Here is a 288,358-nt window from a genome sequence, read left to right on the forward strand (position 1 = left end):
ATACATGTATGTTAAAGGGTCACAAAACTGCAAAACACATTTTGTGAGATGCTGACAGACATATACATACAAACACTATTAGGGCACATACAGTTGAAGTCAGAATTATTATCGCTTTTTTATTTTTTTCCCCAATTTCTGTTTAACAAAGAGAAGATTTTTTTCAACACATTTCTAAAAATAATAGTTTTAACAACTCATCTCTAATAACTGATTTATTTTATCTTTGCCATAATGACAGTAAATAATATTTTACTAGATATGTTTCAAGACACTTCCTTACAACTTAAAGTGACATTTAAAGCCCTAAATAGGTTTATTAGGTTAACTGGGCAGGTTAGGGTAATTAGGCAAGTTATTGTATAACGATGGTTTGTTCTGTAGACTATTGAAAAAAAAAAACTAGCTTAAAGGGGCTAATAATTTTGACCTTAAAATGGTTTTTAAAAAGTTTAAAACTGCTTTTATTCTAGCTAAAATAAAACAAATAAGACTTTCTCTAGAAGACATGCCGTGAAAAAGATTTTTTTCTCTGTTAAACATCATTTGGGAAATATTTAAAAAGAAAAAAAATTCAAAGGGGGGCTAATCATTCTGACTCTAACTATGTATTTAACAAAAAAGTGCAAGATATTTCAAGCAAATTCGTTCTTAACCCCAAACCATGATTTTCCCTTCACCAAACTTGACTAAATTCTGTGAAAATCTTGGGTCCATGTCGGTTCTGATAGGTCTTCTGCAGTATTTGTGATGATCTACCTTCTGCCACTTTTCCAAATGATAAATTAAAAGTCAAGTTATTATTTGTTGATCGTACAACTGGGATCGACCACAAGACTGTTGTCAGGTAATGTATATTGAGATATATAAGATTATATATAAATTATAATTACACTGAAAACCCTTTTCTGGGTCTTTTTTAAATTGTGTATAAAAAAATCACATTTTTACTACTAATATATTCTACTATGCCAATGCTTTTGATCTGAAAAAGTCCCCTTCTACGTAACAAGATAATCCTTAAAAATAATCATCTAAATTGAGGAAAGCACATCATGTGACAGCCATGTAAATAAAGACCCTCTTTCATTCATTGTTCAAGTGCAAACTACTAAATGCTCCACAAATGACTGCAGGGAAACACAAAGTTTGCAACGACAGAGAAATGCTTCTAGCACATGACCCTCTTGACCTTAAACATAATCAACATCGGATACAGCCAGTTAAACATGATCAGAACACTCACAAAAGAGTCTTTGTGAATGCAATCAACTGCTTTTATTGGTTATATCTATAAAATTTTGTTTATTAGACTTGTTAAACAATGTTAGATTGTTTACCCTTTTGCCATTCCTGAGGAGAAAAGCACAGCAGGGAGAGGAATCGTTTTTGAATCAATGATGTGATGTACCAATAGTGTCCGCACTAAACTAAATGTACAAAACTGATTAAGAAGAGTTTTTTTTAAAGCTTATTATATGCACATATCTACATAATTGGGGTGTAACGAATCACGGTTGATCCATGATCCTTACAAATCACAACCCACAGTTCTGAACACACGTGACCCGCGATTAATAACTTTTTGATCCAACATTTATGACAAATCATCAATCAAATCACGTGTATATAAGGATTTTGTCTTCCCTGTAAAATATGATGACAGAAAAAGTTCTTAGGCTATTATTTAAGGTGTTTTCTGTCACTGTTTGTTTAGCCTGTGTTAATGCATTCAGTGTAAAGCTGCATGATTAAACATTAAAAGATCATGATCTCAATTCAAACCCGCGTAAAATGAATGATTAAAGACAATAAAGATTTGCATATGTTAATTAATTCTTCAAACCGCTGCATTCACATCTGCGTTTGATCAAGAGAGATTCAGTTTTCACACTTTTTCAGTTCGCTACAAACAACTAAATAACACAGAAGAACTGGGAGAACAGTTTATAGTACAGATATAAACACTGATGTTCATGGTAAAGATTAAAATCACTTTTTAATGCAACTTGACGCTGGTGAGTGTTGTAGCAGTTACATTGTGTAACCAATAGGTGGCAACAAACAACTATTAAAATGATGTCACTGAATAGGTTTTCCAAAAATGACTGAAACACATAAGTGAAATAAATATGATATATGTTGTACAAGATTTCTTTATTTAGCATTATCAGCAACAGTAGCAAAGATCATTTTTTGTATTGAATATTTTCTTTTTTTCAGCTAGTAATTTCTTGATTTTAATTTTTATTAAAATTACAGATTCTAAATTCTGTTGGTTAAAGCCAATGGTTTTTGCAGTAATTTTTTTTTGTATAAATGGAAAGCAAATTACATTTAGTCTCCTTAGAATTTTAAGGTTCTTTCTGACATTTTTGTCAAAAGTGAGTTATTAATATATTCTTATTAAATGACAACTTATTTGCATTATAGGGTGTTTTAAAAAAAGTTTTTTTTACATTTTAAAACTTTTTATTTAAAAAAACAAATGTTACACATACTGTTTGCTATGGAATGAAAACCTTTAAAGCTTAATATCTCAAAATCATTCAGAACACAGATAGAACCTTATAATTCCAAGGTGACGATTTTCATCCCCCTTTTTTGCTGATCTGAAAATAATTCAATCCGTGACTCAAAAACAGTAATGTGATCCGAACCGTGAGAACTGTGATCTATTACACCACTATCACATAATGTTTAAATTTAGATCATTTTAACTGTGAAAATGTGGGTGATTTGAATTGAAATAATGTTTCATCATCATTCGATGTAACATATACACACCCACATTCAAATTAAACCATATACTCAGTCTTCTTGTACTTATTCAAATATTTTGAGGAATAAGTGATCCTACCAAACGTTTTAGATTATAAAAGATTAAATAACTTCTTTCTGGTAAATAGGTAAGCCTAGAAAACAGTATTATAATAAATGGAATGTTTAAAGACTTGGTATTTTGTGGCTGCACTGTAACTCTTAATTAAAGGTGCTGTATGTAAGTTTTTGACTCTTCTAAAGCATAGAAATTGCAGATATTTAAGAAACATGCCAAGGAAACATTCTTGTTTACCTGAAAGTCAGATATTCTGCTTTGAAAATGTGTTTTGTTAGCCTTCTCAAAGTAAAAAAAAAAGAAAAAAAATATTATTCAAAACTGCAAGATGATTATATGGACAGGCATTACTGTACAACTACATAATCTATCGGCTTAAAGATATCGGCCTAAATTTGATATCGGAGCGATAACGATAACATTAAAAATAGCATTTATTGGCTGATGTAGCTTGAATATCATTCTGCATGACTTTATAGCTACTATGAGAACAATTGTTCATTTACCTCAGATTCAGTTTTCTATTTATTTATAGTATTTTAAAGCTCATAAATATACATTATATTAGCTGCATTGGACTTGGCGAGCATGAAAGCAATAAAATGTGACTAAGAAATATCATGTGAAAAATATTTGGTACAGCAAAATTACATTTTAATAACTAGAAACAAATATAAACGCCTGATATTCCATAACTTGGACAAAGAAAATATAAAAATTCCCTGACTTTTTAATGCCTGGAATACTTTTAAAACTCCATGATATTTCACAAATGCCTTAAAAACCCTGATAAGCAGCTAAATAACATAAAAGTCACATTTATCCAACAATCCAGGGATGGAACATAAACACACAGGCTTCTCCTTAGTGGGAGACTAAGAGGGTCTATAAGGGGGCAGTCATCATGTCCTCCAGCATCCCATCCTCAATCCACTCCAGCCTCAACGCTGGTCTCTCCATGACGACCAGCGCACAAGGGAATGCAAATGAGCCACATACTAAGGGTGTTCAGGGAGAAAAGGTCGCACGTAAAAGCACTTCCATTTCCCTCAGCTGTTCAAACACGACCTGTTCAACACGTTCAATCAAACTGTAACTAAAAGAAAGAAAGGAAGGAACTGAAACGACCACACACAATGAGCAACGGCATGAATAAAGACAAGAGATGGCCATTTAATGAGAGAAAGATGGTTCCTGCTGTTCCAGCGGCTCAGTGAATGAATCATTAAAAGATGGCATCTATTGAACTCTATAGATTATTATAACTCCATGTATTAAATCAATGATTGCAGCTCAACTGAAGGCAAAACAGGAAACAGCCAAAAGAGGAAGAACCAGCTAGTTATGTGGTGCAGTGTTGCTAAGGTGGCAAATAAAACAAAAAACAAATCTAATGTACTGAAACGGTCATAAAGTAGTAGCTTCCTATGAGAACAGCACTATATTTGGGCCTATCTTTCTTGGCCTTTCTAGGTACCATTCTGTACCACTTTTTGAGTACGCTTTCCAAAGGGTAAATAGCACAACAAAAGTATATCAAAAGGCGGAGCTAGATGTGCAGCTAAATGCTATTGGTTTACAGAGAAACGTCAATAGTGCGTGCACAAGCCAGGTGAATGAAAACAAAAGAAGCAACGCTTTTAAATACCCAGCCGAGACATTACACCATAATAATATATACATATAACAACAAGCCATGCTCGACCCGAGCTCAAACAAACCTTGTTGTCATCTTGATGAACAGCCACAATGCCAAGAAGGATAAGAAGATTCATATTACATATTACAATTTAGATTTATTATTTATTTATGTTTATGTTTAGTATTTAATTTATAATACCTGAACTTTATTCATGACTCCCTTATTAATGAAAAAAGTAATTTTTGTACAGACGCTTTTTTGTTAATTGTATATACTGTGACTCTTTGTTGCAATAATAATAATAATAATAATAATAATAATAATAATAATAATAATAATAATAATAATAATAATAAATGAATTATCAAATAATAAAAAAAAAGGCTGCTCTTTTAAACCTATTGGTCAAAGTTTTTAAGCAGCCCAATATTGTTTTCAGTACTAATAAAGAATGTTTCTAAAGCACCATTCATTCATTCCTTTTCGGCTTAGTCCCTTTATTTATCAGGGGTCGCCACAGCGGAACAAACCACCAACTTATCCAGCATATGTTTTATGCAGCGGATGCTCTTCCAGCTGCAACCCAGCACAGGAAAACACTCATACACAGTTGCAATCAAAATCATATACTACGGCCATTTTAGCTTATTTAATTCACCTAAAGCTTATGTCTTTGCACTGTAGGGGAAACCAGAGCACCCGGAGGGAACCCATACCAACACTGGGAGAACATGCCAACTCCACACAGAAATGCCAAATGACCCAGCCGAGGCTTGAACCAGCGACCTTCTTGCTGTGAGGTGACAGTGCTAAGCACTAAGCCACCGTGGCACCTTTCTAAAGCACCAAATGCAGACAATTCTATGTAGTTTAATGCATAAAACTCTGATATGTATGCCAGGCACATGTGGAAAAAAACAAGTTACATTTGCAACCTGCATTCAAAACACAAGGAAGGCCAAAACCAATTTTACCCTGTCAATCACACAACATTCCTTAACAATAAAAACGCTACCTTTTAATGCAAAACATACAGAAAGCAAATAATCCAACGTGCTACTTAAAGCTGTTATAGCCTGTAAAGAGAAATACTCATTAGCACAATTTGCTAATTAGATCTTTAAGCCTATTCAGATGTGTGAAGATATAGTATCACTACAGCAGAGTGTTACAAGCAGCAGTAATAAGTTCACATGAATACTGTAATCTTTTTAATGACTAACTTACACATATCAGAGTTAAAAGGCAGTTGACCATAAAACACAATTTCAGTCACAGCTTGCTCTTTTTTTTTTTTTTCATGAGAACAAAGTCCACTTGCGTGCACGTGGAAATAGCTTATCACATGATTAACCAAACCTGTTAACCTTGCTTGACCACTACAAGCTGTTTACCACATTATTCCGAGAAAACACCTCGGCTGAGTTTGCAAATGAACTAATGAAGCACATGTGCGCTCTAAATGTCACACTTGATTGTTCCCTTTTTCCAAATAGGAAATCCTGCGGTTGTACTACTGCACAACTTCTTCCTTCCCAAACAGAGCTGCATGACAAATCTAAGGCCCCATTTACACGAATACGTTTTAGTTTTTAGATGCATACGTTTTGCTATGGTTATGCCATCCAATCACACTACGGCATTTTTTGAGCCCTGAAAAAGCATTTTGAAAACACTAGAGAGGCCATTTTGGTTTTAAAACACTTCTGCTCACTGTCAGTGTGGATGGGGGAAAACTGAGGCTGCGTCCGAAACCGCATTCTTTCATTCTATATAGTACGCTAAAATCAGTATGCGAGCCGAGAAGTATGTCCGAATTCATAGAATTCGAAAAACATTATGCAAGTACCACCCAGATGACTTACTACTTCCGGCGAGATTCTTAAATGCGCATTCCATGATGCCCCATGAGAAAATTCATGAATGGGAGCATACCTGTCAACCCTCCTGTTTTTCCCGGGATTCTCCCGTATTTTACAGTTCTATCCCGCTATCATCCTGTAAAGGTATTTTCACATATTTCTCCAGTATATTCAGTCATTCTTGGAAGGGTGGCAAATAAACAATAAGAGCCGAGCCTTCCTATACGCAACCCATACCGCCAAACCTCCAGGGGCCGCCACTTACTTTTAAATGTCAGTCTGTTCTGTGCTTTCGCTTTGTTTAGGCATGAAAGCACTTTGAACTAAATAGAAAAACGGCGGGATTTCCTTCCTTTTCTTTACAAGTGCCGTCTCCCCTTCATATGCAATCCTCAAAACAGTCACATAGCGGTGCGTGACTGTCAGCTGACGCGCTCTATAGTGTTCAATAGACCATTTCCCAAATGGATTCTGTACACACAATCTGAAGCGGAGCAAAAGTCTAGGTTTGGGTGCGTGTTTAAACAGACGCATACACATAATTAATAATAATAATAATAACTACAATATCTAAAGACGTCAATCTTTTTTTTCAAACACAACTTATTTCATTCTAAATGAGCATAAAAAGTTAGAAAAGCAATCGAATGCTGTCATATAATGTTAGATGTGTGCATTTTTAAAGTGACACCTGTTTTTTAATGCAATTAAATGAAAAAAATCTAAATAAATAAGAGATTCATTCATTGCTCTTGAATCAGAATGTTTAAGGTTTACAGTGAACAAACGGCTAATGAGATTTGATAGCTTGATTCTACTTCATTATAATAGCTATAGATTTTAATAAGCTGAACTGTTTGCTAATTTTTTTGCTGCTAATGTATACTATTTTTTTTTCTTTCGTAAATAATAATAATAAAACATATTATTGATTATTTGACTGTTTATTTACACTGAAACGGCTCCAGATTAACATATTTAGTAATTTTTATTATGGTATTATAAACGGTATTATGGTGGTGGGCATATTCCTTAATTTCACATCCCAATGTTGACAGGTATGAATAGGAGTGAAGCGACGCAACTAAAGCAGGTAGGTCACGTGACCATGACAAAAAGGCGGATGTAGTACGCCCGAATTCCATTCATACTTCTCACATCCATACTGTATAGAACGTACTTTTCTAACGGCCGAGTAGTAGGTTTAAATTCAAATGCAGTACCTACTGAGTGAGTAGTAGGCAGTTTCAGACATCTGGCTATATTGGACATATTAGGCTAGCGGATAAAGTTCAGTCTTGTATTTTTTCCTTAGTTTCAGACTTCACAAGTTTAACATGAAAAACAAAACAAACTCCAGAGGACACGTTGGGGAATTCTTCAAAGGTAACAGTGTAGGCTACTTTATAATATCATTCACATCACCCTGCCAACATTGGTTCACTATCGTAACAATAAAATGAAAATATGATATTTGTAGTGGAGCATTTAAATAGGACAGAATGCAACTACTGTAGAATATGGTTGAAATAAGACATTAGAAGTTTTGGATGGCCTCAAGCTTAGTACAGGACAGTTCAAGATTGGGAGGGCTGGGAGCAGATTACATCTGACCAATAGCAGCCAGTCGGCCTCTCGGAATAAGTAGAAGAGCTGAACCGTGTCCCTTATGGGCTGGAGGTCAAACAGGGAAGTCAGCCAACATAAAGTGTCTGACAAGCAGATTCACAGAAGCAACACGGTTTGGGCAGTGCAACCGCATGTGATTTATGCAATGTTGTGTAACACATCAAGTTCATGAGAATGCTTTCAAAACAGCAGGACAATCTTCAGGGCAAGCTCAAACTGAAAGCAGAATGTTAGATGAACTCTTTAATGCATAGCTAGATCAATAGAGTGGTTATTTAAGAAATAAATATAGATCAACTCTTTAAAATGTCTTACGATACAAAAATAAGTTGTGCTGACACAAAACTGTGATTCAGCAGTATTGAGCACTGCCTTACACTAGCGTTTCACTTGTGCTTGACAAAAGAACCTGTCATAATGGGAGGATGAATGATAGATCTGCTTTGTTGTGTGTGGAAAAAAAACAGGATGCTTTCAGTTGTTGTCATAGTAGAATAGACACAAAAGGTTCAATAAAGGTCTTTTTTGTACAGTGACATGCTGTTTATGCACCTGCAACACACCTTCACTGATATTAGATGTGTATGAGGATAGCACACCACCCAAATCAAATGAAAAAGAAAAGTCTAACGCATTCTTCACTAAAACATGAATGATTTTTAGCTGAACTGTGATCCTTGGTGATTCAGAAATGACAAACCAGTTGCTACCGGCACTTTCTGATTCAAAACACACTGACTATATTGGCTAAATTGTTACCCTTATTAAATTAAAATAGTGCTTGTGGTAAATGAAAATAAAACAAAATTTGTAAACATTGTCAGCGTCATTTGCGATTGGACACTCTGGACTACAAACTATTCAGACTGACTGTGGATGTAATAAAGCTGTAAATTAAATTTATTTACTTGCGAAGACTGGACTTTTTTTATTCATAAGATTTCATAGTGTATTGCTAAAAGCCACAAGTATTAATTGTGTTTTACTGTTTCTGTTCATGTGTTTTTGACTCTCAAAATGACAGTAGCCATTACCAAAAAAGTTAAATATGTATTGCCATGACTTCCGTTAGAACTCAGGGGTGGATTTAACCAAAAAACAAGGTAAGCAACCATTTAGGGCTCCAGGAGGGCCCCCAAATAAAAAGCTAGAAGTATAAATTATACCTATAAGTTATATATGTATAACAGAATTTTCTATTGGGGCTGGGCGATATTGCAAAAATGCAGTCTCGTCTTGATAATTATTTTCCATATTGAATGATAACGATATCTATTTCGATGTAAGCAGTTAATGCTTCCAGATTTAAAAGAGTACCCCAACAATGACTGAAGCCACAAAAATTAGAGGGTCCATTAAATGGCATAACATTTTCCGGCGATAAATTTTCAGTGGCCAAAAATTCAGTACATCACTAATATCAACACACTTTTAGATCCCCATTGTTGCACATTTCTGCTGTATGATTGGCTCTTAGACCAACATAAAGTAAAAAAGTCCAGAACTTATTGTTATTGACATCAATTTTATCGTGATTCGATATATTATAGTTTATCGGCCCAGCATCTAAAAAAATGTAAGATTAATGTTTATTACATCTGCGAAAATGTGTCTCTAATCATAAAGCAGCCAGGCAGTTAAATGAGGTAAAGATTTAGTTTTAAAAGCGAAATAGTTTTTATCACTTTTAGTTGTGAATTCGTTTTAAGAAAACAAATAATTTAAAATGTTTTACAAGACGCTTTACATGTTATTTTTATTTTGCATTAAGACAAAATGTAGAAAAAGAGATTGAGTAGTAGAAGAAAAATAAACAGTACAAAAACAAATTAAAGTACAAAAAGTGCATTTTAAAACTTTTGGTCCCCATAGTCAAAATTGCTTAGGGCCCCCAAAACACCAAATCCGCCCCTGTTAGAACCTACAATTTGTATTCACAATAAATCAGAGCCGACCCTCACTATTAGCGAATTAAGCGGCTGGTTAGGGCTCCGCTGCCACTAAGGGGCCCCCACTGATGGTACGAGCCATTTCTTTGCTGAAATCATTTTTATTTGCATTGTACAGATTATCTTGATTGACTGCTTTAGTACTTAAATGTTTATAAATTTTCACTGGAAAGAAAAAAAGTCATAATTTTATTAAAGCAGAAATAGTTTTTGTGTGAATGTCATGTGATTTCTGAGTTTTTTATGAGTTCAGAATGTATATTTTATTACTAAGTAATGCATTTTCACTTTTGGATTAGTATTGTTGACTGTCGACTCATAGCAGAGTTTTTGCTTTTGGAATTTATATATTTAAAAAAAAAAAAAAAAAAAAAAAAAAAAACACAACCTTTTTGAAGCTGCTAGTTGAACAGTGCTGTTTTAAAATGTCCAAATCATTCGAACAGTTATTAAGTAGTAGAAATGACACTTTACTTTTCTGTGTCATTGATTGTATTTATTAAGCAATAAAATCATTGTGGGCTGGTTTGCAATGGCAATACTCCACTATTTAGAGCAAGGTAGGGCCCCAAAATTATTCTGCTTATTGCCCCCAAATGTACAGGGCCGGCCCTGCATTCAATTAAAATTCACTCACTGTAACAATAAAAAAGAGATTAGCACAACTAATCTTTAATGTTTACTGCAGTACATTATTTGTCCTTGGCGTTGAGTCAGACTTAGTTCTAGTATTAGTACCCAAATGTACATAAAAAGTACCTTTGAGGAAGCATTATGGACCCTTCAGGTAAAAATAAGTACCTTTTGAAAAGGTACTGCCACAGAGACAGCTCCTGTACCTTTATTTCTGAGAAAGTATAAGCAGATTTTAGAAAATCACTGACAGCAATGTCAGGCCCGTAGCCAGGCTCGGGTTTGCAAGACCCACCCCTCTCTAATAAAGGTCCAGAATTTGTCCTATACATGAGCTCATTTGTCCTGTCTTAACTGCTATGCCATCAAAAATAGTAAAAATAACCAATCGAAAAAGGCTTTAAGACTATGCAAAATTCTCATGTGACTTCAGTTTTGGCCAATGCAAACAATTATTTTTCATGAGTCCAACATCCAGCTGTGCAAAAAACATCTGACACAAGCAAAGTCATCTTTCACTACTGTATTGTTTTTAAATGGAGAAAACATTTGACAAGTAACTTTTATTCTTTGACCTTATTATAGAAAGAAAACAGGACCAATAAAAAAAAGTAAAGCACTTTTACAAGAGAGGCTAGATAAATTGTGAGTCACTAAATTATTATTATTATTATTATTATTATGTTTTAATTTCTATTCAAATGGACAAATTTAAATTTAAAACAGTTTTTTATTCTACTGACATATGATGTAATAAATTTGTATTTATTGTATTTTTTTAATATTATTTTAATAGTCCTTTCTACTGCTTCTTTTTTTCAAATGTATAAAGTCGTTTCTCTTGGCTTATTTTATGTTTTTATAATCTGTCTTTTTATTTTACTTTGTCTAATGTACAGCACTTTGGTCAGTCTTGTGGCTGTTTTTAAATGTGCTTTATAAATAATTGAACTTGAACTAGTATTTCAAAAATAAACATGTCATATTTCTTTTTTCTAATTATATAGGAAATGTTTTGGTACAACAAAAAGTGTGGTTATGATGATTATCCGACAAACTAATCCAGCTAAAAATAGGTATTTAAAATGTGTTGAGGTTGGTTTTACATTCACACATTCAGAATTTCTCCTCACTAATATCATTTCAGAAAAATATTATTTGCAAATTCTAAATAGTGGAATCATATAAGCAGCCAATGACTATCACAACATACATAGAATCAGCGTCAAATAACGTTAAATGTGGCTTTTATTGTTTAGCAGTCATACGAACACGTGTTTTCAGATTGAATATTCAAAGTACCATGGTAAACAATATAGGGAGCATGTCACAAACTGTCACTGATCAACAGTGCGAATGTAAAACCAACTTTACCTCGATTTAAAATGTCACCTAATCTCATAATTAAATAAAAAACGAGGCAAATAACTGCAAAAGGTCCACTTTTTGAGAAAAAAAGAACCACCCTTTCTCCAGGCTGTCCACGGGCCTGAATGTCTATGAGATAAAATCATTAGGATGATTTTGAGGAAGCCCAGCAACTGATTCGTCGATAAAGACTCGATTCAAACGAACGATTCGTTCAAGATTCGAATATGAACACACACACATACACAATATGATGTAAAATACACAGGGCCTAACCTACACACAGAACATAACTGAACAATAAACTCTATTTCTAACAGAAGAAACATACAACCGAAGTAAGAACTGCTTAATGCAAAGCTCTTGTGAAATACGAATCTTACCTTTGGCGTAACAATCCGCGCAAAACTTGTTTTCCTCTAACGTGAGAAGGGATGTAAGAACCGCCTGATAGCGGTCAATGTCTTTGACTGATCTGCCTGTCATCTTCAGAAATCGCTAATCTAACTGCTTGGTAATAAATAGTCCAAAGCCGTGGAGGAGATGATGAGATGTTTGTCCGTTATTGAGATACACCGGGAAGCGAATCGCTTTCTGTCACAACCGGCTGCTGCGGATGGAGAGAGAAAACGCTACAAGACTGCTGGCTTCCGCTAATCTTACCAGGAAGAGGAAAAAAGCATTGAACCACTGTTCACATGAAAACACCATATTCCCCGGTGCACATTCGCTGGTTCTTGACAGCCAACTTTCCTCCCGCAGAATCAGAGACACACATCGAGCTCAATCTCTACACTTGAGTGTTTACTCTTATCAGCTGCGCTTGCTCACTGCACGGCCTCTGTCGTGTACAGACATGTGCTGGTTAAAACATTGAGCATTTAAAAGATCACACAACTAAATCTAGCATCAGATGGACAATTGCGGTCGTGATGTTCGAGGTCCAGTGATGTGAATTACTGCCTCTTTGTGTATTTTCCAGAATGTGGGAAATTGCGCCCTCGTGCGGGGAGAAACGACACTGCGCACATCCGCTCGTGTTTCTTGTTGATGTACAGGGATGATGTCTCAAGGACAGCATCATATATTTTGTTGTTGTTTATTTTACTAAAAATGCAATGCTTGAAACGCCTTGAACAATCTTTAAATAGTCTATATGCACACAGACTTTTAATTTTCAGCCATGCAGCCCAAGGGCCTCCGGTACACTGTCTACAAAATTGCCATGTTTTGATTTCTTTACAAATCAACAATATTCACTGCCTGTTAGATATCCGATATGAAGTGGGTCTCAGATCAGACAAGAAGCACTGCATTAAATTCCATTTCACCCCACCATGTCCTAAACATATGACAGCTTATTTTACCACAGTATTTTCAATGGAATTTCTGCGCTAGCCCTGTTGCTACTGACGGCACTAGCGGCTACACTGTCTTTCATCTCGTTTTAATCTTGAACAACTAAATGAATGCTTAAGTCTATTTAACAGAATGTATTGTAATTACAACATCGATACTGTAAAACAACCTTGTGAAATTATAAATAGTCAAATTTACCTGAAGTTTCGGCTATCATTGGTTTTAACACTCTAGCTGTGCATACAGAGCCCTAGCTGTAACCACTAAAACCAAACTGATACAGACAACATTCATTCATTCACTTTCTTTTCAGCTCAGTCCCCATTATTACCACAGTGGAATGAACTGCCAACTTTCCAGCATATGTTTTACAGCAGATATCCAAACTCCACACAGAAATGCCAACTGACCCAGCCAAGACTCGAACCAACAACTTTCTTGCTGTGAGGCGACAGCACAACCCACTGCACCACTCAATACAGACAAAAGTCAGAAAATGTTAACAAACAGGGTGAAACTTGTTTTCAGTATTTTTAAAAGGTAAATAAGAGATGTTTATTATGTATTAATGTAATAACTTTAGGCCAAAACATCAAAATAATTAAAATAAATTTATCAGCCTTTTAAATTAATGTTTCATTCATTCACAGACCTTTGATTAAAAATAATAATTACATTTTTATTTATTTGTTGATGGAGCATAACCTATGCCTCAAATTATTTGACATACTGTATAAAATAAGCATGCATTACGCCACTTTCATGACAAAAAAAGTTTTAGATGCAATCATTATTCTTGCTGCCTTTTTTGGGTAACAAATTATTCTCAGTGTTTCCCACACTGAGTCCACAATCATTCAGACAGGATAAGGCAATATCATTAAAATATTGTGGAAACTCTCTGCTCATTTTTGTAGTTTGGGGACAGTTCACCCCAAAAAATGTAATTCTGTCATAATTTACTCACCTTTTACTTAGTTCAAAGTTTCAGATGTCTTCAGAATATCGTCATTTGTGTCCAACACAATAAAGAAATTTTTAAACAGTTGGAACCACTTAAGGGGGATTCAATTGTGACTTTTGAGTGAAACTATCCCTTTAATATCAGTAAAAAAAATTGTGGACACTTTATGGTATTTTTATTTTATTTATTTTTTTAAGTTTTAGCTAAACATACAAAGCGATTTAAAAAAATGCTTAAGAAAAGTCACACCTTTAAGGGCTACATATCCAAACCTCCAATAATGCAGACATGAGGATCCGTTTTCTCAGCCTCAAAAACAAACATTCTTGTGTTCAGAAGCTCGTATGCTAAATCAACAGCGCACATATTCAAAAACCTCCTCAGGTATTCAGTAAAGGCGGGAGTGTGAGAAACACACAGACACAGCTGCGTCCAGTCAGCTTTCTGTGAGCTCCACTGGACAAACCGAATCTCCTCCTCCATCGCTGCCGATGGTTCCTCGGGTCCGTCCGATCTCAGTCTGAGGGTCTCTCTGAGCTCTCAGGGGCAGGCTGTAGGGCTGGGTTACACCTCTCTCATTCCTCCCCTCAAGTCTCTGCCACTGTGTTTTTCTTCCCCGTCCTGGGCACAGCACACACGCTCACACACACCTCTCCTTTTTCCCTGAATCCACCATCCTGGGCTGAGAAGCCAGGAGAGAGGGTGGCTAGGTTTGGAGGAACCGTTGGATTTTGGATAGTGAATCTTCACCATGGCTGAGTTCTTCATCGTCCTCAGGAGTTTGGTTCTGCTGCAGGTCCTCTGCTTGGCCTTATCGCAAGTGGTGAGTTTGGCTGTGGTTTGAATACGTTTCTATTGATGCTGGATGATCTAGGAGGAAAACACACACTCAAAAAAAACCATCTGATGTTTGTTCTAACTTTTTTTTTTTTTTTAATTAGCTGAAACAACACAATTCTTGCGTTTTGTGGGACAACTTAATTGTTTTCTGTTCAATCCACTTAAATTAGTCAAAACTAATAAGCTAATTCCTTCATGATGTTTGGGACCCAGTGTACGCTGTCAAAAATGCAGGGTTCCACACAATTCAGTCATGCTATTTCAACACAAATCAATTAGGTTCACATAAATTTAAGTAGGTTGAACATAAAATAATTAAGTTTTCCCCAAATAAAGTCAAGATTTGTGTTGTCTATGCTCATTGTAAATAGGTAGTTTGAACAAGCACTGTAGAAAAGGCTGGGTTCCACACAATTCAGTCATGCTATTTCAACACAAATTATTTAAGTTAACTTAATCGTTTTTACAAATTTAAGTTGGTTGAACATGAAGCAATTAAGTTGTCCTAAAAACTTAAAAATTCAACTTATTTTAAATAAGTAGTTGTGAAATGAGTAGGTGAACAAGAAAAAAAAAAGTAATTTTTTTGAGTGTAACAAATTTTTTGAGTGTTTTTGTTTGATGAATTGTGATGTGATTTATTGTGGATGCAACTACCAGTCAAACCTCCAACAAATCCTTCAAACACTTAATTGACCAACTTTTCATCCTCAAAACTTTAAGATTTCCAACTTTTTGGGTCTTCTAAAATGCACACAAATGGATTATACTGCTTTCCAAATCATGCAGATGCTGGAGGCCTATTTATTATTTATTATTTTTATTTTTTTCGTCTCCATTTAGCATTATTTTTTGACTCTCAATGCTTAAACAGTTTGGTTCAGTAACTGAAACGAATAAACAGAGAGCTGCTGAATAAAATATGAAGCCCAAATTGAATATCAGGCAGATAAACAGAGAGAGGGGAGAGACGGTGGAAAAGGAGAGACTACAAAGAAGCCATTGAAAACACACTGCTATTCAATCAGACAGAAGCTGAAGCTGCTGTCAGCCCAATAACACATACTTGTTACATTTAGCTGGACATCCATAGCCCAGCGCTCGCTTGTAGCTCATATGCATAAAATGGATTGTGCAAATTGAAAGCGCACACATTATGGATTAAATTGCATAAAGTAATGCATTAAAAAGGTCAATCTTTGATGCTGAATGGGGGAGGGTCTGAATAAACATTCCCATCCCCTTTTTTTCCACCCCGGATACCCTGATTGCTTTGGCTTTTGATTTATTATTTTTTTAAATAATAAAACTCTACAAAAATAGGGTGTTTTGTATGTATTATGAATAATTTTAAGTAATAAATATGCAAACGTGCATGTGAAGAAATTATTTAATTGGTAAAAACTGAAATAAGCAGTACTAAATAACTACAGATTGAATGCAAATATATATATTTTTACATATTAAATAAAATTTAATTTACTAAAGCAAAAATAAATATATAAAAAGTATATAATAAAACCAAATATTACTAGAAAATTTAAAAAATATGAATAAAACATAGAAATACAATATACAGTAAATAATTAGGAATTTAACAGTGTTTTTATACTAGAGAGGTTCGCCTGTTTCACTTTTTTTTCTTTAATATATTTTTTAAAGGACATAAATGTTGCTTTTGCTGACTGTTGTAAACAAAACGTCAATTAATTGTTTAATTATATTGCTAAATTATATTATTTCACTATATTTTTACTATTATTTGCTAATTTAATTGTCATACACTTAGCTACAGGTACATAGACAGTACGCTGTGAGAATAAATAAATTAAACAACCAATAAATTAACTAAAAGCATTGATAAAATTAAATAATAATTAAATAAATTTAATAAAAACATTGATAAAATTAAATAGTAATTAAATTAATTAAATAAAAGCATTGATACAATTAAAAATTAATTAAATAAATTAAATAAAAGCATTGATAAAATTAATTATTAATTAAATACAATAAATTAAAGTAAAGATAAAAGTCCAGACACGAAAATACCACCACATTTTCTACAGACTTTTTCTCTCCTGATACAGCATATCCAGATTTTTTACATTTTCATTATTTTTCACAACTTTTTTTCTTGTATAGATTGCAATTTAGATTTAATGTGTGAATCCTTCAATAATGACGAAACTAAAGCTCTTTCTGTGTGTTTGATTTTAGACCGGTCCACCCGGAGCTCAAGGCCCCGCTGGTTCCCCTGGTCCTGCTGGAACTCCCGGAGCCGACGGCATTGATGTGAGTATTGAAGCTGAACTACAGGTCGAGCTCCTACAAAGACACTCATTGTGCACCTTGTTTCATGAGCCCTACCTTCATCTGCACTTTCAAAATCTTGCCAACAGAGGGCGCTTGAAATAAAAATAACCACACAAAAGGGTTCTGTTAGATGTTGCCCCTTTCCCATATTGAGAGAGGGAGAGAGAGAGAGATGGTTATTTGATACAGTTGAGGCCTATGCTGGATTTAGAATAAAGACACTCAGCAGGATAAACAATGAGTTTGACTGATTCATAATAGAAACAGAATCCAAATGGTTCTCTACTCTGTAAAATATTATTGCTGCCTATTTTTGTTGTTGTTAAATCAAAGGAACTTTTCTAGTCAGAATAAACAGCAAAAATCAGTCACTCGAAAAACGTGGAGGAATATTAAAAAGGCTTTACTGACATGGCAATTCCTTATCTTTTTTACTCATCTCAACTTACATCAAGTCCACCTGAATAAAAAGTTGAAATCATCAACTTTCAGTAAAAAAATCAGTAAAAGCATTTGTTTTGATTACTTTTTGTAATATAATTTGTTTACAGTGTATGAAATTCTACGAATATTTCAATATATTTAATTTTATTTTGATATGTATAATGTCAGTATACATGATTTAATAAAAATGATCACACACCCAATTCTGACACTCATGGCGAAAGACTATAAATCTGAGTAATAAAAGCTACAAGATGCACTGCAAAAAAGTTTTTTAGTTGAATGAAATTGACTTTTCTAGACAACTTAAATCAGTCAGACTTACTAATACTACATTAAACCTTGTATAGCTAATAACATTGAACTGAAACCTGATTAATTTATTAAATTAAGAAAAAGTAACATTAAAAAAAGTTTGCTGTCATGGCTTTTTGGTGTACTTACAGTTGAAGTCAGAATTATTAGCATCCGTTTTTTACACCCAATTTGACTAGATATTTTTCAAAACTCTTCTATACAGCTTAAAGTGACAAGTAAAGGCTTCACTAGGTTAATTAGGTTAACTAGGCAGGTTAGGTTAATTAGGCAAGTTATAGTATAACAATGGTTTGTTCTGTAGACTATTGAAAAACATAGCTTAAAGGGGCTAATAATTTTGATCTTAAAATGGCTTTAAAAAATTAAATACTGCTTTTATTCTAGCCAAAATAAAACAAATCAGACTTTCTCCAGAAGGAAAAATGTTATCAGACATACTGTGAAAGTTTTCTTGCTCTGCTAAACATAATTTAGGAAATATTTAAAAAAGAAAAAAAAAAATGACTCTGACTTCAACTCTATTTCTCATTGTTGACTTTTTAGTAGTCAGCGGAGCTACACTTTATTTAAATGATTTTACATTCTGTTAAATACGTGTCAGTTAACTTTCATTAGAGTATTAGTAGACTAGGATTAATAGATTATGTTGATGTACTTGCTTGCAGTCAGTTAATTATAGTCAGTGTGTGTGTGTGTGTGTAGTTGCAAAGCTGCTTATAGTCAATAGTTTGTCAGAAAGAGCAAAATTATTAATATTAAAATCTCATATATCATAGTCATTTTTCTACCGCTTAATAATTTGTATTATATTTTTTTACAGGGTGAGAAGGGGCCCCCTGGACCTCCTGGACCAAGAGTAAGTAGTGATCAGAATTGGACTTTATTTTTTTTAACTAATCCAGTACTGCATTTCTGAAATAATTCAAATTAGTTTATTTTGTTGCTCAAGAATCTTGTTTTGGTACTGGCAGTGTTGAAAACAATGTTCTGCTGCTTAATGTTTTGTGCAAAGCATGGTACATAATGCTTCGTGAGTAGAACAATAAAAAGAGCATCACAAACAGAAAAGTTCAAATATGGTCAAATATGGTAAATATCCTTGCTGATTAAAGGGTAATGTGTTAATTTAATTTGAATAATTTATGCAATAAAACCAAATTCATCTAATTATTTTGTATACTCTCAGAAAAAAAATAGTTCAATGTTGTACCAAAGAAGGTACAAACCTTTACTCTTGTCACTGAGGCAGTACCTTTTTATGGGACAGAATTGTACCTTAACCTCCTGAGACCCCGCCCATTGACTTGTGACCTCTGTAGTGGACATTGTATTTTAATGAATTTTTAAAAAAAATTTTGAGCTAGTCTGTCAAGTCCTGTTGTACTGTTCAGAGGACATCATGGGTTTTCTAGTGATATGTCATTTGATTGGCTGGCATGCTAGGAACCACTTCTTACACTGCATCCAAAATGGCTGACATACAACATACATTTTATGGGAAGGAGAGACGTATCAAATTCAGCATTTTAAATGGTTTTTACTATTATCAATACATATACAATTGTTTATTAAAGTGTCAGGAACAACACATTTAGCTTTCAAAGCTGTTACCTAGTTTGTGTTTCAAAATATTATCCTTTTTTAAATGTCCACTATAGTGGACATCAGGACCATCTTAATGTAATTAATATATGTTGCAGCGGGCAGAACTGAAGCAGAGATGATTCTTTATAAGATAGTCGAGAGAGACTCTGATTTAGAGTCTGAAAACAAGACAATTAGAGTATTAGAAACAACTAGAGAATGACAACGAGTTTTAAATCGCTTTTATGTTAAATTTGTTTTAGATTAACATTACTTCTTTTATTTATTTATTTATTTATTTATTTATTTATTTTTGAGTTCTGCCCTCTTTCAGACTAAACTGTTTCAGGGATTTCAATACAAAAGGAAAAAAATGGCTTTTGTTTACTTTTTGTTACATCAATATTGGATTAATATCCCTTTACAGCCATATCCTGTACAGTTTTGTTGTCTGAGTTTGGCTGTCGTTTCAACCTATAATGGTCCTGTGGTCCACTACAGTGGACATGCTGTAAAATAAAAAATAATAACAAAATGTAAAAACTCTAAATTGTAGAATTATTTAATCCAAAGGATGTAGGAAATCACAGAAAAAAGAAAAAAAAATATTTGGGTCTCATGAGGTTGAGACAAAGAAACAAATGTGTACCATTGCAGTTTGTACCTTGAAGGACATGATTTGTACCATGGGAAACCAAAATGTACCTTTATTTTTTGTAAACCTGCAGATACAATATTGTACCTTCATCAAAGGTACAGATCTGATCCACGAAGGTACCACTACAGTGACAAGACACTTTGTACTTTAACAGTGTCAAAAACACTTACCAAACATCTTTTTTAAAATGCCTTAAATGTTGTTTACAATATATATAGATTTGTTTTGTTTTATAGAACTTAATAATTAATGTTTTAATTTCTTTAAACATATATCTTTTTAATGTTAATGTTTTAATATGGAGGCTATTCATAAATAACTTTGCCTTTCCAGTCATATTTATTTTCATAGATATTGTAATAAAGGAGTTTTTCAACACATTTGTATCTTTTATATGAAAACAATTGTGTCCTTATTTCAGTTGTACCATAACAGAACAGTGTAGTAAGCGGTATTTTATGTACCTGACAAGGTACAATTTTTACAAAGGTACAAAACTGTTCCTCAAGCAACATTACTTGTACCAACGTGTACCTTTTTTTTCTGAGAGTGTACCAGTTTTACATTGCACTCTCAGAAATAAGGGTATGCAAGCTGTCACTGGGGCTGTCCCTTTTCAAATGGTACACATTCGTACTTAAAGGGTCAATATTTGTACCTCAAAAGTATATATTATAGTACCTGAAAAATTTTAACAGGAGAACTTTTGTACTTTTAAGGTACTAATATGTACCCTTGAGGTATTAATATGAACCTTTTAGGTACAAATGTGTACCTTTTAGTGACAGCTTATGTACCTTTACTTCTGAGAGTGTGTAAATATCTGTTATTTCACTGGTGCTCATAATTCATGGTGTTTTCCATTTATATACGCCTAATTTAGGACCTAAACCTCTGCTCTGACAGTTTATTATTATTTTACAATGAAAATACCATGCTAGAACATTCTTACTTTGTTACGTGAACCACTTTTACAGGGTCAAAAGGGAGAGTCGGGTGAGCCTGGGCCTGATGGACCCCCGGGTGAAGATGGCATTGATGTGAGTTATCATTTCTATGAAATATTATTACACATGTGAATAGCTCATTTGGAAATAAAAAGCAGCTCTGGCAGTGATCTGACTATATTTATGTGATCGAGCATGACGGGGAGCTTGATCTCATTTTCATTCAATGCAGCTGCTCTGTAATGAACACTGGCATTTGAAAGGCTGTTCTGCTGAAGGTTATTCACACCTACACGCGAAAATGTTGCCATTAGTCTGAGAAATGGAGATGTTTTCTTCTAATGAGCCAGACTTTCTCAGTCACATGCTAGGAAGCAAACATTCCTTATTGGATTTAGCGGTTAATCCGCTCAGGAATGCCAATCTGTGGGTTTCCTCTCAGCGGACTGATAATCTGAGGAAGTCTGTACCGATAATATAGATTTTGTTTCTGAAGGTAATATCTACAGATCTTTACATATTACTGCTTATGAATCACAATTAATCCGTTGAATCAACATATTTGTGCTAATATGATCCAGCGAATGATTCTGTATCATGATTATATGATTGCATAAAGAATCGTAGAGTCACTGATTTCAGCTTTTCCTGTAATTCTACCAATTAACATTAGATATAGTCATCATGTGTGTGACACTGAGGGGGTTATCATTTAAATCTTGATGAATTTACTTTATTATGATATTGTGTTTATGTTTTTTGTTATGTGCTTTGTATTTCAATTCAACTTAATTTAATTTCTGTTTATTTCTAGAGCGCCTTTACAATGTAGTTCAGTTGTAGTACAGTTCAGTTCAGTTCAGTGTGGTTTAAAATTCACTGCTGAGAGTTCCAACACTAAAGAGCAACCGATGTGCAGCTCCACAAGTCCCAAACCAAGCAAGCCAATGGCGACATTGACAAGGAACAAACTTCACCAATTGACGAAAGTGAAGGGAAAAAAACCTTGAGAGAAACCTCATTTGGGCACGTCCATTTCTCCTCTAGCCAAAGTTCTTGTGCAGAGCTGCAGTCTATTTGAAATTTAGCTATGTAGTAAATTCTGGAGCAGTTCTTTGATTGTCCACTGTCCCTGTCAAATAATTTAAATAATTATTAATTAAATAAAATTATTAATAATTTAAAACATATATATATATATATGTATATATCCTAAATTTCCTAATGTCTTATTCTTTTATTATTACAATATATTGGAGTTGATGTCTGATAATTATCCTGATGGCTTGTTTTACTGTTTTTCTCCAGGGTTTGATTGGGGCGAAGGGTGAGAGGGGTCCTCGTGGTAATCCTGGACCAAAGGTGAAGAATATATGAATATAATATGGGTGCAAAATTAACACAATTTATATTTATGTGGGTCACCACTTTGGCACACAATATTATCATTGACATAAACCGTTTCTTTCCAGTCATTTCTTATGTTAACAGGAGTATAATGGATGAAAACATTTTAATAGTGATCTAATAAACATTCTAATTCCATATTGTGTTTTACTGATTTTCACAGGGTCAGCCAGGGCCTAGAGGACCAGCAGGACGACCTGTAAGCATGGCATCTTTTATAAACAATTTTTAATGCTGTAAATGGGACAACTTACCCCAAAACCAAACCTTCCAAACCAACACAATCTCACGGCAATTCGTAACTTTTTCATTTAGTGGCTAATTCGTATGAATTCGTACGATCTAATTCGTACAATTTAGTACGATTTGCTTTTCCCCCAATGACGGTTGGGGTTAGGGGTGGGGTTAGGTGCCACGCCTCCTTTTTAAAATCGTATCATTTCGTACGACTGAAATCGTACGAATTCGTACGAATTAGCCACTAAACTAGCAAAACGTAAAATACTTACGTTTTCTCGTGAGATCAGGCTGTCCAAACCTTTGTAAATTTCAGTTTTCTGCTAAATGTTGTGAACTCATATAGACCTGCATGACTCATATAGTATTTTTCCCTACTCTGGGTATCAACATTCTTCAAAATATTTTATTTTGTGCTCCAGAAAAAATCTAAATTTGTAAAGATTTGGAAGCTTTTCAGTAAATAGTAAATTGGATATTTTGTGTGAAGTATTCATTCTACTCGCAGTTACTCCACCTATTCAACAGGTGACTCTGTGGTACAACATTTCTTTAGAATGGTTTTTGTGTTTTTTTAGTGCTAATGGACTACACTGGAGCTCTGTTTATAATATATGTATTTATTTTGTTTATCTACTTTACCTTTAGGGACCTGGACTGCCTGGACTTCCTGTAAGCAAAACTATTTTACATGTCAATGACAACTAAATGTCAAATTATAAATTGGGAAATGTATTACATACCAAAATGGAAGTTGTATGGGTTAAAAACTACTGTTGATCCAATAAAAAATAAAATAAATAAATAAATAAATAAATAAATAAATAAATAAATAAATAAATAAAATCTATCATGTATTCAATAGCAGTTTTTGTATATACCCTTATCAAATTTGACTTGGTTTTATTAGTTAAATCTTTTTCTTTCTTTCTTTCTGTCTTCCTTCCCTCCTTCCTTTCTTTCGTTCTGTCTTCCTTCCCTCCTTCTTTCCTTCCTTACTTCTCTTTCTTTCTTTCTTTCTTTCTTTCTTTCTTCCTACATTCCTTCTTTCTTTCTTCCTTCCTTTCTTCCTTCCTTACTACCTTCCTTTCTTCCTACCTTTCTTCTTCCTTGCTTGCTTCCTTCCTTCCTTCTCTCTTTCTTTCTTTCTTTCTTTCTTTCTTTCTTTCTTTCTTTCTTTCTTTCTTTCTTTCTTTTTTTCTTTCTTTCTTTCTTTCTTTCTTTCTTTCTTTCTTTCTTTCTTTCTTTCTTTCTTACCTTGCTTTCTTTCTTTCTTTCTTTCTTACCTTGCTTTCTTTCTTTCTTTCTTTCTTTCTTTCTTTCTTTCTTTCTTTCTTTCTTTCTTTCTACACAATTATAATTATAATCCTTCCTTCCTTCCTTCCTTCCTCCCTCCCTCCCCCCTCCCTTTCTTTCTTTCTTTCTTTCTTTCTTCCTACATTTTTTCTTTCTTTCTTCCTTCCTTTCTTTCTTCCTTACTACCTTCCTTTCTTCCTACCTTTCTTCTTCCTTCCTTGCTTCCTTCCTTCCTTCCTTCCTTCCTTCCTTTCTTTCTTTCTTTCTTTCTTTCTTTCTTTCTTTCTTTCTTTCTTTCTTTCTTTCTTTCTACACAATTATAATTGGTATAACTAATAATTTACTACAAATAGTACACTATGAAAAATTCTGGATTAAATGTGGGTAAAAATTAAATACATTTGCATTGACAAAATCCTAATGGGTTGTCCATATTAGACCCTGCATTTGTGATATATGCACTCTAATAAATGCAGACTTGTTTTAACCCAACACTGGGTTAAGTATGGACAAACTCAAGAGTTGGGTTGCAAAATGTGTCAGTGGTTAGAACTGTCAGCTCACAGACAGAGGGTCACTGGTTTGAGTCCGGACTCCATTTCTTTGTGAGTTTATGGATGTTTCCCAGTACTGGGTTGCAGCCGGAAGGCCATTCGCTGTGTAAAACATATGCTGGAATAGTGGGCAGTTCATTCCGCTGTTGCGACCCCTGATAATTATTGAATCAATACCCTAGATTGGATTTGTCCATATCTGACCTGAGGTTGGGTAAAACAACCCAGCATTTTTTAAAGTGTTATTGATCATGTGCTAAAAGACAATGATCAGGCATTCATGATGGCATAAAGAGTTAAAGCCAGAATTATTATAATTATATTATCATTCCTCCCAAATTCTGTTTAATGTAAATATTTTTTTAACATTTCTAAACATAATAGTTTTAATCAATTTTTTAATAACTGCTTTCTTTTATATTTGCCTTGATGTTGATATGTTATATTTTACTAAATATTTTGTGAGATGCTAGTATTCAGCTTAAAGTGCAATTTAAAGGCTTAACTAGGTTAATTAGGCGAGTTAGGGTAATTAGCAAATCATTGTATCACAGGGATTTCTTCTGTTGCCAGCTGATAAAAATATTGCTTAAGCGGGCTAATAATATTGACCCTAAAATGGTTTTACAAAAATAAAAACTGCTTTTATTCTAGCCGAAATAAAACAAATGAGACTTTCTACAGAGAAAACAAAATTATAGGAAATACTGTGAAAAATTCCTTGCTCTGTTAAACATTTTTTGGAAAAAAGAAAAAAATAATCACAGTATGGATAATAATATTGGCTTCAACTGTACGGTGTCAGTTTGACTTTAAACTAAATCACAAGTTGATTTTTTTCATCATTTTCTCACATGCAGTTTCAGTGAGAATAATCTGCTCCACATTTACATGCAGTTACAAACCCTACAATTCCTCATGAATCCTAATGGAATCTTTGCCCGCAGAGGTTCCTTCTGTTCTGCTCTTGACAGCACACCCTTATTTATGCATTCGATTAATCAAGAAGTATCTCATTTCACTGTTCATTATCTCATTACAGGGAGCAGCAGGGCCCATTGGGCTTCCTGGACAAATTGGACCTACAGGACCAAAGGTGGGTCTCAATCGAATACATCCTCATAATAAGATGACAGTATACAAATCTGTTCTGCTTAAGAATGCTATTTAATACTTAACCTTTGTTACTAGCTAAAACCACTGTTTCTGCAGTAGCTCAAAAGGGGTTTAAAGGGTCAGTTCATCCCAAAATGAAAATTTACTCACTATTTACTCACCCAAACCTTTTAAAGTTTCTTTATTCTGTTGAACACTAAAAAAAGATGTTTTGAAGAAAGCTGAAAACCTGTAAACCATTGATTTCCATATTAGGGAAAACAAATACTATGGACTTCAATGGTAACCGGTTTCTAGCTTTCTTCAAAGTATCTTGTTTTGTGGTTTTCAAGTCAAGAAATGACTCTGTAATGTCACGATCATCAGCGATCGTAACTTCAAAGATCGCTGGATCTCACTCACAATAACTTATGGACTACAAATCCGCCATTTCTGGACTACATTTTCATACATGCACGTTTCCTCATACTGACTGATTACACCCGCACCACCTGAGGATTGTCAAAGACTGATTACACACACTATTTAAGCAGCACAAACACTCACTTCCATTGCCGAGTCTTGTTATCTGTGAAGTGATATTTCAATTCCTAGTCTTGTTTTTCATGTTTTGACCTTGTTAGCCTTTTTGTCTCAGTCTGCCGCCTGCTTTCTGACCTCTCGTCTGATATCTTTGTCTACGTTTCTGGATTGCCTTTATACATCTTTATACAATGGCACCTGTGGTGATCATTGCTTGCCCGACTCTGAATAAACCTGCAAGTGGATCCTCACTTCAGTTGTCTCTGTCACTCCCCATTGTACAGTAAAGCCATATAATTGTGCTTTGAATTACAGCAGGTTTTTTTTTTTTATGATGGGGGGGGGGGGGGGGGGGTTGGGATGGGGTTAGGGGTTGGAGGGGGGTTGACACCACCAATTGATCTTTGATTCAACCCTGACAGACGATGATGAATGGGGGTCAGCCCCTGAATACAGAGAAAAATAGTTTCATCTGATCTGCATCTTAAATAATGTTAAAGAGGTGGTCCAGAGTGTATTAGAGCTTGGCTGTGTTTATAGGGTACAAAGTAATGTGTGCTGATGCTTAATTTGTTGAAAATTTCATTATTTTTTTCATATATCTTACAGCTACTCAGCTAAAATGAAATGACTGTCATATTTCCTAGTTCCTCTGAGGACCCGCTCTCAATAGGCTCTTATTGGTTGGCTAACGTAATGTGCTGTGGTTCACAGATCAGCTCCACATCACCAGGAAGCATCTCTGTTAGAACATTACTGCACCTCTGGCGACGTCCCTTTTTATAAAACCAATAACCCGGATGAATTTTTTTGTAGTCCCTGAACTTCGTTCGCTGTAGACTTTGCTAAGCTAACTCTAAAAACCAATGTCTCCATTTGCATTGAACTTTGAGCGTCTTAGATTCAGAGATGTTGTTTATGTTCACACAGCTACATTACACATCAACTAAAGTTTAAAATATGAAATCGTCGTGGACCACCCCTTTAATAGTTAAAATAATAGATAATAAAATATATATTTGACCACCCCATGACGGTTCATTCTGTTGCCAATCAGTCTATGCGAGAAAATATTCATTCAACAGTCTGAAACTGAGCAAAGATAGACAACATAAGTGTTCACAAGTAAAGTAAATGTTTGTTTCTACATACAGCCTCAAAGTAAAGTCAACAGATGCAGTTTAGATGCATAGTTGTATTGTTTGACCTACAGTAACCTCTGAAAAAGCCAATCAGAAGATACTGTAGGTCAGAAACACTAAAAACTCAAATACATTTTATTAATAAATTAGACGTAATTAAAAAACAATTACATAAGTTTGATTGACTGAAGCATGTATTACACAAACATTCCTAAAAAAGTTGACTTTCCCCTTCCTCCCAATTGTCAATGTATAATTCGCCCCTTGCATATAAATGAATGGACTACTGATCTGGTGTCTACTTGCTCTCAAATCTCTCCTCACACAGGGTGTCATGGGAAGTCCCGGACCTTCAGGATTACCAGGACCTCCAGGCAAGCCTGTAAGTCACAGTAATGTTTCATTTACTTCACTATGAAATATCGTCTTCTCAAGTTAAATCACAAAATGCAATCCTCTGTATAAATCTGTGGAGCTGATAATAAATCAGTGTCAGGACTGTGTAATATGACATCTCATCTCATCACTGCTGCATTCTGGGTGAACGTTTTATTTCATTTTCTACTCTATTTCATCTAATTTCTTGAGGGCATCAATTTGGGATCTGCTTCAGAACTCTTTTACTTTATAATCAATGATATTCTGATTCTCTTTTCTTTCTGTGCAGTATACAGTATATCTACCTGCATGTAAATGCTCTTTCTAAATGTGAATGTAAATGTAAATCTTATTATGTCATTTTCAGGGTCCACCAGGGAAGTTTTTGGGTCTAGAGGAAGGCAGCGCCGACTTTCAGGTAAGAACAAACTACAATGTGTCACGGCTTTCGAGCATTTTCTACAAAAAAAAAAAAAAAAAAAACATTTAAAAAGGCTGAAAATGGATCACTCAGCTTCAGAAATGATTATTAAATTATTGTTAAAATTGGACAAATTGGGCAGTACGGTGGCTCAGTGGTTAGCACTGTTACCTCACAGCAAGAGGCTTGCTGGTTCAAGCCCCGGAGTTTGCATGTTCTTCCTGTGTTTGCATGGGTTTCCTCTGGGTGCTATAGTTTCCCCCACAGTCCAAAGACATGCACTATAGATGAATAGGGTAAACTAAAATGTCCGCAGTGTATGAGTGTTTGCATGAATGTAAGGTGAATTTGGGTATTACCCAGTGCTGGGTTGTGGCTAAAAGGGCATCCATTGTGTGAAACATATGCTAGATAAGTTGGTGGTTCATGTTCACGGTTCATCCCTGATAAAATAAAGGGACTAAGCATAAGGAAATTTAATGAATGAATGAACTGGACAAAAAATATTTGGAATATTTGTTGTTGAAAATGTTTGACTTCACTATCAGTTATGAATTTATATTAGACAATTTAAGGCAGACATAAGCGCACGCATATGCTCCGGCGCAGCCTTCGCGTGGTTGCATAGACCTCACAGTGGCTGTCGCTGACACTTACGCGCACATCTGTAACTACACGTCACGTAGCGCAAGCTCTGTGATTGGTCAACGTAGTAGCACTGATGAGTAGGAGCGGAGGTGAGAGTTGCATGAGCACGATAGAGCAAGTGTTTCCAAGTGTCGAGTCCCATGAAAGTGCTCCAGATAGAAACTTTTGTTTTGTGTTTACCTTAAGATTAAAGTTGTTGCATGTCTGCCGGTTCCCGCCTCAAAATGAGCAAGTTTGAGCCACTCAGAAAAAAACAAAACATCAGCAAAGAAAATTGACACAGAGGAACATAAACACCTACTGCCAGCTAGTGTTTCGGAAGTGTTATTGCAGAGCAACCCAAATGCTTACGTCGTGGATCATGCCGATCACTCAACGCAGAAGTAGACTTGCAGGCTTTAGACTGATCTCTAATTAATTTAGATTAATTTAGACAATTTTAGATTTTCTTATGAATACAGTTTTATTTATTCATTTTCTTTTTGGGTTAGTCCCTTTATTAATCAGGGGTGGCCACAGCGGAATGAACCGCCAACTTATCCAAAATATGCTTTACACAGCGGATGCCCTTCCAGCTGCAACCCATCTCTGGGAAACATGCATACACACTCATCCACACACATCCACTACAATTTAGCCTACCCAATTCACCTGTACCGCATGTCTTTGGACTGTGGGGGAAACCCACGCGAACGCGGAACATGCAAACTCCACACAGAAACGCCAACTGACCTAGCCAAGGCTCGAACCAGTGACCTTTTTGTTGTAAGGCGAGAGCATTACCTACTGCGCCACTGCGTCGCCATACAATCTTATATTTAAAATTGCTGATTTAGTAAAGATAATATAACTTTTTTACATAATTGAGAAAAATGTATTTATTTAAATTCACATATACAATATATTCTAAGAAAAACATTTTGAGACATACAATTACAAATATAAAAATGTAAAAAAAAAATGATTAGCCTGTTGTGAAATGTAACCTTTCTTGTTAGTTTGCATATTAGTATTTGGCTTAAAGTGTTATTTGAAGGCGTAACTCTTAGGTCTCAAACTGAATTCCTGAAGGGCCGCAGCTCTGCACAGTTCTGCTCCAACCCTAATCAAACACGGCCAATCAAGGTGCTCAAAACTACTAGAGACTATTAAGCAGGTGTAAGTTGGAGGTGGTTGGAGCTGAACTATGCAGAGCTGTGGCCCTCCAGGAATTGAGTTTGAGACCATTGGCTTAACTATTAATTAGGCTAACTTGTCAGGTTAGGTTAATTAGTCAAATGTTTTAGTTTTTTTTGGATATTAAAAATAAATAAAAAGTCTTAAGGTCAATATTATTAATTTCTAGTAACACATTCTCCAGAAGAAAAGCATAATGAAAAATATTGATGGAAAAAAACACTGAGAAATCATTTTAATTTCACAAGAGGGCTAATAGTTATGTCTTCAACTTTAAATCCAAGGTAAAGCTATTTAACATACAGTACAGTATACCTATGTTTAAAATTATTACAACAACAATTTGATGCACTTATGCAGTATTTAACACAATGTATAATCTCGAATTCTTCAGTCCTGCACAGTACTGGGCATTTCTCTGATCTAAAATGCTCTTAATTACACTTCTTATCCGGTCTTTCTAAATGTTGCCCTCTCAGAACTGGCCAGAAAACTTCTCAGTATTTGCTTCTTCTCAGACGTTGCCCTGTTAGACCTTCCACACCTTCTATTGATCTCGCTGTTCATAGATTTTCTTAATGAGCTTCATTAAATGAGTGTCCTGCTCATTAGCACCTCTACAGAGGAAGAAGGTGCTGTGATCCGCATACAGGCCGCTTGACTACTTGTTCTCCTCCAGCTGGAGCCATGCACTGTCTGGATCAATCCCCATCATCCATTTACTTTAATTAAAGGCTGGTGGTCTGAGATCTAGAAACGGCCTGTTTTCACTCTGCTGGGATGCTTCGAGCTGAACTGATCTGACAGTTTGCTTGTTTAGCCTGTGCGATCTGGAGTGCTGCATTTGTTTTTGGTTAATCAAGTTATTTCTACTGTGTTTTCTAGTGTCCAACCAACTGTCCACCGGGACCGAAGGGTCCCCAGGGCCTGCAGGGAGTCAAGGTATATGTCTGCATTTTATTATTCACCTTTTTTTGATGTCCTATAATATTTTCTGTGATTTATGGGTGTAACTTTCATTAGATTGTCCTTCTAATTGACCTTATTCTAAAATGCGGAAGTGCGCCTGTTTTCGCGATTGTCTTAGAACTTCCGATTCAGTCGCCTATGGCAGAAATGACTAGGAATAATAAACGGCAGAAAATGGCCAAACTACTTGCTCAACAAACAAATGTTTGCATGACTACACAGACCAAGTAGCATAATATAATAAGAAAATATTAAATTGCAACATCAAGCAGCGTAACGAGCAGTTGTTAACGTCAAAAAATGAATGGAAGTGAATGAGACCGGAAGTCGCGAGACAAAAAGATTCAAATGGCAGCGCCCGCTCGTCAGCTGAGAATAAGGTGAATAAGTGCGTTCCAAATCGCTTACTTATGCACTATTCTATGCCATCTTGTAATAGGAGTAGTGCATTTTTAATAAATCATATATGTCTAATTTGGCAATCGTTTAACTTTGTCTGGGAAATGGTTTGATTTTCTGTTTAGTACATAAATGTTAGTGTACATGACAATGCCAAACTCTTAATAGGCTATGTTCACACTGCAGCCTAATGTGGCCCGAATCTGAATCTTTTTTCCCTCTCATAAGACTCGGGTAATGACACTGTGAACAACCCAAACCGCATGGAATCTGATCTTTTAAGTTCAGATTTGTGCCACTTTCATATGTAGTCTTAAATAAGATACAAATCTTGATGCTGCTCCTGCTTACTGTTGCTCCTGCTTACAGTATACACATTGTGTGCATAATTAGACATTTTGTGCTCTCCGTAATGTACTTTTGCACATGCCGGTCAGTCTAGGACAGGGATCACCAGACTTGTTCCTGGAGGTCCGGTGTCCTGCAGATTTTAACTCCAACCCTAATCAAACACACCTGAACAAGCTTATCAAGGTCTTGTACACTTGAAACACCCAGGCAGGTGTGCTGAGGCAAGTTGAAGCTAAACCCTGCAGGGCACCGTACCGCCAAGAACAAGATTGGTGACCCCTGGTCTAGGACCATGATCTGCCATGCAAAAAAATCAGATCTGAGAAAAAAAAAAAAAACAGATTTGCGCACTAAGCCATAGACTTCATGGTTGAGTGTACATACTGTATACATGGGACATTCTACCAAATACACTTTTACTAAGATTAAAAAATGTAACAGGGCCTAAAGTTTCAGCTTTTCCTCCTCAAAAAAAATAATAATATAGAAACATGCATAATATCACACAATTCAATAATAGAACGCATCCTTGATCACTGTCAGCTTTTCCTCCATCAAAAGATGTCATAGCCTTAAAGGTGTATTGAATGCATTATATGTTCAATTTAATACAGATGTGACAAAACATGAGAGCAATTGTAAATGTATTTGTATTGTAGTATTTAGAATGTATTTATAATTTTGTGTTTTTAATCAATTGACCCTTCACTTAGCCACACCCAAAAACCGCCACCCACCAATCGTGGCTTAGAAACTGTAACTATGCGCAGGAGCTCTGTCAAGCTTTCGAGCGAGGGAAACAAGCCAAAGCGTTGTGCATATGGATTGTGCAAATCTAATATTTCATTTACAAAACCCAAAACCCTAGAGGAGAAATGCCAGCGTGGATCAAACTTTGTGAGGGGTGCTAAAGGAGCGGACTTAATGTGGTTTTGTTTTGATATTCCTGACACAGTCATAGACAGCAATAACTCACACACCTCTTACCCTAAAAAGATCTAAACTGTGTTTCCTATAAAATTACAAAGCAGGTTATGTTTCCCAGCTGTTATGAGCACTGCTCGGTTTAAGCCCTCAGCCATAGTAGTCATACTAATAGCAGTCATATTTCCATTGGTTTCAAGCTACGAATAATTGAAATTACATATCAACAGAACAAAACCGAGAAGTGATCACAATCTGAGCACTTGCTTTCAATATACTTCACCCCGTAGCTGTTTTTCAGTCATTTATAACCCTCATGTCCATGTCAGAGCAACAGTTCACCAATATTTTCATCTGTCTTTTGGAGATTTAATCATTGGTGACGATGTTATAGCGGGTTAGTGTCTGCTTTTATATTTGGTGTGGGATTAATATTTGCTGGTAGGGAAATTCTATTTGTTCACTTCTGCTATTTATACTTTGACTTGTATTTCAATTGATTAATTAATTAATTAATTATTATTCTTTTTTTTTATTTATTTCTTCCACAACTGCAAATTAGAACAGAAACTGGATAAAGAGCACACAAACACACTGACAGATATAGGTACTGTACATTGTTTTGGGTCAATGATGCTAATATTTGACACAGTTCCATACATTTCCCCTGTCTGGCTGCTCTTTCTATGAATGAATTATGTAGAAGCACTGTCCATGCGTGTTTTCTTGTTGGTTAGTAACGGTATATTTCATTGCACAACAAGGCTTTTTGGCTAAAAAAGGGAAATCCCTATTAAATTGGTTATTATTAGATTATTTTTAAATTTCACCTCTCCTGCTGTGCATGAGCTAAGCTGTTGAATGGTTAGCGTATGAGGCGGCTAGGCTAACCTAGCTTCAATTTTGATTAAATTATTTTCTAATCGGTTGCCTATATGGTGAATATACCCCTGCAATGCATACTGCAGTCCTTTTTTTGTCTGGCTTTCTCAGATATCTCACCAGTTTGCCAAAAATGACTAATGATATCCCTGGCAATGTCTGACACTGGCACATACACATTGTAATAGACGTGCCAGGCATGGAAGCTTGACAGGCATAGCAACAGTAACTAAGGAGGGCAGAAGAGTCAATTGATGTGAATGATAACAACTTAAACTTGCTATTTCTGAAGGATTTTTTTCAAAATAATAGTTTTTAGCATAACAAAACTATTAAAGCTGTTCAATTTGGCTGAGGATAAGGACAATGACAGGGTTTGCACATTTATAAAGGGTTTTTAATACAAAAAAACAAATCTGAGAACCAAATGAATGACATACTGCTTTACAGAACAACTCACAGAAATCATAGTTTAAAAGGCTGTAGCCAGGTGCTGAAAAAGATGAAACAATGCAGTCAAATTTGTTGTCAAACTGATGTACATGTAAACCAAATTTATTATGGTTATATTTGCATAATGGAAATGATTTTGATGTAATGTTACTTGAAGGACCACACAGGAGTTTCGCATTATGGCTGTTACTATACTTGTACATAAAAATGATGTATTGGTTAGTTAGCATCTGGGACTATTTAAACATGTAATGAAGTGGTGATTAATCATGAAATTATTTTCCTTATAGGGACACAAAGGTCGTTCTGGGGTGTTGGGAGATCCAGGAAGCATCGGAAAAACGGTATGATGAATATCTAAATAATGCTATAAATACAAATATTATAATATTACATAAAAACACCAATACTAATGCTAGTAAAATTATTATTATTATTATTATTATTATTATTATTATTATTATTATTATTATTATTATTATTATTATGGTTATGTTGATTTTGTTAATAACATTAACAACAATAATTTCATATTTAAAATAATGAAAGTTACATATATACAGATAATATTTGTATTTATAATAATGACAAATATTTACATTATTAGGTCAATAGTATTAGTACAAAGTTACTATTTTGATTATTATTGCTATTTTTATTATTATTATCAACAACAACAACAACAAAAATAATAATAATAATAATAAACAATAAGAACAACAACAATAATAATAACACAATAATAATAATAATAATAATAATAATAATTATAATAACAACAACAACAAAAATAACAATATTAATAATAACAACAATTATTATTTAATAATAATTATTATTATAATTAATATTAATGTATAACACATTTTATACTGTAAAATTAATATCTCATTTAACAAGTTTAAATAACTAGTATTTTCCTTTTTATTTGTCTTAGTATTAGTGGTAATGATAATAAAATGAATAATAATTACAAGGTATTTTAGGGTATATTTATGTTTATGCTCTACCATATACTATTGATGCGTTATTTACTTTATGTACAGTTCTATTTAAGTAATAGCCACACAGTCAGTACACTTTTCAACCACAAAGGGGCTCTTCTGAGCCCTCTTCTAAATCATAAAATGACAAATGAAACTTTAAACTTCACAAATCTCATCATCACAAAATGACATGCAGGGAAAAATACTGTCTGTTTAAAAAAAAAAAAAACTAAAACAATGTCTATTATTAGGAATCCCAATCATGCGTTGAGCAGCCCCAGTATCTCTCCCAAAACACATCATCCAGAACAGGATTATGTGTTAATGAAGCCCCTCAAGGCATATAACAGCCTCTAATCTGAGTGTGAGTCACAGACAGAACACATTGACCCAGATGAAGGGAAACAGGGGCCCGGCAGGTACTGAGACGCTGCTGCGCTGTGAATTAATCAGACTTAATGAGCCCCACAAGGACATTAGAATGGACTGCAGGGACAGAGCGGATTTACCCCTAATGCAGAGCATGACTGTCCAAGCGCAAGCTTGTAAGTCTTTGGGAAGTCAAAGTGTGGCAAATTCAGGACGCACATATCTAAAGTGCATAACCAAATAGTAAAACGTAACTGAAGCAACAACTTCAAAGTGACAGGCCACATTCATTCAGTCATTCATTTTCTTTTAGGCTTTGTCAATTTATTAATCTGGGGTTGCCACAGCGAAATGAACCGCCAACTTATCCATCATATGTTTTATACAGCGGATGCCCTTCCAGCTGCAATCCATAACTGGGAAACACCCATACACACTCTTTCACACTCATACACTATGGCCAATTTAGCTTATTCAATTCACCTGTACCGCATGGGTAAAACCAAAGCACCCAGAGGAAACCCACGAGAACATGGGGAGAACATGCAAACTTCACATAGAAATGCCAACTGACCCAGTCGAGGCTCGAACCAGCAACCTTCTTGCTGTGAGGCAATTGTGTAACCCACTGTGCCACCATGACAGGCCACATAATATCACAAAATATGTTTATAAAGGAACTTTTTTTAAAAATAGGCTTATTTTACAACTCCACTTGAGTCAAACTGTTATTTTTTTTCAACTTTGAATTCATTGGAGCACTTTTAGCTTAGCTTAGCATGCATAATTGAATCAGATTAGACCATTAGCATCTTGCTCAAAAATGACCTAAGACCTTTGATAATTTTTCTATTTACAGCTTGACTTTCCTGTGGTTCCATTGTTGGGCAGCGACTGAAATAGCGTCTTTAGCTATATTGATGAAAGTTAGCTGATTTTTAGGTGCTGTGTAATATCATTGCACCTGCTGCAGCCAAGGTTCAGCAGCAAAGTTCCTTGATAATTACGCTGAAATGAGAATACAGTTCCTAGCCATATCAACCTAGAAAATAGCAACTTTTCACTCTGTCTTAGAAGACGATGTAACTACAGAAGAGTCAAGCTTTAAATAGGAAAATTATGGAAACTTTTAGGTGATTTTTTATCAAAATGCTAATGGTCTAATCCGATTCAATGATCTATGCTAAGCTAAGCTAAACTTTCCGATATCAAATCGACTGAATCGATAAAAAAATGGTAAAACTCATCTGTTTAATTCTTGGGAAGATGTAATATGAGCCAAGTGGATTGTTCCTTTATTTTTTATCCTTATCAATCTAGAAAATAACAACTTTTTTACTCTGTTTTAGTAGACGATGTAACCACAGAGGAGTCAAAGTTTAAATAGGAAAATTATCGAAACCCTTTGGTGATGTTTTTAGCAAAATGCTAACTGTCTGATCCAATTCAATGACCTATATGCTAAGCTAAGCTAAACTTTCCCTTTTCAACTGAATGGATTCAAAAATGGTAAAACTCATCTGTTTAATTCTTGGAAAGTTGTAATATGAGCCAAGTGGACTGTTCCTTTAGTTCCTAGCCTTATCAACCAAAAAAAAAATAACAGCTTTTACTTTGTCTTAGTAGACAATGTAACTACAGAAGAGTCCAGCTTTAAATAGGAAAATTATTGAAACTCTTTGGTGATTTTTTAGCAAAATGCTAATAGTCTAATCCGATTCAATGATCTATGCTAAGCTAAGCTAAACTTTAAACTAGCAGTTTCTGAACTTCCTCAAATGCCTTGATAGCAGTTTTAATTTGTTTAGAGAAAGTACATGTCTCGAAATCTCATGTTTTTTGTTTGAGTTGAGTTTGTACTATTTTGTCTTCATGTAAAAGAGATCTACCAGATCTAATATACTGAAACACGTGTGATTTCTTCCCCAAATGTATATCAGTAAGCATCGTTTCCAAACCTCAAACACCTTGTTCACAATATCTTGAATTTAAATAACATTAATTGAGTTGAGCTTGTAGTGTTTTGTCTTCATGTGAAAGAGGTGCTGGTGCACACGTCTAATATAATGATACACATGTGATTTCTTCCCTGACTGATGACATACACAGACACAACTGACATTTTAGGAACTCATGTTTGTCTGTGTGCTTCTGGCATATGCTTTGACAACTGACAAAGAAAAAATAGTTTAATACTCACACAAAATGTCATCTGACAGCCTTTTGTTTGTTGAAGGAGTAAATGAGCCACAAGCTGTAAAGGCTCCGCCCTTCTCAGGAAAAGGGGGTGGAGAGCAGCTGGTCATTTGCATTTAAAGAGACACACAAAAACTATTTTGATACCACTTAAATATGAACTTATAACATGATAAAATTAATAAATAGGTTACCAATAACCAAATGACAGATTCTGGGGTCCTTTGAGACTTTGATCTTGTAAAAAAAGAAGCAAATCCTAAAATATGCTTTGTGTTTTCCTCTTTAGGGTATAAAAGGTGAAGATGGCATCTCCGGTGAACAAGGGATCCCAGGCCCTCCAGTAATGTATTTATTTCTGTTCTGGTTTGCCATTGAATTATTTAAGCATCAGTTGCTGTTACATCAGCGCAAGTAATCTGAGCAGATTTTATAAATATCATGAGCTCACCTGGAAAATAAATAAGCTGCTCTTCTCTACAGGGCCCTCAGGGTCTGAGAGGGTATCCAGGAATGGTGGGGCCAAAAGGCGAGACGGTGAGTCACAGCTCCCAAAATACTACTCATTATCTGTTCATGCCTGCAACACAATTAGGCAAGGCAGGGCAAGGCAAGTTTAGTTATATAGCACATTTCATACTCAATAGTAATTCAAAGTGCTTTACATAAACAGGAATAGAAGAGACAAGTATAAGAAAATAAAAACGAATAGTAAAAACAGATTAAAATGTGTTAAAACAGGTTATAAAAGAATGAAAAAGAAAAAAAGTCATAATGGTGCGATCTGTTGGACGGAGCACATTGCTCATTCAGTACAGATGAGTTTGCAGTGTTGATTTGAATGTACCTAATGTTGGAGCACATCTGATCATTTCTGGAAGCTGATTCCAGCAGCGAGGGGCGCTGTAGCTGAAGGCGGATTTACCCTGCTTTGACTGAACTATTGCAAATTCTTGTTTATATGATCCTAAAGATCTGAGTGCTCTGTTAGGTTTGTGTTTAGTGAGCATATCTGTAATGTATTGAGGTCCTAGGCCATTTAGTGATTTATAGACCAGTAATAATACTTTAAAATCTATTCTGAATGTTACTGGGAGCCAATGTAAAGACCTGAGGACAGGTGTGATGTGCTCTGATTTCCTGGTTCTGGTCAGAATCCTTGTTGCAGCGTTCTGGATGAGCTGCAACTGTCTGACTGTCTTTTTGGGAAGGCCCGTGAGGACTCCATTACAGTAATCCACCCTGCTGCTGATAAAAGCATTAACAAGTATAGGTCTTCACTAGATACGAAGCATCTTATTCTTGCAATGTTTTTGAGATGATAGTATGCTGATTTACTAACTGCTTTGAGATGACTATTGAAACTCATATCTGACTCCAGAATAACACCAAGATTCTTGACCTTATATATTGTTGTTTGACCCTTTGAGCCAAGACATGCATTCACCTTGATCTCTGTTCCCAAATGCAATGACTTTAGTTTTCTCTTTATTTAACTGAAGAAAGTTTTGGCACATCCAACTGTTAATTTCATCAATGCATTGGCTGGGGGTGTCAATATGGCTGCAGTCATTAGGCAGTTAGGCTAAGTATATTTGTGTGTCATCAGCATAGCTGTGGTAGGAGATTTGGTTCTTTCTTATTATTTGGCTCAGTGGGAGCATGTAAAGGTTGAACAGGAGAGGTGCCAGAATTGAACCTTGTGGGACTCCACATGTCATGGGTGTCCATCTCGACCTATAGTACCTATAGCGACACAGTAACCTCTCCCTTCAAGGTAAGATCTGAAGCATTTGAGGACTGAAAACTAAAACTAGACAGACATTCAATTCAAAATATGAATAAATTCTAGAATAGCTTATAAATATATTAAATTAACACAGGGCCATCTGTCGCTCATTCTCAAAATAGAAAACAGGACAGTAATTAATACACCTTCAGCGTATCTATAACTGGACATGGATGGGTTTTGATCCATTTGGTCTGTGGTTATACAATTTTTTATACAGTTTTTGTGTGTGAAATGAGATTTTTAAATTTAGACGTTATCAATTAAACAAGCAACAGCTTAATGTGGATTTAACTCCCCTACAGAATTGTATATGCAGCTTGATTTGCAAAAAACCCCATTACATTCACTTCGATAACATTTGTAGGACAGCAAATCTCCACAGACTTGACTTTGTTTCACAATGTACAAAATTAAAAGTGTTTCACAACTTCTGTGACAGGGACCACAAGGTTATAAAGGAATTTTAGGACCAATCGGCATCCCTGGACGCCCTGTGAGTATTATTAAAAACATTTCATTCTAATAACTGACAAAAACATAAAAAAATAAACATTTACCGCAAAACAGGGTGAAGAAGGACCCCAAGGACCACCTGGAGAGCCTGGTGACAAAGGAGACATGGTATGAATCACTAATATTATATACAACTTTTCATCCAGTCATTAATTTGTCCTTTCATATGTCAGCTTATCAACTTTTTTGTATCAATCTATGTACTTATAGGGAGAGCGTGGTATCCGAGGGCCTCAGGGAGTGGTCGGAAAGAAGGGAGATAATGTAAGTAAAAAAGGAGCAATTTAAAACACATACTTTAACCGTATGCTCTTAATCTTTTGATTAATGTTCTTTGTCAGGGACTTCCAGGAATTGATGGAAAAGATGGCACTCCTGGCATCCCCGGGATAAAGGTACGAATGGCTCTTATTCAGCTCTTAAATCAAAAACCACTGCAGTCATCATTATTCAAGGAGACACAAGACATATGTAAAGGATGAACCAAAGGAGGAAGTTTTATGTGATTGAGAAGGGGGCTCTTTGAGGATTAATAACCAGTTAACAAGTATTGATTTAACTTGTAATATGACAGCATGGATATTTATTTCATTGTAGAACCGATTAACCAGCAAAGTTAAAAAAATAAACACAACACAATGGTTAAGTATGCTGTTTTGCAGTCATCATGCAAAATATGAAACTAGAAAAAGCATTGGCTGGCAAATTTGAATAAAAGTATTTATAATTGATATGGAAATACAATAAAATATGAATTCAGCTATTAAACCTAGCTGTTTTTATTTGCTATATTGAGTTGTTTTTATTAAGTTGTGCTATATTTGCTTATATAAGTTTATATCATATACACTTACCGGCCACTTTAAGAGGTATACCTGTCCAACTACTTGTTAATGCAGATTTCCAATCAGCCATACACATGGCAGCAACTAGACATGGTCAAGACAAACTGCTGCAGTTCAAACCGAGCATCAGGATGAGGAAGAAAGGGGATTTAAGTGATTTTAAATGTGGCATGGTTGTTGGTGCCAGACGGGCTGGTCTGAGTATTTTAGAAACTGCTGATCTACTGGGATTTTTTTACACACAACCATCTCTAAAGTTTACAGAAAATGGTCAGAAAAAGAGAAAATATCCAGTGAGCGACAATTCTGTGGACGCAAATGCCTTGTTGATGCCAGAGGTCAGAGGAGAATGACCAGACTGGTTCAAGCTGAAAGGTTACAGTAACTCAAATAACCACTCGTTACAACCGAGATATGCAGAAGAGAATCTCTGAACACGTCCAACCTTGAGGCGGATGCGCTCCAGCAGCAGAAGACCCCACTGGGTGCCACTCCTATCAGCTAAGAACAGGAAACGTTCGAGGTTACTAAAGTAACCCTTCGTTCCCCGAGGAGGGGAACGGAAGCACTATAAGTGGATTTGATTGTAAAATCCACGCATTGGGAGGTTCGGTTCAGAAGCTACTCGTCTGAAAGAGTATTGAACGGGCCAATTAAGAATGAATTGGCAGCGCAAGCCTGCGCAGGTGAGCGGCATAAGCAATCAACTGAGTATATAAGCTCACCTGGCGCCAGCAGACGCTATCCTTTTTAAGCTGAAGAGACTTTCAACAGCTAAGGGACAGTCATTATGGCGACGGAGTATAGTGCTTCCGTTCCCCTCCTCGGGGAACGAAGGGTTACTTTAGTAACCTCGAACGTTCCCCTTCGGGGGGAACTTCAGCACTATAAGTGAATTTGATTGTAAAATCCACGCATTGGGAGCCCATTGAAAGCGCCATAATGACTGCACCCTACCAACACCCCCGAAGAGGAGATAGTCAAGCAAGCGTGACGCACCCACATCATGGGGGGCGCGGTCCTCCAACGTGTCCCTGGCCCTAATTTATCCTACTTCAACAGAAGTTTTACGGATTTAGATATATTTTTTGGGAAGTCGTGAGCATCTAGATAATTCTAGGAAAATACGACAGTACGTTGGGAAGCGTGCAATCCCGATAGGGAGGACGCTGCGGAGGCCATCCGTTACCCAAGGGGGGATAGATGGCAGAATTTACATATGGACTAGCCCTAAAAAGGGGGAGTACGCATAGCAAAAGAGTGGTTAGCGGGGAGGGAAGACACGGGTCCGCCCAGGGGGGGGACTTAACCGTGGCGGAATAAGCATATGGGATCGCCTAGTGGGGATCACGCATAGCAGGCACCTTTACCCAAAACGCGGGCTGACCAGCGGGCAGACCTACAGCGTAGTGGGCCAGCAAGTGACTCCTCCGCTGAGTCAGTGCTGGGGGCCACGGAGGAATCTGCAGGGCTCACCTGACGGGGAACTTTACTGACAGATAAAAAGGCGCACGTATCTCCGTGTTAGGGAAAATGGCGCAGCAAGCGTGTTTCAACACCCTACCGAATTGTTTCCTCAATCACCAAGGGTTACCTAATACCCTTGAGGAAACCGGCTCCACTCGCAGATTGTAAAACCTTGCAAATGTGTTGGGTGTCACCCAGCCCGCAGCTCTACAGATGTCTGTTAGAGGGGCGCCGCGTGCGCGCGCTCGAGAGGATGCGAAGCTCCGAGTGGAGTGCGCACGCGCTCTCGGGGGACGCGGCTCACGGCTCTGATAGTGAAAGAAAGGCATCCACAATCTAGTGGGAACTTATTTCGGTACGGCACTTCCCTGCTGCCGACCGCTATAACAGACGAAGAGCTGCTCAGATGATCTAAACTCTGAGTGCGGTCCGGATAATACGCAAAACGCGAACTGGACAATAAGAAGGGCTGGGTCTGCCTCCTCCGAGGGCAGCGCTTGCAGGCTCACTACCTCGTATTAAACGGAGTGGTAGGAACCTTGGGCACATATCGCGGGCGGGGTCTCAGGACGTGAGAGAAGCCAGCCCAATTACAGGCACGAGTCACTGACCGAAAAATGCCTCCGGGTCCCCGACCCTCTAATCGATATCAACGCGACCAGCAGAGCTGTCTTCAGGGACAGAAAGATACTGAGTCGAGGATCGAAGGGATCTGACGCGGCTTGTGTAGCGAGGGCGAGATCCTAAGAGGGCATGAGAGGGGGCGGGGTGGATTAATTCGCTTAACCCCCAAGAGGAACCGGATGATGAGGTTATGCGTTCCCACGGTGCTGCCAGCCACCGCGTTATGAGAGCGGAGATGGCAGCCACGTAACCTTGAGTGTGGAGGGCGACAGCCTGCTCTCCAACTTCTCTCGGCGTAAAGAAAGCACAACGCTGATCTGGCAAATTACGGGGGTCTTCTCAGCGAGAGACACACCATTCAGTGAATAGACTCCACGTCAGGGCATAGGCGCGCTCGGGGAGGGGGCTCTAGCCCGAGTGACGGTATTAGCCACCGCAATCGGAGGTTACCTAAGTCTTCCTCGCGTCTAAAAATCTCTTCAAAGATCGGCGAGGGTGTCAGGTGGTGCCCTGTCCCTGAGAGAGTAGGTGCTCTCTCGAAGGGACTGCCAGGGGAGGGCTATCGCGAGGGAGAGCTCTGACATCCAGGTCCGGTTGAGCCAGAGGGGCGCAACCAGCAACCTGTTTCTCGTCCTCCCTGACCTTGCACAGTAACTGCGCGAGCAGGCTCACTGGGGGAAACGCGTATTTGCGCGTGCCCCGAGGCCAGCTGTAAGCCAGTGCTTCCGTGCCGAGAGCACTCGGTCAGGGAAAGAACAACTGGCAATGAGCGATCTCGGGGGAAGCAACAGATCGATCTGGGCTTCCCCGAATCGCGCCCATATCAGCTGAACAGACTCGGGGTGGAGTCTCCATTCTCCAGGACGCAAGGCTGCCGTGAGAGCGCATCGGCTGCACGGTTGAGCTTGCCTGAATATGAATGGCGTGCAGCGATTTCAGCCGCGGATGACTCCAGAGGAGCAGACGGCGGGCGAGCTGAGACATGCGGCGAGAGCGCATACCCCCTATACGGCTGATATACGCCACCGCCGCCGTACTGTCCGTCCTGACCAGCACGTGTTGCCGCTCCAGCACCAGAAAAAAACGGTGGAGAGCGAGGAACACTGCCAACAGCTCCAGGCGATATGCCAATGCAACTGGGTACCTTTCCACAGGTCCGCAGCCGCATGCCCGCAACGCACAGCCCCCCAGCCCGTGTTGGAAGTGTCTGCTGAAACGACAACAAGACTGGACGCCTGTTCTAGAGACACCCAGGCCTGTAGGAACGAGGGGTCGCTCCAAGGGCTGAGGGCGCGGCGACACAGCGCAGTAACAGAGACTCGGTGTGCGCGCGCGTGCCATGCGCGTCTGGGGACTCGATCGTGAAGCCAGTGCTGAAGTGGTCTCATATAGAATAATCCGAGCGGCATGAAGCGGCTGCGGATGCCATATGCCCCAGGAGCGGGGGCGGAGCAGCTCTCGTAGGCGGGCGCCTTCGGCGAGGAGCAGGTATGAATGGCACGGCGGGCGGAGCGGGCTACGGACCGCCGATAAGACATCACCCACCAACTGCTCTCTCACCGCCTTGAATTCCTGGGTGAATTCACAGACAGTGTCGCCGAACCTGGCTGGGGATATGGGGAAGTCAAGAAAGCGGACTTTGTCGACTTTGCGCATATCAGCCAGGGGTGGCGCTCCTGGACCACTAATGTGGACATCGTCCTCCCCAACGCACACGCAGCGGACTCAGTAGTCCGAAGAGCTAAGTCGGCGGCGGTGTGAAGCTCGTAAGCCTGGGTTGGACCCACCCTCGTGCTGCTCGGCCAGCGCCTGCGCTTGGTAGCGCTGGTAGGTGGCTATCGCATGCAAGGCGGAAGCAGCCTGGCCCGCAGCTATGTAAGCTCTAGCTCCGAGGGAGGTAGATAACTTACAGGCTTTGGATGGGAGACGAGGCGGACCCCGCCAAGAAGAGGCGCCGCGCGGATTTACCGCCATCGCGCACTCAACCTGAGGAATCGCCACATACCCCCTGGCTGTTTCACCGTCAAGAGTGGTTAGGGTGGAGGAACACGCAGCACGAGCAGAAAAAAGTGCTTTACAAGACCGCGTGAGCCTACTGTGCACCTCCGGGAAGAAGGGAACGCCCCTCTAGTCGGTCCGGCCGCGGAGCTGGGGGATAAACCATCTCCAACCCACGGCCGAAGCAGCCCGGGAAAGCACGGCTAACATGTCCGTTTCAGGATCCGTAGTGACAGCGCTCACCAGCCCGAAGGGGGCGAGCGGGTCTGGATCATCATCGGACAATGAAAGCCCACCCTCCGATGCCGCGGTGGACATCTGGTCTCCGGTGTCATCGGGCGTAAGGGCTACCATCTGTTAGACGGATCGCTTCCCCCGCCCGAAGCTTGGATAGAGCGCTTAGAGGAGCGGGAGGTCCGCGGGCCCGTGGGCGACGGATTATCTCTCGCTGAAACCCTCAGATCTGCCCGAGTGCCCGCTGCAGAGCAGGGGACAACTGGGGTGGTTCACCCTTTTGCAAAGGCTAACCGCGATCTTGCGCAACAGTCATGGCATCGCAATGACGACATGAACTGCCCGCGAGCAGCGCATTAACATGCTGGACCCCCAGACATGCAACGCAGTGCCCGCGCCCATCATCCGAGGACAGGAACCCACCGCATCCAGAAACGCACAGTCGGAGCGCTGTCCTGATAAGGACGTGCTGCACGACTGTGTTGCTCTTTCTGTGAAGTTTGCAACTTTATACGCACCGCTCTGGAGGACCGGACCCAAAGAACGCCAGGCAAGGGAGAAACCCAGCTCGACCGTCTGCCACTGCGTGTACACACTCTGGACCGGGAGAATGCTCTCGTTCGCTCAGAATCGCTGGTCACAGCAGGAGGAACCCTCATCGACTCGATCAGAAAGTCTCTGAAGCGAAAAGGATAGCGTCTGCTGGCGCCAGGTGAGCTTATATACTCAGTTGATTGCTTATGCCGCTCACCTGCGCAGGCTTGCGCTGCCAATTCATTCTTAATTGGCCCGTTCAATACTCTTTCAGACGAGTAGCTTCTGAACCGAACCTCCCAATGCGTGGATTTTACAATCAAATCCACTTATAGTGCTGGAGTTCCCCCCGAAGGGGAACTGAGGCTACAATTCACATGGGCTCACCAAAATTGGACAATAGAAGATTGGAAAAACGTTGCCTGGTCTGATGAGTCTTGATTCCTGCTGCGACAATCAGATGATGGGGTCAGAATTTGGCATCAACAATGCAAGCATGGATCCATCCTGCCTTGTATCAACAGTTCAGGCTGGTGGTGGTGGTGTAATGGTGTGGGGGATACCTTTTTGGCACACTTTTTGCCGATTAGTACCAATTTACATTTTATGTCATAAAGCGCGAATCATCTCAGACTGGTTTCTTGAACATGGAAATGAGTTCACTGTACTCAAATGGCCACAGTCACCAGGACATTCGCATCATGGATGTGTGGCCAACACATCTGCAGCAGCAGCGTGATGCTATCATGTCAATATAGAGCAAAATTTTTGAGGAACATTTCCAGTACTTTGTTGAATTTATGCCATGAAGGATTAAGACTGTTCTGAAGGCAAAAAGGGGTCAAACTTAGTACTAGTAAGGTGTACCTAATAAAGTGGCCGGTTAGTGTACTATGAATTCATGAATGGTGCATTTTATTTCTATTTTTTAGGGTGCTGCAGGACAAAACGGAAGACCTGGAGCTCCTGGCAATCAAGGAGATCCTGTAAGTTAAATTTCAAACTTCATTCTCCTTCCCATTTCACATTTACACCAGCATTAGATGTGCAAGGAACCCTTTCCCATCCTTCTCAAACATGTCCAGGGTTTTGCATTTGCTAAACGAGAATGATTAAAGATTTAAAAAAGTAAAAGTTTAGTATATTTTCCGCTTGCAGTCCCAGTGTGACATTCATGCCCTCGCTGTTTTGGAGCTTAAACCACCTTGAAATTGCTCTTGCTGTTAACTATTCATCATCATCAAACTTGACTCTCCTGGTGACTTGGGGTAATGGAGCATGCTGGTTATGATACAAAACATCACAACGTACCTGCGCAAGCCGTAATGCAGGCGCCCTCGCTAACAGGATGAGTTATTGCAGTCTTGTTCTGATGTCAGCAGAGAGTAGAGGACAGACATGAAGCTCTCCATGGAGGTCTGCAGGGGTCACTACATTCATTCTTCATGGCTTTTCTCAAATTTGTTTCAGGGTTTGCCTGGTATGCCTGGAGCCAAAGGTGAAGTGGGGGTTAAGGTGAGATTGTGTAGTTATTTTATGAATGCTTGTATGCTGTTGAAATAAAAAGAATGGGCGTAGAAACAATTTTCACATAACAATTACTAGTAAAGCTCACAATAGAGTGCATTAGAGCTTTAGAGCGCACTTTTTCAACATTACTGGGTTCAGAAAAATATATATTTATTTATTTATTCTTCTTAAAGCCATTTCGTCACCTTAGAATTAGGTTCTATCTGACATTTTTGTCAAAATTGAGTCATTCACATATTGCTATTAATGACTAATTATTTACATTATGTGATGCTTTTTTATAAATTCTTCACATTTTAAAGCTTTATTAAAAAAAAAAAAGGTTTTATATACAAATTCTAAAAAGGTTCTTTCTGTGAGCCAATCAGCATTTCGAATGCAAGCACGAGGACCAATCAGGATCAACTTTCTTTGTCATTTCGCTGAAACACAAAATTAGTCAACTAAATAATACAGCACCACAGAAAATTGAGGAGAAACCTGAAACTGAAAACATGTGTGTAAATGTGATGATTTAGAAGCACTTGTTGACATTAAGATGAAATGTTACATTTTTCTTTGTTATTAAAAAAAATAATTTATTAAATGTGAAATATTTTTATTTGTGTATATATAGTCAGTAAAACACTTTTCAGTGTTTATTAAAATCATTTGCTCACTGTTTTCTTTTACAGTTTTTACATTTGATATGAAGTTAATAATTTAATTCATGGGGCATATAGTTTAATAAATATAATTCAATAATTCCTATAAAGCATATAATTCAATAAATATTACTATAATAGTTACAAAAAATTAACATCTGCACTGGGCAAAATATTTAGCACAGCTTTTATGCTAAATTTGACCAAGAAATATTCACCCAATAACATTAAAAAAATGTCATAGAAAGCAAAAATTTCAAGCATCAACACACTGTTACATCACCAATTTTATTTTTTTAAACTAGATTAATAAACATACTGATTGTATTTCTTATAAAGTAAAGCATCAATTAATGATCTGCCAGACAGAACCTTATAATTCCAAGTGGAAAATGACTTTTTAGAATTAGAAGGTTCTATCTGCATTTGCCCTGTTGATTAGTTTTTTTTTAATCCCAAATTGCAAATTTGAGAGATATTTGATAATTTACATGTAGAGTACATTTACTGTAGGGTCTCTGTCATGTTAATTTATAAAAGAGAATTGTTAACTGTTACACACATATTGTTGGCTGTATGGAATGCAAAAACTTTGAAGCTCAATATCTCAAAATCCTTCAAAACACAGATAGAACCTTATAATTTCAAGGAGATGATTTAGAACTAGTTGGATTAATGCAAACAATGGGTCCAACAAAATCATATTCAATAGACAAACAACCTGTCAGTTATTGTTAAAAATCTAAACTCTGGAATAAATGAATGGAGTTTTTTGACTTCCTAACCCCAACTGTTCCCTAAAATAGGATTTTCTTGTTTTAAAATAAAAGTGAAATTTTGGTGTTGAGAACGCCCGATGATACTATATATTATGCACCTCCAACAGTTTATTATCTATTTTGTGTTTAGGGTGAGACCGGACCCCGGGGTTTGATGGGAATGCAAGGATCCCCAGGACCGCAAGTATGTTGGATTATTCAGTTTTGAACATGAACTGAAATGGTTTCTGGATTCTCCTGATGTATGTTTTTCTCTCAGGGAGAACCTGGTCCTCCAGGTGAAGCTGGCATGGAGGGAGTCCCGGGGGCAAAGGTCAGCTGCATTCACCACTAACAAATTCTTTTAGCAAACTCTTATTTTCTTACACTTTTGATCTGTGTCTGATAGGGTGACAGAGGTGAACGAGGACCAGTCGGCCCTGCTGGGGTTATTGGTTTGCCTGTAAGTTTCTTTAATGTTTATTTCAAATACATATATTTCTGCTACAAACAGCCTTAGTCAGGAGTAACAGCGGAAACAAAGTTCACAAATTAAAATGGGTGTTTTAAATGTTAAGCATGATGGAATGTAACATTATCATAAGGATGTTTTCAAAACGAATAAATACAACGCAACTTTAACATTCACATGACCAAATAAAAACGTTATTTTTTTTCATCTATTCATATTGAACGTCTTCATATAGTTTTCATTATAAAAAATGAAATGATTTTCTCATGTTCATATAGTAATTGTGGGTATAGTAAATACTAAATGATTAATTAAATAATTGTTAATATCAAACTGTACAATGCAATGTTTTTACTTGTGTGTAGCATGTTTAGGCAATATAAAAAATAAAATATTAGAAAGCTAATTACAATTCTATATGCCTACATGTGTCCTAGTATATAATCTGTCAAAATCAATCCTTCACTTATTTTGTGTGTTTTATTTTCAGGGCAGTAAAGGAGAAAGGGGGCCCATGGGGGTCCCAGGAGCTCAGGGTCTAACTGGAACTAAGGGTGATAAGGTTTGTAGCACTATTTACAATCTAATAATAACAAAAATGAACTTTTAAAAGGGGTAGTTCACCCAAAAAATTATTTTTACTGACTTTTTACTCTCCCTCAAGTGGTCTTAAACATTTATGAGTTTCTTTCTTCTGTTAAACACAAAAGAGAATATTTTAATGAAAGCTAAAAACCTGCAATCCTTGACATCCAGAGTAGGAAAAGCAAATACTATGGAAATCAGTGGTGACATTCATTTCAGCATTTCAGCATTTTTAAATATATCTTATTTTGTTTAAAAAAACAAACAAACAAACACATAAAGGTTTGAAACAACAAAAGAGTGAATAAATGATGGCAAAATTGTCATTTTTGTGGGTCTAACTAGAAGGATGATAAGGTTTGAGGCATTATTAACCATTTAATATGAAAAAAAAAGAACTTTTTAAAGGGATGGTTCACCTAAAAATTACAATTTACTCACTATGTACTCTCCCTCAAGTGGTCCTAAACCTTAATGAGTTTCTTTTTTTCTGTTGAGAACAAAAGAGGATATTTTGAAAAAAGCTGAAATCCTGTAACTTTCATAGTAGCTAGGAAAAACAAATGCTATGGATGTCAATGGTGACAGCTTTCCAACATTTTTCAAAATATCTTCTTTTGTTTTCAACAAAAACAACAACAAAAAGAAACCCATAAAGGTTTGAAAAAACAAAATAGTGAGTAAATAATGGCAGAATTGTCAGTTCCAAGGGACCGAAGGGTGATAAGATTTATAGCATTATAAACCACTGAATATGAACAAAGATGAACTTTTTAAAGGGGTCAGTTCACCCAAAAATCACAATTTACTCACTATTTACTCTTCCCCAAGTGGTTCTAAACCGTTATGAGTTTCCTTTTTCTGTTGAACACAAAAGATAATATTTTTTTGAAAGCTAAAAACCTGTAATCATTGAATTTAAAGTAGGAAACAAATTCTATGGAGGTCAATTGTGACAGGTTTCCAACATTTTTCAAAATGTCTTCTTTTTTTTCAACAAAAACAACGGCAAAAAGAAATTAATAAAGGTTTGAAACAAAACAAATAAGTGAGTAAATGATGGCAGAATTGTCATTTGTGTGGCTTTAACTAGACCTAAGATAAGATTTGTATAGTAGCATTATAAACCGTTGAATAGGAACAAAGATTAACATTTTAAAGGTGTAGTTCACCCAAAAAATTATATTTATTCACTATTTACTCTCCCTCTAGTGGTCCTTAACCTTAATCAGTTTCTTTCTCCTGTTGAACACAAAAGAGGATATTTTGAAGAAAGCTGAAAACTTCCATAGTATACAAAACGAACCATGGAAGTCAATGTTGACAGGTTTTCAACATTTTTCAAATGATCTTCTTTTTTGTTTAACAGAAAAAATAAAACTCATAAAGGTTTGAAACAACAGAAGAATGAGTAAATAAATAACAGATTTGTCATTTTTGTGTGAACTACCCCTTTATTCCAGCACAGTTTGACCACACGAGGGCAGTCTTCACTCACAATTAATAACAATTTCCCAGCAGAGGACATCTGCTGTATGCTTTTACACAATGCACGTCCACGTTTCTAAATAATACCCCTCAATTCAATATGAAATATCCTCTTATAGACACTTTAATGTTTGTTGTCCTTTAATCTACAATATCCTTGCCGTTTAATACACTGAATGTCGGCGGTAAAAGCCACTTGATTTAGTGCGCTCAGAGAGTTTTACGTGAAAATAAGATATTACCGACAATAAATTCCCCGCGCGTCAGCTATTAGGCCTGACACTGAGAGATATCTGATGTACACTTGCATCTCCTTACAGGGATTCCAAGGCAAAGTGGGATCAAAAGGAGACGTCGTGAGTACACCGTCCGATAAATACACACTTATTTATGGAGTGAAATAGAAACCATACATCACCGTCCACATCATAAAAGATAACAGCTTGAGGTGACATTGATGGATCTCACCTGCTCCTTTCACAGGGTGATCCCGGTGTGGAGGGATTGGCTGGGGAGAAAGGAGAGAAGGTAAATAACGCTGTCGTCTGATGCTTTTATTTAATATATTGGCTGCAGGAGACTTCTGTTCATCTTCAAATCGCATCTTTCTCCGTCTAACAGGGACAGTCTGGGGAGCCTGGGCCTAAGGGACAGGTAAGGACAGCGTGAATAGCACAGATAATGCAAAGTGAAATGCATTATTTAGTTAGCTTTGCATTTTACTTCATAATGTAGGACATGCCAAACTGTTTTAAAGGTAAATTGAATTTTTATTTTTAAATAGTTTATGCCGGACTAGTTTTATGAGCAAATTAAAAAAAGATAAATAAATAATAAAAAACACACACTTTTTGATGTCAACTTTATGAATAAATAAATAAATAAATAAATAAATAAATAAATAAATAAATAAATAAATAAAATACGAATACAAATAATTAATGTTTTTTTTTTCTGGAATCTCCTATATTGATTTTCTTACATTCATTTATGCAGGCCTAGTTTTGCGACCAGATTTAAAAACAAATAGATAAATAAATAAATAAAAAACACACACACACATTTTGATGTGTCAACTTTGTCAGTATGTGCTGTTATCAAAAACACACATATAAATAAATAAATAAATAAATAAATAAATAAATAAATAAATAAATAAAAATACATAAATAAAAAATAAGACAAATAAAATAAAATAAATGTTTTTCTACTGAAATCTCCTACATTTATTTTCTTACATTCATTTATGCCAGTCTAGTTTTAAGAGCATATGCATAAATAAATAAATAAATAAATAAATAAAACTCACATTTTGATGTGTCAACTTTGTCAGTATGTGCAATTACCAAAAACACACATATAAATAAATAAATAAACAAGACATAAATAAAGAAATAAGACAAATAAAATAAAAGTAAATAAACAATATGTTTTTCTTCTGGAATTTCTTAAATTCAATTGAATTTTTATTCTAGATATAATTTATGAAAAAATAAATGATAATAGACATGTTTAAAAATAATGAGAAGAGCGCATAAACTACAGAAAAAATTACAACATAAAAAGAATATAAAAATAATGACAAATATGAAAAGAAAAGCAAAATTATCGACAGAACAACAACAACAACAACAATAAAAATAATAATAACAATAATAATAACAACAACAACAACAACAATAATAATAATAATAATAATAATAATAATAAAACAATAATCTGGAAAACATCTTCCTTTTCAATACAGTATTATTAAAACGTAACTTAAAACTTAACTTAAAATTTTAGCATTAAACTAATTTTGTGCTGTTAGACTTATGATCTACTCTTGATACACTGTAAAATGTAATAATAAAACCATTATAAATATATCCAAATTAATTTTACTATTTCACTTAGTGCCCCTAATGAATTTCCACATCTTTAAAATGCTTTTGATTTCAGAATCATCATGTAAAAAAATCAAAAGTCAAGAGAACACCCCAGTATATTTCTGTAACCCCCCATTCTCTATCAACAGCAAGGTGTGACAGGTGATCAAGGGTCCAATGGGCCTACTGGAGATCCCGGTAAACCAGGAGACCAGGGTCCCGCAGGCTTACCTGGCCCACGTGGCCTTGGTGGAGAAAGAGGAATTCCAGGGATGCCAGGAATACAAGGACCAGCTGTGAGTGTTCGGCAAAACATTTCTATCATAGCATTCCCAGTCCCATGATCTATTACCCAACAAACAATTCTGTAACAGTAAACGTGTTATGCCTGCGATAATACAAACATAAAAACTGTTGTAGCAGCCAGACAGGTTATAGAAGCATGTAGTGTTCAGCACAATAAGATAACACCTGCCGAAAATAATGAGAACTCTTAGTGTTGAGAAACACACTTTAACTCAAAGGGATAGTTCCCCCAAAAGTTGTTCCAAGTGTTTAGCTTATTATGCTGTTGAACATTTAAGGTTGTGTTTCACCTTTATTTTCAAGAGTTCACACTTAGCTGATGATTGATTATAAAGCTTGCTTGGCATGCTGTCCCGGGAGAGAGCCCTGAGCTCAGGGGCGGACTGGCCATCTGGCAGACCGGGCACTTTCCCGGTGGGCCGACAAACTTTTTGGGCCGGGCTGATCATCGTCTTATGATCTGATCGGCCCATAAAAGGCTTAGCAGCCTATCGTTGTTTTTTTTTTCTGCCTTATTAATTGACGCTGCTGTGATCTCTGTGACTCTCTGTAAGTAGATGCTTTTTTTCCCGGACAGACAGACCGGGCCGGCCCATGTGACACTCTGCAGCCCATTGGCTCTTTTCGGTATTGACATTGGGCTGGCCCAATCACAAGCTCCTATTTTGGACTCCGTGTGAGCGTGCGTCGTGTGTGTTTGTCAAAATAGTCGAGAGTCAGAGAGAAGAAACGCAAGGGAGTCGCAGAGAAATCGCAGGAAATACACCGGCGTTTCATTTAGCGATTCTGAAAAGTTCTCTGTTCATTCTAGTACACGGCTAAAAGCGCAAATCACGCGACCACACACATGCACACTCTCTGCCGAGAGCTGCAGCCAGTAGTTCAGCGGGTGAGCATAAACTCCAGGTTAGAGTATAGTGCATGTCAGACAGATCAGCTGCTGGATGATCTCATCTGAGCTCATAAGATCCTCGAGCCTGGGGCTTTCTCCCGTTTGCAAGGCGAGAAGGGAGTTTGAGCTCAGGTAGGTCTTGAGAACTCTCCTGCTGTAATAGCTAATGAACAGATAGTGATTGCTCTTAAGATATAACTATTTGCTAGCATGTCTATGGTGCCGATATGGATTAGTCAATTAACTTAAGTTGCATGTTTTCGAATGGTGGGAGGAAACCGGGGAACCCGGAGAAAACCCTCGTGAGCACGGGGAGAACGTGTAATCTCCGCACAGAAACGTCGGCTATCTTGGTGAGGACTAGAACCAGTGACATTCTTGCTGTGAGGCAACAGTGCTAACCACTGGGCCACCGTGCCACCCATCTAGGAAAGGAGGAGTAGGGGTTGAAGGGGGGATTCTTCAAAACAAAGATGGCTGTCTTATGGAACTTTGGGTATTTATGGTGGCTAAGGAATCGTCTGATTGGTGAATCATAAACTGAATAAAGCTGGACCGGCTGCAGCTATCATAAGCAGGTGATCCTCTCGAAATTAGTTTATAAATAAACTTCACAAAGTCGCAAAGAAATGGAAGCTAATATTGTGCTTTATTTCCCATTTCCTAAAATGTCCTTAAATGAGAAAAAAAAATGGAAGGGCAGTGGATCATTTAATCCTTTCAAAGGACGTTTGCTAACAAAATGAAGGAAGACTGATGTATGTTCAATGGAAAAGCAAACAAATAATCTTGAACACAATCAATACTTGCTCAAAGATTTATTGAACATAACATTTCAGTCTTCTGACCTTCATTTAACATATTCCACACAAGAAGAAAACCCAAACAGGTTTTGAATGATTGATGAATTGGCATTTTTTAGGGGGGAGTGCTGTCCCTGTAAATGTGAATTCAAAATGTTTCCCATTTACTTTTCCAGGGTCGTGATGCTTCAGATCAACACATCATTGACGTGGTTCTGAAGATGCTTCAAGGTGAATAACAATCATTGTTCTTTCCGTAAATGGCCGCAATTCAAATTGGAGGCAATCGGTCTGTCAAAAAAGGGCAGCTGAAATCCATCGAGCTAAGTCTACACAGTACTCTTCAGCCATTGAAATATATTAACGTGCAACTCATGACTCCTCAGGGACAGCTTTCCTGCCAAACTCTGCAGACTGTGTAGTCCGCAGCTATTTATCTGCTGCTCAGAATTGACTTCTGCACAGTCCTGTTTTCTGTGGGATTGTCAGTCTCTGCTCTCTGGCCTTCTATTTTGCAAGAGAGAGATGACCTCAACTGGTCGGTGATAACCTTCACTGGCTCCCACTATTTCACAATGTAATCCCTTAGCCTTTTGGACAACAATTGCAAACATACCTTCGGTTCTACAAACCCACACACTCACCTCAAACGAGAGGAAAGATTTCTTTCCTCCTCATAGGGAGGCAGATTAGATGGGGAGATTTTGTCACTGTGACACATTGAGAACTGGTCAATTGATCAATCACCATCTTCAGATCATATTTAACGCTAAATGCATCCAAAAATTGCAAGTTGGATAGTAAGTACTATTTATGGCTTCAAATTCATTTGGGGGCTCTGTACACTAATAAGAATGGTAAAGACCTAAGTTGCCAATATGATTCATGAGTTCAAGGGAATGAGGTTTACTCACACAGCTCCTGTTAGCTGACCTCTGTTACACTTTCCTCCATAAATCTCACTCCTATTCAGGTCACAGCACAAATGGTATCCTTCTAGTTCTACTCACACCATTACAAGTAGAATTGTATGGGCCTTTCCAGCATGGCTGCTAAGTGCACTAAAAACCTAGGTGCACCTTTTGAGGCCAATGGAGTAAGCCCTCTGCTACACCCCTTTCCAAGCCTTCCGGGTCACGGCACCAATGTACATTTCCCTGTTCTGCTCACATCTTTCCAAGCAGCCATTCAGAATTTACAAATTCTTCCCTTTGGCCTCACAGAGTCCTAATAATAATAATAGTAATAATAATAATAATAATAATAATAATAATAATTCCTTACATTTATATAGCGCCTTCTGGGCAGTCAAAGCACTTTACACACATTGGGGAAATCTCCTCATCCACCACCAGTGTGTAGCATCCACCTGGCACCACAACGGCAGCTGATTGGTGGAGAGGAGGCAGAGTGATAAAGCCAGTTAAGATATGGGGATGGTTAGGAGGCCATGATGGACAGAGGCAAATTTGGCCAGGATGCCGGGGTTAAACCCCTACTCCTTTTGAAGGACTTTTTAACGACCACAGAGAGTAAGGACCTTGGTTTAACATCTTATCAGAAAGACGGCGCTCACTGAGGAGTATAGTGTCCCCGTCGCTATACTGGGACATTAGGATCCACACAGACCGCAGGTTGGGTGCCCCCTGCTGGCCTTACTAACATCCCTTCCGGCAGCAACCTAGCTTTCCCATATGGTCTCCGATCCAGGTACTGACCGGGTGCAGCCCTGCTTAGCTTCACTGAGCAGAATAGTGTCCCTTTCGCTATAAAGGGGCATTAGGACCCACACAGACCTCAGGTTAGGCGGCCCCTTGCTGGCCTCGCTAACGCCACTTCCGGCAGCAACCTAGCTTTCACATATGGTCTCTGATCTAGGTACTGACCGGGCGTAGAACTGCTTAGCTTCAGTGGGCGACCATGTAAGAGTTGCAGAGAGCTAACTGGCGGCCATACACTGTCCAGAATCTCTACAGAAGTTGCAATCAATCTAATCTTAACAATTTTAAAAGAACTAATTTTCATGTTTCTGTATTCCTCTGACAGAGAGGTTAGCAGCAGTAGCAGTGAGTGCTAAGAGAGCCGTGCTGGGTGGAGCAGGTGTAATGGGACCTCCTGGTCCTCCAGGACCACCAGGGCCTCCTGGACCGCAAGGTCCTCATGGCCTGACAGGTGGCCGTGGCATTCCTGGAATCATTGGTGCCCCAGGCCAGATAGGAAACACTGGGCTAAAAGGTAAATAAACCTTTTAAAACTTCAGAGAACCTAATAACTGTGAATTACATCCCAATGTTTGTAATTTTTTTTCAGGGAAAAGGGGTGCTAAGGGAGAAAGGGGAGATCCTGGGCGACCACATCCTGGACAACCAGGACCACCTGGACTGCCAGGTAAGTTCCATGTCTAAAGTCCATTTGTGGGCACTTTAATGTAGTTTCCGCTGATATAGTTGTCTTTAAATAAATGTTAATAATTCCCTATGGCTTTGTGCAATTATCTAATCTAGTGAGATTAAAATGTCCACAACCAGTTGCAGATTGAAGTGTGATTTACACACCAGTAGTTCATATTAGTGTTTCAGAGTCTTAGAATAGCCTATGTTATCCCTTCTAGTTCTACTTGCATTGCTTTAAGTGGAATTTAAATAGCTGTATGAATAATGGGAGATGGATGCACACTAGGGCTGCACGATTAATTGAAAAAAGATCGTGATCTCAATTCAACCCTACACACGATCCTTATTCAGCAATTCAGCCAATTGTATTTTCAATTAAGGTCAAGAGAGAAGCGTAAACGTCTTCACAGCAACATGGACACCTCCAAATGGTGTTAAAACAGTTGACAGTGAACTGTTTGTTTACTACCAAGAGGACGTAGCGCGCGCCCACTATTGACGCCTGTTTGAGTGAACAGAACCTGCATAGGCTGTGAATAACAGCAAATAAAGTTGTGAATAACGTTCAGTGTGCTGCACAGAGCGATCGGTTGGAGCCATGCGGGAAGTATGATTTGCATGTATGTGTTTTTTCTCACAGTAACGGCGGCCATGAGCCGCACTCGGAAGTGAAAGTGAAACTGGCGCGCACATTGTTTAATTGAACATATCGTATTTTGAAGTTATGATTACTACAAGCATTTAATATGTTTTTTTCTTTCATAGTGGACACAGAGTGTTGTGTATGTAAGTAAATGGTTACTGGGTCAGTATAACTACTCTAGCCTGTTGAATATAATGCAAGAAGGAATCTGATAATGACAAATGTCTCATTTTACCAGTGAAATGGTCTAATAATGGTGCCAATGACAAGCATATGTCTCAAACATAATAATTTAGCTTCAGAATTATGAATTAGTGTATATTCTAATGATGTCACCTTACTGTGAATTACCAACCAGGACAAAGTCAAAGTCTGTTCAAGTCCACCATTCCAAGGCTATACAAAATTTAGCCTTGTAACCAACAGTAAAACTACACATATGGCTAATATTATTTGTGTTGTTTTACCATATGCTTGAGAATTAAGAATAATTATAGCCTACTCATATTAACCTTTATTTTACATGTACATAATCCTGTGAAAATTGTGATCTTTATTTTAAGCAAAAAAAATTGTGATTCTCATTTTAGCCAGAATCGTGCAGCCCTTATGCACACTGTGATGGTAGGAAGACCATGCTATTGAGTAGCTGGTGGCCAGGACAGCGAGGTTTACTTACTTGCACAGTGTCTAGTAGTTCAGTTACACCTCAAACCCCTAAACCTCCCTTCCATTTTAGCCAATGTAACACCTCTGGTTCTACCCAGGTACCTCTGGCATCTTGCTATTTTTATCCTGTTTTTTTTCTTTGCAAATGCACTCTCTAACAAAATCACCTCCATTATTCCTGCCAAATGAGATCTATTCAAGCAATTAGTTGGAACTACTGTACCTATTTCTATTGTAATGTCATTTTTTGGTAGCACTTTACACATCCTCAAGGTTATTTAGTTCATTTAACACTTCATCCTGCTTACTCACAGGTCCTCCTGGTCTTGATGGTGTGGCACGTGATGGTAGGCCAGGTGAGCGAGGACCTCAGGGGGCAGCAGGTGAGGCAGGCCGTCCCGGAAAGGCTGGTCCTCCTGGTCTTCCTGGATTTTGTGAAGCAGCTGCTTGTTTGGCAGCCTCTGCCTACACTTCTCCCAGACTACAAGAAGCGGGAACAGTGAAGGGCCCATCCACTTAAATCAAGCCCCTCTACTGGGGCCTAGGAACATCTGAGAGAAAGTAAGAAAGAAATAAAGAGGGACAGAAGGCACACAAAAAGAGTGGCACACATGCCTTTTCTTCATTGGACAAATTGTGAGGGGGGAGGGAACAGCCGTTGACTGACATTTGTGTATTAGAAGTGTACATGAATGAATTGACATCTATGGAAAGCAAGTTTTACAGTAAGTTGGCCATGTCAGCTGCTGCTGCTCTGTCCCACCTCACAGTACAGAGAGATGTGAGTATATTGCCAGTGACATCACACCAACGGACCAGAAGAACTGCAAGAATGACAATCAAACAAAGGTGCTGTTTTTGTTAGTGTTTCATTTTCGTTTTAAATGCATCTGATGATGCCAAGGTTTTTACATGCCAGGAAATTTCCCCATGAACCAATAAAAATGTATGCAAAGCTACTTTAATAATCAAAATCGATACCTCATTTGGACATTACTTCTTAGTTTGTACTGTGCCCGTCTCCGCCATGAAGAAGTGCCCTGATCTGTTCTTCTCATTGAGATGCCGACGTTCTTCCATTAACGTTATCCTTGATTCCATGCTGTAAATCTTTGTAAATGTGTGTTAATTTTGTATGGACAGGGTGGTTTTAGAATATAAAGCAGATCTAGGTTAATGAATTTAATCAGCAGTACTCAAACAATGCTCAGATTTCATCTGGTGAATTAGAAACATGTACGCCAATTCCAAGTTACTTTGGGTTGTGTTCTTAGAGAAGAACTGATTATCTTCATTAACAAACTATTTATTGTTCTTTTTTGTCTGTAAACTCAAGTTGTTTTGCCAGGTTGTTCAGGTTTACCCCAATCAATAAAAAGGAACGTTTTGTAAAACTCAATGTTCTTCTGCATCCGAGAAGAATGTCTGTTTAAACTTCTCATAAACATGCTTATTATCTTTTTAACCAACAAGTTTATTTTAATTGTAATAAATATATACACTTTGATGTCAAGCAACATGCTTTATATGCACATGGATGCTATCTGTTCACTTTCTTGGCTAAAAAATTGGGGGTGATGGGGAGCTAAATAAGGCAAGATGCATGTTTTTTCTCAATCAGGAATGCAACAGAAGACCATTAATTTTCAGTGATCAGATATTTTGCAGTATTCCTAAGGACCTTTAGCACTTCAAGGACCACTAGTTTGTGTTAAGATTTCATATACTAGAGCAGGGGTGTCCAAACTCGGTCCTAGGGGCCCAGTGTTCTGCAGATTTTAGCTTTAACTTGCCTCAACACACCTGCAAGGATGTTTCTAGAAAGTCTAGGAAAGCTGCAGTCACACTAGAGTTTGAGCTTCCAAAATTCTGTTGTAAGGCGCTCGAAAAGGGATGGGATTAAACAAGATTATTAGACATTTAATGAAGCAAGCGATTGGTCCATGTTCAAAAATTCTGTCCAGAGAGGTCATGTTTAGATCTTCGATTGGTCTCACGCAATCATGTGATGCGATTTTCGCAGGTCAGAGTTCATCAAGCTTGAACTTTGCAACGTAGTGAACTGCGAAACTTGTTGCATGAGCTTGCATTTCCAGTCTGACGCATTTGCGTGCGTATGAATAGTAGTCTATGGGGGGAAAAGTTTAAGAGCTTAATTAGCTAGCCCAGGTGTGTTTGATTATGGTTGGAACTAAACTTTGCAGGACCCTCTGCTAAAAATTCAGCTTAAACCAGACTAGGCTGGTTGGCTGGTTTTAGCTGGTCAACCAGGCTGGTTTTAGAGGGGTTTTGGCCACTTCCAGGCTAGTTTCCAGCCATTTCCAGCCTGGTCTTGGCTGGTCAGGCAGGAAAATGACCAGCTAAATCCAGCTGGACATAGCTGGTTTTGTCTGGGCTCCCAGCCTGCTAGGCTGGTCAAGCTGGTTTTAGCTGGTCATCTCCCAGCCTAACCAGCTAAGACCAGGCTGGAAATGGCTGGAAACCAGCCTGGAAGTGGCCAAAACCCCTCTAAAACCAGCCTGGTTGACCAGCTAAAACCAGCCAACCAGCCTAGGCTGGTTTAAGCTGGATTTTTCAGCAGGGCATCGGCCCTCCAGGAGAGAGTTTGGACAACCCTATACTAGAGTTTTAGTATAGTAATGTTAAAGTCATATACTAGAGTCAATGGTGACTATAAAGTAAGATAACAAGCAAAAATAAAAGAGTTTGATCTCCATTTTGACATAGACTTTACATTTTACAGTCTGAGCTGGATTCTGATTGGGCATCGTTTTATTCCATTTGAAAATCTACAGTGTGTGGCGTTCGTCAGGGTTGCCCGTACACAACAAGATTTCTAATTCCTAAATATTCATTAGGATGTTAGATATTTAAGGTTGTTGTTTCCTGGGTTAAAATGATCTGGAGGAGCATTAAAGAGTTATAGTTCACCCTTAAATGAAAATTCTGTTATTAATCTTCATCAACATTCCTATGTCACCTATGTCTACCATGTCAGATTAGGATGCCCATTTACTATGAGCAGTACAACACTTGCGTTGTGCTACTGACTGTAATGGCAAATATGTTGTACTGCCTGTATAAAATATGCACGAAAGTTACTTTTTTTATGATTACAGTTTTACCACTAAAGTCAAATGGAATGTTTGCTAATGTTTTTAGTTCCTTTTCTAGAGTTGGAATGCCTTAGAACTTTTGCTGTATATGGAGGATGAGAAAGTCTAAAATGTATTGATTTGTGTTCCAAAGATGAACAAAAGATTGGAACAACATTAGGGTTATTAGCTGATGATTGATTACAAAGCTTGTTTGGCATGCTGTCCCGAGAGAGAGCCCTGACCTCATAAAATCCTCGAGCCCGGGGCTCCCTGCTGTTTGCAAGATGAGAGGGGAGTTTGAGCTCAGGTAGATCTCAAGAACTGTCCTGCTGTAGTAGCTAATGAACAGATAGTGATTGCTCTTAAGAGATAACTACTTACTAGGAGCATGTCTATGGTGTTGATTTGGATTAGTCAATTATATTAAGTTGGATGTTTTTAGACCGGGGAACCCAGGAGTAACCCACATGAGCACTGGGAGAACGTGTAAACTCCGCACAGAGACATTGGCTGGCTTGGTAAGGACTAGAACCTGTGACATTCTTGCTGTGAGGCAACAGTGCTTACCACTGTGCCACCCATCTAGGAAAGGAGAAGGAGTAGGGGTGAAAGGGGGGATTCTCAAAACGAAGATGGCTGTCATATGGAACTTAGGGTATTTATAGTGGCTAAAGAATCGTCTGATTGCTGTATGGTAAATTGAATAATGCTGGACCGGCTGCAGCAATCATAAGCACGTGATCCTCTCGAAATTAGTTTATAAATAAACTTCACATCTGTAAACTCCATACCATTAATGCCATTTCAAGTATTTCAGTTCGTTCATCCACTATGAAAGCAAAATTTCATTATTGTTACAAACTGAAGATTTGGAGTTGACAGACCAGCAAGAGAACAAGCCAGTAGGACTTTGCTTTCAAAACCTTTATTGCTTCTCTTAAGTTTCTTCAAACAGAATTTGCACACAAATGACTTTATTTATAAAAGCGCTGTGGTGAGATGCATGACGATGGGGGGAGATTCTTTAAAAATTGGAATATTAAAAGATTGAAAGGCCAATCTGAAATCGGCATGCTCGTAACGTTCATGAAAGCTGCATAATTTGACAATTGTAAATGGCTCTGCGTAAAACTTTTCAGCTATCCTCCTAATACAGATTGAGATTCATTCTCTCCATCCTTGCGCACACTCACACACACACATACAGACCGAGGGAGTGACAATGAGAGGATAAAGTGCAAAGTGTAAAAGCATCAGACTGGCTGACGCAGCAGAGGATCAGAGATGCCGTTTGCTTTAAAGATGACTGAATGCTGGGGATCTGCTGTGTTTTAGGATGACTAGCAAAGCATATTTGAGATATTCTAGAAGCACACGATGGTTCAGCTGCAAGTGGTACAGTATATCAAATGTCAATTCAAGTTTAAGAGTCCAGAGTGGTGGAGGAGGAGATGTCGTCACAGAGCTCATCAAGAGATTGGTGTCGATGAAAAAAAGTCTTATAAAAATAAAATCTCATTCCATCCCAAATTGCAAATCGCATATAAACCTACCTTTACAAAGCAACCGAGCTTACAACATTGTTCCAAAATATAAAACAACAATAGAAAGGGCTGCCATGCCGATGTCATTTTTTTAAGTACAAAAAGCCATTACATATAAATATGAATATGTACAACACAAGCCCTTTGGGGAGTTCATTTTGAATAATTAACATAATTTATTAGGGCAACTGCATCTATGCCTAATGGTAATCTCAGCCTATTTTATATGCAGCGGCTCACACTGTAAAAGGACAGGAGTAAGATGGATATTTATGCCACATGTCTTTACCAAAGCACTAAAATACTGAAACTAGCAGCTGCCAAAACAATCCCCTCACGAAAAAATATAGTTAAACGAATATTTTGGATTTAATACAAGCACTACCAACAGCATCATTGGCATGAAGTCAATCTCAATGGAAAATCATTTTCACTCGTACCTAATTTTATACTAAATTAAAAAGAAAAATCCGTATACACTTAGCCCATAGAGTTCCACTATAATTTATGCCAAAATAACTCCTGCTTTAACAAACGGCATGCTGTAGATGATTTTAACTTGCATTTAACTCAAGGATATTGCTTTAATAGATAACAAATGGCCTTGATGTGACATTGAGAAACTAATATCCTGTGGGGGGTTAGTAAGAAATTAAAAATGCTGAATTCTGAATAAATCTGGAAATTAATAACAACTGTCAAAGCCTTATATGTCCAGGAATCTAGAGGTCTTCAATTTACTGCAACAGTAAAAGCACCATCTCTACTGCAAGTGTAGCATTACTCAGAGGTTAAGGCACTCAGGTTTGGAATGTGGCACTTATTGTTGTGGTGTTAATGCCAGACTATATTAAATTCCCCATTGGTGGCGAACCAGTGTTTTGGCTTTGCGGAACGGAAATGCACATCAATCCTTTGGTTCTCCGTGGAGCCTTAGAGCAGGTGCAGGTAGGTAATTGTGTGAATGTTAATATTTGGGTACCATCCTCCAGCTTTTACTTCTCTTAAAATCTCTTTTAGTACATGGGACCTTTGGGAGGTGGACCCTTGGGATTGTATTCCATAGGCATACTCATACAGTCCGATGGATGACAGCGGCCTTCCTTGCCCTTCTGTCCTGATGGTCCTGGAGGTCCGGGAATGCCAGGGACTCCCTGTTGACCAGAAGGACCTGGTGGTCCCATCTTTCCATAACCAGGAGGACCAGGGAGACCTGAGAGGGAAATGAGAAAATAATTACAGTAAGTCAACAGAATAAACATTGGAAAAAATGGCTTTGAAAAGGTCAAACCTGGAGCACCAGGAGGACCACTGTCTCCCATTTCTCCAACACCCTTATCTCCTTTCTCTCCCTTCACTCCAGGACCACCTGGGGACACATTTGAGAGCATCCATGTGGAAGACTGGACAAATGGAAATATGGATCGCTGTGGGATACAGGAGCACATTAGTTTCCCTTACCGGGCGGACCCATGGGTCCCTGCCTTCCTTCACGCCCAATCTGCCCAGGACGGCCTGGCATCCCTGCAGGACCTGGAAGGCCTGGATTTCCATCTTTACCCGGGGGTCCCGGTCGTCCGGGGGATGCAACCATCTCCACAGGCATCTGCATTCGTGACATGTAGTAACCCATGCGCTCTGTAAGAACAAATGGACTCTGAAACAGCACTCTCATTCTCTGTGAAAGAAACCATCTAAAAATAGAGTCCCCGGGCATTTCTGAGCATCCAGTTATGTCTGGGGAATAAAAGTCCTCTCACCGTCAAATATCTTTATGACCTGCTGTCTGATGAAGGATCTTAGCTCATCATAGTTCACAACAGCCTACAAAACATGGACACAATTTTAGGTTCAAATACTGATGTACTGCATGCCTACTGTTCAACAAGTTTATAGTCTACTAAATAAATAAAACAGGTTTTAATAAAAATTAGTACAAATATTTATTACCTATATTTATTTGTATTACTATATGGGACTTTTAAATTTCAGCCAGGCAGCTCAACTGTCTTACCATTACAAAATTGTCATGTTTAAGATCTGATTGATTTTAAAATCTGTGATCTTCACTGCCATTAAGATATATGATATGAAGTGTGTCTCAGATCAGACAAGAAGCACTACATTCAATTCCATTTCCCCCTGCCATGTCTTTAAAATATGACAGCTTATTTAACCTTAGTATTTTCAATGGAATTTCGGATCTAGTCTGTTGCTACTGACGGCGCTTGTGGTTACACAGTCTTTTATCCTGTTTTACGCTTGAACAACTAAATGAATGCTAAAGTCTATTTAACTGAATGTATTGTATCTACAACATCGATGCTGTAAAACAACCCAGTGAAATGAAAAATAGTGACATTAAGCTTTCACCGTTTATCGTTGGCTTTAAAACTCTAGCTGTGCATAGAATCCATTTTACAAATATAAGCCATCAAATCATGAAGCCATAATTTTTTAATTTAGTTGGGAAAAAAAAATAGTAATAATAATATTTTTTGACTACTAAAAAATAGAAATTGCAAAAAAAATTTTGGTTTATTAATTATTTCCCAAAAACTGTAAACCCCAGTGTGTAGCGTCAAAAAAAAAAAAAAAAAAAAAAAAGAAAGAAAAAAAAAAACTCACATCATTCCCTGGTATTCCTGGTGATCCAGGGGCACCAGCTTGTCCGGGTGAACCAGGGCTTCCCCTCTCACCACGGGGCCCGGCTGGCCCTATGATCCCTTCTGGTCCTTTGGAGCCAAAACCTAAGCCTCCTCCTGGTGGTCCGGGACGTCCACGCTCTCCCGGGGGCCCCCTCTGCCCCTCAGCCCCTGCATCACCCTGAACAGCCAAAAACACAGCTATGACTTACCAGACTGCTGGCTGCAGGACAGTGTTGGACAAGTTAAGGTCTTTGTACACTGAAGTCGGAAATTTTCGTATGTGTTTTTTATATTCATATGTGAAAACATTTGTCAAGTAAACAAACCTTGCACACTGAGTGCGATGCGTATTTATTAATCCATTATGAAAAAACCCAAAACATTTCAGAGTCAGTTCAAGCAGTGATACTTTGTTCTCCTCTCTTCTCCAAACTAGTGGATAGTCGTGCATAGAGAGGAAGGAGAGTTCAGCTCATTATCAAAGAGCTGTGTGGATTATCCCCAAATGCTAAATTTATTTCAGTAAATCAGTGGAATTTGGATACATTTCTTGTGATACTTCACACATTCAAATACGTAAACCATGCGAAACAGAGACTGGCAGTACTTATAGACATAATAATAGATGGGGGCCATGTTGATGTGTCGAAGCAACGGACCGAAAGCGGATTATAATGTTTATGGGGAGTATTTCAAATGTATGCTATGGACCAAGCAAATACGTGGTCCCTCTTGAACTAATACGGAAGTAACTGAAACTGCAATTCATCTAAGTTCCGCTAGGCCTGGCTCCATAATAGAGTAGATTTCTATTGAGCCCACTGTTAAAATGGCCAACTTTACAGGAGAAAAAAAGGTGTTTACAGCCTGGAACAAAGAACGATTTTGGTGCATACAGCTAATATTACCCTTCATGACAACTGTGAGGGGGTGAATGTTTTTATAACTCATCCGATTCGTTTATATTAAGTTATATTAAGTCTGCATAAATAAGGGCGTGGCCACTTGAGTGACAGCTAGAGGTCTCTGGTAGCAGTTACTTCACCTCAGCTGATTCCAGCTGATTAGCCGCTGAACTCAGCATATACATCGTATTTTTGTTTTACTTTATGAGGCTTTACACAGTCAGTTGCCTTTTGGAATTATTTCTCACAATTATCAGATGAGATGGCATGCTGTGTGCACTTAATTGTGCTCACAAACCCATTCAAGTGGCCTCCATTTCCCAGGTGAGTGAAATTATATACTTATATACCATCTCTATAAATGTTTTTGTTTTATTTAAGATCATTTATAATTTTCTTTAGAGCTGTAATGCACTCCAGAATCTGACAGATTGATTAGCTGTAGGCTATAAAACAGTCATATGAAATGTTGTCATACAGTGTTAGGCCTGGATTTTATAAATAGCCTTGCATTTACTAACACAGACTATATTTAAAGTATTTGAAAGTCATTTGCATTTTCCTCTTGTAGATAAACATCATAAGAACAATGTTTAGTGGGTCAATGCATTACAACAGTGTTTTTAAAGTCTAAACACTCTTTTGGTATAGTACACAATCAAGCCCATGTGGTCAGAACACAAACAAGTGGCAGGTAATGAAGTATTAAGTGTTTCTCCCCCAAAAAAAGCAAAATGCTAAAAGGTGTCTGTAGCTCCGCTCACGCTTCGCCTCTTTGCCCTAATTTGGTTTCCCCCTGTTGGAGCGATGGCAGACGGAAAAAAATGGCGCCAGTTGACCACGCCCACTTAGCGCTTTATTTGCAATCTTTAGAAACCTATGGGTACGGTCACGGATACTACGTCCATATCTTTTACAACCTATGGTTTGGACACACACAAACACACACAGCACACAGCAGCAGGGGAGAGGTGCGCCAGTCACTGAATCCAGCCTATAGGGGATCCACCACATTCTGTCTTTATATTATGAACTGTGTTTGTCATAAAGTTATCTATAGTTCAAATGACGGCATTCTGTATTTAGCTTTTCACTTATATGGTGGCTCTTAACTGTCAAAACACCTCTCAAAGCGCTTTTTCAGATGCAAAAAGTGCAAAAAAAATCGAACCCAGTTTGTTTTCATTTTGTTTTGTAAAACTGACAAAAGTTTCAAGTGTCAATACCATTTATTTTTTAACGTGCGAAAATTACGGATGAAAATTTCTGATTCAGTGTACAATAACCTTAACTTCAAAAAAAAAATCATTAACTAATTACACCATTAGAACAGTTCCATCTTTCTTGTACTACTTAAACATTTGCATGAAACACCTACTTTCTGTAGTATTGTAATTCCAGTTTCAGTTGAACTTCATAACATTTTGTTTCTGTCCCTATGTTCTGGTCAAGCTCTGTTACATTGATTATACAGAAAAATCTATAAACATTGATGTAAAAATTGTTCTGTGACTTGTTCCCAGCAATGTCACTTCCTCTGGTAGGAAACCCTGGAAGGCATTGAGGCATTTATTCTTCTCTCATTAATTTGTACATAATGTTTTGGATGCACCAATAGAAAGTTTTATTATTTGTCAACTCTTTTATAAACTAGTTAATTAATTCTTTTTTTTTTTCAACCGTTTTTCCAGGGCCGAGTGGAGAGGGCAGCAGTCTTAGGAGAGAACCCCAGACTTCCCTCTCCCCAGACACTTCCACCAGCTCCTTCGGGGGGATCCCGAGGCGTTCCCAGGACAGCCGAGAGACATAGTCCCTCCTGCATGTCCTGGGTCTTCTCCGAGGTCTCCTCCCGGTGGGACATGCCTGGAACACCTCCCTAGGTGTCCAGGAGGCATCCGAAAACAGATGCCCGAGCCACCTTAGCTGACTTGATGTGGAGGAGCAGTGGCTCTACTCTGAGCTCCTCCCAGGTGACAGAGCTCCTCACCCTATCCATAAGGGTTTCGCCCTGCCAACTCATTTCAGCCACTTGCATCCAAGATCTTGTCCTTTCAGTCATGACCCAAAGCTCATGACTTTTTTTGTAATATTTCAGTGAAATAATCACCCACTTAAAAAAATAATAATAATAAAATAATAATAATAATAATTATATATATATATATATATATATATATATATATATATATATATATATATATATATATATATATATATATATATATATAATGAGACTGCCTTAAATTCTGGTTTAGACATGCCATGTTGTTTTTGGTTTGAAGGTGAAGTCTTGAACTAAACTCTGTTAGTGATTTATATATTAATAATCAGTGTATAATTTAGGGTTATTCCATTTTATTCAACACTTTTTAATAGAAAAGAATAGTTTTAATACTACATTTCTAAGTAGTTTAGAAAGCATCATTCATTCCCAACACTGATGTTGTACATAAAGAAGTCTATTGTTTACACACTTTAGGGCTTCTGCTAATGGAATCAGGGAATCGAGGGAAAAGCACTGCTCTTTTCTCATTCACTCCTAACCTTCAAAAACCTGACAGTGCTGTCCTGTCACACTGACAGATAGAGGCTTCATATGGCTTTCTTACTGAATCTAATGGTGTCACTGTTAGCTGAGAGTGGTGTTCAAACAGGTTACTGTGGCAGACAAGAGGAATAAATACAAAAACAAAGTGCGTTCAGATACACTCTTGCGTTTGCAGACGGAGGCACCAGACAACAGCTTTGAAGTAATAATAAAGATGAAAAACTAACAGAACAGGATGTGTAGATGGGTGGGGAAAACACACTCTCCCACCTAAATAAGACGTAACTGAATGCATGCGAAAAGATGACAGCGTCAATGGTGCAAAGACATTGTAACAGAGATGTGAAAACAATGCACCTTACCTTTACTCCCTGTGGACCAGGCTCTCCTGGCAGGCCCGGGGCTCCCTGCGGTTACAAATAATTAGAGGAGTGAAACTGGGACAAGTAGAGAAGAGTTTTGCAGTAAAGATCATTGTCTAGGTGCACAAGAACATTAACATGTTAATTACAAATTTACACTTTGGTCCTAATTTGAATGAAAGCTTTTTGTTTATTGTATTCCATTCATTTTATTTTCCAAATAGTGCATTCATGCCATGTGTTGTTCTACTTTTTTTGTGCTTTTGCTGCTGCATATTTAAAAGTATGATTACATTTGTGTGTTTAATATCAATTGGATGCACTTTGGTTCATATATTGTTATGTTGGAATAATTGCAGAGGATGTAGATTAAAGGTAATAATATTGTAAAGTATGTTCAGTTACTTACTTCCTCCCAGGGTCGTTTATATCAAAGATTATTTTAGCCGCACCATATTGATGCTACAAAACATCTAATTTTTATGAGAGGGTCATTAGCCCAACACTCAACCCCCAACCTGGAGGACCAGGACATACACACATACACTGCGGACAATTTAGCTTATCCAATTCACCTATAGCGCATGTCTTTGGACTTGTAGGGGAAACCAGAGCACCCTGAGGAAACCCCTGCGAACACGTGGAGAACTTGCAAACTCCACACAGAAAGTATGTTACGTATGTTCAGTTACACATTTTGGTTCATAAAACCTTAATGTTTCATCATGAGTTGTAGGTTTTAAATTTTTTTTTTTATTTTATTTATTTTATAGTTTATTTTTTTATTTTTTCAGTCTCAAAGTTCTGGTAACTGTTGACTTGTATTTTATGAATCATTAAAGACCATGATTTCAGCTTACAATTTTCTTTAGTGTTCTAATGAATAAAAACAAACACCGTCATTTTGGGTGGCTTGAGATTAACTAAATTAAAAAAGTAAAAAAATGAGATTAAGTAACAGCAAATTTATATTTCTTGGTGAACTATGCCTTTAAGCCAGTTTCTAAAATTCTAAACAAAATGGCTGGCATTTAACTGTGTAAATCTGAAGTCTGTCAAGTAAACAGCTAAAGTCAACTGTAACTGATCATTAATTCACATCTGTGCATGTCCAGATGAAAATAATCGTGATTTCTATGAGACAGTCAGTTGTAAAAACACTTACACTCAAAAAAAAAGAACATTCTTAGACCAAGGTGGAGGCTTTTTTTGTAAATTGTGTTAAATTTTTGTCTATCAAGACATACTTACATCTTTACCTGCAGATCCGTCACTTCCTGGTTCACCCTACAGACAAAAAATAATAAAGAGAAATGTCAAACAATTATTTCAGTAAAGCTATACATAATATGGTTCATAATTTTATGGTAAAGCAGCAAAGTTTAGGTACTGACCATCAGTCCTGGGTGACCTGGGAGTCCTGGAGGGCCAGGTAATCCACCCTGTCCTCTCTCTCCTGGCTCACCTTTGTCTCCCTTAGTGCCCTGGCAAAGAATAAGGCATTCAACACAAAAACATTTAACACTTAAAAAAAAAAGTTCTGTATTTTGAAAGAAAATTTTGCTTACAGCTCCAGGTGGCCCAACTGGTCCCGGTGGCCCTACGGGTCCGACAGCACCCTAGAAATGAGCAGTTTAAGCATTACAATGTCACATATCAGGGGAATTGTTTGTATTTGTATTTGGAAGTATTTGCAATGATATATATATCAAACATGACAGTCAAGACATGTTACAAATATTTCCTTTTTTAAATAGATGATGTTACCAATCATTTATAATAGATCCTTCGACACTGAAGTCTGGAGTAGATTGTTAAGAATTTATAAATTAATTATTATTTTTTTTATTTATAAACATTTCATTATAATAATATTTTTGTGTGTACTGTATGTCTGATCAAATAAATGCAGAAAAAAAATTATACATACACACACACACACACATATATATATATATATATATATATATATATATATATATATATATATATATATATATATTTATGCAAAAATATACCATACTGTATATGTACAAGCAAAAAAAAGTGAAAACTGTAAAACTTATTTCATTTTTACCAAATGTCCTGGAGCTCCAGGTGGTCCCTGAGGTCCAGGGGGACCAAGATCACCCTGAAAATTTAAATATTTTAATTATCCAGACATGTAAAATCACAATGCCTAGTATAATGCAAGTGTGCACAAGGGGCGCCATATAACACTATCTTACTTCCTTCTTCTACTATCATGATGTATAAGATGATAGTCAAAGCATGCTGGATATTATTAACATAAGTATGTCTTCAATTCCTCTCAAATTAAACATAACAGTAAAATGTACTGGCAAGAAAGAGCTTACTCTATCGCTCCCTTGAGCATTGAGGTTTGTTATTGACTCAGTAACATGACAACACACACTTGGCATGTACAATGGGATCACATGCTTGCAAAGCATTTGCATCTGTGTTTGCTTACTTACACAAAGCGCGTTTCTAACCTAAGGGTCTAGAAACCTATTTTCAAAGCATTTTTTCATTATCTGAAATCTTTAGAGCATTTGTAGAAAAAAATCTATAGCGCATTTAAAGGCGCAGTGCCTAACAGTAGAAGGCTTACCTCAAGACCAGGCCTTCCTGGGGCTCCGGCTGGTCCCTGTGGTCCTCTTTCTCCCTACAGAAAACAATGAACAAGAGAAACAAAACTGATAAATGTTGCAGAAATTAATAATGAAAAAGTAAAAAGACATAATTATGTAGAGAAACAAACTTGTGCACTATTAAAGGGACAGTTCACTCCAAAAATTCTGTCATCATTACTCATCTTCAAAACTGTGTGTTTCTTTTTTCTGTTGAACACAAAGGAAGCTATTTTTGAAGAAAGCTGTACCCACTGATTTCCATAGTATTTTTTGTTCCTACTATGGATGTCAATAGCTGCTTTTTTCCAACATTCTTCAGAATATCTCGTTTTCTTTTTGGGTGAACTATCCCTTTAAGACTTTATTTAATTCAAAACAAAACCAAAGAATGGTGTGACATCAGTTGAAATAAAATCTGGCCAAAACTAAGTTTGTTTGGGTTTTTATTTCAGAAGTTCCAAACACATCTGAGCTCCCATTCGTTATCAGTGATGATGCATTAAGTAGGTGTGGCTATGTGGCCCCGCCTTATTTCTAAGCAAAATCAAAAAGAATGAACTGGTGTGACGTCAGTTGAAATAAAATCTGGCCAAAACAAAGTTTGTTTGGGTTTTATTTCAGAAGTTCCAAACACATTTAAGCACTCATTGGTTAGCAGTGATGATGCATAAGGTGGGTGTGGCTATGTGGCCCCACCTTCTTTTACATTTATAACTTGTTATGGTAAATAATGCTGAGTTCAGACTGATGATTTTAGCCCCGATTTTGACTCGCCAACATTTTTTGAGAAATCGCCGACAAATGCCTGTAATCCCAGGCAAATCGGTGCTTGTTCACGTGAGTAACAATCACACAATGTGAACTATCAAAGACGCGATCTGAAAGAATCGCAGATGAGTCGCCAATGTTCACGTGAGTAACAATCACACAATGTGAACTATCAAAGGCGTGATCTGGGAGATCGTCGATGAGTCGCCAATGCCAACGTCAATGCAATGAGATATTTGTTAAGCTAAATATCTGGAGCTTTTGGCAATTCAAATCATGCTGTGTGTAATGAGTTTTGACTGAATAAAACATCGGCAATCGCCTACAGCCAATGAGAGAGCACCATCCACTAGTAAGTGTACCTGCAGGCCAGCGGGACCCAAGGAATGAAGGAAAAACTAGTGGAAATTTGGCAGGAGCACCCATGTCTGTTTGACAGGTCATCTGGGCAATACCACAACCAGGTCAAAAAAGAAAGCTGAGGAGAAATTGCTAATTCCCTTCAAAGTCAGGTGAGCAAATATGTACATTTTCTACCCCATTAAAGGCCTCGTTATGTAGTTAATAGCAAAAGATATACTACATATTTTTAGTAGTGAGATGTAGTTTGGACATGGTTGTCAGCGATTCTTCCTATTGTTAAGTCATGCAATGTGAAAGCCACTGTCGCCGATCCATCTTGCAGCGTAAACACAACAGCAACAAAACACCAGCCCACATAGTCATGCAAAGTGAAAACATCTGTGACACGATTACTTTGAAAATCATGCAGTCTGAACTCGGCATTAGGCTAAAAAACATCCTTTTACTTGAAAGTAAATCTAGTGATATATGTAGGCTGAGCTCAAAACTGACTTAAGCAATTTGATCGATGTGATCACTGTGAAAATGCAATGATTTCACTTTCCAGCTCATGCAGGGACTACTTCAGGGTATATACAGAAATCAGAGCGTGACATTTAATACCTTTTTAAGACTCTTTCCATACATTTTAAGACCTCGTTGCCACTTTTGGTTTCAGCTAATAACATTTAACTTACAGTAAACTTACTAAATGCTGATTGTAAGAAACTAATCCTAAATTAGAACGTTATTCATGTACTGAATAAAAATCACCAGGTGGCCCCTCAAACTGCAGGAATAATGACATTTCCTTGGTTACTGCAGACAACAAAGCAGTGCAAAGTCAAATCTATCAGGATTTTATTGATTACATGAACTACACAGCATCCTCAATATCGCATATTAAATTCAGGCAAACTTTAGCATACTGATACAAATGAATACCTTGTATAATAGCATATAGGTGGCCTTAGAGTTCTCTAAACTGACTTGTCAACATTTAATACTTTTTTGTGGACACCATATACTTGTTGCCTCCGCTCATTAGAAAGCCTTAAATCATCAAAAACATTACTCATATCGGGATCAATGGAAAGATTCATGTTAACTTATTTATTTATGCACTATTCACTTCATAAAAAAGATGAATATAATACAATATATAAACAATAAAAAAGGTTATGAAGCTCAAAGAGAAGGCTCATACTTTCATTCCAGGGAGACCCGTGTGTCCTTTGATGCCCTTGAAACCCTGCAACAAGAAACAGTGATAAAGTAAGTTTCATCCAATCAGAGAAAATTGGGTTTTTAAGAAGGCAAGCTCCTCCTTGGAGAGGCCTAATTAAAGTTGACTTTGTTCTTTGTTCTAGTCTTTGTTTAATCTGTTGATTTTGCTATTCATGTGGCACTGACGAAATCTACAAAGAACTTGGAAAGGCAAAACAACGAAGGAAAATATGGCAGAGGTAATACCGGGATTCCCCTGAGTCCAGGCTGGCCAGCTGGTCCTGGTTCACCCTGTTTGATAGTGAGAATAAAACGCAGAGAGAAACAGAAAGAAATGTTTGATTATTTAAAGATACAGTAATAACAATTTATACAGCTATTATTAAATTCAGTTTAATTAAGTTCATCTTTATTTTATTTTTTTTTTACAATGAAGAATGTGCCAAAGCAGCTTAACATAGATGAAGAAAATGGAATAAAAAGCCATAAAAATGTTTTAGATTGTGGAACATCACAGCAAATCAGGATTATATATTATATTCATTTGCTTTTCAGCATAGTCCCTTTATTAATCAGGGATTGCTACAGCGGAATGAACCGCCAACTTATCCAGCATGTGTTTTACACAGCAGATGCCCTTCCAGCTGCAACCCATCACTGGGAAACACTCTTCTTTCTGAGAATTATTAGCCCCCTTTAATATTTTTTCTTTTTTAAATATTTCCCAAATGATGTTTGACAAAGCAAGTAAATTTTCATAGTACATCTGATAATATTTTTATCTTCTGGAGAAAGTCTTATTTGTTTTATTTTGGCTAAAATATAAGAAGTTAAATTATTAGCCCCTTTAAGCATTTTTTTTTCTCGATAGTCTACAGAACAAACCATCTTCATACAATAACTTGCCTAATCACCCTAACCTGCCTAGTTAGCCTAATTAATCTAGTTAAGCCTTTAAATGTCACTTTAAGCTGTATAGAAGTGCCTTTAAATATTGTTAAATATTATTTACTGTCATCAAGACAAAGATCAAATAGATCAGCTATTAGAAATGAGTTATTAAAACTATTATGTTTAGAAATGTGGTGAAAAAAATCTTAACAGAAATTGGACAAAAAATAAACAGGGGAGCTAATAATTCTGACTTCAACTGTATATGGGTCCATGTAAAATGTTTTATTTTTTCAAGATCAAATAATATTTGAGATTGAAAAAGGAATTTAAAATTTTAGTTAATGGCTGTTTGCAATACTATGCAGCTTTTGTGTCTATGTTATAAAATGTAAATGTACAAATGGTGAATTAACCATATAATATGTTAAAGATGCCAAAAGGATAACATGTCTCATGTAAAGCTCATGTGCGTCTCATTTCAAAAGGAAAATAAATATTTTAAATATCAAATGAAATGAAATGAAATGAAATGAAATTGTTCTGCCAAATTTTGAATAAGTATGCCATTTAGAGCATTTTAATTTTAGGGGAAAAATGTTCAGAATAACAAATGTTTACAACTTTTGTAATTGAAAGTCAGGATTATTCCACTAAATATTGATTTCACAACTCTTCTGAACTGAAACCATCTGTACCGTGTGGTTTCAAATTGGATATAAACATTTATAAACATAAAACAGTGTATCTGTTTGTTATTTATCATATTAAATTTATCATGGGTAGTTTACAGAAAACAAATAAATATTATTATGAAATAATCCAATAAGTTAATCATACATTTATAAGCATACATAATTAATAAAATATTTGTACATATATATTAAATTGCATATAAGAATACAATACTGTATTTTCAAAATGTTTTACATCATTCCACATGCAGTAAACTACAAAATATGACTAAGACACCAATTTAACTTGTGACTTTCTCTAAGCGAAGCAATTTTCACATTATGCAACTTATAGTCCTTATAACGAGGGCACTTATTTTCCAGAAAAACTATGGGAGACTGTATGAGAGTTTTTTTCTGACCCTTAAACCTGGTTTTCCATCTTTGCCATCAAGTCCTTCCATTCCAGGTGGTCCCTTCAAACAAGGACAGAATGTAAAACAAAACAGGATGACCATATAAAGTTATAAATGCATACAGAGTCATGACAAGCTGAAAGTTTGGATGTGTTGAACACCTATTAGCACTCACAGGCATGCCTGGGGACCCTGGTGATCCTGGAGGACCTGTGGGCCCCTGTGGGCCTGTAACTCCTGCAACACCCTGGAGGAACAGAAAAATAAGCATGAGTATTCCCTGAAGAAGCATCAATATCAATATATCAATATATTTGAGAGTGTCTGTTTGTGAAAGTGGCCGCAAGAGATAATGCAGATGAATATAAATGTTGTGTCAGAATCATCCATCATATTAAATCCTTTGAAGTATTAGCACTTAATGTTATGCTTACGGATATTATGCAAAAACCTATGCTATCTCTCGCTTTAATCACCATATACAGACCCCCAGGACCCTATGTCAATTTTCTAAAAGAGTTTTCTGATTTTATTTCTCACTTACTAGTTAAAAAAACTGATAAAATACTAATTTTAGGAGACTTTAACATCCACATAGATGACGCTAATCATACATTAGGGCTCGCGTTCATGGATTTACTACATTCACTTGGAATAAAGCAAAACATTGTTGGTCCAACCCATCGCTTAAAGCTTACACTAGATCTAATTCTGTCTTCTGGAATTGAGGTCATTGATGTAGACATTATACCACAAAGTGATGATATTACAGACCGCTACCTCTTACTATATAAGCTGTGTTTACCTGAAATAAGCAGATCTGCACCGATATACCACCCTGGAAGATAATTCTTCTTTATCTTTAGGCCATGTTCCAAATCCTTACAAGCTAGCTGTTATTAAGCCTATTATTAAGAAGCCTATTATTATTTGTTTTGACAAATTTCGAATTTTAAGGTTACTCACACAGGCCAGTGCATGCGTATTAAACAGAAACTCAATACGCTTTGTACTTATAAATATTGTTTAAGGCAAATTATTTATTTTTCATTGGATCAAGTGATCAAATTTAGATGTGAAACCATTACCCTATTTTTTTTTAATTGAATGAATGAACATTGTGTGGGAAGTGTTGTTTTGGTTAAAGCTATTTCTTCTTGTTTAGAACAAAAAAATTAATTAATTAATTGACTTTAGTCAACAAGACAAATATGCTTTATACCAGGTTATATAATTTTTTTCTTATAGAGATAGAAGATAGTGTACAGTATAAGGCAAACTATTTATTTTTTATTTTTTTTTTTTTATTTATTTATTTATTTATTTATTTATTTATTTATTTATTTATTTATTTATTTATTTATTTATATTTTCAATGATAAAATTTAGATGGGCGACGCAGTGGTGCAGTGGGTAGCACGTTCGCCTCACAGCAAGAAGGTCGCTGGGTCGCTGGTTCGATCCTCGGCTCAGTTGGTGTTTCTGTGTGGAGTTTGCATGTTCTCCCTGTGTTCGCGTTGGTTTCCACCGGGTACTCCGGTTTCCCCCACAGTCCAAAAACATGTGGTACAGGTGAATTGGATAGGCTAAATTGTCTGTAGTTTGTGTGTATGTTTCCCAGAGATGGGTTGGGCTGGAAGGACATCCGCTGCGTAAAAACTTGCTGGATAAGTTGGCGGTTCATTCCGCTGTGGCGACCCCGGATTAATAAAGGGACTAAGCCGACAAGAAAATGAATGAATTAATGAAAATTTAGATGTGAACTTACCCCAATTTGTTTTAATTGGATGAATGTAAGCTTTTTTCATTTGGATCAATAAAAAATATTTGAATTCACTTTTGAAAAATACTGTAATTTGTTACAGCAGAATTGTTTAGTTTTTTTTTTTTTAAAGTATAATTTAACATTTAACTTTGTCTAAATCACAAATATTTAATGGGATCAAGACAAAAATTACATTCACACAAAGTCGTTTAATTTAGCTTATATGTAAGTTGTTACCTTAGATCAAAGTATAATTTTGCTTTAGATCAGCCTAAAAATTTGTTACAGCTAAATTTACAAATTATGCTCAAATGATCGTTTTGACTGAAAATGAAAATGAAAAATGTCTTTAAGTGCTTTCAGTTTGGCAATACATGTCATACAAGATGGTAACAACAAACAATATTTTTCCATGTTGTCACATGACGAACACTGCTGGTTTAATGAATCAAAAAATTACTTTGAACAAAAACTAATGTAACTAAGTCTACCTAGGGGTCAGTTTTTTTGCTTTAAGGCAGATTAAATAAAACATGTTAAAATGAGAAATAATTTTTAGCAATTTCAGAAAGGAGTCACCTATGTGGCATAAATTCATTCATCAAAGCATCTTGTCCAGGTATTACAATACTGTCACTTGCCTTCTCAGCCTGTGGTCCTGGAGGGCCTGGAGGTCCTGCTTTCCCTGGGAAACCTGGAGGACCCTGGAGAAATGAAGGCTGAAGTAAGAGATCTGCTTTGCACTATTAGCATTTTCAGATAGGTGAAGCTTATTTCTAGATTAATATGTGATCTCAGCCTCAGAAGTCACTCCGATGGGCTGCTAGCGGAACATCTGATGCATTTCGCAAACAAAATTGGAAACACATCAAGAGTTTCGAATAATCGGACTGGATAAATTCGGCTGGATTTCCAGGAGATGTGTGTGTTACACCACAAAATATGCTTGTCTTTCTTGGAGTTTTGTCGTTTCTAGTCCAAATATCTTAAAATTCTGAAATCAAGATTATGTTCTAGACAAGTAAAAAAACATTGTCTTGTTTCCAAAATAATATGTCAAAATTAAGCAAGTTTTACCCAAAAACAAGCAAAATAATCTGGCAAACCGGTGAGCAAAATAATATTTTTTCAAAATACAAGATTATTTTGTTAGTTTTAAGGAAAAACTGACTTAATTTTGACTTAATAAACAAAATAATAATTTTTAATTGTCTAGAAAATGCTTTTCGATTTAAAAAAAATTAAATTAAAGACATTTAGACAAAAACTATAAAAAAGATATATATATATATATATATATTTATATATATATATATATATATATATATATATATATATATATATATATATATATATATATATATATATATTTTTTTTTTTTTTTTTTTTTTTGTGGAAATAAAGGAACCATTACAGAAAATCCCATTATATTGTTGTGTTTACCATCATTAACTAAATGCTGGGTTAAATACAAATTTTTCTCTAGTTTAGAGGAATAGATTTCAATATAATGACCTGAAAATCAATTTGAATGACATTATTCTAGCAATTATGTTTTGCTGAAAAAAACAACAACCATTGACTTTCATAGTATTTCTTATTCCTACAATGCATGTCAATGACTGCTGTTTTAACTCTCTTCAAAGTATCTTGTTTTGTGTTCAACAGAAAAGAAATGTATGAACGTTTAAAACCACTTAAATGTGAATAAATGTGAGAAAATGTCAAATTTTGTGTAAACGATGCCTTTAAGAGTGCCAGATTTATTAATGAAACTCTGTTTGATCTGGCTGGTTAAAATGAAAAAGGTCTCAAATAGTTTGAGATTCCCACAAATATTAGAATAATGACTGATTATGCCCGAAATCCCACCTGTTGTCCTGGAAATCCCGGAGATCCTTGAAAGCCCTGTATAAAAAAAGATACAGTGAAACTTGAGATCACAGATGATCTACCTGGGAATTGATGTTATAAATATTTATTTTCCAGAAAAAAGTTTATGTTTAGAGCTTTTTCTTGTCTTAGGCTTGTACATTTGAAAACACAAGCAGAACCTGCTCTATATTGTAACTTCAAAGCAAAAGATATGTGATATCGAGGGATTTGCAGAGAAATATGCTTTAACAAGATTCATTTTGTAGCTACCACTGTATATGCGTGACATTATATACCTGATCTCCCTTTGCTCCCCCAGGTCCCGATGCTCCAGCTTCCCCTTTAGGACCCTAGTAGTCAAGGAAAAGGAAGTTATTTAAGGCAAAAATCACATACCTGTTAATTTGTATCACTTCATAAATTGTTTTTTTTCAGTCCAATATAAAGAAAATATTTTTTTTTGTTGCAGTTAATCAATTCGGATCTATTTTAATTACCATAAATCTCCACTTTAGCAGCACTTACACTAAATTTTACAGTTGCATTCATATATTAAGATTTTGAAGGTTTCTATAGAGCAATATGTTCATAGATAATGTGCCTAAGTATATCCAAATTTAATAAAACAAACTTGTCACAATGTTTTCTTTATTGACTCTAATTTCTTTATTGCAGGGGTGTCCAAACTCAGTCCTGGAGGGCTGGTGTCCAGCAAAGCTTAGTTCCAACCTCAATCAGACACACCTAGGTTAGGTGATCAAGCTCTTACTAGGCTTTCTAGAAACATCCTTGCAGGTGTGTTGAAGCAAGTTGGACCGAAAATCTGCAGGACACCGGCCCTCCAGGACCGAGTTCGGACACCCCTGCTGTATTGTATCTAATATGTCAAAACAAGAATTTTAAATGGACTTCATCCAATATTGTGAAAATGTATGTAAATAAGTGCTTATTTTAATAAATAATGCTCAATTTGCAAATTTAAACAACATTTTAGAAATATTTGCATAATCGTTCAAATGGGGAAGTATAATAACTACTAGTAGTTTTTTTTTTTTTTTACACCTTTACAGTAGACTGATGTTTTCTAAATTAAAATGACCTGAAGTTACCTTAAAACCAATTCAGTGTGGAAACTTTGTAAGGTAATATTGGAAAAGAAAATAACAAAAATCTGTGTTCTCCTATCAGTTTTTACACTGACTTGCTATATTTGAATTGAAAGTTATATGAGAGCCATTCCAGCTCCTAATATATTGTTACTGTGAAAGAAATTGATTTAGGCCATGTCAATATGGTTATGCCATTGGCACATTGACCATTTCCTGCTTGTTATTAAACTATTTCATAACTGTAACAAGAGGCAATTCAATCTTTTTGAATTTTCGGAAGCTATTGAAATTAAATATGTCAAACAAGAAATTTGTTGGGACGATTGTTTTTGTTTACATCCCTCAAAATGGTCCATACAGTATATACAGTGGAAGTCAGAACTATTAGCCCCCCTGTTTATTTTTCCCCCAATTTCTGTTTAACAGAGAGAAGATGTTTTCGACATGTTTCTACACGCAATAGTTTTAATAACTCATTTATAATATTTTATCTTAGCCATGATGACAGTATTTGACAAGATATTTTTCAAGACACTTCTATACAGCTTAAAGTGACCTTTAAAGGCTTAACTAGGTTGATTAGGTTAACTAGGCAGGTTAGGGTAATTAGGCAAGTTATTGTATAACGATGGTTTGTTCTGTAGACTATCGAGAAAAAAAATAGCTTAAAAGGGCTAATAATTTTGTCCTGAAAATGGTTCCTAAACAATAAAAAACTGCTTTTTTTCCAACTGAAATAAAAAAATAAGACTTTCTCCAGAAAAAAAACCCAAAACATTATCAGACATACTTTGAAAATTTCCTTGCTCTGTTAAACATCATTTGGAAATTATTTTAAAAAGAAAAGAAAATCAAACGGGGATAATAATTCTGACTTCAACTATATGTGAAATAATGACAGCAGTAAAAAAGATGTTTACTTACTGCCGGACCGACCGGTCCTTGATAACCTGGAGATCCCGGTGGGCCCTGTATCGAAACAAAGTTTCAAATGATGAAGAATTGCATGTAGACAGAAACCTCCCAAAATACAGGCAAATAAAGTATTTATGTGGTCTGAAAATCTTTGGCTCTTGAGGTCAGTAAGATGAATTGACTGATTGATTAAATAATTAAAAAAAAAGTGGTGGCACTGTTGCCTCATAGCAACGTCACTGGTTCGAGTCTCGGCTGGGTCAGTTGGAATTTCTGTGTGGAGTTTGCATGTTCTCCCTGTGTTGGTGTGGGTTCCTCCGGGTGCTCTGGTTTCCCCCACAGTCCAAAGACATGTGCTATAGATGAACTGGGTAAACAAAATCGGCTATAGTGTGTATGTGTGTGAATGTGATTGTGTATCTGCTGCGTAAAACATGATGCAATAGTTGTCGGTTCATTTCTGCAGAGGTGACCTCTGATAAATAAGGAACTAAGACGAAGAGAAATTAATAAATGAATTAATTCTATTAACAAACCATTAAGAAAGACTTTTAGCCTAATAAATAGCAGTTGGACTAAGCTATTGATTACGATTAGAGATGTAGAATAAGATCCCGAGAATAAGAATAATAAACAGCCAATATCTTAATAACAGGCAGGTAATAAACCACTACATATTAGTAATGGGAATTAGTACATTAACAAAAGTGTTCATCATTCATTTTCTTGTCAGCTTAGTCCCTTTATTAATCCGGGGTCGCCACAGCGGAATGAACCGCCAACTTATCCAGCAAGTTTTTACGCAGTGGATGCCCTTCCAGCCACAACCCATCTCTGGAAAACATCCACACACTCACACACTACGGACAATTTATCCTACCCAATTCACCTGTACCACATGTCTTTGGACTGTTGGGGAAACCGGGGCACCCGGAGGAAACCCACGCGAACACAGGGAGAACATGCAAACTCCACTCAGAAACACCAACTGAGCCGAGGCTCGAACCAGCGACCTTCTTGCTGTGAGGCGACAGCACTACCTACTGCGCCACTGCTTCACCCAACAAAAGTGTTAATGATTAATATATATATTTACTTTTATTTTAGTTACTTCAGTTTTAAACTAAATGATGATGAGAAATATGTTGAAATAGCTGAAATAAACAATGTTGCGTTATTTTATTTATTTTATTGTTGCATATTTATGATCAAATTAAACAGGCTCTTAGTGAGCAAAATACTTTCTTCAAACTATATACACACACTATAACAGCATTTTCAAACATTTAAACAAATTTGAATCAAAAAATGAATGTCCTAAAAATTATGGATGAACTAAAAAAGGTCATTAAATAATCTAGAGCATTGTTCAAACATTGTTCTTACTGATTCTCCTTTCAGCCCCACAGTGCCTGGACTGCCTCGCTCTCCTTTAAGTCCCTGAAAACAAAAACAACAACAACAAAAAAAAGGAAAAAACAACGCTAACTTTTAGCAATTACTCAACAATATAAAAGCACAATTAGTGAACAATATGGCAACAGGATGTAACTACTCACAGGGAGACCGGGTGGTCCCATAGCTCCAGGATAGCCAGGACTTCCTGGTGGACCCTTTATAAATCAACAAACACAACTCATTTAAACGGTACTGCAAAATTAGCATATTTCACCCATAAGTACAGTTAACTTACCTGTTCGCCCTTCAGTCCTGGATTCCCATCTGTCCCTCTTTGACCTTGCTGACCCTAAATTTCATAAAAAAACAAGTCATTAGTGACAAAGTACTCCCGAAATAAAAATTTAGTTATTGTTCACTGAATATTTGACACAAGTAGTAAGTGAAAATCAGGCGTCTTGTGGATTAGCTATTTGCAATTTTTGACCAATGTTGTGCAATCTGAACGGAACGACATAAATCAGTAACTTGTGGTGGCTTTTGCACTCTAGCGGTGTTGCCATATCGTCTTATTATAAGCGTCTATAAACTTGTTTTGGGGCTTGGCTTGAAAATCAATCCTGTTTATTAGAGTTTTTTTTAAGTATCTTGATTTATTTCAGTTTTAATGACCTTGTTATGTTTTTCCCCTCACCAAAATCTGGAAACACAGATGAGTTAAAGTTTGTACGTATTATTTCAAGGAGAGACTGTAAAATTTGTCATTAACAACAAGTTGTTCAGTCTGGTTCCATACAAACCATTCAGCCCAGTTTATTAGTAACATTATTGTACTTTGCAACAGACCATTATTAAATTAAATTAAATTAAATTAAATTAAATTAAATTAAATTAAATTAAATTAAATTAAATTAAATTAAATTTTTATTTATTTTGATGTATGTTTATTTATTTATTTTTATTCAATGTCATTTATTTATTTTGTTTTATTAATTTATTCTAATTTAATTTTAATTATATTTAATTTTAATCTATTTTTTAATTAGTTAATTTATTTAATTCATTTATTTTAAATATTTTTATTAAATTTAATTCAATTTAAACAATTTAATTTAATATTTTATTCAATTTTATTTTTTTATTTATGTATTTATTTTAATTTTATTTAATTTTCATTCAATTTTATTAATTTATTACATTTTATTAATTTTTCATTTTATTTTAATAAAATTTTTATTTGATTTATTTATTCATTTTTATAAAATTTTATTTATTTCTTTTATTTTATTTCATAAAAGAAGACTTGAAGAATTTTATTAAAAAAAAAAAAGACTTGTGATCTTTATGGTATAGTTAAACTTTTAAAACATTTTTTTTTTTTAAACCAATTTAATACAATGTTACTCTCCCAAGGCAGTTCCAAAATAAAGGTATTTTGAAGAATATTGGAAACTAGAATGTACATTTGACATTTGTTGGAAAAATGATTTTTTATTATTATTATTACTGTTGTCTCTTTAACTTTTCATTAAACATTTGGATTGCTTAAGGTGATACATTAACCAAACTTCTTCCCTTTGACATGCTTGAATACTAATTAGCATTTTTGCTGAAGAAGTTTCCTGCTGCTGTCTGGAAAGATAGAGCATCAAAATCTGAAAATAACTTTAACTTCTCACTTAGCTTTCCAGTTGAAGCAAAGATGTACTGAAAATGAACGCAGAATATTTGCAGTTGAGAAGTCTTATGTTTTTAATGTTGTGCAGAACTTGTAGAAAAGAGGAAGTATGTTAGGGTGCAGCCACCAGAGGACTGCAGAATGATTGACAAGTTATGAATTCTACTAAAACTCCACCTGTTAATATCAGCTGTGTATAAATACTTGAGTCAGGGAAATGTAGAATTGTTGCGCACCTCCTGATTGTAATGCCTATATTGCATTGGTGTGACCCAGAGCACTGCTGGTCAAATTATTCATTTGTTTCCAATAAATTACTAATATTTTTCCCATTGAAGAAAACCCTCTCCTGACCTTTGGTTTTATTGAACATGCATGGAAATGTTTCGATATTTAGACACATTTATAGTAAGAAAGAAAAATACCATGGAAGTAAATGGCTACAAATCACTAACATTCTTCAAAGTATCTTCTTTCGTGATCGACAGAAGAAAAAAAAAAAAAACCCAAATCAAATAGGTTTAGAACAAGTGCAGGTTGTGTAAATGATGACAGAATTTTTCATTTTTGGGTGAACTATCCCTAAAGGCAACACAAAACAATTTATACACCTGCCAGCTTGGGATTTATTTGCTGAGTGTAAAGTAAGGGGAATGAATTAATGAATCCTTCTGTACTGTCATCTGTATTCCAGAAACACAGACGGATGACGCAGAGTTCTTGTTTTTATTGTTTACACCTATCACAGCACAAAACATGGCTATTAGCTATCACATGCATAATGAAAAAGTTGCAGACCTGAGTTGAATCTCATATTGGAAAAATCAATCAGTAAATGGAAAACATTTGCTTAAATACCACATTCAGAGTTTTGCAGTTGGTTCCTAATCGATTTGACACATTTTGGCTAAACGCAGTTCAATGCTCTTTAAGCAATAAACACAGCGATCGGAGCAGCTCATAATGTTCCTAGACAGACTGATCATTTGCTTTTTCTAAATGCATTGACCTTTGTTTAAATTGATTGTGAATAACTGTACGTGAAGTTACAGCCTGTGGGAGGAAAACATTTTAGTTTTTTATTCTCAGGACAAGGACAAAACATTAAGATTACCCCTTAAGAAAAATAAAAGCACATTAAAATAAGTCAAAGTAATTAATAAAAATAATTTCAAAAGTTAAACGAGACCTATTATGCCACTTTTTACAAGATGTAAAGTAAGTCTCTGATGCCGCTAGAGTGTGTATGTGAAGTTTCAGCTCATAATACCACACAAATAATGTGTTATAACTCTTTGAAACTGCCCCTTTTAGGCTTTGATCCTAATTGTGCTATTTTGGTGACTGTCACTTTAAATTCAAATGAGATTGTGCTATTTTCAAAAGAGGCCGAAGCTACAAATGCCTATGTTTCAGCATAGTGGCAGATTCAAAATCAAGACTAACATCCTATGTTAATGAAGAAGAGATCCTCCCTATTGGTTGGGGCTTTCCCTCTCTGATGACATGTACAATGGGAGAAAGTCAATCAAAGTGTTTCTGCAGGCTGATTTTATAAAGTGTGATTATAAAAAATAAAATTAAATACTTTTTTTTACCAGAAGCTGGTTATATTCACAGACTGCTGCCACACAACTTTTCAAACCCCTTATGAATGTGATTTTTGCATTATGAGCACCCTTTAAAAGCTATCGACAGCAAGTATGAATGTTCAAGATTGACTTCAAGCATGTTAAATAATTATGTGCATCAGGGGCGCCTGCAGGATTTTGTTTCAAGGTACACACAAATCCAGGACCGCCCAGCCCCCTTCCGCCAATCATGTCAAGAAACACTGATGCTTGCTGGCAAAGGCTACATTATTTAAGGGCATTCGTTGTGACATATGTTGTTTCCTTTTTCATTTTAATATTTCGCTGAAATCTAAATAAAAGCACATCAGCACCAAGGAAAAATCAGAAGCTCAAGGCATAATTTTTAAAATGATGACATATGAAAAAAATTGCAAATATATGACAAAAGATTGTGACACAACACAGTTAGTAAAGCATTAGGTAAATCCATACTTTCCACTGACCGAAAATCTTCCACCCACACAGTTGAGTAGCTTGTGGACAGGCTCAAACAAAAATATAATTTGTATATTTTCCTTGGAAAAAATATATTTTTTAAAATAATTTTGTGTATTGTTTGTCTCTTTGTTTACATATATTACTTGGTCAGTTATCTTAGATAAAATAGAAGAACGAATTTGAGGCGCTTCAAAACCCGCAATATACTTTTACAATGCTGAACCACGAACTGAATTGAATAATAATCTAGCCTAAATAAAATTAAAGTGAAACATTCAGATTTGTCATCAAGACCAAGTTGTGAATTACTTCAGAAGAGCAGCGTGATCTGACAATCATTATCTAAAGGATGATAATGTGTAAAATGGTCATGAATGAGGTTGGTGTCGTGATCTTGTTTCAGTGCGCATGCCTGGGCAACCTGAAAATTTTTTGATTTATCTTGATTTGAACGTTTAGAAATTCAGAGACATGTTGTTTAATTTTAATGGTGATTCCAAACAAGTAATGTAATAATTGGAGAATTGAATGTTTCCCCATTTAGACAGAATGCTTAAGCATACTGCAAGAGAGGCATTTCAAAGATGTCCGCCGAGTGAAATGACTTGTCCTGTTGCCGAATGACTTGTCTCAACCAACTGTCTTTTTTATAATGTTGACTTCATAGCATTAGTATTATGTTGTCTATAAGTGAATATAAACACGCGGTACCTTTATTTGTTTTATGATAAATAAAATAAAAAGCATTCTAAATGACCATTCAGTTAAAAATGTATTCAGGAGTTTACAAAATTGTGAAGTTTCATTAACTAATTTCCAGAGGATCACATTCTATGATTGATTGCGGCTGGTCCTGCATCAACAATCATCGATAAACCAATCAGATAAATCCAAGCCTCCAATATATAGCTCAGTTTGTCTTATCTCCTTTATCTTCATTTTTAAAGAATCCCTCAATCCATGTCATCTCCCCCGTACCTCCTTTACCAGGGGGAGCTCTCGAGACCTGCCTGATCTCAGACCCCCTTTTAAGCTATATGACCAGGTGGAAGCCTTGAGCTCAGGTATCTCAAAGCTCAGGGTTCTCTCCCAGGACAACAGGCCAAGCCCGCAATTAGTATCAAGCAATAGCTGTGTGAACTCTTGAAACTAAAATAAGCACTTACAATATAATTGCTAAGTTTTTTCTTTTCCAAAGATTTCTTCAAATGTAAAAAGCAGATCTAACCCAGAACTTTTAAGGTGTGCCTAATATACTGTAACTCCCGAATAAGGTACAAGACTTGATAAAAGCAAAAACAAACTAAAAGTATTATGAAAGTAGTCGGCTCCAAACTCATACCACTGCTTCAGCTAAAGTAGGGAAACTGTCACAGAGCCAGTCCGTTCAGGAACTTAATAATGCCTCACTTTTAGTTGTCTCTGCACATTAAACAAAAACAGGAGAGCGAGTATTTGACTTCATCTCTAAATAACAAGAGGAAAAAATGCCTCTTTTGGCGGCGTCTTTCTGTTGTTCTCTGCAATATTGCTGACTTACACAATCTCCTCAGTGCCTCAGTTATATATCATTCTATTAGCGGATCAATTCCACCAAAAATTTCAATCTGGAAAAACATCCAGCCTACTGTAAATCTTTATTTTCTGCCTTTCTGTGCTAATAGGAAAAATTTAAAAGAGCTGCAAATAACCCACGCTGAGTTTGTTGTTTCAAACAGATTCGATTCCAGCAAATTAAAGAGAGTCAGATAAAGCTCACGAAGCATAAACCTGGATGGCATTAAAATAAAATCCATTCTGGCTCAGGCTCAATTCATCAGTAAGTTTGAATCTCTGCTAAAACATGCCATTCGAGGCGTTGCGAAATAAGCTGTCAGCACCACATATACGCAATGGCTATGGAGAGATAATTGAACACACACCACAAGCATACAGTTTTATTACTCTGTCATGACATTTATTACAAGATGGCCGGTTTTCTGAGGTAATTAAACATCTTCTGTATGTGTTTGTGTGTTGTGCTTTGACTTACGGACAAGCCTGGAGGCCCTTGAGGACCAGGGAAACCAATATTGCCCTGTGAAACACAAATGAGAAAAGAACAATATAATGGACAATAACAGCAAACAAATGAAAACAAGTCTATAATCCTTCATCATAATCAGTCTCGTCATTTATTACGGGTGTGAAACCTTTTTACTTACTTCTGGAGTAAATGTGAAGTGACAAAATAAAACATAACCGTCCATGAGGTTAAATAATGTGTGGATCACAATCCACTTTTATTGAGTTTCATTGTGTATGTTTGCTTGATGCTTTCAAGACAATAACTAGTACAGATATGTCACAGATATTCGAGTTTGTGGTGGTTTTTGTGGAAGTGTTTGGGTTTTTTGATGAATAGAATTTTCTAATTTCTAATTTTATTTTTTATTTGGAGTAGAATTTAACTGTGGAATGCATTTTTTATCAACAAAATCATTAATTTAATGATCGATCATGAATAAATACATGTATTCGTACATCATGAATCATTTATCATACATAATTTATGCTCACCGGCCACTTTAATAGGTACACCTGTCCAACAGGTTGTTAACGCAAATTTCTAATAAGTAATTTAGAAACCTCTGATCTACTGGGAATTATATGCACAACCATTTCTAGGATTTAAAGAGAATAATCCAAAAAAGAGACAATATTCATACCGAGTGCCACTGCTGTCAGCTAAGAACAGAAAACTGAGGCTGCAATTCGCACAGGCTCACCAAAATTGGACAATAGAAGATTGGAAAAACGTTGCCTCATCTGATAAGACTTGATTTCTGCTGCGACATTCGGATCAGAATTTGGCATCAACATCAGGAAAGCATTGATCCATCCTGCCTTGTATCAACAGTTCAGGCTGGTGGTAAGGTGTAATGAATATTTTTTTGGCACACTTTGGTTCCATTAGTACCAATTTAGCATCATGTCAACGCCACAGCCTGTCCACCTTGTCAGCACCATGTCCATCCCATTATGACCACAGTGTACCCATCTTCTGATGGCTTCTTCCAGCAGGGTATTGCACCATGTCATAAAGCACGAATCATCTCAAGACTGGTTTTTTCACCATGACAATGAGTTCACTGTACTCAAATGGCCTCCACAGTCACCAGATTTCAATCCAATAGAGCACCACTGGGATGTGGTGGAACGAGAGATTCGCATCAAGGATGTGCTATCATGTCAATATGGTCCAAAATCTCTGAGGAATATTTTCAGTACCTTGTTGAATATTTCCAACCAAACATTAGTAAGGTGTACCTAATAAAGTTGCCGGTAAGTGTATATAAAATACCTAACCATTCTATATAATAAAAAATCTATAATAAAAGGCAAAAAGGCCAAAAAAAATCTTTAAAATAAAATCTGTATAGTTTCAAGTTTTGGACCAGAAGTATCATTATCGTATATAATATTCATAATATATATTTATAACTAAATATATATATATTTAGTTTCACAAGTGGCTAAATATAATTATATCTATATAAATATATTTATTAAACATGTTTTTTAACACTGATTTGAAAATGAAGTCACTTTATATAAAAAGTGCTGCTATATAACTCCAACATATCCAGTGCACACAGGTTTAAAAGCTCTCAAATCCATTCTGAAATTAGGTAAAGACACTGGTAGGTTTGGGATTTTTTCTGAAGGCCTTCTGTAGTTATGGGCCTGTAGGGGGCGCTCTAACCTCACAGCAAAACAAGCTTGAATCTAAAATAAACTAGATCCCTCAAACAAACGCTGCATTGTGAGACACTGCAGGACATTTTACAGTATGAGCTGAGCATTGGTTTGTCTTTTTAAGCTATGAAAAGACGTCTAGGGGTCACTGAGGCTCAGCTTCTAAGAAAAGAGAGCTAAAAAGAGAATCTTGACAGAAATGACCTTTTAGGAGACAATCTGGGGTATATCAGGGGACATAGAAACTTACCGGGTTTCCAGGAGTACCAGGAGGTCCTCTCTCCCCTCTAGGACCCTAAAATGAATACATACAAAATATACAAAAACCGTGGTTTTGGCATGCAATTAGTGTGATTAAGGCAAAGTACAAAGAGTAATAATGAAAATAAATCAGTAATTTTGGGTTGCTCTGTGATCCTTAACACTAGAACCGCCACATGGTAAATGTTTCCCATTGCTGTTTTTCAAATATACATAACAGACCTTCAATAAATCATTCAAGCCTCCCAGTCTTTGACTAACAATGTCTTACTTTCAATTTACTGAGGGTATAAAAGTGATAAGATAAAACTAGATAGGCAAAAATAGGCATTTATACCAATAAGAGCCCGAGCGAATCAAATTTAGCTGTTATAAAATGCTCATACTACATCCATCTGTAAATATCATCAAAGTTTTTTTTTAACTGCACTTTATAACATATACCTGTATCCTGCACTTGCTGATATTGCACTGCTGGTTAGACCTAGACTGCATTTCGTTGCCTTGTACTTGTACATGTGTAATGACAATAATATTGAATCTAATCTAAAATATACGCATGTATATATTCTGAGTATGTGTATTTATTGTGTCATTGTTTTTATATATACTTATTTGTGGATAGTGCTGGAATTTATGAATTTCCACCCAGCTGTCTGTCTGTCTGTCTATCTGACTGTCCCCGTCCGTCCGTCCGTCCGTCCATCTATCCATCCATCCATCCATCCATCCATCTTGTCCCGCCCGTCCGTCCGTCCATATATCCTAAACTATCCTATCCTATCCTATCCTATCCTATCCTATCCTATCCTATCCTATCCTATCCTATCCTATCCTATCCTATCGGTCTGTCTATCCATCTATCCTAGCCTGTCTGTCTGTCTCATCCTGTCCCTTACTGTCCTGTCCCGTCCCGAACCATCCCGTCCGTTCATTCGTCCGTCCACCTATCCGATCCTATCCTATCCTATCCTATCCTATCCTATCCTATCCTATCCTATCCTATCCTATCCTATCCTATCCTATCCGTCTGTCTATCCATCTATCCTAGCCTGTCTGTCTGTCTCATCCTGTCCCTTACTGTCCTGTCCCATCCCGAACCATCCCGTCCGCTCATTCTTCCGTCCATCTATCTTATCCTATCCTATCCTATCTTATCCTATCCTATCCGTCTGTCTATCCATCTATCCTATCCTGTCTGTCTGTCTCATCCTGTCCCATCCCATCCCATCCGTTCATTCGTCCGTCCATCTATCCTATCCTATCCTGTCTGTCTATCCATCTATGCATCCATCCATCCTATCCTGTCTGTCTATCTATCTATCTCATCCCGTGTGTCTGTCCATCTATCCTATCCTATCCCATCCTATCCTATTGTATCTTATCCTGTCTGTCTGTCTGTCTGTCTGTCTGTCCATCAATCCATTCTATCTTGTCTGTCTTTCTGTCTATCCATCCATCCATCCATCCATCCATCCTATCCTGTCTGTCTGTCTATTCATCCATCCATTCTATCCTGTCTGTCTTTGTCTATCCATCCATCCATCCATCCATCCATCCATCCATCCTATCCTGTCTGTCTGTCTATTCATCCATCCATTATATCCTGTCTGTCTTTCTGTCTATCCATCCATCCATCCATCCATCCATCCATCCATCCATCCATCCATCCATCCATCCATCCATCCGTCCATCCATCCTATCCTGTCTGTCTGTCTATCTATCTATAGCGTTGTTCTCTTATTCAAACAATAAATAATGATTAAACAAGTGATTAATTAATTAGGTGAGGTTGTGTGCTTGAACTTGTCACTGAATTATAGGATCATCATACGCAGTGATCATGCTAAATAGTTAATTGTTGTCTATAGGCCATTTTAGTTATTTAAATGACATGGGATATCTTAATATATGATTAATGACATTGCATTATGATATCACACTACCCAAATATGTATTCACTTTCTTCAAAACCACGTTGTTAATACAGACTGTTATCTGTAAAAAGGACAAAATGTAGACATAATGCTTTCATAATCATTACTACAGACACTTCTTTGTTAACAGTAGCAAAATGCAGTTAAATAATGTTTTTTCAGACATTACTAAACATAATTTGTGCATGGGTAAAATGTAGGCCCTGCTGGTTCTAGTGTTAAACGTCTTGAAATACATCAGTGTGTGATGGTGGATTATAACTGACATTGGTCCATCGAATTACATTTAAAGAAAATGCTCACCCAATTTAAATGATGAGTTATTATCTTACACACATGTACAGTATACATTCAAACAATGAAACTGGTAAATGAAAAGAGATCTCTCACTGGCTCTCCTTTAACTCCTGGTTGTCCTGGGAATCCGGGTGCCCCCGGTGTGCCAACACACGGACCGCTGTTACCCGTCTAAAAACATTGAGAGAGTTACAATCAATAAAAGCTTGAGTCATTTGAAAATACATTTGATTTATGATATAGCAACATCAGGACTTAAGGCATGGTCTGTAAACACCCCCCACTCTCCTCTAACTTAAACTCCTCGCAATAACTGCACTGTTTAACATTTGCACATTTAAAATTTGCACATTCACTGTGCCACATTGAACTGTTTACTTATTGAACTGTACATAACCACTGCATATGGACATTTGTAACTATGTACACACCCACTATACATATACACTTGTAATCATGCTTATTTATCTGCATACTACTGACTATTAATAGCAACCTGTACATATTATCATATATTGTAACATATACACTTGTAATCATGTTCATCTATCCCTGTACATATATTCATATATTGTAACATATACACTTTTAATCATGTTCATCTATCCCTGTACATTTATTCATATATTGTAACATATACACTTGTAATCATGTTCATCTATCCCTGCACATATATTCATATATTGTAACATATACACTTGTAATCATGTTTATCTATCTGAACACTACTGTTTATTAATAGCAACCTGCACATATATTCATATATTGTAACATATACACTTGTAATCATGTTTATTTATCTGCACACTACTGATTATTAATAGCAACCTGCACATATATTCATATATTGTAAATCTGTTCATAGCTTATCCAACCTGTATATAATGTTCATAGTACATCCATCTGTAAATATCACCATAGTTTTCTATAACTGCACTTTATAACTTATTCCTGTATCCTGCACTTGCTGCTATTGCACTGCTGGTTAGACCTAAACTGCATTTCGTTGCATTGTACTTGTACATGTGTAATGACAATAAAGTTGAATCTAATCTAATCTAATCTATAGCATTCAGCATGCAATTACACAACATTTGAAGATTTTACCATTTAATAGGGCTGAGCGATATGACAAAAATCTCATATCACAATATAAGTCACTCATATCCTGATAACAGTACATATCATGATATATTCAAGTAGTGAATATATCATGAAAAGGACTATTACTTTTGACATTTTAAAGTATATGCTTAAATATGTACTTATTCATATACAGTTATTTTTTTCTCACTTTATGTAGAATTTTTGGGCAAAGTTTTGATTTTAATGTAGAAATTTAAAATAAATATTAATGATATATGAAACACTTTAAAGTAATTATTGCAGGTCCAATATGAAGCAATGATAAATAAAATACAAAATGTAAACACTGTACTTTTCGCCATGCTGGTATTTGTCACAATCACCAGCGATCTAATCCTGGTAAACACACAAATCGCATACTACAAATCCGCCATTATATGGACTACAAGATCCAGTCATGCACTGCACACACACACCGGTTCCTGATCTTGGCTGATTGCTGACACACACAGTTAAAGCTGTTCAGAACTGATGACATGTACTTTAAAAGCAGCACAGACACACACACTAGTTGCTGAATCTTGTTATACTGATTGTGAAGTGACGCTGAAAACAGGGGTGCGGATTCAAACGCAGGTATATTGAGAATTAGAACTGACTTTAGAAATAGTTTTAAAACAAATCTTTGCGCTTAACAAACAAATTGAATTATGTAGGCTAATGGATATCTGTTCATACAACACGTTTCCTTATCCACGAGAGTAAAAGTGAAAATAAAGAATGAGGAGGCTCATCTCTCATTCTCGCCTGTAGATGCTCTGTTAAACTGTTTTCTCTCTAGTGAAGCGTTCAGTTTTTCCACTTAAAAAGTCCATCATATAAATAGCAAATGTGCTATGGTGCGACGCAACTGACTCTTAAAGGGAATGGGAGATGAGACTCTGATTGGTTTATTCTAAAAACACACCTATAACTCATTAAAAGAATAAGCTCAACCTTGTTAGACCATGCACCGCAGCGCAAAGTGGATTTTTCCATCCTTAAAGTACAAAACTAGCAAAACTTAATTCTTTTGCGCCCTGCGCTTTGGACTTTGCACCAAGATCGTTAAAATAGCACCCTAAGAATTTACCAGAAGAAAAAAAATACAGGAAATACTGTGAAAATTTCCTTAATCTGTTAAACAAACATCCCTTAAGAAATATTTGAAAAAGAATAAAACATTTCACAGGAGGACTAATAATTGACTTCAACTCTATATCGTCATATTGCACAGCCCTACCAATTGAAAATCTTAAATGTAGCTAGTAGTAAAGAGTGTCTACGACTGTGGCTTAACTGTTCAACATCATGAGCTGCTTGAGAAGCTTCCCTGACACTGATTTATGTAAGCATAAGAAGAATATCGATCGCTCCACAAACTTACAGGTCCGCTTGGTGTTTCCTCTCTCTGCAGCTCAAAACACTGTGAAGGTGATCAAACACATGGCCTTACAAAACTGTGCACAGTCTGTGTGCTATATACTGCAGCATGAGCAAAACTACTAGGTATTGTACAACTCGAAATCGAAATATAAACCAGTGTGAACAAATCAATGCTAGAAACATGAACCCACACCCTTATCGGTTTAATCCCACATCATCCATCATTCATCCCTCTCACCCGTTCGCATCCTTCCAAGGGCACAACGCCAGGTTTGCCCTGATCTCCCTTCTCGCCCTTTGCACCAACCGTGCCAGGCACACCTGGTAGACCCTTGGAACAATCGCCACAGCCTTCCTACAGTCAGTCATACCCATGACAGAAACACGCATGTGTATGAGCAGGTGAACAATAAAAACACAAAGCCTGCATGCAGATACAAGTGAACAGGAATGAAGCACAGACAAACTGAGGAGGATGCATGAAAAAAAAAACACAAGATATTTGAAGACTGTCATGCTATCACATGCCAGATAGAATTGAAGAATACAAATATCCTGAGCTTAAAGAATGTACAAGGATTTACAGTCAAAATACAAGATTAAAAGCTTTTACAGTTGAGATGAACAATTTATATGTCTCATTTAGTTGGTAAAATATACACTCGCCGGCCACTTTATTAGGTACACCTGTCTAACTGCTTGTTAGTGCAAAATTCTAATCAGCCAATCACATGGCAGAAACTCAATGCATTTAGGCATGTAGACATGGTCAAGACGATCTGCTGCAGTTCAAACCGAGCATCAGAATGGGGATGAAAGGTGATGGCATGGTTGTTGGTGCCAGATGGGCTGGTCTGAGTATTTCAGAAACAGCTTATCTACTGGGATTTTCACGCACAATCATCTCTAGGGTTTACAGAAATAAGTCAGAAACTTAGAAAATATTAAATGAGCGGCAGTTCTGTGGGTGCAAATGCCTTGTTGATTCCAGAGGTCAGTGGAAAATGGCCAGACTGGTTCGAGCTGGTAGAAAGGCAACAGTAACTCAAATAACCACTCGTTACAAACGAGGAATGAACACACAAAACGTCGAACCTTGAGGCGAACGGCCTACAGCAGCAGAAGACCACACTGGGTGCCACTCCAGTCAGCTAAGAAGTTAGAACAGGAAACTGAGGCTACAATTCGAACAGGCTCACCAAAATTGGACATTAGAAGATTGGAAAAACATTGTCTGGTCTGATGAGTCTCGATTTCTGCTGCGAAATTTGAATGGTAAGGTCAGAATTTGGCATCAACAATATGAAAGCATGGATCTATCCTGCCTCGAATCAACGGTTCAGGCTGTCCCTACCACAGTGTACCTATCTTCTGACAGCTACTTCTATCAGGATAACACGCCATGTCATAAAGCGCAAATCATCTCAGACTGGTTTCTTGAACATGACAATGAGTTCACTGTACTCAATTGGTCAGTCACCAGATCTCAATCCAATAGAGCACCTTTGAGATGTGGTGGAATGAGAGATTCAAATTATTGATGTGCAGCTGACAAATTTGCAGTAACTGCGTGATGCTATCATGTCAATATGGACCAAAATCTCTGAGGAATATTCCCAGTACCTTGTTGATTCTATACTAAGAAGGATTAAGGAAGTTCTGAAGGCAAAATGGTGTCCAACCCAATACTAAAAGTGGCCAGTGAGTGCATATATATTGTCCTCTCCAGTCAAAAAAAAAAAAAAAAAGTCACTTTAAGTCAGTATTTGCCAGGGGTATGAATATAGTTGGGCTTTTCTATACTTTATATTAGACAAAAATGTTGTGAGGAAAACAATACTCATTTAAGTGAAAATACAAACAAAATTAAATTTGATATTCACTGCACTGCTGTTGTGCTGTATTTTTGTTCAAATACATCTTCTTTAATGATCATAGCAGATGTCTTTTAAACACCCAAACACTTTACAATAGTACTTTCAGTTAATAAAATAAATATATAGTAAGTAAATAAATATATAAATAAATACATACATACATATATTGCAATAATACCTTTACCACGCATGCATCATAACTTATGCATTTACATTAAAAGCTAAAAATGAATGAAAGATGCATGGGTTAAAATGAAGCACTTGATTTTATCAACCCAGGCTCATTCTGAAAATATACCGCTTTATACATTTCTGGAGAGTGCTAAATACGTTCCAGGAGCTACATTTTTTGCAGTTTTTGTTTTCACAATTCCACTAGAGGTGGCTGTGTATGCTTTTGAGATCTCAGATTTATTTCACGAGTGCCATTCACGCATACTGTTCTCGTGGAATTCCACCAGAGGCGGAATTGAGAGATTGACCCATCCACCCACTTCCCTTAACCCAACTGACAGTTTTAAACAGCGATCCAGAAAAAGAAAAGCCTTTGCCTTATATTTACTACGTTTTCAGATTTTACCACATTCTCCCCCTGCTACTTACTTGTTTAATTTATTTTTTTGGCTTCTATTTTTGTCTAGCCTGCTTTATGGAACCGCTTTTCGCCACACTCAAACCCTGTCAACTCTCATTAGCCCCTTTCACATAGTGATACCGGTAAATATCTGAAAAATTTCTGGATCGACTTTACCGGTATATTCAAAAAAGCGCTGTTCACACAGGCGAGGACGTTACGGAAATTTTCCGGAAAAGAGTATTCACACATCCATTCCAAAATACCGGTAAATTCTGACATCATTCACCACAAATGAGCTTTAAACGGCTGTGCTTGTATTTGTAAACATTTGACTAAATTACAAACTCTGTGGATGATCAATATTGTGAACAACTTTCGCAGGATCACTTTCGCATGTCGAGATGTTCATAATATCTGCGTGTGCAGGCGCTCACAGGCTGTTTCACAGGCACACGCAAAGCTTGAAGGTAAACAAACAACGGTTTATCATAAGCATCTAACCGATGATTATTTACACAGTTGGCATTAAGAAGAACATATAAACGTGATCTGACTAACTTCTAGCTGCTAAATGTGTCTGGAAAAATATTCAAAGATTTTTATTCTCACAAACCGAGCGGATGTAAATGCGTCTGACTGTTGTGATTGGCTAAAGCAGACGTCTCACGTCAGCACGTTCTAGACATGCACGCGCTTATTACGGCAATCTTCCTTCTGCATTCACACAGCGCAGCATTCCGGCAAATTGCCGGTAATGTTACAACTTCTCTTTCCGGAAAATAGCTAGAACGAATTTACCGATATTTTCAAAAAGGACCTGTTCACACATACAACCTTTCCGGAAAATTGCCGCCAAACAGCAGGAAAGCTGTCCATGCAGTTGTAAGCGGTCAGCTGGTAAACGCTAAAAGAAACTGCGTCATACCGCCCCGTAGCGTTCCCTATAAAGACAAAATGCAGCTATATGCATACATACCTCTGGCTACATAATTCTCGATCTCCAGAAATATATATATATATATATCAATGTTTTCAGAATGAGCCAATGTTGGATTTTATGCAATTTACAGCAGGGTTTCCCTTGCCTCATCTCTTGCCTATCCTGCAGGACCCCTGCACTAAAAATTCCATCTTTCAAATGAAAAATGCATGTAAACTGCAGTATAGATGTTTTACTCTTTAAAAGTATGTGCAGAATTTGGAGTGGAATTTAAACTAATACTAATGTGAACATTTCTATACAGTACACATTAACAAATAATAGCAGTTTTCATTCCAACAACACCAGCGAGAGAGGAAGAGAGACAGCTGTCAAACCCCTGCAGTTCATATTGATCAGTTAGTTAGTTACCTTTCCTGGAGAAGCTGAATCCTGAGGAAGGAGATTCTGCAAGACGGAGAACACAGTCAGACATGGCAACTGCATCAAAAACACTTACCTAATACGCAAAGACTGAACGAGTACTTAACATTAGAGTTCCAGAAGAACATAACTATGGAGAGACCAAAGCAATGCACTACACTATACTAAAAGTAATTTTTTGAAAAGCACTGCTTCGTAATCTATGATCTCATTATGCCATTAATAACAAAACCCAATTTTAATAAGGGAATAGTTTTGCATGAAATTACCGAGAATAATTTAAAACGATAAATTCTTTCAAATTATGCAGCATCCATTAAACAGTCATTTCAAAACAGTGTACTGACTAATTGCATCAATAAACATGTAAATCAAAACACAATTAGTTACGGTTGAAAATATTATGCTACTTAACAAAAAAGGAATTAGTTTCAGAGCACAAAAGACTTTCAGAAGGACGAAAAAAAAAACACAGAATTTCCAACATTCCTATGTGCAACACCCACAACGTGCTTGAAATTTACAAGTATCCTACATATGTGGAGAATGTAGCGAATCCCAGAATATGTTGAAGAGTTTTAGGGAATTCCACTTCAGCTCCAACCAATTTATTACATGCACTTGGCCTAGTTTTGGTTATAAAGGACTAAAATAAGAGTTAAACCTGTGAGCTTGAGGATGAGAGTGGCCCTCAGATGCTCTTGAAGGTGAAATGAGCATCTCAGCACTGGCTGCTCTGGGCTCTCCACAGCTCAGTGGAATCACTTTTAAATTACTTTAAATTCAAACTACTTTAATTACGAAAACGACTTAAAAGTGGAAATTGATATGCGCTTATACTTTTATAAAACATCTGAATTATTGACGTTATTTTACATTATTTATTTTAATCTATTTAGGCAAACTAGTTTAGTTATATCCAAATTAATCGTAAGGGTTAGGTCTCGAAGTTTGGCGAGCGAGAGTTGAAAGAATGATTTTTAATTGTTTGTTTTTTTTAGATCTGATTGTGCTCTGGAAGAACTCGGTGGTCGGAGTCTGTGATAGAAGTGAAGCAGAGTGAACCGGGACTGAAGTCCAGCCAAATTTCCACTGCAGGCTCGAAGCCTGGAGCTCTGATTCCAGGATGGGCCTCAGGCCAGCTGAAAAAATATGCGTGCAGAGAGACGGGGCCGTTAATTTAGAAATCCTGCTTTCAACCAAAGATCTAATGGCTCCTTTTGTACAGCACATCACTCACAGTAATGGCCACCCAAACCGTTACTCAGCACAATGGCAGTGTTTACCATTATACAAAGCCTGGGAGACGGTGAGTTAACACTGAAAGGGTAATGGGGCCGTTGGCGCCCATAAGGGACACGCTGTTACAGAGCCACCTTGCTTACTGGCTCCTTTTTGTAGCTTGTGAATTACCTCGTCTCCCTGCACCTCTTTAAACCCGCTCCCCTTCTAACACAGAAGTCGACCGACCGGGCTGTTTATATACTGTAATAAAGCTGTTGCATTCCACTAGTTGCTTCCCCGTCTGGTTACTCACTGCTTGGCCCGGTGGACCCGCTTTCCCTGGTAAGCCATCGTTGCCAGGGATACCCTGTAAGAAGGAACTGAGGTTGAATTGGTTTAGCCTGCGGCCACAATCTGGACACCTCCTTCTCCAGCGGGGCAGAGGGAAAGTAGCCAAAGCCCTGGACCCTCTCCTGGTTTGTGTTCCAGCTCGCAGTAGACATTTACATTTCGCTTGCCTTTCTCTGTCTATTATTTCTTAAATTTCAGTTCTTCTGTGGCTTGGGAAATCAACACAACACCAGGTTAAAGACCACTCAGTGCTCACGGTGAGATCAAATACAAGTCAATTTGCCACATCGAGGGTCTTAAATTCCATCACAATTCTTCTAGCAAATCTGCATGATGTCGAATGAGCATAAAAATACACGTTTTAACAGTGTTGGGCAAGCTATTTAAAAAATTTTGTGTGCTAAGCTATTAGCTACTCTACTTCAAATGTAGCTTAACTTCACTAAAAGCTACCCTCCGGGAAATGTAGCAAGCTAAGCTAAAAGCTATTCGGCAAAAGTAGTTTAGCTGCAGCTGAGCTATTTTTGCTATTTTTGTTTTATTTTTAAATCAAAGCAACTTAAATTCAAGTCAATCAAGTTAGTGATCAATAAAACTGTTTATGAAACATATGAGGCATACTTGTTAAGTTCAGTTACTTACTGCAAATAATACTGTATTAAACATAAACAGCTGTTTTAAAACACAATTAAAATACTAAAATTCTATAGCAAACAGGGGGTGACACTGAGTAGACTAACTGTTATGACAAAACAGATGAAGAAGCCTGCCATCTTGCCAACGACATCTTGTTGTGAGATTTTTTCTGGTTAAATGGAATCTCGATAACTGCAAGTGACACCTATAACTTACTACAAGTTACACCCCTTCATGTTACACCCCTGTCTTGCAGTAACTTGCACCCCTGTCTTTGGAGCAAAAGGTGGATATAACAAGACAAAAAGTTTGTTGTCGACCACCGTAAAACTGGACCCTGCTGAAAAATCCAGCTTAAACCAGCCTAGGCTGGTTGGCTGGTATTAGCTGGTTGACCAGGCTGGTTGGCTGGTATTAGCTGGTTGACCAGCCTGGTTTTAGAGGAGTTTTGGCCATTTCCAGGCTGGTTTCCAGGCATTTCCAGCATGGTATTAGCTGGTCAGGCTGGAAAATGACCAACCAAATCCAGCTAAAACCAGCTTGACCACCCTGGTTTAAGCTGGATATAGCTGGTTTTGGCTGCACTCCCAGCTTGGCTAGGCTAATCAAGCTGGTTTTACCTGGTCATCTCCCAGCCTCACCAGCTAAGACCAGGCTGGAAATGGCTGGAAACCAGCTTGGAAGTGGCCAAAACCCCTCTAAAACCAGCCTGGTCGACCAGCTAAAACCAGCCAACCAGCCTAGGCTGGTTTAAGCTGGATTTTTCAGCAGGGGAAGAAGAAATAATGGTCATTCTCGCCATCATATGAATTTACTTTCATCTGCCTTACAGCTCTGTGTTTGTTAGTGCGGTCACTTATTGATCGGTGATCGGTAAATGTAGCTTGTGTGGATATTACTGCGCTACTTGAGAAAAAAAGCTTTCTACTTTCTAAATCAAATAGCTTTTCAGTAGCTACGCTACCGCCACGCTACTGAGAAATGTAGTTAAGATAGTAGCGATGCTACTGCCCAACACTGCATATTAAATATAGCCATCTCACAGTGAGCACTGCATGGTTTTTAAAAAGAAAAAGCAGCATGATCCCCAAACACTTATTTACTTAATGTATTAGTTAATATTTTAATGTACATAATACATTTAATTCATATTATTTTATTGCGCAACTATGCATTAATGCTTTAGATTTGCAAACTACATTAATATCTACATTAACTTTTATGAGCAAAGCACATCCCACGGCGCTAACCAAGAAAAGCCCCTTTAAAGCGTGCACATTTAACAGCAAAGTTTAACAGGGCGCTATTTTACAAACTACTTTACAGTTGCATGACATTACATTACATTGCATTACATTAAATTACATTTATGTATTAACCATTATTTGCTAAATTAACATTGGGGTTTATATGCAAACAAATTATTGGTGCCATTTAAATATGCTTTAGCTGAAGCCCGGAGTTACCCATGCAGGCCTTCCCAATACAGAAGCCCCACAAAGAGTGCAGGATGGAGGAGGTACAAAGAGAAAAAGCAGACGTACACACACACACTGATTCCATCGGTTTAATACTCACCTGTGGGCCTGGGATTCCAGTAAAGCCCTGGGGGCCTGGAGGACCTGGAGGGCCCGGTGGTCCAGGAGGCCCCTAAGATTAAGAAAGCACATTTGAATGAGTAGGAGTTAAAAGGCAGTTATCTATTAATAATTAAAATGACCTCTCTGGATTAGTCAAATCTTTAAATTATGGATATTTAGACCCCCCTGTTTATTTTTTCCCCAATTTCTGTTTAACAGAGACAAGATTTTTTCCAACACATTTCTAAATATATTCAAGAGTTCACACTTAGCTGATGATTGATTATAAGCAAGTTTGGCATGCTGTCCCGGGAGAGAGCCCTGAGCTCAAAGGTTCTTGAGCCCTGGGCTCCCTCCCGTTTGGAGGAAGAGAGGGGAGCCTTCAAATCGAAGATGACTGTAGTGAAAAAACCCTGGCTCTTTATAGTGGGTTAGGAATGGCCTGATTGGTGGATCATGCATGCTAATGCAGAACCAGCAGTGTTCAATCATAATCACGTGCTCCTCTCGAAATTAGTTTATGAATAAACTTCACATAGTTTTAAAAACTCATTTCTAATAACTGATTTATTTTATCTTTGTCATAATGACAGTAAATAATATTTGACTAGACATTAAATATAGCAAAAAGTGAATCTCAATTAGACCCTGTTAACTGTATGTAATGCAAAACAAAAAAAAACTGTACTGATTCTAACTGTTTCTGTTCCCCATTGATTCCCATACAATATTTTGGTAACACTTTATTTTGATGGTCCATTTGAGTATATACACTAACAGTCTACTCATAATCTAATGAGAATTAGTTGGCATGTAGATGCAATGTAACTTCATCAAAATAAAATGTGACCAATATTTTGTTATTCCATAGCAACTGCTTGATTACCCACTTTCTTTCAAATATTTTATTTCACAGCTTTGAAACCTTGAGGGTCACTGAATAATGACATAATGTTCATTTTGGGTAAACCATATCTTTTAGATACTGGTGATTTTCTGGTTTATTATTTTCCAACTTGTAAATAATTTTTGGGAGGAAAAATGTTAAGAAAATCAGACCTGAGGACCTGGCTGTACCCTGTTTTCACCACCTGGGACTCCCTTTAAAAAAATGCAATTAAAATCAGTACTGTAAATGACGTTAGTTGTGTATATATAGTATGTATAATGTCCTAATGTCCTCACGATTAACAGCAATAAAATAAACATTGGCTTACAGGTCCGCCAGTTCCAGGAAACATATTATGCAAACAGTTGCACTCTCCTGGTTCACCCTATGAAACACACAAAAAAATCGTTAAATCATAATTTTTTAAATTTTTTAGCACCATGACACAACTAGACCAAGGTGATGATATGTGGGTGGATTCTGAAAGGTTGTTAGAATGTTGCTGTATGGTTTACAGATTATTTGGGGTGGCTATGGCATTGTGAGATGTTTGTTTATAGAAGACAATACGAAAGTCAAAAATTTGAATAAATTACATTGATTATAAAATGTTTCTATATGTTATACAATTTATGCGATCATTTAAAAACATAACAATAATGACACTGTTCATTTATTTTAATTCTTATTTTAGTTAAATGTATGTCTATAATGTGTAATTAAAAAAAAGTTTCGGTCCCATTTTATATTAAGTGTCCCTAACTACTATGTACTTACATCAAAAAAATAAATAAAATTTACTTACTGTGTTTATAATGTATTTGAGAACACCTGTGGTGCTTTTGGGTTGGGATAGAGGTTGGGTTATGGACAGGTTTGCTGGTATGGGTAGGTTTAAGGGTCGGTTAAGGTGTAAGGGATGGTCAACAGTGTATTTACAAATGTAATTACAAAAGTTAATTACAGATGTAATTACATACATGTATTAAATCAAGCATATGTACACAGTAAATAAATGTATTTACATAATAAGTACATTGTAACAAACTATTTATTCCTATGTAAGTACATATTAGTTAGGGCCACTTAATATAAAGTGGGACCAAAGTTTCTTTATTTACATTATTAAGAGTGACATTTCCATTATTGCAACTCTCACATGGTCACCCACTGAAGCTAAGCAGGGCTACGACTGGTCAGTACCTGGATTAGGGATCACATGGGAAGGTTGCTGTCGGAAGTGATGTTAGTGAGACCAGCAGGGGGCGCTCAACTTGCGGTCTGTGTGGGTCCTAACACCCCAGTATATTGATGGGGACTCTATACTGATCAGTGAACACCATCTTTCGGATGAGATGTTAAACCGAGGTCCTGACTCTGTGGTCATAAAAAATCCCAGGATGTCCTTCAAAAAAGAGTAGGGGTTTAACCCCGGCATACTGGCCAAGTTTGTCCACTGGCCTCTGTCCATCAATGCCTCCTAACCATCCCCATATCATAATTGGCTTCATCACTCTGTCTCCTCTCCACCAATCAGCTGATGTGTAGGGTGCAGTGTGCCTCAATATGGCTGCCGTCATGTCATCCAGGTAAATGCTACACACTGGTGGTGGATAAGAGGATTCACCCCAAAAATGTGTAAAGCGCTTTTGAGTGTCCAGAAAAGCGCTATATAAATGTGAGGAATTATTATTTTTGTCATTATTATTATTATTATTATTATTGCAGCACTAATATGCAAGCTCCTCTCCCACGCATACAAGCTCAAAAAAGACTTGCTTGCTGCTTGTTTAAACTACTTACGTAAAATGAGTTAAAACAACAGAATTAGCTTAATTTGTGTTGGGACAACATGAATGAATTGTGTGGAACCCAGCATTTTTTACAGTGTGAAAGCTCACGTTTCAAAATGTCACAACATGATAAACTGTCGAAATCACAAAAGGTTCTGCTGTAAAATTGTATCCTGGCACTCAACAGGAATGACAGAGCACTTCATCACACTTAGGAGGAATATGCATCATTTGATATCAGCTGCCACTTTCCTCTGTGTTTAGACAAATTAGTCTGGGAGACAACAGAGGACATTAAAGAATGAAGCATTTCCAGAGCTCTGCTTTCGAGGTCTCTCTCTGTCTCATCGAACTCACGCTCGCTTCCTCTCCCTTTGATTCTCTGTGATGTTGTCAGATTTAAGATCACAGCTGTTATATTCACCAATTATAGCCCTGGTTTAGCTCAGGGCATTTTTTTTACTTCTTCTGTGCTGTCAAACTCTTCTGTCAGACTTGTGTGTCTGTTTGTGTCTCTAGGGTGGACACATCATGGTGCGTACAGACGGTCGCTTTTACCAATACTCCTCCCATCCATTGTTTCCTGCACACACACTCACACAGCTTTGGGGGACCTCAAAATTCCCTCTTCAGCTCACTGATCCAGACACTTACCTTGTCACCCTTGGGTCCCTTGACTCCCTGTAAGACAGACAAGGAGAAACACAAATGCTCAGTTATGACAATTACCAGATTTGCATCCTAATGTCAAGAGAATCTTTAAAAGTTTGCCAAAAAATTACTAAAATGCAAATTAGGTACATTTTCATGAAGTTTTTTGAACAACTAAAGATAAGATTAGTTAAACAATAACTATATATACAGTTGAAATTAGAACTAATAAACCCCCTTTTAATTTGTTTTTCTTTTTTAAATATTTTACAAATTATGTTTAACAGAGCAGGGAAATTTTCACTGTATGTCTGATAATATTTTTTCTTCTGGAGAAAGTCTTATTTATTTTATTTCGGCTAGAATAAAAGCAGTTTTAAATTTTTTAAAAAACATTTTAAGGTCAAAACTATTAGCCTCTTTAAGCTATATTTTTTCTCGATTATCTACAGAACAAACCTTCGTTATACAATAACTTGCCTTGTTACCCTAACCTGCCTAGTTTACCTAATTAAACCTAGTTAAGCCTTTAAATGTCACTTTAAGCTGTATAGAAGTGTCTTGAAAAATATCTAGTCAAATATTATTTACTGTCATCATGGCAAAGATAAAATAAATCCATTATTATAAATTATGTATTAAAACTATAATGTTTAGAAATGTGTTGAAAAAGTATTTTCTCCGTTAAACAGAAATTGTGGAAAAAATAAACAAATAAAGGGGGTTTAATAATTCAGGGGGTTTAATAATTCTGAGTTCAACTGCACCTGTTTTGGCCTAAAATTGACAGAAAATCAAAGTTTAATATCTAAATAAATTATATTCCAAATTTAAAGTCGATATCGCCAAAAATGAGATTTCACACAGATTTGATCGCAGTACTAAACATGACCACCAGTTGATATTCAGTTTCTATTGGTGGCCATACAAGGCCTCCCCTATGTTTTGAAGAATACAAACTGTATTTTTTCACAGTTTTGACAATATTTAAAAAGTAGACATACAATTCTAAAATGGTATAGAAAGTTTGGTGGTATTTGTGGAGTTTGAAGGTTCGAGGTCTTGCAGTTTCATGGATTTTTTAAAGATTTTTTTAGGATTTTTTAAGTTGGCATGTTTTTTTTATTTTTTATTTTACAGCGCACCATGTTCTGCATCCTGACTGGCTGTAAACCATTGTCAATCAATCTCCTCTGTGCCATGTCTCCTGTACAGTACAAAATGCCAAATTGACAAATCTTTGATCCCTAGCAGTGTGACTCTGAAGTGCTGTAAAGTATGTTTGCAAGTTTTTGATCCATTTTTTTTAAATGGCAGCAATAAAATATTGTTTATTTGTAAGTCTCTGTGAATGTCTTATGATGTATCTGTCACTACTTGTGTATGTTAACAAATAAATACAAATTAATTATAATTCCTTAAATTGTATTATAGTTCCTAAAAATGTGGGTCGCGGCTTGATGACCATGTAAAAATGTGGGTCCCATGGCCAAACCAGATGAGAACCCCTGCTGTAGACAATCGAAAGAAAATATTACTTAAGGGGGCTACTAATATTGACCTTAAAATGGTTTTATTCTAGTTGAAATAAAACACATAAGACTTTCTCCAGATCAAAAAATGTTATAGGAAATACTGTGAAAAATCATTTGGAAAATATTTGAAAAAATTTCACAGGAGGGAGAATTATTTTGAATATTGTAATAAAGAAACCTCAAAGACCCCTTAGTGGAAACAGCTGACTGGACATGTTGGTTTAATGTTGTCTACATCAGAATTTATTTGTTAATTGTGTTCCCATCCATTATCATTATTGATCAGCAAAAACCACCTTAAGCAAGCATAAACACTTTTTTGAGTTAAAAGCTTATTTATCTGTAATTTTATTTAGTGTTTCCATTATTTGTTCTTGAATGGATACCTTAAAACACTCATTAAACCAAATGTGATGGAAATATAGCTACTGCAGGACTCTCCTGGGTCCGTCAGATGAGGATCAGTGACAGGTGATGTGATTTAGGCTGACAATTTGTTGCTGTTAGGGTTTGGATTTGACCTGAGTCTGTTTCTGGCATCGCTCTTCAAGCTCTCAGCGACAAAGCCCCAGGTAATTAACATCTGATGTGAGAATAGTCAACACTAACTTTGCTTTTTTAATGAGACAAGCTCTGGCAAGACTGCCTTTATCTCCTCGAGTTTGTTTGATGCTGTCTCTTGATGCCAGAGCAATGAATAGAGGACAATATGCCCGTGTAAGTTTGGTAATGACAGCGTGTGTCAAAATAAGCTGCTGGAGAAGTCTAAATAAATAACTTACGGGAGCCCCATCTTGTCCTGGTATTCCAGGGAATCCGGCTGTACCATCCCGACCCTGTAACACAGAATATATAAATCATTTATTAGAACAAGAAAAAAGTTAGACTGTGTGTTCTGTAAAAATTCCGGCTGCCTTACATTTAAGTTGAAATTAAATAAACTTTTTTAGTTATCTTAACTAATATATACACTGACTAAAACATTAAGTTAAACTTTGTACAACAAAAAAACTAAATTAGCTGAAACCTGATAACCTTATTAAAATAAGTTAAAGTAACATACTGTACAAACATTTGCTGTCATGACATTTTTTGTCATTTAATTTTACAGTGTCTTAGATACATACTATACAAAAATAACACAAAATTGAGTTTTTTTTTAAGTGGATAACACTTTGGAAATGCTTTTAATGCCACAAAACATATTTATGAAGTTATATTAAAATCTTATTTAACATATTTTTTTGAGAAAGAGTTTTGTTGTTAAAGATGGTAAATAAATGTACATTATAAAATTACATTACATTGATACATTATTTTTAAAGTTCATGTAAGAAAATCTAATTAACTTTGTTAGTAACATTGATAGTTTGATTGAATTCCATTGAATTCTTTCATTGATTTCATCAACTTAATAATTTTTGGTCATATGCTAATTTAATAATACATAAATACAATTTATCACCAACAAATAAATAAATAAACAAATAAAAGAGAACACAAAATAATTGTTTCCCTGGCTTTGTGTGTGTAAATATATGTTTTTGTCCATCTTTTATCTCAGATTCTTACCGGTGGTCCGACTGGTCCTGTTACCATTGGCCCCTGTGGCCCCGGTGGTCCTATCTCTCCCTTTGGACCCTATAAATATAAAGCAATAAAACAGAACAGCAATTAGGTCAGATCCAATGTCTGTTATTGATCACTACGTTATTGTGTTGGTGATCTACCCTTAGTCCTGATGGTCCCATTGGCCCTATGAGTCCTGAACGTCCTTCTGGACCCTGAAGAATGCACATTTTGAATTTATATTTGTGATGCATACTCTGCTGGTCAAAAGACTAAAGAGTTAGTAAGACGCCTTTCAGCAATTATGCATTACATCTACCAAAAGATTTTATACATTTTAAAACTTTCTACGAACTATCTATTTATCAAACAACAATTTCTTGAGTATTATATCACCATATCACAATTCCTTTTGAAGCATCTGACAAAAATAAATTGGCTTTGTCAACATTATACATTATATATATATATATATATATATATATATATATATATATATATATATATATATATATATATATATATATATAAAACTTTCTTTTTAAAATATATTAAAGGGCCCCTATTAGGAGTTTTTGAAAATGACCATCCATGAATTGAGTCACACAGCTCTAAGTGAAGTGAAATATCCGGCTAAGGCTTAAATCTGAAAGTTCACAGAGTTTAAAACAATTGATTCATTTATAAAAGAGTCGACTCATAGTGCTTCAAATGAATCATCTTTAGCCGTTTCGGGGTGATGTTGATATGGAACCTAAGCCCCACCCAATTTTTGCACGAACAAACTCGGGAAATTGAAACCTGCAGCCCCGCCCACAAACATTTCAGCAGATCCTGGTTGAATCAAGTCATGAAGAAGCTGTGCTCAGTTGGATATTATTTGAAGTGTGAGGGGAAAGTAAGTGTTATTTTCTCTACCCAAAGATAAAACTTTGAAGAGTCAGTGGTTGAGGTTTATTTTTGCAAAAATACCTCAGCATTATAGCCCAGCCTTGTGCTGTGTCATTGAAATTACGTGAGTTTTCTGGGATAAATAAATAAACGGGAGAGTGGCGGGAGATGGGTCTGAAATACGGGAGACTCCCTGGAAAACAGGAGTGTTGGCAGGTATGCTCACACATACACTCTGCACTCTGACTACTTCGATATTGTTGAAAAGCCACCCTGGGCATTTCTCTCTGTCTCGCGCTGAACGCTGTCAACAAATCGCAACAGGCTGTCATCGGTCCAACCAGCGCAGATTAGCATTGCGCTAAGGAGGGGTTTGGGAACAAATGAATCACTGAACGAATCATATGGGAGTTGCTGGGATAATTAGGTAAAAATAAATGCATATTATAAGACAATGAAAGTGTTTTTGACCTTGCATGCATATCAGCCTGTTGTTAAAGACCCTTCAAACCAAAATATGACCCTTTTTAATGTCTAATAGGGGCTCTTTAAATCAATACACAACCTTGGTGAGTTTTAGAGAACTCCTCTTTTTGTATTGGCCTTAATTTTTATGCATCACACAAATGTAGACACGTAATAACACAGACAATTCAAAGAGTCAAATCCATGTGCAAACATACAAGACCAAACAACTTTTCGTGCACTTACAGCAGCTCCAGGAAAGCCTCTAGGTCCCTGCTCGCCCTGAATGAAAACATCAAAACATTACAAACAGCATGAACATCTTCAAACAGCAGACCTTCACACATCAAGAGTTTTTCGGACTGATTTCAGCTTTTTCAACTCACCCGTGGTCCTGGAAGGCCAATACCTGCAGGCCCAGAATCCCCCTAATGAAATAAAAAAACACCATCACTCTATAGTCACTCTTATAACTTCAGCACACAAATGTGTCTGTAATGTGAAGGGACATTGTAAATTGAAGTACTGATCCAAATGCAGGATTTATTATGGAGAATGGTCAGACATGCAACAGTCAACAGGGTCAAACAGGTACATGCAGGCAAATCCAATAGAGTAGTCAAATAACAGTCGGTACAGGCAGGAATGAATCAAAATGATAACAAAAGGCAATGGTCAAAACACAGCTAGGCTAAACAAGGAAAAGTGCGTTGTAATGCTTACAGATACCGTTAAACAAGACTCTCAGCTGGATGTGAGTGTGCGTGCTGTATTTGAAGTCCATCTAATCAGTTCATGAGCAGCTCATCATTCAGTAATCAACTGAGTGAGGAACAGGTGCGTGTGAGTGGTGCATGACTGGATACGTGGTTCATGCAATGGCAGATTTGTATTCTGTTAGCGATCTGCAGCCTCTAGATCGCTGATAATCATAAAAAGGACTGACATATGTGTTAGTAACTTTACCTGACTTCCTTTGAGTCCTGGAGGTCCCTGAACACCAGGTGGGCCTGGTCGACCCTACAGAAGTAAATAAAGGAAGAGTTTAGATTTTGCAAGATGTATAAGCAAGTTTTTTTTGTTTTTGTTCATAGACTGAGTCATTGGACCAATCAGCGCAGATTAGCATCTTGTTAAGAAGAGGTTTGGGAACAAATGAATATTTGAACGAATCATATGGAGTCGTTGGGATAATTAGGTAAAAATAAATGCATATTATAAGACAATGAAGGTGTTTTTTGACCTTGCATGCATATCAGCTTGTTGTTTGAGACCACCAAAACCAAAATATGACCTTTTTTAAAAACCTATTTGATAATATAGGCTCTTCAACAGTTAAAGTAATTATATGTAAACATAGTTAACCTGTAGTAATATAGGTGATGTCACTGTATATAGATGAAGTTTATTTGTGTATTAAGTGTGTGTTGTCCTAAAAGTCTTCGATGATAAAATAAGTGTAACACTCACAACAAAACTACTAATTAATTTAGAAAGACAGCAAAAAATGTGCACCTGTTTCCCTTCTCGGCCCTCGCCTGGCAAACCCGGCTCTCCTCTCTCTCCCTTAGGTCCCGGTAAGCCAACAACATCTCCATTTCCTTCAGGGAGTGACGGACAGCTGTCGCAAGCATCTCCCTGGTCATACAGACACAGATGCGTTTAGAAAAAACAGATTTCTAGATGACCAAGCATGCTTAAATAGTGATGTCTTTCTTGCATGTATATTACTTTTCTAAAGGCGTAATCTATTACATCAACTTGATGAATGATTATTAAAATTGCCACTGACGGCACATAATTTACTGCAATGTAATTAATATGAGCCCCGCATGATCAATGTTATGTGACAATGACCTTTTCTCCTTTTAGTCCATTAAGACCGTTCCTGCCTGGCTCTCCTTGAGGTCCTGCGACTCCAGGTGTACCAGGTGTACCTGAGTCTCCTTGTAAACCCTGATCACCCTACAGACATAGATATGATATTTAATGCAGAGAAAAGGTTGAGGTACTGTTAACATTTTATTTGCACATATTAATAACTTACTTTCTCTCCTTTGAATCCTTGAAGACCTGGTGGCCCCTGTTGAGACAAACATTCTTAAGGTAAGTTTACATTTTAATAGTACATTTGTTTTAGGTTCCTTAAATTAAAGATGTAGATCAGTGGTTCTCAAACTGTGGTACGTGTACCACTAGTGGTACATAAGCTTCCTTCTAGTAGTACGCAGAGGAATCCTACATGTTATGTACAAGCAACATATTTTTCAAAATTTATCAAAAATGGTTTGAATATAGATATGATGACATATAGTCTGTATTTATGAGGTCCAAGCAACATTTCCAGGTTTTGATGAATAGGATACTATAGGTTAACACTTTACATTTAGGTACAGAATTTTTTTTTGTTTTTTTTTACTTTTTAAGAACAGTAACCTACCGTTTTTAATGAACTTTTAAAAGCATATATTAATTCAAATGTTGACATTTTATTTTGTTTGTTTGTTTGTTTTTATATATAAGCAGAGTACAGTGTTAATGTTACTATTAATAATGTTTAAAGTGGCCAATATTAATAAATATTCTTTATAATAGTAAATTTACCACGTTTTTAAACTGTGCAGAGGTGAAGCTGTTTCACTGGGCCTACTACGCTACTGTATTTCAATACTGGTCATTATGGTGGTACTTGGAGGAACAATTTTTTTCTGAGGTGGTACTTGATGAAAAAAGTTTGAGAATTACTGATGTAGATGGATTGTTGACGTGACATTGCATTATTGTAGTCACACATGAAACAAATTTATAAAATTAGTTTTGTCATCATTTAAAATGCAATGAATAGTTAAAAATGTCTTTGTCTTTCATGGACCTCTTGTTATTTTAACTGACGTGTTATACATTTAATATGATATATTTTTGTGGCAAATCTATGGTATGATTGTTTCAATAAACTACAGCTCTTATAAATAAATTAAAAATATCTTAAAACTCATTAATAAATACCTCACGCCAGATTTTACAAGTGTTTATTGATTAACCAACAACTATTCCAGCATATGTTTTACACTGCAGATGCCCTTTCAGTACTGGGAAACACCCATACACACACACACACACACGGCCAATTTAGTTTATCCAATTCACTTTTAGTGGATGTCTTTGGACAGTGGGGGAAACTGCAGCACCCGGAGGAAACTCACGCCAACATGTGGAAAACATGCAAACTCCACACAGAAATGCCAACAGGCCTACCTGGTACCCGAACCAGCATCCTCCTTGCTGTAAGGCGACAATGCTTACCACTGAGCCACCATGCCACCCACAAGAGGCTATTTTAGTAAATAATAATAACATAGGAACTTGATACTTTTGTAACTGAAAACCATGTAATCTATTAACCATGGCACTACCGTACATGCCCTTTTTAAGTCTGCAACTCCACTGAAAACTTTAATTTGTTGAAAGGCCCCATTCAAGATCAAGTGACTGAAGTTCCCTGCGATGCGCATGAGATGCACCTGTTCATTTTTGTCTCAGACTTTTTGGAACCACTTCACGATTGTTAAGTTTGTTGTCCTTTGGTGTGACATCCTATATATTGAAAATTAGCCATAAAGCAAAAATATATATAATAATTTCATATAAAATAAACAGCACTATAAGTGTCCAATAATTACAATGCATCCCTCTCATGCTATTTCTATATTTTTAAGAGTTTTTTTTCCCTAATTTTCATTCTGTCACACCATGACAAACAATTAGGTCAAAATTATTAGACCTCCTGTGATTTTTTTCTTTTTCAAATATTTCCCAAATGACGTTTAACAGAGCAAGGAATTATTCACAGTATTTCCTATAATATTTTTCCCCAGGAGAGAGTTATTTGTTCTATTTCAGCTAAAATAAAAGTTGTTTTCAATTTTTATTAAAACATTTTAAGGTCAATGTTATTAGCTACCCTAAGCAATATTTTATTATTCAATTTTTCTATCAATGACTTGTCTAATTACCCTAACTTGCCTTATTAACCTGATTCACCTAGTAAAGCCTTTAAATTGCACTTTAAGCTACTTTCTTGAAAATATCTAGTAACATATTATTTACTGTCATCATGGCAAGCTAAAAATAAATCAGTTATAAAAAATTAGTTGTTAAAACTATTATGTTTAGAAATGTGTTGAAAAATAATAATTTCCATTACACAGAAATTGAGGGAAAATATACAAAATTATAAGAGGGCTAATAATTCTGACTTCAACTGTATTTAAGGTACAATTCAGTAAACATGTAAATAAAAAAATAAATAAAAAAACAGTGAAAGAATTTATCAAGTTAGTTGCCCCTTATATTTTCTCAAACATCAAACTGCAAACTACATAAACATAAAAAAAATCTTAAAAATAGTGTTTTACAAAAAAAAAAAACATATTTACTTCCTATTTGTCAACTACGCGCAGTTTTTAGTAGATATTAATAAGAGCATCTACCAATTTAATTATAAGTGGACAATACTAAATATGATATGTAAAATGTATTTAAATTAGCTGTTCTCTATTGATTACTTAAAGATATGTGCAAAACAAAGCTCATAGTAAGTTCCGGGAGTCTCCCGCAAAATTCATAGAGACTCTTGGATGCCCGCAAACCAGTGATAATCTCTCGGAAATCACACGTCTCCCTCCCGGTCCTCATATATGTCAAACACCTCCCCCCACCACCCCACCCTTCACAAACATCTCCCCCCCAACAATTAATTCAACCAAGGCTCATTCTTAAAACTTACCACTATACACATTTCTGGAGAGCGCCAAATATGTCAAGTTTTTGTTTCTGCGAATCCACCAGTGGCCACTGTGTACGCTTTTTGAGATCTCAAATCTCTTTTGAGAGTGCCGTTCGAGCCTGCTGTTCTCAAGTAAATCCATATAGGCCACTGTCGACTGACTGACTGACTGACTGACTGACTGACAGACTGACTGATGGACTTACCCACCCTCCTCCTTCCTTAAACCCAACCAATAGTGTTTTTAAAAGCACAGATTGACCCACCCACTTCCCTAAACCCAACCGACAGGTTTTAAATGCAATCCAGAAAAAGCCCTCGCCTGTTTTTTTACCATGTGTTCAGATTTTACTACATTCTCAGGTTATTTACTTGTTTATTTTATTTTTTGGCTTTTGTGTTACCCGCTTTCTGAAACCGTTCTTCGCCGGACTCAAACCCTGTCCTTCATGGTCAACTCCTCTTTGTATTTCAAGTCGTGATATACATAGAGATCTAACTAGACAAACTTGTAACAGCGTGAAAGCCGTTCATATGAAAGTAAGCGGTCAGCTGGAAAGCACGAAAAGGAAAGGCTTCATACCGCCCCGTAGCGTTCCGTTTAATAAATATGGACTTCTGGCTACATAATTTGCGATCTCCTGAAATGTATATAGGGCTACGTTTTCAGAATGAGTCTATGTTGATTTTATTCAGTTGCTTTCCCGCTCCCTAGTAAGTCATCTAACATGGGTCCGCTCATTGAGCAGCACTTGTGCACTGCATTGAAAGTAATGAACTGGGACTAAATTAGAGGAAAGGGCTACGATGACATCTGCTCACAAGTGGTCAAAAGAGAAGTACTTTAACATGTGTTAACAACGGATGGAAAGAGGACCATAGAGTCACCCTAAAACAGTTAGGTTTACCTGTTTGCCCTCAGCTCCTTCTCCTGGTGGGCCTGCGGGTCCTGGAGGTCCACGTTCTCCTGTCAATTTTATTGTAGGTGGGCCACTTCCCACTTCAGAGGGAGAGGACTGGCATGCCCCACACGAGTCCCCCTTAAAAATAAGTCACATTGTGTGTGTTTTAAGGAAGCCCATCCATGTAAAGCAGAAAAAAACAAAAATCGACTAACCTTTTCACCTTTTAGACCAGGTGTCCCTATCCCAGGTAGGCCAGTGTCACCCTGTTGGAGAGCATAAGATTATCAGAATTATCAAAATGCTGTTACTTTATTTATAATAAGGTATATTATGTGGTTTAAGTGGAGGATAATTTTCAACGAAGGCTTAAAAAAGATAATTATCTCAAAGGTCTGACTCACAACCACAACTTACAATCCAGAGGTTTATACATCAGAATTCTGATCTTTTCCACAATTCGTAGTGTATTTCTCACAATTTAGATAACCAATACATCTAAACTATGTGATAACTTTGAAATGCAAGAACAAACAGTGTTTTTATACTGTATTTTGCAATTACAAGTTAACACCTCATTAACTTTCACCTCAGAAGTTATCATTCTTCAGAACTCATTATCACATACTAATACTCATAATTAAATGAAGAACAAGTTTAAATGATTACATCTACAGTATGAATTATGGCAATAGTAACATTTAAATTTATTTAATCAGCTTAAGTATATACGTTTTTTTTATTTTAAGTCATAATTTTTACTTATCTCATAATGATGACTTTTTAAGTAATAATTTTGTCAGTCAACATCAATTGAGTAGGTCAATTTTCTACTTAATTGTGATGTAAAATGTATAAATTATGTCAGATTTTTTACTTTTTGTGCCTGTTGTTTTATTTATAGATTTTGCTTCTTTTGACTTTTTCTTAATAGACTTCTATAAAATTTTGAATGGACATTCTGCAACTGCATGTTTCTAAAATGTATTGCAATTCTTAAGTTAAATAATAATAATAATAATATATATATATATATATATATATATATATATATATATATATATATATATATATATATATATATATATATATATATATATATATATATATATATATATATTCTGACTAGTTCTTGAATCTGATTGGCTGATAGCTATGAGATATTCTATCAGTAACAGCATTCGTCCAGTCTCTCAACCCTTCACCCTTGAGTATTACTCTGCCCAGATACAGCGACAAGCAGAGGACACTTTGACAAATATTCTTGCTGTTGGACAACATAATGTACTTTTGAGGCTTTTTCAGTCGAGAATGTGGTTGTTTAGATGCAGTTTGTTTATAAGGATAGTGCCTATTTTAAATATTTATAATTTCTGAGAGACAGCCAGTAGCCTGTCATTGAGCAGACCAAAGATGTTGTCCATCTACAAGATGACAACAAAGAACACATAATAAGCGACTAGAAGAGAAGAACACCGTAATTTCTTACTACACCTGATCAAATTATTATTAAACAGGTAAGTGATATTCTAAGTTGATCTCTCTGTATGTTGTAGTGCTGTTTTTATACCATATAATTGTAGTGTATTGATTGTGGGATGGGACTCGCATATTAGGAATGTGTGTATTTTGTGTTGGCCACCCTTTGTATAACCCTGAGTTTTAGTTGGCACAGCAGACTAGTTCAGTAAACAGAAAAAAAAGAAGAAATGCCTGCATGTGTGTTTTTCCTTATCACAAACACAACAGCCATCTATAAGTGATTGCGCTGCTTTTTTTCAGCGTTAATTTTTGTGATATCCCAATTGCAACAGAGAAATATTGGGAAATCTCTGTAGACTGATGGCATTACATGCTGTTCAGCCATACAATCTTAAAATCTCAGCAAAATCACCTGTTTTGTCATCATTTTAGACATTATGCTAAAGAATCATTCAAATGCTAGCTCTAAAGTGACGTTGGTGAAGTAGCAATGGTTTCTGTTCTTCTGTTCTAGCTGCAGTTCTGATGTCAGCTGCAGATGTGAAGGAATGGCAGAAGAAAGTAATTCCTCTAACAAAAGGGTTTTTAGACTCTTCGTGTTTGATTTTCCTTTTTATATACATGATTGTGCTATCGAACTCGTAGCAAAGCGATGTGGCTTTATATTATCACTGGTGGGACACTAAGGCACACAACGCACGCCTTATTTATATATATATATATATATAGCATTTGAGAGATAAATAAGTCTTGCATGTTTATACGTTAAAAACTGTAAGATGCAAAGAGTTCTGGGAAGAAAAGTCAGATTTTCAGTCCAGCCAGTGCAGAATTATTGGAAATGATCAAAAGAGCATCATGTTCAAAAAGTTCAGAATCAATATCAACCTATCAATGGTAACTACACTAACTTCTATGACATTTTAAATTGCATTTCGCTCTCCGATTGTACTCTTTTTCTGTGTCTTCTGGTGATGTGAGGTTACTCTCAAAATACATTACAATTACTGCAAAATAAGAAACTCAGAGTTGAGCTAAATCACCTTGGCTCCTTTATTTCCATCTTTCCCACTTGGCCCTCTTGGACCAGGTTTGCCCTAAAAAACATCAACATCTGCATATTAATCTAATCCTGAGGTCAGTCATAAATCACAGAAAAGAATAAAACATAATTAATAAAAAGAAAAGGTAACATACAGTTTTACCCTCATTTCCTCTGCTGCCAGCATTGCCCTGCAAATAAGAGAAGAGAATGTATTGCAAAAATTAGTGAATTAGATAAATTAAATATTAATTTCTTTATTAATTAATCATTTCTGTCACTTTATTGATTCTGAAATGACTGCATTTTCTTTTACAATGCACTGCTTATAAAACTTGTTTGGCTTCAAATAATTAACATAAGTCACTTATTTGTAAACACTTTATATAAATATTTATTTTATTTTATTTCTTATTTGCACAGTCAAAGCAGTCAACAATGCTTTGTTTGTTCATTGTGCATAAACAATCTACACTCAATGGCCAGTTCATTAGGTTGCTGCAGACTTGTCGGCTGCACATCTATGATCCAAATCTCCCGTTCTAACATATCCCAAAGGTGCTCTACTGGATTGAGGTTCTGGTGACTGTGGAGGCCATTTAAGTACAGTGAACTCATTGTCATGTTCAAGAAACCAGTCTGAGATGATATACACTTTATGACATGGCACGTTATCCTGCTGGAAGTAGCCATCAGAAGATGAGTACACTGTGGTCATTAAGGAGTTGATATGGTCAGCAACAATACTCAGGTAGGCTGTGGCTGTGACACAAATGCTCAATTGGTACTAATGGGCCCAAAAGTGCCAAGAAAATATCCCCCACACCATTACACCATCACCAGCTTGAACCGTTAATCCAAGGCCGGATGGATCCATGCTTTCATGTTGTTGACACCAAATTCTGACCCTACCATCCGAATGTTGCTGCAGAAATCGAGACTAGACCAGGCAATGTTTTTCCAATCTTCTATTGTCCAATTTTGGCAGAAGTGGCACCCGTTGTGTGCTGCTGTAGCCCATCCGCCTCAAGGTTGGACATGTTGTGCATTCAGAGATGCTATTCTTAACACCTCGGTTGTAACGAGTGGTTATTTGAGTTAGAGTTGCCTTTCTATCAGCTCGAACCAGTCTGGCCATTCTCCTCTTACCTCTGGCATCAATAAGGCATTTGCATACTACTGCACTATGTGCGGATATAACTGAGGACGCGCGGGTGGTGAGGGAGGGAGGTGTCACGGGCGCTACCTGCTTTATTCTGCCGTTCTATGCCCGGATATAACTGAGGACTCGCGGGTGCTGAGGGAGGGAGGGAGGTGTCGCGGACCCTACCCTCTCTATTCTGCCGCCCTATGCGCGGATATAACTGAGGATGCGTGGCTGCTGAGGGAGTAAGGTGTCGCGGACGCTGCCCTCTCTATTCTACCACCTTATGCGCGGATATAACTGAGGATGCGTGAGTGCTGATGGAGGTGTCGCTGACGCCGCCCTCTCTATTCTGTCGCCTATGCGCGAATATATCTTGAGGACGCGGGTGTTGAGGGAGGTGTCGCGGACATAACTGAGGACGCGGGTACGCAGGTGGGAAGGGAGACGCCGCCCTCTCTATACTCTATGGACGCACCGGCCCTGTATATATATATATATATATATATATATATATATATATATAGAGAGAGAGAGAGAGAGAGAGAGAGAGAGAGAGAGAGAGAGAGAGAGAGAGAGAGAGAGAGAGAGAAAGAGAGAGAAAAAGTTTTATTTTTCTAAACCACAAAAAAATCCCTGTGTGTTTGTGCACACTTGGCAGGAGTGAACGCCACACGCAACAAGCTCATCCTGATTCTGATACCGATACAAACACTGCATACATGTACAATGGAACAAAAAGTATTTGGATACATAAGCCAAACATATAAGCATACCAAATATTATTATAAAAAAGCAACTGACACTGGTGAAAAAAAGACTAGCTAAACTTTTCCTAAAACTAAACTTTTGCAATTACTGTCCATCAGGTTTCCTAGGTCATAGTTAATGGATATCTGAAGTCAGTTTTTCACAATTGCCCCAGAGAGCTGTAGTTCATCAAATTAAGCACAGAGATGTTCCACTAAATCTTTTTGTTTTTTAAATTTTTTTTTTACTACCTAACGCGATACCATCCAAACATTTAAATGTGTCTAACTACTTTTTTGGAGTCACTGAATATGCTTACGCTGTCCAAAATGGAAGAAATGCAGATACCTTTTCTCCTTTAAGTCCACCAAAGCCAATCTGTCCTGGTTCTCCCTGTAGACATCAATATCAAGTAAAAAGAAGTTATAAAATAATAAAAGGTACACGAAGAATTACAGTTTGGTACACATGTTAGCTAAGTTAAAGCTCTGTACATTTTCAGAACAGAAAAGAGGAAAATAAACAGACAATTATTTCAAATTATAATCAATTAAAGAAATTGTGGTCCTGTCAATTATAAATTCCAAGAACAATCTACAAATATACATCTCAGCTAATGCTATAAACTAAACAGAGAGTCATATCATTTGCATTTTATTATGATATTAAAGATTTAAGTCCAAATTACTACATTTAACAGCAATTTTACTTTAGATATAATATTCCACACTGAACCAAACATGTTAAATAAACATAAATCTAAATCGCAATCTACATTTTCTAAATACCTTTCCAAAAAACATTTATTTAAAATGATAGTTTTAAATTTCATTTCAATTTGAAAGATGAGACTTTGTTTCCTATAATAATGATCAAATTTGTAAAATAATTGAATGGGAGGAGTGCCATATAATAAAAAAAGCAAATATTAAAAGATCAATATTAAGATGTAAGCCTCAATTTCTATTGATACAAATAAAAAAAATATAAAACTGGAACTTTTAAATAAAATTCCCAGTGAATGACGGTTAAAACAACACTGTATTTATCATGTACACTAAGGTCAAAATGACATTTACCCAAACCAAAAATGACTTTTAAATTTACACCCATAATCAGTGCACATTTTCTTGTTCAACAAACATAAAAATGAAAGCCTTGGCTTAATAATTCCCCAATCTGTCATTACAAACAATTTCTAAAAGCATCTGTGCCTGAGGCTTATTTCTGAGCCAAATGCGTGGTTATAGAGATCAGTCTTACAGTATCTGCGATTATGCATGAGCCAATATATGCATCCCTGCACGCTCACAGACGCAGCTGCTGAAGTGGAAATCAAGAACTGTTTGCGCTGTAATTTTCTGCACTTCAGAACTTGTGGGAAAAAGTGATGTGGATGTTTTTTTTTTTAATGATGTGTGCTGGATGTCAATGAGAAATCAGTCCATCACATTCACCTGCTCTCCTTTCTGCCCAACACCAGGATCTCCCTTCTCTCCCTTTTGAGTCTGCTTCAAAATGCCTGCTGGATTTAGTCCATTGGATGGACAGCCAGAACATGGTTCACCCTACGACAAAAAAATTATATGAGAAGACTTTCAAAAGCACGACTTTGAGAGAACTTGCAAAATTAAGCTGCAATTTAAGTAAAGTAGTCTTTTTGACCGAATCGTGGGACGACTGACCTTTTCACCTTTGGCTCCATCGACCCCTGCCTCCCCCTAAGAAATAAACACCATGCATGAGAGAGATAGGGAAAATCCCTCAAACAGTACATTTCATTTTTATTCCTTTGACCCTCTTGAAATGAACACTGAGATGTGTTGTAATTGTCACAATACATAGGAAGTTGCTATCATCAAAACTGTGTGTGTGTGTGAACTTTTATCATCTACTTTGTATTGGTATAAATAAAAAATTATCCATTCAAACGATTCATTTAAAACAGCTGATTTAACTTGCTCTATATTAACGTCATCAATACATTAATCAATATCACATGTTCAGATGCTGATAGTTGAGAAAAATGCACCCCTGATTGTGCACATGTTAATCAATGTTAAAATATCTTTATGAACATATGATTTATTATGAACTCCAGCAATTTGATTTGTTTGGAAACAGTCCAAATAAGATTGAGATTAGCCTAAATATAACTTCACAATACACAACTAATATTAAGACACATCGCAGCAGATCATGAACCTGAAATCTGTTTTGTTTCTTTTAAGTTTGGAGTGCAAATTTGTGTAGATAATTTTGTAGAATGTAAACTTGTCAAGTTAGGTTTACCACAGACCTACATTTTTCTTATGAAATTGAATGTAAATGTTAGCACATTTTAAATGTGTGAAAAAGTTGCATCTTATACTGTAAATATTTAAAGATTCATGAAACATTCTCCAGATTAAAAACAATCCTCCAGGTTACGAGCAGGGCTAATGGTTAAAATAGAAAGGGCAAGAGACCTTCTGCACTGAGTCTGCATTCAGACCCGAGGATTGAGGGAGAAGTCCTCATTTAGTGTTTATAAAAACATGATTATCTTTACAATTGTATAAATTGTGATTATTTATATATGAAATTACAAATGACAAATGTAGCAGGGCATTAAATTACTGTTTATTTCTTTGCATTTTAACTTTGTAAACTATAAAATCATGTGTCTCCTCACAACTTGTGTATCATTTTGTGAGGTAACTGACAACAGTTGTTCGCTTCCCTCCTTTTTCCCTGCTCTACTGGCCATGCCCACTCCTGCCTCAGATCGCGGAACTCCACGGCCACTATGATGCATTTTTGGAAAAAATTCTGAGGTAAACTTAAACCGAAAGTGGGAGGGGTGTCATGGCCCTTTAAGTGACTGGCTTAATAATACGTTGACTTATAAATTTTATATTGATAGCTTTAAAAAAAAAAAAAAACTCAGACCCACTTTAGGTTTTTATTTTCGTTTAAAAAATGTTTCTCCTTTGCATCTCAAAAATGTTTAGCTTATAGTATGCTTCTATCAGTATTGGATTATGGAGATATACTTTAGCATCTCTGAATGTTTAAAAAAAAAAACTCCATATTGGTTATCATAGTGCCCTTGATTTGTCACTGGTTGAAGTGCACGCACACATCACTGTAATTTGTATAAACTTTATGCCCTGGCGTACGTGCATTTCTTGTGTATATTGAGCATATTCATTAGGGGGAGGAGGCAGGGAGGGGTTTTGCGCTCATGCACTTGCGCTCAGTTTCACGTTAAGTCGGATGTACAAAGAGAATATGCATGGGGTTCAACATACTCAGTGTTTCATACATCTAAAATCTTACTGCGCACGCACATTTACAGCTTTGTGTGTACGCAATGTTTTAGTATGTATTTAAAGCAAGTCTTCTTACATGAGGCCCCAGATCAGCAGATATACTCTTAAGTATAGAGTCCCAAAGTGTAGGTTAAACCGTTACAAGAAATCCTTTGTACCTGTGTCAGTGGGTTTACTTAATAAGAGTATATCTTAATTGGCACCATCAATTTTGTAATTGTTGTATTTTCTACTGTTTTTTATTGCTTGTTTTAGTGAGTGTCTGCAGCAATATGGCGATGCCCAAAACAAATCTCCTGTCAAGGACAATAAAGTTTTACTACTTACTACTACTACTAAGATGCTATTTTTTTACATAGAGTTAGGTCGATCTGCATGCTCTAAGTATGCTTCAAATGTATTGAATGAGCTTCAAAGTATACTACATTTCAAATCCGTACCATCTATCACTATTGTTAAAAATATTTTAAAGACTGTAAATTAACAACAGTGCACATGTTTTAATAATTAATTATGGTTTATATTACTTTTGTATTGTGACATGCATTATTATTTTTTTTTTGTTATAGCTTTGTTCTATGCTGCCTGTCTTGACCAGGACTCCCTGGTAGAAGATATATTGTATCCTAGTTAAATAATTAAATCAAAACTAAAAAAGACATTATTGTACCCCATAATTTTTGGAGAAGAACAATTGGCAAAAAATGTACATGTCTATTGCACTCATACTACTATAAGTGACTGTGATTGTGCATGATATCAAATGAGTATATACTCAAAGGCTGTGCATTCTATGTGTTGAGAATAAGGGTACACTGTATAAAATTATGTGACAAAAAGTCCTGACTACAAATGTTTTTGTTAATTTAACTAATTTTAATATGTTAATCAGGTGTCAGCTACTGTACTGTTTTTAAGTTAAACAAAATTAAACTTGATATATTTGGTCAGTTTGATTGATTTATACATTGAATACACAAACTAGTAAATCAAGATTTAAACGTTTAGCAACGCTTGTTCTTTCAATCCTAGAAAGGATGAAATCTTCATTTTAATCTTGTGTATACATATATTCATATAATACATTCATTATACAATTTCTGTGCAGTAAGAATCGGAAAGTCAGCCACAAACACAAACCTTCTCTCCTGTTCTGCCATCCGCTCCTGGAAGGCCCTGTGAAAAAAGAGACATATAACTTTTCTGTCTTCCCAAACATGACACTAATGTCATCCCATCTGACCGCAACTTCCCCAATGTAAATGTCCCCCATTTGCACTCTGTCACTTTCTGCATCCCACGCTCTGACTCCCCGTCTTATAACTAGGAATGAGGAATAGATTGTGAGCATATTGGAAATCCTTACAGTCAAATGCGAAAGCTTTCCAGTATGCTGAATCCTTTTTATTCTCGTCAGAATTTATACATCTCACTCTTGAGGAAGAGAGAGGTGAAATTTTAATGGGCTAAAAATTGGAAAGACCTTTACCGTAAAATGAAATGTGACGTAGAAAGTGCGGTTTAAAGTTTGAAAACTTATAGATTTTGCGGATGGTAGGAGATATCTGAAACTCCCTGAAGTTATAATGAAGCATGATTGAATATCCGTTCTCACTGCGAGCGGGTAGTGGATCGGCGAAAACATTACTCATTCAACACAACAACAGACACAAAATAAAAAGACCTCGCTGACTGCTGGCTTGTTTCATCGAGCTTGGCAAACACAAATATGGCAGGCCCACTGAGGTGAACGGCATCATCAGTCGATCTTTTTTTGCAGTGATAATGTGACTACCAGGCACAGATTTGAGTATTGGAAGTTAAAAGACGTTTCAGGATGCAACGCAGAGACATTTAATCAAACATGCTGAACTCTTTTAGCTTTATTCTGGTAAAAATGAGCAGCTTTTGGGAGTTATTTTAGGGATAAACTCACAGGTGGACCCTGTTCTGATTTGCCTGGAACACCCGGTTCCCCTTTAGCCCCCTGTTTGCTCTGCGAGCCCAAGGTGTTTCCAGATTCTGAAGAGATCACTTGACATGGTTCACACGGTTCTCCCTAAAAAAAATAAAAAGAAGAAAGAACATTCTGTCATCATATACTCACTTTTATAATTTATCAATGACTTACAATTATCATCTCTTACTAAAAGTATGACAATGCAAATCTATTGATTTATTTATTTATTTTATTATTTATTTATTAATTTAATTTAATTTAATTTAATTTAATTTAATTTAATTTAATTTAATTTAATTTAATTTAATTTAATTTTTCTTTTCGGTTTAGTCCCTTTATTAATCCGGGGTCACCACAGCGGAATGAACCGCCAACTTACCCAGCACATGTTTTAAGCAGCGGATGCCCTTCCAGCTGCAACCCATCTCTGGGAAACATCCACACACACTCATTCACACTCATACACTACGGACAATTTAGCCAACCCAATTCACCTGTACCGCATGTCTTTGGACTGTGGGGGAAACCAAAGCACCCGGAGGAAACCCACGCGAACGCAGGGAGAACATGCAAACTCCACACAGAAACTCCAACTGACCCAGCTGAGGCTCGAACCAGCGACCTTCTTGCTGTGGGGCGACAGCACTACCTACTGCGCCACTGCGTTGCCTTAATTAATTCATTAATTAATTAATTAATTTATTTATTATTTAACCCCCCTCTTCTCTAACATGTTAGTAGTGTGTTAAGTCATAGAAACCTGTTAGTGTGCAAACATGTTAGCAGCATGTTGAATCATGATAACAACACAATAAAATATGCCAGCAGTGTGTAAACTGTGATTAATGGTCTTTCTTTCATCTCTGACACTTTAAACAACCAGTTTTGCACATTTGCACATTACACTTTCTTACAATCTCTCCAAATCTATAAAAAATCACACATTGTGCTTCACACAGGTGAGTGGGTTTGACAAACCACCTGTAGAAACTATTCTCTATTAAAAAAAAAAAACCTGTCCTTGCTCTTACACTTGGTTCTCTGAGTACGAACAGTAAGGGCGTACTCACATTAGGTTCAGTTGCCTTGAACCATCCCTAAGCGTGATTGTACCTCTTCCAACTTGGCTGGGGCCGGCCAACTGAACCGCACCTGAGCCCGATTCAGAGCACTCACACTTCTCAAATGAAAAGGGAAACGTGCCTGGGCATGGTTTAGATAGCAAAGTGTGAGTGCGCCCATCGTTTCTTTGTAAAATTAGCACTTATTGTGTGTATTGCCTCATATTGTTGACTTGCTGAATGTCTCCTTGTACATCGCTTTGAAAAAATGTCTCTGCTACATGCAAATGTATTTAAAGCTACAATGGGAATTTCCATACAGAAATTTGAAAAAAAATCCAATAAACTTAAACAGTAAATGTTAAACAAATAATTAAATATGCAAGCAAGCAAGTTAAAGATTGGCTTGAGAAAGCCTAGCGTGAATGTTTGACACAGGTTTGTTAAAAGGTCAAAACCATGTTTCTGCCAATGCTAGAATGTTTTTAGCATATTTTAATGTAATGCTAACACATTGCTGGGTAAATATTAACACTGACACATTTAAATACTTTGATATAATGATTTCACACACTGCTAACATGTTTTATTGTGATGTTGTAAAGATTCAACGTGCTGCTAACATGTTTTGCACACTAGCAGGTCTCTATGATTTAACACACTGCTAATTTGTTTTTAGCATTGTTTAACACAATGCTAACACATTTCGATAAACAATTACACATTTAAATACATTGATAGAATGGTTTAACACACTGCTGACATGTTTTATTGTCTTGTTGTCATAATTCAACATGCTGCTAACATGTTTTGCACACTAGGTTTCTATGAATTAACACACCGCTAATTTGTTTTTAGCATATTTTAACACATTGCTAACACATTTCAAGACTAAGATAAACACTTGCACATTTAAATACATTGATAGAATGATTTAACTCACTGCTGACATGTTTTTTGTGTTGCTATCATGATTCAACATGCTGCTAACATGTTTTGCACACTAGCAGGTTTCTATGATTTAACACACCGCTAATTTGTTTTTAGCATTGTTTAACACAATGCTAACACATTTCGATAAACAATTACACATTTAAATACATTGATAGAATGGTTTAACACACTGCTGACATGTTTTATTGTCTTGTTGTCATAATTCAACATGCTGCTAACATGTTTTGCACACTAGGTTTCTATGAATTAACACACCGCTAATTTGTTTTTAGCATATTTTAACACATTGCTAACACATTTCAAGACTAAGATAAACACTTGCACATTTAAATACATTGATAGAATGATTTAACTCACTGCTGACATGTTTTTTGTGTTGCTATCATGATTCAACATGCTGCTAACATGTTTTGCACACTAGCAGGTTTCTATGATTTAACACACCGCTAATTTGTTTTTAGCATAATTTAACACAACGCTAATACATTTTAAGACATTGCTAGGACAATTTTAACACTTACATATTTAAATACATTGATAGAACAATTTAACACACCCCTGACATATTTTTATCATGATTAAACATGCTGCTAACATGTTTTACACAATAGCAGTTTTCTATAAATTAACACACAGCTAATGTGTTTTAGCACAACACAATTTTAACCATGCATGCTAACATGTTTCCATCATGATTTAACAATTTGTTTGCATAATTTAACAAATTATTTGCATGATTCTGATTTAACACGCTGCTAGCATGTAATATAGGTAATGGGCTAGCATAAGTTAGTATGTTAAAATGTTTCTGGAATGAATTAGCAGACACATGCTGACATTCTTTGCACATTAGCATGCTTCTAAGATAAGCGCACATATTGGCAGGTGTCCATTAAGACTTAATACATTCCTAGCATTTTTCAGGTATGATGTAACACTGCTAGCATGAATAAAAGTAGCAAAGGGCTATTTCTAGCCTGACTCTAGCACTTCACCGAAGCCTGACTGCATTTCTAGCCACACTTTTAACATAATTTTACAGCTTGACAGAATTATTAAGACACACTGCTAACCTGAATTAGTATGTTGCTAGCAAATGTTATCATATCCAATTGCATAGCTCTAATTTAGCATATACAAAACATGTTTATTGCATGATTTAGCACAAAAGTGCTTTGGGTGAACTGTTCTTTCTCTCAGATCTGAACGGATAATTACCATATCAGCAATTTAGTTGCAAAATCTAAAATTCAGACTCCTTTAGCTTACCTTCTCGCCTTTAGGTCCCCAAGGGCCTCTCGGACCCTGTCAGCAAAACAAAACACATCATTGAGTATGCATGAAGATTAGAAGCGCAGAAGCTCATTGAGTTTCAAATGCAAATTATGTGCTGATAGCTCCAGTGGTAATAAAACTAATTATGGCGCTGATGATAGTAAACACATTTTGTCCCTTACAGTGACAGAACAATCAGGATAGTGATGGAAAATCAGGATAATTAGCATGTTCTGTATTAGTAATGCAGCACACGTTGCTGTTTCACATTGACACATCTCTATAGGTCAAAATGAGTAAAAAACTAACGGGTTCTCCAGGCTTTCCATCTTCTCCAGGTGTCCCAGAATCCCCCTAGACATGTAGAGGATATTTTGTTATTGCTACACATAACACTGCATATAAAAATACATGGGTATTAAAGTGGTAAACATACTTTCTCTCCTTTAGAACCTGAAGATCCACCAGGGGGCCCCTGTGAGATAAAAACAACTGGTTAGTAAAGAAGTATATATAGACCTTTTTGAGGGACAGCAACAATGGTTCCTGTTTTGCTTTTTTCATTTTTATAGCTTCCGAAAATCCAAAAGGGTCCACATAATGATAAATAATGTTATGATAGCTGTTTTAATGTTGAGTTATGGTTGAATTTCCTCTTTATACAGTTAAATATGAAACAGTTTGAAAGAGTTTGACAACAAGCAGGAAATGTTAACCCCATCACCACTTTGAAATGGTCTATACAGAGTTGGGGGCATGCACATTGTACTCTATAGCAAATAACATTATTTACTTCAAAATTAATACCAGAAAGTGTAATAATTTGACAATACCTACTGTAGCCCTAAATTGCTAATTAATTTTATTTTATTTTATTCTATACATTTTTTTGCTTTATGGTTTGCCTCTATCATTCAAACTACTAGCTTTGACCTGTTTTCAGTAAATTTTTTTGGTCCCACTTTATATTAAGTGTCCTTAACTACTATGTACTTACATCAAAAAATAAATACCATGTTCTTACTGTGTTTATAATGCATTAGAGAACACTTTTGGTGCTTTTGAGTTGGGATAGAGGTTGGGTTATGGACAGGTTTGGTGGTATGGGTAGGTTTAAGGGTAGGTAAGGTGTAAGGGATGGTCAACAGTGTATTTACAAATGTAATTACAAAAGTTAACTACAGACGTAATTACATGTATTTAATTAAGCATAAGTACATATACATGTATTTACACAATGAGTACATTGTAACAAACAATTAGTTCCTATGTAAGTACATATTAATTAAGGCCACTTAATAGAAAGTGGGACCGATTTTTTTTTATACAAAGAGTAAAATTTTAAATATCTAAACAAATTTGTTATGCTAAATGACAATGAAACATTATTACATCCATACATTTACATGTTATTTACTTACTTATTGTCACATGCTGCTTATATTAATTTATTTAAAGCAGTGGTTCCCAAACTGTGGTACGTGTACCACTAGTGGTACGTGGGCTTCAATCTAGTGGTACATGGAGAATTCAAATATGTCATATGTACATGTGATGACATACAGCCTATATTTATGAGGTCCAAGCAACATCTCCAGGTTTTAAAGAATAGGCTACTATGAAGTTAACACTTTACATTTAAGTAGAGGAGCCTACCATTTTTAACTTTTAAAAGCACATTTCAATTTAAAAATTGACGTTTTATTTTGTTTGTTTGATTTATACAACATAAGCAGAGTACAGCGTTAATGGTCAAACTATTTATTTTAATGTTTAAAGTGGCTGATAATGATAGTTTTTAAAAACCTTTTAAAGTTATTGCATTTTTGATGCGTTCTCTGGTGTACTGTTTTTGAGTTTATTTTCTCGTAAATAGAAGTGACCTCTAAAAATAATGTTGAATTTCATAAATAGCAGAGCTGCAGCTAAAAAAGACACCTTAAGAAAAACTGTAACTGATTTGTCATCTTTGATTTATTCTTCCTGTGTAAACAAGTATATTTTCTCCCATTTGTCTTGGTTTATTATTAATAATAATAATAGAATGTTTTTAAACTGTACAGAGCTGTAGCTTGTTTACTGGGCCTACAATACTACTGTGTTTCAATATTGCTCTCATTATGGTGGTACCTAGAGAGACAATTTTTTTCTGAGGTGGTACTTGGTGAAAAAAGTTTGATATCCACTGATTTAAAGCATTATGGCAGACATTTTACTCTTATTTTAAATGCTTTATGTTCATGAAACCACAAGTGCACTGAAATGGGACGTCTCATACTTTGACATACTTAAATACTGCAGAAATTCTATGTTGGTATGCACTTTTTTTTACACTTCTAGCCCAATCATTTTTTGATTGTTTTTAGATCTTTGCCAATTTAGTGGAAGCTAAATAAACCAAGACAAATGAGAGAAAATATACTTATTTACACAGGAAGAATAAATCAAAGATGACAAATCAGTTACAGTTTTTCTTAAGGTGTCTTTTTTAGCTGCAGCTCTGCTATTTCTGAAATTCAACATTATTTTTAGAGGTCACCTCTATTTACGAGAAAATAAACTCAAAAACAGTACACCAGAGAACGCATCAAAAATGCAATAACTTTAAAAGGTTTTTAAACCTCAATGGAGGACAAATCAGTGCCAGGCAATTGTTTTTCAGTAGAACTGGTTCCAGACGGTCTTTTTAAAGTCATTATAACCGAATGAAACTATGAGAAGAATCATAAGATAACACTTTGCAGCAGCAAAAACAAACAAATAATAATAAAAAAGGCACAAGACTGAACTTGAGGAATGTACTTAGGGAGAGAACTAAAATATTGAAAAGAACTGTGAATGGCAAACATAATAAAATGACATATTTCTATACTCTAAATTCATTTAAAGTGCTTGCTTTTATTTGGCAGTTGAAGACATTCATGGTGCTTCATTGGAGAGGATCACTGGAAACAGATCTACAACCCCAGATTTTGGTGCATTTTCCTCACTACAATTCTCTCATTTGTGGAATTTTTTGAAAAGCATTAGGGAGAACGGATCAATCATAACTTGTAAATATTTTCGATACTGCTAAGTATCAAAATAATTGATCCTTAAATTGAAATATTTTGATCTTTTCTGTTTGTTTTTTCTTAATGAGTGGTCACGGATTTTAGAATATCTTAATAATATTAATAATGATAGCACCACATAATATATACATACTTTATTTACTTAAATAAGAACATGAATGGGATCTATAATATTGTATTTTATATAATATTCAGCACAGGTTTTAAACTCGAGCACGGTGGTGCGGTCATCATGATTGAAAGAAAAAGAAGCATAATTTGGTGTTAAATTACTCCAGTTAATAATGAAGAGGCTTCATGTGACACTTGTCACAAAACAGTATGCCGCTGATCAGTCAAAGAAAAACAGGTTCAAAAGAAGTCAACAGTCAATTTAAAACCATAAAGGGGAGAAATTTAGATTTTTTAAGGTTTGTTTAGGTGTGTTGTTTTAAGGTGTGTTATTTTTTGTTACAGTATATATGGTATATATAGCAAATTTTGTTTAATAATGTTCTCTTATTTTAATAAATGTAAAAAGGAATTATGTCTGTTGTATTTTATTTATTATAATTATACTGAAGGTGATTTAAAAAAAAACATTATTAAATCACTATAAAATATTTCATTGAAGTATCGGTATTGATACTTGTCTTAAAATACATGGTATCAGATCGAAAAGAAAATAATAGGTATCGGTCATCCTTAGTTTTTGTACTTGAATCCTAGTTTAAATAAGCAGAATTCATAATCAAATATTTAATTAACTATTACACCTCAGAGCAATGTTTTGTCTATTTTTTTTTTTTTACATTTTGTGGCAAGAAGCCATGTAATAAGTAGGATAAAGTACATCCAGGTGGTTGTTTTCACCGAATAAAGCCCTTCAGTCTTAGCCCTTCACTGGCAACCAAAATTGCCACTTAATTTTACAGCAATTTTTTTTTTTAATTTACAGTGAATGCTATTCTGTGGTATGCTCATCCAGGTACCAGGTACCAGGTATCATCTTGGCCATCAGTGACTGTTTGGTGCCATCTTCTAAATAAATAAACTATTAATAAGCAGGATAAGCAGGATAAAGTACATCCAGGCGGTTGTTTTCGCTGAATAAACCTCTTCAACTTCACTTCAGGTCGGGTTGCCATTAAGCCTTTTAGCCATTAAGATTTATTGTGTGATAACAACTGCTTGGATGTACTCTAATCTCATACATGTAAAACATGAATATTCTTACAGGTAGTCCTGGTTTCCCAACACCAGGTAGTCCTGGAAATCCTGGCTGGCCTGGTTCTCCTGCGAGCCCCTCTGGACCGACCACACCAGGAGCGCCCTGTGAAATAACCAAATCTGAGAAACTAGCTGTGCATACCAAGCAGTAAAGAAAATGATACCACAAAACTATAGAGTTCCTTTATAGTAACCCCATATAGAAGACCCATCTGTTTTTACCTTTTGTCCTTTAGGGCCCACGACACAAATAGGATTAGCTCGACCCTGTGACAGCAAAGACCAACAAAAGATCATTAGCTTATAGTTCATCTCAAACGCCGGCATTAGCGGTTATCACACTACTTACATGACAACCTTCCAAACCAGTCAGTTCACCGATGACTCAAGGCTTAGACAGATAAACAGTTTAAAAGCAAATCCCAAATATGCATTAGCGACTCGGCCATATTCGCCATCCCCTTAGCATGCTTTGTATATACGGAATAGAAAAGATTAAACGTAATGCGAGCTGACTATCCATTTAAAAGAATCAATGAGGCTGCATTGATTTGTGGCTCTTTGTTGGCTTATGTAATCTATGTAGCATTAAGAAGATTTAACACCCAAAGAGATATCTAATGAGAAAAAAAAGGCAGCAGCGAGTTTATGGGTAAGAGTCTAATGCGTAATGCTTTTCTCAGCAGAGAGCTGTGAATGTATGGCGCCACTTTAAACAATATAAAAGGAAAGAGACGCTTGGCTCCTTTTAAAAATGAAAATATGTGAGCAGAGGCATATTATGCATGTGATAGATTGCATGAGTCTTGAATATATCCCGTAGCTGCACGATTTTGGATGAATTAAGAATCACTTTTTTTTTTCAATACACTACTGAACAGATAGCTAAATAGAATAAGAAGTAATTTCCAAAAGGTTATGACAAATCTTTTAGGAAAAAATATAGGAAAAATAATAACTAAAATTATTTCGGTAATCACAATTGTTTAAACAATTATTACCAAATTATTTTGGAAATATATAGTATTTTATCCCATGTAATTATTGCACTTATACATTTTAAAGATCATGAAATTTCACAATTCTTAATTCCGAAGCATACTGTAAAACCCAACAGTTAACTTTATCATATGGAATGAGTGTAGTTAACTCAAAATTGAGTGAAAGTTAATTCTACTCATTTAAAAAAGAGTTTTGAACTCAGTGTTGAAGGTAATGAGTTAATTAAATACCTCATTACTTCAACTTAAATGGAGTAAGTTCACAGTACTCATAAAGATTAGTCTTTAAACCTTAATGATTTGTTGCAATCGGTATCCTCAAATGGTTTGAGAACTTGTTGGGTTTTACAGTGCAGAATGGGACGAAGTAGAATACAAATTAACAAAAAAGTTCCATCAAAAATATGAATCTAGATAAAATTCATGCAGAAGGGTGAAAGGATTTGGGAGTGAATATTTCAGAGGAAAAGCTGAAACGATGCGTTATTGGGAGTGAACAGAACAACCTCCTGTACTCGCTTAAGCTTAATTCAGTTTAAGGTCATCCACAGACTTTACTACAGCAAGGATAGACTTTCCCAGATATACACAAATGTAAGTGACACATGTAAGCAATGTCTTTCTGTTAAAGCAGATTTGGCTCACATGTTTTGAGCATGCCCCAGACTGCTTGATTATTGGACAACTATATTTAAAATTCTGTCCGAGGCATATAAAAAAGTCATTATAGGCCTAGTTTTGAAATGGCTGTTTTTGGAGTACTTGAACAAGATATAGTCATGTCTAATAATTATTAAGACGCTTATTCCTTCGCTTGTCTTATGGCTCGGAGAAGAATAATGCTTGATTGGAAATCAAGTAAACGACCTTCAGTTTCACTCTGGTTTAGTAATAAGATGCTGTTTTTAATATTGGAAAAAATGAAACACTCTCTTAAAGAATCCACTTAATGTTTTTATACAGTATGGAATCCAACGATCTCACACTTAAAAAAGGTGTAAAACTTTCCCCAAACTAAAACTAACAGGGAAATTAAAAAGTTTATGCTTAAAAGGATAATGCAATCAAACTCAACGGGTAAACTATGATGTTAAATACTACCTCACTGTACTATCATAACTCTGGGACAATGTAAATATTTAATTTATACAATTTTATTTTTTCTTTTTTTATTTTGAAGGGGAGGGGGGTTGTTTATGGGAAAAAATGTAACAAAAAATGTCTTGTCTATTCTTTTTATGTATTTTTATTTTTTTATGTATTATTTTATTAATTTACTTGTAAAAAACAACAAAAACAACTATGTCTTACAATTATGGAAAGAAGAAAAATACAACAAAATAAAAGATTAAAACTCAAACAAATATTCACTGTAAGAATTCAAGTCTGTGTTGGGAACGGGAAAACTTTGATAACAGTGTAATACATATGCCACACCTATATGTATATATATATGGATATGATAAAATCAATTCTGGAATATATAAGCATGTCTGATGGAAGAACTATAGACATTGCATTTATGAGACATACAATGCTTTTAAAAGTCATCTAGAGTTTTACTATTTTTGAATCCGTTCAGTCTCTTTCCAGTCTGGTGGGAGCAGTTTTAGCTTAGCATAAATCATTGAATTGGATTAGACCATTAGCTATCATTTTTGCTATTTAAAGCTTAAGTTAAAACCTACGGAAAATTAAAAGTTGCTATTTTCTAGGTTAATATGCCTAGGAACTACTATCAATCTGGCATACTAATCAATGAATGGTCTTCAATGAAAATAAGCTAAGCTAAAATGTTATTTAAAGGTCTCGTGAAGTGCTTTGAAATTTGCATTTTTATTCGATGTTTGATGTAATCGAAACACAATGAGAGGGTGGAACATAGAGTAGCCCCTCCCCTTTAAAAAAAAGCCAACAGTGTTTTGTTTTATCATCGCTCTGCCAGCGAGAGTTGTTGAGCTCAAGTGCATCAAATGAAAAGCAAATGAAAAGCATCTCCAAGTGGGCGGGGCATGTCAAATACTAGAGACCATTTGATTGGTTATGATGTGATGAGAAACTATAGTGTGAGGTGATGTGAGTAAACCCATTGGTCCATTTGAGTGGAAGTGACAAACTACAAGCTTTACATGTTTCATTTGCACACTGACAATTTATATACTTCTCTTACATATAGAACAAGCTTTGTGAAGAGAAGCTATAAATTTAGCATGTTCAACTTTCACATCAAATGTTAGTCACTTACATCTCTTCCCGGACTACCAGCCAGACCTGGGGCTCCGACTTCTCCCTTCTGCCCTTTTACCCCCTGAAGAAGTGAATGAGAGTGACAGACAGTAAAGGAGAAAAGCTGCAAGCTGTAATACACTTATTAACAGTCATACCAACATGGTGCCATCTTTCTTTACCTTCACTCCTACAGCTTCCCCCCAGTTGGCAGCCAGACCCTGAAAAATAAGAGAATGAGAAATGGGCGAATCAATAGCCAGAAATAGTATCAAGATATCCCCTCTCCTTCATTCAGGCCTGTTGAACAGAAATTCGATCGTGCCAGGCTCTGTTTCTAAGATAAAGATGGCGCAAACACTTACCGACTCTCCCTTCTCTCCTTTCTCCCCTTTAGCACCTTCCAAGCACTAAAACACACAAGGATACATCATGTCATCATGATGTACATCATGAGTGTAACAAGTTTCCTGTAACTTGTTACACTCATGTCATACTCAAGCAACTCATACACTTTTAGTGGAGTCCAAATCATCGGATACCACAGTAATAATATGGCATTGATCAGTGCTTAATTTGTGAATTGCGAGGTCCCGGAACAGATCGTGGTAACAGATCCGGTGTGTTACCCGAGGATGTAGAGGTGCCATGCACGAAAGTGGAGTGGGGGAGGGAGGTGTGAGATGGCGTTGGATGGCGGAGGGGTGTCGCGGACAAAAGTGAAGAGCGGGGGGTTTGTAGCGGACGAAAGTGAAGAGGGTTGGGGAGTCGCGGAAGAAAATGAAAGTGAACAGCGGAGGAGGGCGGTTGAGTAGGGGGATCAGTAAAATGAGGTGCCGGATCAGATTTCAAAGGTGCCGCATCCGGATCCGGCTTTTTCCGGCACAAATTAAGCCCTGGCATTAATGATCACTCAAAATTGTTATGAAGACCGTCTAGTTAAAATGTGGTTTAAAATAATTCTATAAAATGTTATAATGTCTATATATAAAAATATACACTAACCGGCCACTTTATAAGGTACACCTGTCCAACTGCTTTTATGCTCAATGCATTTAGGCATGTAGACATGGTTAAGACGATCTGTTGCAGTTCAAACCGAGCATCAGAATGGGGAAGAAAGGTGATTTAAGTGACTTTAGTGTGGTTGTTAGAGCCAGACGAACTGGTCAGAGTATTTCAGAAACTGCTGATCTAGGGTTTTCAGAGAATGCCATAAACCGTGAATCATCTCAGACTGGTTTCTTGAACATGACAATGAGTTCATTGTACTCAAATGGCCTCCACAATCACCAGATATCAATCCAATAGAGCACCATTGGAATGTGGTGGAACGGGAGATTCGCATCATTGATGTGCAGCCGACAAATCTGCAACAACTGCGTGATGCTATCATGTCAATATGGACCACCTTGTTACATCTATGCCATGAAGGATTAAGGCAGTTCTAAAGGCAAAAGGGGGTCTGACCCAGTACTAGTAAGGTGTACCTAAAAAAGTATTTTTAAATATTTGATTATTATTTGATTTATACTTGATTTATTAATGAAAATATTATTTTATTTTACTATAATTACTACTACAACAACAACAACTACTACTACAACTACTACTACTACTAATAATAATAATAATTAAATAAATAAATAAATAATAATAATAATAATGATAATAATAATAATAATAATAATAATAATAATAATAATAATAATATGGGTTTATTTAAATAATAAACAAAAATTAATATAAACAATAAAAAATTAATATTAAAAAATAATTAAAAGAATTGCTTTATTTTTAAATATAATAACTAATTATAATCACTATAATTCTACATAAATAATGTGTTCAATATATTAGCAATATATTATATTAATATCATCAATACATGCATTTAATAGTTTTGAATACTGTCAGCTTTACATGCAAAAACATATTGACTCACTCGTCCAGGAACTCCAGCACCTGTGCAGTCCAAACCCTGTAAGATTTACACAGCCAATTTAAAATACAAACACCATACACATAAACATTCCCAACAATACTGCATATCAAGCGTTACTTGTTTTTATATGCCCCTTATTAAACCCCATCCTAAAGACTCCTAATACTGTCTTTATGCGGTGCTATTCATTAATGTTATTAATATATTAAGAGTTAATGCCAGTAATAATGAAAGTTTTGAGTAGTCGGCCAAGCTGGATCACTGGCACAGAAGCTCGCTCCTAATGAGGCATTTGTAAAATATGCCAAAATAAACAGCACTGCAGTCATTTATTCCCAGCAAGCCTGGACGCAGAGAAGAATTTAGCACACAAACTCTCGCTTCGGTATTATTCGGTGGTTGACATTTCTTACCCGATCTCCTTTTTCTCCCTTGAGTCCAGACTGACCCTCCTGGATAACCTGCAACACAATTTAATGAATACGGTTTACTTTATGCATATAAAGCAATATCATATTGAAGAAAACCAGCCTGGGCTAAGCTAGAAAATTCAATCAATAATACAAAAATACATACAGCTGAAGTCTGAATTATTAACCCTCCTGAATTATTAGCCCCCTCTATATTTCCCCCCCAAATTTCTGTTTGACTGAAAGATTTTTTCAACACATTTCCTAACAGAATAGTTTTAATATCTAATTTCTAATAACTGATTTCTTTATTTTTGCCATAATGAGAGCACATGATATTTGACAAAATATTTTTCAAGACAATAGTTTTCAGCTTAAAGTGACATTTAAAGACCTAATCAGGTTAATTAGGTTAGCTAGGCAGGTTAGGTTGCTTTTATTTGATTGTAGAATGAAAAAGTGGCGACTGACGTAACATGCTTTTTCCGCACAGAGTTGACTTTTTTTTCAACTGGACCAGGGGAGACCAAGCTGGAGCACTTACTCTGGTCCCCCAGGCTCTGCAAAGGTTGGGGAAATTCGAAACTGAACCAAAACTAATGGTTACAATTGACTTAAAAATGGCAATTAAAATTCAGGAACTGCAACCAGCCGAACCTAGGAAGTTTAAAAAAACAACCGTGAGCGCACCGCACACAACAGCAAAAATGCAAGGCGCAACAGTCCGTTAAAATGCAGGGCACATAAACAGCGTGCAAAATGCTTGCGGATTTTAGTAAACAATTCAAAGGATGCACCTCTTAAAGCAAAAAGTGTGTTCAGTATGATCGGCCCCTAATTAGGCAAGTCATTATATAACGATGGTTTGTTCTGTAGGCAATTTAAAAAAAATAAATAAATAATGTGACTTTAAAGTGGTTTAAAACAAATTAAACCTGCTTTTGATCAAGATCTTTTATTACGCTGGACTAAAAATCGATTCTGTTTGAGACGTCCAATTGATTAATATGTACCGAAAAAGTACATAGAGAGAGAAAGAGAGGGGGGTGGGGGGTCCTAGAGTAAAATGAGAAAATATGATACACCGGTGTTTTGGAATATGGTAAAAACTGTATCTGATTGGGCAGTTCATAGATTGGGCCATCACCATACTGGTCGATCTTTCTCTGTGGGATAGCAGCTTAATTACAATAAGTGAGATCCGAGACATGACTTGCCACAGATAATCAGTTGCAGGATGTGGGTTAAAGTCCCTGGCGTCTGGCTGAGATCAAGACCTTTTATTGCGTTTGGATAACTAAAGCGATCTACTCCCAGGAGAGGGTAGAATTCAGGGGCTGTGCAATTTACTGCCAGAATGAAGTTGAAATTGGAGGGCACGTAATTAGCGTTGTAAAGCTTAACTTTTCGATTTTAGGTGAAAAATGTAATCTGTTGGAGACATGGGGTGTCATCACCAGAAAGGGGAAGTTCCAGAGTAAAATGAGAAAATATGATACACCTGTTTTCATCTGTTTTGATATTATTTGTTTCTATTTTATTTATATGTGTCTCTTTTATTCCTGTTTCTGTAAAGCACTTTGAATTGCCACTGAGTGTGAAATATGTAATGTAAATAAACTTGCCCTGCCTTGCTTTTATTCTAGCAGAAATAAAAAAAACTAAGACTTTCTCGAGAAGAAAAAATATTATAGGAAATATTATAGGAAATACAGTGAAAAATGTCTTGCTCTTTTGAACTTGATTAAAAAAAACTCACAAGAGGGCTGATAATCTTAACTTCAACTGTAAATACATGAATTCTGTGCAAAAATTTTTATACATGCAACCAGCATGTGATGTGGTAAAAGCATTGATCAAATGTTGATACTGCACAAAAATAAATATATAAAAAACTCACTATCCACCCTTTTCCGGTTTGGGGAACCCCCATTCAAAAGAACTAAAACAAATCACTTCAGACAATTATATCGCACTTCAAACAATCCATATACTTTATGAAAACTGAGAGGTAAGTTTGGCTTTGTGCTTTATTTTGATCGGTCATGAAAATAACATATTCATATTTTAACACGACATTATCACCATACCATATCTGCAGCCCAATTTTTTTTGTTTTGTTCCACAATATTATCCCTGCAGTACAGTTATCTGTAATATTGCTGCAGAAAGTCTTGTTTGAAGTTTTTGAGACTATTCGTGATCTGCTAAACATGTATATTAAAATATTTTTAATATATGATGGATGAACTTTGAGGAAACCTCAATTTACCTGGTTTGTTTAAAGATGTAGTTCACCTAAATTATTTAACTTACTCACTTTTTACTCTCCCTCAAGTGGTTCCAAACCTTTATCAGTTTCTTTCTTCTGTTGATCACAAAAGAAGATATTTTGAAGAAAGCTGAAAACCTGTAACCACAGGCTTTTATAGTAAAACAACAAATACAATGGAGGTCAATGGTTACAGCTTTTCAACATTTTTTCAAAATAACTTTGTTCATGTTTAACAGAAACAGACAAATCTAGGTGAACCATCTCTTTAAAACTCTTCATTGATTGTTTACAGTTTGACAGAAGTTATCTTGCAAAGCATCATGGGGCATCGGAAAAAGGTGGATGTAAATCTGCAAGTGCATTGATCTAATAAAGTTCCCGGCCAACCATTAAACATTCATACTCTACAGGTCTCATGAATCGATGCTGCATTTTCCACAACTGCAAATGCATCTTTTTTTTTTCAAGGGCGTGAAAACACTCATGCGTACTCATGCATGCAGATCCTGCTGCATATCCATACACAGCCATTATACATGCTGCACACATGACAGACTGAATGGGAATACCCACACTCGATTCCTCACTGAGCAGTACACAGCCTGCACACTGGAAAACAGAGAAAACCATGTAGTTTTAATCCATTGACTCGCCTTTTAAAGGGATAGTGCACCCAAAATGTAAAATTCTGTCATTGTTTATTCACTGTTTATGTGTTCCAACCCTGTTTGACTTTCTTTCTTCTGTTGAACACACAAACACACTAACAATATATTGAAAAAAGCTGGAAATCTACAAAAAAATGTCATGAAAGTCAATGGTAACATGATATTCAGCTTTCATCAAAATATATTCATTAGTGTTCAATAAGTAAAGTAAAACTATTGGTCAAAAACATTTTTGTTAACTGAAATAAAATAAAGAAAAAAAAAAAAATTAAAACTAAAACAATTACTAAAACAATAACTGAAATAATATACTAATTAGCAAACATTCATTCAGTTTCCTTCGGCTTAGTCTGTTTCTTCATCAGGGGTCGTCACAGCGGAAAGAACTGACAACTTATCCAGCATATGTTTTACACAGCGGATGCCCTTCCAGCTGCAACTTAGTACTGGGAAACATCTATACACACACACTTTCACACACAAATACTATGGCCAATTTAGTTTAGTCAATTCACCTACAGCGCATGTCATTGGACTGTGGGGGGAAACCGAAGCACCCTGTGAAAACCCACTTGAACACGGGGAGAACATGCAAACTCCACATAGAAACGCAAACTGGGCCAGATGGAGCTCAAACTAGGGACCTTCTGGCTGTGAGGCGATCATGCTACCCACTGCACCACCATGACGCCCACAAAATATATATTAAAGAAAGCTGGAAATATAGATATGTTTTTTTTCTACTATGAAAGTCAATGGTTACATGGTTTTCAGCTTTCCTCAAAATATATTGTTTAGTGTTCAACAAGGGTATATTAGTAAATAAAAACTAAATCTCTTGGTCAAAAAACTTTTTTATTAACTGAAACAAAATTAAAAATATCACTATAAACGATAAAACTGATGAAACCAATAACGAACAAGTTACTGAAACAATAACAATATTAATTACAATAAAATTAATATTAATATTAATAACAATAAAATAATTAGCAAATAATAAAAAAAATGTTGCAATTTAGAGAAACACCTGTACATTTTACAAACATATTTCCTTTATTTGCCAAAATTGGAAATTTTAGGCATGTTTAACTTTGAAGCTTAGCACTGTCGCCTCACAGCAAGAAGGACGCTGGTTTGAGGCCTGGCTGGGCCAGTTGGCATTTCTGTGTGTTCTATGTTCTCCCCATGTTCATTTGGGATTTCCTCCGGGTGCTCCGGTTTCCCCCACAGTCCAAAGACATGCGGCATAGGTGAATTGGGTAAACAAAATTTGTCATAGGGCAGCATGGTGGCGCAGTGGGTAGCACAATAGCCTCACAGCAAGAAGATCGCTGGTTCAGGCCCCGGCTAGATCAGTTGGCATTTCTGTGTGGAGTTTGCATCTCCCTGTGTTCGCATGGGTTGCCTTCAATCCTAATCAAACACAGCTGATTCAATTTGGTGAAGTTTATTTTGTAAACTAATTTCGAGAGGATCACGCTTGATTGAGGCTGGTCCTGCATTAGCTAATACAGAATTTTACAATCAGATAATTCCTAACTCACTATAAATTACCAGAGCATCTTACCTTAGCCATCTTCATCTTGATAAATCCCCCCCTTCCACCCCTATTCCTCCTTTTTTTTTCCTTGACAGGGCGGCACGGCAGCCTATTGGTTATCAATGTTGCCTCACAACAAGAATGTCACCGGTTCAAGCTTTTACCTGGCCAGTTGGCATTTCTGTGTAGAGTTTGCATCTCCCCGTGTTCGCATGGGTTTCCTCCGGGTGCTCCGGTTCCCCAAACAAGTCCAAAAACATGTGGTACAGGTGAATTGGGTAAGCTAAACTGTCCGTAGTGTATGTGTGTAAATGAGTGTGTATGAGGGTTTTTCCCAATGAAGGGTTGCAGCTGGAAGGGCATCCGCTGCGTAAAACATAGGCAGGATAAGTTGGTGGTTCATTCCGCTGTGGCGACCCCAGATTAATAAAGGGACTGAGCCAAAAAGAAAATGAATGAATGAAATTTGCCATAATGTATGAGTGTGTATATAAATGAGAGAGTGCGTAAAACATAAGCTGAAAAAGTTGGTGGTTCACTTTGCTGTGCCGACCTCTGATTAATCAGAGACTATAAGCCAAAGGAAAATGAATGAATGAATAAATAATAAGAGGTTTTGCACAATACTTAATGACAGCTGATACACTAAACTTTGCTTTGGTCTACAATGGACAGGACATGTTAAGTTCGTTAAACTATAATCACCAAAAATTCATCAAAAAATTTGAGCTGAAACTAAATATACAGCCAAGTCTGAAATTATTCTGACAAATTCTGACTTAAAGTTTTTGTTCCAATGTAAATAAAATCGGATCACCAAAATGATCCCTTTGGCACATCATCTTATCTTTTGGGGAAAAAAAACTTGCTGGTTGAATAAAAGTATAACTTAAAGTCAGAATTTGCCAGGGGTATGAACCATTTTCGGGCTTGACTGTATAGAAAACTAACTAGAAATGTGTTCACTCAATTTAAATTAAAATAAACAAAAAAAAAATATTTATGAAACAAACAAAAACTAAACTAATATAGAGAGCAAATTGCAAAAATAGTATTGAAATAAAAACAAATTTAAAAATGCTAAACTATAGTGACTTTTGGTGTACAACAGAAGAAAGAAACTTGTAAAGGTTTATAATCACTTGAGCGTGAGTAAATAGTGAGTAGTACTATTCATTTTGGGGTGAACTACCCCTTTGCGGTGGGATTTTTGTACGTGGCCTCTGCAATAAACCTACATTGCCTTACGTGCAGTTGAACATATTAACCTGCGGGTGGCAGTGCAACACAAAGTTAACGGACAAAATAGGTTGCGCGTGCACGAGGACCACGACTGCGTGTCATTTTGGTTTTTCTCACAGGAGACAAAGATCAATAAGGAACAGAAGACTCCTTATGGCGATGCTCACCAACACCAGCTGAAGAGCTATAAGGGAGGAGGGGACACGCAAAGTGAAATATTTATTAAAAGCTGTTCGTTTTTAGCGAAAAAGCACAATTAAAACAGAATCTACCACCCGTCGAGTTCTGCTTAGCCAACAGGCGGTTAACGCGCATTGATGTGGTGAGCACAGACTGTTAAAAATGGTGGTGAGGTTCTGAGAGACAGAGAGGAAGGGGCCTTTTCTCTGCAGCAGCTCTGGCTGATTCATTCTTTCCAGAGGTGCACACTAAAAAAAAGCAACATGATGAAAATCAACTCTTTCATGCACTCGCTCGGCTCGCATCAGTGAGCAGATTTCATATAGTTCCACTGCTGGACTAGGTATCGCTTTAAAGATTTCATGTGTTTAACCAAACTCACTGGAATGTTCTGGGTTCAATAGAAACTGAGAACAAATGACAGCATTTGTGGTGTGATATTGATCATCACAAAGTCTAATTTAATTTTTTTTAAAGATGAGAAACCGCATACAGAAACAGTGTTTTTATTTTATTTCACACACAGTTTGGAGATTCTGGGTTTGTTTTACAGCACTGCAAAAAAAAAAAAAAAAAAAAACATTACATCACCTTAGAATTATAAGGTTCTATCTGACATTTTTGTCAAAATTGAGTTATTGACATTCTTATTAAATGACTTTTTTTTTTTACATGTTTTTTATAAGTTGTTTACATTTTAAGACTTTTTATTAAAAAAATGTTACACACATACTGTTTGCTATGGAATGCAAAAACTTTGAAGCTCAATATCTCAAAATCATTCAGAACGCAGATAGAACCTTATAATTCCAAGGTGACGATTGGTTGACTTTACTTAAATAAAGTGAATAAACCTGTTGCTTTAAAGCATAGGTCTAAAACTCAATTCCTGGATGGCTGCCGCTCTGTAGAGTATTGCTTCAACCCTAATCAAACACAGCTGATTCAACTTGAAGTGTATTTATAAACTAATTTCAAGAGGATCACGATTGATTGAGGCTGGTCCTGCATTAGTTAATGCAGAATTCAACAATCAGACAATACCTAACTCACTATAAATAACCAGAGCATCTTTCCTTACTGTAAGTAAGTATTACTTGCAATTTTGGTTACACTGTAAATTACAATTATAATTGTGCAGTAAAACTACAGCCATCTTCATCTTGAAAAATCTCCTCTCCGATCAACTCCTCTCCTTTTTTTTCCTTGACAGAACAGCACGGCAGCCCAGTGGTTCGCACTGTTGCCTCGCAACAAGAATGTCACTGGTTCAAGCCTATATCTGGCCAGGTGACATTTCTGAGTGGAGTTTACATGTTCTCCCCCACGCTTGCGTGAGTTTCCCCCAGGCTCTTCGGTTTCCTCCCACAGGTGTTTTAGAATGAAAACGATCCCCTTTCCACAACTCTTTGCTACACCACACCCCTGAAAACACACATCACCGCACACACTGCAGCAAATCTACCCAGAGGAGAGCTGTGCTCGTCAGACTGTACATCAAGGATTTACCGCTGGATCTAATCTCACTATATTTGTTAAACTTGATATTTAATTCATCTTGTTGTCTTTATCTGACGACATATTCCCTCACTTTGGTCTTTGAATCTATTACTTGCTCTCAGGTAACGTGTTTTGGCTGAGCACAAAGATAAGTTAATGATTAATGTAACCAGGTACATTCTGTATATTGACTGATTGCTTGCCTTTATTTCCTATAATGTATTTATTGTATGTTATACTTTTATAATAGACATTACTGATTATTAAAACTGATATTCAGTAAAAGAGAGGACATGTTTTGTATTTTTAATGAGAATGAAAGGAGGCAGTAAGGTTATAAGCTCCGTTTTGTTAAATTATGCATACAGTTAAGATGACGCTCATATAAATATGTAGCTACATGACGCCTCAACATTTCTGCTGTCTGATAAGTTGCTAATATCAAAATGAAATTAGCAGTTCCTTAAATCATGTTTTCATTTCATTGTTAAGATACACTGTTCCCATTGAAGATTTACCCGACGTGTCCTCTGGAGTTTGTTTTCAATTTCAAACTTTAATATTGAGGGAAATGTACCAATCAGAGAGGCGAATGTCTGCAGCTATGCCTCTGTTTTCAGATGTCTCCCTTTTCCCCTGTCCACACTGACACGAAGCAGCAGTGTTTTAGAATGAAAACGATCTCTCCAGCATTTTCAACTCTAAAACTCTGGCATAGTGTGGAAGGATGGTGTAACCATAGCAAAACTTATGCATTTTAAAACGAAAACGCATTAGTGTAAAGGAGGCTTAAGACTACCAGAGACTATTAAGCAGGTGTGAGTTGGAGGGGCGTTGGAGCTAAAATGTGCAGAGCTACGGCCCTTCAGGAAATGAGTTTGAAACCACTGCCTTAATGGGATAGTTGATCCTAAAAATTATATTTACTCCCCTTTAAGTGGTTATAAAAATTTGTGGGGTTATTTCAGAAGATGTTTTGAATAAAGCTGAAAACCTGTAACAACGTCCATAAAAGGAAAAACAAATACCATGGAAGTCGATGGTTACCGGTGTTCAGCTTTCTCCAAAATACAGTATCTTCATTTGTGTCAAAATAAGACATCAATTTAAGGGAGAGTAAATGATGACAATTATAATGAACTGTTATGTAATAAACTGTAATGTAATAAAAGTTGAGGGAAGCATCCCTTTACAAGTATTAAGTAAATTAACTTTGTTCATAATCATAAAAATTCAGTCAACCAAGCAGTTCACGTTTTAAAGTCAACCTTTAATTTTTAAGGCAACGGGTTTACTCGCTTTAAAGTATCTAATCGAGTCCAATGTAAAGAAAATATCCTTTAAATGTTTCTTCTGTGGCACATAATCAATTTGTGTCTGTAGATTTCAATTGCAATACATATATTTAAATGCTGTTTTCTCAAAATGATTATTTTTTATTTTGTACTTCGTCATAAATCTCAACTTTAGCATATATTATGTAATATCCTATTTAAAATGTTTAAATGCAATTTTAGAAAAGTTGTAACACAATTTTGGACAGTTTCAGGGTATAATGATGAACTTTTAATGGTTACCAAATGTATGCAATCGATATGATCTACAATAATGTACAAAAGCAATATGATCATCACATTGATGAAATACATTTAATATATCAATATGATCAGATCCTTTCTTAACTGATGTTTTCTCAACTTAAAACACTCACCGGCCACTTTATTAGGTACACCTAATACAGTAGTGAACCCGTTTTTGCCTTCAGAACTGTCTTAGTCCTTCGTGGCATAAATTAAACAAGGTACTGGAAATATTCCTCAGAGACTTTGGTCCATATTGACAATTATAGCATCACGCAGTGGCTGCACATCCATGATGCAAATCTCCTGTTCCACCACATCCCATAAGGTGCTCCATTGGATTGAGATCTGGTGACTGTGGAGGACATTTGAGTACAGTAAACTCATTGTCATGTTCAAGAAACCAGTCTGAGATGATTCACTCTTTATGACATGACACGTTATCCTGCTGGAATTAGCCATCAGAAGATGAGTACACCCTAGGTCATGAAGGGATGAAAATGGTCAGCGACATTACGCAGGTAGTGTGGCATTGAGATGATGCTCTATTAGTACTAAGTACTAATGGGCCCAAAGTGTACCAAAAAAAATCCCCCACACCATTACACCACCACCACCAGCCTGAACCATTGATACAAGGCAGGATGAATCCACGATTTCATGTTTTTGATGCCAAATTCTGACCCTACCATTCGAGTGTCGCAGGAGAAATCGAGACTCATCAGACCAGGCAACGTTTTTCCAATCTTCTGTTGTCCAATTTTGGTGAGCCTGTGCAAATTGTAGCCTCAGTTTCCTGTTCTTAGCTGACTGGAGCGTCACCTGGTGTTGTCTTCTGGTGTCTACATGCCTAAATGCTGCCATGTGATTGGTTAATTAGAAATGTGCATTAACGAGCAGTTTGACAGGTGTACCTAATATAATGGCCGATGAGTGTATATATAAAAAGTTAACATTAACAAAAGTGGTGGACAACAATTTCAGACCCAATGCTTTTCCTGGTTAATCATATCAAAACCACATAAGCCCCACTTACATCCCACTCAAAAACAGGAATTTTGAGGTTTTGTGTTTTGTGTGAAAGCAGATAGTACCTACTTTCTCTGAGTCATATAAGATGAGTGTTGAGTGGGTGCAGAGAAGGGGGGAAAGGTGACAAACTGACATGAGTTTTTTGCTTATAAAAACATGGGTGGGTTTCTCGCATAGTGCCAGAAGAGCGCATTTACCAAGCAAAAGTCTCTCCAGATTCCTGAGGTGTAATGTCTGCTATCAGTAGTAAATTATCTCATGTGTTTGTCAGGGTCAGGTGTCAATGTTCTTCCCACTGCAACTCAGCACGCAGCAATTTACTTACCAATTAAACTGAATTTCTACAGCTATTCTGTGGATTCAGCAGGGGCCGCACTTCTTTTTGTCAGGTTTAGAGCTTCATAATTGGGACTGCCTGTTGCTATTGATGGCAAACAGAAATAAGTGATTTTTCTGTTGACTTAATATAAACAACTTACTTTTTCCGCCAGTTCTTTGGATCCGAGGATTGCCTGTACGACATAAAAACGAAACAAAAGGTCAGATTTCTACAACACGATGAAATACTTCAAAAACAATCTATGCCTTGAAACTAAGAGTATATCAAGCACCAGATCTTAAACAGAGAATAATAGTCATTTAAACAGAAAGAATAATAATGTGCAAAATCAAGTGTGCTTCACCAATGAAAAATGTTCCAACATTTTAACAAATCGTTGCTTCATTCATGTAGACAGTTTGCTTTGTTTTCTGAATGAATCAGCTATTTGAACAAATCATTAGAATGAACAATCACTCATTAAATTCAGCATGAAACAGAAGCCTCGCTCACAATGTCAAATTTCAGCCACAATTTTGTCACCTGAGACAAATTTGGAAAATCCTAAAAGATTCCTGAAATCCTAGGCTAAAATTTGTGATCTTTGATCGTTTGTTTGACATGTTCACTGACAGCCGCTTAGTGCTCGTTGCGATCAGATTTTTCCTCCGATGAAGTTCTGTCAGTGTCAGAAGATTTCAGAGACTTTCCTGCATTGACAACAGCTGTGATGAGCGTCAATCCAAGAACCAACAGAAGCGCAGAATCTGATGACGCAATCCATGAGACAATTCAAATATCACAGTTGGTTTTTCTTCCTGGTATTATTAGGTGCGCTGTGTGCAAAATTGCCGCTACAGATTGTTTATGTTTGCTGTTAGTAATCATTTCAGAACGCGAAAGTGTCACGGATGGATGATGTCAAACTAAAAAGTTTTATTCTGTGTTTGGCGTGTCTTTATTGTCATTTAGTCAAACATTATGACAGCTGAGATCTTACAGTGTGACATTGGAGCCATGTTTGTGCAGTATGCAACAATTGTTTAGGATTATAATAAAAAAACAATGTGTGAGCCTGCTTTTACATCCAATTGAAATGGTCCTGAAATATTTTTTCAAAATGTAGGGCAATGTGTCAGCGCAATAGCCTAGTGGTTAACGCGCCGGCATATGGTGCAGTAGCACGTCAGGGCGTCCCGAGTTCGAATCCTGGCTCGAGGACATTTCCCTACCCTACCACCCTCTCTGTCTCCCACTTCGCTTCCTGTCTCAATACTGTCCTATCTAATAAAGGCAAAAAGGCCGAAAAATAAATCTTAAAAAAGAAAAAAAATGTAAGGCACTGTATGATTTTGTCCTTTAGAAACTGACTCACGTTATGTCATTTGCACCGCCTCATTTGCACTAGACGCTTCTTCCGCGTCTGGTGTAAACGCAGCATAAAGTTTTCCATGTGACCAGAAGTATTGAAAAGGGGGAATATAGGTTGTGAATTTCATCTTCCTATGGTTTCCTTCTGGGTGCAAAGACATGTGCTATAGGTGAATTGGATCAACTAAATTGGCCGTAGTGTATGAGTGTGTGTGGGAATATGAGAGTGTATGGGTGTTTCCCAGTATTGGGTTGCGTCAGAAAGGGCATCCGCTGTGTAAAACATATGCTGGAATAGTTGGCAATTTATTCCACTGTGGCGACCCCTGATAAATAAGAAACTAAGCAGAAGAAAAATGAATGAATGATGTGCTTACAAACATAAATATACAAATATTTAAATACTCAGTATGGTTTATTTATTCTTATTATTTATTGAGTCTACTGAGTAAAAAAGTATCAAGCACCCCATCTTTTACACCAAACCAAAAATAATAGCAATTTCAACAGTTCACACTTAGCTGATGCTTGATTATAAGCTTGTTTGGCATGCTGTCCCGGGAGAGAGCCCTGAGTTCAAAAGATCCTCGAGCCCTGGGCTTCCACCCGTTTGGAGGGCGAGAGGGGAGATTGAGCTCAGGTAGATCTCAAGAACTCCCCCGCTTATTTGTGGCTATTGACGAATTGATTTATAAGGGAAAAATACTGTTGGCCAGGAACTTGACTATGGTTCTTTTGCTTGGTTCCTTTATTAATCTGGGGTCCTCAAAGCGGAATGAACTGCCCACTTATCCAACATATGAGGAAAACATGCAAACTCCACACAGAAACGCTAACTGACTTGACCAGCTGATTGAACAAAATGAAAAGAATGATTGGTTTAGTGTCACATTAATAAAGACTAATAAAATAAAGTAATAAGTACATTTATTGTTCATAAAATATTTGAAAAAATCGTTGGAATGAGCAATTAAATGGATCACTCATTAAGACAGGAATTTTCCTCCACCTATTGGTGGCTTTAATGACACATTTATTTATTAAATGGACTCTAAAAATACAGTTTATTTATTGTTGTTATAAAAAAAAACATATTTTATAATTTTCTGTCAACATAGCACAACCCTTTGTGCAATTTATGTTCCTGAAAATGTATTATTTTATCAAAAACCGGAAACATCATTAATTATCTTACTGCAGTTGTAGCTGCAGATTTTAGCTTGTACTGAGATGAAAAACAGACAAACTGAAGCCCCTTAAAACAGGATCCAGCAATACCTGCAGTGTGTACATAACACCATCTCTCACTTATTGTTCTGACGTTGACATGCTCAAGTGTATACTTATATCTGCTGTCATATTACTGTTACCCTCAGTTTCTTCAGTATGTACAACACCGAATATGAGACTCTTTTGAAAGAGAGCAAATGGGGAGGAGAACTGGCAAAGCAAGGAGAGGGGGAAGTGTGGTGAGGAGGGACATGATTTGAAAGAGAACATCAGCGACAGACAGAAAAACAAAAGATGTGTTTGTGGAGCAGACGCGAACGTAAATCCTCAAGTCATGTCCGAGCAGAGCAGGCAAACGAGGCGGAAGGAAGGCTGATGGGAATAGAGAGGGATGGAAAACAGAGAAATCATGAAAAAAAAGGCTATGAAGGAAAAGTGCTTATTACCTAATCACCGGTCATACCCTGAGACCCAGTTCAGAAATTGCTGAGAGCGTATAGCACGTACACACAAACACTAAAAGCAGAGCTCCTCAGAGAACATGAAATGGACATGTTGTCCATATAGCTACAGGCTTACACGGGATGGAAAAGAATTATGATGACCTGTTCCAAAAACCCTAGTGGAATGATCGCATGAATAATGCAGGGAACTTTGTTTAGCTGCAACCGTGCGGCTCTCAGCTCATGAATTTCTCCCTGCTGGTGAGCTCAAGAGAAAGAATCCGATGATGGAAGAATGCTGTGCTTTTAAGGGGCTTTAATGTGGGGTGGATTGAGGATATGCGTAGGAGGAAGGGGTTAATGCAGAAGTAGGCTAATGCTAGCAGCGTCCAACACATCCTGGAACTCATTACAGTTTGTCGTAAAACACAGACTGCAGTGTTACAAGACAGTAACCTGGGTCAGGGAGAAACATGGAAGCATTTGTGATTTTTATTTTTTTTGCCTGTCTGCGCATGTGTACCTCATACAGATAAATAAAGGGAAAGTATATTTGGACTGAGCTACAGCTGTGGTGCTGTCTGGATAACACTGTGTATGGAACAATTCCCCGTATGAACACATAAATAAACACACTTATCTTCGTGGGGACTTCCCACAGACATAACGATTTTTATACTAGACTGTATATTCTATTCCGCTATCCCAAAATCTAACGTTCACAGGAAACAATCTGAATTTTTACATGTTCAAAACACTTCATATTCTGTATGATTTATCAGCTGTTTTGACATGGAGACCAAAAATATTCCCACAAATTAAAAATGTAGTGTTATTACTAATCATGTGGTCCTCACAACTATAGCAATACCAGTAAATGTTGACCTTACGAGGACATTTTTCAACCTCGTTCTGAAAGGCTTATTCTGAAAACGTACCCCTATGTACATTTCTGGAGAGCGCCAAATACATCCCAAGAACTACGTTTTTTTATTTTCCCGCAAATCCACTAAAGGGCACTGTGTATGCTTTTTTCAAGACCTCATATTTTTCTTACGAGTGCCATTCGAACCTGCTCTTCTCGCATAAATCTACCAGACGCCGCTGTCCACTGACTGACTGACCAACCGACGGATCCCCCCACCTACATCCTTTCCTAAACCCAACCGATAGTGTTTTAAAAAGCACCAATTGATCAGCGACCACCCACTTCCCTAAACCCAACCAACAGTATTTTGAAAAGCAATCTAAAAAAGAAAACCCCCTTAATTTTTACCGTGTTTTCAGATTTTACCACATTCTCACCGTTATTTACTTGTATATTTTATTTTTTGGCTTTTATTGTTAGTATTACTTGCTTTCTGGAACCATTCTTCGCTGGACTTAAACCCCATTGTCGTGATCAACTCATTCACCGAAGTATGTGGCGAGCCACTGGACAAACTGGTAACAGCGGAAAAGTCGTCCATATAGAGGTAAGTGATCAGCTGGTAAGCGCGAAAAGAAACGGTGTCATAGCGCCCCGTATTGTTCATTTTAAAGGCGAAATGCAGCCATACGTACTTCTAGCTACATAATTCGCAATCTCCAGAAATGTATACAGGGCTTGATCACAATTTGAGTATCATCTCACACACTCACAGGTCAAATCTTTTAAAAGTAATGCAGCTGTAAATCTGCAAATATACACATATACAGTGTTTAACTCTAATATGAACTGTATTTTACTGTAGGACAGTTATGCAGTATGTTACTGTATTTTTAAGTTGCATTGTGATAACTGTAATTCTATTACAGTAAAGTTACAGTAATCTTATAGTAAAGACATACAATATTGTAAATACATATACAGCAAGATAAACGGTGCTGTAAGTGTAAATACAGTATTTTTACTGTAATTGTTTGACAGCAAGCTACTTTAGATTCTATTGGAAATCGTTAACAATGTATACATAAAATAATCAAAGCTCCTAATAATTAAAATGTCCTAATTATTGCTTTAGTTGACTAATGTTTGCAAAAAAAATATTAACAATGATAATATTTGATCAGTATCATTATATAAAGTGATCATGTTTCTTCAAAACTTGGATTAAATTGATTTATTTATACATTTATTTATCATTTGAACTCATTGTCAACATTATGAGGCTTTTAATCTGTTATATTTACCTTCAAGACACCTTCATTTGTGTACTGTAAAAACATTTCTTAAATATTTGTACATTAGAGAAAATAAATCATAACAGAAACTGTATTTTGGGGTGAACAAATCCTTTTAGGCAAAAATACAAATTAAGGTAATTATTCTAAATTGTACAAATTTGCCTTCGTTAGACAATTGCTCAATTTGGCAAAATCAAACACTATTTAGTTAGAGCACCTAGCATATTATCAGAGGGATGAAAAGAGTAAATACTGAGAAAGGAATTAGCATGAAGGTACACAAAATGACACATCTAAAGACTACCAGTGGAGTTAATTCCCTAGTCAGCACGTCAGCAAAGATTAAAAGCATTTATACCTTAAACTATTAATAGCATTTCCACCCCAACCCTCCTACTGCGATTCTCGTTGGGATGTTTTCCACGCAAAAGTGGGAATTTAAGAAACACTACATATTGCAGCCACACAGTTACACGTAGCTTTGAGTGTGTTTGGCTCCAGAACAGAGCCCTCTGGATGTAATTATGCTGCATGTCTGAGTGTGTACGAAACAATACACGTGGCAAACCGAGATGATATGTGACCAGTTGGAGACCAGCTGAAGTGCCTTCACCGAGAAGCTTTTTATTAAGCCCTGCTAATGATCATGACTCACTGCTGCCAGGAGAAACAACAAGAGCAGCCCACACCGACATCACAACTGCTCTTTTCCACAGACAACCAGCTCTTGCCCTCGTACACACCGCTTTCATTAGCATCGAGAAACTGCTGATGGATTGGTTTTGCAGGGGGAAAATAGCATCCAAAAATCTGGTCCAAAGAAAAGGGAAAGGCTGAACTTTGGTTATTCCTGGAGAAGGTAGAGGCCGCAGAAATGGAGAAAGATGTGAGGGGGTCAGTGGTGATTGTGTGTTTATTTGTAGCTGCTGATGTAAACTTCATCTCCAAACCATGAAACTTTGATAGAGTTTTGTTTATATATAGTGCACGGTTGGCCAGCAAAAGGATAGTTCATCCAAAAACCAAAACTCTTTCATTTGCTCAACCCATCTTGCTTCAAACCATTGTGACTTCTCATGGGGAGATATTCAATATAGCTGCTATTTAACAATAAAACATAAAGCTTTTTATACTTTGTTAAAGAATTGACTAATATAAAAACTAGCATGAACAAAAACTGAACAACACAAATAAACAAATAGGTAACACTTTAGTTCAAGTAATTCAACACTTTCACAACAGATTACCTGTCTATTATTAAGATATTAATTGTTTATTAGCACTTATTAAGTATGGTCTTATTTTACATCCCTAACCCTACCCAATACCTAAAGCCAACTATTACATTAATAACTAATAATAAGTAGCTAATTAGTGGTTAATTGTTTGTAATAGGATTTATACAACAGTTCTATCTGGTTCTTAAATCTGATTGGCTGATAGCCTAGAGATATTAAAGCAATATCAGCGCTCGTACAACCTCTTTATTCTTGTGTGTTACTCTGCCCACACTAGGACTAAAGAGGAATTTAACAACTTTGTAAAGTTTGACAAATATTGCAGCTGTTGGACAACAAAATGCACTTTTGAGGCTTTTTGTAGGCAAGAATGTTGTTGTTTAGATCGCAACTATGCAGTTTGTTTATAAGAATAGTGCCTATTTTAAATAATTATCATTTCAGAAATTAAGCATGTTATCAGCCATTAGCCAGTCATAAAATGGTTGACATTCCGCCACAAGATGGCGACAGAGACTGCATAAAAAGTCCCTAGGGGACAAAAATTCTGTGTAAATTTCAAACTACGGCTGAACAAATCCTTATAAAATAGGTAAATGACATTCTAAGTTGATCTCTTTCTTTTGTATGTTGTAGTGCTGTATTTTTACCATAGCAATCTGGTAGTATTTGCCTTGCTTTGGCTTTTTCAGGGTTAATTATGGTGGCATCTTAATTGCAACTGAGAAATACTGGGAAATATTTGTTAACTGATGGCATTTTAAGCCGTTCAGCCTTATAATCTTAAAATGTGATCAAAATCGCGCGGTTTGTCATCACTTTAGACATTACGCTAGAGAATCATTCAAATACTAGCTCTAAAGTGACATTGGTGAAGTAGCAACCGTTTCTGCTGTTTTGACGTCAGCAGCAGATGTGAGTGGCGGAAGAAGGTAGTTCCTCGTACAAAAGAATCTTTGAGACTCTTTGTTTTTGAATTTCTGTTTTATAAACACAATAATGCCATTGAAATGTTGTATAGATGCAATATCACACAAGTAGCAGTGTGATATGGCTATATATCTTCACTGGTAGGACGAACCAGTGAAGGCCTTCACAGTCAAAGCCTGTGGTCTTGAGCCAACGCACGCCTCCCACCATGCAGCCATATTGCACTGCTATAAGTCAGATCATGCTCATGAATTGTGCATTAAAATAAAGTGTGACCATTAAAATGATTATTCCATCTGTAGTAAAATTGCTAGTGCCACTTATATGAAGTGGCCTTGACAATATATGATTACATGTAAATTAATAATTTGGTACAATGCACTTAATGTCTATATACATATTTTTACATTGTACTCATAATTAAAAAAATTGCATGGTTGTAATTATGTTTGCAATTTATGTATGTAATTGCATCTGTAATCATAGTATTGACCCATCCCTTACACCTTAACCCACCATTAAACCCGCCCAAACCTGTACCCAACCTTACTTGCAGCCTACCTCAATAGCACCAGAAGTGCTCTGCATGAACACAACAAGTACATTGCACTTTTTAATGTAAGTACACATTAGTTAAGGCCACTTAATATAAAGTGGGACCAAACTACGACTAAGTGTATAAGAGAGAAAGAAAAACAACATGTAGGTGCAGGAACAATTGTGGATAGACAAGAACCAAAGGAGCAAGCGTGAAAAATAAAAGAGCTGCAGAAGTAGCTTAACTTCAGCATTTCTACAGCCCACTGCACTACAGCCATTTTCTATTTTTCATTTTGCAGAGGAGGTCACTCAAAAGCCTCCTAATGCTTAATACTTACAAACAGTGTCATTTTATGCTGAAAACATCAGAATATTTAGCAGTCTACATCTTCATCTCATTTCTTCATCTGTTTACATACTAATACTGCTGGAGTGCACCATTGAAGGGTTTTAACAGGGGAACTTACAAAAAGTCAACTGGTTGCTGCAAATTAGCATATTATAAGTATAGTTGGCTATAACATTTCAGGGAGTTTTAATTTATTTTATTTTATTAATTTTTTTCTTATTTATGCTTTTGAATCATATTAAAAGTCCTTGATATTACTTCCCTGCTAAAAAAAAAAAGCAGCTTAAACCAGACTACGCTGGTTTTAGCTGCTTGACCAGTACAGGTTTGGACCATTTTCGGGCCATTTTCATATGCCAGCCTGGTCTTTGCTGGTCAGGCACTTGTGTCTGTATCCAGATGTATCGCTGTAACAGCCAAGAGAAGAGGAAAAGTCACGCCAGCAGGTCAAATAGGCCACAGTGAGAGAGAGAAAAATGGAGTTCACTTTCATTCTCTCAATCACAGTGAAATAGGGGCTTCTGCTGTAAGTGTCAGTGAAAGAGTGTGTGAGTTTCTGCGTTTTTAAGTAGTTGGAGCGTTGTAAATACTCAAGTTCACCTCCCTCGCCATAGTTGCGACATATGACATATGAGCGCATATGAGAAAAATGACGTCAATACATAATAACCGGTTATGATTATTACTGAACCGATACCGAATTGTCCACGTCTGCATCACTGTGCACCGTAGAAAGAATTAATTTTGACACCCCTAGTTTCCGAGTCCAAGCCGTTACTCATTTGAAATGAGAAAATATTCATTTATGACCACTTTTGAAGTCATATCACACATTAAAGTGAATTTCATATAAAGTCATGGTGTACACAACAGTCTCTGGACTTCCTGCATCACAGACATCAATATTTTAGCAATTGATAAAAAAATGTATCACTTGTAAACATTTTTTATTACCATTTGTTGAGTCTCGCCATAGAGTTTGATAGAACGCTTTGACCTGAAATCTGCTTCACGTGATGTCAGACTTAACAAGCAGATAATGTTTTCAGTTTCATTTCATGTAAAGAAAATCATGAAAAAAATTGAATCTTAAAAGTAAAACTGTGAATCGAATCGAGTTTCATGAATCATTACAACATTTAGAGTCATGGCTATAAATTTTATTTTGTCTGTCTGCTTTTTTGCTTGTTTTTAGCAAATTTCAACTTGAGAGTGATTAAATGAACAGAAAACACTACAAGAAATGTTCATATTTGGATGAACCATCCCTTTAATATAATTTTTTTATGTGCACAAAATGATGATGTGTTTTCGGTCATTACTCTAATTATCTTGCATCTTGCACTTTAAAATGCCATCAATTAAAAACATGTAGTTTGTTTGAAAACATCTCTAGGCCTCTTCAATATGTTCCATTTCACTGAATTTTGTGCTACTTACTAAAACAAGGGTGCATCGTGTGTGTGAGTGCGTGCGAGTGTGTGTACGGCCTCTTAATAGCTCCCACTGAGAGCAAGTACGTCTGTCTTCAAACACTTCAAACCATCTTAAGATCAAGATCCCGCATTCAATAACTAATAACCCCGCTCTTAATTTCGGTAAGATCTAGTCATTAGTGGCCTTGGTGCACTTTTAGCGGCTCGTGTTCAAGTGCAGCATTAAGATGTGCTCTTGCAGGAGAAGGGTTTATGTTTTCAAAAATAACACCTGTACAACCCATTTTAATTACACAAAGTAGAGAATTTCTGAACAGGATCATGTACCTGACTGAAGGGGTTGGGCACAAACTCCACCTGGTTCTCTGCAGCTCGGCGACTCTTTGGAGCATCAGGCGGGCACTACGGAAAAACAAGAGTCCAATTAAAACAATTTGTTCAGTATTGATACATAAAATTAACACAATTTTATTCCTTTTACAATGTATTACTCCTTTTAGTAGATTCTGTTGAGCTGCAAGGGCTACAACCTCTTGTAGAAAAGGGGCGGAGAGCAACAATTAATTTGCATTTAAAGAGACACACTCAAAAAGCTGAATTTACAGCATGATATCATACACTACCTGACAAAAGTCTTGTCGCCTATGCAAGTTTTAGGAACAACAAATAATAACTTGACTTCTAGTTGATCATTTGGTATCAGAAGTGGCTTATATGAAAGGCAAAGTCTTCTAGATTACCCTTATTTTAGCAAAATAAAATATGATCATGACTTGATTTCTAATTGTTTAATTAGGACAGTAAGGTCTGACTTTGCTTAGACAAAAGTCTAGTCATTCAAACAGAAATAATGTACAGTATAGAATATAAAGTCATGGTGCAGTAAGAAAAGAATTAATATTACGTGACTCCCATGAGCTTGAAGGACTGCATCCATACATCTCTGCAATGACTCAAATCACTCATTAATAAAGTCATCTGGAATGGCAAAGAAAGTGTTCTTGCAGGACTCCCAGAGTTCATCATCTTTAGATTCATCTTCAAAGCCTTCAAATCTTTAGATTCATCTTCAAAGCCTTCAAAGCCAAAGTATGAGATGGAGCGCTCCATCTCAAACTTCAGCCTCCACATCAAAGTTCCTGAATGCAGAATTTGCCCTCTCCTGTGGTTTGTAATGTAAGGGGCAGCACAGATTGCTTAATACCTCAGGCTGTTGATGTAGCCATCCACTCTGCAGGTCTCTCGTACACTCCGATACTGAATGTAACCTTAAACCATGATTTTTCCTTCACCAAACTTGACTGATTCTCTGAGAAAAAATAAAAGAATCTACCTTCTGCCACTTTTTCAAATGATCAACTAGAAGTCAAGTTATTATTTTTACAACTTAAAACTGTGATCAACACCAAGACTTTCATCAGTTGTGTACATGATTCATGAGGTATACTGTCTCAGACACATTATGGAGACACCTGAGACTTATAAAATGCTACATTCGGTCTCTTTAAAAATAAACAAATGATGTTAAAAACTAAAAAAAGAAAATGTTATCTTGCCGTTTATCTGAAATAAACACTAAATAATTCCTGACACCAAAACTAAACTATAATTACAACTAAAAAGAATTACTTAAAAAACATGAATACTAAATAGGGATATGGATTTAACATTATATTCATTAATCAGTTAAGAAAAAAATAATTATGCATTTATTGTTTTGATGCAATTATGTATTAATAATGCAATTATGTATTTCTGAACCAAATTAAATATGGGATTAATTAGATTAAATGTCTGATTAATTACTATAATATGTAATTAATTAGACTCAACCAATTTAATAGCTTGCGAGCCCTAATACTACTACAAAATTAGCTTAAAAAACAACAGTTCATAGAAAAGAATTCAAAATGAAAACTATAATAATGTGCCATTAGTAAAATAACACATATCCTTAAGGTGCTTTTCACATGATTTCTTCTCCCATCCTGGGTGGGAGCACTGCCTTGTGGTGCCATCGCATCACCTTCCATAACCTTTTTATTCAATGTTTCTTGCTGGTGGAATGATCCTCCAATTTCCACGCGGATTGTGGGTACATCCTTTAAACGACAACTTAAAACCCATTTTCAGAGAACACCTGAACCTTTGTGAATAATACCAAAACCACCTATAGAAGCATTTTCTCTCTCTTTCCTTCTCTCTCTCTCTCTCTCTCTCTCTCTCTCTCTCTCTCTCTCTCTCTCTCTCAACAAAAAACTAAAACAAAAAAACCCCCACAAATTTCTGATCATGAACAAGTTACTTAGAATAACACCTTTTGTCTGCATTGCCTCTTCATGTTGAATCGCTGAATACCTATCATATACAGTTGAAACCAGAAGTTTACATACACTGTATAAAAAGGCACATAACCATTTAAAAAAAAGTCAGATGTTAATGTGACTAAACTGTTTCTCTTTTAGGTAAGTTAGGATTTTCAAATTTGTTTCTGTTATGCTTAATAGTAGAATAATGAGAGAGAGATATTTTCTGAAAAATTTTAATAACTTTTCTTGAAAGTCAAACGTTTACATACAATAAGATTATTCTTCCTCTGAAAAAGGATGATGGTGTCAGGGTTTTGGAAGTTTCTGATTGGCTAATAGACAACATTTAAGCTAATTAGAGGCACAACTGTAGAATAGTATTAAAGGAAAACCTCAAACACACTGCTTCCTTGTGTGATAACGGGAAAATCAACAAGCCAGAATCATCAAAAAAAGGCAGATTAACTTATAAATTACACTGGTAAAAAGACAAATTTTTGGAGACGTGGTATGATGAAACTAAGATTGAACTGTTTGGCCATAATGACCAGTGTCACATTTGGAGGACAAAGGGGAAAGCTTACAAGCCTAGGAACACCATCCCAATTGTGGGATGAGGGGTATGGGGGTGGCAGCATCATGTTGTGGGGCTTATTTGCTGCTTTACAGCATAGATGACATCATGAAGAAAGAAAATTATGTGAAAATACTGATGCAACATCTCAAGATATCAGCCGGGAAATTAAAACATGGCCTCAAATGGGTCTTCCAAACAGACCATGACCCTAAGCATAAAATTAGTTAAACTGTGCTCTAGGACAACAGATAGAATGTTTTGGATGGGCCATCACAAAGCCCTGATCTCAATCCTGTAGAAAATTTGTGGGCAGAGTTGAAAAAGCTTGTCCGAGCAAGACAGCCAACAAACCTGACTCAGTTACACCAATTCGGTCAGAAGGAATGAATTCTTTCAAACTATGTATGTAAACTTTTGACTGTCTAGAAATTAATAATATAATCTCAAAAAATTATCTCATTATTCTGGCAAAATAATCTCAAAATTTATATCTCATAATTTAGCAAATGTAAATTATTTAGGTAATCCTAACAGACCTAAAATAGTAAACGTTTAGTGTGATTTACCATCAGACATTTTTTAAAAATGGTTATGTTCCTTTATTAGACTGTATGCAAGCTTCTGGTTTCAACTGTATATATATATATATATATATATATATATATATATATATATATATATATATATATATATATATACAATATATATAAATCAATAGTACACTGTAAATGCGAATAGTATTCCTTACTATCAAAATTCTAGTGTGTTTACTTAATTTTAAGCTAATTGTTGAGTTTACTAGAAATGCATTAGTGTTGCTGACATAGTAAGGTATAAAGTTCCCCTAACTAATGTAATTTGAGTAAAATTGCTTATAAGGGCTAAGCCATGCTGTTACGCATGCGTACTGGGTGGTGATTTCCCATCCCCCATCCCGAGTCACAACCAACCGCCACCCAGCACCGCCATTGAAGGACAGGATTTCATATTGAGAAGATGTACTGCTGTAAATCAAGGTAAACTTTTCGTTTTAATTACTACTTTGATTTTATTTGTATAGTATCAGTAATCTGTTTATTTCCTGCACCTTGTGAAATTGTTTGCTGTTTTGTGAACTAATTAATAGCCCATGATGTTGTGACTAAACGTTTTGACCACTGCACGTTATTTGCATTACTGTCTACTTTACTAGATAAGCTATTTTTAGCTGCTTAGTCCTTTTTAATAACTATTAATAATTTGTAAAGTTAGTAGTAATTTGTAAAGTGGGCGTTATGCTCTAAAAGAGCGGGCCGCGCCATTTTAAATGATGCACTGAGAGAGCAAGAGCGCGCGCAATGATCCGTTCAAATAGATGTAAAGTTAACACATAGCTGTAGGTCTACATTTTTAAAAAAAGAAAACGAAACCTATTTATCCGCATTACAAATACAGTAACGTCAGTTATCGCTGAACTTTAGAGGCGCTTGTTGTGACGAAAATATGCGTGTTTTTTTTTTTAAGATTTACTTTTATGAGATCACCTGCAGGAAGCAGGTGAGGAGATCAGCTGTGATTCGGTCCGGCGTCAGCGAGCGGCTCATGACCAGACCAGTCGTTTTTTTCTCCATGATCGCCGGGGCAGCAGCAGTTTTAACCCGCCGAGGCTTTTAGAACATTATTAAGCAGTTTCAGCTCAAAATGGACCCGTGAGTGTCGTAGGTAATTTAGGATTTCGATGCGATTACGATTCGTGTCACTGTATGAGGCAGATACATATTTACACATGATGCTAAAGTGTGCTTATGCTAACAATCCCTATGAAACTTAAAGTTAAACTTGTGAAAATGCGAGAGATATTTAATTAACTCATTTATTTGTTTTATATGCTATTTGTCTTTTCTTTATGCCGTTTTGAAGGTTTATTCCAGTGTTGCCGTTACGTTATTAAGTGTTTTGTATTGCTGTAATGACAAATAAATCTGACCAGACGCGACTGAATATGTGTGATGGATAACGTTAATGATGAAGTGGTATAACTCGTACAACCAAGCACAGAAACATCCCTTTGTTTGCTCAATATCACACAAAGGCATCAACAAGCCTTTGTTATAAGCAAACTTTCTGTAAAGAAACAGGCTTTGCCAAACCTGTTAGTTTGCATTTTTAAAGAAGGTTTCACTAATTTTTAACAATTTAGGGCAAATAAATTTGAACAATTACAAGGTTGTTTAAAATGTAGCACACCATTAGAGTATTGTGAGTGGCATATTTGGTTTGTAATATCATTATACCCTTTATTTATTTTTTATTTCAGACTACCAGTTTGTGAGCTGATATGCAGTGGAAATGTAAGTTTTGCACTTACACATCAAAGAAAACTTTTTGAACAATACCGCACAAGCCATAGAACATATTCATGAATTGTTCTATTAACGTTACCTTGTCTCCATACTGAGTGTCAGGGTAATTTTAAATCGTTTAATGCATTAAAAGTACATTTAACAAAATTCTCAGCAAAGAACTGCATGATCAAGAATAGTCCGAATATTTTGTCCATTTGAATAATCATCTGAGGACTAGTTAGAAATAGGGTTGTTGTGTTGTGATACCATTAATTTATGTTACAATACTATACCAGCTGAAGTATGGTGATACCAAGTAGTATTGCAATACTGTAATTCATAACTTAAATCCATGAAATAAAGAAAAATGTCAGAAATAATATATTGTATATGTTATTATAGGCCTACTTGAATTTAAATAATTCCCTTATTGTTAAAAAAAGTATTTGCACATCTCTTCACCTAAAATGTATTCATTCCAGCAAAAAAAAAAAATACATTAAAATAAAGATACATAAAGAAAAGAGCATTTTTCCAACAAACCTAGGCTATATGAAGTGGTCAAAAATTGTTTCCTGTTGCTATTTTGGGTTTTTCATCTATCATACTTTTTTCACACTAATTATCGGATAAGAATCCAAAGTAATTCAAAATTTCACTTTATGAGTCATTCTTTTTAATAGATTGTCACGGTTGTTGTAGCTATTATATCATATTGACAGGAACAGAAATAAACGAATTCCGATTCAAAATGAACCATCACAAAATATGCAATAGGCTACCATAAAAGGCGCAAATTCTACAGTTTTACAACCATAGAAGGCTCCATAGACTATTAAAATACAATGATCTATTGTTGCTGAATCGTGTAAGTATTTTAGTGACTTTTTCACATGCACCATTATGTATTGTAGGCAGACTGTTAATGACAATACTACCGTTTACAAACTACAGTGGCACCGCCAGTATCTTGGAGCCATAGTATCACGATACTACCATAGTACCGGTAAACCGTGCAACCCTAGTCAGAAAGTTCAGTGTCCTTTTAAAGACATCAATTGAGACAAATATTTATTCCACTTTTAATGCGCATAAAAGTAAGGCACACCAGCAACAATGGCATGATTATATTTAATCGGGGGTTGTGTTTATTACTGTTTGGTGACAAGTATAGCTCATGCTTTTGATGACAGGCGCCGGGAGTATTTGGCAACTTTTATTATTCAAGAACATTTAACTATGTCATGTTAAAGTGTAACATCTGTTGCTAAATGGCATTGCATTGTATCATTGCATGTGTTTCTGATTTCTGTTTTTTGTTTTAGAATTTCGCTTAGCCATGTCAATAACACTTTACGTTTTTGTGCACAACAGTGACATCCAGAAGGAAGTCATAGAGGAAACACCAGCTGATGCAAGTGCTGCAGAAGGTTTGTTTTCTTTTCAAAACTTTGTGTGATTTTGTGAATTTGTGTTTTTGAATGTTAATAATGACTAATAATGTTTTGATTGGATCTTTGCAGAATTCAATCGAATATCAGGAAGAAATGTGAGATCCAAGTTCTACGCTGCATTGGACACACACTGCTCGTTTGATTGAAATAAAAAAAAAAAAAACAGGAGAAAATTGCAGAAGAAAACTAGAAGAAATTTTCAACATGTTAATTCAAAGGTATTTTTGTGACATCATCTTTGAATCATAATTTGCATTTGATTGCAATAAATTGCATTTGATGTTTTCATTGGGCTATAATGCATGTCTACCTGTCTTTACTTTTTCAAGGTCATCTGGCAGCAGTTCTCCGGGGTCTTTCAGTCCTTTAGAGGGATGAGTCTAAAGAAATTTTCAGGATGTGTTTTGTAAGTAGTATTATTGTTTCTGCTTTCTTAGACTGGAAATGAAGCAGTCATTCAAGTTTACTTCACTTATTAATAAAAATTTTCAATTTTATAAAAATAAAACAAATGCATTTAATGTAAGTATTTGAAAGTAAGAGGGATGTTATATTATGGCCTTTGGAGCAAGAGCATTGCTATGTTGCAAATACAGCAGCTTGTGCCGTCACAGGGTCAGTTAGCTTCATAGGCCAGTGAAGTAATGAATGCATTTCTTTAATTTTTAAACACACTTGTTTTGAAAAGGAGGAAGATTAGCTTGAAAAAAAAATCTTAATAAGTGTAATACCTATGTAATATGTTGAGAGAAATATAATTTCAGTTGAAAGAACCTGCTGGATTAAGATGTAAAAAGATAGTGTTAAAAGCCACAAAGTCAAAGATGCTCCATATTATTACCAACCCTGTGAAGTCACCTGCTGTGGGATTGTAGATGGCTGCACCCTTGTTCTAAAAGCCATACTAAAACATCAATTTTCTTATTAAAAAATAGTTATTAATACATTTTTAAAAAGTGTGCTAAATAATGCAAACTTGACTCACTGCTTTAATCTAGCAAAACCAAATGCATTCATGAATCGGTTCCCAATTTATTAAGTTTTCCCTACAAAATATTTATATTGATTATGTAGCACCAATTGGTCTCTCACACATTTGCATTTAATTTCTTGAAAATGTTTTAAAAGTACTTTTACTGCAGTTTGTTTTATTACATTACAGTGTTTCTTTAATTAAAAAAATTTATTGTTCCTTTAGAATAGTATCATGGTCAAGATACTGGAATTTAGTACCAATCTCTGCTGCAATTTTAAGCAGCAAATTTCCTGCTAACATTTTAAGCACTTTTGAGCACATTTTTAAACAGCACTGTTTTGCCATTCTGTTCACATGCTTAACAGAAATGACACTCAACAATGCTCAAATGTTAGCAGGAAATGGATGTTTTTAAAATTACTATATGGATTGGTAATAAATTCCACTATCATGACAAGCCTAGTAGAAGCAGTACAGGCAAATCCATCGTGTTGGTCTACATTGAAGAAGGAGCACCATAGCAAGGCCTTCTTATAAGAAGCATTTGAATGTAAAATGTACTATAAACACAAATAGTCATGCTAATAAGCAACTAGTTAATAGGGTAATTGGTTCCTACTAAAGTGTTACTAAATTAAGCACAAGGAATTGTATTTTTTTCACCTCTGCTTTTGGTCTCCTGGCCACTACAGGCTTTATTAGTGCCATTTAGAATATCAAACTTTACTTATTTTTTCTTTCTCTATTCATAGGATGTAATTGTAGAGTCGGACTTCAGTGCAGAAGATGTTGGCCTGCTGACTGTCGTGTGTGAAGATGTCTAAAGAACCTCATTATGGATGCAATGTGGGCCTTTATACTGGAAGGAAAAGTGGTTATGGACTTTGCCACATGCAGTATGTCTCTTTTTTTGCTTTGATTTACACACTGAATTCAGACTACCCAAAGACTTTGAGCAATGCATTTGAATTTGTTCAACGTGTGTTGCTTTTGCTGGGAGGGAAGCGTAATGTGTTTTATTCGGCGAGTGCCTATATACTGCTGTGCTTTATGTTTAAAGGTTCAGGTATAATGGCATGTTTAATTACAAAGTGTTGCTTTTTAACATGTTGCTGTTTGCAGTGTTACATTTAGGACTGCAGCATTTTGGTGTTTAAAACACTTTTTTTTTACCAAAAAAGTGTATTGTGATTTATAGGGTTGTCAAAAGTATTGAGTTTGGTACCAATCGGTACTGAAATAAATAAAAAAAAAAGTCCATCCATTTCCCACTAACATTGCAAGAACTGATTGGCCATTGTGTTCACATGCTCAGTAGATATGACTGATTGGCTTTGAAGGTCATTATTTTTACCACACTTCACCACTGTTCACCAGGTGCAAAGATACAAAGACACTGGATAACTTCAAAGCACTGTCGATCAGTCGATTCATCACCAGATAGCTTATATGTTAGCTTCTAAACAAATCAGCTATCGACATGGCTTTGAAACACTTCAGTGTCTGTGTAACTTTGTTTGGACTCAGTGAAAAATGGTAAACCTATGACAGTCACAGCCAATCACAGTCATTTCTGTTGAGCATGTGAACACAGTGGCCAATCAATGGTGTTTAAGAACAAGCTCAGTAGCACTCAAATGCTGGTGGAAAATGGATATTTTTAATATTTCAGTATTGATTGATACCAAACTCAATACTTTTGACCACACTAATGTGATATTTTCTGTAGGAAAATCTAAACTACACAGTCTAACAAATTAGCTTTAAAGCTTAATATCTGTTCCTCTGTGAGTGTCTATATGCTGCCATGTTTAAGGTGCTGGTGCAATGGCATGTTTAATTACACTAATTCAAGTATCTTTTTTCCAAGTGTCAAGTATTTAAAGTTTTTTTGATAGATTTTCAAACCTTTTCGAAAACTTGTGTTTTAGGGTTGAACATGTTTATTATATTTTTTGTCTGTATTGCTGTTTACAGTATATTACAGCACTTTACAACAGGTTTTTACAAAACTGTATTGTGTACAAGTGTATTGTGATACTAAAATATCACAAGTGTATTGTGAAATTCTGCTAATTTTGTCAAATAAAATGTTTACATTTAAGACCTGTATAATGTCATTACTTGTAGGTTGAACTACATATTTTATGTTCAGTTTAATTGAAGAAAATGTGGAAACCGATTGCACGTAGTTTCTTTAGTTGACATTACTTAAAATGGTGGATTAAAACAATGTTGAGACTACTAGCATTCAAGATGTTAACTGAACATGGTAGAACAGTATTAGTTAAATAGAGTTATTAAAGTAATCTTACTATAAAACCCTAAGTAAGATTACTAAATAATGACAAGTATGTTAACTAGAATTTTCTATTAAACTTACTTAATTTTTAACAGTTAGTTTACTTTATAAGTTTTAGTTTTCTTACTTCAAGGCAATAATTACACTTAACTTAAGATTTCCTTGTAAGTTTATATTGCAAAAATAAGGCAATCGGTTTCCAAACTTTTTTTAAGTAAACTGAACATGTTAGAATTTACAGTGTAGGTCACTTTGGAGAAAAGTGTCTGCTAAATGACTAAATGTAAATGTAACAATGATACTTCTTTAAATGTACAGCCCCAGTAATAAGCATTAAAACCTTAAATTTATGCACATTTATGTCTATCCATATTTTCAACAAATTCAGGCTTTTAAAACACCTTCAACCCATGTCATTTTTCCACTGCATTTCAAAGATGTAATCACTGCCGACTGCTTTTAAAAAAGCCACATTAGCGCACATGCATTCGGGGAATAAAACGGTAGCTCTTGTTTCCATTTTAAACACTGCTCGCAGGGAGCTTGGAGCAATTGCCCCAAAACACAAAACTTAGTTGGCTTCCATTTAAAGAGAAGCATGCAACCAAAAAACACGTGGATAATTTTAATGAATGATTTAAATGTGATTCATTTCTGACCTAACAAACAGCCAGCTAACTGTAAAGGGAATAAATCACCGAATCATCTTTTAGACTAAAAATGACATCTAATGGTTCTTGGCTATGGAAAATCTCCTCTGATCCAAAATTCTAATCAAAAATAGCAGCTCTAACAGACTTGGCTGTACCTTTTCCCATGTGCACTTCCTTTGTCAAGTAAGTTTCACAGGTGACACTTCTTTACTATTCAGGTCTGTGGGAGGCTGGATGCTTTTCTGAAGTTATCTGCAGTGACGCACTCCTGTGAGCCTTTTTCGATTCAGCAAGTCTTGCCAAAGCTCTGATCAATTCAGAAAGGAGAAACGCACCAAATTCCAAATCCTCAAATAAAGCATCACTCCCACATCGATGACTCAGGATCTGCTCCTCCACCGAAGCCGTCCCGATAGAAGCAGAGCCGCTGCTGGAGCTTGATCCACCAAGTACAACTACTACAATGATTTTCTTCTCTTTTTTTTTGACAGAAAGAACGCATACATTCCCTCAGCAAAACAGGAGCTTTGCCTCTGCTGTCATTATTGAAAGCATGTGTGGATGTTTCATCAGCTTGGGTGAAGTATTACTTCAGAATGCTGCAAAAAAGCACTCCTTAAAAAAAAACAACGTATTACAACCTATACTCAAAATACTCAAAAATCAAGTTTCCCGCCTGAGTCCAAAGACATGCGGTACAGGTGAATTGGGTAGGCTAATTTGTCCGTAGTGTATGAGCGTAAAGGAGTGTGTGTGGATGTTTCCCAGAAATGGTTTGCAGTTGAAAGGGCATTCGCTGCATAAAACATATGCTGGATAGGTTGGGGACCCCAGATTAATAAATGGACTAAGCCGAAAAGAAAATGAAATAATGAATATATGTATATATATATATATATATATATATATATATATATATATATATATATATATATATATATATATATATATATATATATATATATACATACAACAGTTCTGTCTGGATCTCGAATCTGATTGGCTGGTAGCTGTGATATATTTAAGTAATATCAGCATCCGTACAATTCCCAGTGATAGGTTGTGGCTGGAAGGGCATCCGCTGCGTAAAAACTTGCTGGATAAGTTGGCGGTTCAGTCCGCTGTGGCGACCCCGGATTAATAATAGGACTAAGCCGAGAAGAGAATGAATGAATGAATGAGCATCTGTACAGCCTCTTCACCCTTTGTGTATTAATACAGCCAGCAACAAGCAAACACTACAGTTTGACAAATATTACTGCATTTAGATAACAAAATATATATTTTGAGGCTTTTTTTAGTTGAGAATGTAGTTGTTTAGATTGCAACTATGCTGTTTATTTGCAAAAATAGTGCCTATTTTAAAACATTTACAATTTCTGAGAGACAGCTCGTTGGCGACAGTTGACGTTTTCGATCCACAAGATGGCGCCAGAAACGCATAATAAGTCCTTACGCTTAGAAGATATAACAGTCTGATTTATAACTATAGCAGAACAAATCAATATTAAATTGGTAAGCACACCTGCCAACACTTCCGTTTTTCATTGGAGTATCCCGTATTTCAGACCGGTCTCCCGCAAACATCCCGCTTTCATTCCTTTCTTAAAAAACTCCCGTAATTTCACCCACTCCCCTCTTTGGTATAGTCTGTAAACTAAACACCCCTGGGTTGCCAACTTTGGTACAGTACCTGATCAAAGTGGCTGCCCAAAACCTTCTGCATCCTGTTCTCAACCTCCCCCCCAAACACCCCCTCCCCCCAGTTTCCCAGGTTTTCAGAGACATGTTGGCAGGGTAAATGATCTCTGTTTTTGTATGTTGTAGTGCTGTATTTATACCGATTTGCTCGCATATCAGGAATATGTGTTGGCAGATTGAAATAAACAAAGTCTGCACGTGTTAAGCGTTTTTCCTTATCGCAAACACAACAGCAGTCTGGTAACGTTAGTGGATTCGTTGTTATTTTCGGGGTAATTATTGTTAAATCCCGATTGCAACAGATAAATACTGTTGACTGTAACACTAAGAAGATTTCTCTGTAGATGGATGGCATTTCATGTAACGTTCAGCCTTGTAATCTTAACGGTTGAGCAAAATCAGCAGTTTTGTCATCACTTTAGACAGAGTCATTCAAACACTAGCTGTAAAGTGATGTTGGTGAATTAGTAACGGCTTCTGCTGTTCTGACGTCAGCTGCAGATGTAAATGAATGGTGGAAGAAAGTAGTTCCTAATAAAAAAAAGGGTTTTTAGACTCTCCGTGTTTGATTTTCTTATTTATATACAGGTTTGTAATGTTGAACTGTTATATAAAAGCAATATCACACATATATATATATATATATATATATATATATATATATATATATATATATATATATATATATATATATATATATATATATATATATATATTTATTTATTTTTTTTTTTTATTTAATTCATTCATTATTTATTTTTTAATCATTCAGCTCATTTTAATTAGGAATAATGAAAGGTAAATAGGTAAAGTAATAATTTTCTTCTTTCACTCAATGGTTCAAACCAATGCTACAACTCAAAATAAATGAGTGACAAACTAAATACTGATATAGAAAAAAATGTTACAATACAAAATCAGCCAGAACCATTGGATAACATTCTATCACACTGTCCAAATAAGTGTTACTTTTATAGTGTACATTTAATTTTGATCCACAATATTGGCCATCAGCCACCATGCTCTATATAATGATTCAAAAAGCAACTTAACAGCCCATAGCAGTCGACCACTAAAATAAACAAATTCACTACACACACATACACACACGCACAAAGTTGAAATTTCATGTAACACCATGCATAAGAGCCTTTTTCTGGTCATTTTAACAGTTTAGACTTTATTACCCGAGCTCCAGGAATCTCACAGCAGGCTTCCTGGATTGCCAGAGAGGGGTCACAATACACCATCACTTGCTGGATGTCAATCTGAAGAGAAAGAAACAGAAAGGCCATATTAAAAGCAGAGCGAGAACAGACAAAATGAGCTTTTTAAAGGCTAGACCCCCACTGCTTTACATATGACCACTTACATGATCATTTTGCTAAGTGGTTGGATTAACGAACTAATTAATTAGTAATGGATGAAGCTCGTTCAGACTAGAACAGGCTGTTCGTTTCATCTCTTTTTCTTGAGCTCAGCCCTGAAGAGAAGCGCCTGTGGTCTTGCTGTCTCTCAAACATCCACCCATACACCCTTGCCACATTTCCCCCTGCAGACATGACGCCTAGGGCCAAACCTGCAGGAAACTGGCTTATAGGAAACTTCCACTTCCGATTACTCTATTAGTGCTTCATTATCAGAGGAGCCGGAAGCTTCTGCAGTCATTGGTCTAGTTTACATTCACTTGGAATTGAGTAGATTCACATTTTACTCATTTGTGGGTGTAAAAAAATACAATTTTTACCTGCTGAAAATACTATTAAACAACATCATGGTTTTATTGGAATGTTTAAATGGAAACAGCACTGTAAAACAATCTTTTATTTTGAATCAAATCAACGTTTATAGTCATTTCAACTTACAAAAATCTAACTGCACTGTAAAAAAATTGCTGCCTTTATTTTTTGTTGTATCAAATGGACCTTTCTGGACAACTTACATAAATTAAAATGACTAAAAATATAAGTTAAAGCAACACAAAAACATTTGTTGTCTTGACTTTTTGTCATTACATAAGGTAAATTTTGTATAGCTTAAAAATTTTGTTGATACCTGATTAACTTATTAAAATAAGTTTAAGCAAAATAAAAAAATACATATTTGTTGTCTTGACTTTTTTCCAATACATTTTTTAGTGTGTAACTATCCTATCGGTCTTCACTAATGATTTTTCATTTGGTATTTTATTGGTGGCATGCTACACCACTAAATCTAAATAAGCAAGTCTCAGAACACTTTAAAATATGCTGGTTGTAATGACTCATATAGTTTTCAATGGTATTTGTTGTGGAAACCATTAGAACTTCTATAAAGGTTTCATCAGGGTTCCCTTTTGGCATGTTTGGTTTAATTAAAACTTTTGTGTTATTGCTTTATTGGTAAAATTGAATAAATGTGAAACTGGAATCCAGATCCTGGCACACACCACCGAGCAGTGGTGCATTTTCGAAAACCACCGTTAGCCAACTAAGGTCGCAAGTTCCATTTTTACAAACCTACACTGTAAAAAATGGCCGTGATTTCATCAGTAAAAAACTGTAAAAATGCTACAGTACAAATCCGTAAACTGGTTAATGGTATGTTTCCTTAATATGTTTGACGAATAACCGTAAATTGACTTTCCCAGAATTCCCTGCATGGCACATCAATTTTTATGCATTTTATTGACATTAATATGGATCTTTTTAGTTGTTTCCCCAACAGTTATGTACATTAAAGATTTATGTTACATCTTATGTTGATAAACAATGTTTATTTCATGACTTTAATTTTATGCATGTTACCATACTGGTGTTCAGTAGCTGTGTGAATGACACTGAGCACCTTCTATACGCTGATACTCTTTTCTGCTTGTGGAAGAAGTTGATTGTGATGAGCATTAGTTCATTATGTAACTTTCTCATCACCACCTGCATATGGGTGTGATAACGTGTCTAACTGTGTTACAAAAGATGTGTAGATGTTGATCATTCAAAATACAGACATATTACCTTTATAAATGTATAAAATACGGTAGTTTACCGTAAAAATGAGAAATTACTTTTACGGTTTGTACTTTTAACGGTAAAGTACTGGCAACCACAGCTGCAGTTTTTTTACCGTAAATTTTACGGATTTATTTTTTACAGTGTAGTTAGTTGATTTGGTGTTTCCCAAATCAATCGCTCCAACAAACATTTGCAAACTGTGTCGCAAACTACACCTCTAGAGCTGTAGTTAGAAGCCTGGTTGTGTTGTATTTCCAGTTTCCCCCCTGCCCCCATACCTTAAACCTTCCAATATTTAAAAAAAAGCATTAAAGTCATCTCTCTTAGGTGTAATTTGCTTTCAAAGTATTGTTACGATCCTTTTTTTAGTCATCTTTATATTGACAATTGCGCTCCCTTTTTAGTGCATTGAAAACATTAAAGTCATTTTGACCGTGGCTCATGACGAAAGCTATAGGTGGCCTATTATTTAAAAGTGGAATTTACTTCATGTCTCCACAGCTCCAAAACAAAAATATATAGCATATGTTGTAGGCTTTTACAATAATAAAAATAAAATAAAAAATAAACAAGATCCTACTTAATAATAATAAAAATGCTAAAATAATAATTATTATCATTAAGTAGAATTTTTCCTCATTTCTTAATAAATAGCCTATTGTAAATTACAACCATTAATGATTTATATGGTTTATTTATGAGATTAAAATATGTGTTAGCTAAGTGGTTTTGTTTTAGAATAGAATATGTTATATATATATATATATATATATATATATATATATATATATATATATATATATATATATATATATATATATATATATATATATATATATCTAAACTGAACTAACTATGACCATTTATGTGAAGCTGCTTTGACACAATCTACATTGTAAAAGCGCTATACAAATAAAGCTGAATTGAATTGAATTGAATATATTTATATGGAAAAGGGGTGCATGTTTTTACCAAAACTAATATTGTTTTTTTATGCATGTGCGTATAAAACAATATAATTTGCACAAAAAAATTATGGGTCTTTTCTCTAAAGAAGTTATTACCACCCTATTTAGAGCATCATTTTGGACATTTTACCTTATTCCTGACGTGTATAACTATAACTAACGTGGCTTAAACGACGGATCTGAAACAGAGAAACTTAAGGTTTTGGGAAACACTCGTCACTACTTCGTTCTTTTTCCAAACGATGCATCATACTATGATAGTTCAGCCGTGAGTTACTTCGTTGTTTGGGAAACGCACCCTCTATTGAGACTGCTAAAAATATGGTACCACAACGGAGAAATTTAAGGATAATGGACGATGACTCATTTCATTATAGTAAATAGATTTTAATTAATTTAATAGCTCATAACTCCGGAAGGATAATATTTCTGACTTGAACTGTATCGTCCTTTGTGTTCAACAGAATAAAGAAACTCAAACAGGCTTGGAACAAGTGCAGAATGAATAGATGATGGTAGAATTAGAATTTTTGGGTGAACTATCCCTTTAAAATGGCAATTTGATTGCAAAAAAAAAAAAGAAAAAAAATGAATCAAATGAAACAACACTGGGGCAGCACGGTGGTGAGTGGGTAGCACAATCGCCTCACAGCAAGAAGATCGCTGGTTCGAGCCTCGGATGGGTCAGTTGGCGTTTCTGTGTGGAGTTTGCATGTTCTCCCCATCTTTGAGTGGGTGTCCCCCACAAGTCCGAAGACGTGGTATAGATGAATTGGGTGAGCTAAAATTGTCTGTGGTGTATATGTGTGAATGAGTGTGTAAGGATGTTTCCCAGTGTTGGGTTGTGGCTGAAAGGGCATCCGCTGCATAAAACATATCCTAGATAAGTTGGCGGTTCATTCTGCTGTGGCGACCTCGGATTAATAAAGGTATTAAGTCGAAAAGAAAATGAATGAAACATCACTGTACACAATACACATGAGCCCCTCACCTCCACAGGGGCAGCATCAGTAGCCCTCATCCCCAACAGTGTGTGTCCACTGATAGGCAACTGGCCGCGGAGCTCCAGAGGCTTGTTCTCAATGGAGCTGCAGTCCACGTGCAAAGAGGCAGATTCTCTCTGCAGACTCAGAGCAACCTTATGCCAGCGCTTGTCCATCAGGGATTCCACACCATCTCCGTCGAACACACAGCCCACCATGGGCCCTTCAGGGTCGGCTCCTCTCGCCCGCAGGGCCAGGTTGCCATCTGGACCATTCCAGTCCAGTGAGAACTAAAGGAGTGTGATAAATAGAGGGGGGAAGAAGGGAGTTATTTAAAATCACTCTGAAGCTGCAGTTAGGGTTGGCTATATTTGTAGTGGCTGCATGATGTAGCCTTTTAGAATACATTATTTGTGACCCAATCTGGCAAAATGAGCAAGAAGTCGCACAAATTTAGCTAAATTCACAGACATTCAGAAATTATTTGTAGTCCAAAAGTAGTCAAATCTCTATAAAAGTTGAGTTAAAGATTTAAATTAGATGAAAATGAACATTGCTTCTCTTGTCAGTTTCTCTATATTCTGGGTATCGCTCTCCAAATATGGTGTTAAACAATGTATAAAACCAATCAAATGCTTAGTAATGTACACCAACTGTGGCATAAACGCTAATCATTTGTCAAAGCGAGGTCCTGTTTCAACTGACAAAACCATTCAAGGTATCAATTTGAATAGGATATTAAATCCTAGAGTCTCCTTTTACCATTGATATCAGTTAATTTTTAATATTTGGGTCACTGTGACTCATTTTGCTAGATCAGGACACATTTTTTGTGATATATAATATAGTTAAGTAATATCACATGATTGGAAATATGATAATAATTCAGATAATATCATTCAGATGATAATAATTGCTTGTTGAAACAGTTCAACAAGCAAAAAGGGAGTAAGTTACAGGTTACAGTATGCACAATATTGTTTAGTTTGCAATACAATTATTTAAAAAAAAAAGCCAGATATTTGTGTATTTCAGAGAGCAACATTGAATGAGTTTGTTCAGTTATTTCACGTCAAAGGCAATGAAAATAAACGATTATTTGCCATTAAAGTGAAATTACAGAACCTACACACAGGAGTCTGAGGATGATTACCAGTTTAGAAGAAAATCTCAAACGTTGTTTTCATCTGAAGTGTTGAAACACACTTGTTTTGTTATTCAGCCTTTTTGAATGAACCATTTAAATTAGCGTTTCAATGAATCAATCAATAAGATTTGGACCACTTAATTATGTTTCGTTCATGAATAGGGTATATGCAGAGCTAGTGTTTCTTCCCATACTGATACATTTTAGTGATATAATTTTTTTAATGATATGATTTTTCCAAATGTTATGGTTCCTTTTACAGCATCAATGTTGTTGAATTAAAATACAGTCAGTTAAATAGACTTTGGCATTCATTTAGCTGCTTAAGCATAAAACGAGCTGAAACGCCATTTACACGCACACACCCATTGAATATACTGGGGTAAAATAAATGTTAATATTTTAAAGACATGGCAGGCAAAAAAGTAATTTAATGCAGTGCTTCTTGTACAATCTGAGACCCACTTTATATCAGATATCATTCGGGCAGTGGAGATCGCTGATTTATAAAGAAAACAGACCTTAAACACGCTGATTTTGTAACCACATAACAGTTCACTGAAAGCTTGACCCAGGTAATTGACAAATTAAAAGTCCTTTCACATACTTTCGCATTTACCCTATTACTTAATCAATTAATTGAATTGACACAATTAATGATTCGATGAATCACTCATATATTTTGAGTTCCTAAATGAATCTCTCAATCAGAAGGGCTTTTCCAAATTTGATGATGCTATTCATGCGACAATTAAAACGACCGCAGGGAAATGTCAAAACAGTTTTATTCTTCCTGGTTTTATTATTGAGACATGCTGCGTGCAAAATTGCCGCAACAGATTGTTTACGTTTGTTGTGAGCAATCATTTTAGAACGCGGGATAGTGAAAGTGTCGTGGGTGGATGACGTCAAACTCCAAGGGAGTTTTCTTCCTTGTTTGGTGCATCTTCACTGTCGTTCAGTCTGACATTATGACGGCTAAGATCATACAGTGTGGTATGAGAGCCATGTTTGTGCAGTCTGACATGCTAAAATCGATCAGGATTATAAAAAAATCTCACAGTGTGAGTTGGCCTTAAAAGTATTTAGGTGCAGAAATTGAATAATCAAATGTAAACTTAATAGATAATTAAATAAAACGTATTTTTATTAAAGTTAAAAACATTATAGTTTCTTGTCCATGAATATTTATGCTCACTTGAAATGCTCACACAATTGCAGGACCTAAAAATACATGAAGATGATAAACCTTCCAATCTGGCTAAACAGCTAATAAGAATCAAAATATCTGGTTTTCATAGGGTTATGAAGTCTTTTTTTAGACTGAATTATTGGATCAGAAAAATATTTATCAACAGTTGATTTAAGTATTATCATTAAATGATAAAAAAATAATAATTATATGGTAAGAAATATCATTACTTAACAACAATATTTCACATTACATAATTTTCCAGTATTGTGCAGCACTAAACTCAACACTGCATATTCTTCGATGTGTCAATTGTGGATTTGCACATTACAATATCGATGCTGAAAAGCTAAATTGTGAAACCCTAATCTACATCTAACACAATCTAACACAATCAGGAAGTTGAGGACTTTCCATTCAGCCCTTCTATACACTTTTCTATCAGCCACAAATCTATAAACATAAGCAGACATTGGACACACACCTGAGGATATCCGTGCTCATCAGATATCTGGAACAGGTAAATGCTCTCATTCAATGATTTCTTCTTTAGCAGCAGGGTGAAGACCAGGGTGAACTCCTCTGGAAGTCCATGAGGAAACACTTGACTGAGGAGACAAGCGTGTGGTTAGACTGCAGCGCACGTACAAACAAATAAACACGGAGCAGCTGGGTTTAAGAGTAAAGAATCAGCCTGAATGCTAGCAGCACTGGGGAGTATCTCTATATTAATGGTGCTGCGGATACAGATCGAGGGATAACCCTTGACACTAATTTTGAAAAGAAATGCAGCTCGGCAAACCTCATCTTCATTCTCAACTTCTATCTCTCACTAGATAAACAGTTAGCCTGCTTCTTGGTGGGTCAAGGGCAGACAAACTCCAGGAATGTGTTTACCATCTCAAATACACACACACACACACACACACACATGCATATATACACGGTACTGGAGTTTATTCACACGCATGTCAAAAAAACAGCAGGAAGGTGATCATAAACGCATATAAATGCATGCATAACACGCAGCGCAATGAGCAGGTAGAGTGTTTGTCTCTAAAACGAGGTGACAATGATTTATAACAGAGACCTGGAATCCAAAGTAATAACAGCGAGGCTGCTCTCCTCGAGGAAAGAAAAAAAATGAAATCAGGACTAAGCACTGGAGAGAGAGAGAGTGAGAGTTTGTACAGGATGAAACTTGTTATGACAGCGGGTGAGGTGCACATCTCTTTTACAGCTTTCTTGTTGATGTTACTGAACAAAACTACTGTACTGAAAAGCCCATCATAAATCAGGGATTAATGATTTTTTATTATTTCATTACTGCAGTCTCAAACTGTAGAGCTTTAGCTTGGAATATATTATAATATATTATATTAGTGGTTAATACTTACTGAATGTCAGTAGTTTTGAAGTAGAATGCTAATTTTTAGCTGATAAATTCAACTCAGGCTCATTGCAGATACGTTCTCAGATCTACCTACCTATCTATCTTTCTGGGGACCGCGAAATATGTAACTGGAGGTTCGTCTGCAGCGACACGATGGGTAGCACGTTCGCCTTACAGCAAGAAGGTTGCTGGTTCGAGCCTCGGCTGGGTCAGCTGGCGTTTCTGTGTTGAGTTTGGATGGTGTCCCACAGTCGAAAGACATGTGCTATATTTGAATTAGATGACCATAGTGTATGGGAGTGTGTGAATGAGTGTGTATGGATGTTTCCCAGTGTTGGGTTGGGGCTGGGAGGGCATCCGCTGTGTAAAACATATGCTAGATAAGTTGGCGGTTCATTCCACTGTGGCGACCCCAGATTAATAAAGGGACTGAGTCAAAAAGAAAGTGAATAAATGAACGAGGTACTTCTGCTCGCAGTTTTTGTTTCCAATCCACCAGAGGGCTGCTGTGTACGCTTTTTGATGATCTCGAATTTCTCTCGCGCATCCTTTTCTCGTTTAAATCCACCAGAGGGCGCAATAAACACTTAAGCCAACCAGGCCAGCTTGCTGTCGACTGATCAACTGACCCATCCACCCCCTTCTCTAAACCCAACCGATAGGTTGTGTTTTCAAAAGCAATCTAGAGAAAGAAAAGCTGTCGTGGCCATGTGATTTCACCACCTTTTCAGACTGTTGTTTATTTATTTGTTTGTTTGTTTTTTTGCTTTTTATTTACCTGGTTTCTCAAACCGTTCTTCACCTGACTCAAACCCCATCATCGCAGTCAACTCTGCTGCACGTCCCAAGTCCGCCAAAGTATGCGGTGAGCTACTAGGCAAACTGGTAAGACTGAAAAAGCCATCCAAATGGAGGTAAGCAGTCAGCTGGTAGTGTTAAAATGAACAGAAGCCGTCATAGCCATCATACCACCCCGTAGCGCTCTTTTTAAAGACAAAATGCAGCCAGATGCAACTCTGGCTACATAGTTGACACTCTCCAGAGATATAGACAGGGGTACATATCCACAATGAGCCTGTGTTGGATAATTTTACTAGATAATTTTCTTTCCAATAATGCCTGCCTACATTTTTTCATGAGTATGGTTTGTAAGTGCAAACTATAAAACTACACAAAACCCAAACAAAATTTGTATCATCTTCTGATAGTAACAAAACCCAATTATTATTATTTGCTAATAGTTCATTCATTTCTAAAATGCAGAGATGTAACTTTTAATTCAATGTGCTAAAATAAGCATGTTTCCATTCTAACAACCCTTGTGCTTTTTATTAGCTAAAGTGCTGATGTCAATCAAGCTGTTTTTAATTTGGGCTTATAGTTATGACACAGTAAATGACTGCAGGATTCAATTGATGTTTTGTCATTTTCTTATACAATGAGAAGATGCTTTGAGTAAATATTAACATCACGGCAGACCTAACCATGAGATCTATGAGAAGTAATGCTAACAGGTATAATTTTCAGATTTTAATAATTCATTCATTTTCTTTTCGGCTTAGTCTCTTTATTAATCTGGGGTCGCCACAGTGCAATGAACCACCAACTTATCCAGCATATGTCTTATGCAGCAGATGCCCTTCCACCCACCACTCGGAAACATTCATACACACTAAATCCCACACACACTATGGACAGTTTTAGCTTACCCAATTCACCTATACCGTGTGTCTTTGGACTTGTGGGGGAAACCGGAGAACCCAGAGGAAACCCAAATGAAAATGGGGAGAGCACGCACACTCCACACAGAAACGCCAACTGACGCAGCAGAGGCTCGAACCAGCAACCTTCTTGCTATAAGGGCGAACGTGCTACCCACTGCACCACCGTGCCACCCGATTTTATTAATGTATTAGCAAATTTTATATGCACAATAGTGGAGAAATGTGAAATGTGATTTTGTAGTTGAGTGTTACGATAATGATATTTCTTGTGCTACAGTATAATTAGCTTTAAAGGAAATGCTATTTTATCAGCAATACAAATGTGATTATTTATGTAATGATCATACTAAAATAAACAGGCAATAGATATTTTTTAATTTTTTGTTAAATAGTATTAAATAGTAAAAAAAAAAAAACATTTAGACTTTAAAAAACATGGAATGACTGGGCAGATCTTAGCAAAAATGAATGGATATAGCATGTACTATTATCGCGATTATGAGACTTTTCCAATATAGCCCCATAGTAATTATTGACCAATCATTAATAAGCATGATAGTGGGGAAATATATGATATGCGCTATTGTTGATGGGTGTTATGATAACGATATTTCTTACAATTTAAGTAACTTTAAAAATAATATTTTATCAGCAATAAAAAATAATTATTATTATTTAATTAATTAATTATTAAAGAGGTAATGGATAAACAGGTAATGGTTGATTAAGTTAATGTAAAAATTATAATTTAGACTTAAAAACAAAACAAATACATGGGTAAATGCAAGAATCCTAAAAATAATCTCAACACCTTTTTAAGACTTTTTAATGACCTTCTCAGAATATTTTAAGACCTCATCGCCACTTCAAGTTCTAATCAGTATCAAACCTTTAACTTAATAAACAGTTGTATTTAAATAAATCAATGGAGCACACCCATGCAACAGAACTCAGATAAGCTCAGAAGAAACAAAGCTTGAAAAAGAAAATTACGCAGTTGTTTTCAGCGACAGGCTTCAGCAACTGTTTAAACTCGTCTTTCTTTAACCAGGAGTCAAACTTACATTTTCACATGTTGCCGTCTGTTTCGCTCTATGGTTTCCAATTGCATGGATCGACCACGCCGTTGTTAATATTAGGAGGAACAATTATATATTCATGCTTTTTTGGAGTCAAACACTTTGGACAACACTTGAACAAAATGTCAGACCTCGTAAAAACGTGATTAAAGGTTCAGGACACCCTGGAGAACTTTTTTTTTATATTAACAGATTTGTGTGTGTTGAGCATCAGTTAAAACGATGTTAGCACCTGTCAGCTTTAATTGTGGGGAAAACTGGACAATTTTGAGCTTTTGTCAGCTAATTTCAGCTTCCGGGTTTAAAATGATTTTTGGGGCGGGATCAAAAACGGCGACGTATCGCAGTACTGCAAGTGCGATGATGACGCGTCAGTTCCTCATTATTATTCATAGCGGAGTTTTCTTGTCCTATGAGAAGAGCCAGCTGCTTAATTATTCATGAGACCTGCCAGACCTACCAGAGCCAAGCCCGAGCTGTGAGACACGTCACGGACCCACGGCACGGGCACACAGTATTTAGCTGTTTATGAAGGCTCATATGCGTTTGTTTCCATGATCCACGCGGTTTGTTGCATGTTTTCCCCCGCGATCTTGTCAGGGCCGATCATAAAGCTGTGTGTGTGTGCTGCTAGCATTTTTGTCGGGAGAGCAGCACGAGAATTAGAGAATGGCGGACGCTGTCTTTTATCTGGAGTTTATTCACATTCAGACACATCACTGTGCTGCTGTGTTTGCCTACATCCTCCAGATTACCAGCAGGGCTAATGGTTAAAATAGACAGGTCAGGAGACCTGCTGCACTGAGTCTGCTGGATACGGGGATTGAGGGAGAAGTCCTCATTTATAGGGTTTACATGAACAAACTTATCTTTATAATGATATAAATTGTGGTTATGTGTATATGAAATTACAAATAACAAATGTAGCAGGGCATTAAATCACTGTTCATTTCTTTGCATTTTAACTTTGTAAACTATAAACTCATGCGTCTCCTCACGGTTTGTCTCATTTTGTGAGCTAGCTTCGTTCGCTCACGTTCTCCCCTGCTGGCTAAGCCCACTCCTGCCCGATGCTCGCGGAGCTCCACGCCCATTAATCATGCATCTTTTGAAAAAATTCTGAAGTAGACTTTAACCGAAAGTGGGGGGTGTCATGGCCCTTTAAGACTTTTTAGTACCTTTTTAAGGGCCTTAATTTTCTAAAAATTGACTTATCAACTTTTACTACTTTTTAAGACCCTGCGAACACCCTGGAATATCTGAAATCCTCTGCGAACTTTCTAATTCATATTGGTTGTTGTCATTTTCCTCTCTTGTCTCCCAACATTAGTGTGTATTTTCAGCTCTCGGTTAACCTATAAGCACCAACAGGGAGGTGGGAATAAAGAGAGCAAAGGTCACATCTGATTGGCCAGATTTGGATAAACAACCAATGATTGCAGCCCACAAATGCTTGGCACAGAAAATGAATTTAATGTATTGCACTTCTCTGCGATATGGATGTTGCATGTACTACTATCATTCATTCATTTTCTTGCCGGCTTAGTCCCTTTATTAATCCAGGGTCGCCACAACGGAATGAACCACCAACTGATCCGGCACGTTTTTAATCAGCGGATGCCCTTCCAGCCACAACCCATCTCTGGAAAACATCCACACACACAGTCATTCACACACACACTCATACACTACGGACAATTTAGCTTACCCAATACACCTGTACAAGTCTTTGGACTGTGGGGGAAACCGGAGCACCCGAGGGAAACCCACGCGAGCGCAGGGAGAACATGCAAACTCCACACCGAAACGGCAACTGAGCCGAGGCTCGAAACAGCGACCCAGCAACCTTCTGGCTGTGAGGGACAGCACTACCTACTACCTACTGCGCCACTGCGTCGCCCAACTACTTTCACAATAATGATATCAATTTTTATATATTGTGCAGCCCAATAGTAAATGTTGAACAATGATTATTAATAAATACTATTGGTCAATTCTATATTCTACTCTATAATATTTAATATTCTTAATCCATGTTCATAAATCCATTAATTAATAGAACTTTACTGTAAAGTGTGACCATTTGATTAGGATATTAGCTATAAAAAGATACTTGCTTCATTATCAGTATAAGCCACAGCGAATGGCTAATTATCAGTTATTTTTATCAGCATCCACGTTCGTGTGTACTTCTTCTCTTTACATTAATACAAAACCCTGAGTAAACCCACTTAAACATAAGCCATACATCTCTTTCCAATGTAAGGTGAAAGCTGCGATACAGAAAAGAAAGAGGTAGACAGTTCTATTACAGGCCAAGTCTAAACTAAGAAAATGACTAACACAGAGGTGGCCGAACAATTTAAACACCATCTGCTGCTATCAAAAATCAGAGACCAGCCAAGAAGACTTTACATTAAACTTTATCTCATAGAAAGAGAATGTAGGAGAGCATTTACTGAGGAAAAAGCATATTGTTTTTTCCTCTCCCTATCTCTCTCTGCAGTAAGATGGCCATATAGAGTGAGTTTGGAGCGCAGACTTTTCTCTCTGTCTCCCTCTCTCTATGTGTGTGTGTGAGATGAGATTTAGAGCGGGAGAAAAAGAGCTCAGGTTTCAAATGGAGAAAGCACCTGGGGCTCTGGAAAACCCATTCTTGGAGAGGAACTCCCAGATGATGGGGGTGGGATTTGGGTATGTCTGTGTGTATATGAATCTTTGCCTTTTCCTTTCTGAGTTTCAGAGGGTCAAACTGTACAACTTTAAACCCAAGGACAGCAGTTACTGTAGCTAAAGGGGATATAAAATAGAACAAGAAGAGAAATAGTGAAATCTCACTTAACATGTGAGCGATCAAGTTCACCAAAAAATGAAAACCTACAGTGTAAAAGAAAAATCTTGCTGCCTTACATGTTTTAGTTGAATCAAATAAACTTTTTTGTCATCCTAACTTACATCCCTATCTTTTGCTGAATATCAGTTTTAATAATCAATAATGGTCATTAAAAAGTATAACACCATAAGTTTACACAATACAGGAAACAACAGCAAGCAATAAGTCAAATGGCAGAATCTGTGTAAATGGTAACATAATGCATTACCTAAGAGTGGTTGAAGATTCAAAAGACCATTAGATAGAGACAAGATGAATTAAATATTATGTTTGACAACTATAGTGAGAAGAAATCCAACAGAAGATGCATGATGAACTGTCCGACCTGTGCTGCTTTCACCTAGGGAGCTGTGCTCAAAGCACCCGCTGACTGCCTGGAGCTCAGACGTGCGCATACGCTGCAGAGCATGCCAGAGTGTGTGTGCGGTCATGTGATGACAATATTAAGGTTGAAAACAGGACAAAACTACAGTTAGATTTTTATTTTATTATTGTTGTAACAGCTCAGGGATGAGCTGAATAAAGGGTTGGAAATGAATGCTTTTCTCATTTTTTTTCTTATTCATTCATACAGATTCATCGATTACTAAAATAATTGTTAGTTGCAGCCCGTCTATTCACTTTTCAAAGGGAAATTATTCGGTAACACTTTATTTTGATGGTCCATTTGAGTATTAGTAAACTGACTGTTTAATATCTGCTCATACTGCCCATTTAACAGACATTTAACTGACTATAAGAAACTTTGCAAGTACATGTCAACTTACACTGACGCTAACCCCAACTTAACAATCTACTTATAATCTAATGAGAATTAGTTGGCATGTAGATGCAATGTAACTTAAACTCAACAAACGAACCATAAAGACAAAGTGTGACTTATTATTTGTATTATTTTTATTATGTTTTTTAAAACTCCTGTTGTGGTACAAAAATGAAATAAGTACAATAGGACATAAAGCATTACAAAAACACACAAGAATATGCAAATTATGTCCTTTTAACAACAAATACATCATTATTTAGTGATCTTATTCTGAAATTCCAGAGGAGACACATTATCTCACATAAGAAATGAGAGCCTCTCAACATACTGCATCCAGATCCCGAACCTTTAAGTAACATTTGTAGCAATGCACCATAAGCACCGAGATAAGCTGCATCAGATCTTCATGTTTATTTACAACTGCCAAGCGTCTCCCTCTGAAGAGAGTGTCAGCCAGGGAACAGCCAGCATATGAAGGCAGGGAGATAAACAGCAGCTCAAGCCCTATTAGGGACAGACTGATCACATGTCCAAACATCTGAAAACAAATGGATAACTATGTAGTGAGATAAAGACAAGAAATCATCTCAGTTTCCATTATAACTACTTTAAAATGACTCAAAAGTCTACAATTTCTTAGTCGTTCAGGCTAATAATGCACTAAATAATGTTTGAATTATAGATATTAAAGGAATAGTTCACCCAAAGATGACTGTTTATTCACCCTCAGGCTATCCATCATATATGTGACTCACTATCTTCAGCAAAAGAGAGTTAATAAATCAAGTTTCTGAAAATAAAATGTCCAAAATATAGGTGAAATAATGTCCTATAATATGCTTTATAACATTTTGTATAATTGTACATAAGCTATTATTACGCTAAATGACAGTTTAGTGAGTGTCTTCTGTGAATCAATAACCTTTTACACTTTTACTGCTTTGACTCAAGTAAAACCTTCTATATAAGGTTATGATCAGTCTGGTTCTTGAATCTGATTGGCTGATAGCCGTGCGGTATTCTGTAATAACAGCAATCGTACAGCCTATATACCCTTGTGTATTACTCCGCCCACACAAAGTGACAGCAGATCTATAAACTCACGACAGTTTGACAAATATTGCAGCTTTGGGATAACATATTGTACTTTTGAGGCTTTTTAGGTTAGAATGTAGTTGTTTAGATTGCACCTATGCAGTTTATTTGTAAGGATAGTGCCTATTTTAAATATTTATAATATCGGAGATTCAGCGCGTTGGCAGACATCAGCCTGTCATACTGAGGCGAGCAAAGACGGTTAACATTCTGGCACAAGCTGACGACAAAGACCGCATAATGAGCCCATAGTGGAGAAAAACAGTGTTTTCTACAGCTCATCAAATCCTTATAGAACAGGTAAGTGACACTCAATCAATCTCTCTCTTTTGTATTTTGTAGTGCTGTATTTACACCATAGTAATCTCGTAGTGCTTACTTTACTTTGGCTTTTTCAGGGTTAATTATTGTGATCTCTCGATTGCGAGCGAGAAATATTAAAATGTCTCTAGACTGATGGCATTTTATGCCGTTCAGCCGTATAATCTTAAAATGTCAGCCAACTCACCCGTTTTGTCATCACTTTAGAAAGTACGCTAGAAAATCATTCCAATACTAGCTCTAAAGTGAAATTGGTGAATTAGTAACAGTTTCTGATGTTCTTTCGTCAGCTGCATATGTGAATGAGTGGCGGAAGAAAGTAGTTCCTCTTACAAAATAATTTTTGAGACTCTGTGTTTGATTTTCTTTTTATATACACGATTTTGCTGTCAAACTGTTGTATAAATGGAGTAACACACTCATAGCAGTGTGATTTGGCTGTATATCAACACTGGTGCGACCAGTGTTATATATATAATATATATAAATTTCACAATCTGTTGAAATTCTTGATTCTGATTGGCTGGAGGGTGTGCATTATTTTCGCTAAATCGCACAGATAAGCTGTGTCTGGTTGAAAGGTTGCATCCTCCGTAGGATGCATTTGAATTGCACTGCATCATCGCGGTGCATCGAAGGCTGTCTCATTTCAAAAAAATTTGAAGGCTTCTTCAAACACAGCCTCAAAATACGTTCTTCATTTTCCAGGTAATGAAGGACACAACCGAATGAAGGCCTCGAATGCCCCAAGATCCACTGCGCGCTGATAACAGCAGGACGTTTCTAAAAGAAAACTCCGGTTTAAATGTATGAATTAAGTTTATTTTACTTGGATACCTTAACATGTTATCAAACAAAAAGAGCATGACATGTCTTCTTAAAGAGTGATTTTATAGACAGTTTACATTTGTATGTGTACATCTTGACAAAATATCTAGTCAAATATTATGTGCTGTCATCATGGCAAAGATGACTTATTAAAACTATTGTGTTTAGAAATGTGTTTAACAGGAATTGGGGGGAAACAGGGGGGGGGGGGGGGTAATAATTCAGGGCGGCTAATAATTTTGAATTTAATTGTACATAAGTAATTACATAGATTATTAAAATAAATAGCTAAAACATTGAATCATTTAAGAATTTAGATCATATTTTAAAGAAAAAGAAAATCAATACTTGACTTGCCTGAGATAAAAATCTGACAGTTGGATGTTCTTGTATAACACAGTTACCTAACAATGTTTGTGTGTGTGTGTGTGTGTGTGTGTGTGTGCGTGTGTGTGTGTGTGTGTGTGTGTTTGTGTTTGTGGATGTGAAAAAATACAGTATACAATGTAGATTGAGGACAGTACAAAAAAGTCTGAAAAGGTTAGACAGTTCAGCACAAAAGCGAGCGCTTCAGTATTACTCGTCTGACCTATTTGGCTCAAACACTCAAGCTCTCTTTTCTGTTAAGTCTACATGAGAAAAGTATAACAGGAAATTCTAATAAGGAATTTGATGTGTAGTCTAAACCAACACAAACTGACTTTCTCATCTCAAACTGGGAAAATTTAGCACCCTTTAGCTTATATCATTGTCATTTTTCATCTACGCTCAGCTCAGTAAAAGCACTGTCATAAAACAGATTGTTACTGTGGCTCGAGGTCTCACCAAAAGCACTTAAAGTTATTGTTAATAAAAGATTTAACAGCATTTCTGTGAAAAATCACAACGCAGCGAGCAATCCGTTGAAATGTTTATTTGGAGTGAGATGGACATAAGAAAAAGAGGAAGTCAAAATCTCTGACTCTATTGTGATTGTTTTGTGATTCTAGTGTAAATGCTAGACCGAATAAGAGTCAACGGCCAAGAATTCTAGGCTTGTATTGACCTGCTGGAATACATTGGTAGTTCTGCAATTATGTTATTGTACTATGAATTTTTTTGCATTTAGATGCAGGATGAACAGACTCTATAATCTGAGAGAAAGTGAAAATGTGGTTATTTCTATATCAGCCTTAAAAGGTCATAGATGATGACAGAAATTAATTTCTCTGTGGGTAAGTAGGGTGTTTTCAGACCTGTAGACTGATTGCTTTGTTCCATACATATACTTCATACATGCCACAAACTGTGAATATCGGTTTTATGCCTGATACTAAAAGCATGTACATGCACTTGTATGGCAAAGCTGCTGAATGCATCAATACTGATATTGCTATTGGTCTGACACTCATGTACAGATATATGCATGTCAAAAACTAATGCTCTGATATGATAATGCTATCTGGTCTGACATTGTTCTCATTTACTTGTATGCTAAGAAATTGGGATGCACCATTACTTATATTGGTATCGGTATCATGTCTGCACTTTTGTAAGTTAATAACTAGTAATGCAATGATACTGATACTGCTATCACATCTGATAATGTGCTCATTTCCTTGCATGTCATAAACTAAGGATGCACAAATACCGATATTGGAATTCTGCTCTCATATACGCATACTTGAATGGCAAAATATATATAGATATCACATCTGATATTGTGCTCATTCACTTGCATGTTAAAAACTAGGGACGCAGCAATACTGATATCGGTATCCCATGCTCATGTAAACATTCATGTTTGCCAAAACTATAAATACATTAATACCGATATTGGAATTTTGCTCTCATATATACATACCTAAATGACAAAAAATATTTATGCACCAAAACCGATATTGATATCACGTCTGATACTGTGCCCATTTACTTGCATGCCAAAAACTAGAGATGCACCAATACCGATATCCTGTGCTTATGTAAACATACTTGTTTGCAAAAACCATGAATACACTAATACCAATATTGGAATTCTGCTCTCATATACAAAAACTTGAATAACAAAAACTATAGATGCACTAAAACCGATATTGATATCAAGTCTGATACTGCGCTCATTTACTTGCATGTCAAAACCTAATGATGCACCAATACCATGCTCGTGTAAACACACTTGTTTGCAAAAACTATGAACACACTAATACGGATATTGGAATTTTGCTCTCATATAGACATAATTAAATAGCAAAAACTATGGATACATCAAAACCGATATTGATATCACGTCTGATACTGTGCTCATTTACTTGCATGCCAAAAACTAGAATGCACCAATAGCAATATCCTGCGCTCATGTAAACATACTTGTTTGCAAAAACCATGAATACACTAATATCGATATTAGAATTCCGTTCTAAATGCTAAAAACTATGGATACACCAAAACCGATATCTGATACTGCACTCATTTACTTGCATGTCAAAACTAGGGATGCACCAATACAGATATCCCACTCTCATGTATACATACTTGTTTGCAAAAAATGTGAATGCACTAATACCGATATTGGAATTTGCTCTTATATACACAAACTTGAATGGCAAAACTATGGATGCACCAAAACCGATATTGATATCCTGCACTCATGTGAACATGATTGTATGTCAAAATCTAGGGATGCACTAATATAATACTGGTAATGGGTCTGATTCTGCACTCATTTCCTTGTACGCTAAGAAATAGAGATACACTGTTACCGATATTAGTATTAGTATTAGGTCTAATACTGCACTCATCTACTTTATGTTAAAAACTAGCAATGCACCTATACCAATACTGGTATGCCGAGCTCATGTGCAGACATATGTACACATAATTGACTAAAACCGGTAGTAAAAACTAAAACTACTAAAAAGTAGGGATGACCAAATACCGATATTTTTTGCCCTTGTATACATATACTTGTATGACAAAAAGTAAATGCGCCAATACCTATATTGGTATCAGCATCAGGTCTGATTCTGCGCTCATGTACACATAATTGTATGTCAAAATCTATGGATGTACTGATACCGATATTTGTATATGTATCGGGTCTGAAACTGTACCCATCTACTCTTATGTCAAAAACTAGATATACTCTGATAACAATATCTAGGTGATACTGTGCATATGTACTTATATGCAAAAAATAGGAATGTACCGATACCAATACAGGTCTGATACCGCAGGTTAATGTCACAGGTTTCAAAACAAATGCTCCAAACAAATCAGGTAAGAAAAACAAAGACAAAAAAAGAACGATTAAAAAACTTACTTTGTGGGTTGGATGAGTTGGACTTTGCCTAGGCGGAGGATGACAGGACCTCTTGGGTTTCGGATTTTCTTGACCTCACTGTTCATCAGCAGAGAGAATCGGCGTGCCAGATTGAAACCTGCAGATCGGGCGATCAATCCATTTACCACCCTACAGGCTAATAAATCAGCTGGCTGCTACCTGACACGTCCTACGCTATGTATCAGCTCTGCTGTGACAGTTTTCAATTCAAAGAAGCCTAAAGATGGAATCTTAATACTGTAGCAGCTGCAGCAGTTTTCAATTCATGTTAGACCAAAGGAAGAGCCGTAATATTGTGAGTATCTTTATCTCTTAGCTCATAGGCAGATTATGTGCCCTGATACTGCTTTATAGGCTTAATTTAAGTGTATTAAAGTGCTGGAATGATTGCAAATGGCAACAAAAAAATCACATAATTATGTAAAATGAACATCTTTTCCATTGCTGGATGTACTATGTTCAGAACAATGGAATTGTTAGTACAGGATGTGTTCTTGCATTTAAAGTAAGAGTGGTGGCTTTTTTTTTTAAGGTTTATATGGTTAACTGGGACACAAAATTGTATATTGAAATTGACATCACCTAGTGGCACTCAATTAAGGTGGTTTACAGGGACATACCACATGTCCCTGTAATTCAAAACTTTAATAATCATACTTAACAAGGACTTTTCATGTTCAAAATGTGCCACAGGTTTCCTGTGAGGACTGGGTTTAGGGATAGAGATGGTGTAGAGTCATTTTTACAGTATAAAATACAATATGCCTAAGAGTGTCCCTGTAAACAATGTATAGAAGTATGTTTGTGTATGTACAGTTGAAGTCAAAATTAGTATTTTATTCTATTTTAAATATTTCCCAAATGATGTTTAACAGAGCAAGGAATTTTTCACAGCATTTCCTATAATATATATTTTCTTCTTCTGGAGAAAGTCTTTCTTCATTTCAGCTAGAACAAAAGCTATTTTAATAAAAAAAAAATTAATAGATAAAAAATAACATTTTAAGGTCAATGCTATTCCTAAGCATATTCAAGACTTGACTAATTACCCTAACTTACCTAATTAACCCAGTTAAGCCTTTAAATGTCACTTTAAGCTGAGTACTAGTATGTTGAAAAATATCTAGAAAAATAATATGTGCTGTCACCATGGCAAAGATAAAAGAAAGCAGCCTTTTTAATAGGTTTATATGGTTTACAGCAGGGGTGTAGTTTTGAACTACAGGGACATGAGGTGTGTTCCTGTAAAACACCTTGAGTACAACTAGGTCATTTCTATTTTAATATATAGTTTTGTGTCCCTGTAAACCAGGTGTGTCCAAACTCGGTCCTGGACGGTCGGTGTCCTTATCTCCAACCCTAATCAAACACACCTGAACCACCTAATCAAACTTACTAGGTATATTAGAAACTTCCTGGCAGGTGTGCTGAGCAAGTTGGAGCTAAACTCAGCAGGACATCGGCCCTCCAGGACACCCCTGGTTTACAGGGAAACAAAACTGTATGTTAAAATGGATATGACCTAGTTCTACTCAATTAAGGTGGTTTACAGGAACACACCTCATGTCCCTGTAATTCAAAACTTTAAAATTCATACTTCACAAGGTTTTTCACGTTCAAAATCTCCTGTGAGGATTGGGTTTAGGTGGTGTAGAGCCATTTTTACAGTATAAAATAAAATGTGCCTATGGAGTGTCCTTGTAAACCCTCTATACATGTGTGTGTATGCACAGTTAAAGTCAAAATTTTTATTTTATTCTTTTTTAAATGTTTCATAAATTATGTTTAACAGAGCAAGAAATTTTTCACAGTATTTCCTATCATATTTTGTCTTGTAGAAAACTTTTTATCCATTTTCCATTTCAATAAAATCTATTTAATTAAAAAAAAACATTTAATGTCAATGTTATTAGACCCCTCAAACATCTTTTGATTGTCTATAGAACAAACACTCAGTCTACAATTACTTGCCTAATTAACCTACTTAAGCCTCTTTAAGATGATGTCACTTTATGATGAATACTACTATCTTGAAAAATATCTAGTAAAATATTATGTACTGTCATCATGGCAAAGATTAAAAAAATTGTTTTTAAAACTATTTAGTTTATAAAAAAAAAATCTTCTTTCCTTTTAACAGAATTTGGTGGAAAAATATACAGGAGGGCTGATAATTCTGGCTTCAACTGTATGTATTTCCATTAGCAGCTGTCTTTACCTGTAATGTTGTGTCTGGCAGTTTGAGGAAACTTCCAGTCTTCTACCTGTATGGACGGGCAAATGACACCTGTAGAAACACAGAACAGCAATCAAGTTGCAGCAGATCTCGCCCTGCCACTGGTGAAAGTTTTTTACATAAAGCATCTTGTACAACAGATCACAAGGACTCCTGTCAAAACTTAGTCCTGAACATGAGTTAAATGAGGTGAGGCGATCGGGTTGTCTTAGGGAGACAGACAGCATCTCAGATATAAATGAAGCTAAAAATAACATGCACTTCTCTGGGGGAATCACTCTAGCAATCTTACTGATGGTGGCAAAGACACTGACAGGTGGTCTGATGCACTTTCAGCTGATGGACGACATATGAACAAATGACAAAGACCTAGCTTTCAAAGGGTTCAGCTAAAGTAGATGATATGAATGGATTTATTCCAGGAGATATTCTACTGTTTGCACTTTATGAAGGGGTGTTATTTAAGGGGGCAGCAGTGGTGGCACAAGTTTACCGGCCATAAGTATATTTTTAAATAATCCTGATGATATGTTTGGATTTTTAAAACATGCATGAATTAATTCTTATGCATTAATTAAATACCTATGGCCGGCAAACTTGTGGCACAACTGCTGCCCTCTTAAATAACACCCCTTCTTAAAGTGCAAACAGTAGAATATATTTTACCAGAATTTATTTGGTACAATTGCATTTGTATCAGAAGTGAACCGTACAAGAGTTCACACAAACCACCCCAGACCCCCTCTTTCAGGCAGACTTGGGTACGGTTCATGGGTGCGCATCCGATTTTAGAATACAATGTTCCCACTAGCTAAACATACCATACTTTGACGTCAAACGAACCTGGGTGTGGATCAAAAGTGCTAGTGTGAAAGAACCCTTAGTGCAATTAAATAGGTAGTTGCATTGCAAGTCTAAATGGATGGATAGATGGATGGATATATGGATAGATAGATGTTTTCGCTACTGCAGACTAGTTCAGTAAAAAGAAAGAAGGAAGAAATGCCCGCATGTGTTTAGCATTTTTCCTTTTTTACAAACACACCAGTAATCTGTTAGTATTTGCTTTGCTTTGGCTTTTTCAGTTTTAATTATTGTAATCTCCCAATTGCAACAGAAAAACTGGGAAATTTCAATAGACTGATGGTATTTCATGCCGTTCAGCCTTATAATTTTAAAATATGAGCAAAATCAGCTGTTTTGTCGTCACTTTAGACATTATGCTAGAGAATCATTTAAACACTAGCACTAAAGTGATGTTGGTGAAGTAGCAAGAGTTTCTGCTGTTCTAACATCAGCTGCAGATGTGTATGAATGGCGAAAGAAAGAAGTTCCTCATACAAAAGGATTTTTAGACTCTCTGTGTTTGATTTTCTTTTATATATGAGCAATTCTATGCAAATGTAAACCTTGCCATGAAAAAAAAAAGTCGTTTTTAACAAAATACTGAAACCGTTTCTACATTTTTTGTTTAAGCAATTATTTTCCAGTACTTTAGACATATTCATAAATGTCTCAATCAATGTTTTTGAACAATTTTATTTGATCTACCAAAGTCACACAAATTTCACATCATTGTGCAGTTTAATTCACAGAATTTCAGCTCAACAAAGTATATTCTAAATACACTTAAAAAAAAAAAAACTGCAGCAGTTGATGAATATGACAATAATGAATATGACAATGACTAGACATTGGCAGGGCTCGAAATTAACCTTTTTGCTTGGTAGCACCGGTGCTCCTAACTTAAAAAATTTAGGCGCATCAGCCAAAATTTAGGCGCACCCACCAATTATAAGCACCGTTATTACAAGTTTTATACAAACATATTTATTGCATTTGAAATCAACAGTAATCAAACTAACAAGCAATATATATATATATACCTGGCTATTATTGCGATATTGGCTGTTAGTGAGTTAGTACTTATTACAACTGTAAATATTTTCAGTAAAAATAATAAATTCTGCATGAATTTATTGTACATCTCTAATCCTATTCCTCCCCAATACCTAAACCACTCAGTCTGTGCCAGATGATCGGGTTGTCAAAGGTCCTAACCTTCGACCACCACCCGTTCCACAATGCACCGGCCCCTTACGCTTCCCCTGCAAATGGTGGGCCTACGGGAGGATGGTGCCACGTCACTCCTTCGGGCTAAGCCCGGCCGGCCACCAGGCGCTCGCATGTGAACCTCAACCCCAGGCCTGGCTCCAGGGTGGGGCCCCGGCTGCGCCATACCGGGCGACATCACAGTCCTTGATGTCACTGAACTCATAAGGGGTTTTTGAACCGCACTTAGTCTGACCTGTCACCTATGACCTGTTTGCCTTGGGAGACCCTACCAGGGGCATTAGCCCCCAATGACATAGCTCTTAGGAACACTCAGGCACTCAAACCCCTCCCCCACGATAAGGTAGCGGTTCATGAAGGAGAGAAGACACACTGGAGGGACTATGTCTATCCCCCAAGAGGAGCTGGAGGAAGTGTCTGGGGAGAGGGAAGTCTGGTTCTCTCCTAAGACTGCTGTCCCCGTGACCCGGCCCCAGAAAAGCAGCAGAAAATGAATGAATGAATGAATGAATCCAACTTCTACCTTAATTATTATCAATAAGGAGAAAATTAGGAGATCACTGAGCTAAAAGTCTTAGTTAATTGTTTTAATTGTACCTTAGAATGAAGTGACAAAAAACTAAATGTAAAATCTGTGATCAACTTCTTGCTATAAAAACCCCACTGAAAATGTTGAATGAGCATTATGATTATGTATGTCCTCCATTGTCTTTTTGATGATCAACAACAAAGCTGAAAAAGTTTAGGTCAAGACGTTTGAAAAAACTAAACTTTTTTGAAGAAGCACGTCTGAGACGAGAAGAGTTTTTAATCAGCGTAGTTTGATTGGCTCAAAGATGCGCGCATCAATCAAAGTGCATTAGCGAGTTACCGGAGTGTAGCGAAACTGTCACTTAGATGTTCAGAGATCAGATGAGTACGAGGAGTTCAAGCAATAACAGAGAGCAGCAGCTCAGATTCTCGTCGAGCTCCTAGTGGCACCGGAGAGCAGCTGATGGGTTTTCCAACTCGTATTCTTCCCCTGTCAAGTTACAAAGAGCTCTTTTTAGATCTACACCACCTGAATCTCTCCACAGCTAACTCAGCACATCCAGATAGGGGGGAAATGTCTCCAACAAAAACTTATCTGACAGATAAAGAATTCATTTTGAATTGTTCTCGCATTTTCGCTTTTTGAAATCAGACAGACTCGGCTAAATCCCTTTTCTTCTCCGTTCTACAAAGACCCTCAGCTTTCACACAGAGCAAAAAAGGCGGGATTAAGATGCGGAGATGTCAGGGAGGAGATAGGAAAGCTGGAGGCGGCTCTCGCTCCCGAGGCAATGATGGAAAGTTGAATGCGGGAGGAGGAGAGGTGCATTTCAAACGCACGGAGAACAGACACGTCATCAAGCATTGCAGAAAGAGTTAGAGTTTGAAGTGGAGTGGGGTTTAGGATTTCAGACGTTACGATTCAGCATTCTTTTAATTTGGAGATATGCACCTGTACAGGCTGCTTTCACTAGAGGCTCTGAGACTCTTCTGATGTTCTTGGAAATAAAAATTCCTTCACTTTTCCGAAGATATATAAAAAGACATCAGTTTAAAAAAAGGGTGAAGTAAAAAAAAATAAGTTGAAAGAAAAAACATATCACCTATCACCGTGCCTGGATTAATTTTGAAGTAACATAAAAATGTGAATCATAAAAGGCTGTCATTATATTTTAAACATACATCAAGAGAATCATTTTGATTTCATGTTCACAGTTTAAATTACAAACAAAAAAATATTCAAAATATACTGTCCATTTAAAAAACAACAATTTTCAGGCACAACTATCTAGAAGGCCAGACTGGTTTGAGCTGATAGAAAGGCAACAGTAACTTAAATAACCACTCGTTACAACCGAGATATGCAGAAGAATATCTCTGAACCCACAACACGTCCAACCTTGAGGCAAATGGGATACAGAGGACCACACCGGGTGCCACTCCTGTCAGCTAAGAACAGCAAACTGAGGCTACAATTCACGCAGGCTTGCCTAAAGTGGACAATAGAAGATTGAAAAAATGTTGCTTGGTCTGAGGAGTTTGATTTGTGGTGCGACATTTAGGTGGTAGAGTCAGAATTTGGCATCAACAGCATGAAAGCATGGATCCATCCTGCCTTGTATTAATGGTTCGGGCTGATGGTGTTGTAATAGTGTAGGGGATTATTTCTTAGCACACTTTGGGAATATTAGGATTGGGAATATCACGGCCTCACTGAGTATTGCTGCTGACCATGTCCACTTCTTTATGACTACAGTGTACCCCTCTTCTGATGGCTACTTCCAGAAGGATATTACGCCATGTCATAAAGCGCAAATTATCTCAGACTGTTTTTTTTTAAACATGACAATGAGTTCACTGTACTCAAATATATATATGACATATGACAAAATATGGAAACATAATGGGTTAATTAATGAATTTTTAAAAATTATTTCAATACTGCTTTGACCAATGAACTACAAAATGTTACTGGTTTGCATCCCAGAAACCTGGCGACCACACTTCAAAGGCCAACTGCAAGAGCAAGTGAAGCAAATATCACTCATCATAACACAACAAAATATTTCTATTGTTCCGGTCTGCAACATATTAATATTTGGGGAGATGGTAAGCGAACAAGCACATCTCTTAAGCCTCATGTTGGATGCAGTACAAATGGACAGAAAGAAATGGGAGAGGTGCATTTCCAACGCATGAAAAACAAATACATTGCAGAAAGGGCAGGAGTTATTGAAATGAGGTTTAGGATTCAGGATTCAGATTTAGCCTTCTTATAATTTAGAGATACACAACTGTACACGCTGCTTAGACACTATTGAAGTTCTCAAAAACTCTTTCACCTTCCAAAATAATGATATAAAAACACATCTGTTTTAAAAAGTGTAAAAGTAAAAAGTTGGAAGACAAACAATATCACCTTGCCTGGATTCAGTCAAAGTGTCTCCTCATTAGCATTATCTTCAAGGCACATAAATGTGAAAGACCGCATCGTACTCCTGTTCAGAATCACTCCCGCAGCCTCTGCTCTATTTTGTCCCTGATTGCATATTGTGTTTGTGTATTTTTAGGTCTCGGTTGGCCTGGAGAAACTCATTAAGGAGAAAGTCAATTGGGATGTGCACAGCTGGGGGTGAGAAAAAGACATCCCAGAGACCTGCCATCCACCCTGTGAAACACAAGCACGGGGTAATTGGAGGTGGATGAATGCAGGGAAAAGGGTTTTTTTGTGGGGTTAGTTTGTTAGCTCATGCAATCATGCAACACTTCTGAGCGCAGTTTCACATGGTGATGAAATGGTAAATGGTGCAATCAGAACAGAAATGCATGAGGGAAAAGTTATATAGAGTCATAAAAATCAGATTCATGCGAAAAGCCAAGTAAATATACTGTATATATTTTTTTAAACATGCATCAAGCAAGCAATAGCATCCGTTTAGATTTAATGTTCACTTCAAAAACCTATTCAGTTCAAAAACAATGACTATAACATTACTATTATGATCTGTCACATGAAGCGAATATCCCATATCATTCATTCATTCTTTTTCTTTTTGGCTTAGTCCTTTTATTAATCTGGGGTCGCCACAGTGGAATGAACCACTAATTTATCCAGCATATGTTTTATATAATGTTATGTGTATTTATATAGCGCATTGATCATGTATGGACATACACCCAAAGTGCTTTACAATCATGAGGGAGGTCTCTCCACACCACCACTAGTGTGCAGTATCCACTTGGAAGTGAACTACACTGTTCCAATTTACTATGACCTTCCATGTGAAGCTGATTTGACACAATCTACATTGTAAAAGCGCTATACAAATAAAGCTGAATTGGAAGATGCAACAACAGCCACAGGACAACAGCGCCAGTGCGCTCACTACACACCAACTATAGGGGGAGTGGAGAGACAGTGATAGAGCCAATTCGGTGAATGGGATGATTGGGAGGTCATGATAGGTAAGGGCTGATGGAGGCAATTTGGCCAGGACACCGGGGTTACACCACTACTCTTTTTACAAGAAATGCCATGGGATTTTTAGGGTGCTTTCACACTAGCACTTTTGGTCTGCACCCGGGTTCGTTTGACGTCATAGTATGATACGTTAAGCTAGTGTGAACGTGTCTTCTGAACTTGGGTGCGCACCCGTGAACCGTACCCGAGTCCGCCTGAAATAGGTGGTCTGGGGTACGGTTCATGCAAACTCTGGTACGGTTCACTTCTGATGTGAATGCAATCGTACCAAATCACAGAAGTGAACCGCCAACTGTACAACAAACGATCGTTTTCATAACATTCGTTCGTGGTTGTGTGTTTGTGTGTGTGTGTGTGTGTGTGTCACGTTTCGTACCTTGGTGACACGCGCAGGACTGAGCCAGGGCAAACACAGTGATGTCTGCTTGTCTTCTCCAAAAACAGCTTCTGCAGACGCTGTGTGATTTTCTGAATGTTTATAATATGTTTGCGGCAGATGGACGCGAGTCGCTTTCTGTATGTTCGAAACTAAAAGGTTCAGTTAAAGCAGAATGACCGCGATGAGCTGAAGTCTTTCCATTTCGGCGCTTCCTTTCGTGACCGTCACCTAGCAACGGCCGTAAACAAAACGGCAGCTCGATGACGCAAGCGTACCGGGGTTCAGAAGATAAAAAGACAGTATGAACACAAACCAACCGAGGAGGTGGCAGGGGGAGACAATCGAACTTGGGTACGGTCCATGCAAATGAACCAAGTGTGAAAGCACCCTTAATGAGTCAGGATCTCAGTTTAGCATCTCATCCGAAAGACGGCGCTTACTGACAGTATAATCCCTAATGACAGTATAAACTATAATCCCCTTCACTATACTGGGGCATTAGGACTCACACAGACCACAGGTTGAGTGCCCCCTGCTGGCCTTACTAACACGAATTCCAACAGCAACATAGTTTTTCTATATGGTCTCCCATCCAGGTTAGCCCTGCTTAGCTTCAGTGAGTAACCGGTCTTGGGCTGCAGGGTGAAGTGGCTGTAGCACAGGTCATGCCCTGTATTGCAACCCAGTACTGGGAAACACCCATACACACTCATGCATACACATACACTATGGCCAACTTAGCTTATTCAATTCACCTTTAACACATGTCTTTGGACTTGTGGGGGAAACAGGAGCACCCCGAGGAAACCCACGTGAACACAGGGAGAACAACTCCACACAGAAATGACAATTGACACAGCCAGGAATCGAACCTGTGACCTTCTTGCTGTGAGCAAAACATTACTAGCCTTTATGACATTTTTTCAACACAGGCTCATTGTGGATATGTACCCGTCTACATTTCTGGAGGGTGTGAATTATTTAGTCAGATGTACGTCTCGCTGCATTTCGTGCGTTAACGCTATGGGGCGGTATGATGCCACCGATGGTTTCCATTCCTTTTCACACTACTAGCTGACCACTTACCTCTGTATAGATGGTGTTACTAGTATGCCCATTAGCTTGCGACTGGTTTAACCAGTTTCAGGTGAAAAATGGTTACAGAAACCAGGTAAAACAAATGCAAAAAAATTCAATAATAAAATAAAAATAAATAAACAACAAGCTAAAAATGTGGTGAAATCAAACACTCGCGAAGGCTTTTCTTTTTTTAGATTGCTTTTAAAAACACTATTGGTTGGGTTTAGGGAAGGGGGTGGATGGGTCAGTCAGTCAGCAAGCTGGCCTGGTCGGCTGAAGTGTATATTGCGCCCTCTGGTGGAATTACACGAGAAGAGGATGCACGAGAGAAATTTGAGATCATCAATAAGCATACACAGCGGCCTCTGGTAGATTTGCAAAAACATTAACTGCGAGCAGACGTACCTCGGGTTACACATTTTTCTGTCCCCAGAAATGTAGACCTGAGTACATATCCACAATAAGCCTGGGTTGAGTTTTTTTCCTCTGCCATTATCATTATAATTGGGGAGTAGATTCTTTTAAAGATAGATAAAAATTATTTAGAAAGATAAATTAAAAATTGCCGACACGGTGGCTCAGTGGTTAGCACTGTCGCCTCACAGCAAGAAGGTCTCTGGTTCGAGTCCCAGCTGGTTCAGTTGTCATTTCTGTGTGGAGTTTCATGATCTTCCAATGTTCGCGTGTTTCCTCTGGATGCTCCGTTTTCCCCCACAGTCCAAAGACATGCGCTATAGGTGAATTGGATAAACTAAATTGGCCATAGTGTATAAGTGTGAATGAGTGTGTGTAAATGTTTCCCAGTACACGGTTGCAGCTGGAATGGTATTCAATGTGTAAAACATATGCTGGATAAGTTGGCGGTTCATTCCGCTGTGGTGACCCCTGATGAATAAAAGGACTAAGACGAAGGGAAAATTAGCATGTGGTCCTTAATTACCACATGCTGAAATGTTTATAAAGATACTTAGCCTAAAACACTGTAGAAAGTAAGCATAATCATATTTTTAATTTGTGAAATAATATAAGAAAACAGAGGTGTTAATGTTTCGAAAGAAGTGGCTCCATTCAATCAGACTTGTTTTTTTATAATAACAGGATAAAACAGCATTATTATATAATACAATAAAAGTCTAGAAGTGTTGACATTCCTCTTCCCTGCCTCAAAACCCCACAGAGACCCAGCTTGAGAAAAGCCTAACAAGCAAAAGTGCAAAAAAAAAAAAGTTGAAAGAGAATAAAGTGATGATGGATGATAGAGAACAAGTCCTTACAGAGTTAAAACCAGAAATTCTGACTCTAAACAGGTACAGCTTCCCATGTTTCCTCACATTAGTGCCCTGGCAAACCGATGGTCAAACACTGACCACCAATTGTCACTGAGCATTGGTCAGCTTAGTTTATACAGTGTGTTGCACTCTGTCAGCAATGAGTTGAACTCTGTTGGAGGATTTTCGGCCAGTTGAGCATGCAGAATCATGCTGTCAGTAAGAGAGATAGAACTCTGGTTGCTGTTCAGAACAGAAAGAGAACTGATCTCAATTTAATGTCATCTTATCTAGGAGTTTCAATACATAAATATACTAATTTTGGCACAAGAATAAAAAAAAGTAAGTTATTAAACGTTATTGAATTTAAATGTTTCATGCACCATGATGAGGGCATCAATTAAAATCAGTGACTCGCAACTTGTGGTACAATTGGTGGAGATAATACATCTTTTATTGGTTTTACAGAGGGCCTTGAAACTCCTTGACTTCTTGAAACAGCCCCTTTTAGGCTTTGACCCTAACTGCGCCATTTTGGTCACTGTCGCTTTAAATTCAAATGAGGGGTGAGGTTGTGGCAGATTCATAAACTAGACTAATGTCCTATGCTAATGAAGGAGAGATCGTCACTAATGGGCGGGGCTTCCACCATCTGATGACATGTACAAAGTGAAAATGCCAATCAAAGTGTTTCTGCAGACTGTTTTCATGAAGTGTAATTCTAAAAAATAAAATTAATGCAGTTTTACCATTAAAATCTGGTTATATATACAGACTGCTGCCACACAACTGTGTTTAAACCCCTTATAAAAGTGATTTTTGCATAATAGGTCCCCTTTAATATATATCTACCTTATTCCTTATTGGACAGCTAATATTAAAAATAATGATTTATCATTTGATACTGACATGATCACTGATACATTATATTGTACATCCCTAAGTTGTGAAGGACTTCAAAACTCCTCAAACATCTTAAAAATGAGCCAACTGCACTAAAAAATTGTTTAAAAAACTGCCTTCAAAGTTTCACTGCAATACTACTGTGAGAAAAAGTAAGGGGGGAAAATGGACAGCTCCCAAATTTCCATAGCCGTACTTTTGGGACTGAGCTCTGGCAGTCTAGAGAACAAGGCATGGCATCACACTTTAATCTCTGAGCCATTTTCCACAGTTCGTCGTTCTTTTAGGATTTTATTTTTTATACCCTGCTCTTTTTTCATTTTAAGCATTACCAGACCTTATAAAAGTACATGGGTTGTAAGGAAGTTGTAAAATAAGGAGCAATGAGTACTTTGGTTAGATTCAAGTTTTGCTAGCTTACTCAAAATACTGCATGTTCAGCATTACAGCACACATTTATTCAAAATTATTAGCACTCATCTGAATTTTTTTTTCCTTTTTCAAATATTTACCAAATTATGTTTAACAGAGCAAGTCATTTTTCACAGTATTTCCTATAATATTTTTTCTTCTGGGGAAAGTCTTATTTGTTTTATTTTGGCAAGAATAATAGCAGCTTTTATTTTTTAAAAACAATTTAAGGTCAATATTAGTAGCCCACTTAAGCAATATGTTTTTCGATTGTCTACAGAACAAACTGTTACACAATGACTTGCCTAATTACCATACCTGCCAACATTTGCCTCCAAAATGATGGTGTGTGTTTGACTGAATAACACAGCTGAGAACCAGGTTAGTAACTGTCCTGTGGTGTTAGTAAGTGTAATATGGACCGGGTTTTGGGCGGTTGATGCAATCGAATAAGTACTATACCAAAGTTGCCAACCCGGGGTGTTACAGACTGTACTAAAAAGCTGAGAACAAGGGGTGGGGTGAAATTACAGGAGTTTTCCGGAAGAAATAACAAAATGGGAGGATGGTGGGAGATGGATCTGAAATACTGGAGACTGATGGAAAAAACTGGTGTTGGCAGGTATGCTAATTACTCTAAATAACCCAAATAAGCCTTTAAATGTCACTTAAAGCTGAATACTAGTATCTTGAAAAGTATCTAGTAAAATATTACATACTGTCATCTTGGGTTGGGTGATGTCGACCAATTTGGCATCGTACAATATTTAATGTGAGACATAGTCGTAGGCAGCGGTGAATAAATTATTTATGAATAATTCATTCATTCATTCATTCATTCATAACGAATAATTATTTGTAGGCTACTATTTCAACTACCTGACCCACATGGTCTTTGTTTTATCCATAACCAAATCATAAATAAATAAAGAATTAGTTACACACAAATTACCACCTGTCAATCACTTTTTTTCACGAGACTCTGGCATGAATAGGCAGAGTGATCTGTGTCGTTATAATGGCGTCGACAAACTTGGTTGGTAAAAAGGTGCACAACCAACAGCAACCACCCAACTGTATCTGAGGTTTTCACTAAAATTAGTAAGTACAAGCGTGAAAGTGAAAGATTGAAGCAGTGTACTGACGCTGTGACACGTTACCTGATAGATTCAAAAGACTGAACAGTTTATAGATATAGACAAGATTAATTAAATATCACGTTAAACAACTATAGTGAGACACAATCCAGCAGTTCATCCTTGATAAACTGTGAGCGCATGGCCTACACTGCAGAGCATGCCAGAGTGTGTGTCTGTGTTTGTGTGTGGTCACATGATGTGCGTTTTCAGCAGTGTAGTGTGGTAGTGTGGTTTTTTCAGAAATGGCATCATCTATCGACCCAACCCTACTGTCATCATGACAAAGATAAAATAAATCAGTTATAAGAAATGAGTTATTAAAACTATTATATTTAGAAATGTGTTGAAAAAAAATCTTCTCTCCGTTAAACATACATTGGGGAAAAACATACAGGGGGCTAATAATTATGACTTAAACTGTATATGTTGTTGAAAACCTATGACTTTATTTCTTCCAAAGAAGATTGTATTCAATATTTTAAAGTAAAGAATGGTGCTCGCTCTTGTGCATGTAATCATAATGATGACTTTCAAGCTTTAGTGTATAAAAGGAAAACAATGGTCTTATGCTGCGTTCACACCAGACGCGTGGATAAATCTTTTGTGCGTAAAAAGCCGCGTGAACGTTTGAGTTTACTCGCTTCATTCGCGCGTCAATCCCCGCTTCATTCTCGCATCAAATCCGTTTCATTCGCACGTCAAATTCACATCAGAACAGACGCGGATTCACGTGATGGGCAGGGCTTCTGTCTGCCCGGTGACTCTAGCTTCATAGCTAAATATCTAACATGGATTTTATTGAGAAAATAACAGTTTTTGTGCTTTATGAAGGCTGAAAAACAGCGTTGATTGCTTTAGGGCTGCGTCTGAGTCCACTAGATCATTTCAGAGGTGAATCCAGCTCTGTGAGCTCATAAACTCCTTCAGAAACTTAACCTGGATGATGGAGGCTTTTAGCGGTGCTTCTGACTGAGCCCAGTCCAGTTTGATAAACTGTTGTTGGTGTCGGCTGGAGGATTTCCCCCGGGACTCCGACAACAGGTGTACTTCACAATCATGCCCCCACAAGAGCAAGCTCCTGATTGGTTAATGTGGTGCGAATGTCCACTGAAGTTCAGACTTTCGAATTCAAGCAAGTCGCATGAAACGCGCGTCAAACACGCAAAACGCTTAATTCGCGCCGCGCCTTTCGCACAATTTATGTCATTCGCACGTATTGCGCCGCAGGATGTCTATTCGCGCGTTTGCATTGACTTAACATGTAAATCACTCACGCTTGATGCCATTCCGTGTTTGGTGTGAACGCAGCATTCCACATGTAACCACAACACTACAATTCCACATCTTCTGAAGCCATATGATAGTGGATAAATGCACCTCAAACAAAACAGCATGGCGTTAGAAATGCCAAAGACATGGGCTTGATTTCCAGGGAATGCATGAACTGAAGAAATGTGTACGTGAATGCAAAACAAATCTGCTAAATGCATGAAAAATGTGAATGTAAAATTATAAATTCCTTTATCTGTTTAACAAACTGAATGCTTCATCAATCAAAATGGTTTTTAAATTCATTGATCTATTCGAGTTGGTTGTAGTCTTTATTGTAACATAAAAAATGATATGATTGGTAACATAATGCACAGGATAAATAGTTTTATGCAGCTTTCTAAAGCATGATAGTGTCAGTGTCCATAGGGGTTGACAATGGGGGCCATTACACTTTCATCTTCTATGTTCCATAGACCAAAAAAGAGAGAAATCCTTTGGGTTTAAAAAGGCATGAATGAGAGTAAATGACGGGAGAATATTAATTATGGTCGGAACTACTCTTTCAACTGTTCCTTTAAAAATTCATAACATTATTTTGGAAGTGGTATGAATTAAACATGCAAACTGGTAGCTCTTTGAACTAGCCTTTAACAAACTCATCCTTTGATTTGGAGACCAGGCCCTCACCTTCAGCTGAAGCCAGTTGACCCCAGTGACCCAGGCAGATGGTGAGAAGCACCAGAGAGGAGCAGACGACCCTCATGACTCCCTCCTTCAGCTCCTACAGCCAAATAAAAAGAAATAGGTGAACAGTTGAGAAGGAAACTACACAAGCAGATCAAGATAAATTCAGTGAACAGGTATATTAACAAATACTGTTTTAAGCACATTCTCAAAGGCTGCCATTTTTTTTACATTTGATACCATACTGTACATCTGCAATAATTGCCAGAAAGTGTAAAAAAAAAGCATGTGGGACTAGTCATAATCAATTCAGCAGTTAACGGCCAGATTAATAATGGTGCCTATTAGGTTGGATGGGTGATTTTTAGAGTATAAATTGTGGTAATGATCCAAGGCATTTCCAATAAAGCTTTGTAAGCCATGGCGTTTGATGATTATCATTATTGTAGTGTCCATCTGTCCCTCTCAGTAAAAATGTCATTTCTATCAGAAAAGAAGAAAAATGCACAGTGTATGCTGGATATTGCCTGTTAGTCTTTGTAAAAATGCAAAATGATAATTCCTGAAGTGGCATCCAGTTATTGTTTTAAAATATAAATGGTTAGTTTTTCTTTTTAATCCAATTTTGTATTAAAAAATCCAACAATTAAGTCAATAAGGACATGCATCACACTGGGAATGAAAGGAATGTATATTTCATTGTGTGCTATACAGTTGAAGTCAGAATTATTAGCCCCCCTGAATTATTAGCTCCCCTGTTTATTAATCTACATCTACATTTGCTGACAGTCTGACCTGCCTATCGGAATTAAGGGAGATGACTGTCCGACTCTATTTAATTGGATAAACATTTTTTAGTTTTATGCTTTACCCAGAATATAAAAATACATATAAACACATTTAGATCATTTACTGTAATCATTACTATTGGACTGTGAAGAGACTTTCAACCAGCACAACAAAAAATGTTTCTGAAGACAATCACCTACTGCACCTTTAATTAACATTTCTCATTATTATCTGAAATCAGATAGCTCCTTTTTTTTTTTTTGCAGTTTTTATTTTCGTGAATCCACCAGAGGCGGCTGTGTATGCTTTTTGAGATCTCAGATTTCTCTCTCAAGTGTCATTTGGGCCTGCTGTTCTCACGTAAATCCACTAGAGGCTGCTGTCAACTGACTGACTAAATGACTGACTGACCGATCAACTGACCCACCCTCCTCCTTCCCTAAACCTAACCAATAGTGTTTTCAAAAGCACCAGCTGACCTGTCCACCCACTTCCCTAAACCCAATCAAAAGAACAAAAAAGTTCTGGAAAAGATCAAGCCAGGTAATAGAAATTAACGCAAAAGTAACGTAACACTTTACTTACTATAAATAGTAACTAAGTGATGGAACTAGGTACTTTTTTGGGAGTAACTCAATATTGTAATGCATTACTTTCAAAAGTAACAATCCCCAAAAATGTTTTCGATAATATTTTTATTTATACATTTTTTTATTATTTGTTTTGTTTTGGCTAGAACAAAAGCAGTTTTAAGTAAAACATTTTATTCAAAAGTCAAAATTATTAGCCCCCTTAAGCCCTCATAAATTTTTTTTGATTGTCTACGGAACAAACCATTGCTATACAATGACTTGCCTAATTACCCTAACCTGCCTGATTAACCTACACTGTAAAACCCAAAAAGTTAAGGTCACTAAAACAAATCATTTAAGTTCAAAAACTAATCCTAATGAGTACTGTGAACATACTCCATTTGCAAAACCAAAGCAATTTGAGCACAGTAAAACCCAATAAATAAAAATAACTCAACTTATTGAGTTTTACAGCACTCAGTTGGTTTAAGGCAACTCAAACCGTTTGAGGTAACCAATTGCAACAAACCATTTGAGTTAAAAAACTAATCTGTATGAGTACTGTGAACTTACTCCATTTAAGTTAAAGTAATGAGGTATTTAGTTAACTCACTACCTTCAACACTGAGTTCAAAACTCTTTTCAAATTAGTAGAATTTACTTTCAGTCAATTTTGAGTTACTTACAGTTATTTCATTTGATAAAGTTAACTGTTGGGTTTTGCAGTGTAGTTAAAATAGTTAAGTCTTTAAATTATGTAGCATCCTAAAAATATCTAGTAAAATATTATGTACTGTCATTATGGCAAAGATAAAATAAATCAGTTATTAGAAATGAGTTATTAAAAGTATTATATTTAGAAATGTGTTGAAAAATATACAGAGAGGGTAATAATTCAGGTCTAAAAATTCTGATTTCAACTGAACCATTATTGCAGTGATCCATATTTATTCAGCACGCTTTGCTGCTTGCAAGATTCACATGAAACCAAATGGACTATCAAGTATGCCTCAAACGTGTTTACATCTGCTCACAGAACCAAAACCACCTCACGTCCCTGTTTACAGGCATGCTTGCTTGCTCAAAGTGACCCTCACAGGCATGTCTGAACATGAACCTGTCAGATTGATGTACTAGTCAGAAAGCCTGAGGGGTGAGGTCTTCTCCTTGGCCTTTTTAAGGCTTTCTTGTAAATTTCATGCCGCCGGTGATGTTTGTGCAGGCAACACCTAATCTGCATCCTCAAACTGAGGTCACAGCACCTGTAGGCACAATATCAGCTGAAACACTGAAAGTGAAGCTGTTGAGCAAAAAAATAACACTATCACCTGAAGATGAGAAACACTCTACATTCTTTCACCGGCTGCCCGCATGTCTGTTTCTATCATTCCAATTCAGTTATTTACAAAAGCTCTACCTCACTTCTCTCCGCGAAATCAACAGCGTTTTTGTAAACAAGACAGCATCCATTTCAGGTGAGCGAGACGGAGATACTCCATTACCTGTATTCAATGCCCCCGGGCAATTTCTCATTACCATTTGCTTCCACGCACAGAAAAAAAAGGAATGGAAATTAAAGCTTGTGCTTGTTTTGTTCTCTTTTCACTTTGTTTGTCGTGCAAGGAGAACAGCTGGACTGTGCAGATAAAGGAAAGAGTCTCTCTCGCATTGGGTTTTGGCTCAGTGCCCGGCAATCTGAAGTGAATGTCTACAGTCGAAATGACAAAAGCGTTAGTTGGGGGAATCAAGTACTGTATGTGGGCTACAAATGCACCAGTTTTTTTAAATGAAAGATTGAGCTTTACAGTCAATCTATGTGTGCGGAAACAACCCCCCCCCCCTAAAATAAATAAATAAATAAAAACGGACCATCTAAGAGAATGGCTAAAAAAAATGACAATGCATTTTTTTTAATAAACAAGCGCTGTAATTAGTTATTGTTGAAACGTCTACAGTCATTTTGTTCTGCAGACCGCTGACAGGAAGGAGGCTGTCAGGAAGGAGCGTAGTGTTGTTTTCATGTCAGAGCCTGAGAGCTTGGGGAAAGAGGGAGCGTTAAACTCACTCGCTCTCTTCTGAACAGCGCAAACAAGAAGTATTTTCATTCCTATTATATGCACACAGTGCTGTCAGCTAATCACCGGGTTATGAGAGGCTCTAAAATGCAATATTTTAGGAATGGAGGGTTCTAAAAGAGTCACTGCTGTGACGGACTAATGACGGGACATCATACACAGCCTACAAAGTTAAACAGAAAGTTAAATATCGCATTGCAGCAAAAGATTTTGTGCTTTCCAGTCCAGATATTTAAATAATATCAAGAAGCATTTTTTAAACAAGTTTAAATTTAATATTACAAATATTTAAAATTAAGTGATTTTTCCCAACCTAGGCTCATTCTGAAAACGTAGCCCTATTTACATTTCTGGAGATCACGAATTAATTCCCACATACAAAACTTTCTCCATCAATCAGATTTGTTCATTTTTGTTCAAATGGACGGAGCAGCTGAAGTTACAGTAAACAGCACTTGGAGGCGCTCAAGAGCAAAACTGTCAATGCAAGTGCACATTGAAGAAGATGCCCAGAGGCGATGTGAACGTGGAGCTGCTTATTGCAAACAAGGTTGGTAAACAATTATCACTTCACCATCCATGCTTGTTCGAATCGCCAGTAAATTTAACAACAAGCGTGTCAACTGTCTGTCTTCTTCTGTGTTACAAGAAGCTTAAAGTTGTGTAGCGCCATCTAATGTCAAGGAGTAACTTTGCGTACTCATCTGCTCGACATCAGTGGAAATGCGGAAACACTTGGGTTTGAATGCGGAAAAACATCTCGAAAAAAGCTGAGCATAAACGCAAACAAAAAGCGTCCAAGTGTGTACAAGTCGTTGTGTAGCCAGAAGTACGTATGGATGCATTTTGTCATTAAAACGAACGCTGCGGGTAGGTATGACGCCTTTCTTTTTGCGCTTATATGGACATGTACGTTGGCGGACTTGAGACACAGAAAGAAGTTGACCACAACGACGGGGTTTGAGTTCAGCAAAAAACAGTTTTAGAAAGTGAGTAAGACAAAAAAACGAAGCCTAAAAATGAAATAAACAAGTAAATAACAGGGAGAGAATGTGGTAAAATCTGAAACCGTGGTAAAAATCAGGTGAGAGTTTTTCTTTTCTTCTGGATTGCTTTTTAAAACTGTCAGTTGGGCTTAGGGAAGTGGGTGGAAGGGTCAATTAGTGCTTTTGAAAACACTATTGGTTGGGTTTAAAAAAGGATGAGGGTGGGTCAGTCGATCAGTCAGTCATTCAGTCAGTCGACAGCAGCCTCTGCAATTAAAAACGTAGCTCCTGGGATGTATTTGGCATTCTCCAAAAATGTATATAGCAGTACGTTTTCAGAGTGAGCCTGGGTTGGATTTTTCTTTAAATAAACTTAATTTGGGGTACACTATAAAAGGCGATTAGTTATTTTACTTTAAAAAAAGTGAGTAAACCTGTTGCCTTAAAAAGCAACACGTTGATTTTACTTAAAAGAAGTCATTAAACCCATTGACTTAACTTCACTTTATAATTACGCACATAGTCTGTTAACTTAATAATTATAAGGCAAGGAGATAACTCTATTTTATTTTAGTAAACTCACCTGATCGCTTTTAACACAAGTAAAATAAAATAAACTTATATCTACCAAAAATAAGATTATAGTCCTTACCCCTTTGGCAGATAATTTAGCTTGTTTTAAAAAGAAATGCCTCTCATTTTGACCAATTATTACTGAAAATAAAGCATTTTGTGTTGCTTCTATGCTTCTTGATTAATACATTTTTACATATTTGGACTAAAAAACTAGACACAAAAAACCTTGGCCACACTTTACAATAAGATTTAATTAGTTCATGTATTTACTAGCATGAACTAATAATTAACACAAAACTTGTACAGCAGTTATTAATTGATCATAGTTCAACATTTACCAATGCATTATTAACATCCAAATTCATGCTTGTAATGATCCACCGCGAGTTGGCATGAACTAACAATGAATCTCTTTTATTCATTTTCTTTCGGCTTAAACCCTTTATTAATCAGGGGTAGCTACAGCGGAATGAACCGCCAACTTATCCATCATGTTCTATACAGTGGACGCCCTTCCAGCTTCAACCCAGTACTGAGAAACATCCATCCATACTCGTTCACACACATACACTATGGCAAATTAAGTTTATTCAATTCACCAGTACCACATGTCTTTGGACTGTGGGTGAAACCGGAGCACCCGGCGGAAACCAACATGAACATGGGGAGAACATGCAAACTCCACATAGAAACGCTAACTGACCCAGTGGGTGCTTGAACCAGTGACCTTCTTGCTGTGAGGGGACAGTGCTACTGAGCCACTGTGTTGGCCATGAATCACTTTATAAACGTTAATTCACAATACTGTAATACATGTGTTGTTCGTTGTTTGTTCATGTTAATAAATGTATGAACTGACATTAACTAATTCAACCCTATTATATAATAGTTACCAAAAACTCTAAGTAAGAAAATGCTTTTTTTCCCTTGTGGACGCATGCATATACCCAATGTTCCAGAAAGAACAGAGCGTTTGGTTACAGCTATACCTGAGAACCCGAGAGACACATCAAACACTAGCGGAGAGCAATCCAGAGAGATTTATAATCGGGTCTGTGGCATTTGTAATCATGTCTGCGGCACTGTTTAACCTTCAATTACAGCTGTTTTGCAATCATTCTTTTTCAAAGGAGCATTTATCTTTTTTCTTTTTCTTTTTCTGATGTCTTTCTTTTCACTCAAGGCTGGAGCTGGTTTGTTTGAATGTTGGTTTGTTAAAACCAAGTTTAATTCTTGATGGGAATCTGTGCCAATCTGGCAAATGGGAATAGTCTGTGTCCATGTATTTCTTTGCAAATGTCTCTTCACCTTGTCTCCCCCTGCATTAGCAGCAGATGGTTTTATCATCAGATAAACCATGCATTTTTCCACTCCCACGGGTTTATTTGGGGGAAAAAACTCTCCTGTGTACCTAAGGAAGAGAGTGTGCTGAGTTTTTAAAGTTTTAAAAGAGATCTTGAATGAATTAGGGTCTTTATCCAATGTAAAAATGTAGGGGATGCATTAAAAACTGTCCTTAAGGGGGTGTTCACACTTGTTCTCTTGGTCTGTTTGTTGTAGACAAACAAACATTCATTTATTCATTTTCTTCAGCTTAGTCCCTTCATTTATCAAGGGTTGCCACAGCAGAAGAAACCCCCAACTTATCCAGCATATGTTTTACACAGTGGATACCCTTCCAGCTGCAACCAAGTACTGGGAAACACCCATACACTCTCACATTCACACACATTCATACACTACGGTCAATTTAGCTTATTCAGTTCACCTACAGCACATGTATTTGAACTGGAGGAAACTGGAGCACCCGGAGAAAACCCACGCAAACACAGGGAGAACATGCAAACTCCACACAGAAATGACAACTGACCAAGCTGAGACTCAAACCAGCAACCTTCTTGCTGTCAGGTGACAGTGCTTAACACTCAGCCACCATTCCACCCAAAAAACAACATTTTTTATATATATTATTGTCTTTTAGCTGAATATTTAGTTGAACATCCAAAATAATGGTGTGAGCTGGAATGAATGGGCTTATAAGAGGTGTGTAATGGTGGCATGTTATTTTTACTGGTTGAAAACCTCCAAATAGTTTACAATTGTGGAAAGAAGCCAAAACAGTGCCCAGAATTCAACTGTTACATATATATACAAAGATCTATTGCAATAAGACACAATTATGAAGCCTGTAATGAATAGGCAAGTTTGATTTATACAAAACTAAATAAATAAATAAATAAAACATTTTGCTCAAGCATTCTGTCCTTTTTAGAGTGTCATCTTGTCACACCTCATCTTGCTGTTTTGTTTTGTTTATATCTTTGGTCTGTGCTGCATATATATTTCAAATCAAAAAGTTTGTCAGGAAGCGGATCATGGTCTTTTCTGGAGTTTCAGTCCGCTTGTTTGGTGTCCATCAGTGATTGGATGCCAACGTTCACATTAGGGCTGTGTGATTTGGGGAAAATATCTAATTGTGATTTTTTTAGAACGGATATTGCGATTTGATTTACGATTAAATTCAAACTTCAAGCTGATTTTAATTTAATTCAAGCTTCAGCTAAATAATCTGTGAAATAATTCTGCGACAGCTCTTAAAATGTACCTGTTTTTGTTCAGTATCTATGACTTTGAAACTAATGATGATGATGCCTCACTACACCATAGCAGAAAGTCAAGCATGTTTAATTTTCTGAAGCACAGCGGACTGGTTTTGAAGCACTTCACCTCAGATGTTATTCGTTATTCTTGTTAACATATATATATATTTTATATTGCAAACTTTTACGATTAACTAATCCCAACGTTTTAAATTGCGATTAGATTTAAATTAATTGCACAGCCCTGGTTTACATTTATTCAGATTAACTGCACTAACAGATTAGTTGCACCAGAGTTTGTTTTAATTGTCCTAAATATGCTTGCATGGTTTTCCTCCGGTTTCCCCCACTGTACAATGACATAGAATGGTATAGGTGAATTGAATAAACTAAATTGGCTGTAATGTATGAGAGTGTGCGTGAATGAGAGAGTGTATGGAAGTTACTCAATACTGGGTATTAAACATATGCCAGAGTAGTTGGCGGTTAATTCCTCTGTAGCGACCCCTGATAAATCAGGGACTAAGCTGAAGGAAAATTAATGGATAACTGCCAAGTACAGTATGAACACACTTTCAAGAAATGCACTTTACTGTTGACCCACTGCAAAAAGCTCACTGGTTCGAGCCCCGACTGGGTCAGTTGGCATCTCTGTGTGGAGTCTGCATATTCTCTCTGTGTTTGCGCGGGATTCCTCCGGGTGCTCCGGTTTCCCTCACAAGTCCAAAGACATGTGGTACAGGTTAATTGGGTAAGCTAAATTGTCCGTAGTGTATGAGTGTGAATGAGTGTTTTTGGATGTATCCCAGTACTGGGTTGCCGCTGGAAGGGCATCCGCTGCGTAAAACATATGCTGGATAAGTTGGCAGTTCATTTCGCTGTGGCGAATCCAGATTAATAAATGGACTAAACCAAAAAGAAAATGAATGAATGAATGAATGAATGAAAGTGGCATTTTATAGCTGCAGATGCTGCCAAACATCCCATTCTGCACACACACAGAGCAGAGATGCGATCATTTTCCAAGCTTCATTATGACACGCAGCTTGTCCAGATGTGCAACGGGAAAAAGCAGCTCTCATTCTGTCTCGAGCACCTCTATATATTTGCGAATTATACATTGACGATAAGGGGGGTCAACTGTTTCAGTTAGTTTGTGTAATACACGCTTCATTCATTTATATATTTATTTTTAATTACATCTAGTTTATTAATAAAATGTATAAAGGTTTTCAGCCTTTTTAAGGGATATTTAGTGTATTTTGAACCACAGTACCCTTTGATTAGCTATTTCAAATGATACTGTAGATGAAACTACAATCTATGCATCTAATTTGATTTGATTTTCAGGCTAAATACAGATATTAACACCTCTTTCACGAGAAATCAAAATCTTGTAAACAGTGTTTAATGGTGTTCTAGATCTGCCACTTTCAGACATTATTCATGAATAGACTGATTGACACAATTATGCTTTAACAATAGTTTGGACTGTTATCGGGGTGGTCAAATGTATATTATTTATTATTTTAATTATTAACATTATTTCTTAAAATACAGATCATAGTGAAATATTTCTCAGTGTCATGCATATATATAATATATACGTATATACAGTTGAAATCTGAATTATTAAATTCCCTTTTAATTTCTTTTTCTTTTTATAAATGTTTTCCAAATAATGTTTAACAGAGCAAGGAAATGTTCACAGTATGTCTGATAATATTTTTTCTTCTGGAGAAAGTCTAATTAGTTTTATTTTGGATAGAATAGAAAATATAGATAGAACATTTTTTTTGGGGAGGTCAAAATTATTAGCCCCTTTAAGCAATACTTTTTTCGATAGTCTACAGAACAAACCATCATTATACAATAACTTGCCTAATTACCATAACCTGCATAGTTAACCTAATTAACCTTGTTAAACCTTTAAATGTCACTTTAAGCTGTATAAAAGTGTCTTGAAAAAATATCTAGTAAAATATTAATTACTGTCATCATGGCAAAGATAAAATAAATTAGTTATTAGAAATGAGTTATTAAAACTATTATGTTTGGAAATGTGTTGAAAAAGTCTCTGTAAACAGAAACTTGGGGAAAATAAACAGGGGGCTAATAATTCAGTGGTTTAATAATTATGACTTCAACTGTATATGTGTGTGTGTGTGTGTGTGTGTGTGTGTGTGTGTGTGTACAAGAAAGAACATTCTTCGTATTGTTTCCATACCTTATTATAATAAATACAGGCTATTCTATTCAAAACTACGTCTGAAACTTTGAACAACAAAAACTTCTTTATTTACATGATGAATGCCTCCTGGTATTTCTCGTTTGCATTTCTATATCGCTTAAATTAAAGCGTTTTCTAAATGAATAAAAAATGCTTGTTCATTAAAAAAGCCCAGCTCAACATTGAGCGCGCGCGCTGTGTCGCTCTGCCGCTGGGGGGCCAGGATTAGGGCAACAAGTCAAAAAGTTTTTGCCACAAACCAAAGTGGTAAAAAAGCGCAATAAAGAGTACAAGAGGAAAAACCGCTGGACTAGCTGCATCATGCACGCTAAACCAGTCAGCACGTGCCACATTAAAAATAATTAAAACTACAGTGAAATATAAGCACTTGAATGATGAAGTAAATTAATTACACCACGATATACAGAAGCTGCATTAATTTGATATACATCAAAAAAGCATTAAACACCAGCTTATAATTATAGAGTGTATCGATTAATAAATCACTTCATATGCAGCAGGCTTATCATACTCTTTTACTAAATAACTAAATAACCGATTAAACTATCTCCAGGGAATTTGCAAGAATTCACGCAGTTTGACGGGACCAAAGCGAACATAACTTTACCTTCTGTGATCGTTAATCCGTTGAATTATGGCAACATTAATCCACAGAAAAATGTTCTTTGTGTAATCCAGCTTGCTGAAAGAGCTTCCAAGACTCTTCTGTGGCGTGGATAAAGTTTTTTGCTAGGGAGTTCTCCTTCTCCAACTCCTTTCTCCCCTCCCCTCACGGTTGTTTTAATAAACTTTCCCCTCACCGTCGTTCCCCGACGGGAGAATCTCCGCGTGATGACATCATCAGCTGCTCCGTGTGGAAACGCGCCTCAGGCTTTACTTTCCTCTGCCGCCTCCCACAAGTCCAGCTTTGTTTGATTCTTTCTATGATTGTACGGCTCAGGAACTCTGAGGTCATGCTAATGCAGACAGCGCTGGGGGTTAATCGGGCCATCTGTGACTGAAAATCAAAGGCAGAATATTACACACCACCTCCGTTTTGATGGTTGAACTTCTTAGTCGTCTGGTTTTTGTTTTGATGTTTCGAATTTGGCGGTTAATCATATGGATGGGAGCAATAATCGTTGTTTAATGTCAATTATATCATGATATATGTTATTTATATCATAACTTCCTTCAAAAAGACAAGCTCAGCTTCCAAATAAACGTAAGGGTATTCAACCCCCCACACAAGCATATATGATAATACATTCATTTCTTCTTTTCGGCTTAGTCCCTTTGTTAATCTGAGGTCTACACAGCGGAATGAACCCCCAACATATCCAGCACATATTCCAGCATATCTTAACCAGCATATGCGGATGTCCTTCCAGCTGCAACCCATCACTACGAACAATTTAGCTCACCCAAATCACCTATAGCGCATGTCTTTGGACTTGTGGAGGAAAACAGAGCACCCAGTGGAAATCCACACGAACACGGGGAGAACATGCAAACTCCACACAGAAATGCAACCGATGCAGCCGAGGCTCACACCAGCAACGTTAAATGTATTATCATATATGATTGTGTGAGGGTTGAATACCATTAATACCATATTTCTGTGAGGCGATCGTGCTACCCACTGTGCCACTGTAATGCCCCAATGATAATACAGTAAATGCTTAATATGCTGTTATTTTATTTACCCTCAGCCTATCCAAAGTGTGTGTGCATTTATACAGTAGAATATTACATATTTGGTGACACGGTGGCTCAGTGGTTAGCACTGTCGCCTCACAGCAAGAAGGTCATTGGTTCGAGTCCCGGTTCGTTCAGTTGGCATTTCTGTTTGCATGTTCTCCCCGTGTTAACTAAATTGGTCCTAGTGTATGTTTGTGAATGAAAGTATATGGATTTCCTAATATTGGGTTGCTGCTGGAAGGGCATCCGCTGTTTAACATATGCTGGATAAGTTGGCGGTTCATTCCACTGTGGCGTGAATGAACATTATTCTTTTTTTAAAATCGCATCCTAATGAATTACAAATGCAAGTCAACAACTACTGGCATTTTGAGTTATTAAAACATGCATGCATACAGGCAAAACAAAATTAATACTTATGACTCAAGACAATTGAGGTAGGCTATTATAAAGTGAAGCCATTAGTTTGTGTAAGAAAGAAAGAAAGAAAGAAAGCAACAACACTGCAAAATACATATGCCAGGCAGAACCAAAAGGTGATTTTCAGAATTGAACTGCCTTCTTGGTTCTTCACGGAACTATTAAAGCCAATGAAGATGCTTTATTTTTTACAGTGCATTAATCTGTAACATAGTTACTTAAAGCGAGTGAACCAATTGCCTTAAAAGAAACACAAATCATACAGAAATAATGTAAGTAAACCCATTGCAACTTGTAAATGTTAAGCTCACTTAATTTTTATTTTTATGCAAATTGTACTACTTTTTAAAATAAGGTTAAATATATATATATATATATATATATATATATATATATATATATATATATATATATATATATATATATATATATTATTTTTTTTTTCAGCTTTTCCAGCAAAATGACAGTCACTAAAATAAATCTGCTGTTTCAGACTCCAGTGTGTTTTAACTGCAATACAGGCTATACACTTTTAAACTGCCTTTATTCCACAGAAAATAATACACAATATTCACGAAACTTTGAAATGTCCAGCCACTGGCCATGGGAGCTGAGAAACTGTCAGATTAATAAAAGCTGTAAAAAAAAATGGGTTCAGCTGTAGCGCTGTTTAAAGAGAATGTTAAACATCCACAATGATGACGGATCCACAATGCAGTTCGGCAATGCCTGACATCACCCAATAAAAGTGAATGGGAAGCGTTAAAGCTGACCCCCAACCCGTGTGCTCTCCGAATCACTGTCTATATCCCCTGTGTTGCCGGAGTGAAAATCAGCTGTAATGCATGTAATGAGACTCCCCGTTTCATGCAAACTCTTCCCTCTTTCACCACTTGAAAGTCCCACCTAAACAGTAGAGGTGAGAAAACATCCTGCTGAGACAGGCAAGGTGGGTTCATGTCCTCTTAAGGAAAACACTTACGACAAAAGTATGGGTCAAATTATTTGGAAATAAAGCCCCAAACAGTATTCCTCCACAATTTTATTTAAAAAAAATGAATCGTGAACTCTATGTGCTGTGCTTGACAAATCTCTTCTTCAGCAGTTATCTGTCCGCCTACACATGAAAAAAAGTGTCTTCACCTGCTGGAAGCCTAAAATAGAAACGAAGTGGAGGTTATGCTACAGCGTTGTTCAGTTCAGGTAAAGATAATCAGCATTTATAAAATGTGTCCTGCTCCTTATATGAAGTTTTGCTCATTAGTGTGGCTATTTCTATCTTTCTAGTTAATTAAAAGTCTCCTTGCAAAAGATGTTTAAAATATTTTAAGTACTTCCCTAACGATCTTGAATATCAGATATTTAAATTTATTCCAAAAGAACAGAATTTTCACAAATTATGTTTTTCAAATGTTCATATACCTACAGTATGTTTCTTCCCTAATGATCATTTGCAGCCTTTTGTTGTAGTTGTGCACGAGTCTCTCAGCTGTTGAGCAGCAGACTGAAACTTCATATGGAAAAAGTGGAGAATAACATTGTTGCCAACTATTTTCAATGTAAAGGCGCTAAGCTCTACCTGAAAAGTCGCTAAAAGTTACTTTTCCTTTGGCTTAGTCCCTTATTTATCAGAGGTCACCACAGCAGAATGAACCGGCAACTATTCTGGCATTTGTTTTACGTAGTGGATGCCCTTCCAACCGCAACCCAATACTGGAAAACTACGGTGGCCGAGAGAGCTTAACGTGCTGCAATTTAAGAAAGCACATGCAATTACAGAACAAATAAAGAAACGATCTTCATCAATTTGACAGCACATGTGTTGCAAATCTGTCACAACACAAACAACTGAAGAAACACGCTCAAATCGGTCACAACACTAACATTTTTCAAGGGGACCCAAAAACACGACAGACCCTGCTGAGATATGGATGTTATGTTATGTAATCAGGATATTAAAATAAACGAAAAACAACTCACCTTTCAAAGACCACCAATAACTTCACTGAGCAACAGTCACGGTGTCATGACCACAGGTCATAATAACACATCCATATCTCAGCAGGGTCCATCATGGTTTTGGGTCACCTAGAAACATTTCCATTGTGCTACATGCATATTTGCAAGTGTTGTGATCGATTTGCAGTGTGTTTCTTCAGTTGTTTGTGTTGTGACCAATTTGCAGTGTGTTTCTTCAGTTGTTTGTGTTGTGACCAATTTGCAGTGTGTTTCTTCAGTTGTTTGTGTTGTAACATATTTGCAGTGTGTTTCTTCAGTTGTTTGTGTTGTAACATATTTGCAGTGTGTTTCTTCAGTTGTTTGTGTTGTAACATTTTTGCAGTGTGTTTCTTGAGTTGTTTGTGTTGTAACATATTTGCAGTGTGTTTCTTCAGTTGTTTGTTATAACCAATTTGCAGTGTGTTTCTTTAGTTGTTTGTGTTGTAACATATTTGCAGTGTGTTTCTTCAGTTGTTTGTGTTGTAACATTTTTGCAGTGTGTTTCTTGAGTTGTTTGTGTTGTAACATATTTGCAGTGTGTTTCTTCAGTTGTTTGTTATAACCAATTTGCAGTGTGTTTCTTTAGTTGTTTGTGTTGTAACATATTTGCAGTGTGTTTCTTTAGTTGTTTGTGTTGTAACATATTTGCAGTGTGTTTCTTCAGTTGTTTGTGTTGTGACCAATTTGCAGTGTGTTTCTTCAGTTGTTTGTTATAACCAATTTGCAGTGTGTTTCTTTAGTTGTTTGTGTTGTAACATATTTGTAGTGTGTTTCTTTAGTTGTTTGTGTTGTAACATATTTGCAGTGTGTTTCTTCAGTTGTTTGTGTTGTAACATATTTGCAGTGTGTTTCTTTAGTTGTTTGTGTTGTAACATATTTGCAGTGTGTTTCTTCAGTTGTTTGTGTTGTGACCAATTTGCAGTGTGTTTCTTCAGTTGTTTGTTATAACCAATTTGCAGTGTGTTTCTTCAGTTGTTTGTGTTGTGACCAATTTGCAGTGTGTTTCTTCAGTTGTTTGTTATAACCAATTTGCAGTGTGTTTCTTTAGTTGTTTGTTATAACCAATTTGCAGTGTGTTTCTTCAGTTGTTTATGTTGTAACATATTTGCAGTGTGTTTCTTCAGTTGTTTGTGTTTTGACCAATTTGCAGTGAACTTATTCAGTTGTTTGTGTTGCGACCTATTTGCAACATGTGTGCTGTCAAATTGATGAAAATCGTTTCTTTATTTGCTGGTGTTTTTTGTAATTGCATGTGCTTTCTTAAACTGCAGCGCGTTAAGCTCTCTCGGTCACCGTAGAAAACGCCCATACCCTCTCACATTCAAACACACACTCATACACCACGGCCAATTTAATTCATCCAGTTCACCTATAACGCATGTCTTTGGACTGCACCCAAGGGAAACTTATTCAAACACAGATAGAACATGCAAACTCCACACAGATATGCCAGAACCAGTGACTGCACCACTGTGACTCCTATACCTTATAATGTGCCATCTAATTTTTTGAAAACTGTAGTTTTTGAAATGAAAAGCTTAAAGGATTACCATTTATAGGTTTCTAACAATATAAAAGTCTGTCACTTTCTGATCAATGCAGTGCATCCTTATAGGTATGTTAGGTCGAGATTTTTTTTTTCAAGTATTCCCTGTTACAGGATCCTCTGTGAGAGGGATCATAGTGTATTCTTCTTCACTGCTTTACAAAATATGGCTGGGAGCCTTTGCAAAAAGCCAGACAGGCAATCATAAAAGCGTTGATATGTAGAACCCTGACTGAATATGAATGCTAGTCCTCTCTGTCATATTATTTAATGGTCTCACTGCAGATGAAACACATATTGGCTGTGCTCCAGCACCCCTGCTGCTTGTTTGTATCCCCCTGGGTGTGTTTTTTACAACATAGTTTACATCATCCCATCTATATTTTATGGTATGACATCAAGATTGTCCATCATCGTTCCAAACAGCACAGCAATATTAGGACGGGGATGCTAGACTTTATATGGGGAGGGAAACTGAGATACACAATGCTGCAGAATTAGTATTTCCACTCCCTTGAACTGATCCTTGCTGCATTATGAACATTTCCAGCCCAACCCTCTGTTTCATTCGGACTTTTAGAGAATGGATTGAATTGCCTTGTGTTCGATGTGGATGACAAATAAGATTAGTCAAACAGCTTTTGTCCAGATGTTCAGCAATTGCATCCTGTATTTTTTTAGATGCTTGAACAGATGTGGGGGATAAGTCAAAGGTTGTGGCCTCAGTGCAAAAACAGATCGGAGAAAATGACAAAAGCAGTAGCATAGCAGGCCTCTGTTGCACAATATTTTACTAGTTAAGTGAAATGTATTGGGATGTTAAAGCTGACTTTATCAAACCATGACAAATCTACAGTGCCTTTGATGCGGTAGGAGCGGTACTAGATTAAAATGACATCCAGGGCTAAGCCTATTGTATTAGTACTAGAAGTGTAAATCGGATGTCTCATCACAATAAGATATGCAGAGATGTATAGTAACGAAGTAGAACTACTTCACTACTGTACTTAAGCACTAAAAGGCTGTATCTGTACTCTACTGGAGTATTGCTTTTTTCTCCTACTTACACTTTTACTTCAGTACATATTTTTGATGAGTTTAATATTTTTACTTCAATAGATTTATTATGCTGCATTGTTACTAGGGTTGTCAAAATTATTGATATCGGTTCAGTAATAGATCATAACCGGTTATTATGTACTGACGTCATTTATCTCCTATGTGCGATGTCGCAGTAGAATACTATGGCGAAGGAGGCGAGGGCGAGTAAATAATGCTCTTACTACTTAAAAAGTAGATAATTCAACTGCTTGTGAGTTTGCTGGACAGTCTTTCATTACAAATTAAGGCGGCAAAGCATACAAGCCATTATTTCACTACTACGGAGAAATGCTGTAAAACTCCATCTCTGCCTCTCTCTCACTTTGGACATTTGACCCGCTGGCATGTTTGTGAGGTAGCTTTTCCTCTCCTCTTGTCTGTTAAAGCGATATTTGTGGATCCAGACACGAGCATGCCTGGGGTGCAAGTTTTCTCCACGGTGTCTATTACAGATTACCTGTGATAACCGCGTATTATGCGCATACAGACTGTAACCGCAGCTGTGCTTTCTGCCATCGGTGAACAGCGTTTTCATTTTTAAAGCTGATCGCAGCCCTTTCTGTTGAGCAGGTGAAGAATAACCAACCATAGCGGTGTTAGACCTCACTTGTCAGCGCTCAAAAAGCAAGCTGGATAATATTAACATTAGTTTGCTATAAGTGCTCGTGCTGTCTTCTGTGCATGTATTGGAGTTTTGTTTGATACATTCAGAAAGAGTGCTTTCTTTGAGCAGGTCAAATTAAGGGTACAGTTTATATATCTAACTATAACACACCTGCTTAAACTAATTGAGTCCTTTAGGCTTGTTTGTATGTATGTTGAAGCAGGGTTGGAAATAAACTGTGCAGGGCACTGGCTCTCCAGGAACTGAGTCAACACCCCTGGCATAGACTATTAATGGTAATCCACCTCTGTCCCCACATTTGCATGGACCTATATCCATATCACTAGCAAAAATACTTGCTTCCCCAATTAAATACTTGAACCTACACTCTCAGAAATAAAGATACAAGAGCTGTCGCTGGGCTGGTACCTTTTGAAAAGGTACACATTTGTACTTGAAGGGTCCATAATGGTACCTCAGAAATATATATTACCTTAAAATTTTAAGAGGAACACTTTTGTATTTTTTGATACTAATATGTACCCTTAAGGTATTAATATGGACCTTTTAGGTACAAATTTGTACCTTTTCAAAAGGTACCACGCTAGTGACAGCTCGCGTACCTTCATTTCTGAAAGTGTAGCATAAAACGCTTTTATCGCGACCTGTTGATTTGGCGTACCTTTAAAATGCATCTCAATGCGTTTTCATGGGGACAGACATTCTTTTAAAAATGAAAGCAGGGAATTTTAAATACCGGTGTGCATCAGGACATGGTCTTAAAAGGTATTCATATTTCACTTTCACAGCCGCATCAGAGTTGGTTCAGTGGACCAAGACTCTTTTTCAGCAGTTTTATTTCATGTGTTGGGTGCATATTTTTTCAGCAGGCACAGGACATCAACATGACGTCAGATTGACTTTGTACCCCAACGTCGTGAGGACATTGCATTTTGTTTGGAATAGAAAATTGGGTTGACGTCAGAATCCAACGTCAGGTTGATGTCAATGTCCAACATCCAACCTAAAATTAACCTATTATCAATGTCTAATGATGTTACAGATTGACAATGTGTGAACGTTAACACTACCTTTATCAGATGTTGGTTTTGGTGGCCATACCTAACAAATAAATGTGAGTACTTGACGTCAATATGATGTTGTTCTGTAGGCTTTATCGAACATGGAGTGTGCCACGGCTGGGATGAGAATCAGCACCTCCATGGTTCTCCACTGGAAAAAGGTGGTTTGCCATCTCCAGGTTGGAGTGGTTCAAGTATCTTGGGGTTTTGTTCACGAGTGAGGGAAGGATAGAACGTGAGATTGACAGGCGGATTCATGCAGCAGCAGCGGTAATGCAGACAATGTACCGGTCCGTTGTGGTAAAGAAGGAGCTGAGCCGAAAGGCAAAGCTCTCGATTTACCGGTCACTCTACATTCATACTCTCACCTATGGTTATAAGCTTTGGGTCATGACCGAAAGGACTAGATCTCGGATACAAGCAGCCGAAATGAGTTTCCTTTGGAGGGTGGCAGGGTGCAGGATAGATAGGGTGAGGACCTCGGTCACCCAGGAGGAGCTCGGAGTAGAGCCGCTGCTTCTCTACATCAAGAGAAGTTAACTGAAGTGGCTCGGGCATCTTTTTCGGATGCCTCCTGAACACCAACTTAGGGATTCATGTACCACTGGGAGGAAGCCTCGGGGAAGACCCAGGACACGCTGGAGCGACTATGTTTCTCGGCTGGCCTGAGAACGCCTCGGGATCCCCTGGAGGAGCTGGAGGAACTGTCTGGGGAGAGGGAAGTTTAGGGATCTGTCCTAAGACTGCTGCCCCCGCGACCCGGCCCGGGAAAAGCAGTTAAAAATGAATGAATGAGTGAATGACGTTGGTTTAAGATGTTGGCTTGATGTTAGATTTTGTTCACTTTCCAACACAGCCTAAAATCAAATATCAATGTCATTTGACGTCATAATTGGACGTTAAAATAACATTGTTTTTAAATGCTGGCTAGACAATGAATCTTGGTCCCCTGATGTCATGGCTGGGAAGGTTCAGATGGCCCCTTTCAGACCAAACAGCACTAACAGATTGTTTGTAGAAATCCGCTTAATCAAACTAAACCAGCCAGATGTAAACACCAAAAAAAAAAGCATCATACTGGGAATGTATTAATGCAGACTAGCCACTGACTTCAAAAAAATCAAAGGTGAAAAGCTTGCAGTGCTTACGTAGCCATAGAGTTCAACTAAAAGCTTACACTCACATTGAAATAAGTATTTATTTTTGAAATAGAGCACTATTAAACCGTCTCTTCTCAATGCCTCAGATTCCTTTCCTCGTCTCAAGCTTGCTTTTCTTCAGTCTTGAGCAAAGTTCATTTAAAGGACTTTCATTCCAACAGTTTTGCACTCTTTAGAGGACGAGGGAGCAATAGACCACCAAGAGCATTGACCAGCAATATATACTGTATATATTTTAAGTTTTTTTATTCTCGACAAATGCCCTTGCGGAGTCTCAAATAGCATCACAGAGAGAAGCCAGTGCTCAAGGACTGGGCACACCTATCCAAGCACACAATTGGATTTGATTTCAAGGTTCAGCAGAGAGTGACAGATATGAATCATCTAATCTATGAGCTTGAACACAGACCCTTCGACACATATGAGAGCCTCATGGAGAGAAGCTACAACAATTTACTTTTGCAATCTCCCCTATGTTTTCATTTTTCGTTCTCGATGCTCAGAGATGAAAATACATATTTATAGGTAATTTTGCTACAATTATTCCTTTCAGTCAAATCCCACACTGTAAAAAAAATGCTTGGTTCCACACAATAGATTTGTGTTGGGACAAAATAAAAGTATTAAGTTAACTTATTAATTTTAACAAATTTAAGTGAACTGAACATAGAACAATTCATTTGTCCTAAAATAAATCTCATTTGTTGTTTCAGCTCATTTTACACAAGTAGTTTAATCAAATAGCAGTTTATTTGAGTGTTTGGTGTAATTAGTTAGGAAGTATAGCATTTTAATGTAATAAAATGACAGTTATTTATAATATAGCTGCCTTAAAGAGTCCATATTTTGCATTATAAAAGGTTATTTTTGGTTTTGGGGGTCTCCAACACCAGACTGATATGCATGCTAGGTCAAAAACACTTTAATTGTCTTATAATATGCATTTATTTTTATCTAATTATCCCAACAACTCCATATGATCCGTTAAGCGATTAATTTGTTCCCAAACCCCTCCTTAGCGCGATGCTAATCTGCGCTGATTGGTCCGATGACCCTGTCTGTTGTGATTGGTTGATTGCGTTCAGTACGAGACAGAGAGAAATGTCCAGGCCGGCTGATCAACAATTTCGAAGTAGTCAGAGTGCGTAGTGTATATGTAAGCATTGCCAACACTGCCAACACTCCCATTTTTCCCGGGAGTCTCCCTTATTTCAGACCCATCTCCTGCCACCCTCCCGTACTGTTCTTTCTCCTGGAGAAACTCCCGTAATATATTGGTATCTAGAAAATAGGTATTTTTGCAAAACAAAACTCAACCACAGCCTCACCTTACATAGGTAAAATAACACTAACTTTCTCTTACACTTTGCGACATGATTCAACCAGGATCTGCTGAAGTGTTTGTCTTTTTTTTTCTTTCTACGGTTTTTGTGGGCAGGACCAGGGGTTTCAATTTTCCTGGGCCTGCACACACAACAAACAGGCGAGTTTGAGTTCCGTATCAACATCATGCCTGCATGGCTAAACACTCTTTATTGTGGTGATTCATTTGAACCATTCTGAGTCAACTCATTTGTAGATGAGTCAATAGTTTTAAACACTGTGCACTTTAGGATTAAGGCCTTAGCTGCATATTTCACTTCACTTAGAGCTGTTACACACTTTTCAAAAAAACCATAATAGGGGCTCTTTAAATGTAAATAAATTTAACAGTTATGGATTAATCAATACATATAAGATACATTTGTAGAAAATACAAATGTATTCTGCTGAAAAATCTATCAAGTAATTGAACATGCTTAAGAAAAAATTAAATGTGTCCAAAAATAACATAATATTTTTTTCTTAAAGCGAACAGGTCTTGCTTGGCTCAAACGTGAAGAATTAAAAGATTTAAATTTCAGTCGTTAATGGATATCAATTTAAAATAATTTTAATAGTATGGAGTAAAGTAATTAAAATACTAATTGTTACTTTCCAGACATCATTCATTCATTTTCTTTTGGCTTGGTCTTTATTAGAGAGGTCACCACAGCAGAATGAACTGCCAAATTGTCCGCCATATGCTTTACACATTGGATGCAACCCAGTACTGGGAAACACTCATACACTCTCACATTCACAAACTTACACTATGGCCATTCATTAAATTTCCTTTGGCTTAGTCCCTTTATTTAACAGGGGTCGCCACAGCAGAATGATCCGCCAACTTATGCAGCATATGTTTTACGCAGCAAATGCCCTTCCAGCCGCAACCCAGTACTGGGAAATACCCATACACTTTCACATTCACAAACTTACACTACGGCCATTCATTCATTAATTTCCCTTAGGCTTAGTCCCTTTATTCATGAGGGGTATTATATATATATATATATATATATATATATATATATATATATATATATATATATATATATATATATATATATATATATATATATATATATATACAGAAAACTCTTGTAATATCAATATTAAACTATGTAATATCAATACATCCTTGGTGAGTAGAGGAGTAGACTTCTTTCAAATGTTGAAACTTTTGAGCTTGCACAGCTAAATTACTGTTTATGAACATTTCCAGCACAAAAAGGAAGTTTTTTGAGGCCAAGTGGGTGGGATAAAATCACCACCAAGTTAAGACTTCAAAACAGCAACCAAATATGACAAATCACTAACAAAAAAACAACAATTCAGACCATTCAAATATCTATTATCTATCCTAATCAATATCTGATGTTGAAGGACCTAAAGCAGAGAGAGAGAGAGAAAAAAAGATGCAAGATAATTGGACAGATTGGAGAATCGTGTTAGAGTTTTTCCTCCACAGACAATATGGCTGCCATGTGTAATGCCAAAGAAAAAGAGTCCACATGGCCAACTGACACATATTCAGAGACTTCCCTTTTCAGTTCCATTTACAGGATGGATGGAAAGAACGGGGGGAGGTTATGGAACTTGCTGACACAGGAGAATATAGTCATGACCACAACAGCCAGCCAAAGGAGTTTGGATTACTTACAAATGTGTCTCGATTAAGTTTGGAAACTCAAAGTCCAGAAATGAACATTGGAAACACCACGTTTGAAGATTTTGAGTTGACTCTAGTTTAAACTAATTGAATTAAACATTAACATGACTGTATTAGAAAATACAATTGGGCCAGTTCACGTGGCAATAAACATCATATGCATGATCAAACAATAGACATTGCAGTAACTTGGAGAAGAGGATTGGGATTGACAGTCTCTTTGGGAATTCCTTGAACACTCACAGTCTCCAGTTTTTCCAGACATCCTTTCAAGCATACACCACAAATCTGATCCTAACATGAATCCTGACGCTTTTTGCCAAATGCATTTTCCAGTCAAGATGTGAAACAGCTTTTATTCTTCACAGTTTGTTTTTCACTCCTCTTCCAACTTTCAATTGTACAGTACTCAAACCCCACAGACAATACTAACAATACCCTTACTAACAACTTTTTAAGAACACTCTTTGCACATGTAGAGAATGCTATTATGTTGTGAGACATATTGTGTGAGGTCAATATTCAAGCTAAAAATGATCGATTATTGCAGCACATCTCCAAGTGACACAATTGAATGGTGTTTTTGAATGAATCAGCATAAAATTCAATGAATCATTTAAAAAGTGTAACGTGGTAATTGAAAAATTTGAGCACACTGCATTTCACATTATACATTTCACAGCCAATGATAAAACCGTTTAGGTTTTCTTCTTATTATCATCACATTTGTTTAATTGTAATCCATTTCTGTAAAATTTCATTTTAATTATGTCTTGCTTTTATCTCTGAAAAAAATACTGTAATTTCTTAGATGTTTTTTTTTTTTTTTTTTTTTTTTAGTTGTGATGCATTTCTGTAACTTTCCATTCAAATCTGTCTTATTTAAATACCTTATTTTCAAAAAAAAAAAATGCGACTGGCAAACAATATGAAAAAAAAATTATTAATCGAAAAGCTAAATGAGTTTTGGGATACAATACATAAGTTTTCTGTGATGGCCCTGGGAAAGAAATATCCTAAGACTCCTTTGATATATATTTTTGGGGTGGACTTGAAAGAAGTATCAGACCCTCTTATTTACAGTACCAAAAGGGTAGGTCTGAATTCTTACTGTATCTATCTAGAAAATGTATTCAGATAAACTGAAAAAAGGAACACCCGACAACATTTGAACTGTTAAATAACTCTTAAATGACACACTGCATTTGGAATATTTAATATATAGTTAAAAAAAAACATATTTTTAGAAACCTGGAATATTTTATGATTATCTCTTAATGATCTCTTTGACCTGTGCCTACGCAATACCCATATCACACTGACCACTCAAATGCTGTTTTTTCATTTCTGTTTTACTGAATTTGATGATGTATATGTTTTTATATTTGTATACTCTGATGCTATTTCAAGAGTTCACACTTAGCTGATGATTGATTATAAAGCGTGTTGGCATGCTGTCCTGGAATAAAGCCCTGCGCTCAAAAGATCCTTTATGGTGAATGGCAGATTAGGTATTGCTATGGAGAGAAATACTGCTGATTAGGAGCTCAACTATGGTGCCGATTTAATTTCTTTGGCTTGTGGGAGGAAACTGGAGAGCCCAGGGGAAACCCACAAAGCACAGGGAGAACATGTTAACCCCACACAGAAATGTCAACTGGCTTGAACATCAGACTTGAACCAGTGACATTCTTGCTGTGAGGCAACAGTTCTATGGACAGTGGACTATTGATGCCACCCTTAAGGAAAAGGGGAGGAGTAGGGGTGGAAGGGGGGTTTCCTTAGGACGAAGATGGCTAAGGTAAGATGCTCAGGTTATTTCAGGTGAGTTAAGAATCATCTGATCGGAGAATCATATTAGCTAATGCGGGACCAGCCGCAGTCAATCATAAGCACGTGCTCCTCTCCAATTAGTTTATAAAGAAACTTCGGTCACACTTTATTTTGATAGTACGTTTGCTGAACTTAAGTTAGATTGCAACTAATTATCATTAGATTATAAGTAGATGGTTAGTTTGGGTTGGGGTAGGGGTTAGGGTTAGCGTAAGTTAACATGTATTTGCAAAGTTCCTTATGGTCATTTAAATGTCCGTTGAAGAACCAGTATCAAAAGATATTAAGCAGACAGTACTAATACTCAAAATAAAGCGTTACCAAAACTTCACTTAATGCTGAGTTTTCCTTCTGTTAATTGTGCTGATTGTTATATTGTAAATTGATAAATAAATAATAATAATAAAAAATATTTATCAAATATAAACACTGTTTCAGCACTAGCAGGTATAGTCTGCATTGATGAGAAGTCAACTTTATAACAAATTAGAATTAATATGATAATATATTATTTACTTGGTGAAATCTGGCACTGAGAAATGACTTCTAAAAAAAATAATAATAAAAAAAATTTGTTGGCCACCATTTCTGAAGGTCAGATCAGATTAGATGATGCATTTACTTTGCTTCACACCTCCCAAGTAAAAAAAAAAAAAAAAAAAAAAAAAACAGCTGGACATTTTTTTTACATCTATCTTCCATCTGAGCTGCTTGTGAAGCATCTCTTCCCAGCTCCGCTTTCCAGCTGAACATTAAAACTTGGCTGAAGTGGACTATTGATGTGGCTCTTTAATTAGCTCGAGGCAGCTTGAGCACTAAATCATCCTAAAAAAGCAAAACTGCACTTGAAAGAATTGCTTTGATGCACCTGGAATACATGCTGATGCTTTTGGCTGCTCGTGTAATCGAGTTTGTAGGGCTGAGGCCATTTGAATGCAATATGTACCATAGCAACACGCTAAGGGCTATGTGGTATATGCACGCACCTGAAGGTAGTTCATAAACAAATACATGCAAACACACACAGACATGCTGACAACACGGATTTAATCAAAAGAAAAGCGGCACAAGCGAACAATGCAAAAAACAACCCAGGATCAATATTGATATGTACCCCTGTATACATTTCTGGAGATTGTGAAATACTTGCCAGGAAATACGTTTTTTGCAGTTTTTGCTGATTGCTTACCTCAGTGTTATTTACTTGTTTATCTTGTTTTTAACTTTTGTTTTTGTTTTACCTACTGTCTGTAACCGTTCTTTACCAAACTCGAAGTCTCAAGTCTGCTGATGTACATGGTAAGCTACAGGGCAAACTGGTAACAGCGGGAAAGCCGTCAACACGGAGGTAAGTGATCACCAGGTAGCGCGAAAAGACACAGAGACCTTGGCGGCGTCATGCTGCCTCGTAGCATTAGTTTAAAGACGAAATGCAGCCATACATAGCTCTGGCCACATAATTAGCACTCTCCAGAAATGTATACGGGGGTACATCACAATGAGCCTGTGAAAAAAATGTGTATATGAAATCAAAAAGCCAGGGTTTTCTACTCACTGGAGTCATCTATCCCTGTCCACTGGTCTATAAAACATGCAGTTAGTGTCAAACCGAATCAATAAGAGCATGCCTCTGTGAATCCAGTATAAATACGCCTGGCCTGTTTGTTATGCTCTTATCCCATTATAGTAGTCTGGGCCTGCCAGTGGTGAGCGTTGTGTGACGATGGTTTCTGAGAATGGAGGACCTGATGAAAGGTGACTTCTCTCAGACCAGTGAGCCTCGAGCCCAGAGGGATGTGATTTTTGATAAATATGTAAATCTAAACGGACAGCAGAAATGCACTCTTTTTGCTTTCATCATTTCGTGAGATATTCTAGTGTTCAGTTAAGCTCGGAGTTCAGGGTCTCTATGGAAAAACAGTGGTTGACCTGAAGTGCTTTTAGCTCAGGTCACCAATAAATCAAGCAAAGTGAAAGCACTGAAGCGCTCAAGGCATTATGTTTTTTTAGGTGTATGTGCCAAAGAATGGACACAGGCAAGCTCATGCTTGATGAAGCAATAGTTTGGCCTAAAACAAAAATTATAGCATTAAATGTGGCAAAAATATATGACATTTTTCCTTCTGTGGAAAACAAAAGAGACCTTTTTTTCAGATTATTGAAAGGAATGAGAGTGGAACAGTTTTGTCATCAAAAGGACTCCATATGACTCATGCGCTATACTGTAGTACAATGTCAAAAAAGCTGTGTATGAAAAAAAACAGACAGAAATTTAAGTGGTTATTATACAGAAAAGCTTTTTAGTGAATACGCACAATGGCTGATTCATTCACAAATCAGACTCCTGCGGTTGCCAGGATCAACTGAATGACTCAATAGTGTGTCGCAGTAAATAATTTCTTTTGCATTTCACCCTCACAAAACTATTGACATCAGGTAGCTTTAAAAGCATCACATGAGCTCCGTGAAACACTTTTAAAATACTTTTATAGTTCTTTTTTGTGTCTTTTTCAAAGCTTGAAAGCTAAATTTCCCATTTAACATTGACGCCACAGTAACCATATAGTTTCACATTTTCTTGCATCACTTGCATCACTTAAGTGACATTATTCTTGACAGTGTGAAGTACTTTGAATTGCTTTTGTTGCTCGTGTTATTGTAAATCTAAAGAGGCGACGCAGTGGCGCAGTGGGTAGCACGTTCGCCTTACAGCAAGAAGGTCGCTGGGTCGCTGGTTCGATCCTCGGCTCAGTTGGCGTTTCCATGTAGAGTTTGCATGTTCTCCCTGCGTTCGCGTGGGTTTCCTCCATGTACTCCGGTTTCCCCCACAGTCCAAAGACATGCTGTACAGGTGAATTGGGTAGGCTAAATTGCCCTTTGTCTATGAGTGTGTGTGTATGTGTGGATGTTTCCCAGAGATGGGTTGCGCCTGGAAGGGCATCCGCTGTGTAAACACTTGCTGGATAAGTTGGCGGTTTAATCCGCTGTGGCGACCCCAGATTAATAAAGGGACTAAGCCGACAAGAAAATGAATACATGAATGAAAATCTAAAGACAAACTTTGATGCTTAAAAAAAAAAACTAGCATAAAAGTTTGAAATTGTCATTGTTAAAGTTGTTACATAGACAAAAATAATCTGATTTTAACCTGATTAAGACAATACTCTCTTTAGGAGTCTACCATGTAAATGGCTATTTTTAATTAATTTAAACTGATTAAGGTCATAATCGAACTAAACAGAAATCAAATTAAGACATGTTTGCTGATTTTAGTTGCATTATTGAAGTGCAGTACAGACATGTGAACACCTTAATCAAACTCTTACCATCATGTAGGACTTGTCGCTGCACTTTGCGACAGGATACTCTATACTAGTGTTTCTCAACTGGTGGGTCACAACCCAAAAGTGGGTTGCGGGAACATTTTCAGTGGGTTGCGGAGTGTGATCAAAAATTTTTTTAAAAGTTAAATTTTTTACTTATTTTGCTTATGCTGGACTTTTATTTTGAAATGTGTGCGCGACAACCCTACCGTTTGACGTGAAATTTCATTTAATTATTGCAACAAATATGTTGAAGCGCAAGTACGACCACGAATATGTAAAGTATGGATTTATATATATATATATTGACGACAAAAAAGACTTAAATCCTCAGTGTCATATTTAGTGAGGTGCTCTCATAAGAGAGCATGAAACCTTCTAAATTAAATCGACATTTAGAAACCAGTAAACATGTTTTATTAACAGTTTATTGTTAATAGTATTTGTCGTTTTTATTTTGTAATATTTCTATAATTTGATCCATTTTGTGACAGCAAGTGACAGCAATAAAATATTGTTTATTTGTTAGTCTTGGTGATTTTCTTGTGATTTATCTGTCACTACTTGTATATGTTAACAAATAAATACAAATTAAGTATAATTCCTAAAATTGTATTATAGTTCCTAAAAATTTGGGTCGCGGCCTGATGACCATGTAAAAATTTGGGTCCCATGGCCAAACCAGTTGAGAACCCCTGGTCTATACACACACATCTGTTTGACCCAACAATATGAAGCTGCCCCTACCGAGTCAGTGAAGGACCACAGACACACACATCATGAAATGCTAAGGTTTTTTCTCCCATTCGACGTTTGGTATGACATTCTATTAAAACAACACTTTTCTAGCAGTACATAGATGCATCCAATATCTCGTTTGTCACATGGAACATGAATAAAATGTTCCTGAATGAAAGTGAAAGTGCCAGACTGCAGTCAAAGTCGACAAATTAAAAATGAATCACCTGAAATTACATGAAACTCCAGAAGAAATGTGGATAGCAAGGTGGCGCAATGTTGTTGATCAATCTATGTGCTATAAAACGGGATCATGAAAGGAACATTCAAAAAGCAACTCATGTTGTTTACATTAATGTTCTGGTGTTGTTTATATTAATGGTCTTAATTAGATTGAGACAAATGATTTGATTACTTATGTCCATTTCAATGTAGTCATTGATAATATCTGCCTCAAAAACAGACAGAAATGGTCTTACAAAAACAACATTTCCTACAAATCGTGCTTGTGTTAAGCGGAAGTTAAGCTTTGCAGCTGAAGGGAAAATGACAAAGAGAAAGCAAGATCCAGACACAGTCCGTAAGAGACAGAAAGAGGAGCCCTGGGCGATGAAGGCTGATGATGGGGCAACATGAATGCTCACATCCTCACCGCATTAGCGTCTGCAGTGGGACTGCGCCAAGAAGCAGATGTGGAAAGATCAACGTGCTGGGAAATTATGCAAATGAAAAGGTGAAGGCTATAACTCACGGATTGATTTAATGCTAAATTATGTGCAGAAATACATGAATGGACTATGATGAAGCACAGTGCATTCAGAGGTTTTAGCTGAGAGTCTTCCTCTAAATTCCCTAAATTGATTGTGCTTAGAGCATCCCTCGCATCGCTGACACCCCGCTGCCTTTCTTTTTGTTTTACCGTCTGCATTAGTGAACTCCTAAATGATTGCTGCAGTGTTAGGGACAATGTTTACATTAAATTCGAAGTTGCAGACTAGATTAATGCTAGTCATTGTCTTTTCCTGCACAAACAACAGTAGATCTCAAGGAAGTTTGACTGCAGGTGGATCTGGGACTAGATGCAATGATGCCCCAGTTCCACAGCAGACACAACAGGCACACCCCACACACCTGTCAGCTATTGATCAAAGCTCAATATAACCACTCTGACAAAACCATACGCTGTAGCCCAATGCCACAGAATAAGCTGCTGAGTCCCACTCCTTGAAGAAAAAATACATCTGCTTGGAACTATACTGTAAATAGCATGCTATCCTCTTGCCAAAAAACACTCTCTTTTTTTAGACTAGGTGGCGACATATATTGTAAAAAGTGTTGAGTTCCAGACAATTCCTTCATGTTGTTCCCAAAACAAATGGTTTAGGTTATCTTAATCGTTTTTGTAAATTTAAGTGGACGTAACATAAAACAATTAAGTTGCTTAAAATAGTCACTTTTGCTATTTTAAGGATGGATAAATATGCTTGGCGCCCTGGCGCATGGTCTCACGGGGTTGTGCTTATTCTTTTAATGAGTTATGGGTGTGTTTTGAGCATAATGTGCATTAAACCAATCAGAGTCTCATCTCCCATTCCCTTTAGGAGTCAGTTGTGTCGCGCCATGGCGCATTTGCTATTTACATGGCAAACTTTGCAAGTAGATAAACTGAAGGCTTCACTAGAAAGAAAACAGTTAAACAGACTATCTGCAGCGCGATGATAAAGAACGAGCCTCCTCTAATCTGCCTCTTTACTTTCTCTTTACGTTTTGTCTTTAATTTCGTGGATAAGAAAACGGCTTTGTACACACTTTACCATTGGCCTACATATTTTATTTTCTTTGTTAAGCACAAAGATCGTTTCCAAATTAATTATAAATTCAGTACTATTTTCCAGCAAACAAATAAATAAACAATAATAACTAAGTGTGGTTATATCCTAACACATGTCCAATTCTTATCACTTTTATTAAAAACAAATATAAATATGCATATAGTTTATAATACTCATAATAATAATAATAATAATAACAACAACAACATTATACTAATGTAAATTAATAAATTATATATTTCATTAATAAACTGAAAAAAGCCCCCCCCTCCCCCCACATTATTTTTATGTAGAGTATAATAATTTTTGTAACAATTTAATCCTTGAATTTTTTTCATATGTAAAGATATTTGTGTGTTGCTGTACATTCAGTGTATTATGCAATGTGTATGCGCTTGGACTAGCACAGACGTATAACTAACACGTGCTTTACACTGGACTTTAGACCAGCTTTTAGTTGGTCAATAGTGTGGTCTATTTCAGTTCCTCAAAATAGCAATGGGCCAACAATCCACCTTAACACACCCCGTGTACAGACCAGCACACCCCTTAGTCCACAAAGTGCCGCAAATGGATTTGCTATTTAAACAACGTGGCGGAAAACGTGAAAATTACTGTTGTGCTGCTCTGAAAATAGCAACAAATCACGCCATACACATCTTGCACCGAATGTTTAATAAAGTCCATTTTCTTTGACAGCGACTAAGTTTATGTTTGATTATCGAGTAAATTGCATTTGTTTCTTTTGAGATTTAAAAATGAATAAAATAAAATATAAGAAAAGAAGACGACTTTAAATAAATAAAACAAAATAAATAAAAGAAGACTTTTGCAAATGTGAATATTTTTTTAACAGGAAGCACATGTCAAAGCAAATTCAAGATGTGTTTCTGTTGTGGGGCACTGGTTCATTCAATTCAATTCAACTTACTACAGTAACTACAGCCGTATTTGTAAAATACTGTAAATAGTTATATATAAGCATTTACTGTATATGAGCCATATCACATTCACTGAAGTACAATATGCAAACTATAATCGGTCTGCCATGCATTAAAGCATACAGCACAGAGGCAAATAACCATCAGATGCGAAGCCTCTTCATATTTCATCATATTTGCCAAGTTCTACACAAAGTTAATACCAATTTTGCTCTTCGCAGTGCAATATCTGACATAATTTCTGGCTGTTATAACATGATGTCCTAATTCCAGCTTTAAATCGGTAACAGGCGGATAGAGAGGGAGCATTTAAAAGAAAGTGACAGAATGACACAGGCATATCTAATAGCTCATATAACATGTGTTAGCTACCTCTTCACTAATCATTTTGACCATATTCATAAGTTTTACTGGCAAAGCACACATCAGCATCCTCGAGATTACAAAGAGGACTCCGGCAATTGTCACTGAGTTACCATGATTACTACTATTTGAGGGAAGTGCTTTTATTTTGAACTGTGATCAAACTGACTGCACCTATTTTTTTGTCCACCTTCCAGCCAATCAGGATTAAGACCATGGAATAATGCTTTATACATAATATCTGTGTGATATTGCATTATACAACCATTTGACTCAACTTAAATCTAAAACTACTAATATAAAAACATGTAATTGTGATTTATAAATTCACATTAGCTTAGTAAATAGGCTTCCATATTATCAGTGTCATTATAGCAGGTGTGAGATGAATGGTTAACAGTAATACGACTTACAGACTTTCTTGGAACAGCTCATATTGGGAGAAGCAAAAACAGGAAGAGAAACCATATGTCCTCCACATGCTAATCGTCAGTCTTAGCTGATTATTCTTATCACAAGAAGAATTTAAACACACCACACTGTCTTCGCAGAACACACCGTCCAGCATCTCAGATGCTCATGAAAATACTTTCGTCCGTGAGAGCAAACCTCTGATTTATGAGCCTGTTGTTCTGTTCATTTTTACGGCGCACCCTCAGTTCCAGCGCGAGCGGATTTATGCACTTTATCTCTAGATACAATCCGGCTGTGCACAGGATCAAGGCATTATTGATTGTCTCCCAGCCATTGATCCTATTGAGTGGATGGTTAAGCAGTCGTCCCCGGTGAGGCTTTCCAGATGAGCACGACTACTAGCTTTATTGGGGAGAGTGGGTGGTCTGCTGTCAAGGGCAAAGTCAGACACTTGCACATTGAAGGAGGTTTAGAAACAGCAGCATTTTCTTGAAAGAATAAAAGAAGCTCTACAGTGTGCAGTCAGCTAAAATAGAAGATTTTGCAATATAATGCAAGATCCAATGCATTTTTGTATGTTAACAGCGCAACAATTTTTATGTCCGGAGTGTCAAATAATAGCAAGATAGTTGCTAAATCTTGGGATGTACAACTACATCTATGTCGGCCTGTTGAGCTTCATTCTGTGATGTAGCTATCTAGATGTAGCCTATATTATCCCACTTATAACATAGCTACTTAGCTAAACTAAGCATAGATAAAATATCTGAGCTGTAATAATAAAATAATTAAATTATATATATATATATATATATATATATATATATATATATATATATATATATATATATATATATATATATTAAAAGCTGACATATACAAAACTCCAACATTTAGTCACAAGGTGGTGCTCAATAGTCAATAAGAGTGTGAAAGATAAGCATATAAATATTGATATGAATGTCTACACTAATGGGCAAGAACAATTTAACTATCCAGATATTATTATTATTATAGTATTATTGTTATTATTATTGTTGTTGTTGTTGTTATTATTACTATTATTAATAATTTCAGCAGTTGTTATCCATATAGCAGTGCTGCTTTTACTCACAGTAGAATACAGCAAATTTCCAATATGCAGTAAGTCACTGTAAAAGTAGTAAAAATACCAACGCTATCTCATGGCAATTGGTAACTGATTGATTGATTTAGTGGCTAAAGCCGTGGTCACACTGGACTTTTCTCCCTATTGACTTCCATGCATAGGCACGCAACTGCGTCAAATCAGAAACGCAAGGTCGTGCGACAAGTTTCGCAGTTTGATGCGTTGCAAAGTTCAAGCTTGGTAAACTCTGACCTGCGAAATCACAGATGTGACTGAGTAAGACCAATCGAAGATCAAAACATGAACTCTCTGCACAGAAATTTAAAATATGGACCAATCGCTCGCTTTTTTAAATATCTAATCATCTTGTTTAATCCCGCCTCTTTTTCGCATACTTGTACTACAGAATTTCGCATGCTCAAACTCGAATGTGACCCCAGCATAAATCATATGAGTTCGTACGATCTCATTTGTACAATTTAGTACAATTTGCTTATCCCTTAATGACGGTTGGGTTTAGGGGTGGGGCTTGGTGCCATGCCTCCTTTAAAAAAAAAAATCTGACATTTTCGAATGACTGAATTAGCCGCTAAACTAACAAACATAAAATACGTATGTTTCCTCGTGAGTTTAGGCTGGAAATACCCACATCGCAGTGCTTAATACACTAGTGAACTGTACAAAATGTAAGTGGTATTTTACTACGTGTTTTTGCAGTAAGTAACTGTAAAATTGGGCAAAGTCTAACAGTGTATATATTCATTCATTCATTCATTTTATTTTCGGCTTAGTCCCTTTATTAATCAGGGGTCGCCACAGCGGATTGAACCGCCAACTTATCCAGCATATGTTTTACGCAAACACCCATACACACTCATTCACACACATACACTACGGACAATTTAGCTTAACCAGTTCACCAATGGCACATGTCTTTGGACTTGTGGGGGAAACCGGAGCACCTGGAGGAAACCCACACAAACACAGGGAGAACATGCAAACTCTACACAGAAATGCTGGCTGAGGCTCAAAAAAGCAACCGTCTTGCTGTGAGGCGACAGCGCTACCCAATGCTCTGCCCTATAATCATTGTTTTCTGATATTCATTCATTCATTTTTTTGGCAAAATCCCTTTATTAATCTGGAGTCGCCACAGCGGAATGAACCGCCAACTTATCCAGCATACCCACTACGCCACCGTGACGCCCAGTGTATATATCATACCACAAAATGACCCAAAACTCATGATATAGATATGTTATTTTTGAATGTGCATGTTCCTTTACCATAATACATTGCCTTATTGAATATGGGCACACGTCTAGCCTGGACATGCACACTCACTGAAGTTTTTTTATTTATTTTGCAGATGTGCTCATTTGTGGCTCTGCTGCTCAGTGGAGGCTTGATCACATTTGACTGTATGTTGTTGTGTGTGCTCAGCGGGGGGACCTTATTATCTCTGTAACACATTGCTCTATTTTTGTGATCTTGCCTTAACATCCTCCCTGTTTCTTTATCCCTCTCTCTCTCTCTCTCTCCCCTCTTGTTTCGGAGGGGGTTTGGGTACAGGAATAGGACTGCATGCGCTCAGAGGGCCTCTGAAGACTTTATGTCCTCTGATCTCAGCGTGTTTTCCAAACAAGCTAAAGATGCATAGAGAAAGCAAGTGTGTGGGTTTAGACGAGGGTAGAGGGAGGATATGGCAAGCATGAGTGTGTAAACAAACATGCGCTTTTACTCTTAGCCAAAATGCGCACGGAGACTTAGCTCCAAATGAGAGATCCATAGGATGATCAAGAGGTTGCGTAAAGACGAGGTCTTTTGCAGATTTGTGTGACGTGGACCTCAGTGTTAAAAGAGAATGTGTGCTTCTATGACACCAGTGACACCAAAGAGAAAAATAATGGCTTTAAAAAATGTCTAGTCTCAAAGACACATGCTATTCAAGCTGAAACAGGCTGTTGATTTTTTTTTAGATCAAATACACTGAAAAAAATGATGTCTGCAAGATTGTTGCAAACAACTGATATGCGTTGAATTTACACACAAAAAAAATTACATATAGTAATGTTTAATGAAGAAAAAAAATTTGTAAGGATACTTGTATTGTTTGTAAAAGAATGATATGATGATATGATACACTGAAATGATAACAATACACTGGATGGAAGAAAGTCCTCCAAAGGTGGCTCAGCAGCTTCACAGACTTAAACAGATAGATGCTATGGAAAAAAGGGACTGCATGTCTACAAATGAAGACTGATGTTTTTCTAAGGAAAGTTATTTAATCTATCACAAATGTAATTTAACAATGTAACACAATGTAACTTGATATACAAAAATATCCCCTGAATTTTTTTTATGATGGCTGTACTCTATTTATTTTTTCTTATTTTTACTTATATATATATATATATGTTACAGTACGTCTGATAATATTTTTACTTCGAGAGAATGTCTTATTTGTTTTATTTCGACTAGAATAAAAGCAGTTTTTAATTTATTAAAAAACATTTTAAGGTCAAAATTATTAGCCCCTTTAAGCTATATAAATAAATAAATAAATAAATATATAAATATATATATATATATATATATATATATATATATATATATATATATATATATATATATATATATATATATATATATATATATATATATATATATATGCATACATACATACATACATACATTTATTTATTTATTTATTTATTTATTTATTTATTTATTTATTTATTTATTTATTTATTTATTTATTTAAATAGTCTACAGAACAAACCATCGTTATACAATAACTTGCCTAATTACCCTAACCTGCCTAGTTAACCTTATTAATCTAGTTAGGCCTTTAAATGTCACTTTAAGCTCTATAGTAGTGCCTTGAAAAATATCTAGTCAAATATTATTGACTTGTCATTAGAAATGAGCTATTAAAACTTTTTTGTTTAGAAAGGTGTTGAAAAAATCTCTCTGTTGAACAGAAATTAGGGGAAATCTGAACAGAAAGGCTAATAATTCAGGGGGGCTAATAATTCTGACTTCTACTGTGTTTATGTATATATTTTTCCTTGTCTGCATTGGGTTAAATTGGTGGGGAAGGGGTTGTTCTGTAAGTTAAATTGACTGACAAATCATAAATAAAAAATAAATAGAAAACAAGATTAATGATCATGGAAGTTATGTTTATTGTTTGCATTTTAAAATAAAAAAGTCACAAACTGAAAGATACTTAGTTTTATATACAATTTAAGAACATAATACATAAAACTAGAACTAAAAATTGCTATTTGTTCTAATTATATGATGAAAATTGTCATAATTACTTTAAATCTCATGTTAGCTAAAGTATTCTGATTACTTCTGGAGTACATTTTAAATTATTTTGCCCTAGCTTGTTTTTTTTTAACATAGTACTGAATGGAAATTTGGTTTGAATAAAAGATGAATAAAATACATTCATTCTTCATCCGAATTAATGAATACATAAATGAGCATAATAATAATTAAAAAATCCAAATTTTAAATGTTCAATTTGTTTATTGTATGTCATTTTGACCATTAACTTCACCTGAGAACTGTGAACATTCAAATGTGATCTTAATTATTAAAAAACATTTACAGTAAATCTCAGTGGGTTTAACTCTGACCAAAGCTAAATCAATGCATGACTAGACAAATGAGGGAGTAGTGCAACTACAGGAGAAATTCTAGTACATATTTTAAGTCAAAAGTTTTACTAGTACATATTTTAGGTCAGTTTTCGGAATTCCAATTGTTGGACAAATAGAGCACCTGGCATTAGACATCATGCCATACTTCTACCTGACAAAAGGTTGCCTATCCAAGTTTTAGGAACAATAAATAATAGCTTGACCTCTAGTTGATCATTTGGTATCAGAAGTGGCTTTTATGTAAGGCCTCTAGATTACACTTATTTTACCAAAATAAAATATGATCATGACTTAATTTTCAATTATTTAATTAGGACAGTAATGTCTGACTTTGCTTAGACAAAAGTCTTGTCACTTAACAGAAATAATGTACAGTATAGAATATAAAGTCATGCTGCAGTGGAAAAACAATTAACACTGTGTATGACTTCCATGAGCTTGGACAACTGCATCCAAAGATAAGCAATGACTCAAATAACTTCATCTAATTCATCTTCAACTAATAAAATCATCTGGACTGGCAAAGAAAGCGTTCTTGCAGGACTCCCAGAGTTCATCAAGACTCAATGATGTTCATATCTGGTGACTGAGTTGGCCAGTCCTGGAGCACCTTGACCTTCTTTGCTTTCAGGAAATTATGTGGAGGTTGAAGTATGAGAAGGAGCGCTATCCTGCTGAAGAATTTGCCCTCTACTGTGGTTTATAATGTAATGGGCAGCATAAATGTCTTGATACCTCAGGCTATTTATGCCTGCAAATCATCCACTTTGCAAATCTTTGTACGCGCCCATACTGAATGTAACCCCAAACCATGATTTTTCCTTTACCAAACTTGACTGATTTCTGTGAGAATTTTGGGTTAATATGGCTTCCAATAGGTCTTCTGCCATTATTGTGATGATTGGGATGCAGTTCAACAGATGATTCAGCAGAAAAATCTACCTTCTGCCACTTTTCCAAATGATCCAAGTTATTATTTGTTGCTCTTAGTACTGGGATCGATGACAAGACTTTAGTCAGGTAGTTTATGTCTCTTGCCTTCATCAAATGTCAGATTTTTGAACCCTCACACTCTTTAAAACACAAAGCTATAAAACTAAAATTACAATAAACAAAAACCTCATTTTGGGATTGCACCTCACTTTAATGAGCCCTCAGGAGAAGTGAACAAAAGCACTTGTTCTTAAAGAAATCTATACAATAGTCTTTCCAGGCTAAAATTCCGTAATCGTCAGACCAAATGAACTGCGTTAACCCTCATGAAAAGGCTTTATTGTTACTGTATGTCAGCAGGGAATTTTAAAATCACATATCCTTTAGTCCTAGTCCATTTCCTTGGGTTCCTGGGACTGCTTAATGGCTCCTGTGGTCAAGTGGCCAATTAATAATGATCACTTAAACAGCTTTTAGCTTTTTTAATAGGTTTAAAGTGTGTTGTTTATTAAATTGTCGCATGGAAGACCAAATCTGGCTAATCCAAAGTACTTTCTTACTGTTCATTCTCAAAGAGCCATTGGGGATGTGCACATTTTGTACTTTGGGCACTTTGCAATTAATTTATGATAGGTAACACTTCTTAAAAATAAGCCAATTATCTGAGTCTCAAGAAGATCTGAAGCATGGTAATATCTTCTCATTTGCGATATACCAGTAATTCCCATGATAATAACAATAAAAATTATAATACGAGTCTGCTTCTACAAGCTATGGAACTGGCTCGGTCATTGCTGTACGATGTGACTGACTGACTGACTAAGGCTACGCCTACACTAATCCGGATAATAATGAAAACGGCATTTTCATCTCCATGTCCAATCTTTTGTTTTCAAGTCTTTCATTCATCCACACTAAAATGCCTGATAATGCTTTTGTTCAGTACTATGCATACACACAGATGTAAGACATTTTTAACTGTATCTTTTCCGCATGGAGTTTATTTAATTTCCATGTCTTTGAAACGTAAAACCAAAATGTCGCAACTGTCATCTGCTTCTGCCGCGGAACAATAACTCCCAGTAAATGTACTGTATCCGTTAAAGAGAAGCAATATGGAGCATGTGCAAACTGAGCTTAATATTTAATAAAGCTTTCAAAATGTTCAGCATCCAAAACATCTGCTATATAATAGGTGCATTCGGCTTCATGCAGCGCTGTGCAGATCGATCAAAATTGACGTCACGTGACTGTCACATGTGGCATCAAAGTACCGTGATGGCACTCCGAGATTAGACCACTGGTTCAGCCAGAGCAGCAACTGAAGAGCGACTGCTGGAACAGCGATGACGACAACGATATTACACGATTGGCTGAGTTCACTGCATGACAATACTACGTGTGTTTCGCGATTATTATTGGACAAATTCCGATTCACAAATTTCAAAGCAAACAATTCACTTTTCATACCCTCTCTATCTTAAAAGATTACAAATATTTTACTGCAGTATCATCTTTTGTTCAATAATTTGGATATAAAGGCTAGATTGTTTGCAAAGGTTTGTTTTCTGCCTTTTTTTATAGACTATTTACTGCATTTAGCTCCATGAATGATTTAAATGATATATTTTAGTGAATAACCTAAATATTAACTCAAATAAGTATTACATAGGCCTACTTGAAATAAAATAAGTATCCTTGATCATTCCACCCTAAAGGTTCCTTAACAAATTAAGTTCAAGAAGTATTGTATTTAATAATAAAATAATTAATAATGTATATGTATATATGTCTAGCCGTTTATGCACACGTTTTAAAAGTGACATTGATGTACCTGCTTTTTCTGGGAAACTTCTACTTTAAGTGTAGCCCACTTATTTCAAGAATGTCATTTCAATGTCATGTTCAATCTTTATGGATTAAAGAGCTTTTTTAAAAATGCTTTCATTATCCATAATAATCTTAATCATTGTTTAAGGCTTAATCAAAAGACCTTGTTTTGGGTTTTACATTAATATATATTGTAAAGTTTTATATCTATAAATGCAAACCCCTTTTTAACATATTCAAACAAGAAGTATTAGCCTAAAGAGGGATGTTTAAACTCATAGAGTTTGTGCCTATTGCTTTGTACTTAATAGGCCTATTCAATTTCATGTTTATATTACCTTCTTTTTTTCCTTTATTTCTCTCATGCGTTTGTTATATATTTAATTCATAATGTTGTTTAAGAATGAACTAAAGTTTGTGTTATATTTGTACTGTAAATATTTTGTTGTTATAAATTAAAAATGATGACGCCATGTGATCGGTTATCATGACTGCTGCAACTTTAAACCCTAAAGCGTATGGCTGGCTGGGTTGATGGCTGCGATTTCAACTCCGCCACCGCCTGCGCTCGGCTAATTTCATTGATCACTGGCTGCAGCCATGGTTCAAGTCGAATGCACCTAAAGTCATCCACCATGTTTGATGCAGTTTAGTCATGTGACCAATTCTGCTTTGTTTTTTAAAGCCTTTGTTTTCACAGTCCACACTGCAACAACATTTTTTTTTTTAAATTGATCCACCTTGTACTGTGTTTTCAAAAAGATGTTTTAGGTTCTCCTAATGCTGGCTCAGTGTGTACAGAAGGCCGAAACAGAGATAAAACAGATTTTGTAATCAAAGCGTATTAGTGTGGACATGGTCTAACTAACTAACTAACTAATGCCAAGTTCAGACTGCATGATTTTCAAACTAGTCGTGTCACAGATGTTTTCACACTGCATGACTATCTGGGCTAGCGTTTCGTCGCTGCTTTGTTTACACTGCAAGATGGTTCGGCGACATAGACATTCAAATTGCATGACTTTACTATAGGGAGAATCGCCGACAACTTCGTCCAAACTACGTCTCACAGCCAAAAACATGTAGTATATCTTTTGTTATTAACTACATAATGAGAAAGAAGCCTTTAATGGGGTAGAAAGTGTACATGTTTGCTCACCTGGATTTAAAGGGAATTAGCCATTTCTCCTCAACGTTGATAATAAACTAATTTCTTTCTGTATGAAATGTCAAACAGACACGATTGCTCCTGAGTCCTGTCAAACCTCCACTAGTTTTTCCTCCATTTCGTGGGTCCAAATAAACCGAAAAAGAGCGATTTTAACTTCTCCCCCAGCCTCCCGCTGGCCTGCAGCAGGTACACACACACACACACAAGTGAAAGCCGCTCTCTCATTGGCTGTAGGCAATCGCTGATGTTATTTTCAGTCAAAACTCAATTCACACGGCATGATTTGAATCGCAGACAGCTCCAGATATTTAGCATGCCAAATATCTCACAGGCATCGGCAACTCATCGGCGATTCTCTCAGATCACGTCTTTGATCGTTCATACTGTGTGATTGTCACTCACGTGCACGAGCAGCGATTTGCCTGTGATTTCAGGCATTAGTCGGCGATTTCTCAAAACCTGTCGGCGAGCCAAAATCGGGGCTAAAATCACGCAGTCTGAACTAGGCATAACTAACTAACTAACTAACTAACTAACTAAACAAATATCAATCTGTACCGTGAATAAATGTAGCCTACTACTGTAGCACATGTGCAAGAGTCTGTTTACAGAGAGATTTACTGACATACTTTTACTCCAAATTCCCTTCACAACATCAGTCGAGTTTTTGAAATAACTACCTTTATGATCAGATGTGGTTTCATAGTCACAGAATGAGGAAGAAATCCTACTATTTTATAGGTTTCTACTGTGCTTAAGGCTATGTCCAATAGCATTGCATAAAAATATAAAAATAAAAAAAATAACAAGATGGCTTTAAGATTTTTGTCCTTATTTCTTATTGTGTTTAATGTCATCATATTTGACAGTTTAATCCTTTTTTTACTCAGCTGGGCATTTTTTCTACTGCATAAGTGGAGATATGCACAATATCACCTTCTTTCAGAATGAATGAAACAGATACTACACTAAAGGGACAGTTCATAAAAATAAAAAAAACTCAGCCTTTGCTTGTTCGAAGTTTCTTTATGCTTCTTTCATCTGCTGGACGCAAATGAAGATTTTTTTTAAAGACAACTTAAAACCTACAGTATAACCATTGACTTCCATAGTATTTGTTTTTCCTACTATGGATGTCAATAGTTACAGGTTTTAGTTTTCTTAAAATGATACTAATTTGTGTTCAATAGCAAAAAGAAACTCAAACACAGGGTTGTACAGTATGACAACCCCACCGGCTTCTGTTACTTTTCACATTACAAGTTGACTGCTCACCTCTATGTGGACGGCTTTTCCGCTGTTACCAGTTTGCTCAGTAGCTCGTCATGTACGTCAGCAGACTTAAGATGTACAGAGGAGTTAAAATCGATGACGGTGTTCGAGTCCGGTGAAGAATGGTTCCTGAAACCAGGTGAAACTAAAGGGCAAAAAATAAAATAAACAAGTAAATAACAGGGTGACAACGTGGTATGATCTGAAAATGTGGTCAAAATCAGGATTTTCTGGATTGGTTTTGAAAACACTATTGGTTGGGTTTAGGGAAGTGGGTGGGGGGGTCAATCTGTGCTTCTGAAAACACTGTCGGTTGGGTTTAGGGAAGGGGGTGGGCGGGTCAATCTGTGCTTCTGAAAACACTGTCGGTTGGGTTTAGGAAAGGGGTGGGCGGGTCAATCTGTGCTTCTGAAAACACTGTCGGTTGGGTTTAGGGAAGGGGGTGGGCGGGTCAATCTGTGCTTGTGAAAACACTGTCGGTTGGGTTTAGGGAAGGGGGTGGGCGGGTCAATCTGTGCTTCTGAAAACACTGCCGGTTGGGTTTAGGGAAGGGGGTGGGCGGGTCAATCTGTGCTTCTGAAAACACTGCCGGTCAGGTTTAGGGAAGGGGGTGGGTGAGTTAATCGGTCAGTCAGTCAGTCAGTTGACAGCGGCCTCTAGTGAATTTACAGACGAACAGCAGGCACGAATGGAACTTGTAAGATAAATTTGAGATCTGAAAAAAGCATACACGGCGTACATTCACGTAAGCAAAACCGCAAAAAAATGTAGCTCCTGGGACATATTTCGTGATCTCCAGAATCTATAGTGGGCTACATATCTATAATAAACCTGGGTTGAAAATTTTCCCTCTAAAAGACTTTTTCTTTCTCAGTGGATACACATGAATTATCACCATTAATTTTGTTACTGCAACAATTACTAGACAATATTATAATATATCACCCATTCCTAATAACAGTGTTCACTGTAGCACTGTAAAATGTGCAATGCTCAGTGCAGAAGCAAAGGTTTGGGGACCTTTGAAACCAATGTATCCTTGAGTCTCAGTGCAGCTGTTTGCAGCCTAGATCCGCCTCTCTGGATTAGCAAGGCAGCTGAGATGCCTTCTTTCAATTTTTCATGATGTTTACACAGCTCAGTGTTCTTCAGGGAAAGATCAAGGAGACGCTTCCTGTCACAGGATAGAAATATTTATCACCTAATTTTTTGTTTCACTCTTAGGGTGCAGTATTGAGTGGGGGAAAACCAAACTCCAAGAAATACATCATTTTTAAAAGCTCTGCTTGCTTGCTGAGTCAGCTGTTAAGTTAACTTGAGTGAGTTACCCAAGTTACCATATGCCCTGTTAGTGCCCTTCTATGAAACAAATTTCACTTTATTCATTGCTCTGCATAATTCAGAGAGTGCTTTAAAAGCTGAAGTATGTAATTTCTTTCGAAGCTAAAATACTTCTTTTTATCCCAGCTGGATATCAAATGAGTAGCAGAAGACCAGTTTAACCAAATGATCTAAAATGCTGATCTAAAAATCATTACCAGGCATTAGGGTGGTGGTGGTTGTAAGTAACTAAATAAATGGACTTTTACAGGATAAAACTATTTCTGGTCATTTCACTTCTAGATTAAAATCTGATTTGGGAATATGTTAAATTACATATTTGATATAATAAGTTATCACAAGCTGAGACATTGTTTGACACAGAGTCTTGTTTGTTTGTTCAAAAATTTCTCTTAGGGCAGCATGGTGGCTCAGTGGTTAGTACTGTCGCCTCACAGCAAGAAGGTCCCTGGATTGTGTCCTGGCTGAACCAGTTGGCATTTCTGTGTGGAGTTTGCTTGTTCTCCCCGTGTTCACATGGGTTTCCTCCAGGGGCTCTGGTTTCCCCCACAACCCAAAGACATGTGGTACAGGTTAATTGAAGAAACTAAACTGGCCCGAGTGTGAATGTGAAAGTGTATGTGTAATAAAAGGACTAAGCCAAAAGAAATTGAATAAATGAATGAACATAAGTAAATTTACAAAATGTGTTCAATCAAGATGATCTTTACTTAATATTTAAATAGGCTTAAAATGAAAATTAATTCAATGTACATTCACCTACTACCCCCATTAAATCTCTGCAAAATAGTTGGCGGTTCATTCCGCTGTGGCAACCTCTAATAAATCAGAGACTAAGCCAAAGGAAAATGAATTAATTAAATATTTGACTGTGATTTTTGTTTTAGGACTTTTTAATTTCAGTACCTTTAATTATGCTAAAAATGAAATGTAGCAAATTTTAAAATGATATAATAAATGCTTGTTCAAAACAAAATAAACATTTAAATAACTTGCTTTGGTAAAAAAAAAATTATAATTTTGGCACTTTAGGGAAGCTGTAGATTTAAATATATGAGGTAAATAATATTAAAGATTAATAGTGTAGACACTGACTTTAAAACAAAAAAGCCGTACAGCTATAACTGCCAGTTGATAAAAACTTTCAGTCTAATTTATAACTTATGATAACAATAAACTAATGTATTAATAAAGTGGCATTCGATTTGACAAAGAAATTAACCCCTAAAAGAAAATGTTAAGTCATTATTATGTTAAATACAAAAAGCATCAAGTTTGCTTTTTACAAAAAGAATTTTTAGATATGAAGATTTTGTTTTCATTTTAAAGGTGTTCTTGTTATATATTCCATATATTTACTATAATTATTAAAATTAATTATGCACAACTACATGCAACTAACCCTAAACCTAACTCACATTCAACTTTAGTAAGTACATTACTATTGCTAAATACTTGTTTTATCAATTGTTACACTATAACAAAGACACCTTAAAACAAAGTGTGATGAATATTTCTTAATTCTTAAATTTTCTTTTAGTCTCTTTATTAATCTGGGGTCGCCACAGTGGAATTAACCGCCAACTTATCCAGCATATGTTTTACGCAGTGTATACCCTTCCAGCCGCAACCCATCACTGTGAAGCCTCCATACACACTCATTCACACACTTACACTACAGACAATTTAGCCTACCCAATTCGCCTATACCATATGTCTTTGGACTTGTGGGGGTAACTGGAGCATCCAGAAGAAAATTCCTCAATTCAACATATCATTTATTACACATAAATAAATCCAGATATCATAGTCTACTGAATTTACCAAGTACAATGCAATTCTGGATTAATATCTATGTTGATCCTGGAACATCACTTTTGTTCGAAAATGTAATACCTATTTCCCACAACTAAACCCAACCATAGCTGTAAATTATTCTCAAAATCAGAGGGGAATAACAGTTGGATAGCAATAGAAGCACATAACCCCAACCATAAGTCTAAATTTAGCATAAACTGTATCCCTTCATTCTGATTGGCTGATTGGAATGTTGTTCTAGGACCAACATAGATGTTAATCCAGGAACATGTCCCACTTGGTGAAATCACACTAACTGTCTACTCTGCTCTACGAATAAATTTGATTTACTAAACTATAAAGCTGAACCAGCCTCAACCAATAGTGTGCATTTAGGGTGGGGCTATCTGTTTGTCTAACCAATCACAGACATAGTCATTCTATTGGTTTGCTTTTGCCAGTGCTTCAGGGATTACACACTTCAGAGTTAATTTACAACAGTTTAATTCTCTGAGGTCTCTTTAGCTTCATTGCATATTCCGATAACACATCAGACATCTCCTCTTGTTCACGTCTCAGAAAAATCCCAACATAAAAGGCTGAGCTGCGGTAGCATGTCTGGACTTTGGATGGCCTCTCTTTTCAGTTCTGTAGCGACTAACGATTTATCTATTGCAAATGGTGCTAAAATGCCCCACCATTTGGAGACATGTCTTTTGTCGGATAAGTCTAGAAGGTGGGTCGTTGAATTATCATTCACCTGACTGCTTTCCCTTATACTTCTTAGCCTACTGTTTCTCTCTGCCATCTTTTTTTAATTCCTCCACACTTCTACCTTATCAGCAGTGTTTAAGATGATAATTGACATTCTCCAACAAGATCGGCGGCGGAAGAAGGAAATGGGGCCATTTAGACTGCAGCCTATTCAAAAAGCGCCTGTTGTTCCTCCAGTAATTACACTGCGGTTGAAAAGATCACCATTGCTCATTGAATTCATATCAGATTAAATTGAAGTGGCAGCCGAACTGTCCGTGCTGTTCATCTTCAGTGAAACTCTCCTAATTTAGTTAGTTATTCTCTCAGTCAAGCTCGCTTTCATTCTCTTTACGCCGTTATCTTTGACCTTTTACGCACTCACCCTGCTTTTATCACTTCTCCTCTTTCTATCCCCCATTCTTTCGGTCTTTTAGATGCTCTTGTGGGTGCAACTTTGGTGCATCGTATTTATCATTTAAATGAACACTCCACTTTTTGGGGGGCGGAAATAGGCTCATTTTACAATTCCCCTAGAGTTGAACAGTTGAGTTTTACGTTTTTTGAATCCCTTGAGCCGATCTTCGAGTCTGGCAGGAGCACTTTTAGCTTAGCTTAGCATAGATCATTGAATCGGATTAGACCAATAGCATCTCACTTAAAAATATAATTTTATAGATAATTTTTTAGATAATTTAGCTATTTAATTAAAACATGACTCTTCTGTATTTACATTGTGTACTAAGACCGACAGAAAATTAAAAGCTGAAAATGACGCTCAATATCATTGCCCCATGCTACAGCTAAATTTCTTGATTACTATGCCAGAACAAGAGTATAATTCCTATCCATATCAATCTAGAAAATAGCTATTTTTCATTTCCTTCAGTCTTACACTCACAAAATAATGTTTAATGTTTGTTCGAACTGCATATTCAAAATGAGCTGAAACAGCCCAATTCTTAGGGGTTTTTTTTTTGGTACAACATAATTGTTTCATGTTCAATCCACTAACATTTGTAAAAACTAATAAGTTAACTTAATTTCTTCATGCAGTCCCAAAAGAAATTGGTTGTGTGGAACTGAGCATTTTTTACAGTGTACACAATGAAGCTACGCAGTAGTCAAGCTTTAAAGAGCCTTATTATGCATTAAATAGTCATATTTTGGTTTTGGGGGACTCCAACAACAGTCTGACATGCGTGCTAGATCAAAAAACACTTTCATTGTCTAATAATATGCATTTATTTTTACCTAATTATCCCAACAAGATTTTTGAGACTGAGAGAAATGCCCACCACGGCTTATCAGCAATTTTGAAGTAGTCAGAGTGCAGAGTGTATGAGTGAGCCAAATGCAGGAGGGCATTCAAGTAATGCAGTCAAACACCACATATTACTCTATTCTTAACCATAAGTAAAAGCAGTGACACACATTCAGTATTAACACAGCGGCAAAAGCTGAACTATTTTTATACTTGACGGCCGCACGAGTGTAGGAACAGCTCATGGTGGCTATAGCAACGACAAACAGCAGTGGATCACAAGCTCACAAACGCATTTAAATCTGTAAACAAAGCAACACAAGTCGCGTTGTTAATGTGGTTTTAGACGTGATATGAGAATATTTGAGTTAACCAGTTACAGTACAAGCGGTTACAAGTAACAAAAACAATTAAATACATAATTTGCAAGCTAGAGAAAACGAGGCAACCATTTTAATCGTACTTACACTTGTGAAATGGAGGAAGAAACTGGTCCATGAACTGTGTACTGTGAAATTTCTGTCAAGCTCTGACTAAGTCCCACACATCAAATCTTTTCTGACCCTTTCTTTAATGAACAGCCAATGAATCCCCCGTTGTAAGCGTGTAGATTGCTGAAGCACCCATCAGAAAAATGACAGGAACACAGCACAAGGCTGGGGTTATAATGCTGAGGTATTTTGGCACAAATAAACTTCAACCACTGACTCTTCACAGCCTCATCTTTGGGTAGGGAAAATAACACTAACTTACAATACTTTTTCTCACACTTCAGAGTGTCTTTGCCACATGATTCAATTGGGATTATTACAGTATTTGTCTTCCTCTTTTTTCACAGCTAAAAGACTCAATACTGTGGCGATTCATTCGACCACTATGAGTCTACTTTTTCATAGACTAATCACTTTCAGATTTAAGCCTTAGCTGGATATTTCACTTCACTTATGCCTAGTTCAGACTGCGTGATTTTAGCCCCGATTTTGGCTCGCCGACAGGTTTTGAGAAATCGAAATTACAGGCAAATCGCTGCTCGTGCACATGAGTAACAATCACACAGTATGAACTATCAAAGAGGCGATCTGAGAGAATCGCCGATGAGTCGCAGATGCCTGCGAGATATTTGGCATGTTAAATATCTGGAGCTGTCGGCGATTCAAATCATGCCGTGTGAATTGAGTTTTGACTGAAAATAACATCAGCCATCGCCTACAGCCAATGAGAGAGCGGCTTTCACTTGTGTGTGCGTGTGTGTACCTGCTGCAGGCCAGCGGTAGGCTGGGGGAGAAGTTAAAAGCGCTCCTTTTCGGTTTATTTGGACCCACGAAATGGAGGAAAAACTAGTGGAGGTTTGACAGGACTCAGGAGCAACCGTGTCTGTTTGACGTTTCATACAGAAATAAATTAGTTTATTATCAACGTTGAGGAGAAATGGCTAATTCCCTTTAAACCCAGGTGAGAAAACATGTACATTTTCTACCCCATTAAAGGCTTCTTTCTCATTATGTAGTTAATAACAAAAGATATACAACGTGTTTTTGGATGTGAGACGTAGTTTGGACGAAGTTGTCGGCGATTCTTCCTATAGTAAAGACATGCAATCTGAAAGTCCCTGTCGCTGATCCATCTTGCAGTGTAAACAAAGCAGCGACGAATCGCTAGCCCAGATAGACATGCAGTGTGAAAACATCTGTGACACGACTCCTTTGAAAATCATGCAGTCTGAACTCGGCATTAGAGGTGTTACACACGACATAAAAGGTCATTTTCAAAAATGTATTTTTGTGAGGGGTGGGTGGGCTTGAGCTAGATGCTAATGGTCTTATATGATTTAATGATTTTAGGCTAAGCTATGCTAAAAGTGCTCCAGCCAGACCCAGAAATCACCTGAATGGATTAAGGAATAAATATAACTCTTGCAAACTTGTAAATTGAGCTTATTTACAACTAAAGTGCAGTGTTCCTTTGCATATTTTTATGTCTTTCATTCCTCTCATATTTTTACAGGCACGTCTAGTGCTTGTATTGCAATTTTATGTTCCACAGAAACAAAAGCTCATCAATAATGAGAACAAATACGGTTCCTTTTAGGCTGCATTTCTATTGTACACCACTTGGAGGCAACGTTTACATGATGGAGCACGTGCTGGAGCGTCCACACTAAGCAGTCAGCCACCCCTAAATCAGGCCAGATGAAAACAGATGCGGGATGGAAATGTCACAAGTGTATCTCAAACTGCCAGCGCATTAACCTCCTTACCCAGAGTGCCCTGTTCCCCCGAGGCCTTTACTGAACTCCATTGATTAAAAACACTAGCAGGTTATACGAGACATAAGGGCGAGAGAGAGAAACAGTCGAAGTAAGCAAACAAGATCTCTTTAACTCACCGTGCTGTCAGAGGAAGGAGACAGAAAGGAGGGGAAGGACATATTTCTGCGGGGGGAAGAAAAAAAAAAGATGAGGGTGAAACAAGTCTGTCGCCATGGATTGGTGCTACAACTGACTTACAAATAAATAAATAAATAAATAAATAAATAAATAGTGTGGTTTGATGATCCTCAATATAAACAACAGTGTGTAAACAAAAAGCACCAAAATATGACCCTGATTTCCATGATCCTGCAGCGAGATTTGCGATGACGGGATATTTGCGAATGCACGTGATTTAACAGGAAGCTTGGTGTCTGAAACCATCATAAATCTTCATCTGTTTTCCTCCGCTGTCAAGTCGTTCTTTACTCCCACTCGCGCCATGCAGCCGCTCTGATCTTCAGACCTCTGGCTCTTAGTAATTGAAGCATCTTCTGGGTGAAATGCAGAAAGATGTTTTGATATGCACCTCTTCTTGAAACTATAATGTAACGTAAATACTTCTTCAAGGCAGCGGTGCAGGTTTCATTGGAATACTCTAAAGCAGTGGTTCTCAAACTTTTTTCATCAAGTACCACCTTAGAAAAAAATGGTCTGTCCAAGTACCACCAAAATGAGCAGTATTGAAATACAGTAGCGTGGTAGGCCCAGTAAAGGAGCTACAACTCTGCACAGTTAAAAAACGTGGCAGAGTACCTCAGAAACATAGGCTATATGTCATATGTGGCATATTATATACATAATTTTTGATAAATTTTGAAATGTGTGTAGCATGTACATGACATATTTCATTCCTCCGCGTACCACTAGAAGGATCCTGCGTACCACTAGTGGTACACGTACCACAGTTTGAGAAACACTGCTCTAAAGAGATCAGGCAGACTCACTGAAATTTAACATGGAGGAAAACGTCTTTGCAACAGCCCATACTAGTTTTAATCACATATACATACTACAAAAATTATAACCGTTATTTGTAGATTTTCCAGAATCTTTATTGGAAGGATATTTTGTTAGCAGAACTAGTACATTGCAAATCTACAATTTTCAACTAAATTAAATATTTTCAGAGATATTATTCTGTATCTTGCAGACACCCGGAAGGATACGTAATGTTGGGGAAAAAATGGGAGTCATAGGAAAAAAAAAAAAAAAATATATATATATATATATATATATATATATATATATATATATATATATATATATATATATATATATATATATATATATATATATATATATTATCTCGCAAAACTTTTTCCACAAACACTTCCTGTTCACTTAATACATGTCAACCCTCCCATTTTTGCCAGGATTCTCATGTATTTTACCTCTCTCTTCCACTATCATCCTATCAATAAGTATTTTCCCATATTTCTCATGTATTTTTAATCTTGAAAGCATGTTGAAATAAATATAAAAATGTCTGCATTCACTTTCTTTTCATTAAAGCAGTGGGTCGATCATTTTGCTCATATGCAACCTCTGAATCAGCGAATGCATACACGTTTTTATGAGTTCAGTATTGTTGTCGCTAATGAACACGGAAATTCTATTTAAATATTTTCCATTCATTCAATCATTCATTCATTCATTCTCTTGTCGGCTTAGTCCCCTTATTAATCCGGGGTCGCCACAGCGGAATGAACTGCCAATTTATCCAGCAAGTTTTTACACAGCGGATGCCCTTCTAGCCGCAACCCATCTCTGGGAAACAACCATACACACTCATTCACACTCATACACTACAGACAATTCAGCCTTCCCAATTCACCTGTACCGCATGTCTTTGGACTGTGGGGCAAACCGGAGCACCCGGAGGAAACCCACGCGAACGCAGGAGAACATGCAAACTACACACAGAAACGCCAACTTGGCCGAGGCTCGAACCAGCAACCTTCTTGCTGTGAGGTGACAGTACTACCTACTGCGCCACTGCTTCGCCCTAAATATTTTCCAGTCACTAGATATTAATTAACAGTCATACAAACATCTTTACCGAAGCCTCTCTACTTGACGGTTTGTCTTGCGAGTCCACCATATTTGTAGTTTATTTAAACTTTTCACCCGTGTTTGTAGTTCTAATCAAATTTACTTCCAACGTGCAATGTACTGTGGGCAATATCTACGGTTAGAATATGGAGAATAGACTGTAAAAGATGGACGTAGTATTTCACCCTTAGTTTTCTGATGAACGCAAAAGAAGCTACAAGTAGGCGTGGCCAACCGTCGCTTTTAAATAAATAAATACAAAACAAAGCAGCTGCTTGCCATCGCGACAGCAATGAGATCCAATGGACGGCCGATCGCTTTCACTCCAAAATGGCGCAATCGCAGGGCTGTTGCAGGGCACTGCTGTTCCAATGGAATGTTCTATTGAATGTCGCCTCTTGGCCTTTCAAAGCTGTTCGGCTCCACTAGGGGGCGCTGCTCCGACTTGCCCTTCCTGGAGCTTTCGAACAATACTTCCGGGGTCGGGAGGAAGCAGAAGTTCAGGTAAGGAATAGAAGGACATAAAATTCAATTCCTTCAGGGGTCCATATGTTATTTAGAGGTATTAATCAAGTCCATGCTTTTGATGCATTGTCTTTTGATGTCACTAAATCATATGTGGGCAAAACCTGTTTTAATATATACCAAGAGTAATAATCCTAAGTAAGCTATCCATACCCTTTTCCAAAGAGAATTTATTACTGTACCTTATATTCAATCTTATTGGATGTCTTTATTAAAGGATCAACTGATTTGCTGGAAAAAAAGTGTGGCTGTTACCACAGAAATACCATGTTAGAAATGAAATTAAAGAAATATCTTACAAACTTCTCCACAGATTTTATCCAGCAAAATATTATTTACAAAAATTTAAAAGTGGGATTTATATAAATTGTATTTTTTGTAATGAATATGAGGAGACTGCATTACACTTATTTTGGCATTGCGCATACTCAGTCAACTTATGGAGTGAGGTGCAAAATTTATTAATAACAAATTACAGTGTTCTAAACCTCTATCATTGTTGTGGGAACATGTACTTTTCGGCATTTCTATGTACTCTATTCAAGAGGAAAATTGTTTTTATTTAATTAATTTAATTATTTTGCTAACAAAATTTTACATTCATAAATGTAAATTTACCAAGAAGAAACCCAACTTTAACGTGTTGATGACGGAATTATGCTTATATTTTAGTAGTATCAGAAACTCTCTAAATAAGAAAGCCCTACGCACTTTAAAACTTTGTGAACTCTACAATGTATTTATTTGATTCCTACATATGTATATTTGTATTTGATTTATGCTTACCCCCTGGCATGTATATGTGTATATATATATATTTCTTTTTGTATTGTTAAAATGTTACAAAAAAAAAAATCCATATCCAAAAAAAAAAAAAAAAAAAATAGAAGGACTTAACAGAGGGAGAAAGGAAGTTTTTGTGCGTGTGTGTGTGTGTTTGGTGGTGAAGAATTGGGGAGAGAGAAGAGAAGAAAGGTGCAAGCATGGAGAGCTGTTGGTTTTTGACGAGTGTGTGAAGACATTAAAAGACTGTGGCATGAAGTGATTGTGGACGCGGTGGGCCAGGCAACTTCACAAGCGATCGTTGTGTGCGAGGGGTCTCCTGGATCCTCAGTGGGGAGCTGGATCCTTGCTTAAAGCCAGCGACTGACAGGTGGAATGAAGCCTCCCAAAGGGAAATCCCATGAAAGGGTGTACCTGTACAGATTTCATCTCGCCACAGTGTTCTAAACGTAAACGCACTCTTTCCGGCTTCACTTCTGCATTCACACAGAGCAGCATTCCGGCAAATCACCAGTAATGTTTCAACTTCTCTTTCAGCTGGCCCGGATTGGCCAATCGGGAGGACCGGGAGAGTTCCCGGTGGGCCGGTCCGTTTTTTGGCTGCGAGGGCTGGTGTTTCAAGCTGCTTGCACTCTCAGCAGTCGCACTTTTTTACATTTATTTATTTATTTGACCATAGCCTCACTCTTTTTATTCATCATTTTGCCGCAGCTCCGCTCTTCTTATTTATTGTCTCGCTTCCCCATGAGCAAAATGCAGTCTGGAGGGGAAAGATGATGTAACTAATATTCCTGGCACACAAGCATAACAGTGCCATTGTGGTCCAGTGGTCAGCATGTTGGGTTACAACGTCGTTGATCCGTGTTCGATCCTCTACTGAGTAATTCCTTTTTTAAATTTATTTTATTTTTATTGTTAAGACATATAAAACTATGAGGTTGTTGAACATTTGAAGTTCTAAAGCAGCTGTTTTCTTGAAAAAGACGTGATAGTGTCATTAGAAACTGAATTGGAAATTACTTTATTTTAATATAGTCAGTCTTAAACTGAGGTGGGCCGGTCTAATGCATGAAACTCCAGGGCTGAAAAGGAGTCCCACTCCGGCCCTGTCTTTCAGTAAAATTGCTGGTAATTTTCCGGAAAGGTCCATATGTGTGAAAGGGGCTAATGTTTACCAGTTTCTTTTATCTTGGTTTAAACAAGTAAAGGGTGAGTAAATGATGACAGAATATTTTATGTGTGAACTAACCCTTTAAAACAGAATGCTTATTAGTTTAAAAAGTGACTTTTTGTGCAACAACGGACAATAACAGACATTTGTTTTTGCCTTCAAATTGACAACTTTTCCACACTTTACATTCAGACATACAAGTGTCACTGCAAATATTAAGGCTGAGGCTGGATTCCTAATAGCACACTACACTTGTTTGGCCAGAAGATCTAGATATCATAACTGTGTTGTTTTCTGCTGCACTTATAGACATTTAACCTTGTTCTGGAGCTAAATTGATGACCAGAGCTGTCATCGTTGCCTTGTCATTCTCTGGTGCAGTGACAGGACATCATGGAGAGCAGATATGGAGAAGCTATACTGCAGGTACAGCTGACTTTAGCAGAAGCACAGCAGGGCCCCGCGGGCATGGCTAGCGGTGAAGGGACAGGAAAGAATACAGCCCCAGGGATGGTGTCTGCTGATGGGTGTTCTTCACTGTCTCAGCATGGCTCTGTCACTGGTCGGTAGAAAGAAAAAAAAAATGTGGCATAATGAAGTTACTGTTTGCTGGGACTGCAGTGCAGCAGAGGGCCTGTTTGCTTACTGAATAAGATACAGTCTTCCTAATTGTTGACAACATTAAAGGGTGGTTTATATGATGATCCTCCTAAAGAGAATATTGATTAAGGACAGTAAATGTATTGGAAGATAATAAACATGCTTTAGTTGTACCATGGGATTGTTATCCCCATAGTGATTATTACTGGGTAGTAGTTGTAATCCTAAACTGTAAAAGTATTTTAAACATTTCAAATCGTACATTTATATACATGCGGAGACGATTTATGAAATTATTCAGAAGTGATATGGAATATTTGTATTTTCATAAAATGATCATGACAATTTCAAATGTAGTGCAAATAAATAAATAAATATGGTTAGATTTGTTTAAAATACCACACATGGCACCCCACATCCAGTTTTATGTTGCAGAGGTATAATGGGGGGAGGGGGTAAAATACATTGTATTAAGTTAATACATTGTATTAAATGTATTAACTTACAAGTTAATACATTGTATTAAGTTAATACAATACATTGTATTAAGTTGAAATTATAAATTTTTATTTTAAGCCTACATAATTTAAATATTGAGTAAAGATCATATTGAATAAAAACATTTTGTAAATTTACTTGCATTCATTTTCTTTTCGGCTTAGTCTTTTTATTCATCAGTGGCCGCCACAGCAGAATAAACCGCCAACTTATCCAGGATATGTTTTCACAGAGGATGCCCTTCCAGCTGCAACCATAAACTAGAAATCACCCATACACACACACATAGACTACGGCCAATTTAGTTTATTCAATTCACCTATAGCACATGTCTTTGGACTGTGGGTGAAACCCATGCCAACACCATGCCAGCACTCAATGGAAATCCATGCCAACATGGGGAGAACATGCAAACTCCACACAGAAATGCCTATGGACCAAGCCAGGACTTGAGCAAGTGACCTTACTGCAAAATATTTTATATGTGCACTCACACAATCACATTCCAGATGTTCTACATTTATAATTGTCATAACAAACGATATATATCAGGGGGAATTATTAGCCCCACGGAATTATAGCCCCCTGTTTTTTCAACACAATTCTAAACATAATAGTTTTAATAACTTATTCTAATAACTGATTGATTTTATCTTTGCCATGATGACAGTAAATAATATTTTACTAGATATTTTCAAGACACTTCTATACAGCTTAAAGTGACATTTAAAGGCTTAACAAGGTTAATTAGTTTAACTAGGCAGGCTAGGGTAATTAGGCAAGTTATTGTATAACAATGTTTTTTTTCTGTAGAGTATAGAAAAAATATATAGCTCCAACCAGTGATGATATACAGCCACGTTGGATTGCTACAAGTGTGATATTGTGTTTATATAACAGTTTGATGGCATAATCGTGTATATAAAAATGAAAATCAAACACAGAGTCTCCAAAATCTTTCATCTACAGCTGACATCAGAACAGCAGAAACCGTTGCTCATTCACTAATGTCACTTTAGAGCTAGTATTTGAATGCTTCTCTAGCATAGTGTATAAAGTGATGACAAAATAGGTGATTTTGCCGACATTTTAAGATAAACCACTGACGGCATGTCATCAGTCTACAGAGATTTCCCAATATTTTTCTGTACCAATCGGGAGATCACCATATTACTATGGTATATATACAGCACTACAACGTACAACAAAGAGAGCTTGAGTTAGAAAGTTTGCCTGTATATTAATGATTTGATCAGCTGTAGTTTAAAATTAAGCTTTTTTTCCTCTTAGGTCTTATTATGCTGTCTCTGTCACCATCTTGTGGATGAACGTCGTCAATCGTCTTTGCTCAATGCTCAATTGCTGCCGACGTGCTGTCTTTCAGAAATTACAAATATTTAAAAGAGGCACTATCCTTATAAATAAACTACAACGTTGCAATCTAAACTACATTCTTGCTGAAAAAAGCCTTACAGCTACATTATGTTGCTCAACAGCTGCATTATTTGTCAAACTGTAGAGTGTCCTCTGCTTGTCGTTGTATGTGGGCGGAGTAATACACAAGGGCGAAGGGTGAAGAGGCCGGACAGTGCTGTTACTGGCAGAATATCGCACGGCTATCAGCCAATCAGATTCAAGATCCAGACAGAACTGTTGTATATACTAAAGAAACAAGTGTGATCAGAAACTATGAATAAAGTAACAATAAACAATTCTTCCAAATTTTAAATGAAAATATTGTGATTTAATTTTTTCAGAAAATCACAATTGTCATAATAGCAAATGTTTTTATTTGTTGTTAACAAAAATCAAGTTTATTGTTAGAAATAATGATTTCTTAACTCTTTTGTATTTAAAAATGATAATATGCAACAATATTTCATTTAACATGAAAATATGGCACATGTGGTGTAGGCGTATGACATACGACATGCCACTAGATGCATGAAACTCACAAAATCAGTGCAAAGAATTCTGGGCACAGATAATTGCAGATGACAGTTCTTCAAGGCAACACTGTGTCCTTTTCCTGGCTTGTTCCATTTCCTTATTTTCTCTCTGTCTTTCTTATAACTAATCTCTCATCTTAGTCATCTGTCATACATTGTCATGCACTTTTCTTCACTATTCCCAGGTTTCTCTCTCTCTTTCTCTCTCTCTTCCCCATCAACATTATTGGATAGTTGGCTGTCAGCCACAGTATTAAGTCATACAGCCCTCCAGCACTGAAATGCATGGTTTGTCTGCTTGACACTCGTTGTTTTGCGGCTGTTGAAATGCTGTTGGAGTTTTTCAGTAAACCTCAATCCTCTGGCTTCAGAAAGGGGCAATAGTGACACATCTAGAAGCTGTAGTCTTTAGAGAGTTTATAGCAGGGGTGGCCAACCCTGTTCCTGGAGAGCCACCTTCCTGCAGATTTCAGTTGCTACTTATATCAAACACACCTGAACCAATTAATTAGGACCTGAACACCATGTGATAATTACAGGCAGCTGTGTTTGATATGGGTTGCAACTAAAATCTGCAGGAAGGTGGCTCTCCAGGAACAGGTTTGGCCACCCCTGGTTTATAGTGAACTTGCCTTGCATACTAGCAATACTAAGCACACGTTACACATTGGTTGTTTGCATACAAGGGCGGCACAGTGCCTCAGTGGTTAAATTTGTCGTTGACTATTTTCTTTTCCTTTTTCTGAAAGTCTTGATAACATTGTGGAGTTTTTCTTTTATTATATACATAAATTATTTGGGCGACACGGTGGATTAGTGGTTAGCACTGTCACCTCACAGCGAGAAGGTCACTGGTTTGAGTCCCGGTTGGGTCTGTTGGAATTTCTGTGTGGCGTTTGCATGTTCTCCCCGTATTGGCGTGGGTTTCCCCCACAGTCCAAAGACATGAATTACGAATTAGTCCGAAGACAATTGAATAAACTAAACTGTTTGTAGTGTGTGAGTGTGAATGAGTGTTTATGGATGTTTCCTAGTGCAGCTGGAAGGGCATCCGCTATGTAAAACATATGTTGGATAAGTTGGTGGTTCATTCCGCTGTGGTGACTACTGATTTATAAAGGGACTAACCTGAAGGAAAATGAATGAATGAATAAATGAATGAATAAATTATTTGTTGTACTCTCCCATTTACTGTCCTAAGTTTACCCAACTATGACGACTTCTGCTACTGAGAACCCAGAAATCTGAAAAAGGTCCATTTAAAAAAACACGTCGAAATAGCAGAATGCAAAAAAATAAAAATAAATAAATAAAAAGGGAAAAATAATGTCACAATAGAAGGCCAACACTGAGGACTTGAAGGGAGGATGGAAACTCTCTGAGGACTTTGAAGACAAAAAATCTTAAGGCAATTCATGGATACACTTCATTCAAGAAACTCATATGCGGCGTCTGAAATTGCCTGAAGTAGGTACTACATTTGAATTTACTTCATGACAGTTAGCAAAGTACATTCTATTTAGTTCTTCTATGAGTAGTATAGAATTTGGAGTACATCCACCATTTGTCATGATCACATGAGTTACTCACTTCAGTTGCTCCGATTCACTCCCATTCATGAATTCTATCTTGTGGCATTAAGTGTTGTCCATCATATGTACACTACAGAATCTCACCGGAAATAGTAGGTCATCCATGTACTTTTCACATACTGTTTATCCAATTCTATGAATTCGGATATACTACTTGTTTTGCATTTGAACGTACAATATGGAAGTATGCAATTTTGGATGTGCAGCCATAAAAGTTCTGAAGCAAGTAAAGGACTGTTGCTAGAAGGGATACAGTTGCGGCCAAAGTTGACTAAAAATATTTATTATTTAATAAATTACCCATTAGTTGTATTTTAATAACATCTACCCTGGACCCCAACCCTAAACCCAACCCTCGTGTTAATATTTTAGATTAAATTACCCATTAAATTGCATTTCATTAACACCTACCCCCAGGGATGGGCGAAAATACATTGAAATGTATTTCAAAATAAAATACTAAATACCTCATTTTTATGTGTATCAAACACATAAGCGATCACAAACTGAGGACTGGGGAAGGGGGGCGGGGTGGAGCGACGACACAGGGAAGCGTTCACAAACTGAGGAGCGATCACAAACTGAAGAGGGGGGTTACCGTATGTTCACAACGAAGAGCACCAAAGTAGCCAGAAGTCATTCATTTTCAATGAGAGCCGGTGGTGATAAGCGGCGAGGAGCAGCACAGAGCGTCTTCACCTGTGTGGGCGTCGAGAAGAGTTGAAATCAAGTCAACTTTATGGTAATGAGCTATGACGCGATTCGGCGGCAAGCAATCACAATGAAGTAGTCCACCGCTTGAGAGGAGTTTAGAGAACACAGACCTGTGAACTTTGGCTCTGACCACAGTTGTTCCCTGGGGTTTAATTATTGCGGTCTTCGGATTCTCAATTATTTACCATGTTTTCTTACAGGAACATGCATTAAATAAGGGGCCACCTGATCACGTGGGGCACCCCGAGGTGCGTGCTCTGCAGGCCTATCCACTACGCCACTGTGCGTATCCATAGCTGTCTCTCTTCAAGACTTCACCCAAGTAAAGAGTGTGTAACTAATGCCAGACTATTTTGGGGTGAACTATCCCTTTAAGAACATGTGATGCAACTGAAGAAAGTACAAATGTAGTTACAAACTAGCTAGTAGTAGCTAGTTACAGTCATAAAATTACTTTTGCTCATTGTTTTTTTTTTTTTTTGGTACAACTTAATGGTTTTATGTTCAATCCACTTGTATTTGTAAAAAAAAGGTAACACTTTACAATAAGGTTCATTAGTTAATGCATTTACTAACATGAACTAATCATGAACAACACATGTACAGCATTTATGAATCATAATTGAACATTTACTAATGCATTGTTAAACATCCAAGTCCATGCTTGTTAACATTAGTTAATGCACCATGAGTTAACATGAACTAACAATGAACTACTGTATTTTCATTAACTAATGTTAACTAACATGAACACATACAGTAGTAGATGTATTGTTCATTAATTGTTCATGTTAGTAAATGCATTAATTAACATTAACTAATGAACCTTATTGTAAAGTGTGACCAAAAAAAAAAATATATATATATACAAACTTTAAACAATTAATCAATTTGTCTTGGGAAAAGATGTAGGAGTTGTGTGGAACCCAGAATTTTTAAAAAATGTATAAACACCTTGACCACAAGAGGCTTACTGGAAACCATTACTCAAATTAGCATCCTGCACAAACAGCGGTCATGTCGGTTTACAACCCCAGTTACACAACGAACAACCGATAACCAGTTAAACAAATATAAACAGATTCAATTCCATAAAAAGATAAGACCTAAAAATCCAGGTCGCCCACTAATCCACTCTCACCTCCGTGACCGATGAGCTGGGGACGTGCGACATGCTAATAAATCACTCGCTAGCAAGCCTTGTTTACGTTGGGTGGCAATTATCCCAGGCATATGTAAACCATCAGCAATGTGATAAATTAGATGCTGTGAATAGGTATCCAAGAATGACACCGTCACCGAGTGCTTCACTGCCCTTCAGCGCACAACGCCAGCGCTGACATCCAGTACAACAAGCTTCTGTCACTCTCCGTCAACTGGCTACTTAGGAGGGAATGGAGTAATTGGGAGAAAGGGACGGGCGAGATAATGAGCGCAAGGTGTGGGATATAAATAATCCTCATTTTGTTTCAGTTTATTTTAGACCGTATTACGCCGAGCCCTTTAATTCCTGGCTCTGCCAAAGGTGTCTGCACAGTGACTTACAAAAATCATTTGTGAAATACAGAAGTCAAAATTATTAGCCCCCTTTGAATTTGTATTTCTTTTAAAAATATTTCCCAAACTTTTTTAACAGAGCAAGGATATGGCTGATAAGCACAGTATGCCTGAAAATATTTTTTTCTTCTGGAGAAATTCTTATTAGTTTTATTTCGGCTAGAATAAAAGCAGTTTTTAATTTTTTAAAACTCATTTTAAGGACAAAATTATTAGACCCTTTAAGCTTTTTTTTCTTCAATAGTCTACAGAACAAACCATTGTTATACATTAACTTGCCTAATTACCCTAACCTGCCTAGTTAACATAATAAACCTAGCTAAGCTTTTAGATGTCACTTTAAGCTGTATAAAAGTGTCTTTAAAAAAATCTAGTAAAATATTATTTACTGTTTTTATGGCAAAGATAAAACAAACCAGTTATTAGAAATGACTTATTGAAACCATTATGTTTAGAAATGTGTTGAAAAAATAAAATAAATAAAAGTAGGTTTTAATTTTTTAGGGTCAACATTATTAGTCCTTTTAAGCAATATAATTTCTCTAATTAATGTAACTTGCCTAATTAACCAAGTTAAGCCTTTAAATTGTTAAAAAATATCTAGTAGGGAAGAGCGGGGACGAAAGTACAATTTTTCAATGGAGAAATTTTAAATTTTTCAACACCATTTTTCTTGCAGCTCCGTCAAGAGTTGCATGATGAATGTGCTGTTATAGCCTGAAAAGTAAATGCCAGATCTTCAAGAAAATCACTTTGTTACTTTTGTTCTGTCTTACTTTCGTCCCCGCGCTCTCCTAAACTGTTATATACTGTCATCATGGCAAAGACAAAAAAAGAAGAAGTTATAAGAAATTAGTTTTTAAAACTATTAGCAGATAGCAAAGAATTCTGGCCCAGATTTGGCAACAATCTTGCACAGCAGGCATTCATCCAGCACTGGCGTACAGCTTGTGGTCTTTAAGGTGGCGCACAATACTTGGACCAGAAGTAAAAATGTAGTATGTGGCCTAGATGTTAATAATAATTGGCCATGTAAGTTTGGCCTATCTTGGCCCACATTTAAATGAAATTTTTATTATATTAAAAAAAAGACTAAAAAACAACAACAAAAAAAAACCCTCTACCAATTAGGTCGCTTTGAGAAAAAGCACACCCATAGCATGCCTAATGCACAATGATTCATGGGTTTATAAATTTCATTGCAGTCATGACACATCAACATATCTGGCTCAGTTCAGGCTTAGTTATGGGATAATAACTTGGTTTAGACTTGGCCCAGATACAGTAAATGTTTGGCTCTTGCCTGGTAGCCAGACATGTGGGCCAGGCAAATGCTGATGGTGTGGGCCAGAGATATTTTCTATACAGCATGTGGGTTATGTTTAGGAATGTGTTGAAAAAAATATTTCCATTAAACAGAAATTGCGGGAAAATATGCAGGGGGGCTAATAATTCTGACTCCAGCTGTATATCCCTTCTGCAGGAGAATAAACAGAGCGGGATCCAGGCTTCCCAGAGACAGAGAAGAATGACAGATAGAGAGAGAATTGGCAGTTGGGACATGACGCTATCAAGGTTGATTCTCCGGCCGTTCCAAATCGGACTGATTGTTCCAAATGTGGATTAAGCCATGGACACAATGTGCCTGGCTGTATCCCATTCGGAAGAAAGTAGATGGTAATAAAAGTTTGTTCAATCTTACACCACAAGTGAAGGACACGCTCTAGTGCTCCTTAATGTTGTACGCTGGAGTATGGCGCTGGCACATCGATGTGGGAGAGCATCACTTACTCCGATAGGAAAATCCAGCCAGTGTCACTGGAGGTAAAGAATGCAATAGATCTCAGCGAAAAACAAATCTAGAAAAATTTATCACAGGGATGAGAGTGAACTACTTGTGATTCTGGGTGTCGCGCTGGAGAAGTAATATCAATAGTCAGCCATGAAGAAAAACGAATAAAGTAGGCGGGGATGTTAAAACTATGACTATACAAGAGGAATTGTCCATCAGCACCCATTAGCTGCGGGAGATGGATATTGCCAGGGAGAGAAGCTGATATGACAGAGGGGTTGATTTCATTCGGTCACTTCTAAACATGAGTGATGACAGCTGCAGACGCATTGGCATTCCTGCAGAGGCAGGGACAGATTCATTAACACCAAATAATGTTTTGTTGTGATAACTTGCTTGGGTAATTTTAAGGTTGTGTTAAATGACCCAGTGAAAGAAAGATGTATTAATATACAAATGCTATGGAAAAAGTATACAACCACTTGCGCGCACACACACACACACACACACACACACGTATCTCAGGTTGAACATCAAGATGTCGTAATCTGATTAAAGTAAAAATTATTAGCTATCCTTTGAATTTTTTAAAACTATTTTTCAAATATTTCCCAAATGCTGTTTAACAATAAAGACAGGACTTTTCCACAGTATTTGCTATATAAAAATTTTTATATATAATTTTTTTTCTTCTTTAGAAAGTCTTCTTTTAGTTTGGCTGGAATAAAAGCAGTTTTTAATTCTTAATAAAACAATTTTAGACTCAATATTATTAGCCCTCTTACCTTGCCTATAGCTAACATAATACTCTAGTTAAAGCTGCGGTCACACTGGACTTTTCTCCCTATAGACTTTCATTCATATGCACACCAATGCGTCCGACCAGAAGCGCAAGTTAGTGCGTCATGTTTCGCAGTTCACTGCGTTGCAAAGTTCAAGCTTGGTGAACTCTGACCTGTGAAATTGCATCACTTGACTGTGTGAGACCAATCGAGGGTCAAAACATGACCTCTCTGGACAAAAATTTTAAATATGGACCAAATCGCTTGCTTTTTTAAATGTCTAATCATGTTTAATCCCACCCCTTTTACGCAGTGCCGTACAACAGAATTTCGCAAGCTCAAACTCTTGTGTGACCACAGCTTCAATCTTTAAATTTTACTTTAAGATTAATAATAGTGTCATGCAAAATAAGCAATCATGGCAAATACAAAATTTATTAATTATTAGAAATTAATTAGTAAAACTTAGAAATTAGTACACTTAAAAAAATTGTAAAAAATATGTTTTTAAAAGGTCTCTCTGTTAAGGAACTTAGCAGTTGGGAAAAAAAACAGTAATTTACAGGAGGGCTAATAATGTTGATTTCAATCGTATATATGAAAAGTCATAATAAAATAGTTTTGTAAAAAAATAATTTAAATGTATAACATTAAAGGTGCACTTTGTAGAATTGACAGCTAGTGGTTACAATCAGGTATTTAAGTCCGAATTCAAAAAGTATTGGCAATGTCAACAAGAGTGAGCAAGTCTGACAGTCCAGCCTGATCTCACGAGGAAACGTAAGTATTTTACATTTTGACAGTTTAGTGGCTAGTTCAGTCATACGAAAATTTACGATTTTTAAAAGGAGACGTGGCACCCAATTGCACCCCTTTCCCCAACCTTCATTGGGTAATAAGAAAATCGTACTAAATTGTACGAACTAGATCGTACGAATTCATACGAATTGGCCACTAAATCAAAAAGTTTTGAATTGCCGTGAGGTTGTATTGGACAGTCAGGCCTAAGCTGCTCAGCTAATGTTTATGTTTGCACAAATTAAACCTCCCTCATGTGGATTTTTATAACTCTGAATCTGTGTCTCATTTCAGAGGCTGCTACTGTCCCCTGGAGGTCACTTTTTTTTTGCCAACATCTGCATATACAGTTGAAGTCAGAATTATATATTTTCCAAATGATGTTTAACAGAGCAAGGACATTTTCACAGCATGTCTGATAATATTTTTTTCTTCCGGTGAAAGTCTTATTTGTTTTATTTTGGCAACAATAAAAGCAGCTATAAATTTTTTAAGCCCTTTTAAGGACAAAATTATTAACCCCTTTAAACTACTTTTTTTTCGGCTGTCTACAGAACAAACCATCGTTATACAATAACTTGCCTAATTACTCTAACCTGTCAAGTTCACCTAAATGACCTAGTTAAGCCTTTAAATGTCACTTTAAGCTGCAGTGTTTTCAAAAATATCTAGTAAAATATTATTTACTGTCATCATGGATAAGAAGATAAAAGAAATCAGTTATTAGAAATGAGTTATTACACTATTATGTTTAGAAATGTGTTGAAAAAAAATCTCTCTGTTAAAAAGAAATTGGGGAAAAAAATAAACAGGGGGGCTATTAATTCTGACTTCAACTGTATTGAGACAGCCTTCATGACTAAAATAATATATGCTGTGTTTTCAGCCAAGGCAACCCAGGATGCTGAAATATAAATGGGTATTTGGGGTTACACAAACCAAAACAAAGATAGACCGTCTGACATGCACTTTTTTCAAAGCTGAATAACTGACTTCATCATTTACATTTAGACATTTAGTAGACAATTTTGTCAAAAGTGACTTATAATTGAGGATGCATTCAGTGATTTAACAAGAAGAGGCAATACACACAAGAAGTGAAGTGCTAACTATACATATATAATGCATGCTTTTTAGAGATATGGAGTGAGCGTAAGAAAGAGTCTGGTGCAGATGTGCAAAAACTCATGCTGTTTGGCTGGTGCTAAAAGTGTTGTTTAAAGTGTCAGAGAGATTAAAGAGTTTCTTTTCTACAGGTGGTTTGTCAAGCCAACTCACCTGTGTGAGGCACACTCAGGATTGAATAAGGGTTCGAGCTTGTCTTGTGAAAAGAGGGGGATCTAGTTGTGTTCACAGGGGTCCAGGCTACCGCGGAGGAGATGGGCATTGAATATGTAAAAAATGAGTACTGATCAACATTTGTCTCAGAAAACATATTTGTAATGGTGCCTTGAATTTTCCCGGATGTTGATAACAGCCATAGAAATACATATATGCAAAGAAAACAAATCTAATTAGTTTACAAATTAAGTTATGCATAATAAAATGAAATGACACTGGGGAAAAAAGTATTGAACACATGAAGAAAGAGAGGTGTAGAAAGGCAGTAAAAGCCCAGACAGCAGTTGAAATCTGTCAGTAGTTCCTCAGCAACCCTCTGCCCTCCCTCATCGTAAATGAATATTAGCTGCTTCAGTCCAACATCTACATTAGCAGGGTAAGGAAGATAAAACCAGAGTGGACATTTCAGCAAGAGAATGATCCAAAACACAGCCAAGGAAACTCTCGAATGCTCTCAGAGAAAGAAACTGACTTACCTGACTCTGTTACCTGACTTAAAATCCAACAGAAAATACAAACTAAAGATCAGATTTGATAGACGAGACCCACAGAACCATCAAGATTTTTACACTCTGTTGAAGTCTGTGAAAAACTCACACCTGAGCAATTCATGTCACTTCATTCTCTATACGAGAGGCATCTTTAAGCTGTCATCCACAAAAACATACTTTTATATAAAGTATGAAATATGTTTCAGTTGTTCAGTACTTTCCCCTTCTGTCATTTGATTATTACACATAACTCATTTTTTAGATTTATTTAGTTTTGTTTTATTTTTATGATATAATGTTTTTTTTTCTTTTACCAAAATCTGGTTCAATTCCACGTTAAAAGCTCCTTTAGAACAATTATTCCCAGGAAAAAAGCATGACATGTTCAATACTTATTTCCCCCGCTGTATGCTTGCATGTTTCTTAAAGGCCATGAAACCCCCTCGTTTCAGCAGGGTGTTTTCACACCTCTACTTTGGAAAAAGTCAGAAAAGTGGGCGTGTCCAGCTCTGTTTAGGGGGGAGTGTCGGAGGAAGAAAAGTGGGATGGTGTGGGAGTGTCTATTTGGGCACGCGAGTTTCAGAGTCAAAATACTTACACACAGTAGAAAGTGATGGTGTTTAACCTACATGGACATCTGTAGTCGAATCATATGCCAAATTATTAAATGGTGGACTTTAACTGCCGTTTGGCTCTTTCATTCAGGGAATTCATTCATGCCCCTCGCGACAAACGAGATATTTGATTCGAGGATCTGCTCTAAGCGTGTATTTTTCATGCAATGTTTGATACCGCACAGCGAATGAGAGAAAAAAAAAACAGCATTTCCCGGAAACTTAGATGCACACGGCAAGTAGTGTCAGAAAGCCGCGTGTGTTATTCCGGTCACTAAATGCAGGAAAAACCCTACACAAGGTTAAAGTTTGGTTGTGGTGCTAACATGTTTACACTCGGTGCAATAGTTTGTTAGATACGAACAAACTGAATAAACAAAGAGCACTGGTCGCTCACTTACCAAATCTGTAGAGACAGGACAATCACCAGCAAGTATAGCCGCGTCTTTATGAAGAGAATACTACAAGCGAATCCGGATGTCAGCGTTTGCAGATGAGAACAGCTCTCAGGTAAACAATGTTCCTCCTTAGACATGTAAGTTATTGTTGTCGAGCGTCGCGTACACTGTAATCCACACGTGACTGAGCTCTCACAGAGAGAAAATGAAAACGAAACCTAACGGCAGCAAACTATAAAAGCAACACTTCACGCTTGTTTTGCCAACACAACGTGGCGTCTCTGCCGTCTAAACACTGTGCCAGTAATGAATATTAATGAAGTTGCACAATAGAGCGCGCTGATTGGTTTGAACCAAACCTTACTCATGCATTAATGCATCACACTGTAAGACGTAATAAGACTCACTCTGGAACAGACGCCCAGTCTGCACGCTGGAATACAACGCTATTATGTCATGACCGTGACGCAGCTTCAAAAATTCGTTTCAAACCGGAAGTACGAATTTGCTTGAAATAACGCAAAAACAACCAATTTACACTTTTTAGTGAAATATAGTCCTAATAGTGTTTTTAGCAGTGTGGGACACATATACGACTGTCAACAGCTCAAAAAATTTGTTTTGGTGTTTCGTGACCCTTTAAATATTTGCAAGCCTATAAAGGTGTTCAAAACTTACACAGAGCACCTATCCAAGAGAACAAAATGTGTACATAAAAACTATCTGGCATAAAAATTGGCTGAGCATAAATGAATATGTCTCAGCTGAATGTTTTTACTTCGAGACTACACCATTGCAATTGATGTTAAGTAATTAAAACATAAGATACGGCCCAGTACCTGCTTAACATCTCCTGTGTTTAATCAGTTTTTAATCAGGCACTTGTTTTAGCAAGAAGTGAAAAAGTTATTCACACAGCGGGATTAAAAGACAGCAGTTCGTTTTCCATAATTGTTATGACAACTCTCTTTTGCAGCAGCTAATGCACTGGCATCGCTGAAGTAGATGATTTGGTTTTCGCAAAAAAAAGACCAAGTACTTTTCACTTAAAAGCTGAAGAAGATCTGATATGGCTGACCTGGACGACACCAAACCCCTGTCTTGTTTGTGTATGGAGTGTGTGTTTGTGCTTTGTATCCTTGTGACTGCTGAAGTGGAACGGTAGTGAATAAGAAAAGAGAAAGGTCACTCGCAGCCTCTCTGTAGAGCTTCTAACTCTCACTCTCTGAACGACCGTGAGTGATGTGTTCGCCCCGGCCCACTGACCATGGCCAAACAACATGAACATACTCACACATTCAAACACACACACATATGCTGTTTTGAACTCATGGTCCCACTTTTTTTGGGTGGCCTTAACTACTATGTACTTGCATCAGAAAGTAAATAAAATGTAATTACTGTGTTCATAATGAATTGTAGAAGACTACTGGTGCTCTTGAGGTGGGATATGGGAAGGGGTTAGGGACAGGTTTGGTGGTATTGGTAGTTTTAAGGGTGGGTTGAGGTGTAAGGGATGATCAAAATAATGGAAAAAGGCAAGGGTAAGTAAATGTATTTTTGTTTGAACTATCTCTTTAAGGCATATTGGTATTTTCTTGTATACAGTATTCATGTTGTCATCCACATGGTAGCAGCTCAATGCATTGCCAATACTGAAGGCTATCTCTAGCAGGAAAATTACACAGTATACACAGTGCATCCCTAAAGTATCCATAGCGCTTGACTTTTTTCACATTTTTTATGTTACAGCCTTATTCCAAAATGGATTAAATTAATTTATTTCCTCACAATTCTACACACAATACCCCATAATTACAATGTGAAAAAATATATTTTTTAAATTGTTGCAAATTTATTACAAAAAAAAAAAACATGTACAGAAGTATTGACAGCCTTTGCTGTGAAGCTCTAAACTGAGCTCAGGTACATTCTGTTTCCACTGATCATTCTTGAGATATTTCAGCAGCTTCATTGGAGGTTACCCGTGGTAAGTTCGGTTTATTGTACGTGATTTGAAAAGGCATACACCTGTCTATATAAGATCCCAGGGTTGACAGTGCATGTTAAAGCACAAACCAAGCATAAGGACAAAGGAATTGTCTGTAGACCTTCAAGACAGGATCGTCTCGAGGCACAAGACTAGGGAAGGTTACAGAAACATTTCTGCTGCTTTGAAAGTTACATTGAGCACAGTGGCCTCCATCATCTGTAAGTGGAAGATGTTTGGAACCACCAGGACTCTTCCTAGAGCTGGCCGGCCATCTAAGCTGAGTGATCTGGGGAGAAAGGCCTTTTTCAGGGAAGTGATCAATAGCCCGATGGTCACTCTGTCTAAGCTCCAGCATTCCTCTGTGGAGAGAGAAGAACCTTACAGAAGGACAACCATCGGTGCAGCAATCCACCAATCAGGTCTGTATGGTAGAGTGGCCAAACGGTAGCCAATCCCTGCCTGGAATTTGCCAAAAGGCATTTGAAGGACTTTCAGACCATATGAAACAAAATCTCTGGACTGATCAGACTAAAATTGAACTCTTTGGAGTGAATGCCAGGCGTTATGTTTTAAGAAAACCAGGCACTGCTCATCACCAGGCTAATACCATCCCTACAGTGAAGCATGGTGGTGGCAGCATCATGCTGTGGGGATGTTTTTCAGCAGGAACTGGAAGACTAGTCAGAATAGAGGGAAAGATGAATGCAGCAATGTACAGAGACATCCTGAATGACAACCTGCTTCAAAGAGTTTTTGATCTCAGACTGTGGCAAAAGTTCATCTAACAGCAGGACAATGACCCAAAGCACACTGGCAAAATATCAATGGAGTAGCTTCACAACAACTCGTTGAATGTTCTTGAGTGGCCCAGCCAGAGCCCAGACGTAAATCCTGTTGAACATCTCTAGAGAGATCTGAAAATGACGGTAGCTTCCCTGACAAAACTTGAGAGGTACTGCAAAGAGTTGTATATATATATATATATATATATATATATATATATATATATATATATATATATGTATATTCCTTACGCTTTCTCATAAGCCTTGTCAAGAACAATGACAGACATAGGCAGAGGGAAATTTTCCAGTTTTCCATCCCTTTTTTTCACACCGACAGCCACTGTCAACTGTTGTGTGAGGATCTGTTGGCATTGTGCTCTTGCTTATGTAATGACTATAGTGACTCTTCTATATATTCTGCACATTGAATACACTGTCAACACAAACTGATGCAACTTCACTTTTATCATGACCATGTGGACAGTCTGTTCTAAAGATTTGTTTTAAAAAAAGTAAGAAAAAAGTGTTGATGTGCAGGTGCAGGGTGATCTAATAAAGCCTGCACTGTCAGAAATATCCATAAATTAGCAGTTTTTCGTACTTTGTGATTGTTTTCATTTTGAAAGTACCTTAAAGCTGAAAAGATATTTCATAAAGTGCTAAGTATTTCTTTCTGAAAACTTTTTATATTAGGCCATGCCCAAAATATGTGAAAATAGTTAAGGTCCTGTGATCTGCTTTGCTTCCATAAATTCCCAAAATTTTGGAGTCAGGACAAAACAAATAATACTTCTCCAGCAAAATTCTCTCCAATACAAAGAACGGGAAGTAGCCCATTGTAATTTACATTTAAATAGCCACTTTTATCTACAATAAATCTTTTCAATTACTCTCAACTGAGTGTCCATGTCTGTGAGATCTGCTTCCTTCATGTCTGTCACTGTGCTGTTTATATGATGCAGCAGGAGATGGAGACACACATTACATTATAGAGAGAGATTTCTGTGGCTCTGACAGGCACATGGGAACAGTGGGCGGGGAGAACAATGTTGTTTTATAACAGTGATTTGTTCTGTTGACAGTAAAAAAAATGCTAATAATATTAACTAAAGGGCTAATATTATTAACATTTAAATGATTTAAAAAATGTTTTTATTGTAGCTGAGATAAAACAAATAAGATTTTTTAAAAAAAGAATAAATTCATTCATTCATTCATTCATTCTCTTGTCGGCTTAGTCCCTTTATTAATCCGAGGTCGCCACAGCGGAATGAACCGCCAACTTATCCAGCAAGTTTTTACGCAGCGGATGCCCTTCCAGCCGCAACCCATCTCTGGGAAACATCCACACACACATTCACACACACACTCATACTCATACACTATGGACAATTTAGCCTACCCAGTTAACCTGTACCCCCTGTCTTTGGACTGTGGGGGAAACAGGAGCACTCGGAGGAAACCCATGCAGAAACTGAGCATGCAAACTCCACACAGAAACACCAACTGAGCTGAGGCTTAAACCAGCGACCTTCTTGCGGTGAGGCGACAGCACTACCTACTGCGCCACTGCTTAACCCCAAGAAGAATAAATATTATAGGAAATACTGTGAAAAATTCCTTGCTCTGTTAATCATTGTTTTAGGAAAATTTCACAGCTTATAATTGTGACTTAAACTGTAAATTGAATTGTACAAATTCAAACAAATTATTTCTGACAATACACAAAATATATTTCTTCATAAGATTTTGCTGAAAGAAAAAAAAAACATTAATTCTCCATTAAACTAAAGTATAACATTTGATCTGCCAAACCAAATGGTGCAAATAAATAACCACAGTCTCACTGTTTCAGTGCGAGCAAGAAATGAGCATCCCAATTGAACATAGCACAAGGTGATGATCTGCTTCAAGACCGTTATATCCATAAAACTCATAACAAAGGGCAGATCTCAATCAAGCGTGTCCAGACAATCATATATGATAGCGCATAACGGCATCTCATTTCATAATTAAAAGGCCATTTTTTCCTTATCTTCACGACTTTTGGGATGAAAAGAAGCACTCTGGTCTCAATCAGGGGAATGGCACTTGATGAGCAGCGATACTTTGTCTGCGGATGAAACCGTGAAGCTGCATTAGAGAGGCCATGTTCATTATCATTAGAGTCTCGCACCGCTGTGGTCTGCTTTGCTCTAGTTCCCCCTGTCCGCAAAAGCAATTCAGTCCCCCCCGTATCTGAGCCGTACTAGAACAAAAGAGGCAATCAGGAGAGAGGAGAAGAAAAGCCCAATTTTCTCTTGGCTAATTAAAGTAAAGGAAGACAAGATGAAGGGCAGTGCCCCCCGGCATCCCTGTGCAAACTGAAGGACCCTTAAAGGCTGCTCTTTTATGTGTCTGGAAATTGGGTACCGCTTTTTTTCTATGACAGATCTCCAAAGAGAAGGAAAGAAAGGGAGAGGATTAGGAAGACGGAGGAGGTGTTCGTTTTTATAGTGAGATCTTCTACATCTATACATTACAGAAGGATGTAAAAACAATTAGAAGAGTGAACCGTGAAGATATTAAGGTCCGAAAGCAAACCTTTGATTGTGTAAATGTTTTGAGTTGAAATTATATGCTATACAGTTATGAGTTTTTTTTTTTTTAAAGGTAGAATTTGTACAAAACCAAATCTGTTTGTTTGATCGGTGAAAAAGTGCAAAGATTTTATTAATTTATCCATGTAAATAGTTTTGTCAAGTTTTAAAGGGAACCCATGATGAAAAGCATCTTTTGAAAGCTGTTTGGACAGAACTGTGTGCAGGTATAGTGTGTTAACAGTCATATTGGAGAGATATAAACACAATAACTCTTTTTACTTTTTAAATTTCCTGACGTAAAAAAATAGGATCAAAATACCTCCTATTTTGAGGCCCACTGCGACGTAACGTCTTCTGAACCCGAGTCCGCCTGAAAGAGTACCCGAGTCCGCCTGAACTCTGGTACGGATCACTTCTGATGTGAATGCAATAGTACCAAATCACGGAAGTGAACTGCCAACTGTATAACAAACTATCGTTTTCATAACATTCGTTCGTCTTTGTGTGTGTGTGTGTGTGTTACGTTTCGTACCTTGGTGACACGTGCGGGACTGAGCCAGGGCAAACACAGTAATACACAGTGATGTCTGCTTGTCTCCTCCAAAAACAGCTTCTGCAGACGCTGTGTGATTTTCTGAATGTTTCTGAACGAGTCGCTTTCTGTATGTCCGAAACCAAAAGCTTCAGTTAAAGCAGAATGACCGCGATGTGCGGAAGTCTTTCCATTTCGGCGCTTCCTTTTGTGACGGTCACCTAGCAACGGCCGTAAACAAAACAGCAGCTCGATGACGCAAGCGTACCGGGGTTCAGAAGGAAAAAAGACAGTGTGAACACAAACCAACCGAGGAGGTGGCAGGGGGACACAATCGAACTTGGGTACGGTCCAGGCAAATGAACCAAGTGTGAAAGCACCCTAAAAGATCTGTTCAGCTTTCTGTGATCATCAATCATCATCAAATGTGATCAAGAATCAGTTTTACAAGTTTAAAATGTTCAAAACAGTGCATGTATGTAATAAATACTGTAAAATCGCTACGTAATTCATCACCACAGCCACATGTCAGTACAGTCATTAAAGAATATGCTTTAATTCCAGTTTGTTTATTTTGTACATAACAGATATTCATACAGCAGTGGATATTAACGTGTATCTTGTCACATTTGCTGTGCAAGAACAACGCAAAGTTAAACGTAAGCGATGTGTGTGTGTGACTTTTTAATGACATTGTGTGCGACTCATCATTGCAGAAAGGCTTGGATTAACTTAACATTAAATAATCATTGGGAAAGTTCTTACTGTGGTATTTCTCACAAATGTTACTTGAGGTCTGATAACTTCATGTCTGTCACTGTACTGTTTATCTGAAGCAGCAGGAGATGGAGACACACATCAGAGCCATAGGGAGAGATCTCGTGGCTCTGACAGGCACGTGGGTATGGTGGGTGGGGAGAAGCAGCTCATTTGCATTAAAGGCACAGGCAACAAACAGCAAATTCAGAGCTGAAAATTCTAATAATCAAAAAGGTATAATATATAATATGATTGATATTTTGAGCTGAAACTTTACAGACACATTCTGGAGACAAAAATAACTTATATTACATTTTATTATATAAAGGGGTAAAATAGGTGCCCTGTAAGTAAAAACCGCTAAATTTGTTGTTTGTTCATGAGAAACAAAACCAAATTAGTACTCTTATCCTATTTGATCTTATTTAGCCAAAGCTATCATTTTTTTTAGTATTTTTTTCCAGCTGAAATATCTGAACATTCTCTTATTATCAAAGATACAATTATTTAAAATACAAATTACAAATAAAAAAACGAAGAGTTTAAGCTTAAAAAAAAGTGGCTGGAAAGGGATCCGCTGTGTAAAATATACACCTGAATAGTTGGCGGTTCGTTCCACTGTGGTGACCCCTGGTAAATAGGCGACTAAGCTGAAGGAAAATTGATACATGACTGTTGTCCTTGTTTTGGAGGAAACTAGTTGTACTGTAGATAAACTTACAAACACTAGAAAAGGAAACTTTAACTTTGATTTCAGGGGGACTTAAAAATCTGTCTCCAGTATTGATGGAATAAATATGTGTGGTTCATCTTTTGAGGATGGAGTCTGCAGCTTCCTTCCCAGAAAACAAGGCGACAGCTCTGTGTCTGTGAGAGCAGATAATGTCGGTGATAGTGTGGGCTCTGCCAGTCGCCATGGAAATAAGAACCGTTTCTCTGCTCTAACATTAAATATAATAAGTCAGCATTTTCACAAATGTCTTGTAAGACAGAACATCTTTAAAAACATTAAGTCTCTATACAGCTTCCAGTTAATTGAACACAGAGGTGAATGTATAGGAAAAAAAAAAGATAGTTCGATGTTCAAAAATACATATTTAAAATGTATATTTGTTACATATTAACTTGTTGAACATGTATGCGTAAAAGACAAAAGTTCTGAAGGATCTAAATGATGTGTAATACGTGATTTATTGCTACAAAATCTGATTTGTATGCTAGAATATGTAAATATTAAGCATGCTAAGTTTATTCCTCTTGGTCTTGTTTTACTTAGCCTTGTTTTTTAGTTTTGGTGTGTTTTTTGCTTTTGTTTACACATATACACTCACCGGCCACTTTATTAGGTACACGTCCAACTGCACATTAACGCAAATTTCTAATCAGCTAATCACATGGCAGCAAATCATGACAAGGGCTGTTTCTCAATTCCAAGAATGCAGAGAACGGACTTGCGTTCCTGTGGAGACTGGTCTTGCCAGGTGTCCTCGAAAGAACGAACTCGGGAGACCACGAGAACAGAGAACGTGTCCTGTGAGAAATGAGATGCTGCGTTCTTCCTGATGGTCACATGACCTTCACGTGTTTTTAATTGAAAATTATTTAAACATTACAGCCTTCATACAACGATTTACTGTTCTTCCCCTTTTCAAAATATATACTGTGAATAAAAACCTAATAAATATACGTGGCACAATATAAATAAAACTGATTTTTACACAAATTTCAGCAAACAAACACCCTTAATGTGTTTATGCCTTTATAAAGATGTACATGGTAATGTTTATGTTCACCGTTTCATTTAGAGAAACTCAATTAAACTTAATTTTAATAATAAATCTAAATAAAACGCAGCGCTTCCCACCTCCAGTCACAATGACTTCTGGGACTTCTAGAGCAAGTTTGGTGCTTAAGTCTGCATCCGTATGTCCTCGATATTAAGAGCACATCTGGGAAGTTTCACGCATCCTCTGTTCTTGCGGTCTTGAATATTGGAACTGAACTTTGGCAGCTGCTGATGATGTTACACGAGAACACAAGGACACAAGACCGCTGAAGAACGCATATTGAGAAACAGCCATGGTCAAGACGATGTGCTGTAGTTCAAACCAAGCTTCAAAATAGGGAAGAAAAGTGATTTAAGTGACTTTGAATGTGGTATGGTTGTTGGTGCTATACATGCTGCTCTGAGTATTTCAGCAAATGCTGATCTACTGGGATTTTCATGTACAACCATCTGTAATGTTTACAGAGAATGGTCTGAAAAAGAGAAAATTTTCAGTGAGCAACAATTCTGTTGATGCAAATGCCATGCTGATGCCAGAAGTCAGAGGAGATTGGCTACACTGGTTTGAGCTGATAGAAAAGGCAACAGTAACTCAAATAACCACTCGTTACAACTGAGGAATGCAGAAGAGCATCTCTGAATGCACAACACGTCCAAACTTGAGACGGCTGGGCTACAGCAGCAGAAAAAACACCAGGTGCCGCTCCTGTCAGCTAAGAACAGGAAGCGGAGGCTAAAATTTGCACAGGCTCACCAAAATTGGACAATAGAAGATTGGAAAAACGTTGCCCGGTCTGACGGGTCTTGATTTCTGCTGTGACATTCGGATGATAGGGTCAGAGTTTGGCTTCAACAACATGAAAGCATGAATCCATCCTGCCTTATATCAACGTTTTAGGCTGGTGGTGGTGTAATGGTGTATATTTTTTAGTGTAATGGGGATATTTTCTTGGCACACTTTGGGCCTATTAGTACCAGTTGAGCACTGTGTCAATGCCACAGCCTGCCTGAGTATAGTTGCTGACCATGTCCATCTCTTTATGACCACAGTGTACCCATCTTCTGATGGCAACATCCAGCAAGATAACACGCCATGTCATAAAGCGTTTGAACATCACAATAAATTCAAGGTACTCAAATGGCCTCCACAGTCACCAGAACTCAATGCAATAGAGCACCTTTGGGATGCGGTGGAACGGGAGATTTGCATCATGGATGTGCAGCCGACAAATCTGCAGCAACTGTGTGATGCTATCATGTCAATATGGACCAAAATCTCTCAGGAATGTTTCTAGTACCTTGCTGAATCTATGCCATGAAGGATTAAGGCAGTTCTGACGGCAAAAGGATGTACAACCCGGTAGTAGTAAGGTGTACCTAATAAAGTGGCCGTTGGGAGTTTACAGTACTTGAAAAGCCATTATGACATTAAACAGTGAGTTCAGAAACAAATTAACCAAAAGGCAATACAATAATTTTTTCTGACCCTATTGGCAGATATTTTGTCTTATTATAAGTGTAAAGTCAAAAACTTTATGTATCTTTTTTTTTTCAGACAACACAGCTTAACACATTTAGCTAACAAAGGAAATTGGAAGCATAATAGGAGATAAGGACAGCAGACAGTGCAGCTTGAACCAGTCAGACAAATTAATAGTATGGACAGCGATGTCGTGACAAAGAAAGATGGAGGGAAGAAAGAAGAGGGAAGCAGAGGGCAAAAGCAGCAGGAGAGAGCAGGAGAAAAGGGCAAAAGCAGTGGATGGATGGGGCTGGATCTGCACAAAAGTGTGATGCTGAGTTTGGCTGGCTTACAGACCCTCTCCATAATTCATCTGAGTTCTCTTGCTGGCTGAGCCTACAGGCTGTCTGCCACTCAACCCAGAGCTTCTTTTAATTAATGCGAGGTGGGGACTCAGAAATCCCACAAACCCGCTCGGTTTCTCCTGGATAAGCCTTTAAGGGCTCCGTCTTTTGTCAGCTATTTTCCTAAGACGGTCTGTTTTAATGTCTTTGAGTGATAATGATGATCTGTGTGGGGCACCCAGGGTGTGTGTTTCGTGTTCATGCAAGCATACTTTATAAATGTCCGTTCTTCTTATCATGAACAATTAAACGCAATTAAACATCCATTTCAAGACCCTATTAAATGCAAATTAGTGGCTTTTAGTTCATGTCCATTAGGTTTGAGGTCATCAATGCTACAGTTCAAAAGTTTGCTGTCAGTAAGATTTAGGCTTTTTTGAGGACGTTAATATTTCTATCCTAATACTTTTAGTTAAATTAATCAAAAGTGACAGTAAAGATACAGAAGCATGTATAAAAGAAAAATAAATAAATAAATAATAAAACTACATTTTGCGGCAAAGCAGTGTACCAGAGCTTGATTTGCTTTGCCATCATCATGTGATCAGTGACGTCCGGGGTGACATTTTCGCCTATATCCACGTGACTGCTTCAAATTTTAATTCAAAGGTTTAAACACCCTCGTGGGTTAGTTAGGTGTATGGTAAGAGATGAGGCGTCGATTACATACATTACAATAGTAATTTATAGTAAAAAGCTTTTGTACCATACTAAAGTGTATTATTTACAACGTGTTTTAAAGAAGGCCACTGCATATTGTAGTATAGTGCGTAACAGAGGCCAGCTGACGAGTGCATCCTGAAAGCTCCACTCTCATAGCCTCAACCTTAAGCTGCCTTTCCACTGCTCACGACAAATGAAAGCGACCGATCAGAAGTCATCCATTTCCAGTGGAGAGTAGTCTGGGAGTTGAACTTAATTTTAACAGATACATGCTTTTAAAATAGCTCAATAGTTAGGAGAATGGTAAAAAGTTGATGACTAATGTTTCGTCCCCCCAATCAAATACTCTACGGTGTCCCTATGTACCAGCAGCAGCTAACCAACATCATGATGCTTCATAACTCATCAGGGTCAACTCGAGATTGAATCGTGATGAATCGAGATTCGTTTTGAAATCGAACCGTGCCCACAAGAATCGAAATTAAATCATGAGATCATGAGATGAGATCCCACTCCTAATAGGCGGGTGGTTATTCTCCTGGGTAGCCTGCTGAAATATAATGATGGATTCAGAGCTCTGGAATATTGCACCGACCCATTTGACTTGATTGTGTCCAATCAAAGAATCTGGCTGTGGGGCCGTATGATTGGAGCGAATCAGTCAGTCATTAGCCAGGCAATCAGCTCAAATGCCCCCTTTCCCAAGGGAGACCCACAATGGCCGATTTGAGAGGGAGAAAGGAAGGGAAAGAAGGGGAGCAGAAGACAACAGCGCTGTTCAATCACAGCATTAATCTGATTCCTATTTACCTTCTATGTCTCTTTTTTGTTCTCTTTTTCACTCTTTCAAACTGAAATGTGACTGTCTATATACACTCACCGGCCACTTTATTAGGTACACCTTACTAGTACCGGGTTGGACCCCCTTTTGCCTTCAGAACTGCCGTAATCCTTTGTCACATAGATTCAACAAGGTACTGGAAATATTCCTCAGAGATTTAGTCCATATTGGCATGATAGCATAATGCAGTTGTAGCAGATTTGTCGGCTGCACATCCAAGGTGCTCTATTGGATTGAGGTCTGGTGACTGTGGAGGCCATTTTTTGTACAGTGAACTCATTGTCATGTTCAAGAAACTAGTCTAAGATGATTCACGCTTTATAACATGACGTGTTATTGTGCTGGAAGTAGCCATCAGAAGATGGGTACACTGTGGTCATAAAGGGATAGCTGGTCAGCAACAATACTCACGTAGGCTGTGGCGTTGACAAAATGCTCAATTGGTACTAATGGGCGTTAAGTGTGTCAGGAAAATATCACCTACACCATTACACCACCACCATCACCAGCCTGAACCTTTGATACAAGGCAGGATGGATCCATGCTTTCATGTTATTGATGCTAAATTCTGACCCCACCATCCGAATGCTGTAGCAGAAATTGGGACTCATCAGACCAGACATTTTTCCAATTTTC

At 36.8% G+C, this 288,358-nt stretch overlaps 3 protein-coding genes and 5 long non-coding RNA genes across 25 annotated transcripts in view; 3 read left to right on the top strand and 5 right to left on the bottom strand.

Moving 5' to 3' along the window:
* Nucleotides 1-7,171, bottom strand: part of LOC148679811 (uncharacterized) — a 14,456-nt gene extending 7,285 nt beyond the window's left edge. Inside the window, exon 1 of the long non-coding RNA XR_015945398.1 lies at nucleotides 6,331-7,171. This is a non-coding gene — a long non-coding RNA (uncharacterized LOC148679811). The remainder of the gene's footprint in view (nucleotides 1-6,330) is intronic.
* Nucleotides 1-12,885, bottom strand: part of smap2 (small ArfGAP2) — a 33,796-nt gene extending 20,911 nt beyond the window's left edge. Inside the window, 1 exon segment of one of the 2 annotated variants that reach the window (NM_001044795.1) lies at nucleotides 12,306-12,408. In NM_001044795.1, the coding sequence (NP_001038260.1) occupies nucleotides 12,306-12,408 (103 nt within the window). 2 annotated transcript variants of the gene reach the window in all.
* A 1,877-nt stretch (nucleotides 12,886-14,762) lies between these two features.
* col9a2 (procollagen, type IX, alpha 2) lies at nucleotides 14,763-60,350 on the top strand. 2 transcript variants are annotated; one of them, XM_088651295.1, is made up of 32 exons: nucleotides 14,763-15,068; nucleotides 17,306-17,380; nucleotides 18,984-19,019; nucleotides 21,383-21,445; nucleotides 22,661-22,714; nucleotides 22,923-23,057; nucleotides 23,287-23,668; nucleotides 25,889-25,942; nucleotides 27,955-28,008; nucleotides 28,372-28,422; nucleotides 31,135-31,191; nucleotides 34,518-34,571; nucleotides 38,068-38,121; nucleotides 38,262-38,315; nucleotides 40,010-40,063; nucleotides 40,138-40,191; nucleotides 40,294-40,347; nucleotides 40,425-40,478; nucleotides 46,718-46,771; nucleotides 47,256-47,300; nucleotides 48,869-48,922; nucleotides 48,998-49,051; nucleotides 49,127-49,180; nucleotides 49,680-49,751; nucleotides 51,583-51,618; nucleotides 51,746-51,790; nucleotides 51,884-51,916; nucleotides 53,283-53,429; nucleotides 55,311-55,365; nucleotides 57,181-57,369; nucleotides 57,445-57,522; nucleotides 59,154-60,238. In XM_088651295.1, the coding sequence occupies exons 9-32, from the start codon at nucleotides 27,961-27,963 to the stop codon at nucleotides 59,357-59,359; spliced, it is 1,656 nt and encodes a 551-aa protein (XP_088507421.1). In that variant the 5' UTR covers nucleotides 14,763-15,068; nucleotides 17,306-17,380; nucleotides 18,984-19,019; nucleotides 21,383-21,445; nucleotides 22,661-22,714; nucleotides 22,923-23,057; nucleotides 23,287-23,668; nucleotides 25,889-25,942; nucleotides 27,955-27,960; the 3' UTR covers nucleotides 59,360-60,238.
* A 2,496-nt stretch (nucleotides 60,351-62,846) lies between these two features.
* Nucleotides 62,847-219,514, bottom strand: col16a1 (collagen, type XVI, alpha 1). Of its 16 annotated transcripts, none has more exons than XM_087295945.2 (71): nucleotides 219,340-219,514; nucleotides 208,887-208,980; nucleotides 195,645-195,713; nucleotides 193,406-193,523; nucleotides 180,493-180,616; nucleotides 177,678-177,959; nucleotides 173,916-173,996; nucleotides 160,760-160,834; nucleotides 150,890-150,922; nucleotides 143,239-143,274; nucleotides 140,394-140,441; nucleotides 139,981-140,016; nucleotides 138,401-138,445; nucleotides 138,218-138,256; nucleotides 138,055-138,117; nucleotides 135,031-135,075; nucleotides 134,816-134,911; nucleotides 130,962-131,000; nucleotides 130,835-130,879; nucleotides 130,520-130,555; nucleotides 127,212-127,334; nucleotides 126,416-126,451; nucleotides 123,647-123,682; nucleotides 123,419-123,529; nucleotides 122,310-122,354; nucleotides 120,223-120,258; nucleotides 120,069-120,122; nucleotides 117,759-117,809; nucleotides 117,550-117,681; nucleotides 113,903-113,938; nucleotides 113,713-113,820; nucleotides 113,371-113,493; nucleotides 112,822-112,875; nucleotides 112,242-112,283; nucleotides 112,102-112,137; nucleotides 110,661-110,714; nucleotides 110,503-110,571; nucleotides 109,713-109,766; nucleotides 107,399-107,425; nucleotides 105,280-105,336; nucleotides 105,122-105,163; nucleotides 104,061-104,132; nucleotides 101,809-101,862; nucleotides 100,260-100,295; nucleotides 96,693-96,809; nucleotides 96,456-96,494; nucleotides 94,037-94,114; nucleotides 91,699-91,743; nucleotides 89,743-89,787; nucleotides 84,256-84,309; nucleotides 84,122-84,175; nucleotides 83,949-84,002; nucleotides 82,572-82,616; nucleotides 80,835-80,888; nucleotides 80,536-80,571; nucleotides 79,305-79,367; nucleotides 77,074-77,145; nucleotides 76,905-76,958; nucleotides 75,164-75,208; nucleotides 74,898-74,942; nucleotides 72,559-72,612; nucleotides 72,022-72,075; nucleotides 71,513-71,563; nucleotides 71,339-71,428; nucleotides 71,196-71,231; nucleotides 69,945-69,989; nucleotides 66,110-66,307; nucleotides 65,242-65,305; nucleotides 64,943-65,119; nucleotides 64,773-64,850; nucleotides 62,847-64,694 (listed from the first exon to the last, which is right to left on the bottom strand). In XM_087295945.2, the coding sequence occupies exons 2-71, from the start codon at nucleotides 208,960-208,962 to the stop codon at nucleotides 64,498-64,500; spliced, it is 4,818 nt and encodes a 1,605-aa protein (XP_087152071.2). In that variant the 5' UTR covers nucleotides 208,963-208,980; nucleotides 219,340-219,514; the 3' UTR covers nucleotides 62,847-64,497. The 16 variants fall into 16 exon arrangements, with proteins under 16 accessions (XP_087152071.2, XP_087152069.2, XP_087152073.2 ...); XM_087295943.2 differs by having other exon boundaries at nucleotides 208,845-208,980; XM_087295947.2 differs by lacking the exon at nucleotides 143,239-143,274.
* On the top strand, nucleotides 146,772-151,891 carry LOC148679812 (uncharacterized). Its single transcript, XR_015945396.1, has 3 exons — nucleotides 146,772-148,190; nucleotides 148,593-149,524; nucleotides 149,575-151,891. It is a non-coding gene; the product is annotated as an uncharacterized LOC148679812 (long non-coding RNA).
* On the top strand, nucleotides 164,286-170,176 carry LOC148679813 (uncharacterized). The gene is made up of 7 exons (XR_015945393.1): nucleotides 164,286-164,334; nucleotides 164,822-165,006; nucleotides 165,615-165,648; nucleotides 167,017-167,072; nucleotides 167,166-167,314; nucleotides 167,426-167,502; nucleotides 168,825-170,176. It is a non-coding gene; the product is annotated as an uncharacterized LOC148679813 (long non-coding RNA).
* Nucleotides 187,565-192,342, bottom strand: LOC141379162 (uncharacterized). Its single transcript, XR_015517148.2, has 2 exons — nucleotides 188,939-192,342; nucleotides 187,565-188,865 (listed from the first exon to the last, which is right to left on the bottom strand). It is a non-coding gene; the product is annotated as an uncharacterized LOC141379162 (long non-coding RNA).
* Nucleotides 219,515-266,578: 47,064 nt separating the features above from the next.
* Nucleotides 266,579-270,039, bottom strand: LOC148679814 (uncharacterized). Its single transcript, XR_015945395.1, has 3 exons — nucleotides 269,012-270,039; nucleotides 268,395-268,680; nucleotides 266,579-267,934 (listed from the first exon to the last, which is right to left on the bottom strand). It is a non-coding gene; the product is annotated as an uncharacterized LOC148679814 (long non-coding RNA).
* Nucleotides 270,040-288,358: the final 18,319 nt, after the last annotated feature.

The sequence above is a fragment of the Danio rerio genome, chromosome 19 (genome assembly GCF_052040795.2).
Source record: "Danio rerio strain M-AB ecotype USA chromosome 19, GRCz13ab, whole genome shotgun sequence".
NCBI lineage: Eukaryota > Metazoa > Chordata > Actinopteri > Cypriniformes > Danionidae > Danio > Danio rerio.

Excerpts from the sequence above, each read along its gene's own strand:
- col16a1 (XM_087295943.2), bottom strand. The coding sequence starts at position 208,962 with ATGAGGGTCGTCTGCTCCTCTCTGGTGCTTCTCACCATCTGCCTGGGT. Across the intron at positions 140,017-140,393 it reads AGGGAGAAAAAGGAGATCGG|GGTTTGGACTGCACAGGTGC; the intron begins GTAAGAAATGTC and ends TAAATCTTACAG. Across the intron at positions 69,990-71,195 it reads ACGGATCTGCAGGTAAAGAT|GGAGCCCCGGGCCTGCCAGG; the intron begins GTAAGTATGTCT and ends TTGTAACCGCAG.
- col9a2 (XM_088651295.1), top strand. The coding sequence starts at position 27,961 with ATGGGAAGTCCCGGACCTTCAGGATTACCAGGACCTCCAGGCAAGCCT. Across the intron at positions 40,348-40,424 it reads TCGGAAAGAAGGGAGATAAT|GGACTTCCAGGAATTGATGG; the intron begins GTAAGTAAAAAA and ends GTTCTTTGTCAG. Across the intron at positions 46,772-47,255 it reads CTGGCAATCAAGGAGATCCT|GGTTTGCCTGGTATGCCTGG; the intron begins GTAAGTTAAATT and ends AATTTGTTTCAG.